Source organism: Leptonotus elevatus, chromosome 7 (assembly GCF_054856555.1).
Source record: "Leptonotus elevatus isolate MCC_2025b chromosome 7, RoL_Lele_1.0, whole genome shotgun sequence".
Classification (NCBI taxonomy): Eukaryota; Metazoa; Chordata; class Actinopteri; order Syngnathiformes; family Syngnathidae; genus Leptonotus; species Leptonotus elevatus.
The window spans coordinates 6,890,132-7,176,349 of NC_141245.1; the positions used below are offsets into that span (position 1 = coordinate 6,890,132).

Sequence of the window (286,218 nt, forward strand, 5' to 3'; positions counted from 1 at the left end):
CTGGTTTATCTGTTTGACGTCAAATTGGTCGATAATTGCCGAGAATTAGCGGCCACCGATATTATCGTGCATCCCTAGAAAAAATACATCAGCCGCCACCCACCGACAATTGGACAAGCTGGGAAATATCAAAACGCAAATGTTGTCGCCGACTTTATCCATGAATGTGCAACTTTTTCCCCACTCTTGCGCAGGGTTTTTGACGTACAATGCACCCACCAAGGATCTGCCTCTGTATGTGTATTTTGTGCAATATCCATCGATGAGTATATAAACCAATATCTATGTATAAACCCCTGAAGGCCTAAGCCTATAATGTTTTTTGTGTTGCAATTGCACAACTAGCCATCGGCAGTCTTAGACACTGGATATTGTCAAATGTACAGGCATTTTTTTGTCGATTGCTTTTTTTCATAGGAGTTCTATTAATACGTTGTATTAATTAAAAGTGTTTTCCCCCCTGCGCTGCATTTTCTCCTGTGGTCTGTTGTGCATTACACGGGTATTGCGTGTATGTGTTCAGCTTTGTAGCATTGCTGTCATACTCTTAAAGGGGAAGTCAACCACAAATGTTCATTGCAATAATATGTTGTCTTTGCCCCCACTAGTCTAAACACGACATTCTGATTAATATTGTGGAATATAGCAAAATCCACCCGTTGCCATCAATCTCAAGGGGACGACCATTTTGCCACTTGCTGTCGACTGAAAATGACATCACAGTTGCTCTTTGCTGAGCTATTGACCAATCACGTCTTACCTGTCTGAGTTTGGTAAGGTGGTGTATGCTGCAGTACACGCCAAAGTTATTGTCGTTTAGGAATTTTCATTATAGTTAGTTTTTATTTTGTTTTTTAAATTTAGTTAGTTTTAATTAGTTTTCAGGGCAGCTCCGTTAGTTTTTATTATTTTTAATTATTTAAAAAATGCTTAGTTTTAGTTTTATTTAGTTTAAGTATTAGTTTTCTTTTTTTCCAATGTGTATTACTTGTATGCAAGATTGAATAAATACCATGGTCAAATGAAAAAAGTAACGCACTTCTTACCTAGCGTTGCTTTTCGACAAAATTTAATGAAAAAGCAGGCAAGGTGGGCCATTGGAGTCAAAAGTCAAACGTGCTAAATTCTGAAGGTGCTTTTCTATTGGCTGCTGATAGATGACCACTTCAGTGCGACTCACTTTGAAACGTCCTTATTCTGGTTGTGTGTGTGTGTGTGTGTGTGTATATATATATATATATGTGTGTGTATATATATATATATATGTGTGTATATATATATATATATATGTGTGTATATATATATATATATGTGTGTATATATATATATATGTGTGTATATATATATATATGTGTGTATATATATATATATGTGTGTATATATATATATGTGTGTGTATATATATGTGTGTATATATATATGTGTGTATATATATATATGTGTGTATATATATATATGTGTGTGTATATATATATATATATATATGTGTGTGTATATATATATATATATATATATGTGTGTGTATATATATATGTGTGTATATATATATATGTGTGTATATATATATATGTGTGTATATATATGTGTGTATATATATATATGTGTGTATATATATATATATGTGTATATATATATATATATATGTGTGTATATATATATATATATATGTGTGTGTATATATATATATATATAGTATATTGTAAAGAAAGCTTTTGGGTTCACTTCCCCTTAAAAACACACTTGAGCATTCAAATGTGTAAGATGACATCACTGAAAATATTATAGATCTCGAAGCACTAAAAAGTTTACTATAGATCAAAGCAAGAACAAATGTGCCTCAATAAAGATGTCTGTCCATTCAAAGCAATGCTTATGGTTTTGCATAATTCACACATCACATACAACAGTTTGATATTCAGCACGATTTCAAAATAACATTCAACTGATCATTCCGTGTGATGCTTGAACTTTATTTAAAGAACCGAAAACACTTGTTCTTGTACTGGCCACCATCTTTAATACATGACCACTGCCCTATAAAAGTTGTCTACCTTACAAGTGCAACACCACGTTTACTTGTTTTGGTTTTCTTTTGTTTTGTTTTATTCATTTATTATTTCCTTTCGGACACATTATTACAGGTTACAAAAATCACATCATATCGTTTGCAACATTGCCATCCGAAAGAAGGGCTGACGGGTAGAAGCCATGGCTCATTAATAACCCGTCCCCATTGATTCTTACTATACGCATCAGTCATATACATTGATTATGAAGGTCATTGATTCATATCGTTATCAATCCCAGAATTAAGTCTGCACACTCCTTGCTCAGTTCATCTTGAGTAAAGTCCGTGTATAAGTTGCAGCTAGTACCAAACATTGGGAATTGGTAAATCGGTTCCCGGACGCCACCAACAGGCCCACCCAACCAAGCGAGCAGCCAAGGCGAGCGCATGCTTTTTCACCAGTAGCGTCTTCACTGACCTTGGATCAGCTTTCACACATGTTGTGGCTTCCAGAAGAGTCGATGGGCTTGCATTCTGCCCATTGCGTCCACAGCAATGTTCACTCCATTCTGGTCAGCTCAGCCACCGGCCCACCCACCACTGTTGCCAGCATCCAGATGATGCTTAGATCTTGACACTCCTTAGCGCCCACCAAGGCCACCCACCAGCTGAGTAGGCCCCGTCGGCTCCATCCCGGAAGCACGTTTACCAACCCATTGTAACTATTTACAGCAGATACATTGCAGCCACAATAAAACCTTATCACGACAGTCTTGCATGTTACATCAAATGTCCAAACAGAAATAGAGCCAGACAATGTTTACATTCTTACAGGAACAGCAATACATGTTATCACTGTAGGTGTATTAACAAGAGTTAACCTTGGCAGTGTCAGCAAGTAATCATATGCTACACCTGCATTATTCAAATCATAACAACTCCAGTTTTGGGTTAGTTAGTAATATGTTACAATAATTTCATTTAGGTAAGACTTAATCCACAATTTAATGATGTGAGTTACTGATTGCAGTTATTGTCTCTCAAACTCTGCCAATTCTTCCATTATTTTCACGATCTGTATTTTATTCTCAGAAGATGAGTCTTCTTTTGATTGAATGAAGATCCAACAGTCTTTTGTCCATGTGTTCTCGATAAATCCATTCTTTCTCAATTGTCGCACCCTTCTGGCAATGTCAGCATTTCGGTTTGTTAGATTTTCATTGACGTAGACATGTTTACCTTTAAGCTTGTAGCGATCTCTCAAAAGAGGAATCTTTTTCTTCCTGTCAACAAACCTGATCAGAACTGCCGGTGGTCGTGTCCCCCCCAGTTGGAAGCGAAAAGCACATCTGAATGTGCACTGGATCCACAATTAATCCCAAATCTCGAGTTGTCACTTGCTGTTCGCTGAAGCTTGGTCAGAATCAACTGCACTTAATATGCATATAAATTAAGCCGAAGGGCCGCGGCGTGGTTTAATCTGGATTCGAAGATTCTGTTTCAAATCATCCACTTTTTGTTCCAAAGTGACAATTCGTCGATCTTTTTCTTGTGTCTTTCTTCAACTGCTGAATTTCCTGCAAACGTGGCTCAATGCTCATTTTCATTTCAAGTATTTTGGTGACCATTTCTTTTGAGTTTTGCGAGAAAAGATTTTATCTCCTCAATTCCGTCAGCTCTTTTTCCGCCAGGTATATTGCAACAATGTAGTTAAAAATCCCAATGTCAAAATAGTTAGAAGTCACGAGCGAGTGCAGGAGCGAGTACAGATGCTTGTTTGAGATGCAGAAAATTCTATCTTTGACGGGTTACTTTGTTGCATTATTGATTTTTGTGCTACATAATATTATTTATTATCATCATCCATCCATCTTCCATGCCTCTTGTCCTCATTAGGGTCTTGGCGAACTGGAGCCTATTTCAGTTGACATTAAGCAGAGTACAGTAGTCGCAAGGCACATAAAGACAAGAAGCTATTCACATTCAGACCTGCAGACAATCTAGAATCTTTGATTAAGCCAATAAGCACATGTGTTGAAAAGTGACCATGAAAACGACAAAACCTATATCTATAATAAACACTCCCGGGGTGCACCCCGCCTCTCGTCCAAAATCAGCTGGGCTGAGATCCAGCGCACCCACCACGATCCTGTTGTCATACAGTGGTGATTTATTGGCTTACATGGGTTTGAGGACATGGTGTTTGCTTGGTGGCCGTCACCTGCTGGTGTTGGTCATAAACTTATGTAATAATATAACCGGTAGAAAACACAAACCTATTGATAGCTTAAGTGTAAAGTGTAGACAGTATACGTTAGTCATGAAGGATTAAAATTCTACTTATGGGAGATTTGCATTCATTGGCAGATTTGAATGCAGTTTACTGCACAAATTTTTATAAAAATGATTAACATGAAAACAACAATCTGCTTTAACGTGTTACACATGAAATATGAGCTCAAACAATTGATTTATTTTTGCTTAAACTCTAGAAATATATACCTGCACAGTAACCTTTTACCAGTTCTATCAGACTTCAATATACTTGCCACCCGATAATAATCACAAGAAACTGTCTCAACAAATCTTGTAATAATAACACACATTACCAAGAGGATTTCTGGTTAGATAATCATGACAATCCGGTCTGTTTTTTTTAAAGCTCCGGAGCTGCCCACGTGGTGACTCACTTGTTTAGAGAATCCCACCCACCTGTGAAGTGGGACGTACAATCTCCCAGCCTAATGAATGTTATTAAAAGACAGGATGGTGTTGAACGGAGAGAATATTGAATGGGGCTGATACACGCATGGCATACCTAACAAACTGGTGCAAGCATTGGATGACTTTCAAAATAGAAAAAAAAGAAGTTCCTCCTTTTCTCTCTCTAGGTTAGTAAACCAACCCGGGTACAAGTGTTTAACACATTTATTTAGGTAAAACAATTGAACGGCTTCTTATTTGCAATGCTGATCTGGCTGATGAGTGGGGGTGGTTGTCTATACTAGGGGTCTGCAACCTGTGGCTCTTTAGTCCCTCTCCTTTAGCTCCCTGTGGATCTCTAAAAATTCAAAGAAAATAGAAGAAAATAAGAAAATTAAATACATATTTTTAGATGAAATATTCTTCAAAAGAATTAACAATATTCAAAAAATAGAGTCAACATTTTTAAGTTGTTGGACAAAGGTAGATAGATAGACGGAATATTTTTCTTTTCTTTTTTTATACCTAAAAATGTCCAAAAAGTGGCAGTAAAATGTCTAAAAAGTACGAGGAAAAGCAGAACATTACCACAAATGTCCATGAAAAGAAGGAAGAAAAAAAGTTTAAAAAAAAGAAGAGAGGCAGAAAATATGTCCAAAATATATCCATAACATTGTCAAAAAATGTCAGAAATTTAACAGAGATGCAGAAAAGTCCAAAAATGTATGGAAAAAAACGAAATCCCAAAACGGAAGACGAAAGTTAGAAGAAAATGAATCTCAAAAGTATTGGATGCTGCATTTTTTTTTTCCTGTTATGGTGCAGCTCTAATGACCTCTTGGGCCCTCAACATATTAGACTAACAATTACACACTGTTTTGTTCATCACAGATTCACAATATTCAAATGTTTTGTGGCTCCTGACAGATTTTTGCTTATTTGGCCTAACATGGCTCTTTTGACAGGAAAGGTTGCTGACCCCTGGTCTAAACAATTGTGCTCATAAATGTACATACCCTGGCAGAATGTATTAAATATTGTCCTTACCTTTCTTTTATTCAGGGATAGGTGAAGCCAATTATTTTTATTATATAATATAAGTGTGTGGGCGGCCAAGTACTCCAGAAAATGGATAGATGGCTTTGTCCATTTTCAGGGCCTCAATGATGATAATCATGTTTAGTCCATGTTGACATGAAGCCCGTGGACATCACCACATTCTGAATTTCTTCCCTTCACTGCAGCCACCTTTCCAAGTCCGATGATCAGCTCACACAGACTGTAGATTTTCTACTCAATAGTAACACATTTGGAAGAGATATACCTCCCCGTTGTGCTTAAGAGCCTTTTGAGACATAACCTGGACATTTTTAGCATCTCAGCATGTTGCCACTGAAAGTGGTGGGTGCATGCAAGCAAGCAGTGAAAGGGGGTGGATGTTAGCGAGTAGTGCTAAGTGGACCCCAGGCGGGCAGACGGCGGATTGTTGACCAGTCACTGGCACTTACTCAGCACATGAGGCTGTTTGTCTGATTTACATTTTTGGCTTTCTTGGAGTGTACAATATGGTGTTTTGGCTACTATGTCGGCATGTGAAAACAGCACATGCTCTCATGATTAACTCATTTCCCCGTGTTCCATTCGAGTAAACACAATATGGACTTCAGTATGCCACGAGCGTCATAAAACAGCAACATCTTGAAATGCAAATAAATGTGGGATGACGTCTTAAGCTGTCTACTGATCATGCTCACTCTTTGTACACCTGCACAAAAAAATCATCTTTTGAACCATATGGGAGGAAAGGCAACTGCAAGAACATGCAAATTCTACACAGGAAGGCCACCCTCAGAAATGTTCAAATGTAACATTTGTATAACACAGAAATAACGTTTTAGCTTTGAAAAGCCCCAGGCATGCCACAAAAAAATAAACACAAAAGGGCACATGTACACTTGTAGCCCCCACCCGGTCACGCCTGTCAGCGAACATGGCATATTACGAAACCTTTTTTAAATGCCTTTATAGGGCCAGACTGGCGGATTCGTTGGTTTAGTGAACCTGATGTTGTGGTCATTTATGCACCAGATTGACGTCACGACACTTTGATCGCCGCTGAACTTAATAGCTACCTGTAGAATTGTATTTTCAATGGAAATTTGCTGTAACAAACTCGTGGGGTGCCCGGTGCTTTGACCACGCGTCGCGGAAAGTTTAAAAAGTGGATAGCCAATCGTAAGTCAGCTTCATGTGTGATTCTCCATTGACAGTCCATAAGTCATACTTTTGCTTTTATGTAATTCTCACTTGCAACGCGTTGTTTATGAATCTCAACTACCATGCTCGCTCCACGAGACACGTAACATGGGATTCCACGTGCGGAGGTTGGCTTGTTTATATAAAATGATTGACAGGACCATCTAGCAATGAGCTCAGCTCTTTGTAATTTCGTCGCTTTTTCCATGGATACCCACGATTTCTGACCAATTGCAAAACTATGGAGGCGGGGTCAGAATTGAGGTCGCGATGCGAGTTCGCTGATTGGCTGGTGTATCTAAACCGGAGGGAACCGGGGGAGGAACTGCCGACCACTGTGTCAGCCTGTCAGAATGCCGTCTCCCATTGTGGAATAAGCTTTACGTGGACATTTTTTGCGTCTTTCGACTTTAATTTTACATGACATAATATACGTCCGGGAAGGGCAATTTATTTCGATAATCCAGGTGAGTTTTGGCTGAAATTTCTTCTCGTAGATGTACTAAGAGCGTACAAATAAATTGCATAACTAAATCCGATCTGCGCATGTGCGGGCCATTCAGCTTGCTCTACTTTTTTTTTTTACTTATTTAAACGCAAAAATGAAATTTTGCTGTTTTGCGAATACCTATATAGGAAGATTGTGTCTATTTGCGTGACTTGGGCCACTCGATTGTTGTTTTCGTGTCTGTTTTAAGGCTGTATCGTCACTTTTGCATAACTGTGTCAGTGTACCGTGCTGTGGATTGCAGGTCAACGTGTGTGTGGATTGTGAATAGCAGGTCACTGTGGGTGAGGGGGGCAAGAGGGAATGGTTTTTTTTTTGCCAATTTCTCGAGTTTTTGTGGTACATATTCTTATTTTAAAGTTCAAGCACTTGGAACTATGGGTAATAATCGATTCCCATCAACATAATGTCGTTTATTGTAACATAATTGATTTAGTGGAAGCCTTTTTTTCATAGCCTGGTTAATGTATTAGAAATGTATAAATTGCCATTTCCTTTCATATTTAATGATATACGATTGAAATGAGGCAATTTTGCAGCCGTATAAGTGTCATGGATTATTATTACATGGGTATGTCTTTTGCTCATAGGCCTCAACTGCTTACTGAGAAACTTATACCTTCCTTTCCCCACTTTCGGTACACTGTACTGTCAAGATTAGGTCGACTTTGACAAAGCTATTTGATTTCACCAATTGTAAATATCCTAAAGGTTTTTTCTGAACTGCGTCGTTTCCATGCTTTAAATTTTTAAATGCCGGCGAGTACATTGCATAGTCTCATGATTCAGGAAGTACTAAATGTTTCATTATACTCGCCATTTGAAAATAAATTAATACAGTGTACCGATATCTATGTAACTATCTTTCTTTGGTTTTATGTTGTGTGTTTGTGCTGAAATTGACCAAACAAGAGACATCCGATTACAATTTGATTTAGAGATTTAGAGTGGGATTTATTAGAATTGTGCAGAGAAAGTGCCATGCCTGGGTGAAGTGGAAACTGGAAAGCCTTTTGTTTTATGAAAGAAGGCCTACAGTAGCTTGGAGCCATGCTGGATCCAAATCCATGTGACTGGAGCAACGTTGTATAATACTGTGAGAGTTGGGCTAGTATGACTGGTTCAGCCTCTGAATGATGATGCAGAGCTGCAAGCACTACAGGACTTGACTTCAGTTTCATTATGTCATTCTGACAGTTGCGTGTTTGTGAGCATGTTTCTATAGAATTTTGAAGCTCCTGTCCTTCGGAATTTATTTTACTCACGTTTTTCCCCCTTTGCCGTCAGTTCTGTGTTCCCATTGGAAGGGCGTAGTAAGTTTTATCCATGTTCTTGTGTCTTTGTGGAGTGTAGTCTCAAAATCATGTGGTTCATTTTCTCTTGCCCTTTTAAAGCATCGTGGTCGCTTTGTAAATTTAATATAGATACAAAGCAAGGACCAGCTTCAGTTTGTTGATATATTTATTATTATAATTTTTTTTTTTATCTTGTTTTATAATGATTTCCTTGACTTGGTGGCTGTTCAAGGCCTGAATTCTATAGTTAATTAATTCTATGGTGTTAAGAGACTGATATTAAGTGCTAATTATATATTGCCTTGTGTATATGTGTATATGAGGATTTCTGTGTGAAGAATGCTATTTAAGAAATGTACCGTATCATAAAATGTGCATGTTACATAAATTATTTTTTAACATGAGAGCGAAGGAGATATGTTTGTTGTAAATCCGTTGATTGGCTAACATGGCTTGTAACCTGTTGACACGCCTTGCTCTTTCCTGATTGGTTATTGGCTGCAGCCAATCGAAGGTCTCCTCTCAACAGAGTGTCTATCATCAGTCCCAACTTCAGAAGAGCATGTCAGAAGCAGCAGCACGATGCGTGGTTGCTTAGAATTTATTTGAGGTCTTAAGAGAAATCTCAACATTACTACCTGTTTTTATAAGGCTGTACACAGGTGCTTATGTAAAGAGTGTAGAGAGATCAGATTGCAGAAGTTGTGTTACATATATATTGTAGCTGCAGCCTGCTTGGGGTTTTCTGCAGTGCCTGTGAGAGGGTGGATAAAACAAATATACTGTAAGTACCTCCTAAGGAAGTGAAATATTGTGAAAATTGCTTCTTTTGTACATTATTTTGTATTATCGATTAATATAGATGTGATATACGTTGCGCTTTAACGTCCTTTCAAGTGACGTGCATTAGATGATGTGAAATCATTGATAATTTGCCATAGTTGTGTAGAATCTGTAAGGCATAGTAAAATGTGTACATGGGGGCTCTATGTGTCCGCCGAGACCTGTTCTTCGGTTTTCCTCTCGATTACCTGATATCGGAAGGATAAAGCTACAGTTTTAGAAATGAAATATGTATCCAATTGTGTTATCTTGTGAATAGGCAATTTGACTGAGCATACAACTATGGGAATTGCAAATGTTATTTGTATTTAGGAAGGATGTTCATTTGTCTTTAGGGATATTTTATAGCTTTATACTCTTTTGAATTGAGAATCTTCAGTCATAAATGTGGATCCGAATTCCATTTTCTCTGTGATTATGTGTGCACGCGTTGGTTTATTTTGTCAGACAGACTTTAACATCTATTGCCAAGCTGTCTGATCAGATCAGTCATGAGCACTGAATTTTTGATGTAAAGTTTCTCCTAACCATTATTGATTGCTGCTATGTATAGGCTCAGATGTCAAATACACATTTTCTTTTATTGTAGAGCCCATCCTTGTTGGTGAGGGATCAACTTCACTTGCACCCCACTCCAATACCATTTGTGGTGCTGCCATGGTGAAGACAACCTAGACTCCCATCTCCTGCCTTTTGGTCCATTCCATGTCAGAGAACAGTGACCCTCAGCATTACCTCTATTCAACCCTGGACGGGCGGGAACGATCCCGTGAAAGGGTCAGCCTTCAGGTGGAGGAAGGAGAGATCTCTCCGCGCTCCGCCATCAGCCAACTTCACCGCATGGCCAGCAGTTACAGCGAGGGTTGTGGCAGGAGGGATGGGGGCGACATGGAACCGGAGCTGGGCTTGGCTTCCGAGGGGAGCGACAGCAGCCAAGAGCACCCCGCCTCGCCCGGGTCTCCCCACGATGAAAGGAAGCGGACCCGCTTACACGAAGATGTCGAGATGGCCTGCTCTAGTGGGAGTGGGACGGAATCCCATGGCAACGAATCACATGGAAACGAGTCTCATGGCAATGAATCTGTGGGCAGTTCAAATGGAAATGGGAAAGATTCCGCTCTCCACGAGTCATCGGGAAGCAACAAGAGGTGAAAGCACTCGAATGCACTCAATCGTGTACAAATATTCCGCCGTTATGTGGAAGCGCACCATCTAGGTCATGGAAGTATGGATCATTAAATATAATAGAGAGACTATTTTCTCCTGTATGAGTCATGGCTGCATTGTGGTCTGCTTTCTTAAGACTTAAAATGACAGTGACAGAAAAGTTGCATTCACAAGACCCATAACTCTTAAACCATTGCATAAAAATCAATGTGCTGCCTTCGAGGGTATTTCTATCAAGCCACCCGTGTCCAATTTAAACAGACATTTTATTTGTGATGTCAACTTATTAGCTATAGTATAATCACAATGTGAAAGTAATATTTAATCTCAGATCTTAGCCTGCTGCACCTGGGTTGTACCAATAGATTTCTTTTAGAGCCCTCTAATGGCCTTGGCGATCATAAGCACATCTGAACATGTCTGCAAATTAAATTTGAGGCATTTCTTCTGCAAGACCATTGTTGTCGTAGTTCAGACAGAAGATACTGTACGTCGTTTATAATGCAATTACCGATAGTCCGAGACAAACACCCACAGCTTGTTTTGTCCTGTAGGTAGATGGCCGAAAACCATTGAAGACATTTCTCTTTCCAAAAAGTAACAATGTCATGAAGTCACTAGAGTTAAGTGTGGCTATTCACCTTCTTTTTTCATTAGCAGTCAGCATATAGTAACACATAACGTTGACAAAGTCTAAACATTATGCGCCACAAACTTGACAAGTCTTTTCTACAAATGTCCATGTCTTTCTTTGAGGATTCTTGTTTCTCTTTGTAATTATCATGTCATACAAATGTTCATGGACTATCTAAGAAAATGTAGATATTTTCAAAAATAAAACTAACTCAAAGAGGGATTTTATGGGAATTTGCAATTTAAAGGAAAAAGCTCTATTTGTTTTATTCCGCCACCATATATTCATTTCTTGATTTACAAGACTATGATCATTCGGGAAAAAATATTTTTTATTTGGTATACAGACATTTGCCCAGCTTGTTTGTTTTGTCCGTAAAAATCATTTTCTTTCCACGCGTGACCAATCTGTTTGCTTAGGTTCACATTGTTTGTCTGACACGTTATAACAAATCTTTAGCTCACTTGTTTTGCACAGTCTTTAGTTTCTGCCCTTGAAATGTTTTTTCACCCCACTCCCAACAGTGTCGATAATATGTTGTTCATTGTTACAGCTCAAACTCTCACAGCCCCTCACCACCGAGCAGCTCCAATGCTTTCAGTCTGGTGAGCTCCGAGCAGGACAACCCATCTACTAGTGGTTGCAGGTTAGTAGTACAAACCTTCAACGGCCGCAAGTCACTAGTGCAGTCAGCATCATGCATGGTCTATGGACATTTATGATATTTGTTATGATTAGTCTTTCAAAGTTATGCTTAAAAGGGAAGTCAACCCTTTCTTTCCAATAATATGTTTTATGCAAATTCACTTGTCTAAACACGGCATTCTGATTAATATTGCGTTTAGGGAATATCATTTAAGAAGCAAAATTCACCTTTTTTTATTCCATGTGAGGGGGCGGCCATTTTGTTACTTGCCGTCAACTGAAAATGACATCACAGTTGCCAATCAACGGCTCAGCTTCAGAAAACAGGTGAGCTCTTATGGGTCACTACCTGAGCCCTGAGCAACTGTGATGTCATTTTCAGTCGACAGCACGTGACAAAATGGCTGCCTCTGACACTGATAAAAAATATTTAGATTTTGTTGCTTTTATTCATATTCTACAAACGCAGTATTAATCAGAATTAGGGGTGTCAGGCGAATAATTTTTTTTTAACCGTAATTAATCACATGACTTCAATAGTTAACTCACGATTAATCACAATTTTTTCAAAGTTTTCATACTGTGTTAACATAAAAGTGGAAAAATGTTGGTTGCATCTTTTAGTCATTAATACAGTAATTTCATAATTCATAAAATTTAGTTCAAATTCAAAAGATGTACTGTACTGTAAAAAACAAGTGTAGTATTGATTTGTGTTGAGGTTATTTTTCTGCCACTAGATGGCATAGTTGCATTTGTTAGACGGTGGTGACAGCTCACTGCATTTTTCTTTCATATTAAGAGCTTTGTAATCTTGAACATGAAGTAACTTGTGAAATTCTGCACATTTTTAAAATTGTAAAATGCAACTTGACCCCAGTCTCCACAAATATATGTATTACAGTATTTTTAAATGTATTACTGCAAATTTTTTGATGTGGATGTGTCTGCTTTGTTGCGACTGGAATTCCCACAGTACAGGCTTTCCAAGTAAGGGGCGGTCATTAATCATGCGTTAAAAAAATGATTGGAGTTAAAGCAACTTTAAATTAACGCACTCAAAAACTAGAATTCAAAATTAACGCATCACCCAAAATCAGAATACATTGTTTAGAGTAGTGGGGCTTCATAGAACATATTGTAATGGCAATTTTGAGGTTGACTTCCCCTTTTAAAATATGGCAGCTCAAAGTGAACCCTCAGAACTAGAACAATCCGCCATGTTTCCAGTTCGTGCTTTTCTCCTTCTCCAAAGTTGAACTGCGTCTAAACTGTAAGAGGAGAGAGCTCCTTAATTCCTCCACATCCACATCTCACTTACAGTGACTCACCTCAGTGCCAGTCATTCTCATCACCATTCCTCAGCCAGTTTATACCTCCGCTCAGGAGCGTGCCAGCATTGGTGAGACCTTTTCACTGATGCACGTGTATTCGTCTCGTGTACGCTCTGCAGCAGCGAACAGTCGGCTAAAGCCAAGACCCAGAAAGAGCTCTTCAAGACCCTGAAGGAGTTGAAGATGCATTTGCCCATGGAGAAGAGAAGCAAGGGCAAGTCGACCACTGTCAACACACTCAAATATGCTCTACGCTGTGTCAAGCAGGTGAAAGGTAAGAATTTTGTCTTGCTCAGCCATCTTGTGTCAATCCACAAATGTTGTCATGCATCAACTTCTTCAATTGTGCTGTTTTCCCTTTGACAGCCAATGAGGAGTATTACCAGATGCTAATGATCAATGACAGCCAACCTCCTGGTTTTGAAGTGTCATCCTACACCATTGAGGAAATCAACAGTATCACTTCTGAATACACGCTCAGAAACACTGTAAGGTCCTTGCTCCTACATGTGTGATGACTTCACAGACGTTCACAATCATTTCCCTTCAAATGTTGCCTCTTTGTACTGTTTTTTTCTTCTTCTTCTAGTGTTTTAACAACATTGTACTTTTGTGTCTTCCAGGACATATTTGCCGTGGCCGTGTCACTAATCACGGGGAAAATAGTTTACATCTCCGATCAGGCGGCGACCATCTTAAACTGCAAGCGTGAGGTGTTCCATAATGCCAAGTTTGTGGAATTCTTGACACCTCAGGATGTCAGCGTGTTCTACAGCTTCACCACTCCGTACCGCTTGCCCTCGTGGAGCATGTGCACCGGAGCAGGTAACAGCAAAAATGATAAAAAAAAAAAAGTGTTGCATTTTAACACGTTGCATGGAGGTTTGATTCCCGCCAGCTGCACCAGGCACGTGGAAAACCCACATGAAACCCAAATCTCACCCACCACCTGCACACATATTTCCTTCACACGAGCCACCCACTCACACATGCCTGTACACACATAGCACATATTTTATTAGCATGATCAATATCACACAAACTGATTCATGCGCACAGACACCTGCCACACTGTTTCGTATTATCTGCTTTATAGCTATTAATATATACTGTAACTATTGTTAATGGTAAGATGTTGACCTTTTTGCCAATTTTGTTGGGTGGCATACCACCTCTCAAAAAAAATCACATTAACACGTATGTTTGTTGCCTCGCTGAAGTTTGGGTTTAGGGATGTTCCAATAACACTTTTTGTACACGAGTACAAGTCACTTCCTTTTATATATCTTCCATTACATAGTCCCGATTCGAAACCTTACATTAAGAAAAAAAACGAGGGCACATTCAAATTTTGCCAATTGTCGTATGTTTATTCACATGGATTTATCCCAACATGATACGTTTTTATATGGCTTTGAAGTCTAGTGCAATAGTGGTTCAAACCATGTAAACAAACAAATTCATTTTTATAGGGGTGTCAGGTGATTAAAATGTTTTAATCTTAATTAATCGTATGACTACATCAACTAAAATCTAAGACATAACATTTCAGCAATTCCACTTATTCTTACACAGTGCAACATAGTAACTTGAGCGCATAACTACTTCTAAGAGGTAGCGTCACATTCTGTCACAAATAAAATTACATTTTAGGCCACTACAACTAACATTACCTGAAAGAACACAATTTGCTGTAAAATGTGTAAAGTTTACTTATGGTAATGCGCATTGTTGATTATGTAGTCATCCTGCTTCTCCGCCCTCTTCTTCAGAGTCGTCTCCCACGGAGTGCATGCAGGAGAAGTCCTTCTTTTGCCGCATCAGGTGAGTGAAAGTGCACATGCAGATGCTGTGATTCATAGATTTCTGCTCTTAACAATCCCGAGTAAGCAAAGTAGCACAGAACAGGGGCAAAGGGAGTATGTGGGGTAGTAGCTGTGAGCTTGTGATATTCAGACCCTTTTTCACTGCACTTCACCTACTGAGCTTGGCACGGATGTACTTGGCTCTACCTGCTACTTGAGTTCTGATTAATGCCAGCAATAATGGAGACAACAGCATCAACATAGCTACAAGTAGTGCAATTTTGCTTCAGTTATATGAATGAAACAAAACTAATCGAAATTGTCATGTATGTGTTTCAAGTGGTGGAAAGGAACACTATGGGGATATGCAGTACTACCCTTTCCGCATGACTCCCTATCTAATGAAAGTCCAGGATGCGGAATTATCTGAGGAGCAGTTTTGCTGCCTCCTGCTGGCAGAGAGGGTACACTCCGGTTATGAAGGTGAGAACACTAATAAGAGCACTGGCCCTTATGTGAGAAATATGATTCACCACTATCATTACTACTTTACAAAACATGGATTTAATTTGTTAGATTTAAGCACAGGGCTAATGTGGATCTTTTTTCTCTGTTGCTAGCACCCAGAATCCCTCCTGACAAGCGCATCTTCACCACAACACACACGCCTAACTGTGTTTTTCAGGATGTGGATGAAAGGTGAGTAACAGAATGCTTTTATGAACTTTAGGAACGATCAATGTGTTGATGCGTGTGGAAAACGGTATGTAAATTTCTTGTAATATCCTCCATCAGGGCGGTTCCACTGTTGGGTTACCTCCCCCAGGACTTGATCGGGACACCTCTCCTGCTCAACTTGCACCCAAGTGACAGGCCTATCATGCTGGCTGTGCATCGCAAGAGTAAGGCTAGATTTCTTTCTTGGGATTGATATGTGCCATCTGGCCAGACTAATTACTACTAGTGAATTTATAAATAAATATATTAGTTCTCACACTCTTTCCCTTCCCTCAACAGTTCTGAAGTATGCTGGTCAGCCATTTGACCACTCAATACGCTTCTGTGCAAGAAATGGGGAATACATCACAATCGACACCAGTTGGTCCAGCTTTGTTAACCCCTGGAGCCGCAAAGTTTCCTTTGTCATCGGCAGGCACAAAGTCCGCATGTAAGTCTTCGCATGCACACATTAGAAGCTATGTTCCACTTTTTGATGGCCAATTTGGATTTTGATCACCTACAATTCTGAGATAGAGTAATGCAGATTTTTTATGAGGAACATTACGTAATAATTTCCTCAATTCAATTACAGAAGACAAACCAAAGTGGGAAGTGTTATTGTCGTTCAATCAGGAACTCAAAAGACTCTTTTATGCTTTTTCGCATTATTTTAAATCATCAATGTTTTACTCATAAAATCAATACTGAGGTTATTGATACATCGGAATTAGGGGGTTGAACGGCTCGCTACAAAGACTCGATTCCCATCGTTCGCATTGAAGAGCCGTTCAAAAGACTCGATTCATTTGTGAACGTCGCATCACTAGTCAAGCCTTCTTCTCAATGCAAAGCATCAACTCGCATGTAAAGTCAGTGCAAATCTGAGTCGTCCACTTTCAAGATGTGTTTTACTGACACGAGTGATGTTATTTTCAGGGGTCCTGTGAATGAAGATGTTTTTGACGCACTTGCTTTCAATGAAGGGAAGATGATGGATTCAGACATGCAAGAAATTAGTGAGCAGATCCACAGGCTACTTTTACAAGTATGTACACACATTATAGGTTATTGAAGCGCTTTAACGCAAGCTTTTGCCAGTTTGTTTAATGGCCTCTTTATCCTTAGCCGGTTCACAACATGGGATCCAGTGGTTATGGCAGCCATGGCAGCAACGGTTCCCACGAACAACAGGTGAGCAACGGCTCAGCCAGCGAAAGCAATGGGAACGTGATAGCCGGGAACACAGCTGAGGAGACGAGCAAGGCCAAGCCCACCAGGACATTCCAGGAGATTTGTAAGGGAGTTCACATGCTGAAGAATCAGGGCTCCCCTCCGCCATCACCTGCTCCTTTCCCATCCAAACCCGAAAAGAAGAACTCTGATGGTGAGCTCACTTCAGTACCAAAAATCAAAATCAAATTCCGTTCCATCATACAGGATGCTTTTATGAAAAATGTTGTGAAAACTCTTTTGTTGGAGAGAGCGACAGCTCATTTGTTGTGCTAAAGACACGTTTGTTTATTTTTCTGCAACGACAGTGTCTCAAAAGAGTCCATTGGTGCGTCTGAAGGATTCTGCACCGAGAGATAGTGATGAATTCACCTTTAAAGACCAGACTGTCTGCTCCTACCAGCAGATTAGCTGCCTTGACAGTGTCATCCGGTAAGCGTGTGTGAAACTGTGTGTTTTGTGTCGTATTTAAATCGAAGACTTACACTCTACCTTTTTTTGCAGGTACCTGGAGAGTTGTAACATCCCCATCACTGCAAAGAGGAAATACCAGTTTTCTTCCAACACCTCCTCCAACTCAGATGATGATAAAAAGTGCACAGAGGACGCTGTGCAAGCGCCTGGTGATTCCAACACAGGTGTGTGCTGATGATTCAGGGCTACACATACACACACATTAGGGGTGGAACGGTTTACAAAATCCACGGCTCAATCTCGAACATAGCGATTTACAGTGAGGTGTAATTCCACGTCGTCTGTTTTATGTATCGGAGATTGTGCGTGGGTGTGTAACATCTCTGTTGTGGTGGCATATGATGCTGACGTTATTATGACTCCAACTGGAGAAGCCTACGAGCCAAGACGCGCCCCACTGCAATATGATTGGCGGCCGTGTTGCCGGAAGGATATGACGCACATGTTGTGTCCTTCCTCGAACTTGAGTGTGAATCATGATGCGCCATCGTAATCATGCGCGCCGCCATCTTGGCTTAGTGCATCTGGGCGGGAAACAAAAGGAAAAAAACAGTTGTGGGAACACAGATGGACACTTCAAAAAAAAAAACGTACCACCCCTAATATATGTATATACAGTACTCACACACTCAGACACATTTGCGTTCCAGCATGGACACACCCTCTCCATTTTTCCTGCATTGGATTTAGTGATGAGACTTGTGAGACTGAGAGCCAACAATTGGTGACTCTTTTCTTTAGATTCTTTGGTGCTCGGGGGCCAGCCCGGATTGTCAAACATGAAAGCGCTCAAGAAGTCCGAAGCAGCAGTGGTTGGAGCACCAATGGGACCGCTTCCCTTACCCAGCAAGGCAGAAAGTGTTGTGTCAATCACATCTCAGTGTAGCTATAGCAGCACCATTGTGCATGTGGGAGACAAGAAGCCTCAACCGGAGTCTGGTAAGTTTTGTATTTGCAGTTACAAATACAATTCCCTCAGAAGCAGAACAAAAAAACAAAGTAATAAGATGAGTGTAATACTGGTTAATACAATACAGCATATTAGAGCAGTACCAAGATGCCATGCAAAAACAAGAGAGTGCAAGAGATAATAGAGTATTAGATGAGGTCGATCCAAATGGTGACTGACGTTTATGAATGCGGTGTTTTGACAGAAATAATTGAGGACGTGGCCGAGAGCCCCGCTCCTCCCGTTAGTGTGGTGTCTCCGCTGAGCCAGGAGAAAGAGGCCTATAAGCGGCTGGGGCTGACCAAACAGGTGCTGGCAGCGCACACCCAGAAAGAAGAGCAGGTCTTCCTCAATCGCTGCCGAGAGCTCCGTAAAGCCAGGACCTTCCAGAAGGATTATTCCACACATCTGCACAGGCAGAAGGGGCCAGTCAATCCTGAAGGTAAACAATATTTTCACAACAACAGCATGAAATGATCAATTCTCACCAATTGTGTTCACTCCTTTCTTGGGCACCGTATTTTTGGGATCATCAGGCGCAAATGTTTTCGTCTTTAATTCAAATTCCTTCCTATTACGTTCACGTTCTCATTCTCATCCGCATCTAATCACTAGCTGGCGTCCATGTTTTCGTCATACCGGAACTAGAAACTACTTCCCAGTGCTTACGTGTCAAAGAATCATGGAAATTAAAGTCCAACTAACCTGATGCTGCTGTCAGACCAAACGCAAGCTGAGCGGTTCTAATGTTATAATGTGAGACCATGAGGTAAACTATTCAGCCAGCGTCCAATAGCTGCCAATCGTGCAAAAAGGCTGGATGATGTTCAGTGCATTGTCTTGTTTACAGCTCTTGAACTGTCAACCAAGACAGCATTTAGCATTAGCCAAAGTAATAACACATGCACCGAATGTCAAGCTTTTTTTCCGTCTGTCGTAGTTTGCCCTCCGTTGCTCGAAGCAACCCCCATGTAGTTGCATGGTGAACAAAAGCAAGCGAGACACTTTCATATTTCACATTTCTTGTCGGGTTGAACCTAGCATAATAGCGCTAAATCTATTTAAAAAAACAAAAACATAATGGTACAATTTGGATAACCTGTTTGACATAATGCATTTTATAGCCCGGTGCGTCTTGTGTATGTAAATATTTTAAGATAGGCCCATTCATTGATATCGCGTCTAATAATACGGTGCGCCTAATAGTCCGTAAAATATGGCTGTTGAATTCAAGTATGGGAAGTACAATTTTCTGATCTCCTATTGTGCCACTTCAGAACCATCAGGACTACGAGGCGCTGCCAAACAAGGCACCACTAGGCCAGAGACGACTGCCAGAAAGGGGAACCGCAATAGGAAGTCTAAGAAGCCACGCATGAAGTATTCTGAATCGTCCGACAGCTACGTGTCCAACCGCAAACCCCGCCCCCCTCTTCAGGGCCTCAACCAAACGTCATGGTCCCCATCGGAAGCGTCCTTGTCCGCTTTCAACGTGTCCTACCCAGCCATGGTGCCTGCGTACCAACTCTATCCACCAGCACCTGCTGCTCCAGCGCAGGTCCCCTGTCCGGACCCCTCCCTTTCCACAGGCTTTGTCGAGGGCCAAAGCAGCCAAGTCCCTCCCACTGCCACTCCTTTCCCTGCGCCCATTGTTACGCCTGTTATGGCTTTTGTGCTACCAAATTACCTCTATCCTCAAATGGGACCGCTGGGCCAAATGGGGCCTGCTCCCAGACCAGCCTTTTTCCTGGAACAGGCCCAGACGCAACCTCAGTTCAACGGCCAGCAGCCCTTTCAGACCCCGCAGCCGGCTTACGCCCTGCAAACGCAGCCTCCCTTCACCAGCCAACAGATTTTCCCCGTGCCGACCGCCTTCCCATCTCAGCAGCCTTTCCAGGCCCGCCCAACGACCTACACTGCCCCGCAGCCCTTCACTGCCCAGCCTACTTTCTCAGTCCAGACTCCGTTTGTAGCTCAAGCCCCGTACCCAGCTCAGCCCTTCCCTTATAGCCTCAACAGCCAAGCTCCTAAAGCCTCAGGTTTGGAGCCCAGAGAGGGCGCGGTTTCCCGCTCCTCCACGCCAGCATCTGGTGCACGCGAGCGCACCACATCACCGACGCTGTTCGAGTCACGGTGCAGCACGCCCCTGCAGCTGAACCTACTAAGCATGGAAGAGGGCCAGCGCTCTGTGGAACGGCAGGACAGCACGGCGGCCTCAGCTGGACCGCCGGGCACCGGCGCAATGACATATTCTGCTGCGGCAGGAGCCGCCGGGGAAAAGAGCATAACGGCTTCAGCCAAGGTTGAAAATCTTCAGCAGGTGAGAGACTTTTTTTTTTGCAACGAACTGAATTGTTAAATTTTTTGGGGGGATCAAACTATCTAACTCAAGGGTTTGCAACCTGCCGATCTGGAGCCACATGTGATTCTTTAGTCCCTCTCAAGTGGCTCCTTGTGGATCTCTCCCTAAAAAAAAAAAAAGTCACAATTATTATTTTTCTCAATATTTTATTTATAATTTTCATGCTTTCCAACAACAAACAAACAAAAAAGAAAGTATATGAAATTTTTTATAATAATAATAATAAATGAATAAATATCCAATATATCCCTCTCTCCACAAAGGAATTATACAAGTAAAATTATAAATAATAACAAAACCGAAATCAACAATCTGAAATCATATCAAGCTGGGTCACCATATTCAAGAAAAGAGTCCAGGTCGATTCAAAGTCTACTAGTTTTTCTTGAGTTGAACATAAAAACAATTCTGGTGTACAGTGTGACAAGTTCATTTATCAAATAATTAATTAATTTTAGTTAATATTTTTAACATATTTATTTTTAGTTTTTTTAATTAAATATTCTTTAAATGCATTGATTTCGATTTTTTTTAATGAATAATTAAATAAATGTCGCAGATTCCAAATTTTTAAGAGAAGCGAAGAGTAGATGAAAAAGTTTTTTAAATTACCTAAAAATGTCCAAAAAGTGACCATAAAATGTCCAACAAGGAACAAGAAAAGCAGAAAATTACGGTACCATAAAATTCCATGACATTGCCAAACATGTCAAATAATTAAAAATATATATTTTTAAAAGAAAAGGCAGAAAATGACATGTTTAAAATGTAACTATAAAATGTCCAAAAGCAAAAAAGAAATGCCGAAAATTACCATAAAATCTCCACAAAATTACCCCCCCCCCCCCCAAAAAATCTGAAAATTTATAGCAAAAAAGGCAGGAAAAATCCTAAATTGGAAGACTGAAGGTAGAAGGAAATGAATCTCAAATTATTGGATGCTGCATATTTTTCTGTCAACCCCTGAAAGTAACTCTCCAATCAATAAAGCTATAGAATATGTAAACAAATGACACCTTTTACAAGAAGTTTTTTTCCTTACCACCTGATGCAGGTTGAGTCTCCTGAAGTTGGCGCACATAGTGACGGTCACTCCTCATCCTGCGATCTACTGGACATCCTTCTCCAGGAGCAGGAGGACTCTCACTCAGCAACTGGCTCCATGGGCTCGGGGTCAGGATCTGGATCGGGCTCAGGATCAGGCTCTGGTTGCAATGGCTGCGGTACATCCGGAAGCGGAGCCTCGGGCAGCAGAACAGGTTTGTTGATACTCACAAAAGCTGCTTCCAAGCCTGTTTTGATTTGACTTGAACTTGATTCTTTTAAAACACGACAGGGAGCAGCAACACGAGCAAATACTTTGGCAGTATTGATTCTTTGGAACATGACCCGAAGACTAAAACCAAAGCCAAGACGAGAGAAGGAGACTCTGACGGTGGCCAATCACAGGCCAAGACGTCAGCCAAAGGAGAGGGAGAACATCTCATCAAGTATGTTCTCCAGGAGCCGCTTTGGCTGCTGATGGCTAATGCGGACGACAAGGTCATGATGACCTATCAAATGCCGTGCAGGTGCGTCTACCACATCCACTCTCATCCACTTTGAATCTTACTGTCACAAGCCTTCCCTTGAGCACATCAAAATGGTGCATCACTTGCTCTCCACAGGGACATTCAGAAGATTCTGCGAGAAGACAAGGAACGACTGAGACAGATGCAGAAGAGCCAGCCTCACTTCTCCTCAGACCAGCGCCGAGAGCTGCTGGAAGAACACCCGTGGATGAGGAGAGGGGGCCTACCTGCTGCTATCAATGTCAAGGTCCGAACCCGTTTGCTCAACATGTTTCACAATCAATTCATCGACAAGTAATCAATTATCAAATTCATCGACAACTGTTTTAATAATCAAATCGTTTGGATTTCAAATTGTCCAACTCCTCTGACAGTAATTGTTCCCCCCCCCCCCCCTTTTTTTTTTTTATCACTACATGAATACAAAGTACGAAGTCAACATAAATCACTGGTTAATAAACAGTAATCAGAGAGGATTTTTTTTTTAATACACTTCAATGCAAAATTTAAATGAATCCATTTAGTCGATTAATTGATTGAATAATTGATAGATATATTGTTTCTAAAAAATATTCGATAGTGACAGCACTAGATAGAATACGTTGACAGGCTGGCTAATCAACGTCCGTATAAGGACAGAAGCGTGCTAACTAGTGATAGACTGATATGGTTGTTTTCATGGCCGATACCGATTTTTACTAGTCAAGGAATATACATAGACATCTTTGTTTAAAAATGATAACAAAAATTGCAGGGAGCTTCCAGAGTCATCAGCATGCGTTAAACTAGCTTCCTAAAGTTTTCTACTGTAGAGTTTTCCAAAAATTTCAGCATATATATATATATATATTTTAATAAAAAATGTAGAGTTCTCAGTGTGAGCATGATCTTTTACAAAGTGGAAAATCTAAATAAATACATAAATGAAAAGTTCCTTGTATATCACTGAGCGCCAAGTGCTTACGAATGTGGCTTATTTTGGGGTTTTGTCAGGGTTCGTAAAAGGTTTCAAAAGATCTTTGAAGACATTGAAAAATGGTCTGTGCATGTTCAAAATTTATTTTCAACAAGTAAAAACTGTCTGTGAACATCGTACAAATCCTGGTAAAAATGCAAAATTCGCAACGTTCACAAGCATTCGCCGCTCAGTGAGATACCAGCCTTATCGGCCTTCACATTCGTAAAATGGCCGATGCTGGTATTTGTCAAAATGCCAAATATCTGCACCAGTAATTTGAAACTTTAATATCAATGTGTGTGTTTGTTCAGGAGTGTCTGTACTGCAAAGACGCTGCCGAGGATCACATTGAGGAGAACCTCTCTGAAATGGACATAGGGGAGATGGGCGAGGAGCTGAGACAAGAATGCAAGAATGCTCAGAGCCAATCAGAAGAGCCGCAGCCCAAACTGGACTCTGGCTCGTGAGCCTTCAACCGCCAGCGACTTGACCAACCATGGACCCTTAACACATGCACACTCAGACACACAATATTGTAAATGTGACACGAAGCAATCGTGTGCCTGGCCGTCCGTCCGTCCGTCCGTCCGTCCGTCCGCAACAAGACTCGTGAAGTGACACAGACGAACTGAAGCCGTGATCTTTGTGTGGATGCTGCGAATGTGTTGACTGTGTGAGATCGAGTGATGGATCACATGGCCGCTCTGCTATCCAGCTGTCTCAACACAAGCTCACATTTGAAATGTACACTTTTCCTTTTATTTAATTCCCCCCAACCTTTTTCCTGAGAGATGATATGAGCAGTCAAAAATGTATAGTTTGTTCAACTTTTTAAAAGTGACTATATGGGAAAAAGATGATTGTCATGAGCACAGTGGGTTTCCTTGTTGTTGTTTTTTTTTATCCTGTGTATGTTCCCCATATTGAAGCTGATGTCAGCTGGGACCTCCCCCCACCCCCCAAATCCCCACTCTTGTACTTTTTCGACCATCGCATAGCACTTATAGTGAGGCAAAGATTAACACTCAACTCACCAGCCAATAGAAATGTCGGGACGCATTCAGTCAAACTGTAACTTGCCTTAGCAGTGACAATCCGATGATTGAACTCATCTTATTTATTTTGTCTAGAACAGGGTTTCTTATGCTACTGCCAAATCACTTAACGATTAAAATTGTATATATTAGCATTTGACTACTGTATATATTATACATTTAAGTCATCTGCAAGACCTGAAAGGTCGCTTTAGTGCAGAGGTGGCAAATCCAAGTCCAGAAAGTCAAAACCCTGCCACAGTTTGGCTTTAGCGCCAGATGCTAGCTGGCTCGCTCCCTTGCTACCTCCCATGGTGCTCCTTTCCCTGCTAGGGAGCTAGCTAGCTAGCATCAATGGCTAAAGCCAAACTATGGCAGGGTTTTGACTTTCTGGACTTGGATTTTGCCAACTCTGCTTTATTGTGATATCTAAACTGGAATAGAAGTGGGCAACAAAATTGATCAAAGCGAGGTTTTCCCCCCCACCAAAGAGCATGAAACCCATAGGAACTGAAGAGAGCTTTAAAAAAAATAAAAATAATAAGGTTTGAGCTCAGGGGCATTTTTTTTTCTTTTCAATTTGAGGCAGTCATTGCCTTAATGGTTTCCAGTACTGTATTCCATGTTTGAGTATTGTGTGAGTATAATGAATAATGTAGTTAATCGGGGGACCATAGGAAAGAAATATGTCCGTCATGTTTCTGCCAAAACAAGTCAGGAAAGAGCGCTACGGTCACTTTTGTGGAGTGTGATGCTCGGCGCTCTGGGACCAGCTCAGGTGCTTTGACAAACTGCTTTGTTAAGGCCTCAGAATGTATCGCAGGCTGGACCAATGACATCTCTCACTGTTTATTTTTGTTTTTTGTTTGTCATTTGTTCCTTTCAAACATTGTTAAACTCACTTTCTGTGGTCCTGTTTTGTCCATTTGATTTAATTTGGAGAAAAGCTTTGACATTGTAAGTGTGGCTGTAAAAGGAGGGCAGTCCAGTGTCATGTTACTGTGAGCGGTGAAAAACTGCCCCGAAATGTCCATGTGGACAATGTGTGATGATTCCCTTGCGTGATTGGCTGAGGAGGTGTGAAGACTTCCGCTCTGGTCTCAGTTGCACAGAGACACAGACAGCTGAAGCAAGCCCATTTGCTGTATGTCTCAATTCAGGTCTGGGGATGCTCAAATGCTCTTATAAGTGTGTAAAGCATTTAGAACGCAAATATGGGAATAGGAAATGTACTGAAAGCACAACATGGAAAATGTTTTACGCCTTACTGTTTTCCTCAATTTTCAATGAATTCCACACTGGTGAGAGTTTGGATGAGAGGAAACAGCCCGCAGCCCGTAAATGCATATAAAGTATACGGTACTGACACATGAACATGTCATGTACGGTTGTTTTGTTGCCACTGTATGAATCTGGTTATATTTAACTATAGTGCAGTTTTGTGCATTATTGTATGTAGGAATTTGTGTTTGAAACTTTGACAAAATGTTGTAATAAAATTACAAGAACTATTTAAATAGTGGAGACAGCAGCTCTGTTCACATGTCACATGATGTATTTACAAATACAGTAATGGTATTACTTTTAAACAAGCAATGACTAATTACCCTCAAGCACAAAACCGATTGGGAGTCGCACGGTATTATGGATGTTGGATACCAATACGGGTACTGAACTCATGAATAGTCATCGACACCAAGTAGGGATAGACCAATATGGGTTTTTTTCAGTGCCTAGACCAATTATTAGTAGTCAAGGAGGCCGATAATTGATACTCTTTTTTTTTTTTAAGAATGTTTTTTTAAACAAATTTACAATATAAAGACTTCCCAGGGTCATTGGCATTTCTTAAAAATTATGCATTAAAAAAAGTGAAATAGCTCCCTATTGTTTTCTACAGTAGTTTTCCAAAATTTCAAAACATTTTACTTATCTTAGTTTTAATTTCAAACAAAAACAAGGTGCAGAGCATTCCCAGAGTCAGCGGTATCTCTTTTAAAGTGAATTGAAATCAGGGCTCCAGAGTCAGTCTACCCCTAAATGGTGGCATTTTGCTCCGAAATTTTGAGACAGTGCAAGTCAAATTTTCATCCACTCGTGCCAGTAACCAAGCAATTATTATTTTTTAAATAACAACTATTGTTGAATATATTTCATTGCTGTCAAACTTCTGCTCCACACTTCAGTACAATTATTGGTAATATAATGAAAAAGAGGGGAGTTAATATTTACTTTTGCAAGTCAATTTATAGTGTGTGTTTCTAAATCTACTTGTGCTTTTAAAATGATAGGTTAGGGGCTACGATCTAACAGTGCTCTTAATTTAAAAACTTTTTTTTTTAATTAAAAGGTAGTGTAGTGCCCTGGAAATAAATAGTTCCCTATAGTTATTACTGTTTTAAATTGATCTATTATCGGCCATATGATTCTTCAAAAAGTCAGATATTCATCAAAATGCTGAATATCAGCACCGATAATCAGTCCATTCCTAATACCAAATACTGATACCACTAGTACTTTTGAGACACAATATGTTCACGCAAAAAACTGACGGATCATTTAAAGAAAGACCTATAAATCCTAATAAAGCATTTGTCTTTAAAAATGATGGCAGTTTTCTAATCTTCTACTTCCTAGTTCCTGATTGTAAAACGGCCACAAGAAGACGGTCAACTGGTATCAGCTGCCATTGTGAGTACCTTGAAAATAAGGCCTGCTATTGGCCAAATACAATTCCTGGTATTGGCACTCGTTAAGCCCTAATAAATAATGTTATACAAGTTCATGTTGGTGCGGCACGGTGGCTGACTGGTTAGCACGTCCGCCTCCCAGAGCAGAGGACGTGAGATCGAGTCCGGACTTCGGCCTTCCTGGGTGGAGTTTGCATGTTCTCCCCGTGCTTGCGTGGGTTTTCTCCGGGTACTCCGGTTTCCTTCCACATTCAAAATTCTGACTTTAAAGTGAGAATTCTGACAAAAGTAACAATTGCTTTATTCTCAGAATTCTCACTTTAATCACAGAATTCTGACTTTAAAGTCATGACTATTCTTAAAATTCTCACTTTAAAGTGAGAATAATAGTAGCACTAAAAGTCAGAATTCTCACTTAAAAATCAAAATTCTGATTTTAAAGTGAGAATTCTGAGAATAAAGTGAGAATCCTGCCAAACTTTTTTTTTCTCTCTTCACTGGCTCTAATCCTCGTACGTTCAAGTATGCGTTGCTAAGGAGTACAGTTCAGCGCTTTTCATTATGGGTTACTAGCGACTAAATTCTTGATCTTTAAATTTACATATCTTCACCAAATGTTATCTATGCAATCTAAAAATCTTTGGAACGCTTTTTTTTTTGCCCTTTCAGAAAATGTATCTATCTGTCTAGCTCAATTTCATCTTTGATATTCTAATCATGTATATTGAGATTTACATCTATATTTGTACCCGTGTTGATAAATGTTGCCACTATAATTACTAAAAATCAATCCAAAAGAAAAAAAATCCCCAAATGACCAAAGTGACTTCTAAAGACACACTGTGCATTTGCTGTTCAGCCTGCTCGTGCTGTTGCTGGACGTGATTGTTCTCTCACAGTCAAAGACAGTTGCGGGTGGCGGGGCTCCCCAGGGATCCTTTTCAGCGCCATATGCTGCCTAGCGCCCGTTAAATGATTCTCAGACCAACTGCTGCATTAAGCAAGTTGACCTTTGAACCATGCAGAACTCATGCACTGGCCACCAACCTGCAGCTGATGCATGAAGACACTCAAAAGTCCCGCCTCCTGCTTGATGGTTTACATGTTTTCTCCACAAAGCACACTGAACTGAGGAGAGGAAATTGTTCCTGCTTGTCCACCTTTCCATGGAGGAGATGACTTTTGTCAATTGTCAACAATCAGCCACGGTTTTACTTGGTTAGTCAAACAAAATTGTATTTATGTTATGTTGGCATAACATAAAATAAACTTTTAAAAACTATTATCAAAATATACTTGTGTGGAATGACAGATTTATTTATTTTTTATTTATATCAACTGTTGTTATTAAGTCAGCAAATTTAGTGAAAACTAACTGAATACAATCACAAACATTAGGGATGTTTGATACCACTTTTTTCAGACCGATACCAGTATGAGTCCTCAATTCTTAAGTACCGATACCAATACCAAGTACTAATACTAATAGTATTTTTCATACATAAAATTAAAATAATTGTAAAGATAGACCTGTACATCCCAATATCTGATTTTCTGTTCAGAGTGGATGAAATGAATGGCAATTTTTCTATTCTTCCAATTTATCATTTCTAATTCCTGATCATAAAATGGCCACAAGAGGGCGGCTTGTACTTGTATCAGATGCTGTTGAGAGTATCTCAACCTTGAATCAAGGCCTCTATCGGCCTGATACCTATACATTGGTAATTAACCATCCCTAACAAAAATACGACACCTAACAACTATTTTAATTTATGTGCATTATTAATATTCCTAGTGTACTTGTTAGTAATAGTATTTATTTTGTTTTTATTTGCACTTGTCGACATTTAACAAAATAATTCATAGCTTGCATGTTTTTCAGCTTTTTGTTCAACTAAACATGTTCACATTTCACACGGAGAAATTCAATTTGTGCCAATTGAGATGAGCTCGTCCGTTGTAATTTGGTGGCCTTCGTTTTTATGTGTCTGTGCCTTTGAAGAACCCGAGCCAACTTGTATCCTTTCCACTGTCTTTTGAGCTCTGCAAAGGTTTGACGCTCGCCTGTCAAATGGTCAGCGGCAGCTTTGATCACTGCAGCTCCTCGTGTGTTTCCTGTCTCTTTCACACCCCTCCACCACCCGGCCTTGCTAATGACTTGTCTGCAATACTTTCAAGACTCCGGGATCATCAGACAGCAAATATTCAAGGATTTTTCAGGCAATAAGAAAATGGACTCAAATGTCTTTTCACAAAGAGTGTTTTCGGCAGTTGGTTGTTTGTGTCAGGAGGCGAGAAGATGGCTGTGAGTGCATTATGATGGTGGGTCCATACAATCCAGACAGGATCTAACAGCTTTTTGTCAATGAGCTCATCTGAGACGAGGTGCGACTCAAAGGGGAAGACGTGCTAATGGGAACACACACACACACTCACCAGCCACAACATGTACACTTTCACATTGAACAAAAACGAATGTGAAACTCTTATTTTTATTTCTTTTTTATTTTGTGAGGGAGGGAGAGATGGGGTGGGTAATTTTCAGATTATTAAATTTCAAACTGAATTTGACTTGTTATGCCTCAAATGAAGGCAGGCCAAAATCAAGGATAACATTCATCCAATAAAAAAAAATTCTGCCGGGCTTCATATGGAAATGAGCCCCAAACTCAGCATTCTTTGCTTTCTTTTTGTAATAATATGTTTCAACGCGCCCAGTCTGGTGCTGTTCTAACGCATCAAGGACACAAAACTGTCAACAACATCTTGTTTTGACCCATCTGCGGAATGTCCTTGTTTTGACTACAGTATGTGTGCATGTGTGCTAAATCAGAAACTTCAAATCATTTTGCCATACAAAGTTCATCATGTATAATGTAGAGCAAGTATTATTGATTCAATTAGCTCGTGAATAATAACATGCCCTCATGCAATGTACAACTATTTCATTACTGTACTTGAAGTAGACATTTGACACATCTGTACTTTAATTTATTTATATTTTCTGACAACTTATACTCCACCACATTTCCACTGTTCATTTTCCCTAAATATGTTCATTACTTATATGACCAAACAGACAAAACTGTTGATATAATTGCATTACGGAACACAAACTCAATAAAATGTTCTCAATTTGATCTGAGACATGTTTTCAGAGGCTGGGTATAGCTAGCTATAGCATCCCCTCGCTATTTGTTATTGTTAGTCAGACAAGCTTTAAAGCGTGACGTTTCCACTGTCTGGAGAATTAAGGCCCCCCCGTTTTGTGACTCAGGAAGCAGAAAGACCTGCTGGATGCCTTTGATGGATACATCCAATGACAAACTGACACAAGGAACTACAGCGAAACAAGCTAGCCAAAATCGCTCCATTTGTCGTTTATTTTTTATTTTTTTAAGGTCACCATTAAAGCCACTAAATCACATTTGTGAGTTGGCAAAACTGAGTTGAACTCAAGAAATGGATGTCATCACGTGGCTCCCCCTATCTTCACATCAACAGCCAGCGACCCGCAAGACAAGAAATGCTACAATAAAGCTTCACATTGAGTCACATGACTGTACACTCAAGTATTTCCTTCAAAATATTTTATTAAGTAAATTCGCTGATCTAGACATTATAGCAACACACCATTCTAAAGGAGTTTACAAGACAGATAAACTACAAATCTTTATGAAATACATTAGCAATATTTATATTAATCAGAGGCACTGCCAAACTTACATTTTCTAAAAGAGCTTGCTTCTCCCCATACAAAACCTTTATACAGTACATGAAGTTATTCACATCAAAAGGGGGCAATTCCTTCGTTGGCCTTAGTGGTTGAAGTGTAAGTGAGCGCTGTGAGGAAGAATGTCGATTTTGGGCCACGTGCCCTCATGGAGGAACATTTGTTCATCCAACCACACACTGGCCAAACAAAATACAATAAAATTGAGTACCAAAGATATTTGAATGGTTTCTGGGTAATTTTGGGCCACTGGGTCCAAAAATGACATCTGTTTCTCTGAATTGGCTCTAGTTTTTGAGATATCTACATGTTTGACAATTATTTAATTTGCTTTGATCATTACTAAAAGTAGTTTGTGCTTTGACCTCACCTGTTTGCCACTAATATTGCCTCATTTTCAGATTTTTTGCTTGACTTTCACAAAACATAATTTGCATATAGAAGGCTTTCTGTGATAACGATTGACGTCTTTTACAATATGGCATAAAAAATGAAAGAATACTGTATGGATGTGCTTCAAATGACAGCCTCATCAACGTTGTGGCATCAAGAGAATGTCATCGTCATAATCTGCGTATTATGAGCACTTGTCAAAACAAAAATATGGACTATCTCAAACACTCAAGGCAATTTGTCATTTTCAGATTCAGTCACATTAAAATGCTCGAAAACTGTTTAAACGTTTTTGGCACCAGAATGTGTGTTGACGATACTGGTGCCAAAAAAAGCTTTCACACCCATTCGCATTCATGGACAATCTGGAGTCTTCAATCAACATGGCCGACATGTTTTTGGAAAGTGGGAGGAAGCAGAACAGCACACAAATAGGAAGGCCAGAGCCAATTCGAACCCAGGACCTCAGAAATGGGATGCAGATGTGCTAACCACTACTTCATTGTGCTGCCTAAAAAAAAAATCCACTATGAAAACAGTGAAGCCGCAAAATCCAACGGGTGGCTGCAAATATTTTCTGTTGGCATGTGTATTGAGCGGACTCCAATATTTCCCAGAATTCAATAGACAGAAAAGATGAACCATCCAAAGGATCCATTGTGTCTTTTTTGTCAGGTGAAAGTAACTTGTGGGGACCAGAAATTAATCCATGGATGCGGCAACTGTACAAGAGTCTCTTCATTTGTAATTATTAAGTGTTTGTTTTGGGGTGGAATTTTTCCTCGTTTCTTTCAAGGGCGCTCACAGATCCATCCAGCGCAAGGAAACCGGCGGGTTCCTACCAGGGTCTCCACATGGACCTGGAGTAGGTGACGGTGGGCGTGCTCAGAGCTTCCCTGTTTTCCAAAGCCTCCGCAGTGCTCTGGTTGTGCTCGCTGTCGGTGTCGTCCAGATCGGAGCACGAGTCCTCGCCGGACGTGCCGGAAGACGACCCGCTGGACACGCTCCTTCCCCCGGGGGAGGCCAACGCGGAACGGAGAGGGTCTCCCCCTCCGTGCCACGCGCCGCCCGCGTTCTCGGACGTGTCCGCGATGAGATCCATCAGCACGTCCTGGAGGTGGTCCTCGTTGAGGGGCATGCACTCCAGTAGATGGTTGAGCAGCTCGGCGGCCACGGTGGTGTCGATGCCGGGACAGGTGGACACAAACATGTGGACCTCGTGCATGCACTGGATGTAGCCGGCTGCGAACCTTTCGCTTGCTTCGTGGCTCAGCGTGTCGGCTTCTGTTGATGCAAGGAGAGTCGGAATTAATTAAACTTGTCAAAAGTGAGCAGGAAAGATTTCCATTTAAAGGGGAAGTCAACCCCCCAAAAAATGATTGACAATAATATGTTCTATGCAGCCCCACTAGTCTAAATACGGTTAATATTGCGGTTAGTGGAATATGAGTTAAGCAGCAAAATAAAGCAGTTTTTATCAATATCAGAAGGCGGCCATTTTGCCACTTGCTGTCGAGTGGAAATGACATCACAGTTGCTCAGGTCTCAGGTAAAAAACAATCACAGCTCAGCTTCAGAAAAATAATGATCTGTGATTGGTTGTTGCCTGAACCCTGAGCAACTGTGATGTCATCTTCAGTCGACAGCAAGTGGCAAAATGGCCGCCCCCAGAGATGGACAAAAACGGCTGGATTTTTGCTGCCTAACTCATATTCCACAAATGTAATATTAATCAGGATGTCATGTTTGGACTAGTGAGGTCACATATAACATATTATTGTCAAGAAATGTGTAAGTTTGATTTTCCTTTTAAGATCGTTTATGTTTCACATACAGATTTACAGTTTAAGGTAGAAGTCAAGTCAAAAATTTTCTTTATGTTGTATGTGCGTTTGTGAATATTAAACAGCAGGGGGCGGCCATTTTGCCACTTGCTGTTGACTGAAAATGACATCACAGTTGCTCAAGGCTCAGGTAATGACCAGTCACGGCTGAGCTTGAGCTCGAGCTCACAAAACGACGTCAGCATTCCCCAATGTTGGACCTGAGAAAGGGTCTGGCTCCAGTTCAGTGTCTACATTCCAAAGATGTTTGATGGGGTTGAGGTCTGGGTTCTTCCACTCAAAACTCCTCCAAGCATGCCTTGCCTTCAAACGGTCTTGAAAAGAGTATTCTACAAACTGTTACCACAAAGTTGGAAGCTTGCAATTGTCCAAAATATTTTGGTATTGTGAAGAATTGTGATTCGTGGGGAACTGGGATCAAGTCCACTACTAGTGATAAACAAAACAATAAATAAATCAATAAAAGTTTGCCCACCTATCATTAAATATCACTGGCATTGATAGTTGAACAAAGACACATTACTCGTGGTAAACAAATATTTTTGGGTCAGCTTAAGTGTAATTAGATATGTTTATGCTCCGTCACAGCTCACTGGTTGAGAATCTCTGATTTCGTCCAATCCATGCGATTTGAGTACAGTAATTGACTGAGTCATGAATCGCATGAATGAATTGCCTCCAGAATGTCCGTTTCCAAGTAACGAGGATTGCTTATTCATCTTATATTTGAATGTCATGTATGAGGTCCAAACCTTGCGCTCTGTTCTTCAGGACGTCCTCCACCTTTTTCACCGTCATCTCTAGCACCTCCGCATTCTCCATCTTGGAGTGCAACTGTTGAAAGGGCGGTTACAAATGGAGTTAACTGTAAATTCTGCGCGTTCGTGTCATTTGGGTGAGGTGTGTGTACTCACGTCGGAATCAGCCAGCAAGCTCCTCAGCTCCTGCAGACTCTCGTTGATGCGAGCTCGCCTCTGCTTCTCCACCAGAGGCTTCCTAGTCTGCAACACATTACGTATGCACACATTTACTCACACGGCGCCTCGCAAGCCTCCTATTTCATCACGCCTACCTTTCTGTCCACCTTCTGGATCCCATAGTAGCACTCCTCCTCTTGCACGCCAAGTTCGGTCTTGCTGTGCCGAGCAGAAGGAGCCATGTTGCTTGCGCGAGCTTTCTCTCCTCTCCCTCTGCTGCCTGACTTGTGTTTATTGTGCAATCCAAGTGAGACGTGCTGCCGTTGCCGGCTGACTGTTGTTAGTATTTATAGGGGCTTATTTACATGTGAATAGGGGCCGAGCTGCTCCTGCTGGGGGACGACAGGGCGCACACGGCAGCAGCCAATAGGCGAGAAGCTCTTTGTCTCTGGTCAGCACCAGCAAGAGCTGGACAGACTTTAATGACGCATTTTCTGTGTCAAGGCAGCGACCCCCCCCCCCCCCCCCGAATTAAAAACGACGCAGAAAGTGTTCAGAAAGTGTTTTTTGTTTTTGTTTTGAACATGGCAATAAATTGACCGCTGTCAAGCTATTTCTTCCAGAGTAGCTTAATTGATACAAATATTTGCAATAATAATAATAATAAAATTATACATAGAAATAACAATGTGACCGTTGTATTACTGTACCCTTGTAAGCATTGTTCCAAATGCCAGTATTTTAGGCACACACTATATATCTAATGTAATGACACTAAGTAGCAATGACAAAAAGTCAGTGTCAATCTGTAATACCAAATTTAACATACCTGCTCCCTATTTACATCTGAGACCTTTCAATAACGAGTCACATGACACTGGGGCTGCAAACTGTGCTAAATTGGAACATTTTCACTTAGGGGTGTACTCACTTTGGTTGCCATGGCTGTATTTTGAGTGGTTTTTAGGGAACAATACATTTACACTGTTAGATAAGCTCTATACTGCTTTTCATTGTGTCAAAGCACAATATTTATTAAACATAGATTTCACACCGATATGATCAGCTAGATCGGGATTGGACAATATTTAGCATTTGATGCAAAATTGGTGATTGGTTGTAATGTCTTAATTTGCCCAATTGATCAATGACGTCATTGATCGGCTCCAAGAAATAAGACATTACATATGTTACATTTATTGTTTATCAGCATTTTTGGAAGACCCCCCCCCCCCCCCCCCATATATTTCATTTGACGTCCATTAATATGTGTTTTTTAGCTATTCGCTGGCCGAGCCAGTCCCTACACCCAAAGAATGGTGTCGGTTGACGTACGTAGAGCGTATATAACAGTTTTAAAAATTGATATACTGCTCCATCTTCTGATCAAACCGGTGATCTTTTTTTTTTCAAATTCATTGATCACTGGTGATCAACCAAAAATCCTGATTGTGTAAAGTCTAATAAATAAATAAATACATACATCTATTCCTAATTTCATGTACTGCATATATCATGAATTCAATTTATTAATTGTCCAAGTGGGGATAGTTGGTGCAGAAAATGAATGAAAATTACTTTTGTCAAATTTGTGTCATAACAATTTGTACACTTGCCAGCCCTGAATTAGGTTGAAAAAATAAATAAATGCATGAGATGTGATCCAAGAGTGTCTGTGATGTGTTTCTAATATGATGAAGGCTACAAAAAAATAATAATACTGAAATATTAGAATTACATGAATGCAAATTACATCTTATTTTGATTCATACATGTATCTAAATGTGATGATTAAAATGTATAGCATTGGTATCCACAAAAGGCGGTTTTGAACGTTGTTCTTGTTTTGGATCTCGTAGGTCGTACAAGACAGCTGACTGGCCGCATGAAGTAATTTTGTGCCCGACCGTTCCACTTTCTTGCTCGCTTTTGTGTCCGAGCCTCATCAGATCGCCTCGCCTGTTGGGCGGATGTAACGCGATGCCTTCAGTTGGCAGCTGCTGCTGCTGGCGGCCCCTCGGCCCAAACAGAATCAGCCGGGAGAATTAAGAGCCCTTATCCAAAGAAAGCGACAGGTGTTGGCCTGAGCCTGCTGCATATGCGTTTGTTCTCCCTGTTGTTTGTTGACTCCTGATTTGTGTGCAACACGTCTGTCTGCATCCCAATCTAACAGGATTGCCATTTATACTTTCTTTCTGAGAAATAAAGGCACTACTTCTTTTTTTTTTTAAACATGCATTGTTGTGAATCAGGGACTATTTTAAAGAGTTCACTCTCCTTGTTTTGAACGCAATCTCTTATTATGCAAACGATCACCACAATGGAGCGGTTGTGTACACTTTGATGAAAGATGCGCACGGTGCCTGTTGATAAACAAAACGCAGCGCACATTTACGCGCGGAAATGCCACCATTGCGCGTCATTCCGCAAGCAGCGCCAGTAAAACTCTACTGCCCCAAATGAAGGAAGCGCCTCAGACCTTTGAAGTGGAATGATTTTGGCACCTCGCCACCCCCAGATCCCCGCTCCACATCTTTAATGGTGCGGACTGGGAGCAGCTGTCCCCACCGGCCTTTGTTGGAGGGCTCGATGAGGGACCAGGCAGCCCCCTCTGTCTCACTGCAGGCTCCATGAAGGGGGCCACTCATAACGACCATAATAAAGGAGAATGGGCCATATGTACAGCTTTGAAATCCCATTGATGAGTTACAACATCATTGGCCAGAAGACACCCTGCAGTCAGTCTCAGCTCTGCATTATGGGGGCAGTGCCTGTGACTTTGTTTTTCATTCTTTACTATCCTTGTATATTTAATACAGATAGTGGTTTAATTTTGTAACTAATTAATGTGTAGAAAATAAAAAATAAATTCGTGATAAATCACCACAAAAGTACCAAGAAGTGTGATGATAAAGATAGAAGTGGATATGAATGTTATTAAAATGTTGTAGAAAAATATATAACAAAAGGGGAGTAATGGTACAGACCGAACCTATACCACGATGTCAGCTGCGTTCAGTGTTAATGTGATGAGGTACATGACGAAACCTCACCCTTTTCATCCTGGTCACTGCATCCATGACGTTATGATTGCACAATGCATCTATTCGTTCATAACTAATAATAATAGTTGGCTTCATTGTTAGAAATAGGTTTAACTTTTATATATAGTTTCATAGCGTGTGGGTTCACATATGATGTGACTGGTGCCATTTTTAATTCTCATTCAATTCAATACAGTGGCTATGTCTGTGATTTGGCTCATTAGCACCAAAACTGGATGGATGGCAACATACTGTTCTGACTGTGCAACAAAAAACCCTTCAGACCCACATTTTTTTCTGCTGGGCAATTTCTTTCTTTCTTTTTTTTTGTGTGTGCTGATTTTGACTCTTTTCACACATTAGAACAGCATGGCTTATTTTTTTTTATTATCTCATGTTTTTATTTGTTATAGTGGACGCCAGGATAGTATGGCTGTAACGTGTTGTAAACTTACCAAACTTATATGCAACATTTTTAACATGAATATAATGCAAATCAACTTGTGATTGTGATTGGTTAGTTAAGATCCAATCATGAACCAGAAGTGTTGACATCATCCAAATTATGCATTTTATTGTTTTAGAAACGCAAATATGTCATGTCCACTGGGACAATCTATGGGTCTGAAGGGGTTAAGATCCTCAAGTAAACACTGCTTTTAAAATTGTAATTGTTATTATTGATTACCCTTGCTTTAAATGTGAATGTGGACATGTAGTTTACAGACTATATGGACATACCAGTGTTGGACAAATGTCATACAGTGTAACATGCAAAGAGACGTGAGAAACGATTCTAGTGACTGAATCTTTCTGGTGCTGAGTAATTTTCCAAATTTCACAAATCAAACATGCAGAAGTGTTTTTTTTTTGGTACGTACAGAGACATTAATAAGAAAGTATTTTGTGTATTTGGTTCATGTGTTCGTACACTGCATTGAGGCCTAAGTTGAGTACATACTGTATGACATACTGTAGAACCTTCGTAAATAATATATTTTATTACCATTGATATTATTAATACAGCAAAAGGATCAGACAAAGAACTATGCAATACCAAGAAAGTGGAACAAAGAGGAAAAGTAATACATTATAATAGCAAATAAATAGTGTGTTAATACAATAAATACATGAAAGATTAATAAGAGCCTTCTACAATGCAGGCTACGAGAGGTCAACTTCGGAAGGGAAGTACTGCGCAAAGGTCTTTATAGAATCATTATAGCACACCTAAAACAATAACGACTGGAACAAAACTGCCCCACGTTTGTCTTCTGAACAGCATATCTATAAGATACATAACAGAGGTTGGCCTAACAACACGCTGACGGAATGCAGAAGATCACCAGGGCCGCCACATTTCCAGCATCCCCAAATGGGAGCCGTGGAGCTCCCCTCTCTCCTGGCACCCACTGACTGCTGACATATGGGAGGTGGGCTGCTCCCTCTCGTCCCTCCTGATAAATGTACGCTGGGGTCTAGCGTCATGACTGACCGCAGTTGCGATGTTATTTCTGGCTGTGTGCTCTTCAGTAGACCTCGGGAGGGACCGCAGCAGGTGGTTGAGCAGGCGGGAGCCAAGAGTTTTATCCATCCAGTCACAGGTGAGGAGCATGTTGTGGACTTCATGCATGCACTGGATGTAACCTGTGCTGTATTTCTGCTGGGCTTCCAGAGGGTCTGCAAGGGAGGACAGCTGGTTAACATGTACAACAATGACCCCTGGTGGTGACTACATAACCTGCAACAGGCGTGATTTCCCAGGAAGATGTTCAGAGAGGCTTTTAATAATGGACTGAAGATTCTTACCATTGAGTTTATGAGTCTGGATATTTTGCAGATGTTTCACCGTCATCTCGAGTATGTCGGCTTTTTCAAGTTTGGATTGCTGTTGAGAGACAGTAGGCCCGCTTTAATGATGTTCATTTCTCTTACGCCTTTTTAGAGAGACGAGACACACGGCGTACTCACATCTAGCCTGAAGGCGCTGATCACGGTCTCCTTCAACTGATCCAAACAATTGTTTATCCTCTCGCGTCGTTTCCTCTCAATCAGAGGCTTCCGCTTCTGTTAATTTAGGGCAGGAAAAAATATCGACCTCAAGATGTTGATGTGCCACAGCAAAGCAACAAGCTGAAAGTTTGTCTTATAGAATACCTTCCGCTCCTCTTTTGCACTGGTGTGTCTTCCTACAGTGTTTGCCATCGATGAAGCAGTCATGATGCTGGAAGTCTCCACTCGGAATCTCAACGTCTCTAGGGCCCTCGGCGCGCTACGTCCCTCCTATTTATACAAACACAATTAGCATGTGAATGCACCAACTCTTTGGCTGTGGGATTTTCCCACACACACTCAAGACTGCCAGGTCACTGCCTCCATTCAACAGATTCACCCAGAGAACCAAGCGGCCGGGTGGAGGAGGAGGGGGAAGCACGAGCAACAGATGTCCAGCCTGAAACCATGCACTCCCTCGCAGGCCTCCGCCCATGAAAAGTTGCCATTTCCTGCTCTCCCAAAGATGAACAAGGGTGTGCAGTTACTACCTATTTGCCCTCAGGAGGCCCTCAGCCATTCTTTGCGACAGCTCCGTTACATTACACCTGCAAAGGGGCCAGACCTCCACTCCCAAAGGCCACAGACTGACGGAAAGGAAATGTTGACAAATCACCAGGGAATGAGGCAGCACATGTGTATTCATATTAGGGCACCAACAAGGTTGAACTTTAAAACCTGATTAAATCATGGTTGAGCTTTAAATGCAGTTACACTAGAACTTTAGATTTAGTTGAAACCGCGATCAAGCATTAAATTAATTTAACAATTTTTTTTTAGGTGGATCGAGCAAAAATAATGAAGTTCCAAGAAGAAAATTGAGAGACAGACGGAGAGGAATTTTTGGTGAGATTCCGGCTTACCAAGGGAACAGTTTTGGAGCTGAACAAGAAGACTGGTCCAAATGATAAACATTACAGTGACAGAAATCCAGTCTCTTTTCTCTTTCACTCCTGTCGATCCTTTAAAACTGTCGGCCAGTATCTTTCCTTTCACCGTGCTGTTTTCTGTTTTCTTGTCTTCTATTGTTTGCCCACATTGCTTGTTCAGTCACCATTTTTTTTTCAAAGGATGTAAAGTCTGAGCCTCAAGTGAGGCTAACGTTTTTACTAGCTAGCTAGTGATGAGTTATTAACATTGTTTTTTAGTTTTAAATCATATTTTAGCCGTTTATAATTTAGTTAACTCAGTATGGCTGTATGAATAGACCTGTATTCTTATCTGTGTTACTTTCATGAGAAAGAGCAACGGGTCTGTCTATTCATTCTGTAATCTAAAAGGGAGGTTTCCGGGGCTATGTCACCTAGGGAGTCAGGCTCATTATTTCTGTATTCTTTTAATCTGATTTATACCCATGGGAACGGATTCTCTTGTATCCAGTTGTAAACAGGTGTGTTGTGGGCTGACCTTTTTCTGAACCCTTTTTGTGAATAAATAACGATGTGAGCTGGAGAGAGGGAGCCACATCAGGACAGAGACATCGCTTGGGTGAATTTGTCAATGTGGACCAGAAGCTTCTGGTAATTAAATCTTTGCAAAGGAACTCCTTCAACAGAATCTCACCATTCAGTTAATTGAACACGCAAAGAGTACAATACTTAATATTGTCTACTCTATCAAATGGTGACCACCGACGCTGAATTATAACGAATGGTCTCCTCCGTTGAACTAAACGGATGGTGTTGTTGACGATTGAGCAGGCTGCGGCGTTCCCTGACGGGCGGAATTTCTGGCGCCATATTAATTCCGGTAAGTGGAGATCTTTATCCACGTAGAAGAAATTTTGTCTGTCTGGTCCGCTGCAGCTGGTTTTTTCGTCTTGCAAAATTATCTAAATTATAAAAGAGATCTGTGTGAACGAGTTGTAGTTTGATGTTGTGAGTTGTGATAATTCCGACGATATTGAACTACACACGTCGTGAGGCGGTGCATTGAAGTGCAGCCTGTAGATTATAGTATTGCGCTTCTGCTTTGGCAGTTTTTGGCCGATTTGAGGACTAAGTAACATAATTGTTCATGGCTCTTGGTGTGAAACGTCCTAAACACGTAATATTTTTTTTTGTTTGAAAAAGCGCCTGTTTGAAATTGAACAGTATTGAGGGTCCAGGTTGATTACAGTAATAATTGGATTTGTGTTACTGTATTTGCAATCGAGAGATTACGTGTAACTTTTATTTTTTTTTGGCGCTTTTATTGTGGTTTGAGGTCAGGATTCCCGTTTGAATTTCTTTTGTTCCACGGTTGAGTTCGTTAGCACGTGATAAATTTCATTATTTAATAAAGCGCCTTGCAGAAATTTTGCAATAAAGGGAGAACAGTTTAGCTCAGCGGGATTGGGTAACCGCTGTGTATAAACGAGAGGTCACGTGATTCTTATGTGTGTCTGTGTGTGGCCATATGTGTTAACATATTGAACTATTAATATTGAAAGTGAGACGTCACTGTATTGAATCCGGAAGTAAACATAAAAACTACAAATAAAATGGAGGGCGTTTTCGACCCGGATACAGAATGGTTTGTCCTGAATGCGCTTCCGGTTCAGCAAAAAAATAAAAGCGTCGATGAACAATGAAAAAACGAACTATGGATCGATTGTATACAAAGCTTTCGCTGGACAAAATGGTATGTCAGACTTTTGTATTTTCTTTGTTGGTAATGTAAAAAGGCTGAATCTGATGCTAAAATGACTCCAGCATTTGTGGAGCAGTTTACGGATGGGTTGTTCAAAGTTACCAGTTTACTGAAATCACCGTATAAAACTGCAGTTTAAATGCTATAAGATTTGTAGACAACGAATTGAAGGAATAACACCGTTTATTTTATTTTTTATTTTTATTTTATAATGACTGAAGAGTGTGTGCGTATGCATTTGAGTGTGTGACCTAGCTTCTAAAAAAGGTGGGGGTTTGTAAGTGAGAAGTGTGCATATGGGGATTTTGTTTGTTTTTCTTTAATATTTTAACTAAGTTTGGTGTTGTTTTGTGTGAGATGATACTGTTGTGATAGTGGCGTTTGTTTTATTAATGGGAATATGATAAAATAGGTTTTGCGATTTATAATGTTAAGATTCCTCCCCCCCCCCCTTTCCCCCGTTTCTAGGTTAGAAAAAAAGGTGGGGGCTGAGCTGTGCGCTGTGAGCATAATGTGTCCTCGTAATGGGACTCTTTTTTTGTCAAAATGGTAAGAGAGGAATGATAAACAATATAAAATAAGTAATAGTATTTGACTGAGCTAATAAATCTTTACACTTTAATGATTGATGACGATGGTTAATTTGTTAACTTTCCCTTTTCGGGACAAATGAATAAAGAGTAATGATAAAATAATGGCATTTTGTTTGAGAGTTGATATAATTATGCCTACATCTTTATAGCTGTGGCTGGAAATAAGATAGTTGAATAAAGACATGTTGATAATGATTTTTAATATTTGTTTTTTCTCTGAGTGTGTCATTTCAGAAACTGATGTTTGAGTTCCAAGGCAGATGAGGGTTTGATGGCCTTCACTGATTACAAACTGCGAACGGGATGCGCCCCAGCTGCTGATACGTTGTATGGCTAGTAGCTATTTGAAGGGGTATTGAGAAAAAAAAAAAAAAAGAGAAATGAATAAAGAGGCTGTGTTTTTTACGAAACATTTTTGAGAAAGCAGGGAGTGAACTGTCTTGCTATGATCCCATATCCTCAGTCTGGCATTTTTAAAGCATTGTATCAACGAATGTGCATTTTTTGATCAGGTGAGCTCTCAGAAAGACTGTGTGTCATCGGATCCACATTGCAGACAGCGTCTGATGGATGTGGCAGAGGTCAAAGGTCAAGAGCCGCAGAGCAACAGTCTTCTCGTCCTGTGCCTAAGAAAAACATGATGTTCAAATTCCTCAATGCCCAGTGACTGTGTATACGCCTCATTCTAGTGACTTCTCCCCTATGGCTGTTTTGCATCCAGAGGAAATCTAAATGCCTGCTTTGAACATTGCTGCCACAACAGCCGCCATGCTGGCCAGGACTGAACATTGACAACAGCTGCCGTCCTGCCTTTTGCTGGGGGTCTGGACAAAGAAAGTTGGTGGTCGGAATGAGATGTGATCCATTCAGTAAAATGCTACATGGTGATTACAAGGCATTTTTAATGTGTTGAGGGGGGAGCTGTGATCTATAGCAAGATATTTCAGGAAATTGAAAACGACATATGTAAATTTGAAATGAGGGATTGAGAAAATTTATTTCAATCTATAGCCTACTAAATTTTTGCCTATATTTTTGGGAGAATCAGTTTTTGAATTGGTACAATGGGAATTTTATTAATATGTTATGATATGATATATTTTTATTTTCCCCGTGAGGAACTTTTTTGGACTTCGTCCAGCTGCAGCTATAATATAAAATAAATAATAGAAGAGAATGAGTAATAACAAGTAAAAGACTAACTAAGAGTTTGATGGCTAAGTTTGATTTTTTTTTTAACAGCACTGTGATTTATAAATCCCAGAAATATTTTGTGTGCTGTGTTTTTTATGAGCCCCGCTAATATGTGAAAGATTAGCAGTTTGAAGATGATTTTATCCTCAGCCCCACTAAATCTGTAAAAGAGGTGAGGTTGATTAGCAGTTTAAATAATTTTTGGGACTCTAGGAGAATTAGAGTAATATGGTTATCTCTATTTTTTATGGCCCCAAAGTCATCATATATTAGTGTCTTAAGTTGTATCTGCTTATGCTCAGTTTTATAGTGTTTTGTAGCTCTTTTGTTTATTTTATAGCCTGATTTAGAGGGTTGACTTATTTATGACGTCTTTTGAGTCATGAGGTTTTTATTTTGTCCTCCCTTTATCTTGACGTGTTTGAAAAAATCAGTGGATCTTTGTCAAATGAGGGAGTTTATGTTTAAGAATTGAACCAATGTAGACGAGTTAGAAAATTAAAATCAAACTTAAAAACGAAATTAAAAAGGTTGTGGGGTATCGGCCTACACTCCAATTGACAGGATGAGTTTGAAAATGATAATCCACAGTTATCAGAGGAAATCGATCGCAAAGTAAGTCTGAAGCAAGCAAGGACAATAATGCATATTCGCCGAATGAAGGTAATTATATTATATTATATCTTTTATCTCAGAATTATATTTGAAAAATGTAATGTTTGGAGCCCAGTGTTTGCAAAAGAGTATAGATAATATGAATATATGTGAGTTTTTCCCAGCATGCCAGGATTCGGCCGGTCATGGGATTCTGGGAAGAGAATAAGAGATATGAAAGGCACAGTTATGCAAATTTAGAACAAATTTAGTCATGGTAAAAAAATTACCTATTATTGAACAAAACCTATTTGAAAGATAAATATTTACAAGCTCTGTCTTATATTAATGAATGAGCGAATGTCATTCAACTCAATCAAGGGCTGGGCTCTATTTTAATGTCACAAAAATAGATCTTTTCCTGTTCCAACAGCACAGGACCTACGGATCTTAATCAAATAACATTTACTAATCCCAACTAACAAAAACTATCAGGGTTTTTTCCTCCAAATAAAATTTATGTGAGTTTATGAGAAACTAAAAATGAAAAGTTTTTGCACTCAGGAGAACGGCCCCAGGGGGTTGGTGAGGAAATCTTGTGCAGTTCTCTGCACAGAGAAAATGCCACATCTGGTCTACAAGGCTTCCGGAGACGTGCCAGGCTCGGCCATCTCATCAACTGATGCTCTCAGGTTGAAAGGAGAGACGAAATTCCACAACTGGAGCATCAATCTTATCACCTCCGACCTGGAGCCACGTCAGCTGAATCCGTGCCCGGTTCCGGAGCTGCCGTTTGAGGACATCAGTCAACGGATCAAGAGCAAGTGCCTTTTCTTGGGCAATCATTCCTTTGATCAGTCACATTTTGGGCAAAATAATCCCAGGTGACAAATCGAAGAATTTGGGTAGTCTACCCCAAATTCTTAAAGAAGAGACGAACTATTGCGACACTCTTTTCATTAAAAAAAAAAAAGAAAAAAAGAGACCTTCAAAGAACTTCATCACAAGATGGCTTCAAAGAACACATATTCGTCTGCCGATATATTGCGACACTTTTTAATGAACAACATTTTATGTTAAGCCTCACATATGCTATGCTTATTCCACTAAAAATCTTTTAAATGTATCAAATTGTTTTTTAATGTCATATGATTGCTAAATTACCTCCTCTTCTGCTAAAGGGATGTTTTAAGGATAATTATTTTTACCACACAACCATTGAAAAAAAAAATGTTTTAATGTGTTGAGCTCTCAAGAGCTCAAATGAGGGAATGATGAGTTATTAACATTGTTTTTTAGTTTTAAATCATATTTTAGCCGTTTATAATTTAGTTAACTCAGTATGGCTGTATGAATAGACCTGTATTCTTATCTGTGTTACTTTCATGAGAAAGAGCAACGGGTCTGTCTATTCATTCTGTAATCTAAAAGGGAGGTTTCCGGGGCTATGTCACCTAGGGAGTCAGGCTCATTATTTCTGTATTCTTTTAATCTGATTTATACCCATGGGAACGGATTCTCTTGTATCCAGTTGTAAACAGGTGTGTTGTGGGCTGACCTTTTTCTGAACCCTTTTTGTGAATAAATAACGATGTGAGCTGGAGAGAGGGAGCCACATCAGGACAGAGACATCGCTTGGGTGAATTTGTCAATGTGGACCAGAAGCTTCTGGTAATTAAATCTTTGCAAAGGAACTCCTTCAACAGAATCTCACCATTCAGTTAATTGAACACGCAAAGAGTACAATACTTAATATTGTCTACTCTATCACTAGCAACAGTGTACTGTTTAGCTACTCAAAAAAGTACCCGCTGAAAGAGGCTCAAGGTCCAGACAGCACACGTACTGAGGTGTAGCCTATAGACTTGTTGATATATTTAATTGCTGAATTTATTCATCGGATCAGAAAGTTGTTTTTTTCCCCCAGAGGAAAAGTTTGAGCCTCAAGTAACGTTAGGTTAATGTTTTTTGCTAGTTAGCAACAATCAGTTCAAATTCAGTTAAACTGAGTTTTATGTAAACTGCGTGTTATAAAAACTGAGATTAATTTCAAATCTTTAACCGGATTAACTAATTTTAAACATAGTTTTACTAATATCGGATTGGAGCTCATCTTAGATCAAATTAAACCTTGTTGGTGGAACCCAACGTGGGTCAGTGTTCTTACGCAATTTTGATCATTTGATTGGGTTTGATCATTGGTGTTGTTTCATATGAAAAATATAGTAGTTTGGCTATAAACAGTCAAAATACAGTTTCTTACTATCCCATGTGCTCATAGGTTACTTTGCTTTGACAAAATCAGCAGAACACATCACAAATGTCACAAAGACCAATGAAAAAACATACGTCAGTTACAGCCACTCTGCTGCTCAGGGTTAGACAGTAAGCTTCCAGAACCTTCTACAGCAAGGAATAAAGACACAGTATGGAAATGTTGATGTCAGTTTTCTTCAGAGCATGTGCAGCCCCATTCATTGTGACACTTCCTCTTTCAGCATTTAATTAATTTGCAATCATACAACAAAGCATGTCAAATGTAATTTCTGGCGAGATAATAAAAGTATTCTTCTTCTTAATTAAGTTATTGCTGCAGTCCCCGCTTCTATTGAAAGTGTGATTAAGCGACTCACTCCGTAGGGACGAATCCCTAAAATACCTGCAGTGTGCCGTTTTTTGAAGAGGAAGCAGCTGACTTATTGACCACACTTTGTGCTGTCAAGTGTAAAGCATCTGCTGATGACCGTTTTGCTGAGCAGATGTCGGTTTGACCGCGTGCCCACCCATCTTTGGACTGTTGACGTGGGGGCCGTGCACTGGAGCCACGCGACTGCCAGGCGAACGTTGGGTCGTGGGAACAGAAGACGGACAAAGGCTTGTATTCAGGCAGACCTAATCAGCATGAAGAGAGTAATGATCCACAGAGAGGATGGGCACTAGCTGGGAGGGGGGAGGAGCCTCTGGCAAGGTGACCAATGTGGGCAGTCGGCTTCATCTACAATTGCCACTTGAGATGCCAACAAATTGAACTAATAACTATTCTTTCAATATATTTTTGTGTTTAAAATGAATAATATATGAAATTGGACAAAGTGCAATTTCTGGAGAAATTGCAAGGGAATGCTGAAAGTTAAATGCTAATAGTTGAATGATAAGATTTGAATGTATGTGGAATGATTATGAAGTAAATTGAAAGATAAATTATGTGAACATAACAAATTAATAATTGTATTTGAATGATAAATGAATAAAAAGAAAATGAGCTGCAATCTGGCTCAGGGGTGATCCTAACCATTGACTACTGTTTACCAGTCAAAGATCAGCCGCACTACCCACTGAGCCACAGTGGACTTGCTGTTGAAGCTGAATGTGAATATCTGAATGCATGTGGAATGCTTTTGGAATGCTTATGAAGTAAATTGAAAGATACATTATGTAAAAAATACTCATTATTAATTGTAGTTGAATGATAAATGGAAGAAAAAAAAAGTTGAACTGCAACTATAGTTTAAGGCGGGATTTGAACCATCAAATGTACTACAATGTGGTCCAGGGAGAATTTGAACTGAGGTTCTCTGTGGCAACAGGCAAGTGCTCTAACCACTGAGCAAAGTGACTTGTTGAAGCTTGTTACTCATAGTGTATTTATATTTAGAATTATTGTACAAAGTGAAAGCTGAATGCTAATATCTGAATGTATGTGGAATGCTTTTGGAATGCTTATGAAGTAAATTGAAAGATACATTGTGTGACAAATCCACCCCGTTGAGTCGGCTGTGTTACCTCCCACAGCAGCGCAAATGCATATTTCTATCTGCGATATTCTAGCAAAATACCAAAAGAAAGAAAACTCCACCCATGCACACAATTAGACTGGACTTTGTGCCACACTTGCGCTGGTCACAAAAATATGGCCCTTAATATGAGCTTTCTTTAGCAGTTTGGAGCAAAAAAACACAGCACACAACAAATAAAAGATTTTGAGACACATTTGTTTGCGTGTACCCATTCATTTTGGAATCAAATTACTACTCTGTTTATAAAATGGATGTTGGAGCCAAGAAAAAAAGTCATATTTTTTTCCTCTGATTGGTCACTTGCTAATTGCTAAATTATCACTGGCTACGAGTTTTTTCCCCCCACACTAGATGTATTAAATTTTCCTTAAGCTTTCTTTTTATTAACCTTGTCTAGAAAGAACTAACATGAATCATCAAAAGAAAAAAAAATGCAGAAATATTCACTTACCTTCCAGTGAGGAAATAACATTCATAACATGATAACAATATGGAGTCCTGCAAGTTACTATTGTCAGCATACAACGAAAGACCAAGAAGGCTTCTGCCTTTTTATGAAAGCTCATCATAATTATCTTAAAAAAACAAAAACAAAACGTTACTTGGATAAAATAAAGGGTACCGTTAAACTAATGGAGTATATAATATACAGAAAATAAACTGTTAAATGTCTGTCTGATTGAAGGGGCTGGTTGAAGTTGATACATTTATAAGGGTTTAGGATATACTGTATACTAGTGTTGTTCCAATACCGGTATCGGGAGAGGCCCCGATACTGCATTAAAACAGTGGCATTGGCGAGTAATAACAAGTAAGATGCCAATGCCATTATTTCTGACGCTAATAAAGGACTTTGGATGCAGCATCTTGTGTCTTGTTTTGTGCATGACATTCAGATAGGAGATATCCTATTGGCCCTTGAATGCTCTGAACCAATGGCAGCGCAGATTTTTCATGTTGAGAAAAAACAACAGCCTCGGTATCAGTTTATGCCAATACCGCAAAACTGGTTATTGGAATTGGTATCGGGGGCCAAAAACTGTATCGGAACAACAACAAAAAAAATGTTGCTGGTTATATAATCTGTGGGCAACCCTAACCTGTGAAATGAAACGGAAATATGAGGCGTTTCCCCTTTGCTGCTATAACATCTAATTTGCCTGTCATTCTCGATAGCACATTATCCTTTGAAGCACATCAATAAAATTACACAGTCCGCATACTTTCACTTCTCCACCTTGGTCCATTTGTCACAGCCAAGTGCACTGCTATCCAGTTGTCAACACCCCGGCCACATGCCGCTTGGATTATTCTCATGTTTAGAGACCATGTTGTCATCACCCGTCCTTGCGGGCCATCGCAACAATTTTATCATTTCAACCCTCATCTTCTTCTTCAATAGCTCGAGCCTGTTGATCCTCTTTTGGTTGCAAAAGATTGTTTCAAGCCCTGAAGACGAGTCATATGTGTACTTTACCGTATTTAATGTTCTGACAATAGACCGGGTACTTTTTTTTTTTTAAACCTTCGCAGATGACACAATGGAAAAAATACATACATGGAGTGGTAAAGTTAACCACGAGTGAGATCTTGATTGACTGATTAACTGGTGAGATCTTATATGGAGAGCAATAACATACAGTATAGGCCAAAACCTCATTCCACCTCATTCAATGTGTCAATTGCTTTATTCGCATTACTATTTACATTGTAGATTCCCACTGAAAGCATCAAAGCTAAGAATGATCACATGTGGAGTTATGTACTTAACAAAAAAAAAAGGTGAAATAACTGAAAACATGTTTTAGATTGTAGTTTCTTCAAAATAGCCACACTTTACTCTGAATACTGCTTTGGACACTCTTGGCATTCTCACCTCTGGGAATGATTAAGCTCATCAAGGTAAAGCCAAGAGTGTGCAAAAAGTGACTATTTTGAAGAAACTAGAATATAAAACGTGTTTTTATTATTTCACCTTTTTTAAAGTACATACCTCCACATGTATTCATTCATAGTTTTGATCCCTTCAGTGTGAATCTACAATGAAAAATTTGTCATGAAAATAAAGAAAATGCATTGCATGAGAAGCTGTGTCCAAACTTTTGGCCTGTACTGTATTTAAGCATGACCCTGGGAATGCAAATGAATTGATGACTGCGGGGAAGCAAGATATACCCCATGCATGGCTTTATTTCAGAGAACTGATTAATGTTGTCGGCAACAAGAAGGATTTGTTTGTTGTGTGTTTGTGTCTAAAAACACATACAAATAAAGTTAATTTTTTCTAGCATTACCCAATTTAGCATTTTTTTTGTTCCTTAGCTCATAACATTAGCAAAGCTATTGGGACACAGTTTGGTAGCATAAATGAGCCAACGTTATCTTATACAACATGTGACATAAAACGGGATCTTTTCAATAACAGATCAACTATTTTGTGCATAGAGAATGTTTAGGGTGTTGCGTAATACTGTAATTGACACTAAAAATTCATTATTTTTTCAACACTTAACTTTTGTACTCAAATTCATACAACATTTCATTCTAACAGTGACATCAATGTTAAGATTACATTTTGTATTTGTCGATGCCATGTTCATTATCACCAGTGTCTTAATATGAAAAGCGCTTTGACATGTAGCCTAATGTTATATATAAACAATACGTAACGTTTTCTTAATTGTTAATAAATTAACATTGCGGTTAAACCCAGGGACTAGTGAGGCTAGCGGTTCGGAAACTGGATGGAAGAACTTGATGGCGGGTTCAGCGCGCCCTCTAGCGGACATTTACCCGCAGCGACTGCACCGCATCAGACGGCCAGAGGGTGGCGCGAGAGACACGGGACGATGGCAGTCTGCTAACATTACCAGCCGGACGCAGTGAGAGGAGCGGAAGTGCAACTGGGAAACAGTGGCTACACAACTAACTACAGTACGAACGAGGGGGGACGACGACGACGACGACGCAGGAAAACAAAGCACTTTTTGTTCCGAGGAGGGCCTGCGTTGCCTTTTACCGACGTGACGAATTGGGGGAAACGAGTGAAAACGCTGTTCACGAGGTAATCTGCTGAATTTCCAGTGTTCCCAATGTACATTTGTGCAGATTATATTGTGCGACTACATTACTTAGCAGGCGAAGCCCTAAAAGGTATCTCGTTGAAAACGTGTTCGCCTTTCTGACATTTATCTTGATGACGTAGGGAGTGTTTAAACGCACATTTAGCATGCTGTTGTTGATGTCAAGCATGGGTTTGATTGTGCAAGATGTCGCGCGGAGATTTTGCCAGGCCTGGCCATGCTAAGCTAACTCACCACCTTTAGATTGTTGACCTACGGTTCGGAATTAACGGTCACACTACGTATTCCGACAGCGAGTGATTTTACACACTACAAAGGAGTGATCTACTTGTCATGTTTCGGAAGCAGGAAGCCTGTCACAGTCCCGACAGTGACACGCTACAACGAGCACAACACGCAGTCACTCGGAAGCCAGCAGCAGTTTCGGTGAGCTGTGATTGAAGCTTAATAGGCCGCATTGCCTCGCAAATAGATTCCCATTTGGCTGCCAAATCGGTACATAGTATGGGACACACATGTGCACTGCTCCGCCTTGATGCCGTGTCTGTCTTTGCCACGCAATGAATAAGTATGCATTTGTGCCAGCTGGGCGCAAAGTTGGCACGCTTTAGCCCATCACAAAGCAGGCATGGTTGGACACAGATGGGAGGTGCTCAGCGTCACGTTACCAACTGCTCAATGGGCCGTTAGCTTTCATTTATGATTGGCCCCTGGTTTTAATTAACGTTGTCAGGCAACACTGCAAATCAAGTAATCACCTAATAGCACATTGGAAGTCGATCAAGAGATGATTGTGGATGCACTCGTTTGTTTACGTCATTGTAGCTACTCCACAACAAGTAAGACCAAGCTTAGTCATATAACAACACAACATTTAAAACAAATCCAACAAACATTTATCTATCGGTGTCATTTATGCAAAAATAAATCCTTTGCAAAAGGTTCAGACAACAATGTATAGTAATTTAAAATCTGTTTTGATGTACACAATCATTCTTTGTGTTGTGCATAACTTGCTTAAATGCTACAATTAAGTAGTTAGTAACTATCATAAACGTGTCTTGTGAACCACCCATCCAGCATTCTGCCACTTACTCAAAATTACAACTCACAATAACGTTTTGATATAACAGAACTGAAGAACATATATATAATAGTCCAGAAGAAGACTAGAGTGTATGTATTCATATGCAACTCAATTTCACGATTTAGCTCATTTTCAACGATTCGATTTTTAAAAAGACGAATTAATTGGATTTTTGCCCAGCCCTGTTTAGGTGTGTGGCATTGTTTACTTGTTTGCATTGTTGGCATAAACTTACTTGCCATCTTATTGAAAATGTTTTCCTCATGTGACTAGGTTTGGGCGTCGATGTTTGAACACTTGAACATGTCAAGTAGCAGCAGCTGATGGAAGCTCCCATATGCGATGCCTTCCTATTTGCGTCACTGATACTGAAGCAGGTCAGGAGCAGAAAGGCTGCCTGCTGGATATGTTAACAAGCATTAGTCGGGGTGAAAGACGGATTTGGCCACCTGGCAAACTTGAGGTGTGTCCAGATTATGAACAATGTAATATTAAGCAACCTTCTCGTGGCCATTCTTGACGAAACCACTGCTAGTATGTGTTGTAAATATGAATAGGGATTGGTTGCAGTTTCATTCCTTGACACGGCTAGATTTGTATTCTTGGTGAAAAACAGGCGTCGGGGGGGGGGGGGGGGGCTCACTTTAAACCCTAAGACAACAAAATATTAACTTCATCAGCAAGTAATGATCCGCAAAATATTTGCCTAGTTCTCTGTTTAGTTGAACGTCTTTTATGCCACATACCGCTTCATGAACAATTGGATACTGCTTGATGGGGTACAGAGTGTGGTCATCCGCAACCACGAATTTGTAGTTCCAGTGATGAGCCATAAGTGTGACATTCACCTTGAGACTGCTATGACTCATGCTATGACGCAAACTCCATTATTGCATGTTATAATATCAGTTTGCATTGAGACTGCTGTTCTATTTTGGCCATCTGCCAAAAATGTTTTTCTGCAGTAAGTCTAAAGTAACTGGGCGGGTCAGGGGCCCGGGTAGATAAAGAGACCTTGTAGTTTTGTAACGCAAGTTAACCAGCACCAGTGAGATAAGGCTGTCAACAGCTGTTTGTTACGCGTATCTTTGGTCACGTGGTTCAGGTTTGAGAAGGAAAAACAGATATTGACACAATTAACAGGAATTGGAATTGTTTTCATTTAATTTGTTGCCATTGTGCTAAATAAAATCTACAAGTCGTATGCGACTTGGCTTATGTTAGAGTGCTCTGTATGACATACATGTTTGATTAAACATTTACGGATATGTGGATGTGGTATAGAAGAGCGCTGATTATAAACATATAATAAACTGGGGATGAAACCATTTTTATGTTTTAGATTGGGTCAGTAGTCAGGAATATATAAACAAAATTTCTTTTTTTTTCTAACATTAACATTTCATCGTCTGAGTGCAAGCCCTTTTGAACACTTTAAATTGGTTAATAATTTGTAAAATAAATACATAAATAACACCCACATGTCTGGACTGACCAATAGTATAGATTCATAAAAATATACTGCAGTAAAATTACCAAATTGTGGCATAGGCAAATTCACCTGTATTTAAATTTGAATTGAACTGAAAAACATGCTTAATGGCGTCAAATATATTCTCTTGATAAAAATGAATTATGACGCCTCAAATGAATTCACAACACTATTAAATCATATAAGTCATTGTTGTGTGGGGTTTGCATGCATAAAAAAATATTTTGGGTGTTACAGTTTTCAATCTAAAATGACCAAAAGTGCCGAAAGATGCTTATTTTTCATTTTTTGCTATTCAAAATAGAATTTGTTGCATCGGTTCTGGCGTGTGTGTCTTGTGATTTTTGTTGAGTTTAGTTTGCCTATTCTTTCCATTTCTTTCAGCAAAATTGTAATAATACTGAGAATTAAAATAATTTTGGTCACTATAATTGTAATGACAGTTTCATTTGGACTGTACATGAAATTGGACGACCCTAGTCAGCTGCAGCAACCATTTTCTACGTTGCGGTGAGCGGTTGCACTCGGCCGTAGATATCGTGCCAACACAACACAAGCATTTCTTCGAATCTGTTTGACAAGATTGAACTAGTATTAGAGATCGAGGAGGAGTTGTGAAGCACAACAGTACTTGTTTTGCCTCGTGACACTCGATGCAGCAATTTAAAATCACAGCATTGATGTGGAAGTCTCTGTTGAATCGTATGGATAAGGCAGTAGCTTCATCTACTGTTGTCATTTTTCTGTCCAAACATGTCTTCTGTCACGTCTGCACGGAACATTTTCAGAGAGTCGCCTCTGTGTATCATCCTTCCATTTACTTCACACGCTTTTGCAATTCTTTTGAACTTGTTCAAACGTGTCTTCATGGGCAGAATCGTACTTTCGCGCCGGATAAATTGACTTGATAGCAATTTGTGCTCCCATCTTTCCAACTCAGGTGGGCCGCGCGCTTCCCAGTTTGTCGTGGTAACCCACCGCCATGCCGTTCCCTTTTGGCAAGTCCCACAAGTCGCCGACGGACATCGTTAAGAACCTAAAGGACAGCATGACGGTGCTTGAGAAGCACGACATCTCTGACAAAAAGGCCGAGAAGGTAGGCTGAAGCTCACAAAATGGATCTTGGATGGTTCTACCTTGCATTTTGTAGTCACTCATTCTGTATTTCCATGCATCTACATGTTCAGGCCACGGAAGAGGTGTCAAAGAGCCTGGTGGCCATGAAGGAAATCCTGTATGGGACGAATGAGAAGGAGCCCCAGACGGAAGCAGTGGCCCAACTCGCTCAGGAGCTTTACAACAGTGGTTTGCTCAGCACGCTGATTGCCGACCTGCAGCTCATTGACTTTGAGGTAAACGAAGAAGACAAAGCAAAATACCAAGTGAAAGAAAGGGTGTCAGAATTTATTGAATCCCAATTGGGGAGGGGGACGCCCACTCGATCAGTAAACCGCCGTATATACTGCAAAAAGGACTGTAGAAAATGTAAGAAAAAAATTGTAAAATAAGAAAATTATTACTTCAAATAAGCAAAATTATCTGCCAACAGAACAAGAAAATTGTACTTTCATTTACCTGTAAGATTTTGAAAAATAAGAAAATAATACTAGGCCCATATCAACCACTGCAGTCTTGAAACTTGTATTTCTAGACTAAAAATAAGTAATGTTGTTTTTTTCAAGCTGTAATAAATATAACTATTTTCTTAAAATACATTTTAAAAAAGTTGTTTTTTACGCTTTGATAACTTATAGGCTGAGTGTCTAGCAGTGAGGTAACAGTTCCCATTTTCTTTGTCATGACCCAGCCAGGAATTAAACCCACAACCTTCAAGTCTGAGGGTAGGCACTCTACCACTAGACCACTGAAACAAGGAAAAACGAGCTTAGAACCATATTGCACTCGATACTAATACTTGATTCATACTTGCATTTTTTCCATTTATCTTATTACTAGATTATGCAAAATCTTAAAATAAGAAAACTTATGAAACCCTAGCTCAGGGCCTTTGATGTTGGTTAGTTGTCATCTTAAAATATGAGAAATGCTTGTTTTAAGTCTCACAGTACTTAAAATTGGCTGTTAACACTCAATGCCAAGACTGCTTGATCAAATAAGATAATTAAGTAATAAGTATCTTAAAATAAGCACAATGATTTTGCCTGACAATTTCAATTTAAGTAAAAATAACTTTAAATCAAAATAAGCAAATTTAGGTTATATTTAAGAAATTATATCGTACTTAAGATTTCAGTTTTTGCAGTGTAGATTTTTTCAGTTTGTGAAGAACACTGGATACAGTTTTAATTTAATCACAAAGTTTGTGTGTTTGTATAGCTACAAACATGATATCAGTGGTATCTCTTTTATCAGATGAAGTTGTGTCATTCTTCCTCATATTTGCATCATTGAGAAGAATAACAATTTGAGCTTCAGTGGAACCGCAAATGTCAGTAGTGTGAAGTGCTGGTGAGAGCAAAGGCCAGAATTACAATTCTGAAGAGTTAAAGAATTAAAAACAGACTCTTGTCTGCAAGTAAGCTTTCAATGACTAAATTTAAATAACAATTTGATTGTTATTGAGATACCTGGTCAAAAATATTGATATGAAATGTTGTCCATATCTCAGTCCTTTTCATAGTCTAGTCTTTTTTTGGTTGGTGTAAAGAAGTTTGAGAACCGCTGTTCTACATGCATAGTATGATAAACAATTGGAGACTGCACGGTGGGTTAAATGTTGATAACTACACATTTAGAAATGTAAGTGGGCATTAGAAAGCTTTCTATGTATTGTGCTTTTCCCAGTTGGTACCGTTGTCTCAAGGGAGAGCTTATATGCATTATATGAGTGTTTGATAGGTACCTAATATTGCTGGACATTGAACAGTGTCCTCCCTGTTAGGGATGCAGCTATTAACCGGTTTTACGATAAACCGTGGTTTTTAAATGTCAGGATTATATAATAATATATAACAACACCGTTTATTTCCGCTCACAACAGTCCGTCAGTTTAAACTCACGTGCTACTCTTCTGTTTCCACACGGCCCATTTAGCGGGCGCACGACAACACCGGGCTCAGCCTTACTGGATAGGTCGTAGGCCGAGCCTGTGTCCAAATTCACAAGGCGGAGTCCTCCGAGGGCTGCATGATGACATTCTCGGTGGGACTCGACAGCACGCACGGACTTAAACGTGAATGGACTGTCGGTCAATGCGCTACCGACAAGCAGCATTGACAATCCATTCGTATGTAAGTCCGTGCGTGCTGTCGAGTCGCGCCGGAAGCTGACGTCATGCAGCCGACAAATTCGGCCCGAGACTTTTGAAGCCGCCGGGCCGCCATCTTGGGACTCCCAAGAAACGTATCTTGGCATACGCATTTGGCTGCAAAATGCCTACATGTGTAGCGGTAAACTGCACAAATCTGTTGTTTAAAGGCTGTGGACGAACATTGTACTTATACCCAGTATGATTGAAATTGAACAAATTTGAAAGATGAAAGAAAAATAGGATTTTCTTTAAGATGAAAGAAAAAGAGGGTACATACCTTTCAATTGTTATACATAGTGCCCAGGCCCATTCTTTATATTTTATTGTTCAGTTATTTATTTTCACTTTGTTAAAATAAACGTAAAGTTAAAGCCAATTTGAGCAAAGTTCTGAAACTCTAATATTTAATATTAATTTTTTAACTTATTTGTGTGCTGTATTTGTTTTAAAAGGCAGCAACTTTTTTATTTCAGTTTAAACATTTTCAAAGAATGCTGATGATTTATTTTTTATGTCTATAAGAATAACCGTAAAACCTTTTTTTTTCTCAGACTATAATCATACACCAAAATCTGAAACCGTTGTACCCCTACTCCCTGTTTTTTTTTTTACAAGAAATACTGCTGGGTGCCAGAAGACACTAAAGTTAAAACATCAATGATTGTAGGTGCCAATGCTTGCCTGTCTCATTTCTTGTAGTAGGAATAATTATTGGTGTATTTTGACATTAACTTGAAGTTTTGAGTCATATTGCTGGCAAAACGCGGATGGTGACACCTTGTCCGTGTTGATGCAGAACAAAGCACTGTGTTCCTGCCACGCGCCGCAGCAGATCTGCTCACTCTGCTTCCCTGACTCATCCACTTGTGTCAGACGTGGCTGCGTTGTGTGATCTAACACTTCTTCTTTCATCCTCCCGTATACGATACTTCGTGCCGGTAGATTAGGGTTGAAAAATACACATCACAATACAATATGTAGAGGTGTTCAATGTTCTTCTTTTCCAGACCAATAACAGTACAAGACAGTACTCACTAATACCAAGTACAGATAACTAGAGTACTTTTGATACATAAAATTTAACCTAATTATGATTCACTGATGTTAAACTGCTGCAGTATAGCACCATCTACTGCCATGGAGGACTTATTGGATGTTGTTTGCCCGAAGTATCGGTAGCTGGTATCAGCAGCCTCCATGAGTACCCGGTATCTTAAAATAAGGCTGATATCAGTACTCACCCATTCCCACAAATATGGAAGTGTGTGGAAACGCCGTCATCTTAATTTCCTGTTTTTGTTTTTGCCTCACTGGCTTGGTTTTGGAGTGTGTCATGAAAGTATGTCTTCATTGTATTCTGCTTCATCAGCCATTTATGTCTTTATTGATATATTTAACTCACAGGGCAAGAAAGATGTAGCTCAGATCTTCAACAACATCTTGAGACGTCAGATTGGCACTCGGACACCTACGGTGGAGTACCTCTGTACCCAGCAGAATATACTCTTCATGTTACTAAAAGGGTAGGAAACGTTTTTAACGCTGCGCTCAAGTAGAAATGAAAAGCATGCTAACAACTTCTGCAATGTTGTCTAAATGTTAGAGATGTCATATTTCTTAAAGGGGAAGTCAAGTCAAAAATTTTCTTTACAATATGTTCTTGGTGCCCTCGGTACTGAAAATGACATCACAGTACCTAAGGGCTGGGGTAACGACCAATCACGGCTCACCTGTTTTATGGGGGTTGTCATGTGCTGAACGCTTAGGCACTATAATGTAATTTTCAGTTGACAGGAAGGGGCAAAATGGCCGCCGCCGAGATGGACGAAAACGGGTGGGATTTGCTGCTTAATTCATATTCCACAAACATAATATTAATTCATCAGAATGCTGTGTTTAGCTCATTTGCTCCCAAAAATGTATAAATACGTTTGATTTTAAAGTTTACCATGCTCCCAAAGATGTATTAATACGTTTTTATGCTAGAGCATACAGAAGGCTTCGATGCAGCCTCTCAACTGAAGAGAATGCTTAAAGCAATGGTAATTACAAAAACGGCCAGCAGGTGGCAGCAAAGTATAAGAGATCAACCAGGGCCATGTAGCAAAAAGCTGTTTCCCCCACTGTTTTAAACAGATTTGTGAATACTGATGAAACTTAGCTTGATTCTAATGCTAATTGCTGCAAAATGGAAACAGATACAAATATACTTTTGATGAAAGAAGAGACTCTAATCTTTCTATTGGTAGGTTCCATGTTTTTATAGCAATAGTACACAATATTCTGTGGGCCTTGCAAAATCAGTCAAGATCCAATAAAACTGCCAGGAACGAAAGAGGGTTGCTTCAGTGAAAATGTCTGGGAGCGAATGAGCTAGACAAGTGAAGGTGCATAGAACATGGTATTTATTGTACATTAAGTTTTTTTAATTGAATTCTCCTTGAAAGATGGCTGAAATGTTTCTTGTCAGATTAACTCCTGCATCTTTATCTGAAACTACAAAAAAACAAACAATACTCTGCTGTGTGTGTTTGTATGTGTAGGGTTAATACTAGTTGTTGAGTGGTCCTTGTTGTGCTGCGCAGGTACGAGTCTCCAGAGATTGCCCTAAACTGTGGAATCATGTTGAGGGAGTGCATCCGACATGAACCCCTGGCCAAAATCACACTCTGGTCGGAGCAGTTTTATGACTTTTTCCGCTATGTAGAGATGTCCACCTTTGACATTGCCTCCGATGCATTCGCCACTTTCAAAGTAAGTGCGAGAAATACGGTTGCCCACCCACAAACACTGAATCATTTCCTGACGTTTTTCGTGATCACGACATGAGCATAACATTTTGGTAGGACAACTATATACACTCTAATTGGCTTTCTTATTCACACGTATTGGAAAGCATGAGAAAATCCATGTGTTTACTATTATTGATCATTTCCACCAATACACAACTGACACACTTTAACCTAAATTGTGCGTTACAGTTCAGGGTTCTCAATCTGGGATATTTTGTTCTATGTTTTTGTTCAGAAAACATAAGAGCGGACATTGTCATGAACAAGTTTTAATTTGTTGTGAATTTGATTGTAGGACCTCCTCACAAGACACAAGCTTCTGAGTGCAGAGTTTCTGGAGCAACATTATGATAGAGTAAGTGTGTCTAGTTCCCCTGTCAGGTTGTCATGTGTGATACTGAAGACATCATCAGTGAGGGAATAAATTGTGTACATTTACTGCTGATGTTTGAATTATTCGTTTTTTTTGTCAGTCATACTCTGTGAACCCCTTCAGACCCATAGATGGTTGCAGTGGACATGACATATTTGCGTGTCCAAACCAATAAATCGCATAATTTGGATGATGTCAACACTTCTGCTTTATGATTGGCTCTTAACTAACCAATCGCAAGTTGATTTGCATAATGTTCATGTACATTTTTTTTTGCATATAAGCTTGGTAAGTTTACAACACGTTACAGCCATATTATCCTGGCGTCCACTACAACAACTACAAACATAAGACCCCCCCTCCCCCCACACACAAAAAAATTCCATGTTGTTCTTAAGAATCAAAATCAGCCCACATAAAGAGAAATAAATTTTGCCCAGCAGAAAAAAAATTTGGGGGGGGGTTTGTGTGTGAAACTATTCCTTGTCTCAATGAGATTATCAGTTTCTGTTTTGCATTTATTCCCTCTGTAGTTCTTTAGTGAATACGAAAAGTTACTCCACTCTGAAAACTACGTGACAAAAAGGCAGTCTCTCAAGGTAAACGCATGGATCCACACCCACAACATATGTAAATGAGCACCATCTAGTGGTGAACCATTGTCGGTATTTTCTTAGCAGCCACTCGGCTCTTAAGAAGTGAACTGAATTGATAAATGATTTGTTTTCTCACTGTGAAATGACAGTTACTGGGAGAGTTACTCCTTGACCGGCACAACTTCAGTATCATGACGAAATACATCAGCAAGCCTGAAAATCTGAAACTCATGATGAATTTGCTACGTGACAAGAGCCGCAACATTCAGTTTGAGGCCTTCCACGTTTTTAAGGTAAACTCATTCAGAAGGAAACCAAAAACGCCTTTACACATCACATGATGCTAAATTTATTTACACTATTTGTTGTTGTTTTTCTATGAATGTCAACATATGCCAGGTGTTTGTGGCCAACCCTAACAAGACCCAGCCCATCCTGGACATCTTATTGAAGAACCAGGCCAAGCTCATTGAGTTCCTCAGCAAGTTCCAGAACGACAGAACAGAGGACGAACAGTTCAATGATGAAAAGACCTACCTGGTCAAACAGATCCGGGACCTCAAGAGGCCCGCCCCGCAGGATGCCTGAGGCAAGGTGCCAAGGACAACGAAGGGGGCGGGGCCACAATTTCTTGATTGCTTAACACCTGCTTAACAGACCCATCAGCTGCTGCTGTTCTGGTTTCTGAACCAAATTTCCAGAAACAAACTAAAAACAACAAACGCATTTCAAGTTGTTGGGAAGTCACCGGCCCATCAAGTGAACATTTTTGTTTTGTTTTCCCTACTAGAGATTTTGTTCAAAAGAAAACAGTAGATGCTGCTGCTTTCATGCACCTTGAACCACATATGGTCCAATAACACACAAGCCCGTCATAAACAAAAGCCAATGAACCATAAGGTACGCTTCAGACACACACAGGAAGCCAAGATTTCAGTCCTACACTCTGATACACACAAGATTATGGCCTCCAACCTTTGTGATGGAAATGGTACGAGAAACATGGTTGTATGCTGCATGCCTTGGAAGGTGCCAGATGGGCAGATCTGCACCTGACGGCGGCGCTGCCGCGGCGGCCCGGCCAATGTGGCTGCCATGTTGAGGTGTCAGACTGTGACATGCACATGCGTCAATGCCTTCATCCAATACGATGGTGACCTCCTGCGTGCTGTGTTAAATGACCCAGCACTGAAAATACTCGGGCAAAGGAAGAGAGATGTAACTTCGGAAAGCCCAAAAGTCCTCTCTGTATTCTTTTCTTGGACAGGGAGAACATGTACATATGCCTTTTTTCTTTTTTTTTTGCTTTGTAGATTTTGTTTTGTTTAACCGTTACATAGGAATATAATATTGATATAAACATAACGTTAATGGTAATCAAATTTGTAAACCTTAAGCGAGACAAGTGTCAATTGTTTTTACATTTCATTTTACTGCTGAAATGGTTGCTGGGTTTCTTGTATGTAACTTAAAAGGGCAGCTCCCAGTTAGCTACCTGACAGAACATGAATAAAATGCACAAAGAAAGAAAGTGGAATTATTAGAAAATAATCCGTTCTGTCAGCACCTTGCTGAATTGGGTGGCTCGAACATCACTCCTGGATAGGAAAGGAAGGTTGAGATCAGTACTGCTTTAATTAAAAGCTAATTGCCTGCTTTGTAACTAACTGTAGATTGGCGGTGCAGATCATCAATATGAGTGATTGGTATGTCCCTCTTCATTCGGAGCTATTGGCCTGTTTCTTGGGAAGTGCTTTTATGGTAAACTTAGCAGGACTTTGGTCGCTTTCCTCCTTCCTCTAAGGGTCTTTTAATTGAATAGAAGTCCAGTACAATGATGAGTGTTCAGCAGTCGTGGCTAGGAGACTTTTTAGGTGTGATGGTTTGTCTTTATTGGACACATTTTTCAACAGAATTGCAGTGAGTTGACAATAGTCCACATCATGGGAACTCATTTTAGATCAAACAGATAGTAATAAATGCATATAGTGCAGGCCACAGCACTGTTCAGAGCCCAGCCCCTCCATGCACATTGAACATGCATGTTCCTACACTGGCTGTGCATGATGCTGTACTAATGGTGATGTACTGGAGTAGTTAATTTAACAACTTTGACATGTCACATTGAACTCTGCTTGTATGCAGCTTTTGACACCAATTTCAGCATAAAACGTTTGGGTGCTTTCGGAAGTGTCAAAGTTCTGAGCCGATTGAGAATAAAGAAAAAAGTTTGAAATAAAGTGATGCTGATATTTTTGACTCACTGTGTTAGTGTGACTGGTCTTGGGGTAACAAAAAAAGTCATTTGGATTTTATTTTCAATTATTGTTTTTATTAATAATATTAGCATTTACATAGGTTTATAGTCCAATTTGCCTGATTTCAGAGGTGTTTTATTTTGAATTGTAGCAGATATGCATAAAAATACTGGATTCATTGGTTGGTGTAGTGTCCACCAGAACTACATTGGTTTAAAAAAAAAAAGGATATTTAAAAAAAGGTATTTTTTATGAAATGTCTCCGTTTGCTGACCAAACCCAGAAAACAGGTGAGCAGCGATTGGTCACTACCTATTCCTAACCTTGCCAGTAAAATGAATTCTCGCGGTATTTGTGAGTACACAAACACCGGAGAATACATCTTGTACCGCTGAGTCGATGTTTTTCCGATCGGACCAATCAGGCGTTGTTTAGGCAGGGCGAAACCAATAAGCGCCGATGGCGGGGTTGAAACAAACAAACCTAACGGACGAATGGATGCTGCAATTAATTATGTTCTCGCAGAATTACTCACCGTTTCCTTGTTGAATTTGAACAGCGAGAGGAGTTCGGTGCATTTTTATCTGGTATAGATGTTCCCAAGAGGAGACGGAAGACGAGATTTTCATCCGTTTCCTTAATTGGTCAAAACAAAATGTGCAAAGATGCCGCATCGTCCAATCAGCTCGAAGTATTGTACAGCAAGCCCCGCCTTTCATGAACGGGTCTGCCAAGTGAAGTACCAGATTGTGATAATTGAAGAACTCCCTCGAGTGACTCACAATTATCAATCTGGCTGGCAAAGTTAACCTATTCCCTCAGCACAGTTGACGTCATCTTCAGGCAACAGCAAGTGGTAAAATTAGTTTTTAAAGGTAATAATTGTACTCTAAAAAAATAAGGAAGTTATCACAATAGACAAAGACAAAGTATATATACAAAGTATTAACTTTTTACTGCTGAAAATGGTTCAATGAGTCAAATATCCCTAAATGATCATGGTTGGGCCACAATTTTTCATCAGTACTACTGGGGAGCCATATACGTACATGCACTTCACCAATGTATGATCACAATTTTAAATATGGATGAAATGTGTGCATATGTGCAAAGTAGTTCCTAATGACCTAAGTTCAAAACAAGTACATTTTGTGCACTACAGTGCCTCAGTCAGACCACACATGGCAAATCTTCCATTAATTAGGTACATACATCCCGCAAGTCTTCTCCTTGTATCTGTAGCAGAAAGATAACGGCGATTACTTATCCGATTATATAAGAAAATGTACGTTGATGTGATTGAGCATATTTGTTTCGCACATTAAATTAATTGTGAGTTTTTAAAAGGAACATTGAAAAATGAAGTTCTAGACACTGTCCCTTTAAGAATGGAGAATGTGAGGCAAGAAACAGCCCACTTCCGGTCGAGAGAGAAACAACGTCGAGCGGTGAGAAGGTGGCGCGTCTGAAAGGTGAAGGTTTTGTTTTGTGGCTAGCTATTCGATTCAGCGCAATTTGCAGAGCAGACACACAGCGAAGACACAAACACACTGAAACATGGTGAAGATTACTTTCCAGCCTGTCGCGGGGCAGAAAGAAGATAAACAGAATGACGGCGACAAAAGCGAAATCCTCATTCCCCATCCGATGGTGAGTTAAAATTCTTTTTTTTTTAGTCTGTTCTGAATGTCGCTTGTGGTTGTTTTAGCCTGACCCGAAACAGTATCGCCATTTGGTTGACTACAAAACCTGCCTGTGCAGCTGTGATGGCTTCATCGTTACAATGCGCTCGTTTCAGCTCCATTCAATTTCGTGGAAACGCATCCATCTGTACAGTGGTAATGCCGATTGTATATATTGCTGACTGTCTTCCACGACATGCGAGGATTTACCCCCCCCCCCCCAAATCCACATTTCGAACTGCACCCAGGCAGGATAGAAGAAATGCACCAGCAGCTTTTGCTGACAAGATGGCAGATGCCGCTGCCTGCAGGATCACATTCAAATGTTCGCAGCAATGAGCGGTGCAGTCATCAGCTCATGGCGAGAATTCCTTGCACACCACAGTCTATCATTGCAAGGTGACAGCAGACAGGGAGTATTGACAAAACGCAGCGCTTTGTGTACATTCCTGATTTGGAAATGTGCTTGCAGGAGACACATTGGTCTCGTGGTGTGTCACGCTCTCAGCTGCTGTGAAATAAAAGCCTCCATCTCTGTGGGATGAGAGAACACAAAGGGCTGCGTGTCACAGAATGTGTTCACACATGCACAGTTGTGTCCTTGTCCTCGCGCGCCCAGTCTGTCCAAATGTTCTCATTCAAAGTGTCACCCAGATTAGGAATCGACATGGAGGCACTGCATACCTTGTCTCAGCTCAAGTATTGAGAGAGAGAGTAACAAAAAACAGTTACATGTTTGGATTTTGATTGTTGAAAACAAACCTTTTGTACATATTTTCATTACAGTTATTTATTTTCTATTTGTATTTAGCCAGCAGCACCGAGCATTGTTAGTTCTTCGTCATGAGTACACCAAAGTAGCTACTACATAGTGACACCCACGCCAATATGCACGGATGTGTGCAAGTGCTGCTGGCAGATGGCCTGTGAGACTGGAGGCGGCTATGCAGGATTCACACCATCTTGGGCTTCTCTTTGCCAAGTACTTGCATCACTTCCGGTGGTGCTTGCGCCATCAGTAATATTAGATACAGCTTCAAAAAAAAAAAGACGGAAGGAAATTGAGTTGCGTAAGAAGAGCGTCATAATTGAAACACTTCTTGCAGCATTTCGGAATTATGCCCATCAAAAATCAACAATGACTGTTAAATGAATCATAAGTGTGAGATTATGATGCATAGCATTTTAAGTAAATGAAACAAAGAAGGCTCTTACTCACTCTTGGTGTGCTTGCTTCAAGGTATTTATTTGCCAGTCCTAGTTTGATGAAAAACTGATGCACAAAAAGAAGAAAAGAGAATTAACTGTTTCTTTTAGGGCTGGATATCGATTTAAATGTCCTCAATCGATTCAATTTCGATTCACAAGAGTTCAGTTAAATTCAATTTAGATTTTTTTCCAATTCAATTCACTTCAATTCATACCAGTATTGATTAAATGTAGAACATCAATTTTAAACAAAAATTAAGATAATTTAATTAAATGTTGCAGAGGCGCTAACTGGTTACATTATTTTTAATGAAAATAACACGTGTTATAATCAATTAAGTGTTACACAAACATTGACATCAGCATGGGTGAGATGGAAATTTTTCATAATTCTAATTCAATAATTGTAAATTGTCTTAAAGTGCACTAAGTCAAGTTTTTCATAAATGTAAGAAAATACTTTTAAATTCCTGTAAACGGTAAATTTCAAGAAAACAGTAAGATACAAAAACAATTGGCCTTTAAAATTATACTTTCTTGTTAATTTATGGAAAAAAGAGATATTAAAATAATCGATTCATGGTTTTATGAATCAATATCACGCTCGAAAAGGAAAATTGATTCGATATTGATTGTTCAAATTTTTTTAAACCCAGCCCTATTTTCTATTATGTATAATCTTGCATAATTAAAGTATGCTATCTTAATACTAAAATAAAGCAAAACCCCAAAGAAAGTAGTGTTGATGTTACAGTAATTATAACCTTTAACAGCTTCTACACTCACATTGCACTTACTTGTACTACGGGCGTATATTGGCTCTGCTCGGTGGGAACGTCTATTACTGCAGCTTAGTAGGGGACCTTTTCTCTCTTCTTATTTGCTTTGACGCTGTTTTAAATACAAACTTGCCTGTAAATTGGGCTGTTTCAATATGTGTTTGCCAGGAGGAGGAGGATGAGCTCGTCCTACCTTTGCGGCCCAAGAAGTCGCCACTCAACGGGCTGTGCTGCCTGACGTTCAGCCTGGTCGTCTTCATGGCCGGTTTGGTCCTCTCCTCCATCTACGTGTACCGCTACTACTTCATACCTCACGTAGGCCACCTTATTGTCTGGCGTTACAGCAAAACGTTCATTTCAAAAATGGTCAAACAGTGGACTTTTTATTTTATTTTATTTCGGAATACGTTTGATTAACTTTTAGATTTTTTTTTTTGGCATTTGTGCTTGAAAACAGGCCCCAGAGGAGAACATGTTCCACTGCAAGGTGGTTTACGAGGACTCTGTGTATGCACCGCTGCGTGGGCGACAGGAACTGGCGGAAAACGTGGGCATCTACTTGGCCGACAACTACGAGAAGATCACTGTGCCCGTGCCTCATTTTGGAGGCAGCGATCCTGCTGACATAATCCACGATTTTCACAGAGTGAGCAAACACGTTTGATGTGGACTTTATCCATGCTTCACCCACGAACATGCATTTGTTCATAAGGATCAATGGTGTGCCTTCCACTGCCAGTCTGCCTGGTGCCTCATAATTAACTCTTTCACTGCCATTGATGGCTATAGACGTCAAAAATTTATTTGAACAATTTCTATTAGTTTAACATTTTTTTCCACTTTTGTTAACAAGAGTAAGAATTTTTTTTGTACATTTAGACCAGATATAAAATGTTTGATTAATCATGAGCGAACTATTTAAGTCATGCCATTAATTACAATAAAAAAAAATTAATCGCCTGACGCCCTAATTTTAATAATCTTATTTTTTCGAAAAATATATTATTTTAAAAATCGAAAATAAAAGTTTATTTAAAATTAGGTTTTTGAAAAAAGATTATTTAAAAAAAAAAAGAAAAGATTATTAGAAATTAGGTCGTCAGGCGATTAATTTTTTAAAATTGTAATTAATCACATTACTTCAATAGTGAACTCACAGTTCATCACAAATTTTATATCTGTTCTAAATGTACAATAACAACTTTTTTCTAGGTTTTCATACTTTTGTTAAAAGTGGAAAAAATGTTAAACTAACAGAAATAGTTCAAATGAATTTTGGACGTCTAAAGCCGTCAATGGCAGTGAATGAGTTAATATATTTTAGTATCAGAGTTTTATATAGTCAAATACGCTACTATGCAACATTACCAGAAGAATGCTGCCAGCATGTTTGAAATACTCCGACTTAAAACCTTTTTTTAACAAGTTTGAAGCACTTCATCTTCAATAAGCAGCTGTGTTTTGCAGGGATTGACCGCTTACCATGATATTGCCCTGGACAAGTGCTACGTGATTGAGCTCAACACCACCATTGTGATGCCCCCGCGCAACCTTTGGGAGCTGCTTATCAACGTCAAGGTAAGGTTTGCATGCTGTAATTCAACAGGTGGAATAGTATCTTAAAGGTGACTAAAAATAATATAATTAATTTAAAACAGTTCATAGGTATCTTAACATAAGGTGTCTCAACATTCTTCTGTGAAAATGCACAAAACGTTATAGTGCATTTAATGGGCCAGAGGCCCTGATGACATCACAAACGGGGGAGTATGGCAAGTTCTACAAGAATATGACCAATTACAGGCATGTAGGTGACACATCACCGAACACACAAAAAACAAACAAACAAATCTTAAATAAGGAAATTAATTGGTGTTGGCAACTAGTGGACCAATGTGCTCCTTTGCTGCATTGCATCCTTGCACAAATTCAAACCATGAACAAGCATCTCCCTGATGATCTCTTATCTTCTTTTATCTTCTTTTGTTCTATTTTCATTTTTATCAAGTCTTGGGACTTGCTGCCTGGAGTATATTAAGATCTCGGGTGTCGTGTTTTGAGGCATCTCGTGGAAATGTCGGTGTTGGTACGGCAATAAAAATTACTTCAATCTTTGAATTCAATTTTAAATTATCTATCTGTATGTATGTATATATTATATTATATTAGTTATTTATTTACATATTCAAAAAAATTAAAATAATGGTTTGAACATTGTGTTTAAACAAGAGCAAAATGTGAGAGAATGTTCATGCCCATCACAGAAAAGTGTATTAAATGTGTGGTGAGGATTTGTACAGCCTTAAACATGTATGTAAAAAAAAAATAATAATAATAATAATAAAGTTGACTTCATGGCAGATTTCACCTATTGCGTGTATTTTTTGCATTATAACCACAGCAATAAATGAGGGAATGTGCTACACTAAAACATTAGCAATAAACAAAACCCTGCTATGCACACATTGACCTCTTAGGGGCAGTGTGGTGCCATGTATGCATGACGTACACACTTAGAATGAGCCAAGGAGAGTAGAAGAAGAAAGTTGCGATTGAGCTCTTAATATAACTCGTTTAATTCACAGATTAGGAATATGTGCTTTTGTTTCGGGCATTGTTAGTACTTGTGTGTGGTGTTTGTGTGTGAATATTTTTTATTTAAAGTAACAAAACTCTTGTAAGTCGATGCTAATTCCCCATTAGCATGTCAGTGGTATTTGACATTGACTTAGCAGTGGCAATATGCAGTGTCTAAATGTTTTTTTTATTTTCAATATGGTCTCTCTGAAGTGTTGATTTTCAGCTATCATGGGTGGGCCAGGCTCTTTTCCCCTGTGAAACAAATTCACTGTGTTTCCTTTCTGTATGTTTTGGTCTTCTGCAGAAAGGAACATACTTGCCTCAGACTTACATCATTCATGAAGAGATGGTGGTGACTGGCAAAGTGCACAACATGCGCCAACTGGGACCCTTCATCTACCGCCTTTGCAACGGGAAGGACACGTACCGCTTGAACCGCCGTGTCTCCCGCAGACGTAAGCAGCTTTAGCTAGGCTATCACAAAACGCTACCTGGAGATTATTGTTGTGTAGGACAGCATCTCAGCCCGTCCGTTTGTGTCTCGCCACTTTTTCCTCACAGGCATCAGCAAGCGAGAGGCGAAGGACTGCCACCGCATTCGTCACTTTGAGAATACGTTTGTGGTGGAGACGCTTATCTGTGATTAAGTGTGAAGAGGATGGTCGCAGGTGTGTCACGGCACATCCTTTTCACCTCCCCAGCTACTGTAGCACCCTGTGGATTTGATCATGTTGCACTTTACCGCTCATTTGACATCCTATCTTCTTTTCCATCCCCTGCTTCTTTTTTTCCCTACTGGCAAATATTTATCCGAACATATGATGCAATAATAAACTGCAGGTCCTCTCACAGGATTTCCATGTAGCCAACCAAGCCGTTTGGCCTCTGCCCTTCGGGAGTACTACGATGGTTACTGTTGTTAGGAGAGACAACTGTCTCCGCGTGTTGTCAAAGTGACTTTTTTTTTTCTCCTCCTGCTCTGGAGGTTTCTTATCTGTGTGTTTAGTAACACGCTTAGCCGTACAAAATGTAAAAATCGCTTTTTCGGCACCTCATCTTGTCGCTACTCGATCTCTGTACTGGAAAAATCAAACTACTGATGATTAGTTGCTTGCACTTTTGCTTCTGCTGCACTCATCTTTACTTTACTGGAGAAAAAAAAAGAAAAAAAAGAAGAAAAAAAGGCACCGTGTAATGAAGAAGACATTACGGCTTCAACACTTGAAAAAGTCAAGTGGCATACTTAATTTGAATGCCCATCATTTTTCAAAGTACTGTATTCAAAAGAATGCATTTGTGAACCATTTACTAGTATACTGTATCTGTTTCCTCTTTGCACGTATTTTAGCTATTTGATAAACTGTTTTGTAAGATGTATATTGCCTTAGTCCAGATTCTAAAGACTGGACTAATGTTATTGCTAATATAACAGATGGGTGCATATTATTTGATGTTAGATCAATGCAACCAACTTTTATTGTATATATTACCTGCCTATAAAATATTGTCTGTGAATAAAGTTTAAAAAGACTTTGTCAGTGGTCTATATATTCAAGAACTGTTTTGGAATCATTGCTGGAGCTCTATAGTATAATTTAGATCTGCAAATGTCCCGGTCACTGTTAATAATTAGCATACATCTGTCACTGTATGATTCCTGACCATGTCTCCTAAAACACACATGCCTATGGGATGGCATTGATCGGTGTGGTGCCACTCTCTAGTCTACTCACTATTCATGCACCTTGTGATCATGTTATCGTCTGGACTGTGCCCTCTTTGTTTGTTTTTTATTTAAAAAAAAAAAAATTTGTAGCAATTCTTTATAGGGTGGATTGGTACTGCATAGCCAGTGGCTACTCCCAGCAACCAAGCTTTGGTTTTGTGGCTCGTCATTTTGTACTTTAGCAAATTCCAAGAAAGCAGAACAGCTTTATTTATATAGTATGTTTCATACACAAGGCAACTCCGTGTGAATCACATAATTAAGTATATTTGAATTGTAAATACAAATGAGTTAAATAGCTTTAAAAAAAAAAAAAATCACTAAAGTTACAAAAAGAACATACAGTGCTTGAACAAAGATAATGGAAAATGTGATTTAATTTTATTATTTTTTTGAAGACCTCAAACATAAGCATGGGTGGAAAAGAAGGCATATTTTTTAACCTGGATTTAAAAGCATTTACAATTGGGTCTGACCACATTTATTGGCATTTTATTCCATTTGTGTGCAGCATAATCATGAAATGGTGCTTCACCATGTTTGCTTTGACCTCCGGGCTCGTCTCATTGGCCTGAGTCTGCGGGCCATAGAGCGCTACTGAGTTTGTATTCAAATTAAAAAAAATTACAACGTATTTGGGACTAAACAATTCAGTGATTTATAGTAAAATTACTGGGAGCCAGTGGAAAGGCTTTAAGATTGGAATAACGTGTTCTGATCTCTATTTTCTGGTTAGAACCCGAGCTGATGAATTTTGAATGAGCTGCAGCTGTGCTCTTTTGAGGGAGTACAGTCAAACACAAACGTTTTTGTTTTGGTTTAGCTGAAGGAAATGTTGGTTGTTTTAACACAGTGACAAAACCACCTGAATTTAGCTCTTTTCATTTGGGGACATCTTCATAGCCTTGATAGGCAACATTGGCGTTCCGAAGAATTTGACCCAAAGGTCACGTATACAGACTGACCAATAGGAGTCCAAGACAGACCCCACGTCGTGGCCACTATTACTGCCTTCCTCAAGTCTTCAGCTTCAAGTTATTTCACTAGCCATTGTGGTTTTCCTTTCTGTAACAATTTTTGCTTGTGCTGTGTGTTAAAAAGAATTGTGAAACATGGAGGAAGTTGCCTTGTGTTTGTTATCCGGCCACTTTGCCACATTTGGCACAGGGTGTCTTGAATCAGTACAGGGTACAATCAAAATCTTAAGACAATACAAGCATTCTGGAGCGAAATATGCTCAGTCATGACCACAGCACGTGTCCTTCAACAGAATAATCATTTTTGATCATCTTGACCACCAAAGTCCTTCTTGCAGTTGACAAATGACTGTCCAAGTTGTCACCAAAGACTAAATAATTACAGAAATGGCAAGAATTATCTTTATGTGAAGTGCTTTACAGCATATATACAGTATGAGAATCCAATATTTAAAAAACACAGAATATATACCAAATATATGGAAAAGTTCATTGCAAACTCGAGTTAAATAAATATTACATGTCATTTTTAAGGGTAGCCTACTTCTGTCCTATCATCAGCATTACCGTCACATAATCAGAATCTTTTTACACTACTTTGCATACGGCGAGACTTTACAAAATGGACGAAGTTTCTCCCCTCCCCATCCCGATCTGTTCATATTCACAGTATGGTTTATGTGTATAAATATGTTTTCTCTCTTCTCCTTGTAATAGGCGTTACTTTTTGGAGAGATTGGAAGCAAGCCGCGCCGATGTTCTGATATTTGATGGTGAATTAAGATTGTTGAATAAAGTTTCAGTTTGTAAAAATAAAAAATAAAAATAGCCACACTGATGTCACTGTCCCTCCAGGGTATGGACAACTTTTCACCTTTAACCAACAGATGTCACTGTTGAGCTATGTAACAATGACGCACAAGCTTACACTGTCGCGCGCGTACACACATACACACTCAAATACTTTTTTCTTTCCGTCTGGACAAAATGCTGACCCAGGCAGATTTAAATGAGACCCACAATTTCCCAGGTTCCTTTCTTGGAAATGCTCCCCTCATGAACTATTTAAGTGCCTTGAATCAACGTTTCCTAATTCCTATTAACTGGTCATTGTGTTGGTTGAATAAAACAAAAATACAAAAATTGATGGGACTAGTGGACCACAAAATTATCACCATTACATTATTGGAGTAGAGGAGAGCGAAAGCATTCATTTATGTGGTTCCATTCATTTACCACAAATCTAGATTAGACCAGAAACATGATTCTGGCTCCGTTCACAGTATTTGCAGAATGTAAAAGGATTATCCCGAATGAAGATGGTGTCTTCAACTTTTTTCTGCAAGCAATTTTTGTCCAAACTTGTTAATTTAGTGCACTGGTAGGTTGTAACATGCAATCAAGATATTGTAGGCTACTCATGTACCGTATGAATAGGACTGGCATTAATGCAAATTGTCACACTGAAATAAAAATAGCTTTGTCTTTTAAATTAATCTGATAGTAAAACTAAAGGGACACTTAACTCATGTTTGTTTTATTCATTTCATACTCACAATACAAACAAAATAAATTAACCAGTAAAATCATGTCAACCAGCTCTCTACCTTTTCCTGTCATAGCTCCAATATTCAAAGTCCCTACTCTCAGTCTCATGGCGATGGCGGTTGTTGTTAACCCGGGCCTCGACCGATCCGGTATGGAAGTCATATATTTGATTTGCATGCTTGATTTGGGCCAACGTTTTTTACGTCGGATGCCCTTCCTGACACAACCATCTGTATTAATCCGGGCTTGGGACCGGCACAAGAAGACACTGGCTTGTGCCCCCTCGCGGCTACATTGCATACATCCACTTTTAATATCCTACCCTAATAATACCCTACATACATACAATACACACAGTATACCCCTACCTCCAAAATCATACTATACTTAAACCCTTAATGCAGGAGTTTGCCGTCCCCCCCCCCCCCCCCAAAAAAGAAAAAAAGACCTACTTATAATAATAAGAAACTGCAACGCAGAAAAAATCTCCTCGTTTACTTGCTGGTTGAGTCACCTGTGGCACAATCCAAACTGTGGCAGGTTTACTTGCTGGACCTGGATTTGATATAGGCCTACCTCCGGTGTTATAGTAAACATCCAAAGATTATGGTTTTGATCGAATCGGCAAAAAGACAATGTACACAACTCAAAGACAAAATACACTCCAACTATGCTATGATATCTAATTTCATCCGGACCGTCTGTATGAAAATACAGACACAAATACGTAGGCTAACTTCACAATTTAACAATTTAACTAATTTTCATGCCAACTATTTACTGAATTGTTAAGACATTAATTTAAACCGTAAACTATGCCATAAAAAGCACATTTGTGGATGCTTTTCGTAGGTTGCTACACTACATGAGTGTGTCCGCCATGTTTGATGTGGCGGATTTACCCTTAAACTAATGCAAAGTAATGGACTGAACTTCATAAATTAAGCCACAACCTATATTGTGAATAATGTTAATGCCTCTCATTTATCCACTCACAAACAACAACATAGTTGGGGAAACAGACTGGAATGTTCAGTGTTTATTGTAATTGAGACATTGTATACTTGATTCAACATGCTTGGTATTCACTTGACATGTTGTATTTTTGCCACAGCAACTTGGGACTTGTTTGAAACGTGTGTGGCTTACTTGCAACTCGCACGTTGTATCCCCCACCTCTGCAAATAGCCTCCTCGCCCCCAGTTATTTAGCACGGTTTACTGTGGAATTGACAACTTTCCTCTGAGCGCCATTAGTCTCAACATGGTATGCTAATCAGTAAATTACCATCTTTATATTTCTGTAGCTTTGTGACATGGAAGTGTTTTAACTATAGATTATTTGAGATGATCAGTCTGTGTCTACGTTGGCCTATTCTACAGTACCAATATGGATATCACCAAAAAATACATTGAATTGTATAGTTGGATAGTAGACCACATGTATCAAATAGATTTTTCATAGATATATTTAAAATTATAATTAGTGCTTTAAAGTGTTAACTAATTAATTCATCACAAACAATTATCGCATTCATCGTGTTTTAATGCAGATTAATCACACTATTAATTTTGATCACAGATGAGCCTTGACATGACAGCAGATGGCTACGTTAAATGTAGCACAGGTTGTGTTTGAACAATAAACATAAATACATGCATGAAAAGTAAAGCTTTTAACAAATGTTTGTGTGTGACATTCAGAATATTTGTTCATGACAAACTGCTGGGGCCATAAATTTTTTTTTAAATTATGCAAGTAATAAACTGATTAAAAAAAGAGGAGGATGAGAGTGTGCAGTGGATACTTTTTTTTTTTTTTTTTTTAAAGATATCCTCTTAACATTAAATGTCGAAAGAAAGAAGAACACATATAACAGGTGCTCTTCAAATTTGGCTCGCAAAAAAAAAAAGCTTTTTTTATTTAAGCGATTAATCATGATTAATCAAAATTCTAAGATGTGATTAAAAAATGTAATCGTTTGACTATAATGATGTTTTTAATTGAATGCTGTTATTTTGTCAATTAAACCCAATGTTGAAAACAATGCCATTATTTCTTTTGTAAATTACAAATGTAGGGAGACACCCAATAAAATTAAATATATTTTATATTATATATATATATATATATATACATTTTAAAACTACAAACTTGCCTTCAACATTTTAATACCAGCAAATATATTAATATATATATATATATATATATAATTAAAAAAAATTACCTTTAAAACATTTTTTATAGTTTAGAATATACTCTTCTTCCAGCTTTTTCATAAACATCATTAATTTTCTTTGCTGGCTGGCTAGGCTGGTTAAAAACATATAAAATAAAATAATAATATTAACAATAATTAATAACAACAACAACAACAATAATAATAATAATAATAATAATAATAATACATTTGATTTATAATGCACTTTACATTTCAAAGACATTTCAAAGCGCTAAGGGTTGGTTGTATGCTCTATGTCAGTGCATTTGGTACCTGGGCCTTCAGTGGGGGTTTACCTTATAATAATAATAATAATAGTAATAATAATAATGCATCGGATGTTTATACCACTACTATTATGTCACAATTGTAGAAACCATCAATGCAGTGCAAAAATGCAATTTAAAACATGACAAAATCATAACACATAAACACAACATACTTACTACGGATGCTGATTATTGAATGTGTGCTTTGCCTTTGATATCCAACAGTTTTTCTCTGACCATCCAATCACAGGATGGAAAAATGTTGATGTTATTGTGGGCCAGCTTGCTGGCCCTGTAAGGTGAATTTGAAATTTGCTTATGTATACAAAAAATAACAAATAAATAAATAAAAAGAGTCACATTGCTGACCTAGTTTAAACTTTCTCCATACTATGAACTAGTAAATTAGTCTACATTAGTTAGCGGTTGGTTAGATTAACATTATTGTTGGAACATTATAGTCGTTGGATTAATTAATTAATACTTTTTTTAACCTTTCACTGTGAATCCACCTCCTGTCTGTCCCATGTGTTTGTGCATGTTGCACTTGCTAGCTGCAGATTTGAAAGGGGGGGGGGGGGTCACAGTGTGTCACATGACAGCGTCACAGTGACAGATGAGCAGAGACAAGATTTTACAAAATCATATAATTTTGGTTTCGTTTTTGTTCATGAACTAAAATGTCCATAGATTTTAGTCCAGTTTTTATGAAGTAAAATTTATTTTCGTCTCGTCTTCAATATACTGATTTAGTCCCAGTTTATTAATGGGGGTTTTAATCCAGTCTAGTCTAGTTTTAGTCCGGTGAAAAATGTGTGTTGACGAAATTAACACTAGCCCTGACTTCATACCACCCTACCAATAATGGTCTCATTCCCTTAAAAATAAATAAATAAATTAATTAATTAATTAAAAAAAGAAGAAAAAAAAGTACTGACTAATATAAATTTGGTTCCATTTTGGGGGGATGGAAGAAATTCATGAAAAAATGGAGTCTGATTGCAGTTAATTGTTGCTCAAATTAATTTATAGGCTTTTAGTACTATAAGCTCAATGAAGCAAAACCTTTGATTCCTATAGGCCCCATGTGTGTATGTATTAGGAGTCAATCAGTCTTGCGATAAGGTTTAACACAGATTTTTTTTAAATGACTGTATGTATACATGTGGGGATGGACAGTTTCGTACGGGAAAGGTGATGGAGTGCCAGTTGTCCTGAGGCCATCTGTTTCTGTGTGCGTGTGTATGTGTGTGTGAGAGAGAGACCTTCACAGCAGTGGGTCAAAAGTGGGAGGTCATGACCCCACTGACCCTGTGGGAGCGGAGATCATCAATCAACTGGAGGCTGGACAGAGCAGCAGGAGGGAAACACACACTTGCGCACACATGCTGAGATACAGTAGAATATACTCTCCCAATCATGCTGAACAAAAATAATACTCATTGAAACTGAAAGTTATAAAGATTTTTTTATTTTCAATAATTTGTTCTTTGCAGCCCCACTAGTCTAAAAATGGCATTCCAATTATAATTTAGTTTGTGGAATATGAGTTAAGTAGCAAAATGCACTGTTTTTATCCATCTCAGGAGGCGGTCATTTTGTCGCTTGCTGTCGACTGAAAATGACATCGCAGTTGCTCAGGGCACAGGTAACGACTAATTGCGGCTCACCTGTTTTCTGAGTTTGGTCATGTGACATTCGCAAGCTGAGCTGTGATTGGTCGGTACCTGAACCCCAAGCAACTGTGATGTCATCTTCAGTCGACAGCAAGTGGCAAAATGGCTGCCCCCTGAGATGGATACAAACAGGTGGATTTTGCTGCTAGATTCATATTCCACAAACGCAAAATTAATCAGAAGACTCTGTTTAGACTAGTGGGGGTACGTACAAGATATTGTAAAGAAAATGTTTCAGTTAACTTTCCCTTTAGGTCAGAATAAATGCAATAGTCATGCACAAAAAGCTATTTTGCAGTAAATTTTTGCTTCCCTTAATCTAAGATTATAAATAAGCACACACACACACACACACACACACACACACACACCCACACCCCCGCCCCCCCACACACACGCACGCACGCACGCACACACACACACACACACACACACACACACACACACGCTATCAGGGTTATCAGCCAGCACTTGCAGAGCGACAGGCATGCTTTTTCTCTCTCCACCCATAGCCCTCCTCCTCCTCCTCCTCCTCCTCCTCCTCCTCCTCCAGCCTGTCCCGTTGATCAATGAGGAAGTTCTTGGGCCTCAACTATTAATCAGAGCCTATCGGCTATCTGTCCGCCGAGCCAACCAATCACGGCTCACGGACAGCTGGGCCATGACAAATGTGCCCTGGTGGACTCGGGGGTTAGTAGTGGGGGAAGCTTGGATGAGAGCAGGGTGGTGACCGAGCACTTGATGTCATCCGAGTCAGGTCACGGCTGCACAACTGCACTTTATCTACTTCACAGCGGATGCTTAACATCACATGGACCCCCTGGCATAATATAATACACATAAACACACACACACAAAGGTGTGGTGGGTGCAATGTTTGAAGGGAGGCAAAACGCCAGGTCCTGATGTTGATGAGGTCTTTCCTCACACCTCAAAGTTTCATCAAGGCGCCGGCGTCTCCCTTCTACATAATCACCGCTCTCACGCTCATCCATTCACATCTTATTGCCATGATTCGATTATATCTAATGCTATTATACTGCTCCCCATCTCCCTCTCTTCCCCTTTGTCTCCCTCTCTCCACCATCATGGATTCCTAGCAGATCTTATTAGCGCGTGATGTGGGCCAGGTCGCCGACGTTGGATTTATGAACCTTCAGACTTCTCTCCTTTAATCTTCCTGTCCTCCTCTGTTCCCTTCCTGGATCTGTCCATCTATCATTCCCAGGGTTGGCTGGGCGGAAGAGTATTAATCCCTCCGTCCCATCTCTCACTCCTCTGGACAGATGAGGATGCGAGGGGGAGGAGCAGGAGCAGAGGGTCGGGGACCCCAGATTGCTTTTCATAATGTTTCTGTAGCATTGTGGCAATAATTTGTATGCAGATTTTCTCCATCATAGGTCATGCGCCGGCAGTTGTTTTGATAGCACCAACAGGTAGGAGTATAAAGTGCACAGGTGCCAACGTGGGGGTGAATAATGTGCAAAATCTACAGTTGGCTTGATAAACAGCACGGTATGTGTATGAGAGCGGTTTAAAAAATAATGCTAATTTATGATTGATACTGCCGGTGCGATATTGATTTAACAGTAGTTTATTATTGCGCTTGTACTTTGCAGTGATGCAGAGTCAGACCTGACTGCATTACTCCACTCTCGTGGCTTGCATTGGCTCTCATTAGGTTGCGAAATAATGAATTGTCTGGGGTGTGTCAATATAAGACATCCATCCATTTTTCTATGCTTCTTGTGGGGTCTGGAACCTTTTTATATGTAGTTTTATGTTTATCGTTACCTCACGGTTGGGATAGTGGTTTTCTTGCCTGAACAGTGAATGTAAGTCTGAATGCAATCAAACCTCTCATTGCAATATCATTCAGCTCTGCCTTAAACCGCAATTAAACGAAAGGAAAAGTTAAGTCAAACATTTTCTTTGCAATGATATCATCGCTGTCGAGCAGATCCCTCAGCAAGGCTCCATCGCTAATTTAATATGTTTTACATCATCTTCACAAACGGTTTCTTAAAGGTCTTAAGCCATGAGTGAAAAAAATAAATAAATAATGAGCCAACTAATAAGTTAAGTAAATTATATTTTATTTATAGTGGCGGCCATGGCTCGGGGTGTAGAGACGGTCGGCTGTTCGATCCCCGCTCTACCCAAGTCATATGTCGTCGTGTCCTTGGGCAAGGCACGTCACACACATCGCCTCCAGTGCTAATCACACTGGTGTATGGAAGGTGCGAATGTTTGGTGGTGGTCGGAGGGGCCGTAGGCGCACACTGGCAGCCACGCTTCCGTCAGCCTGCCCCACGGCAGCTGTGGCTACTTAACTAGCTTACCGCCACCACAGTGTGAATGTGTGAGTGCATGAATAATGTATCCATTCCATTGTAAAGCCTCTTTGAGTGTCGAGAAGAGCGCTATATAAAATCCGATGCATTATTATTAACGTGAACCGGAGATTTACCACCGTGACTCGTCTTTCTGCAACGAAGCATCACAGCGATCGGTTTTAAACAAACAAGTCAACTTAAATGTAGCTCACCTTACTATTTTCACTCATTATTGTCTAAAATACACTCAGACGTTAAATAGCGGCGACAATTACGCCACACAGTTTCCGCAGAACGAGGAACTAGGAAACAGTTTTGCAACACTTCACAAACATGGGTTGCGTTCAAGAGCGGCACTGTATTTGTTTTCAAGCTATTTTCACCGCTTTAAATTGGTGAATATTGCGTAAAAATAACAATGTGCAGAAGGACTTTAATTTAACTCCATACTACTGTAGGAGGTTTCCGTTGAACAGCAACAATATGTTGTATGCGTCCCCACTGTTTTAAACATGGTATTCTGATTAAAATTGCATTGATGGAATATGAGTTAAGCAGCAAAATCAACCAGTTTTTTTAAAATCCATCTCAGGGGGTGGCCATTTTGCTTCTTGCTGTTGACTGAAAATGACATAATATTTGCTGAGAGCTCAGTTAACGACCAATCACGGCTCACGTGTTTTTTTAAAGTTTGGTCATATGACGTCAAAGACATGCTGCATTTAGTTCCGACCTCAAAGTGTTTGAGGCGAATGTAAACATAAAGAATGGCCAATGTTTGTTGTTCTAGCAGTGAGTCCAAATCACATTGTCTTACATGAAGTTACTTATTTCGAATGACAAAATTAATGTTGTCATAAAAGTGTAAATTATGTTTTGCCATTCACGGTCACTGTCTCCAGGGGTTGCCATTGTTGAGTGATGTCAGATTGAAGTCCGTTGGTGAAATTGGTGAAGCCCTGATCTTAAAGGGGCGTTCGAGTGCACACGTCCTAGTATGAGAAAAGTCCGACTTCCCATCTCCCTCGAATGCAGCATTTTTTTAAATAAACGGACTAACCATGCCTCTTACTCGCCGTCTTACGTTGCCACTCAGTTAGCCCGCCTAACTTATACATTGATTTCTCCACGGCGTTTTCATGTTATTTTCTCTCTCTACGGAAAAAATACCATAATAATAACAATAACAATAAGTCTGGGAGAACACGCACATTTCATCGCTAAGAATATGATTTTTAATTTTCTCTCTCATAGTATATCTCCAAGTGCTATTCAAAGATTCGTCTGCAGCATATTGTCAGAACCATCAACAATCAAATGACTTCCCTTTTCATGACTATAGTGCAAGTCAAGTGTACATGTAACTATTGATTAGTGTTTCATTCTGTATATAAATACTGTTCCTCACATATAAAGTAAAAGTAATCAACTGAACACATTGGGACATTTAATAAGTTGAGTCCTTTTACCCTTAAGTCTTTGAAAATGTGTTGGAACAAATAGAGTAAGGGAAAATAAATATACCTCCACCAGCAGTCGGGGTAAAGCCGACCCCTCCATCCATGCCTGTGCACTGACAGGTAGATTAAGGGGCGTGATAGATGCCCCTCTCTCTATCAGCCTCTCGCCATCTCCTTCGCTCCCTCCGCCCTTTCCCTCCCCGCCATCCATCATGGCGGCTGGTGTAATTGCGGCTGCGTGGGGCTGGCAGAAGGAGCCCCCATCCATCTCCTTAACAACAAACAGTCATGAGGACGGATGGTGCTGCACTCCCCAGTTAATCTCCATCTATAAGCGGGAGGGCAGGGATGTGGGGAGGGAGATGAAGAAAATAACAGAAGGGAGAGAAGTAGTGTTGGCTTACTATAAACAAAAAGAGATGGAGAGGGGGACAACAAGGAAAGATGGCGGAGGAGAAGGTCAATGCTCCAACGTGTAGAAAGAGTGTGGAAATAAAGAAAGAGGAATGGCTCACATCACAAGGAGCAAAGAGAGGAAAAGTTTGCAAACAAGCTTCGGCGGACGCGAGTGTGTTTGTTGGTGAGGAAAACGTGGAAGGCCCAGCAAAGGAGAGGCCCAAAATGTATGCCTGTGAAGCCAGATGACCCAGAAACTGGAGAGGCGCAGGCTCATAAAAATGCACTCTGCGCTCCCCCTCCCTGCCTTTGACTACCCTTTAACTTTTACCCTTCTCTGTTTCTTTCCCTCATCTTTTCTTTCTCCACTCACCTCCACTCCCACTCTGACATGCAAGTGGTGGAGGGTCACAGCCCTCTGATGTTTTGGGTGCATGCGCAAGGTTTTCCAGAGGTCACGGCGGCCATATTTTCTTAATGGCCAAGTCATTGAAGTCAACAAGGCTGGGTGGCCTTGCGGGCTACCTCTTCTGCTGCTCGCCCTCAATAAGACTAAATACAGACACTTCTCGAGTGGCCGGCTTTGCCGCGATTGAATGGATTGGAACAGAGTCAGACGGCACAGCAATATCATTTCGGTAACGATGTCAACACAGTCTGAAACCTTATCATTACATCCACGATCAAATGAAATATATTACAGGTGAGATTTCAGCACACACGCCATTAACTATTTTCTCATGGAAGGCATCACCTCCAGTGTGACTTAAAACTGTCCAAATCAATGATGAAAAAGCATGCACTTTATATCGCAATTACGTAAAGTATATCATGACCAACTTCATCTCTGTGTTTTTATGCCACTTAACGTAGCTTGCTTTTACTGTGGCTCTTCCTAAGGTGATCACTCAAGGGGATATATTTTGTTTTAAATATTTCTCCCAAAAAGAGTTTGAAATCATTTTTAAGTTTTAAAACACCCTATTGGTTAATACACCAACATTTAGAATTAAATTTAAAATAGGCTACACTATTATTTTAATTGACATCAAAATATGAGGCTTAAATTAGAGAGCAAAGTCATAAATGTGCAAGCGTACAAACTTAAAAGCCTTAACAAACGCATGTTATTTTTGTGAAACAAATGTCAGACTCCATTTGTAGAGCCTCAGTTTAAAATATCAATTGAAGAAGCATTTAATATATTTGTGTAAACATGTAAATATTTTGTACTGTAAATATTAAGTTGCTAAAGCACAAATATTTGTACAAGTAATGATTTCATTTCATGTTTATACATATTATGAATCACAAAATGATATGTGCGCTTGCACAAACTACAGATTTAATCTAAGAGTTGTATAGTATCGCCTTTACAATGTCAACATTTCTCAATTCAATAACAGGGAGTTGTTCAATTACTGCAGTTCTAGTGTGAAATGGTGCATGAATGTAAATATTTTGACCCTGTCAAGTGAGCGAGATATACAACCAAATTATTAGCAGTATCAACATGTGATGCAGTGCAGTTGGACACTACTGCAAACTGCAATCACAGTATTCAACACTGTTCAATAAACATTTATGTGACATGTAATCTAAAGTGCTGTTGTCAAACTCAAGGCCCGGGGGCCAGGTGTGGCCAGCTACATTATTTTATGTGGGCCGCTGAAAAGCAAATAAAGTGCCTGTCCTTCAAAATCTGTACCACAATTGCAGTTCCTTCACTTTGGATAGTGGAGATATTAACAGCATTTGTTTGGTAACTAAACCATGTTTTCCCCGTTTAAAATAAATAAATACATTTAACAGTAGTTGAACAAAGTTTTCCTTGACTTCTGATTTATAAACTAGTTATTGATCAATTTGTTGTTTTATGCATACAATTACATTGTTTCACACTCATAATGACCCTTTGAGGAAACCATAAGTGCCCAGAGAAATTACTATATTTGTGAAAATGTAATTGTTCATTTATGCATATGTTGCTCAAAATAGAATCTATAGCGTCCAGACAAAATAATACCTGTTATTATTATTATTGTTCTTTCTTGTACTTTTTTATTTTTATTTTTATGAAAGCACTAAGTGACAGATGAAAAGGCATATTTAGCTTTTTAAAAATCTGTGATGCTGACATTGGATTCGTTCAAGACGCCATAAATCAGATGTGGTAACTTTCAATACATTACTCATCAACAAATATTGTACCAAGGTGCTCTCACTAACATGTAAAATGAGGCGTCATTCCACAAGCACTGAAGTGATTTAAAAAAATGTTTTTATAGTAATAATATTTTGAGTGTTTGAAATGTAAATTAAAGTGATCTACATCAATAGTTTGTTACTCAAATAGCCCAATCATTTACTTGTAAACATGGGAGATAGAAAGACGGAAGGAAAAACGTGAAGATGGCTTGAAAGTACAAATGCATCAACCTCGAACCTGCTCCAGCGTGCAATGGAAGTTAATCCTTTTGATTCAATGTTAACAACTTTTTCTAGTCTATTGACACGAGTGTTTCATGGTTACTATCATCTTGTGTGAGGGACTCGGGGGCTGTGATCACCCCCCCCCCCCCCCCCCCCCGGGGGAAACGAGCACCCTGCAGAGTAAAAAGACCCCCGGGCCCTTGCTGCCAAGCGGCCCCTGCGTGCACGCTCCAACTCAAGCCGCCCATGGAGTCTGTGGACGGGCCGCCGATTGAAGTGTAGCCGCCTGTTGGCCCCTCGCAGCAGGACCCAGCAAAGAGGGGCGTTTTGAATAATTATTATGTGACTGACGTGTCATTAACAACACAAGACGACTTTTTTATTTTTAAACCATGAGGGTGAGACCCCCCCCCCCCCACCCCTCCGTATCTTAAGTGAAAATAAAACATTCGCACCACTGAGGAAGGACCAATTGGCGACATTTGGGCTGTGTCAAAACAAATGCTGCTCACTTCAGAATATATGCGGACAATAAAACACTTTGAAAGCTATTATCAGCCTTTAAATTCCACGCCAGCGAGCACACTTTAACTTTATTTATGACAGACAATGCATCCCAACCTTTACCGCAATTAGCGTCCTAATTAGCTTTTAAACCAAATTAGCCCTCGAGCACACAAAACAGATTGCGTCATTTTTTATGTGATGCAGGCATCATGCGTGAACAAAATAATCACAGCATCTTATTAACTGTTCATCTTCTCCAACGTTAAAGTGCATGCATCATGCTTTTAAAGAGTTATCTTGGAGCGGGTGCGATTAAAAAAAAGAAAAGAACAAACGAGTGTGGGGTCTTCGCTGGCGTGATAAGCAGGAGGAGGAGTAAACGAAGAAAAGGAAGAGGCGGAGGGACTGGAGGAGAGGGGGAGCAAGAGACCCCATCGCGTTTTGACCCTCCGAAACCTTCCCGCACACCGCCACCATCATCACGCCTCCTCCTCCTCCTCCTCCTCCTCCTCCTCCTCCTCCTCCTCTTCTTGAGACTGAAAACACAATCGCTCATTCCCACCCGTGACATTTTGCAGCCTGTCGCCGCACGCTGCGTGGACAGCGAGCACAAGGACGCTCGCTCTCTTCGGAACCTCGCCGTCTCTTTTGGACCCTTCCCCTTCCCGACAGCAGCGAGCATCCCGATCGGCTTGTGGCCAGAGCGAAAGGCGCACCAGGCGGAAGCGAGAATCTACGAGCAGCCTGTGCTCTCTGGACTTAACACACGACTCGAACACAACCGGGATTTACGTTTAGGTGGGCTATTTTACACCACTATCATTTATGTTCGTGCATTCTCCTGTAGTAGCCTTTTATAGCATTCAGGCTATGGAAGCGTTTATTGCCACTGTGCACATTGTAACCCCCCACCCCCCCTTAGATGCTATATGTCCTTATTTACGAGCTCAAAATGCCATCTTTCTACTTACCTGCTATAAAATGCAAATACACAGACCGCAAAGAACACGGGCTGCTACTGAATCTTATAAATATTGAAAAGAGCGTTCAATTTCTTGCAGGGGGGGGAGCAGAGCCTGCTGGACTGGAGCCGGGCAGTGCATCATCATTTTGGGGGAAGGACCGACTGGCGAGTCGCATGGAGAAGAGGGTACGTTCATGCTCTCTTGCTCGATGTGTGTGTGTGTGTGTGTGTGTGTGTGTGTGTGTGTGTGTGTGTGTGTGTGCGTGTGCTTTTTAATTACACGATCACAGTGCAAACTTAATTAGAAAGGAGTTCCTACTATTTACGCCAACCCAAAAGCCCAGTGAACCCTGAAGGTGTGCTGACCTAAGCTCCTACAAATTTGGGCTTCACGATAAAGCAGTATGATAGTAAAGCACGAGAGCATCTGTAACTTTTAAGGCAGTGAGTCACTGTGGGTTATGTTGCTTTGCAGGGATTGCTTGTCTTCTGAATGTTGGTTGTGCGAATATGCTAAACGCTCACAAGGGTTAGATAGTGCGGGTCATTAAGAGGAGGAGAGCAGGGGCGGCTGTTCAACTCGGTAAGTAGGTCACTTTTTTTGCTACACTGATTCGGAGGCATGGAGCAGGAGAAGTGAGGCTGCAGGCTGAGACCTCACAGAGGAGGGGAGCAATTAGAGATGGACGCCCGCACGCAAGCGCGCGCGCGCACGCACGCACGCACGCACACACACACACACACACACACACACACACACACACACACACACTACATAAAAAACACGTTTATCGCCCTTCAACATTCATGGCATGAATACGTTTCATTCATTGGAAATTCTTTAAACTCCAAGCTATCACAATTTAACAACTTTTAAAATTAGAAGCTAAACTGAAGTAGTGAAAACACCTGAAAAGTTGAGAAACAAACAAAAACGATCACCTGTTCTAAAATGGACGTGATTGCAAATATATCAAAGCATTGGTATTTTCAGAAAAAATCTGATAATTGTAAAAAAGTTTCACTTTTTTTACAAGCCATTTCACAGTTTAGACTTTTTTTTACAGCAAACAAAAGAAGTTGTTTTTATCCCTCCATATAACCTAAACAAGTGTTTTTTTTTTATTGAATAAAAACAAAGTTCTCTGAGATGGAATTACTTTTCTCGACCTATTCTCTCCGCCGGCGGCTGTACATTTTAGAGCCCCATTATCTGCTAAGATAACACAATTACATCTCACAATGAAAATGTTGTCTTGCCTCTTGCAGCCCATTTGTCAGCTCTGCGACTTAAAACGAGGGAAACTTGCGGAATTTGTCATCTCGGGCTTTGCGCTTTGATCCGCTTGACGCAGCGAAACCTGATCGGGGTCATGCGTAAAGAGAGAGGCGCAATCCGATAGCGGTGATTGTGTTAATAGCTAACCTCCATAAAAGTAGAAGGTGTCTCGGAGCAGGGCCTCAGAGCAGGTGCTTTCTGTGATCCCGGTGGCCATATGGGACTATGAAACACAACAATTTGATAAGCCGTCTAGGACAGTGCTGGTTCCCAATGTGGGCGATATTTTGGGAGACGGCCAGGGTCTTGCAGATGGGCCAGCCAAGTCATGCAGCGTAGCAAATGTGGAACCTGAGGAAATGGTCACAAAGAGAGTTTAAGGGAATATTTGCACGTTCAAGTAATTTGTAAATACACCATTAGTTTCACATAATTTACTTATAGTGCTTGTTGGAAGGTATATTGAAAATTCCGCCGTTATACTGAGAGCTGTGCCTAATATAGTCACTCTTTCATTAAGCTAAATTAGGTTACCAAAATATTAGAAGCAACTCTATGTGTGATGCAACTCGATTCATCGACGACTGTGCATGTAGCACAGAGCACTTTCATTTTTATTGCCAGTAGTTGGAATGGTTTTAACTGCAGCATTTTGTGTGTGGTTTTTTATGTTTGCTGGTGTAATGCCTGTCTTTTAATACTGCTCTTATTGCTATTGAATTGCCCCTCAGGGACAAATAAAGTGTTTTTTAATTGAATTTGAATTGAATTGAACTATACTAATAATCTAATTTGAATTTAAAATGGTCTGAATCCTCCGGTTTTAGCATAGCAAAAGTAATTGTTCACTGATTTCTGTAGTCCTTCCTGACAAAAGACTGACTATCTTCTGCGTTTAAACAAAATTAGACATTTGCAAACATCTGTTTTTGTTTGGAAAATAATGACCGAAACAGTAATAAAGTACATCAACCTTTAAAAAAAATGAATACATCACTATACGAATATGAAGTACAAAATAAACAATAATCACTGGTTAATAAACAGAAATCAGGGGGGAAATGCTTTTGTAATACACTTTAATGCAAAATTAAAACAAATCCGATTAGTCAATTAATCGCTTGAATAATCAATAGATTAATCGATTAAAAAATCTTTGATAGTGACAGCACGAGATGAAATCCTACGGAAGAGGATTAGGGCCAGTGAAGAGAAAAGAAAAAGGATTGGCAGAATTCTCACTTTGTTCTTAGAATTCTCACTTTAAAGTGAAAATTCTGACGAATCACAGAATTCTGAGATTAACGGGAGAACTCTCACTTTAAAGTTAGAATTGTGACTTTAAAAATGAGAATTCTCACTTATATTCTCAGAATTCTGACTTTAATCAGTGAGAATTCTGACTTTAATCAGTGAGAATTCTGACTTTATTCTCAGAATTCTGACTTTATTCTCAGAATTCTGACTTTAAAGTGAGAATTCTGACTTTCAAGTCAGAATTCTGAGAATAAAGTCAGAAACCTTTTTTTTCTCCTCTTCACTTACCCTAATCCTCTTCCATACAATCCAGTTCTACACCACTCCAAACAAAAATGCTAATCATATTGCTAAATCCGTGCTGTTGTTTTTGTTACAGCGTCAATGGTTAGCGTTTATATAAACATTTATTATTTGACCTATGGACAAGTCAAGGCAAAAAGCCTTTTAAAATATCATCAATGCCCCGTGATGGGCTGTTATCTGCATTAGACTCACTGTTAGTGGCACAGATAATGGCTGGCCAGTCAATATTCTATATTTTTAATATCGGTAAGGGGATCCCTGGCCTCACTGTACCCTCTACAAGCACAGTGTGCAAGTCACACCCTTCTGTGGTAAATCATAACCTTTGTGCTATCCCGCCGGGAACAGTCCATCATAGACATCAACTACACGAAGCAGATCATAACTTTTACGGCGCCTTTAAAATAACACAGAAGTATAGAAGAAGGCGCCGTGGCCAACGGAGCAGGCGCTGTCTGCGGCTCGCCCTGCGGGACCGTGACAGGAGTCCCTTTAATCCGGCAGGAAGAAAAGTCGATGTGCTGACCTGAGCAGCCTGAGCGAGGGAAGCTGCAGTGGAGCGCAAATGAGCTCACTAACGCAGAGAAGGAGCACGAGAGGTGGGAGCGCATGTATATTGATGACGCTTTGTGTGTAAGTGCTGCTAAGGGCATGCTAAGGCGCGTGTGTGTCCGTGAGGGCCGCGCCATTTCTCAGGGTATGATAGCAAACCCCAGTGAGGCGTGCAGTCACAGCGGGTTATGAGGGGCTGTTTTGCACGACCAGTCAAGTCTGACTTTGGCTATAAAGACTCATTTTTATTTCAAGATCCCAACCCAGTCTCCCCTGTCTTGTCGCATTCTGGAAGTTGTTGGTGTCTATTGAGGTCTTAAAAGGGGCTGGTTGAGGGTCTTATGAGTTACACAAGGAGTATGTCAATACATGATTTTTACTTTTTCTAAACATGGATTTTGATTTATGCACTATTTGCCACTGTTGGGTGGATATCAATTCAAAAATAATTTCAGTAAACAAATCATGCTTTAAAAAAAAACATATCAGTTTTATTTTGCTCAGTGTCCAGATAAAAAAAAAAATTGGGGGGGGGGGGGGGGGGGGTTGGTGGGCTTTAGTCAAGACGTTAAAAAGAAAAGAGGGCTGATTACTTTTGGTCGATCTTTTGTACAAAATAATACAAAATGGATCTTCCATGGTAGACGAATATATTAGTCATTCCAGGATATTGATGATATTCAGTCTTGACTAAAGTTTATAGGCATTTAATTTGTAGACATTTTTAATTAATTAATTATTAATTAAACACGCATCAATAGAAGACGTTTATATGGTTAAAGTGGCAAGTGTGACTGATATTTGGAGCTGTTCATTTTTTCTAAAAGGGAAATCATTGGTCCAATTTTTTAAATCTATTCTAGCTTTGTCACCATGCTTGCATTGAACAGATTTTCAGATTGACAAATTGTTCTATATTTTTTTAATGTTAATCAATAGACATCTTTGTTTAAAACCCTTCAGACCTGCATTTTTCCTGCTGGGCATTTAAATTTTATTTTTAATTTTTTACTGGTTTTCACTCTTTTCCCACATAAGAACAACAAGGATTTTTTGGGGGAGTAGGGCTGTGCAATTAATTGAAATTCAATCACAATTTCAATTATTACACTCCACAATTACAAAATCGACATAATCGTAAAGAAATATAAAAGATTATTATTATTTATATTTTTGTACCTTCTTTAATTTAAAATGACTAATTTAATAAATCTTGTTTTGTCCAAAAAGGAACTTACATAATTATAGTGTTTCAAATAATTTTATTTTGTCTTAATATAAATGCACAAAATAAACATTTGAATAATCGTGATATCGATTATTACCAAAATAATTGTGATTATAATTTTTTTCATAATCGAGCAGCCCAGAAGTTATCTCATGTTTTAATTCATTATAGTGGATGCCAGCATAGTATGGCGGCAACGCTTATATGTAACATTTTTAACATGAACATCATGCAAGTTATTTTGCGATTGTGAACCAGAAGTGTTGACATCATCCAAATTATGCATTTTATTAGTTTAAACATGCAAATATGTCATGTGCACTGCAATCATCTATGGGTCAGAAGGGGTTAAACTTCTAACAAAAAGTTTAGGGAGCTCCCAGCGTCCTCAAGCATGTCTTAAAAAGTTCCATGAAAACTTTAAATAAGTAAATAGCTCCCTCTTGTAAATAAACTTTTCCGAAATTTCAAAATCAAAATAAATAATGTACTGTATGTTTAAGTAAAAACAAACAAAAAACCTCTGCCCTTGAATAAAAAATAAAAATGTTCTAAAATCCGCATGATGTTGACTGTCATCTTTGTCTTATTGTGGTCTCCCAGTATGAAGAGCTGGTGCACTACTCGGGGACGGATGGCATGTCGATGGGGCTGTACGGGGATGACGTCAGACCACTTGCAACCCCTCAGTACGGAGCCGCCATCCCCGACTCCCTCAAACACCACAAGGACCAGATATACGGGTGCGTTCACACGCGCTGTGATTGATTTCAAACACTTGAAAGCGCTTGAAGCACATTAACATTCAGCCCGTGTTTGTCTTCTCTATGTGACGTTTACAGCTGTCACTTTCATAAATGCTGTGCTATAAAATGACTTCTCGCACCTCCTGTGAATGTTTGGCGTTCGCACTGTGTGTCAACTGTCAGCGCGTTTATGGGAACTATGTTAACTGTTTGCCTGCCTGTGTGCGCAGTCACCCACTGTTCCCACTGCTGGCCTTAGTTTTTGAAAAGTGCGAGCTTGCCACCTGCTCCCCCCGAGACTCCGCCTCCCTGTCAGCCACATCCCACCTCCCCGGCATGACAAGCCACAGCGACGTGTGCTCCTCGGAATCCTTCAACGATGACATTGCCGCGTTCGCTAAACAGGTGAGCGACAGCTACGAGAGCCAATGGCAGGAAAGACGTCACATGCGAGCCCAGCCATCCATTTTGTTTTGCAGATTCGTTCAGAGAAACCAATATTTTCTTCTAATCCTGAGCTGGACAACTTGGTGAGATACAAGAAATGTTTTCGGAAATAAACATATCAACCATGTATTGGACTTTTAATCAGCTTTTTCCCCCCTCCATAGATGATTCAGGCTATACAAGTTCTTCGCTTTCATTTACTGGAGTTAGAGAAGGTTGGTTGATGATCGATCCAATTTTCACAAGCACAAACTTTTTAGTTTAGCATACATAATTGTTATTGTATGGTAAAAGGCTTTTAGATTTGTATTTATTGCAATAATTATAATATTATATAATATAATAGGGGTGTCAAAATTAGTGCATTAATTTGGAGTTAATTTAAAAAAATGTACGCGCGATTATAGATCGCTGATACAGCCACGTCAAAATTGCGCAGTAATAAATGTAATAATAATGCATATATTTGTCAAGTTCTATTTTACAATTTAAAAAATGTGAAGAATTTCACAATTCACTTCATGTTAAAAATTAGATAGCTCTTAAAGGTAGAGTCCAAAGAATTGAAAAGAGTTTCTGTTTGTAAACAAACAATTCAAAACCGACTTCTCCAATGGCCAATGGCGTTGCGGGGAAAGATTGAGAAAGATTTTATGTGTATACATCCAGAGTTTATTTAGTGTTTATTTCTGGATGAAAACGTTGGACTCTACCTTTAATATGAAAAGAAAAATGCACTGAGCTGTCTCCAATGTCTTACAAATGCAATTATGTCATCTAGTGGCAGAATAATTACCTCAGCACAAATCACTATCACACTTTTTAACTAAATTTTATGAATTATTATGGAATTACTGTATCAATGACTAACATATGCAGCCACATTTCTAGTTAACATTAGTTTAACATTTTTTCCCACTTTTATGTTAACAAGAGTATGAAAACTCAGAAAAAACATTTTATTTTACATTTAGAACAGATATAAAATTTGCGATTAATCGTGAGTTAACTTTTGAAGTCATGCGATTAATTACGATTCAAAATTGTAATCGCCCGACACCCCCCCAAAAAAATAAAAATAAAAATAATAATAATAAATGATATGTGAATGTTAAGCAATTATACCCGAAACGTATTCTGTTGTGTTCTTTCTCAGGTGCATGACCTGTGTGATAACTTCTGCCACCGTTACATCACCTGTCTGAAGGGCAAAATGCCCACGGACTTGGTCCTGGATGAACGGGAGGGAGGCTCCAAGTCGGACATGGAGGACTTTAACGGATCCTGCACCAGTCTGTCGGAACAGGTGAGACATGACACAAAAGTTAGAAGACGTACAACAGTGGAAAGAAAACGTGAGGGTTGTGGTTGGAGGTTCCATGACTCACTCCTGTTCTTTCTCTCTCTCTCTGCAGAATGCGTCGTGGTTACGAGAGCCCGATGAATGTGCCACCACTCCTTTGGGAACGCCTGGCACCTGTGGTCTGCCTTCACATAGCACAGCAGACAACTGTAGTGATACAGGTGCCCTGCTACACGCACACACACACAAATGCTGGTTAGGGTAAACAGTACTGTATGTCGAGTAGGGATGTAACGATAACAGCAAATATCGTGATATTAAAAGTGTCACAATATCGTCATCGTTATGTCATGATATTAAAAGCAGCACATTCGTTAAAAAGCCCAGGTTGTATTCCATGTGTGCAGTTCTAGCACCCTCTGGTGGTTAGTTCATTAGTGCAGTTTAATTTTAAACAGGAATGTTTTGGCCCCTGCAGCGGTTATCACACCTATATATCAGTCATAGGGTTCGGGTTATTTTAATTATATTTTTCAATATCTCAGTAAAACAACAACAACATTACTTTCAACCCGTTTCAGCCAAACACAACATTATGAGATAAAAAAATAAATATTTTTTTAAATTTAATTGTATTTTATTTTACAATATTGTGACTTTTTACAAATTATCGTGTGTTTTTTTTATAACTTTCTCACAATATTGTATTTATTGTATCATGAGGTTCATACAACATTCTATTTATCGTATCGTGATGTTTGGATATTGTTAGATCCCTAATGTCAAGGGAAAGTTTACCTACACAAAAAAACACAGACCGGCATTTAAAAACACATACCTTTTTTATTTTTATTTTTTTATTTTAGCAATAAATAATAACAATAATAATAATAAATAATGTCAAACTACTAGACACTTACTTTACTACCAGACTTTAATACAAGATGCAAGAGAGTCAAGCACAGCTTCTGCCATCTCATTGCACGACATGCACAAATCGGGCTTTTATCATCTTGCATTCATGATTTTTTATTGAATTCCCGCATTCCGTTTTATGTGGTTGTGCGAAACCATTAGCTGTTAAACTGCCTCTTGTCATTTTATAACGACAATATAATTTATTTCTTTTTTAATGGCATCCATTTTGTTGAGAATTTTGCTGGCTGTCCAACCAAACCCGAGTCACTTTACTTTGCTGTTCTTCAGTTGTGGCTGATAGTTTTTTTTGTAAATCAAATATTGGTTGACTTTGCCAGTTTGACATTTTTAAAGAATATTTTCTACTACATATTTGAGGGGGAGGGGTGGTGCAAAACAAAATACACTACACAAGCAATAGGTGAGCCATTTTATGCAATGGGGTCAGCAAAATTTGCTTTTGGGGAATCCAGAAAGCTGCTTTTAAAACCATATATGATCCCAAACGTGAAAGACAAAGCAGTAAATAAGTGCAGCAGACAATCGGAGTAACTGCTTTTCACGCTTCATTCCACTATATTTGGATTTTCTCTTATATATATATATATATATATATATATTTTTTTTTTAACTATCCAATGAACGCCGCAAGCTAATGTGGTGAACATCACGCAACTTAAGTCACCGCTACATTTCAAGCAAGTGGAAAGGTCATTAGTTGGGTTAAGCCAATCATAAGTCAAGTCAGACAGTCTTGCTCAGCCACACAACACAATTCGCACGTGAGCCACTTTGCACTCAGTGTCCGTCGTCTCTAACTTCATCCGTCACTGCCAAGCCCGTGAAGACAGATAGCCTAACAGTTTAGCTAACTAACAGCTCATTAACTCATTCACTGCCATTGACGGCTATTGACGTCAAAAATTCATTTGAACTATTTCTATTAGTTTAACATTTTTTTCCACTTTTGTTAACAAGAGTATGAAAACCTAGAATTTTTTTTATTGTACATTTAGAACAGATATAAAATGTATGATTAATCGTGAGTTAACTATTGAAGTCATGTGATTAACTCATTCACTGCCATTGACGGCTATAGACGTCAAAAATTTATTTTAACTTAGTTTTACATTTTTTTCTACTTTTGTTAACAAGAGTATGAAAACCTAGAGTTTTTTATTGTACATTTAGAACAGATATCAAATTTGTGATTAATCGTGAGTTAACTATTGAAGTCATGCGATTAATTACAATTAAAAAAAATTAATCGCCTGATACCCCTAATTTTTAATAATCTTTTCTTCTTTTTTTAAATTAGGGGCATCGAGCAATAACATTTTTAAAATTTGCATCCATTGACGGTTATAGACGTCAAAAATTCATTTGAACTATTTCAATTAGTTTAAAATGTTTTCCACTTTTGTTAAGAGTATGAAAACCTAGAATTTGTTTTTAGTGTACATTTAGAACAGGTATAACATTTTTGATTAATCGCGAGTTAACTCATGAAGTCATGCAATTAATTACAATTTTAATTGCCTCACGCTGCTAATTTTGAATTGTAATTAATCACATGACCCCAATAGTTAACTCACAATTAATCATACATTTTATATCTGTTCTGTTCTGTACAATACAAAAATGTAGGTTTTCATACTCTTGTTAACAAAAGTGGAAACAAATGTAAAACTAAGTTAAAATGAATTTTTGACTTGCAGTGAATGAGTTAATCACATGACTTCAATAGTTAACTCATAATTAATCATACATTTTATATCTGTTCTAAATGTACAATACAGGTTTTCATACTCTTGTTAACAAAAGTGGAAAAAAGTAAATGAATTTTTGACGTCTATAGCCGTCAATGGCAGTGAATGAGTTAATTACAATTCAAAATTAGCAGCGTCAGACAATTAAAATCGGAATTAATTGCATGACTTCATGAGTTAACTCACGATTAATCACAAATGTTACATCTGTTCTAAATGTACAATAAATTTTTTTTAGGTTTTCAGACTCTTGTTAACAAAAGTGGAAAAAAAAATTAAACTAATAGAAATAGTTCAAATGAATTTTTGACGTCTATAACCGTGAATGAGTTAACTAAGTTGAACGTTAGTAATAGACAACATGGAGAATGGGTTTTCGAAGCATGACATTTTTTTGGGTGAAGTTGTTAGTACAGAGTGGTTAAGTCGTTAACAGTCATGTGACTTGAGCCTCCATATCTGACAGCTTGTCACATTTAGACGTACTCTCCTTCCAGGCGACGGACTGGACACAGGCATGGCCTCCCCCAGCACAGGAGAAGAAGATGAGTCTGACAGGGAGAGGAGAAACAACAAGAAGAGAGGCATTTTCCCCAAAGTGGCCACAAACATCATGAGAGCGTGGCTCTTCCAGCATCTAACGGTGACAATCTTTGCTCATAAGTTGTTATATGAAGCAAATAAGAAGCCGATTGGTGGAAAGAGAGGATTTAGCGCAAGGTGCCGCTTTCCTGTCCTGACATGGCTGGAAATATGAGCGAGTGTATCAGGGAGGTCGGTTCGATTAAATGGAGACTTGGAGATGAAGTGATTATATGAATATGCTCGCAAAGGAATAATTGCGGAAGTGAAATAAATGGGGTGAGTAATTGTCAGCGAGGTTGTTAGATTGGTAATTAGTGACTAAATGAGGCAGGTCAAATGTTGCTTCCCTCCAATTGTGCCAATATGCGTGTGTGCGTGTGCGTGAGACACACACACAGATTTGAGGGTTTCCTTAGGTTGAAAATAGGAGCGCAGATGTGAATTCTGATGCCGAGTCATTAGTAATTACCCGGAAATTTCACATCCTAAAGCCAGTAACTAGCTCACACAGCCTCATGCTTTAAAGACACAAAAAAAATGGATTCACATTTCTAAATAACACCAAAAAAGAAATGACCTTGTGGTGTTTCTTTCCTCATGAACTATAGCTCAATGTGTCCTCTTTTCAGCACCCGTACCCGTCCGAGGAGCAGAAGAAGCAGCTGTCACAGGACACGGGTTTGACCATCTTACAGGTCAACAACTGGTCAGTGTACCGCCAATCAATACACCCGTTTGAGTGCCGCGCTTTATCAATAATCATTTGGCCTTGTTTAAATATATTAAGCGTCATCTCCCAAACGCGGGTGCAACATTAATGCCATTAACTACAAAGCCAGTTTAGTCTGCATTTTTTAGCTTTTTAAAGCTCAGCTGAGGGGATTTTGTTGGATATAAATGTGAATTAAATAAAAGTCAGCCATTTTATGAGACTGCAATGAATTCTAAAAATAAAGCCGATTTAAAAAGGGAGACGAAACATCCTACTAAGCATTTTGTTACAGGAGCAGTGGTGCAGTAAAATCCACTCACTCCAAGTTCATAAAACAGGATAGCAAATCAATATCCAATATTCTAATTATTTACAGCTCCCTCATGTTCTATTAACCCTATACAGGGCACTCATTGAAATACTTTTTATTTATTGAACCAAATATTAGCCACTACTTTCAAAGGTTTGTGTTTAACAGGCAAAGCATCCAAACATTAACTCATTCACTGCCGTTGACGGTTATAGACGTCAAAAATTAATTTGAACTATTTCTATTAGTTGAACATTTTTTCCACTTGTGTTAACTTGAGTATGAAAACCTAGAATTTGTTTTCATTGTACATTTAGAACAGGTATAACAATATTTGATTAATCGCGAGTTAACTCATGAAGTCATGCAATTAATTACGATTTTAATTGCCTCCCGCTGCTAATTTTGAATTGTAGTTAATCACATGACTTCAATAGTTAACTCACAATTAATCATACATTTTATATCTGTTCTAAATGTACAATAAAAAAACTTAGGTTTTCATACTCTTGTTAACAAAAGTGGAAACAATTTTAAAACTAAGTTAAAATGAATTTTTGACTGGCAGTGAATGAGTTAATCACATGACTTTAATAGTTAACTCATGATTAATCATACATTTTATATCTGTTCTAAATGTACAATATATTTTTTTCTAGGTTTTCATACTCTTGTTAACAAAAATGGAAAAAAATGTTAAACTAATAGAAATAGTTCAAATGATTTTTGGACGTCAATAGCCGTCAATGGCAGTGAATGAGTTCATTTATTCATGTCAGCAAAGGTTTAGCACAAAACCACAGACACACACACACAGACCTCGTCCATTTATGCAGATCAATCAATTATCACAGGGCAATCAATGCGCTCCCTGTCCCAACGTTGATTTATTCTCCCCTCTGAAAGGGTTAAGTGGTTGTAAAAGGGAAAAGGTTAACAGTCTCTCGGTCAGCCTTTTTCTCCATTAACCGACGGCCTCCATTCTCTCCGCCGCTCTCTTGTTTCAGGTTCATCAACGCTAGGAGGAGAATCGTTCAGCCCATGATTGACCAATCCAATCGCTCAGGTTAGTCTTTTCAAGTCAGCCGCTGTTGACCGCCCCTGCACGGAACCTTTTGGCCGTGTACTGAGCTTGTCGCTTGACAGGTCAGGGTGGTCCCTACAGCCCTGAGGGAGCAGCACTCGGGGGTTACGGGCTTGACGGACAAGCCCACCTGGGCCTCCGAGCAGCAGGTATACGACACATTGATGACTGAAATCCACCCGACATATTTAAGTGTCTTCATGTCAGAAATATTCTCTGCGGCACTCTTTGTAGTCCGCTGCTGCAAAGTCTTTTCCTCACCACTTGACCATGAATTATTTATGGGAAAGGGATTATTTAGCTCTGTGTGCCCTGCCATTGGCTGGGAACCAGTTCAGGGTGTACCCCGCCTACTGCCTGAAGACGGCTGGGATAGGCTCCAGCACCCTGTGACCCTTGTGGGGAATAAGTGGTTACGAAAATGGATGGACGGGTGGATTGTTTAGCATATAGCTTGGTGTACTGGAGTAAAGCTACCCAGTGTAGAAATTTGCCCAAAAACACTTTTTTTATTTGACCATTTATGACTTAAACCTCTTCCAATTAGCAGATTAACACCTAAAATGCTCACAATCCTGCAAGCCTCTGGACAATAGTTTTAAAGGTGTATTCAAGGACCTTCTCGAAAAATAGAAGCCAAACGTCCATTTGTCAGTTTTTGAAAAATGAGCATGCGGAAGACCATCCTCTCGGCTTTCCTGCTCGTCCGGGGGAAACGCCTACACTCTAAAAATGGGGAGTGATATAAACTTGAAAAAGCCTAGTAAAGGTTGATGCACTCAGAAATTCTAAGTCAATTTTACAAGAAGGAAAACTTTACTAGGTTTTTCCAAGTAAATCCCGAGCTCATCTTCATCAGTCATTTCAGCTGGCCTCACTTCATAGACGGATAGTGCTGTCACTATCGAATATTTTTAGAATCGATTAATCTATCGATTATTTAATTGATTAATTGACTAATCGAATGTATTTTAATTTTGCATTAAAGTGTATTACAATTTTTTTCCCCCCCTGATTAATGTTTATTAACCAGTAATTGGTGTTTATTTCGTACTTCATATTCGTATAGAAGATAATCAGTCTTCTTTGTGCCCCTCGATTGCGCGTTCCCGTCGATGGGTGCGCGGCTGCCAGTGTGTAGTGTCTGTCAGTGTCCGAAGCATTTCAAATAGCCGAGAAGCCCTCCCGCCAATGAGCGGGAGCGCGCGGTTGGGGGAATGAAACTATTTTTGCTTCTGAAATTGAAACTTGAAAGAAAAATGGTGTTAATATTTTTGTGGTAAATAGTTCATTATTTGGATCATTGCATATCTAGAAAAGCTCTACAATGGCGGCACCTTTTTTTTGACACCCCCCTTCTCACTCTGACCACTTTCAGCCCTCTTTTTTTAACCAGCCATTTTAGTACCAACTGATATTGATACCGATTATTAGTAGATAAGGTCGATAACCGATATTAGTGTACAAAAACAACAGAAAATAGAAAGCTCTGTTTTAAAAAAAAATTTTTTTTAAAAACTCGTTTGAATTTCAAGCAAAAACAACAAGTGCAGGGATTTTCCAGTTTCAGCAACATCTCTTTAAAAAGTTCCCAGGTTTAAATTGATCTCTTTAGCTGCTATCTCACTGAGCGTCGAATGCTTGCAGACTTAGCGAATAGTTATTTATTTTTTGTCAGGTTTAGTAAAAGCTTTCCAAAGATGTTCACAGACAGTGAAAATTTGTCTGAACATGTTCAAAATGTCTTTGCAACAAGAAAAACTGTTTGCGACAGCTATAAACTCTTAACATCTTTGCAACCTTTTGCAACATATTACGAACCCTGATAAAAAACCCTAATTCACAAAGTTTGTATGCATTAGCCGCTCAATGAGATAGCAGCTTTATTAGCCGTAGGATTTTGGGGGGCAGATGGTGATGCTGATATTCATCACAATGCCAAATATCGGCACGGATAATCGGCCTGGCTGATAATCGATCTATCCAGAATATATGCTCCTGAAAAATGGATGGCGGGCCACAAATTGCCCCCAGGCCATAGCTTGGACACCATTGCTGTACCTTGCTGGGTGCGTGTGAGCTCCGATTGCGGAATGACCAATTTCGCTTCTCTGCCCTTCTCGGGCAGGCCTTCAAGGGATGCCGTCTCTGCAGGGGGACTACCCCGGAGCTCTGTTGTCCCAAGCAGCCTACCCAGCCCACCCAGGACCTTCCCTCCACCCCTACCCGGGCCCACACCCGCACGCCGCCATGCTGCTTCACCCGCCGCCACACGCGCACCCCGCAGAGCCCCTCCTTGCACAAGGACTGGACATCCACGCACACTAGCTGTGGAGGGGGCCTCTGTGAGCAAGCGTGAGTGTGATGAGTCCTACACACTAGTTAAAGAAAACTAAAATAATTGCTCCAAGAGTTTACATTCCCTACCAAAAGACAATGACCTCAATGTAGCTCTCAGACACACACACACACACACACACACACACACTGGTTTAAGCCATACCTCTCTCCGAGTAGAAGTGCTTCCTCCGCTCCCATCATGTCCACCGTGTCCCGTGGATGAGACCAATGCTTTAACCTTCATCTCCCACCATGCCTGTTGTTGGACCACCGGAAGAGATGATCAATATTTATCACGTTTTTACAAGACAAAGACATTACTGGATGGGACTCGATCCTGTGACCATGCCTTCTTCAAGCTCTGTCTTCCTGCAAGTGTCTGCCCGAAAAAAGAAAAAAAAAACACAACCATCTCTCACACTTTATTTAAGGCTGATTTGAGTTTGTACTTATTCTATTTTTGTATTTATGTGAGCCACTCGTGGCAGTTGCAGTTTGGCACGAGCTTGTTTAAAATCTTAGTGCTCTTCCTCAGCATGAAGCTAAACACGATGAATGACTTCCAGTCTGCCTCGCGCTCATACCACTGACCTCCTTAATATGCCGACAGGTGTCCGTTGCGCACCCGCATACACACACACACACACACACACATGCACAAAGGCACACTGACGTGATAAGCTCCTCGCAGCAGTGAGACGGGAGCCGCAGCCAAAGGACTCGATCGAAATATTTCTGAATGAATGATATGGTCAAAGGATTAAAATGTTTTTTTTTGTACCACATGTGGACGGCTCATCTTTTAGTGTGCTGTAAGGTATCGAACTTTAAGACAATTCAATCCTCTGCCTCATCTCGGGTTTCTTTTTGGCTGCTTGTGTTGCAAAAAGTTGGACATTATATAGACCTATACAATAACGTACACAATACATAAAAAAAAGCTTCATTCAAGATAGTGAACTACAAATAATATGACGTACATCAAACTAAATGTTAAATAATAAATACATTTGTAGTATATTAGCTCATTTACTCCCAATTTTAAATATTATACCATTATTATTATTATTATTAAGGTTTTTTTTAACGCTAGCTAGAGCATACGGAAGTTTTTGATGCAGCCTCTAAACTCCGGTGCTGGAGGGCCGCAGTCCTGCAGGTTTTTGGAGGTTTCCGTTCTCCAACACAGCTGATATATGATCAGCTCATCAGCAAGCTCTGCACAAGCCTGATAACGATCCTGCTGATTGGAATCAGCTTGTGTTGGAAAAGGGAAACCTCCAAAACCTGCAGGACTGCGGTCCTCCAGGACCGGAGTTTGACACCTATGCGCTAAACTAAAGAGAATGCTTGAAGCAATGGTAGTTATTACAAAAACGGCCAGCAGGTGGCAGCAGAGTATAAGAGATCAACCAGGGCCATGTAACAAAAAGGCTCTTCAACCCACTGTTTTAAACACATTTGTGAATAATGATGAAACTTTGCTATATTCTAATGCTAATTGCTGCAAAACGAAAACAGATAAAAATTTACTTTTTTTCCTGATGAAAGAAGAGACTCTAATCTTTCTTTTGGTAGGTACCATGTTTTTATAGCATTCTGTGGGCCTTGCAAAATCAGTCCAAATCCAGTAAAACAGCCAGGAGCGAAGGGGGTTGCTTCAGTGAAAATGGCTGGGAGTGAATGAGTTAAGTTCACGGCAAAATCCTTAGTTGAAAAAGCAAATGATCGAAACACACTTTTAAGTTCAGCTTATGACTAAAAATAAAGTCATCATTATTATTTTCGTATTTAAACAATTGTTCCCATGCCTATAGAAACAGTCATTGTAATTAAATAGTATTTAGTAGGGGTGGGAATCTTTGAATGTCTCACGATTTGTTTTAATTCCGATTTTCGATTCAGAACGATTTTTGCTTCAAAATGATTTGATTGACGATGATTTTTGCTTCAATCTATAGATGTGCAAGGAATCGTAATGATCTACTCCAGTCTGACTTGCTAATGCTAATTAGTGCTCTTCTCGCGGCACTTTTATCATTCAAAAGAACGTTTCTGCGCTGAAAAAAACAAAACATTTTATTGGAAGAACTTGATCGTGACTTTTTCCTTCTACTCTCTAATGTGGCTACAACTTAACAGTGTATTAGACCGCGTGGAACCACACTGCCCCTCAGTGGCCAAATCGGGTACAACATGAACAGTGCTCCAAATAAAGGCACACACAGACAAAGGCAAGACAGTATAAAATAATTTAAATAAAATCAATTTTGGGACATTTAAAATCGATTCTGAATTGTACTAAATGAGAATCGCGACACTCCTAGTATTTAGCATTTGTATTTTACTTCAAGCAAAAAGGACACACTATGGGCCAAGTTTTAATACAATTATTTTCTACCTTTCATCTCATGTTACCAGGCAAAACCTCCATTTCTCAACGAATACGTCCTCCCTTGTTCCTCTCATAAAGAAACATGCATTCACTCCAAACACATTCAAACCTGAATACCCCCCTCAGACCTCACCCTGCCCTCCAGTGGGGCCTGAAGCAGCAGGGGGGGTCAGGGGTTACAGTTCAAACTGAGGTCAACAGGAAATGACTGTTCTCCCTGGGACCGAGGTCCTGACCTCAGCACCCCTACACTTTTCATTTTTCCTCATCCTCACTCAGTATTTCACCTCCTCACTGTTGTGCTTGCTTGCTTGCCCCTCCCGATCCAACCTTTTTTGTCCTGCTTCACTCAACCACAAAGTTTCTTACAAAGACATGTATGTCAATTTTCATTTGCAGATTTTCATTTAGAAATCTTTTGAGGTAGCCACTGACGGCGGAGTGGTTCGTTTGCTTGACTTCTGTGGAGGCAGCATGGGTTTATTTTGCACTCTGATGATGTGGAGTTCGGCACTTTTTTCGCCACGAGTCAACTGCCTGGGATGAACTCCAACTTTTCCTGACCCTGAATGGGAGAAATGGTATCGAAAATGGATGGATGGATCTACAGAGTTGCAAAACATCAAAGATCTTACAGGCTAAATAAAAAAAAATATTGTTGTAGTTGTATGTACTAAAATTATTATACATATAAAATTATTTTATTTTAGATATTAATGGCTAAACAATATTGTGCCCTACCTGAGCACACTGAGTAGTCTACAGTTTGGCAGATCCTCAAAATGAGTCCAATGTTGCTAATTTCAAACTGTTTATTACACTCCAGTCCAGTTGAAGTTAACTGTAAAAGCGAACACATACAAATGAAGTTTGCCTCGTTTTGCATATTTCTCGAACATAGCTAGCTCAAGGCTAATACACAATGAAAAAACGCCTTTGACTCGCTAACGAAAATTAGCGCGCTATTCGCGACACTCATATCCCTCAAAAGGAACGTACACAAACATTCATATCTCGAAAGTACTCACAGGCAGAATTAATGATCTTCATATGCTGGGGAAAGGAGGTGGGGGGGTGGTGACCCCAAAAAAACTCAATCTCAACTTTCTTCTTCTACGTCTTAATGTAACTAAAATATGTATTTCAATGCGAGGACCATACTGCCCCTAGATGGCCAAATCGTGTACAGCATGAACAGCGCTGCTTATAAAGGCACGCACACACAGGTACAAAACATGCCTGCCTGAATAAAGAAAATTGTACCATTAGCTTAATATTGTTGGTCACTGCAATAGAAAAAAAGATTTATACTTGTACACTCCTAATGACCTCCCTTAAGATTTAAATCAGGGCTCATCGAAGGCCACTACAGAATTTTCCCTTGATGTTTTATTTGTCGCCATTTTGTGTGTGTGTCTGTTTTTAACTGTCTAATTTTGGGTACCTAGAACCTGCAGCAGGTACCTGGCAAAATGCCTTGAACATAAATGGCTATGGCCTGTTTGATGACAAACAAATGTCTGTGTGTAATGTGCATGGCCCATGTCTGAGGGCATAAAGAGGTGCACGTGTATTTGTGTGTGCGCGTGTGTTTGTGTGTACGTGTGTATGTGTGTGCGCACGCAGGGGCTACTCTGTTGGTCATTAATCATTCAATTACACACCTGTCAAGAGTTCAGGCAAGTGGGAAAGGGGGGTGAGTAAGGGAGGGTGTAAATAAGGGAGTGGGGAGGTGGAGGGAAAGACAAAAGGAAGAGTGGAATGCAGCTGGGAAAAGAGGAAAAGAGCAGAAAGGAGATGAATGTCAGAAGAGTGAAAAAGCACATGGAGGAGGGTTCGAAAGCAAAAGGCATGTTTTATTGTGTGACCGAGGCAAGCTGTTGGAGGGTGACAGCCGTTGAAAGGTCACAGTAGAAATGGACTCATCCACATTTTATGTGGGACATGTACACATCAACTCCTAGTATAAAATACAAGCCTCTTTTTGCTAATGATGAGCAAAAAACAAACAAAAAAATGGTATATTTGAATACTGTATACCCTCATGCATGTTGCATATAATTAACTCATTCATATAGACGTCAACAAATCATTTTAACTTTTTCTATTAGTTTTATACTTTTATTAATAAGAGTATAAAACCCACACCCCTAAATTTTTTTATTGTACATTTAGAACAGATATAAAATGTGTAATTAATCGTGAGTTAATTACTGAAGTCATGTGATTATTATTTTTTTTTAATTGTCGCTTGCGATTTAAAAAAAGAAGAAGAAAAGATTATTAAAAATTAGGGGCGTCGGGCGATTTAAATTTTTTTTTGTAATTAATCGCATGACTTCACTAGCTAACTCCCGATTAATCACAAATTTTATATCTGTTCTAAATGTACAATAAAAAAGATTCTAGGTTTTCACACTCTTGTTAAAAAAGGGGGGGGGAAATGTTAAACTAATAGTAATAGTTAAAATGAATTTTTGACGTCTATAGCCGTCAATGGCAGTGAATGAGTTAATGAAAATTATTGCTTTTCTGTCCTGTGGATCAGTTTTGTGGTAAATTGGACGCCTGATATTAAAATCAGCTGAATGTCCTTTCACCAATCATTGGTGTGAAATCCAGCATACTTTATTAATTCCAGCCAGCCACTTCAGTTCATTTATTTGTGATGGACCATTGCCTTCTGTACAGTGAAAGTTTGCGCACACGCACACACACATGGATGTGTGTGTTTTGCAGTCATGATCTTGCTGCAGTACCTCAGATGCCTCAGGGCGCAGCCATCTGTGGTAACCGCCCCCCCCCCCCCCCCATTTTTACACACACACTCCCTGACACACGTACACACAGGCATATATCTAATTTATGAATGTGGTGCGGATTTTATACACACACTCATGTATACATAATATATTGCATACGAAATATATGGTGGCGCGACCATGTGACAAAATGTGCCAGTCTAGTTCTGATCCTCATTCTCCTCTTAAAAGATCCTTTAGTTTTGCTTACGTGCGTGTGTGTGTGTGTGTGTGTGCGTGTGCGTTGCCAGCTGTTTGGATACTTGACATCAACATGCAGGCAAAAAGCCAGATGTCTCATTAGGCAAATTTGATTGGCTCGGTCATTAAGAATTCAGTGATAAGACGTTTCCATATGCGTGTACATGGAGATGCTTGTGTGTTGCATTTGCATAAGAGCCCCTGCGTCAAACTATTAACATGTGTTGGTGCACAATTTATGTGCATCCATTATAAGTATATCGGATACATACATGCTAGCGATTCAGAACAGAATTGCAATTCTGTGCGTTCCTGGGACACTTTTTCTTCTCAAAATTAAACTACTGGCTCTTTAAAAAAATATTTTTATTATTTTTGCAATGCTTCGCTTTTTAAAAAATAGTATTAATTTCACTTTGGCTTTTGGGTCCATATTTTGGTCACACTTCTGGCCTTGATTTCAGCATCACCATATGTGCGTGGGTACAACTTCCAGCACACAAACTCGCCTCCTCACCTGCTGCTTATTAATTAATGAATTCACCTTGGAAATTCACGTGCAATACCTGGTTGGCCCTCCCACCAGCTAACTTGTGGTTGTAATATAGCTGCCACTCTGCAGTAGCTCATCTCTAATGCATCTGACATTGCTTTTCCTGGCTGTAAGTTAGTTGTTGTTTAGGATTTCTTGATGTCCTCTCATGTGATTCTTTAGTGAAGACACTGATCATGTTAGAGATTTCTCACACAAATCTGCATTTCTTTTTTGTTTTGATTGTGATGACCACTTCTACGACATCCCTTGGAAATCACAATGGTCAATCACTGTGGAGCTATTTTTTTTTAGAACAGGCGTTCCAAAAAGTAGTTCTTGGGGGCAATGTTGGTGACACTGACCTCTGCTCCAACTCGCCTTCTCAGGAGGACAGGCGGTATAAAAAAATAAAAATAAAAATATTTGCATTACTGCCTCCTAGTGGTATAAAGTTATCACTGTCTTATTACAAATATTTGAGTTCATTGTTTGTTTATTGGACCCATTATTTACAGAATTAAAAATACCGTACATGTAATTATTTCACTGTGAAATTTGGTCATTTTTACTAACTTAACCCAAAACACTCCAGAGTTGTACCAAGGAATTGGTGTGACTCTTGAAACCGCAAAGGCCATAAATGTGTGTATTTTTTAATGGGGCAGTGGTAATAGTGTTCAAGAGCGAGCTTGAAACCATCCCGAAATTTGTCACACTTGCAAAGACTCCTGCAGAAATAAGCAAATCTTGGTCTTTGAGGGTTCATGGAGGAATCAATGTAAGAGTAAAACAGCACAAGAATCTCACATAAGGAACAGAAGTCATATTGAAGTCATACGCTCAGATGAAAAACAAGTACTGTAGCCTACTTGTAACGTAGCAGATAAAATTACTCTTTTCCTTTTCTCGGACACATTGATTAAGGTGGAATGATCCATTAATGAATATCAGCTAGGCTATTCATACAGTTAGAAATGATGCGTAGATGATAGTTTTATATATTACAGACAATTATATTATGAGGTTCTTGGCCCCAGCCAAAAATAATACCATGTGTGCGCGGAACATGTAACAGTAAGTTGGATTAACTTATATGGAAGCGAAATGCATTCCCTTGGGAGGAAAAAAAACCCTCAGGTAATTTTGGGGAGGGGCTTTGTGTTTTTTTGGGGGGGAGTATTTTCTTTGAAATGTTCTATTTCTTTTTATGTTTCCCAGTTGCTCTAAATATATATATTTTAAGTTTTTCCTGCATATTCCCTAAAATATTGTTTGTTTTTCAAAATACATTTCTTAATGATAGAAATTGAATATTTAAAAAACAGGGGGGGGGGGGGGGGAGATCCGAAAAACTGAAAGAAAATATTCTGACAAACAAAAAAATTGGGAAAAAAAGAGTATAATAAAACTGAAAATTAAAAAAAACTACACAATAAAACAACCCTCACCCAAATTAGTCAGAAAAACAGGAGTTCCGCGCTTCCAAGTTAATAGGCAGTTTTTCAGATTTAAAAGATTTTCCTGTTTTTTCAGTTTTTTTTAAATTCCTCCCCTGTTTTTCTCAGTCATTAAAAAAAAGCATATATTCAGAAAAAAAGGAAAAAAATTGCCAGAAAAACAAGAGGTAATACCCCCCACCCCCCACCCCCAACCCCCCACCTCTTGTCCTTTCTTCATGTAAAGCACAATCCTCATTCAGTGTCCTGATCTCCATCCTGCTGCTCAGTATGTCCGCCTTCAGCCTCTGTACTTCTTTCGGTCTCCTGCTGCGGCTCATCTTGGCCACTTTCTTCTACATCCCCACTCTCTGTCTCCCAAGCCTTCATTGATTTCTCAGGACACGTCTGTCTGCAAATGGTCCGTCGGCGCGTACTGTGCCAAGATTGGTTGCTGTGCAGGGTGCGCCTGCGATGCCATTGGCTGAGAGAGTGTTGGGCTTCGACACTAAACTGTCGGGCGGCCAGGCGTGGCTGGAAGCTTCTGATGTAGTAGAGAGCGGCGAATAGGGTTGTGAGGTAGTAGCCACCTGTTGATGACGGGGATGGAAAAAAAGTTTCTTAAAGCGATGGGACGTCGAACACATACACATGGACATAGGTATAAGAAGCCATTTTTGGATTTTAAAATGTATTTTATATGGTCATATTAGTAGTCTAATCTATCACATAGTGGTTCGTTAGCACGTCTGCCTCACAGTTTAGAGGTTCAGCCTGGTTTGAATCTCATGTGTGAGTTTCACACATGAAAAGACACATACAGATCTTAACTCATTCACTGCCATTGATGGCTATAGATGTCAAAAATTATTTTCAATTTCAGTTCGTTTAGCATTTTTCCCCACTTTTGTTAACAAGAGTATGAAAACCTAGAAAAAAAAATTGTACATTTAGAACAGATATATAAAATTTGTGATTAATTGTGAGTTAACTAGTAAAATCATGCAATTAATTATGAAAAAAATTACGCCACTAATTTTTAATAATCTTGTCTTTTTTTTTTTAAGAAAAGATTATTAAAAATTAGGGGCGTCAGGCAATTAAATGTTTTAATCATAATTAATCGCATGACTTCAATAGTTAACTCTTGATTAATCACAAATGTTATATCTGTTCTAAATGTACAATAAAAACAATTCTAGGTTTTTATACTCTTGTTAACAAAAGGGGGAAAAATGTTAAACTAATAGAAATAGTTCAAATAAATTCTCAATGGCAGTGAATGAGTTAAACCAATTAAGTGAAATTGTATGTCTCTCAAGTCATGGCAGACTAATTTGCCCCGACTTTGTGTATCTTCCATACCTTCTCCCTGCAGCTGTGTGGGGTCCAGTAGCTCCATCATGTAGTCGGTGTCTATCTGCAAGTTGACCAGTTCACTGCGCAAAAGCACCCATGTCAAGCAAGGCAGAAAATCATCAGCTCCAAACACTACATCTGCAAGAAAGACAATTTCCCCTCTTAGTCATGCACTTTGAAAAAACAAAACAAAACAAAAAACACCCAGCTACCTGAGCTGGCATTGGTACTCATGCTGTGGTAGATGCTCTTGCAGATTTTCAGCAGGATGTGGACCTTCTTGTTTGGGGAGTAGGCCTCGTGCATACTCAAAAACTTTTGCTGGATCCGCTCAAGGGTGACGGAGTCGGGAACTCCAACTCCAGCTGCCCCTCCTAGCGCCTCCACGCCGTTGTCTTCCAGAACACGCTGTTTGTTCTCCAGTTGTTGTAGACTGCCATCGTTAGTGCGCCATGTGTGAATGCAAGAGTAGATGTGACCTGACACGGGTTTAAGGGCCACCTTATGCACTGAGATCTCTACCAGGGAGTCTAAAGAAATGACACATAAATAGAAACATTAGATGACACAAACAGACAATGATGAGAGCTTTATTTTCACAGGTCGAAGGGGGCGTTTGCACTGGATGGAACGCTGCCGGCTCCCAGCCATAGAAGTGGCTCCCCTCATTTAGCGCAAACTGTCGTTGACATTGCGTAATCAGAAATTGACTTGCCAGAGACTTGCAGGAGATTGGTGTACGCAAAGTGCGTTTATACTGCAAAATATCCACTTGGTGTAGTTGACCGCACATGTGACGTGGGGAATTTGAGATGGCCTGACGATCGTGCATGCGTGCGTCTGTGTGTGGACACCACAACCAATACTTGTGACGTGAGGTCAGGTCGGTGATAATAAGATATTTTAAAGATGATGATGATAATAATTCACTCAATTAATTAATTTATGCAATGATACAGAGGGACTGTCATCCATTCATCCATTTTCTGAACCGCTTATTTCTCACAAGGGTCATTGGGGTGCCGGAGCTCATCCCAGCTGGCTTTGGGCAGTAGGCGGGGTACACCCTGAACTGGTTGCCAGCCAATCAAGGGCAACAGAGGGACTGTCCCATGCTATTATAATATTTATGAATTAAATATGAAGGCATCCATCACACACGTCAGCAGAGCGCTGAATCTGTATGCTTATGCCTCTATCAAATCCACCAAAATCAAATTAAACCACATACGCCACAAGTTAGACCTGTTTTTTAATTCTAGAATCTAGTCTGCTTTTTGTCACCAAATATCCATATGTGCCAGGGGTGCGGCAGCTCCATCGCCGGAACGCCCAAACATGGTAGACTAAACCTACCCCGGCCTGAAATTCAAGATCTGACCATTTCTTCGCGAGGCGCACAAGGCGCCTGTCTATGAAAATAGAGCCAAAAATTTAGCTTTTTTTTTAAATTATAAAACAAAGTATTCCCTCTAATACATTATGTTTTATTCTTAACATCATTTTTATTATGAATATGATGATCAGTAGTCGTCAAAACAGTAGTATTGTGAATGGACATGCAGATGCATGGATACATTAACGTTAAAGTTAATAAAAAAAAAAAAAAGGGTAAATGTTACACAATAAATTCTGTGGAGTGAATTTGACTCTATTAAGAGTAAATTTGACTCTCTATTTAGAGTGGGACAAAATAGACTCCGTTTTAGAGTAATATTTACACTTGGAAGAGAGTAAAAGAAAGAACTGAAAAATGAATAAATAAATAAATAAATAAATAAATAAATAAATAAATAAATAAATAAATAAATAAATAAATAAATAATAGTCAAGGGTTGAGGAAAAAACTCACGACCTTCAGCTTGGGAGACTGCCACTGAACCACCTGAGCTATGTCCCTCCTACTGTTTGCTTATATCCAAGAGGAGAGCAACAACGTTTTTCTCTAAGAGTTTCGAATATTCCAGCTGACATGAGCGATATAATAACACACAGCAGGAGCTGCGTGGCTCAGGGAGTAGATCGGCAGTCTCCCAAGGTGAAGGTCATGAGTTCATTCCTCAACCCTTGAGTGACTTATTTTATCCCCCTAATTTTTTCTCTCTAACTCTAAATAGAGTCAAATTTACTCTACAGAATTATTTGTGCATATTTTTTTTTAATTGTAAAAACAAAACAAACAAAAAACGTAAAATATGAAGACTATTACATTGCTCAGATTAAATATCAAATATGCTGGATTATAGTGAGAGATTCTTTTCAAAAATGTTGATGGTTTATGGAGCTAAACTAATGAAAATTTTGAAAAAGTATGAACTATGTACTGTAATGTAATTCCAAGTCACTAAAAATGACAACAAATGGATTGTTGCTATTGTGAGAAAAAGAAACAAAGAAACCAATTTTGTATACAGCTCATGTAATGAATGTTATTAAACTGTGCATGGGGTTATGTAGCTAAATGATAATAAAGTATATATTACTATTAAAAATCCTCTAATAAAGCAAAAATATTTTGGGTGTATTTCAATGAGGAACGAAAATCAAAAGTCACACTATGGCCTCACTCACCTATCGCTGAGTCACTAAGGTCAGTCATACTGTACAGCAGTGCTTGTATATCAGGGTAGTCCAAGAGAGTCTCTCTCAGCAAAGTAAGCGATGACCTCACTTCCTGCAAGAATTCTGACCCCGTTAACCCCGCAGGATCACTTGCCCTCTGCAGCGTCACCTCCACAAATTCCCTCACGGCATCCGCAAACAAGCCACGTTTCTTCTCGCTCAGATCGAGCACGCGGTTGGTCAGCCTCTTCTTCTGACAAACCAAACTGCCCAGAGCCTGGCCCACCGCCGACAGGCGATGGATGACTTTGTCGGCCAGCCACTGCGCCGACGGGTGGTGCGTCGCGGGGCTCGGCGACTGATCTTCCTGCTCTTCTTCGATGCTGCTGACGGACAGCGAGTCGAGCTCAGGCGATGTAGGCGGAAGCAAGGAGGACGGCTTGTGGGCTGGAGGTAGCCACGATCCATCCTCGATCCACGACACCCTGTGCCCGGGGCTGCCGGGGTTCGACAGCTCAATGGAAGGAGGTAAGCTCCCTGTGCTCGCTCGCTTAGAAAGGCTGGATGTGGAACTTTGGCTGAAACGCCTTACGACTACCCCTTCTTGGACAGCTGGCATTGATGGGGGGCACTCTTCTGACTTGGCTCTGATTAGTCCTGAAAAAAAAAACAACAGAAACTAAACTTCACAAAAAGTTTGGGATAAATTACTTTTGGGTGAAAATGAAAAAATGGACTATGCGTTTCTTCACACATTTGAATCCACATGTCCAAGCTGGACAAAAAATTACTGACTCCCAGTCAGGGTTAGAAAGATTTTAAAATTCTGCTACTGGTCCACAAATTACTGAATGATTTGGATCTAGAAGTCACTAACAAGTGAATATGACAAATCAACCTGAGCACTCGGTACTGTCAACTAAAGGTTCTTGGTCCAAGGAAGCTGCTCGTTTGCTCATCAGGCTTGCTCCGGACCATGAGCGAGTGGTACTGAGGCATCGTTCTCGTCGATAATTTGACACCTGCGGGGCCCGATGTGAAAGCCAGTCATCGCCATGTTCATGAAGATACAGCGGATTGATGACACACAATGCTCCACTGGTGGAGGTCAACTAGAGAAACACACAAACCAATGAATAATGGTGAGGCTTATGGACAAGCGGTGAAAACAACATTTGGATACGAGAGCAACACGCACACATGCACATACATAACGTTAATAATACTTTTGAATGTATAGATTGCTTTCACACGAATACACGATAAAGAATGATAGTACCTGTATGGAGCACATCACAGTGTTTGGCTCCATGTGCGTCATTTCATCAGACATGTGGTCAGGTGGAGTGCTGAGCCACGTTTCTGCATTACACAAGTAATATTATACATTAGAAAAGACACAAGTGTGTTCATGACAATTAAAAAAAAGGGTATTTTTTTTCAACACATGCTGCCGGAATATAAAATGAGACTCACGGGATTCGAGCTGAGAAAGATGATCTTCGGTGCTCTCGGTCACATTGGCCATCCAATGAGGAATCCTTAGACAGAGAGCCAACACGTCTCTAAGACAGAAGATACACAGCAAAATCCCCAGTGTTACAGTAACACTTGGAGTGTTAAATCTAACACTAGAGAAGTGTTTATATGTGTTCACACCAATGAGTGTAAATCTGACACTTTTCAAAGTGTTACTTTTCCCCCCACACTTAACCAGTGTTACTCCAACACTGTATAGTGTTAGAAATATACACTGGTAAACACTGAGTAGTGTTGAAAGTACCCTACACTAGTGTCAGTGCCAAACTACACTTAACTCTGGTAAACGGTACTTCATTTATATAGCGTTATTTCTCCTTTACATTTTGACTACTGATTACATGGCATCAGGAGCAACTGGGGGTTCAGTGTCTTGCTCAAGGACACTACAACATGGTCTCAAGGGCTGGGGATCGAACCCACAATTTCTGACTTGGGAGACCACTGAGCCATGCCACCACCCAATGTGGCAGCAACTTCTTGCCTGGCCACAAAGTCAAGTAAAACTAGAAATGCACTAATGAGATATTATTCAGATATTGATACTTCATCCTCTATAAATGTAAAACATCTAAATCACTATTTGTATTCACCTATTGTATTTAGCTACATGAGTGGGAGAACTATCAGTAGGTGCAGTTCTACCACAAGCTAAACTGCCACCATAATAACAGAATTGTAAAATGAATACCTCTTTGACGGCATCATTCAAAACTGAGCAATATTATCTTTGTAAATTATAATTTGTTGTCGCCATGGAGAGTTGCCCTGGTTATTACTTTCTCCATCTGTATTCAGTAGCGTAGCGTAAGTTTAGTTACAAAGGAAGCTAAAAGACAGGAGGAGCTCACCTGGTCAAAGAGTAGAAGAACACCAGCTGAACCAAATCAGAGAATGAAAGACGAGACTCCGACAGCTGAAAAACTGCCAGAGAAAGAGTGGGCAATGTCAAAGCCTGACGTGTTTTTTTTTGTTTTTGTTTTTTGGGTGTATTCTTGCTAACACTGTACTGTATCAGGAAGCATAAAGGTGTCAAGTGGCAAAGGTTCTAAAGATAGGTCTTACTCATGTGTTTTCACACAATTATTTTTGGGTCGGTCGTGGCAAGTGTTCCAATTCTTGTGCAAGTTTCAGTGAAGACTTTTCTGGACTTTTGCAAATTATGACTATAGTGCGTTTGAGATGTTATAATAATGAAAGAACAATGAAATGTAAGGGGTGATGTGTTTTTATTAGGGCTGTTTTCCTCTTTGGGAGAAGATCAACTGCTTGGCACTCATTGGTTCGATCAGGTAGACTCATATAAATCATATCCGATCAGTGTCATCGTTTGTCCGTACCTGTGGCCGTGCATGAGATATTATACTCAAGAACCGCTTCATCGTCTCCTCCCGCAGACACACACAGGAAACTGGGCAGCGAGGTCACGCAATCCCTCACAACCACAAAACTCTAGAGGGAGACAGTGACTCATTTCAGCCTCTGAAATGCGACTGAAAGCACATTTAGGAGAAACGTGACAAACAGCACTCAAGCAATGAGAAAAACGAAGACACCATGATGTCACATTCGTTGCTGGAACTTGAGCAGGCTAAATGTTCCACTTGTACGTCCTAATGAAGGCTGGTTGGCAACCACAGTTCGCACCAAGAACCTCAACATTTTCCACAATTTGTTGGCCTACAGTTATTCATGAATTTAAAAATGTGTTAAAGGGAAAATCAACCAATGTGTTATATGTGACCTCCCAAGTCTAAACATGACATTCTGATTAATATTACATTTGTGGAATACGAGCTATGAAGCAAAATCCAGCCATTTTTATCTGGGAGTGGCCATTTTGCCACTCGCTGTTGACTGAAGATGACATCACAGTTGCTCAGGGTTCAAGCAACGACCAATCACAGCTCACCTGTTTTCTGAAGCTGAGATGTGATTGGTTGTTTTCACTGTTTTGGTTGTCATTTTCACTTGACAGCAAGTGGCAAAATGGCGGCCTTTTGATATTGATAAAAATGTCTGGATTTTGCTTCTTAACTCATATTCCATTAACGCAATATTTACCAGAATACCGTATTAAGACTAGTGGGGCTGCATAGAACATGTTATGTTATGATGTTAAAATTTGGGGTTGACTTCCCCTTTAAATGATAAGTCTTTCAAGACCAATAGCACATACGCCGGTATCAAACTTTTGATCCTTGATGGTCTCACAAATTAGCATGTCTGACTCTTTCATTACACCTCAGAGACTTCACACACTGTACAAGGGTTGTTTTTTTAGGTCTCTGACTTGAATCGGCTCATCAAGAGAGGAATCATACATTATAAATGTATGTGGCATGCGCATTAAGGATGTATTTTGAATATGGAATGAGCTGCTTCTGACTTTTGCAAAGTGGGAAACTCCAGACTGAAATATCAACACTCTTATTACAGTATATTGTGGTTTTTTTGCCCTCACTATCTACCATCTGAATTTTGAACACCTTGTCAGACACCAAAGTAAATACAGTAAAATACAGAAATTAAATAACAATAAAATAAAGTTTGTTTTATTATTGAAAATCAATATTGCCCTTCAACCCCCCCACGCACGCTGTATTAAATTAAACTCACACTCAGCCAGAGGAAGTGGCTTTGTGCTCACCGTGAACAGAAACAGACCATTCCTCTGCAAGCAATCAAACGCAGAATACATTCAAAGACATCACGGTTACTGCATATGTGCAAGCCACAATTGAAATAGTTGGGCAACTGCCTCCCCATATCCCCTTCTACATTAAGCTTAAACATACAGTATGTACTGTTACCTGTCATCACTTTACATATCCAGATATCTTCGCGATACATTTTGCAATTCGACAAATGCACTGCTGATAACATAAATGCAAGATGTACCTTGTTAGGTCCTCATCTTCCTTCACCATGCGTTGCAATAATGTCAACCTGCCTATATTCAGCACTTCTGCAATCAACCCAGAAAGCAACATGTGCTCTTATTGGATGTCTACCGAAAAAAGGAACCACTTGCTTTGTGCAAAGAGAGGCTTGTGCATTTTGAGTATGGGCTGAGCAAGGTCACAAAATTGAAGTGCAAGTTGGTTGTAGACCTCTAAGTTGTTTTTTTTCCCATATACATAATGGCAGATAATGCAACTTCATGTAACATATGATCCTTTGCGTCTATATGATTGGACATCACTTTTCACATATATAAACTGTATGCACGATGTCAGCTCACCCCAGGGGGTGTTCCAGAGAGGGCGGAACGGGCCAGCGCTCTGTCCCAGGGCGCAGCTGGGCACCAGGCTTTCTGACAGCTTCGAAGCAGTTCCAGCAGAGACATTTTCCTTCTGCTTCCGCTCCATGGGATAGATGTTGACCCATTAAGTGGACTGTGAGCCTCCCTGGGCATAAATGCAGCACATGCATGTAAGTGTATGCACAGGCTTGGGCAATGCATGAATCAGAGAAAAAAAATGGACACAAAACAGACTCAGTGATTTATAAATTTCTCTTTTACTTACATGTTCTGGGCAACTTCAGTTCCTGTCGATACACTTGCTCAACTATACAAATTGCACAAAATTGCAAACGTCTCAAATGATGCAATCCTTTCTTCCTTTCCTTCGATATGGCACAATTATTTCAACAGAGTCTAAATGGGAACACTAACATATTGTGACATTAATCCAATGTTGAATGTTTTGTCCCACTAGCACATGGTGCTGATGACTATATTGGTTGCACTTAACGTGAAAATTGTTAACGCTTCTGCTGTAGGTCTGTCTACGTTGTGGTTTGCATTGCCTGTTAAGTCATTGCGAGCAACGCAAGAAATAAACAAACGATAATTTCAGAGAGAAACGTGTGACATTACGTGGCCTTCCTTGTTTTGTGATGACAATTTACCACTATCAACACATTTCCATGGTCAATGCATTCAAATACAATGAAGTTCAAGTATATAGTCGGTATAATGTTAGTTATTTTGCTTTCATTTATAAAATGATTAACATTCTAAAGTCACAAGTGCAAAAAAAACTGATGCGCAAGATATACAGGACGTGCAAAGGTTTTGGGACACCAGGCAATTAAATATACCTAGTGGAAGTGAAGGTTGAAGAAAATATGAGCTTTTTCACAAGACTAACTGTCATGTTAGAAAAGAAGATGGCCTTCCCCAAACGTTTTCCACCGACTAGAATTTCCCAAAACATCTTGGTGGGATGAAGGATTAGGGTTATGCGCCACAGGCTATGGATGTTGACCCAGTTTGAGAATCAATATATAGTTTTTCCTATCAAATAAATCACTAGATTTCTCTATCTATCTGGCAAGCTCAAACTGGGTGGCCATAAAAGGCATCAAATTAATAGTTTCACCAACATTTCAATGACAGAAGAAACATTATGAGTTTACAAAGATAACATTTATTGGCAGATGTTCACTTTTTTTTTCACATGTTAATATTGTGTTTACTCAACAGATGATGTCCCCATTCAGACTCTTACAGTGATCCCATTTTGTGTTACTGCAACTCTTTGTCACTCGTGATTACAGTGTTAGTTTATGCAAATCTGAGCAATGAATAGATGTTAATTAAAAATAGACATTTTAATACAATTTCACCTCTTCATAATATTGCACTAGTATATTAACAATCCACCTTGTTTACTTACAAAGACATTGTTAGTTCATGGTATAATTATTTCGCAGCATACCAAGAGAAGCGATGTTAGGTGGTTATCATTTGATGAAGAAACAAATAAACATCAAATGATCTGGAGAACATTTTTCCAGCTTGCCACTCTTGTAGTAAATCGATTTCCTTCCACTGTCTAAACTCTGTCAACATACAGTATTTGTTAAAAACAGTTGAAAAATCTCACTGTTTATTGCAGTAAAAACAACCTTATATAGAGTTGCGTGATATGAGATAACAGAACATCATTCATTAAAAAAAACCCAGAAGCAAGTTACCTTAATTTAAGTGCAAAAAACCCATATTTACAAAAGAATGGCATGTCAAAGGAATTCTGGGAGCATGTTACTCTGCTGTGAAAGCTTCAACTGTAAACAATACATACTATAATCCACAGCTCATAATCCACCTTTAAGGACAACCTCCAATACCTCAAGCATTCCAAAAGACTACACTCCTCCTTACTCCACTGATGAAGCGCTTGCACCTTTGCTCTCACTTGACTTTGCCTCCTTGCCCTGACTGTCGATCCTGGCATGCTCCCGATTCACTAATTCTTCCAACTCCGCCTGTAGACAAGAGACAATTTGATTTTGGTGGCTAATGCTAACATCAATGGCACACAAAGCCAAAAAAGTGGTGGAATGAGAGCAGCACGTTGCAGGCGTTTTGGCATCAGTTCTTACATCTTACCACTTATATTTGAATATTAAATCAATGTTGAAAATAATTGAAATTCCATTATTTCATTCCATCCCCCTCAAAATGAGCTGCGTTTTTACATATGATAATATAATGTAACAAAAATAAACTGGTTTTACAAAGTGTAGTTGCTGTACTATATGTGCCTTGAAGGGGTGTGGCCTGGTTAGTGACATCAGAGAAGTTAGATAGTCAGGTTGGCCCAATTTCACCCGTTTGTGTGTGTGTGTGTGTGTGTGTGTGTGTGTGTGTGTGTGTGTGTGTGTGTGTGTGTGTGTGTGTGTGTGTGTGTGTGTGAGCATGAGTTGGTGTCCTACAGCAGCTCCTTGCCAGTGTTCTTTGAATTTGTGTGTTTGTCTATCAATTAACGGCTCAAGGTCACTCGGCCTTTCTTTGCCCTCATGTGAGGGCATTGCAGTACCTCTTAATTTGGGGCACGTACTATGTATTTAGTTTACATAACATGATGCAGACAAAGGTTCAATGTAACACAGCTATGAAAACAAATAACAGATGAAGGGGAAGGTACAAGAGTTGATATTACAGTAGACAGGTACACTTGCCTTCCATCCCAGCAGGTCAGCTAGTGCCATGCAGCCATCATCACATGTACTGATATGAGCAACATCTCTGGAGAGGGAGAAACATCCACAACATATCATCTATTCTATTCACAAAATGACGTTAGTCAAATATAATGAAAAATCTTTGTTCAGTTGATCTTATGAGGTCTGTCTTTAAGTGTAAAACAGTTGCTAAGTGACTAAAATGACTGAGCAGAAGGACTGCTGCAAAAACACATCTTCAGTGTCAGATGAAGCAATAATAATTCATAAGTCATGGTCACCGTGAGGTCATGGTCTGGACTAATTGTGACGGCAACGTGACCAATTAAACATTAAAATCAAATTCAGCCTTGTGGCCCGTTTTTCTGTTTTGTATTTTTGATCCAAGTGTAAAATTATGAAATTCTGACATTTTTTGTTTTATTATGTTAGATGTAATGGATGGATTATAAACTCACCCTTTGGTAGGAAAAAAAAAAGACCTTCCTGCAGAAACGTTAATAAAGAACTCATTCATTCTTTGTCTTTGTCGCCCTCTGCTGGTAAACCATGTTTTCACATCCATTTCCGGTTACTTTTCTGTCTACATGTTTGGATGTATCACTTTAGAATTTCTTATGATTGGCCAGTTATGTTCCTATAATATTAGTGGAACACATACCGATGACACAAACAGAGAAACCAACAAAAGTAGATAAATAGATCAACCTAAACCAGAATCCAATTCTGCATGTTTGGACATGTATTTCTGCGAATGTGTCAGCCTTCTTCTGAGAGCTGCTTGTTAGTGTTAACAGAAAAAACAGGTGAAACAATCGCATTACCTGTAAGCCTTGTCCGAGTCAAAATCCATCCCTCCTCCAAAGCCCAGCAGGCCTAACATAGGATCAGCCTGCACAAAAAAAAAAAAAAATGCTTGTAGAACAGCAGACACACAATTAAAATGAAAAGAAAAATATAAATTAAGATACCAAATACTGATCATGGGGTTGTTGGTTTAAATACAGACACGGCAATCACAAATAGCACCCAATTGTACTCAAGAAGGCACGCTCAGTTACTTAATGCTACTCTTTTTCATTTGACTGTTTTATAATTACGGCCTAGAAGTGCTTTACACAAATATTTACTGAAATAATGACTTTACTACTGCATAGTTAGTGATAGACTACTACACATAGGCTAAATAATTTCCGGTTATGTTGTCACTGTAGTAACGCAAGTAAAGCCAGGACCCCCTACACAAGCCCCGAAGCTCACCTGGCCTGTTTTTTCCATGTTGATGAGCAACCTTGGGCAGCTTTTCGAAACCCTAAGTAGAGCAAACAGCAAAGGGAGATTGGCAAAAGGGAAAAAAATGTCTCAAAGTTGCTGTGCCTCTTCTGCGTTAAAGGAAGACGAAATCTAGTACCTGCTAACCAGACTTGCAAAAGGCTGAACCTGCAGAGATGTCCCCATGATGATGAGAAGATCACAACGTGGGAAATCCTAGATGTGCAAAAAGGAAATACGTACAGAGATTTGCAAGACATCGTTTCCAAACATGTACATGTACTTGGCAGCTCACCATCTTCATTGATGTGAAAAACCGTACTGGTAGACTCTCGCCAAAGAAGACAATATCTTGGTATGAAGAAAAGATGAAGCCATGAGTGGAATATAAACTGTAAAATGTTACAGTGTCTTTCATTCCGGACAGTAATATTAAATATGAAAATACACTCTGAGTGGTCCATTGATTAATTAAAAAAAATTATAATTGAAAACAAAATTTATTTAGATTTTTTTAACAAACCCAAATAATTATTAGAAAAAAATGCTGATAATTAAAAATATTTTTTTCCAAATAAAATGGAAGAAATAGGAAACGGCACAAAACAAAACAGTTTTGTGCAGTCCTTGAATGGTATGTGAGAGCCCTTTGCAGTGGGGGGGGGGGGGGGGGGGGTTACAGTATGTGGTTATTTTATTGTTTCCTTCAAACCCTTTGTTGTAAGGTTAAGATAGTGGATATTTTATACATGCCTTAAAAATGATTATCAACAGTATTAAGAGCACATATTTTGTCCATATCTAAAATAAAATTTTTGTCATACATCTTGTTAGTTGCACGGATGATGTGGCCCCCTCTAGTATTTAGGTTAGATGCCCAACGCTGCCATAAAGTATGGCCATTGTAGAAAAGTGACATAAATAAATTCATACATCTATCAAATGTATCATGGAGAATGAAAGAGTACTACAGTAAAAAGGAAAAAAAGGAAACTAAAGAAGAGAAAGAGAAAAAACTAACCTGGTTTGACCAGACTGCTGCATTTTTCACATTTAGGAATATCATCAGAAAATATTTTTTCTACAAACAAAAGAAAGAGGTTTTGGTCCCAAAAAATTAAAGTCCAACACAAGTAACAAACTTTTAGTGTACTGAGCTTTCTTGAAAAACTCGATATAAACATAAATTATTATCACAATGATTTAAAGGTAGAAAAAAAAGACACCTTTCATCCATTCCAAGTTGTACTCTTTGCGGCAAGTGAATTTGACGCAGTGGGATGTGAAAAAGGTTCCATGGGCTTCAATAAGATCCCCGCTCTCAAGCCCGGCTACTCGTTCCAGGGTGTCAATATTCTAAATGATCACCAACACATCAATGTTAGCAAACAAACAGTGGGGAGGGGGGAGCAGTTTGTTAAGTATTGACTGCGAGTAACTTTATTTTCTTGCCTGTGTGTAGCAGCGCTTCAGGAGGCCTTTGTCCTTCAGCAGCTTCATGAAGTAGTGACACACAGTCGGCTACAAGAAAAGTCAAATGAAGGAGACCAAAAACCACAAAAATCCATTCCATTGCTGACAAAATTGAAAGCATTTAGAATATATCATTATGTAATGCCCCCCCGCCCCAGCATTCATTGTGGCCTACTTGGTAGCATTATACAGTACGCTATACCCTGAACTCTCCTGGATAAAGCTCCTTGGCCAAGGCAAAGAACGGCTCTGGATGTTTCTAGGACAGAAAAAGAAAAGTGGGTCAGTGAAGACAGAGAAAATATTTTCCCTAGACAGACAGCACTATTAAAATTGAGTAACAGGAAAACATGGTCACAATGGACGGATGACGTTACGTTATTCTTGCTTTATGTAAAGTTGTCATGTTATGTTGTTATATTCATGTGCTTCTTTGTAACATAAACAAAATATTGAATATACTGACCTTGAAATAATCTAATTGGAAGATGGCTTCCGGGTAGGGCAAGTTATATTTCTGCATGTTTGCATATAGCCCAGTATTGGGTGAGCGAAAATCAGGAATCCCAGCAGCTGTAGTTGTACAGATTTAAAATGGTGTCTTCCAGTTAAGGTACATTATCACCAAATGTTTATCTATTACTACTAATTGTTTTCCTTCTGTTAGATACTCACATGTGGATATACCTGCTCCAGCCATACAGATGATGTTTTTACCTGAAAGAAACACCTCTCAATAAACCTATTCATAAAGGTCAGTTGAGGTGAAAGACCAAAAATGAAGACTCACATTTGCCACTCATAATGTATTTGGCCACTCCTTCCAAAGTCAAGTCATCCAAAACCTTTTCGGGGGTGCCGATGCCCAGAGTGCGGGAGAACAAGTTTCGCAGGAAGTCCACTGGCAGGATAAGTGATCATTACATGTTAAATGACACTTAATAACTACAAGTAGTTAAATAAAAATAAGAAGTTGATGTTAATGACATACTCTCAGAGTTTCCAGCCGCTTCTTCGTCACTGCTGCCGTCAGATTGCTCCTATTAGGAAAAAAAAAACAACGGACATTTTACCAGTGACTACATCTGGAGCAAATCTAGTCCGTAACATATTACAAGTATTACTGGATGATCGCAGAAACACTCTAGAAGTGTTTCTTGTTGTCCGGGCCTTATCGTCTCATCACACGTCAAACCGTATGAAATAGCTTATTGGTGGTTCAAGATGGACACGTTCTGAATTTGTAGATATTATATTTTGCATTGAAATCGACTCTCCATTTTTCCTGTTGTTCAAACTAAAACGCATTGTTTTCATAATCTGGGCTGTCAAGAGTTAGCCGTGTCGGCTACTGACAGCTGTCAACAAACATAGACTAATCATCTATTTTTAATGTATTATATTTATTTACCTCTGGTTCAGATGTGGTTTCCTCCTCTTCTTTTTTGTTGGGAGGTTCTAAAAATGCAAAACAAACATTCAAATGTAACTTGTTGGGAATTCTATTTCGCCAAATTTAACGCTATGTTATGGTTAGCTGGAGGTCCGAAAGAACGCCTGGTATGTAATGTTGAAATCAACGTTATCCTACCTGTTGCCTCGGACATTTATTCACTTGTGGAACCCTTTCAAGCACAAGGGTCTGAATGATGAATGGTTTAAACTCCGAAACTGTTTTCACACCGTAGTGAGTCGTGACAGGCGTTCAGCTAGCCTATGTTGTTGTCCGTAAAAATACATCATCCGTGTTTCTTTGGCAGGCACTATTCGTTCCTACCTTAGCTCTCCTCTAACACAGTATGTAGAACATGTGCACATTAATATGTATTCAAATCACTTCTTCGATAATTGTTACTTGGAGAAGGGATGGAAAATACTACTTTCAAAGTAAGAAAGAAAAATTTTAACAAATTGCACGCGAAATCTGCAAATATTGCTTTCAGCTATCAGTTTTACAATGCATGGTAAGTACAGTAGGCTATCGCATGTTACAACGCTGTTGTGATATATTTATCAAATTCACGTTTATTTAGTCACAATCGTTTTCACTTCCTCTTTTCAGGTTCAATGCAGCAAGTCACAAAATGGATTACGGATTTGGGTTCATACTTCATTTATTAATTTACATGTTATAGATAATACAGATAATGGTATCATCAGCCACATAGTATATTTGTCAATACATTGGCACTCCCCTACCCGCACCCCAACGCAATCAAACAAAACCATGTTTATTCTTTTTCTTGAACATGACACTGTTGGCCTACTTACTCTGTGGCGTAACTGAAATGTGGAGCCCAGTCACTTTGACATGACTAATGCATTTGTGTGAAGTACATTAAATGAAAATGACAAAAAGATAAATAAATAATACACATATTTATTGTTGTGGTTTGTTTGTGGTGTATTCCAGTACACATCAACAATTTAATAAAATTTAATAGCAATGTTATGCCCTTCAGAGTGTTGATCTAAACAGAGTATTATTAACTTTTTTTAAACAGATTTTTTTTTCTGGCTGTTGTATGAGCTTAATATCATTGGATTGCACACTTAATGATGTAGCCTGCAACTGTACATCTGATCTGATTTGTCCTCATGACCTACGGACTCACAGATTAAGGTAATACATTTACAAATAAGATCATGAATCAAGTCAGATCATATCAGCCTTTATTGAAAACATAACTATATACACAGTTAACATATACCATGATTTTCCAAAATCCTCCTTTCTTACACACGTGAAGACAATACATACTGTAGATCCAACCCAAATCATCGAATATGGATGGAAATCAACAAAGTTGGTTCATGGTACTTGTGTTTATTCATTATTCATATTGGATGTTTTTATTTCCAATCATTTTTTTCTCCTACCCTTGACTGCCCACTTTCTCAACTCCTTCTGGCTTCAAACTGTGATCGTAACCAGAAGCAATGATCTCACATTGCGGTAACATCTCTTCGAGCAGGATGAACACCAAGCCAGGTGTCGAAATCCCTGGAAGGGCTGACACGTCCAGACGCCGCAGTCCCCTGCAGCACAAAGGTTGCACAAAAAAGGAACATGTAACACAGCAGCAATGATAATTAACATGTAAGTAAATTAGTAAGTTAGCTGAACGTCTCCCCCATGAGTGTGAATTACTTGAGATTCCTCAGGGCGGCCAGTCCGCCTGTGGTGATGTTTGGGCAATGCGAGATATCCAGCTCCTTCAGAGAGTCCCGGAACATATGCAGCCGAGCCAAGAACCAGCCGTCCACCTCAGAGCATCCTCGTAAGGACAGACTCTTCAAAGATTGTTGTCCCTCTGAGAGAGAATAAGTACCAAACATACTGATGAAGCTCATAGCAGTACATAAGTACAAGTAAGCAAAAAAACAGAAATTGGGGAAAGATCTATTAATATTAGTACCCAAGTTAGACAGTCCAATGTAGTTGATGATTGTATTGCTCATGTCTATTTCCTCAACAGGCGTGTTTTTGTAATTCAAAAAGTCCCAATTGAAATTGCCCTTCTGGTCTGCACGGAACCATTCTGAATGTCCAACAAATCTGAAGACACACAACAGACATGTAAAGAAGCTTGAACATTTCAAAAATAAATGATCCATCCATCCATCGTCTTATCAGCTTCAAGTTATTTCAGTGACCATTGTGGGCTTTCCTTTATTTAGTGAATGGGAATATAATGGGAATATAGCCCATATCAACGACACCCACAGGAAGGAGGTTCATGCTTGTCATTTGAAGGGTGAGGTAACCAATCTTTCATATTTTCCTTTCCACATATAGAGACAAAAACAACACTTTTTCCAAGCACGAAAATGGTACTTACCGAAATCCTCCCTTTAAACACAAGACATAGTAGGCTGTTGCAATATCAGCCCCATACAGGTCCTTAGTGTAACTGTAGTGCCTGTGACAAACATACAGTTTCATGATTCAGAAAACATGCTTTTGAATAACATTTCAGGATGCTCCTTATCAGGTGACCTTATCAAAAGTTTTGAGTGCACATGTCCAACTGTTTCATGTTTCAGCACATTTTGCGCAACATGCTATTTTCTAACGAGGTGCTAAAAATTCACAACAGGTGTTTGATCCTCAAAAATTTCCAAGGATGTCAGTTGTATACCTTGTTGAGACTCTTTCAGTCCCTTTGTGGCAACCAATTAATGGCGCAAACAGACACATGTTTTGAATTTCGCTATTCAGCTCCTTGTAAGTGTACAGTACATTTTGCAAGGGATACTGAAACACCGAATATTTGCACATGTGCATGCAAAACTTTTGAGGTCAGGGTAAGTTCACCTGTAAAGGTTATAATGTAGCCTGCTGCCTACATGTTTATGAACATTTTCTTACGCATTCTTCGTCTGAAGCGCTCTCCTTTTCATCCAAGACTTCCAGCTGTAGAACACCTCGATGTCATAGAAACGCTGGTTGAGGAAGTGGAGCAGCTTCTCGCGCAGGACAGGCAAGCTCACAGGGCTGGAGCTCCATGATCGCCTAGCAACTAGGAGTCGAGATGACCGCTGACAGCACCCGAGTAGAGACTAGTGAGCAGAGGAATCAAAAACACAATTAACGATATTACGGCCAAACCGTGCACCGTAGTCTAGGTTTGAAAGTAGCTAACTGAAGAACGAAGGTAGCACACGTCAGTAAGCGTGCCATTCGATGGGTGTAAGTACATGTTTGCTAAGTATTTCGGTAACTTAAATAATAAAAGCCCAAATGTGAAGGGTAACTTACCACCAAGGGGGCAGACATGATATGTGTTTCGCTGCTTCTACAGAAAATCACGAGGGTCAAAAATATCTTCCGCGTATGAGGAAAATACTGTTTTGCCCACAGGGTGTCGCTGCAAGCTTGTATTTAAGTCTTTACCGCCTTTTCTGTTACAGTCGTCAATCTGAAACAACCTTGAATTTACTGTGTTCTGAATCACTCTCTATCCACTTTACAGGGCCCTAAATAATGAGTACACCGTTGTGTATTACTATTTGAATGTGCCTACCTTAGCCCATCTATCACAGGTCATTAAAATGGGGCCCGCCAGCATAAGTAGAACGAGACCTATTTAAAAAAAATGCTCACGAGTGTTTTTTTTTTAAAAATGGTAATTTATTTTGCTTTGCGTGGCTATTCTTAATAAATAAATCAAATTGGAAAAAATAGTGCCACTTACCAGTGAGCCACATCTAACATTTTTTGTTGTCAAATGTCATTGTAGTACAAAACCGTAACATTTACGCACAATTTGCAAACGAGGAGGAATGGGGAAATGACTTATCGAAAAATAATTTGTGCAAATTTATTAATTCAGAATTGTGTGCAACACATGGTCAACCTGTTAGTTATTTGCATTATTCAGTACACAAAAAGGAGTGCGTCATTTTAAAATAGTTGGTTGACTTCTGCCCTTTTCTCATCGCATAAAGTAATGAACAACGGACTGTCACTAGAAAATGATGTGGCATTGTGCAGACGAAGAAAAACAATTCTGTTTCTGGGTTATTGGTTAATTTTCAGTACAAGACAACATATCTTTAAGTAGTGTGACACATCACACCACTGGGCAATGAGTTCTTTGTTTGAAATCATTTACTACATACATCTTAAAGCACTACAATGTTTTACATCATTATTTATGTATTCAGTATTTATTGCTGAAGGTGCATGGAATGTTGTAATTACGCGATTGCAATGATGTATACCTAACAGTGCACTTTAGTTGTATTTAAAAAAAAAAATCATCATTTTAGTCCACTACATAGAAGTGAATAATTCTGAACGCAGCCAGTTTTACTACTTGTATTACAGTACATAATGAATATATTAATAACTGACATCACACGCACACACAAACACACACACATGCGAGAGATGTCTGGCACCTGCTGAGCTGATAGTGCCAATTAAAAAGAAAATTCATGGCTCACATACTCGCTTTGCAATTTGAGGTGACAGTGTACAGGCCAGTGAGTGGATGAATGAAGTGGTAAGGATGTGTTGTGGTAGATAATAAGTATAACAGAGTGTGATACAGAGAATATCCAAATTAAATGGTTGTTTGTCTATGTGTGCCATGCGATTGGCTGGCAACAAGTTGAAGGTATACCCCAGCCTCTTGCTCAAAGACAGCTGGGATCGGCTCCTCCACAACCCAATTGAGGATAAGCGACACAGAAAACCCGTGAATGGTCGATGGATCATTATAATGGGATGTGCTTGAACATGAAAATATTCTGTATGCAGCTCTGAGACTTTACTTTAAAGTGCCAAGAACAATGATGTAGTTAAATCAAAGTATTTCCCTTTGGACTTCATCATACAGTAATAATGGAATAGCCTTTTTATAACTCCATGGTTTTAACTGCGCCTTTGATTTTACTCATCAATCTTTTACCCGACCTTAATGGATATTTAAAAAGAAACATGTAGTAGTAGTATGATGTTTGAGTGCTCGAAAGCATAGATCCATAAAGAATGTATAGTTTCTCATATGCAGTGCTCTTGAACAGCATGCAACTGGAACTGAAGTCAACTTTCAAAAAGCTGCCAAATGATTAATTTAGTTCTTTCAAAGTGGACAAAGCGAGTTTTTTTTAAAGCAAAATCCATTTTTACATTGACTTGTATACAAATTGTATTCATTATTCAAATGCAGATTTACCCTATATTATTGTTTTTAACTGCCAATTAATGTAGTCTGGCCAAAGCAGCTGGAGCCAGCCCAGAGAATATTCAGTGGAGTGGCTGGGTTGAGACTGGATCTCATTTTGAGGTGGCACATGATGCTTAATGAGCATGTAATGAGTAAAATAAGGGAATAATTATGGCACTTACACAGTAAGATATGTTATTACTGTAACAGACCCTATCAAACTAATAAAATTAACATGCATGCTAATGAACTCAACATGTAAGCTGTCGCTTTTATAAGTTCAGTTCATTTACTTGCATTAGTTCACAAAGGGATCTGCCACATTCAGTATGACAAACATGCAGACGTATCCCAGTACATCCGTAGCCAATCTGTTGAATGAGTCATCTACAGTAGGCTGCACATACAATATACTGCATAAAACAATCTATGGGTTGACCTACCAAGGCACCAGTTATTTTTCGTTTAGTGAACAGATATACACATTCAGCCATCGTGTAGTAAACCTGTTTGCTCTTTTCTCCTCTGCGAATGTTATGTCAATATATTTGTGAGAATCAAATCAATGGATGCTCACTTTTTAAATCTCACTCTTGATGTCTTGCTCTACAATGTTCTTCCATAGAAATCTAAAGTTGCTGTTGAAATGGACTAATGGCGAGCCGTAAACCAAGTGATGTGACTGAACGCTACTGAACCGGACAATCTAGAACAAATTACAGTCGATAACTGACTGCCGGTGTTCTTATCTGGAAAAAAATAGATTTTGTGGTAGCACCATTTATTTTAATGAACCACAAACAACATGGTGACATTATCAAGGACAAATCAGATGGAGTGAAAATAATACAAAGAGAGACAAGTTCAGACAACGTCAAATTGGGTGATGGGTGCCGTACTGTATATTTAAAAGAGTCTTCCCAAGTCGTCAACCTTGGGATTTCAGATTTGCATCAGTTGGGATGTGAGCAAAGAGCATACTGGCTTTGAATTTGTAGCATACTGTGACCACGGGGATTTGTAGTAGGCAGCCCAAGAACAGTTTTGCATATGAAAGTTAACCCGTGTGAACATCTGCCGACTTACAAGGATGGGTATCCGACAGTAGAATACAGAATGTAATTCGGTTTTCATCTCTAGTAATGAAACACAATGAACAGTGGTCAATGGTATTCATTTTTTGAGGTAGTGAACTGTTAGTGTCTTGAAAAGCAGGTCGCCATAGCCCAATAATGGATGAAACGTTATGGAAATCAAATATTTCAGAACCACGTGGGAAAAGAAACAAGCCTAGCCTTTTAGTTTGATCTGAAGATTTTCAAGACCACTGACAATATCTGTTCAATCTCAAGAGGAATCTTAACGATGCAAGTCAATTGGTTAGCGTTTTATTTTGAAGGTTGCAGTTTGCAAACTGTAGCCTTGACTGAGAATGCATTGTTTCAAGGAATGTCACAGATTACGCATGTTTCACTCCAATTTAAACTCAATTTGGAGATCTAAAAAGCATGTTTGTTACCTAAAATGCGAAAACTTATCGTTCTCCTACCTGATTGGATAAGGTCACCTTTGGGAGTCAAAAATGGGTCGCCGACAGATCATCAAAAAAGGACTCATTTGAATATCAGTGCTGTTCGAAAGAAAACTAGGACAGCGCATGGGCAACTTTCAGCAGCATTTAAAGAGCTTTTCACATGACAACAAATGCCACTGGCGTTTAAAACTGCTGTTAAAACTGTTATGCTAGCACTAGTCTTCATCCTTCATTTCAAGACTTACTAATATTGTTATTTTATGCAACCATAATATTAAATGTTATTAATTTTTGTAGTTGTGCTCCAATAAATTTTTTTTAAATAAGGTGTTCAAAAAGCACTTTGAATCTCTGGTGCACATTATGTTATTACAGCCTATTTTTGAACAAAGCATTTTCTTTATTGTTCTTAACTTGTGTAAAAGTGGGTCTCGGAAAATACGGGTCCCAGGGTGACAACGTGAGCCAGTGCTTCCACTCATGCTGAGAAGACTATTTCAACGTCACTCATTCTTTATAGAGTATTTCTCCTACGCAGAGCAAACAGGAACGCTTTATAAGTCTTAGCTTTTGCTGTTCCCCTGTGGTTTCCCACTTTTTGCTGTGAGTTGGAGTAAGTGGTGGCCCTGTGGGGAAGCCATTAGCCCCAGGCTGTCTTGCTCCTTCTTTCACACCGCCTAAACCGATTTTACACCCCCCCACACACACACACCCAGCTCTTATGCTTTCAGACACACGTGCACAAGCTGCTGCATCATTCTTAAGACCGTTAGCGGCTGTCAGGGTTACTTTGTTGTTAGTTTGGCTTGCTAAGGTCATGCGGAGTTTGTGAATCTCTGTAGTAGGAAAGCCATTCGTGGACGGGCCGTGCTGGGCCAATGGCTTCATACTGAGAGACCAGGACAACCAATGGGATGGGTCACGAAATGACAATGTAAAATTTGGAACAGCACTCTAGAGAACTACCGACATGACTAATCACTACATATGGATCTACTCCAGTCCTTGTGTCGGAAATGTATATGAGATGGATTGACGCCAAGTGTGCTGTGGTCTAACGAGTCCACATTTAACATTTTTGGAACTCATGGATGTGTTGTCCTCCAGGCCGAAGAAGAAAAGGTCCATCCAGCATGTTTTCAGCGCCAAGTTCAAAAGCCAGCATCTGTAATGGTATGGGGGTGTCTTAAGTGCTCATGGCATGGATTAATTGCACATCTGTAAAAGCACCATTAATGCTAACGGTACATAAAGATTTTGGAGTAACATATGCTGCCATACAAAGAACAGCAACATCTTTTTCATAGATGCCCCAGACTGTGCCAAGCCACATTTTGCACTTCTCACAACAACAGGGCTTTACTAGACTGGCCTGCTAGCAGTCCAAACTCGCCTTCCATTGAAAATATGTGGCACATTATGAAGCACAAATTATGACAACGGAGACCCCAGACTCTTGAGCAACTGAAGTTGTGCATCAAGCAAGAATGTGACAGAATTTCACCTACAAAGCTTTGACACAATCTAAAAACAGTTGTGTCAAAAGTAACCCAATTATGGATAAAAAATGGACTGGTCCACTTTATAGTTCAATTTGACCCAACTTTCTGGGTTGTTGTATACATAATAACTCTCTCTTCTTCTTTTTTTAATATCTAAATTTGGATCAAATTGACCCAAGTAGAGGATCTAACCCAACTTTTTGGGTTGTTTTATGTAAAATGACCCATTTTTTTACCCAGAGGTGGGTCAAATGGACCCAAATAGATGATCTGACCCAACTTTCTAGATTTGTTTTAAATACCAGTAATATGACCCATTTTTGTTACCCAAAGTTGGGTCAAATTGACCCAAGTAGAGGATCTAACCCAAATTTATGGGTTGTTTTATATAAAATGACCCAATTTTTTTACCTAAAGGTAGGTAAAACTGACCCAAATAGATGATCTGACCCAACTCTCTAGGTCGTTTTAAATACCAGTAATATGACCCATTTTTTGACCAAAAGGTGGGTCAAATTGACCCAAGTAGAGGATCCAACCCAACTTTCCGGGTTGTTTTATAGAAAATGACCCATTTTTTTACCCAAATTTGCGTCAAATTGACACAAATAGTTGATCTGACCCAACTAGGTCGTGTTATATACCAGTAAGTGATCTCAGTTTCTCCATCGGGAGGAGGCCCACGGCACGCTGGACAGATAGTCCATCAGTTTGCCTCGGAACCGGATTGATCTCCAATCAAAAGGCACATGACACAGACAACCATTCATCTCACTTTGACTGTCCCTGCCTACAACTAACTAACTAACTAACTAACTAACTAACTAACTAACTAACTAACTAACTAACTAACTAACCAACTAGCTAACTAACTAACCGACTAACCAACTAACCGACTAACTAACTAACTAACTAACTAAATCTCTAGTAGTGAAGTGTGTTGCTGGACTGTAAATGTGATGTGTGTCACCTTATCTTTTGTGTCATTATTTAAGCATCTCTGAATAGCATGTTCAACTGAACACGTGCACGTCATCTTATCCGTCTTTTTCACACATCTGCACTAATTTCCATTGGCAGAATTCATTACCTCCTCCTTTCACAAGCTGTAAAATTATACAACAGCACCATTATTTTTTAGGATGAAGTCAGTCGCCTTCAGAGGATTGAACATACGTATTCTCATTCTCATATACCAGAAATCTTCTTTTCTCTTGGAATACCAAGTGGATTCAAGTGCAGGAACTCCAGGTATTCAGTGAATGCACACATCACATCGTTTCAATCGCCGGACAACTATGTGGCTAAAGCTCCAGAGTGGTGGTGGGGAGGTTAAAGATCGAGGTTAGACTTGTGCCTGCTGTACCAAACCCGCATTCGCCAACACAAACACACGCTGGAGCAACATGTAAATTATAGTCAGTTCTAAATGAATTGAATTAATTAATTAAAATTTAAATGTATTATGTTTACTAACTCTTATGTAAAGAATTGATCCCCCTCTCTCGATTCCCCCTGAAAAACAACAACTGTACATACTGTACGAGGATTCCCATTAGACTGGTGAGTTTCCCCCCCAAAGTGTCAGCTACATAGCATCAGATTAATAATTCAACAGAAATAAAAGGCTTTTTTCTGTGCAAGAGTTACATGAGCTATGATACATTATATGCAAGTTGTAAACCAAGGCAAACCATCATGGGAGACCTCCTATCATCCACGGGACCCCCAGACACATATTTTCACATGCACACCTATTATAATATTAATGAGATTATTACCCTTGAAGAACAATTTAGAAAGGGAATACTCTATTTACTGTAGTTGATTACCGGTAAAATTTGGAGGCTCTTTTGCATATGAGGCAGCGTCAGTGACATTATTCTGGATTAGGCGACATTTTTCACACACTAATGAATTGACGCAAATGAAAGAGAGCAGAGCGTTTCAGTATTGTGCATGAGTGTTTCACTAATGTCCATTGTAGCATTTGACGTGATGATTATTGGTTCATTAAACATCCTCTCATGACTTATTATTCACCTCATTATCCTTCTTTTTCTTGGTTCTCCATCCTCTTCATTGCCCAAAGACTTTATTTCCCCTACGTCAATAATATTTAACAACCTACTTCTGTAAAAGCACATGCAAGTCAGATTTCAAACGTAAAAATTCAGCTCAGTCACGATGTTTCCATGGACTTTTTTTTTCCTAATCTACTCTCTTGTCCTCATTGTCAGCACTACTGAGATGAGTCGTTGCAGAAATAATTCCAAGCTTTTCAATAAGACAAAAATAGAAAAGGTGGAGAAAACGGCGAGATGACAGCAAATTCTTAATGGCAGCACGATGCAGCTGCAAATCATGAATAACTGAACATGTTCACATTTCTCAGTTTCTTCTTGGTATCATCAATCATAGCGCAGAACAATTCTCAGTCTTTCACGCTACCGTGGCTTCATTTGGCTGATAATAATTCATTTGACTGCGGAATGTGTTTACATTGCTTTTTGTTCACTGGTCATATGAGCTTTCATCTGTTTTTTTATTTTAAACAAACATCGTTTTTTTTAGCACATTGAAAATGCCCCTTTTTCAAACTAATGTCCTAAAAGAACAATAGCATTGATTCATTATGATAGTTAGGCCTTATTCTACTTTGTAGCATGCTGAATTGTAATGAGATGTCACAAGCAAACACAGCAGAGCTTGCAGATTTATTATATCTCATGGGATTAAAAATTATATGAATTAATGCATTTATTTTGCCTAAGATGATGCCCCAGTGTGCACACAGTTTCACTGTGTCTTTCTGAGCCTTTTCTCATGATCTATTCATGGGTGGTGTTCCTGTCCTGGCGTGCTGCCCATCGGGTAGAAGAAAACTGAAATACACAGCAAAGCACTTATTGATTGATTAAAACTCACATTATTATTCCTTTCCTAAATTGATTGATTGGTTGGTTTCTGACTTCTCAGAGAATTTTACTTTTTCTGTAATTTGGATATTTAAAAATTTATTTTTCAATTTTTCATTCTTGCTCAAAATAGTAGAACGTCAGCAGCTCATTGAAAATGAATGAGTCTAATTTTAAAACAATACTGGTCTATTCTCATTTTATGGTAACACATTTGTCAAATATAGTTTATGTAGTGTTAGTTATTAATAGTGCTTAAATCTGTGTCAAATTTCAACAATTCATTTATTTAAAAAAAAGCTGTCTGTACATTGGAGAAATGCAGTCCAGAGTAGACAGTGTCAGTTGTTACGGAAGCTACCAAATCTTTCCGTCTCCTCCTCCTGTAAACCCCACCCCGTCCTCTCGCTCACCGACTAAATCAGGAACCTTTGCTCTTTCACGTGATAAGCTGATTACTGCTTTGACATCCTCCTCTCACAGGCACACAACTGGAAGTCTCATGGCAATGAGCCAAACTACACTGATTTAAATTTTTGTGCATGGTTGGCTTCAACAATTCTGAGAATTCCTTTTTTGGGGGGAAATCGTGTAATACGTATTTACACTCGTCCAGCAAAATTATGTTTTTTAAAGATGATTTCAAACATCTCAAACCCCAAATCCTCTCCTTTACATTTTGATAAAAAACATGCATGCACACACAAAAGCAATGCATTCTCATTAAGAAGCCCATTATTCTGGCGGGTCTCATTAAGTTATACAGTAGCCTTCACTGGTCTCAGATGCTCATTGGCCACATTAGGTAGCTTCAAGCTGCTAACCTCCTTTCCACTGCAACAGAGCAGAAATTTACATTTGACTGCTCTTAAATTAGAAGCCTTGTTAAGGGTGGGGGTATATTTTAAACTACAGAGAACACAAACGGCAGCTTTAATGCTTTTCATTCAGCTTGCAGTCTCGACAGAATTGACAAATGACCCCATAATGGCATATGAGCTCATCAGCTATTAAGGAGAGGTGGGATTAGTATTGGAGGTGATAGCCATAGGCTTTTGGAGACTAAGCTGAACCTTGATTTGACCTTTGAACCACAACAACGTGCACACGGATGCAGTGCCATCAGCCAATCAGTCAAATAATCAATCAAACTTAATTTGTATCGTACTTTTCGTACATAAAAAGCAACTCAAAGAACTTTACATGAGTTGACATCAACCCCTCCCACCACTTGCCCACAAGGATACTGACGCGGCACACACTGCGTGATTCAAAAATGATCCCACAGCGACCACACACTCACACGCATACCCGTTAAAAATAATACCATAGTCACCTAAGAAAACCTGAGGCTGGACACCGAGCATCCAGGTGAGGAAAACACCTGAACAAAAATGGGAAGAGGTTATTCCCCACAAAATGAATATAAATCAAATTAAGATGCTGATTTTAAAAGCTGCAACCAGTCATATGTGTGAATAAAGATACATCAATACGCTTAAAATAGTTGGTCTATTTTGATGCAACTTCGGAAGTCACTTTGAAGTCAAATTAAGACGCAGCCTCATAATGTCTTTTCCACTGAATTTGATCTTACGCGAAGGCAGCTGCAAAGGGACACCAAAATGTATCTTTATGAGAACTTTGACATTTCATCTGATCTATTTGAGTTGGAGTATGTTTCTCCCAGCTACTACTGATGATGTTGTTTAGCTTTTATCTGTCTCTTCTTTGCTGTTATTAATAAATACAGTCAGCCGTTACAAATTTGTATGCTTTTCTGGTGTGACTACAAATGGAATATTCTAAACAAGTCTTAGATTAGATTGTACACACCATGTTGCTCTGACTGTTAAAAAAAAAAATCATCTAATGAAGGTTGCGAGAAATGCTATCCTTCAACTCGCGCCGCCGTACGGTTTCATCAGTCTTCTACTCACCTACCGCTGCTTATTCATTCCTTCGGAGTTAGCCATAATTTCTCCTCAATTTCCTCTTTCACCCTCCACTCATCCGTGCACTCTTCCATCCAAGCGGCTCAATCACATTCATTGACTTCATGCTTCACTTTGTTGCTTTCTTGACATGCTTCACACAATTCACGAATAACAGAATCCATCTAAAAAGAGAATAAAATATCTGGGAAAACAGAAAAAGTCACACCCTCCTTTCCACACAGCTCTTGTTGCTCCGCCCATGCGTGCCATCAGCGATCGCACTCCATACTTCATGTTGAAGTATGTGGGCTGAAAGCTAATTAGCGAGAGTCATACTTAATAAGTGCTCAGTGATGTCTTTCGTGTCATGTGAGCACCACCAGTCAGGAGCTGGATGGAAGTGCATCAGATTTTCACTCTCATCACTCGCTTCACTATTGTCACTCACCTTCCAGGCACGAGACATCTTATTATGCTCTCACTCAAATCATTTTCTTCCTGGTTGATTGTAAGAAATTACTCGTTGTTGTTTTCAATCGTTCAACAATGAATTAAATAATGTGATTTTTTCGTAACATTCACCGTTTAATAGTGATTCAGCTTTTGTTGAGAATCCACTGCTGCTAATGATGCTGGACAATAAGCGCAATTTTTGTTCCATTTTCGCTTCAAAGTGTTTGATGTCGATCTTTACTCCTGAAAATGGCTTTAATGGCAATTGAATATATTGAAGAGTATGACGAGGTTAGGGTCATACAAAGCTCCACCTAGCAGTGCATGTTTTTCTTCATAACATCACTAGCTAACGAGGAGAGATGAAGACGACAAAGCCATCCCAAATGGTATTTAGCAAACTTAGTATTCATGATGTGCACTAATTTGAGAGAGAAGCAATTCTGTCAGAAATCTGTCCCAGTTTGTTCTGCCAGCCAAACTAACACACACGAACAATTCATTTGGAATCTCTCAGTAGCTGGAGACTGTGGAAAGGCTCCCCAAACCTCATGCGACCCAAACATTATTTGATCTCCACCTATCAGCCACTCTGTGCACATGCATCACTAAGCACACGTCCCATTTATAAGCACAGGAAGCAGTCAGTGTACAACTAACAGCCGCAACATCATGAGCACTTGCACAATCGAATGAAATCCAATGCAAGAACTCTATCAAAAAATGTGTCATGATAAAAATGATCAAATAAGTTTTGGTCAGAGGATTATTAATTTAACAATGGGTTTATTTGTAAAGTTGTAGTTTGTAGTGGTGTGGAACTGTACTGCATTATAAAAAGAGCCTTGATAAATTCAATGAGCCTTGTCTTCTCAAGACCCTGAACAGGACACGTGGTACAGAAGATGAATGGATTTATTTCAACTTGAGAAGTCAAATCTCATGTACACTGTTTGACTGTCACAACAATGTACGGAAACTGTTACATGTATGAAATATCTCCAGGTTGCTTCGCGCAATCTCAGCGAGCTGACCAAACCCTCACATGTCATTTATGCTTTTCACACTTCTTTCTGACATTCCCATTTACCTTCTGAAAGGCAACTGACTCATCCGTCCATCTACGTGCCTTTTCACTCCATCACCCTAAAGGGGACGAATTATTAATGGACATGTGGCTTATAGCAACATTCTATGCGAAAGGACAGCTGACACGCAAACTTTCTTTCTAGAGAAAGGTAGTCATAGAGCAACACCCAAATGCATCACATTTAAAAAAAAATACTTTAATAACTCGTTTCCCATGTGTTGAGTCTTCGGCGATCATGAGGCTCCTTGTCCTTCCTCGGACAGGGTCACACGGAGCAAGTGACATAGCACAGACATTAACCTGTCATCATTTGGTACGATAAGGGGGTAATTTTTATTACAAACACAGCAGATATTTGGCACAACTTGTCTGTGACTGCAACGTGATGGCAAAGAGAAGCAGCAAATGATGAAATGGAGACCGAATGGGCTCGAGTAGAGTGGAGAAAAGGAGGCGGTGGAAATGATTGGAGTGTTAGTGTGATGAAGTGGGATTAAGGGGAAGAAGGCACTTGAAGAAGATGAGAAAAGGTGAGGTATATTGGAAAAGATTTTAATGATGTCGAGTGGTGCAATCAATTTGGCTGAGGAGCTAGACTGGGGGTGTAGAAATTGTACAAGCATTACACAAAGAGTGTGGAAACAACACAGTGATGAAAAAGCATTTGGGTGGAAACAGACGTTCAACAGGTGAAAACAGACATAGTACAAATGTGCAACTATGGAAAAAGACAACAGACAGAGTAACCGTAATTTGGCAAAGGGGCCCACATGAGAACATGGAGTTTGCGGAAGGCCAATCCAACATGTTAATCTCAACTTTATCTATATTATTTTAAGCTAAAATTATAAAAGATCATTAAAATAACGTGTCTACACTAATGATTATAATGTTAATTTTGTGCACCAACCACTAACTCATATTAGCTGTTCTTAGTCAGGTCTCCCGAGTCCCAAATATTTAGATAAGTGTGAAGTATGATATTATTGAGAGTGATGTATAATGATTCAGTGATGACTTATAATACAAACGATACATAAAGTATATGGAAATGTAGATTTACGTAGTATTATCATACCAAATCTTGGACGTCTTCCCTCCACTGAGCAGAAAATAAGAATGTTGCTAACATGAGTACAGCTGTTGTCATTTTTGCAAGTCTCTTTTTGGGAAAAAATTGTTTCTAAGTCGCTAAATACAGCGCTAATGTTGCGAAGTAACTTGGCAACACTTGAGACAAAAGTTGTAGCTCTTGCTTGCTACTAGCGTCCACACATTTGCACAAAAAAGGCACAGCAATGTTAAAGCACCGCATATTTGTTGCTTTACTTTGACTTCATGGTCTCTGTGAAGGCCGGTCAGAGAGTGTGGCCCAATGTGGCCCCCGGACCGTACTTTGCCGAGGTCAGCTATATACTAATATGGATATCTAAAGATGAACTAGAAGAATAAGAAAAATTGCAGTAAACAAAAACAAACAAAAACATACGAGGGATGAAACTATGAGTTAGAAAGAAAAAGAACCGGGGGAAAAAAGGAAAACAGGTTAGACATTGCATTGTGCATCGTGAGTCAATGTGCATGTGAATGGCTGTTTGTCAATATACTGTAAGCAGTCCTGCCTCTTGCCCAAAGTCAGCTGGACTCATCTCACCCTCGGAACCATAAGCATAAGTGATATAGAAAATGACGGGCGTGCCGGAAAGCCATCCGACATTCTCGTGTTGGTTTTGGTAGCTGCAGAAAGGAAAAAGTGACAGCAACTTTTCCTGGCATGGTCTATGGTACAAGCTTGTGTGCGTCATCGTCAGTGTACCCAAAACAAAGTGGCAGGGGCTGGAGCTAAAGTGACGGATTGGAGCTTCAAAGCTTCGATAATGAGCTCTAGTTGGGTGATTACATAAGGAAAGAGATGCATAGTAGATTTGTGTGATATGTGTTTGGGACTGAAAACATGTAAGTAAGCTGAGATAGGATTGGGCGGATGCACGGATATGCACTACAGATATATACAATGCATGTCTGTGCGGAGGCTTGTATACGTGTGCTTGTCACTATACGTCACCAGCGCATCCAGACGCTGTCCAGCAGCAGCAAGCACAGTTCCTGTCCAATATCCACTGTCCACATGTTCCCTTGTAATATGGAAGAAAACACAGGGACCCTTCAGGGGACCACATTTGGGATTTTATTGTGCGTTTAATATATCAACTGCAATGACAAAAAATCAAGCTTAAGTAGATATATTTTCCTTTATTTATCCAGGAAATATCCCATTGAGATAAAAAAAAAAAAAAAGATTTTCAAGGGAAATCTGGCCATGGCAGCAACAAATATAAACATAAAATACAGCTATGTAGCCTTTTGAACACAGAATTTTGCACACACATTATGAAAAACAATGTGTATTTAAAAAAAAGACGTTTGGATTTAAAAGAGTTTAAAAAAAAAAATCAGTTTACTTCCTTTTTGATGACTGAACCTGAAAGAAACATGATGAACAAACGCTATCAATCATCAGAAAATATTTTACAGCATGAAATATTACAGCAACAACACACTTCTTTACATGAAAAGAATATATGTGGCTTGAAAATGAGTAAGCACTCAAATATTTGCACATATACCTGTAGACCACCTCTATTTTATTCAGAGTAGACACTGTGGGAATAATTTGAAGCAATGTTTTACAGTTAGAAAAAAAACATGAGCTTTGTTTGTTTGATTAGCATTAAGAGTAAGTTTCATAGCAGGACAACTTTTCTCTCTTTTTTTCCATCTTTTACGACAACTGCATTATTATTGTTTTGCATTAGTCATCCAATATTATTTTTGTAACTCATTCTGAAAACTTCACAAATAATATACAGTTGTAATTGCTCGCAAACATCAATGGTTCAACAGAAAGCGCTCAGTTTCATTTTCATGCTTACATCTGCGCTCACTTATGTAGGCAGAATTTATGGAGCACAATAATTTCTGCCCTAAAGACCAACTAAAAAATGGCATATGCCCCTCAACGGAGAGCCAACAGAATAGGAAGCGGGGACACACGCAACCCTGACCTATTCATTCTGCAATGTAATCAAGTATGCTGTATTAAATATAAAACACATAGGCTACTGAAGAGAGAGAGAGGGAAAAAAATGGAGGCACCTTCTGGTGTTGTAAGACTACTGCCTCTGCTGCCCTGAATATATAACAATGCATTTGAATATTTAGCTTTACATTTTCCATTGATGATTGGCATCAATAAACTAACTAACTGACTGTCCGTATTATTCCTTAAAAGGTTCAATTTTGAGTAGAGATTTAAGACACCAAATATTGAGCCCCGAGAAAGAGTTAACTCCATTTCAGTGAGAACAAAATTAATAATAAATACAATAAATAAATAAAAGGATACTACTTTTCAATGACATTTTATGACTTTTGTTTTTATTTTTAATAATAAAGTACTACATTGGTTGGAAATGAAGTTTATAACCATAATTTCAACCCTTTACAGTATAATATCCTTTTGTCCACTGCCCATCAAGGGGTAAATGTACAATCTGAGTTGAGGTGACTTTCCAGACAAAACCAAGAAACCGCCTCTGACAGTCATTCTCAATAATTTATTGAGACACTTTTTAAAAGTGAGTGGTTTGAGGATAGAGAAGGAAGTGAAAAAAGCCTTCATTCTTCTGTATCATAATGATGGCTGATATCAATTGTTTAAAAGATGATTGTGTCAGGTTATATATATATATATATATATATATATATATATATATATATATATGTATGTATTTTCGCAGCCAGTTTGAGACATTTCGAATGCGGCTGCTTTAAAGGGCATGTCAGGTTGAATATGCGATATTTATGTCATGCATCACAAAGGGCCATATGAAGCCTGTTTAGCAACATGAAGGTCATACTGGTTGGATTAAATAAGAAAAGTAAGAGCAATTTGTCACGTGTCTATGAAATGTACATCTGTGTAGCGCAATATGGGATATAAGAACATAAATATCACCATTTCAGTCACACAGCTTCCATATGCCTCCACTTATGCTGTGTTTACAAATGATGGACTGTGGTTTAATCCTCTGTTCACATTTGCATTCCTGGACCCTAATGAATGTTTTCCTGTACAGCAATGTCTTAATTTAACTCTTTCAAATGAAAACATTTGATTCCTACAAATTTCAGATACTGTCTCTAAAAATATACATTCCTAACATTTATATCATGTTTTGTAATTTGTTGTAAACCCATTTAGCATTAAACTGTCGTTTTCCATCCATCCATTTTCCAAAAACGTACCCTTAGAGACCCCTTTTCATATGCTTTTGTTTTCAGGCACCAAAATATTATTGTCATGGAAAACAAACATCCAAAACATGCTTATAAAAATGGCTATCTATTTTAACAACAATAATTTAAAGAAAATTATAATAACTTTTTTCCATGCTTGTTTTGCTTACAGACACAAACCTTTTGAAAATAGGATAACGACTGAGAAAGAACGACTCCCGCAAATGTTTTTTTCCTCCTGACCTTTGCTGAGATACGTCAAACGGATGCCCTTTTTGGGGGTGTAAGGGGCGTAGATTATGCAAATTGAGGCGCCGCGGGCACGCGCGCTCTTATTTAGAATCAATTCTGATTCATCAACATACACACAGTCGTGCGAACAAAACAGGCTGATACGCGCGTGTGGTGAATACGACTGAGTACGAACATTCCTACGCATTTGTTAATGAATGAGGCCCATAGACTTTAACAAGATATGGTAAGTGGTACTTCATTTAAATAGCACTTTTCCACCTTACAAGGCCCTCAAAGCGCTTTACATTCGACTACTCATTCACCCTCTTGTGAGGCAGCATCAGAAGCAACTGGTTACTAGTAACTAGTGTTAATTGTGTCAACTAAACAAAAATAATTTCGTCAACAAACATTTTTCACCGGACTAAAATTAGACTGAACTAGACTAAAACCCTACTGACTACTAATAACGGGGACTAAATCATTATGCATTTTCACTTAATAAAAACGGGACTAAACTCTATGGACATTTTAGTTCATGAACAAACGAGATGAAAATTATATGATTTTGTAAAATCCTGTCTCTGCTCATCTGTCACTGTGACACTGTCATGTCACACACAGTGCCCCCCCCCCCTCCCCCCTTCAAATCTGCAGCTAGCGAGTGCAACATGCACAAACACATGGAACAGACAGGAAGTGGATTCACTGTGAACGGTTAAAAAAGTTAATTAGAGTTATAATGTATAACCCAACGGCTATAATGTTCCAACAATAATTTTAATCTGACCGCCAACTAATGCTGGCTATTTAACTAGCTCATAGCATGGAGCCATAGTAGCCACTTTCATCAAAAAGATGAGAGAAAATTTCATGTGAAATAGTTTTAGATTTGAAATGTTCAACATAATCCGCTGACAGAAATAAATAAATAAATCATACAGGGGTTCAATTATTGTCCTGAGTAAAACTAGACTAAAACGTTGACAGTTTTTGTTGACTAAAACTAGATAAATAAAATGATGTTCGCTTGGACTAAAATAAAGACTAAAATGCTAGCTTTATAGTCGACTAAAATGGACTAAATAAAAAAGGGATGAGGTTGACTAACTATGTTAAAAACACGCGTGATTGAAACTGGAATAAAACTGAGACTAAATGTAAAAATGGCGGATAAAATTAACACTAACTGAGGGTTCAGTATCTTGCTCAAGGACGTGGTCACGTGGCATGGGATCGAAGCCACAATCTCCGGGTTGGGAGACGACCACTCTACCACTGAGCCATACCACCAATTTTCTCAAAATCTCTGCAAGTGTTTACATTTCTGAGTGATCCAATCTCCTATTGCTTGTGAGCTATTTTTAGAACAGGCCTTGGGGGCAACCTGGTGCTTGTGGGCATCATGTTGATGACCAATGGCCTGGAGGTTATAATGTACAGTACAATCTTGTACAACCGATTTGGCAATGTTGAAAGGAGAGTGCGAGTTCCTCTTTCATTCCAGATCCAAATACAGAACGTTATGTACCGTACTTCATACTGTCCATGTTTGTTGCCGTGACTCTTGGTGCGTGATATAAACTTCACGTGAAACTCTCAAGTCTCGCATGTACTTCTCACTTGCGAGTTGTAGATGATGTAGTGCGTGCAAGGCTCCAGTGACAGCGGTTGTGTTTCAGTGGCGCTCCCAGACGAGACCAGACATGGACTCAGTGTCATGCCACCGAGAGGCTGCCAAGTGACCTGCCTGTGTGTGTGTGTGTGTGAGTGTGTGTGAGTGCCCATGTGATGTGTATTGCGGGTTACCCTTGACTGATTCATAATGCGCATGCTGGTAACGAAGTGTGTTTGCGCTGGCGGTCAACGAGAGGAAGGCTGGTGTTTGATTGGCGCGTGCCGCCGAGATCTGCTCCTTCCTCTCAGTGTACGCATCACTTCCTCTCACCCTGCCCTGAGCTACTGCCTCGCCATCTCACAATCACTCTCGCACGATCCCCTTCTCCTTCTTTCCCTCTTTTCTAGCTCTTTCCCTGCACCTCTCCTGAAATCCTCCCTGTCATACATTGCCTCTTATGCTTGCCTTGGAAATACCATTTGACTCCCGTGCCTCCTTATTTTTCTGTCTTTCCCTTTTAGTTCCACTTTGGTGAGGCTTCCTCCACAGCCGCCTTCCATTTGTATCTCTTCACTGTACCTCTCAACTCTCACAAGGCCACTTTGGACTTAACAGCTTGACAGCCACTTCATCATACTCGATGAAGAATCTCGTCATCTTTCACTATTTATTTTGCTCCCCTTCGACCTCCCAAGTTCCCTTTACTGCCTCACCAGTGTCTGTATTCACCCCCTCTTCCTCCTCCCTTTTTCCTCTCTCCCTCCTCAGCTGTTCTCCCTGAAGACAGAGGAGACGCAGCCAGGCGGAACGGCCAGCATATTCACCACCCCCCCCCCCCCCCCTCGTCGTCTATGCTGCGCTATTCCAATAGTCTTCGCTTGTCCTCATCACGCCTTGTCTGTCTGAAAAGTCTGCATTTTTGAGTGGGAAACTGGATCTGCCTCACCATCAAGAGGCTCTCGGTTCAAATATGGTTTCAGGCCTTCTTCTGAGGGGTTAGCCTGTCCTCCCCAAGTTTGCGCGATGACTCCGGCTTCCTCCCCGAGTTTCAGGAACATTGGCGTTCGGTAAACTGAAGAATCAAAATGGTCCAAGGGAGTGAATGTGAGCTTGAATGGTTGTTTGTGTAATGTACTGTGTTTTGTAGATTTTAATTTTGATTAGATTTTAGTTGTCATCTTTTGCAACATCTGTCTCATTAAGTTTTATTGTGTCCACCTGTGCTTGTGCCATCGACTCAGCTCCCTTAGCTTACTGTACTTGTGTCTTGTGTCTCTCGTTATCTTGATACTTTTTTGTATTTAAGTTTCCGGGTTTCTTTTTTTACTTGTCGGTGTTTGTTTGTGTCAGCGGTGTCCTAATTGAATGTTGTCATGTCTTCCGAGTGAAGGGGCAGGGAACTATGGTCCTTCAATGTTTCCCTCCTCCAAGCTGACTCTGATCAGCCTGATTACGGTCCTGTTCATCGAAGAGGGAAGAAGGAGACATGGAAAACATGCAGGACGGTGGCTCTCAAGGACCAGAGTTCCCTATCCCAGTCCTAGTGTTTGTTTTGGAATATATATATAATATATTTATTGCTTTTGTGGAAGGGGAAGGCAACTGAAAAAGATATAACAATAATATGTTCTATGCGCCTGCACTATAGTCTAAGCATTTGGATGAATATTGTGTTTGTGGAATATGAATGAAGCAGCAAGATCTACCCGTTTTTTTTCCATCTCAGGGGCAGGCATTTTGCCACTTGCTGTCCAGTGAAAATGTCATCACAGTTGTTCAGGGCTCAGGTAACGACCAATTGAATGTCACATGACCAAACTCAGAAAATACGTGAGCCATGATTGGTCGTTACCGGAGTCCTGGGCAACTGTGATGTCATTTTCATTCGATAGCAAGTGACAAAATGGCCGCCTCCTGAGATGGATGAGGTGGATTTTATTATATTAATATTAAGCAGAATGCCATGTTTAGACCAGTGGGGGCACATAATACATGATATTGTAAATAATCTTTTTGGTTGACTTCTACTTTCATTTAGTGTTTTGAGAACCCAAGTAGCTACTTTGTTTGTTTCGGTTCTTTTGGAAAATAAATACATATTGTTTTGAGTTTGTGCTGCCTACCTGCTTTCCTGGATCCTCAGCCACACGCAAGCCATGACAGTTCATGTCTACGTGCCCCCATCTCGCGGCCATCGTCAGCTCCAGCTCACCCGAAACACCAGCAAAATTAGATAACAAACATGAACAAAGCTAGTTGTGTTTTAACACTGAAGTCCTTTATAAACGACCTTTATCGTAAGGCAGAAACACCACTTCATTACATTGCCCCAATTTCATTCTATTGCCATTGTTGCGAACCTCCTTTCTTATTTTCCTTTATTTTCCACCACCTCCTCCTTTGCATTTCTTGGCCAGTGGCTTCATCCTTAGCGTTAGCATCTTAGTCCAACCCTGCTAAACATCACTTAAGGCCATCCTCAGCCTTCATCGTCCACAAGCTTTCTCCTCTTGTTACCACTTCCTGACTCCTTCGGCTTCCTGCACAGCGTTACCAACAATCCACCACTTGTGTGCTCTTTATTTTTACTTAGTCCTAAGTGATTCTCTTCTTCCTCTCACGTGCAGTGTCACATATTAGCTCATGTATATGGTAATGACTTCCTTGCATCCTTGCTTTGCCCACGGCCCTGTCACATCATGTTCAGCAGCATTTTCAGAACCAGCGGATCACTTGAGACAGAAAAATGGGCAAACACAACCAAACATGTTTTGATTTATTTTTAAATAATGCAGTGGAAAGCTGTTTGTGCTTCATTATTCTCTCACCTCTGGTTATTACCACTATATTAAATGCCTACAACATGCACAAGAATGTGAACTGGATAATTATTTTTTATTTTATTTTATTCATTTATTTATTTATTTATTTGGGGGGGGGGGGGTACTATTGCTTAGTTTGCTCGTGGTTACGTTTTTATTTTTCCATCTTATATTTAGTTTACACGTACTCACCGAAACACCTGCACAATCTTACTATGACAAATATGTTGCTCAATTTAGATTGATTTCCACAGTATGATGATTATTTTCATCATATCATTGCACAATGACAACTGTTTCAAATATTTTACATCATCTACAAAGAGGCGAGATATATATAATTAAATACATTGTTACCTATGTTCTCTCTTCTGTACATCATTCATCCATGTGTGTCATCTCTGCAACTGGGCAAAAAAAAAAAGAAGAGTTTAATGAATACACTGATTTACGCCATTAAAACAAAACAATAAATAGAGATCTGAGCTGCACAGTATATATTAAATTATCTGCTCATTAGCCTGTTTGTGGAGACGCTGGCCTAGGCTGGATGTCGCTGACTCTCTCATGGATTAATTAGTTTCACTCCACCATTATTGTTATAAATATTGTTGCAATGCTGCCACACAAGAGACAATTAACATGTAATATATTTGGACTACATTTTTTCATGCAACGCTCTGCACATTATTCAACAAATAAGAAAATCAATAATTGATGCTGAATAATTTATGCACGTAACCATAAAGAATATATTTTGACATGTGGTTCATCGTCATTGGTCAGCTTTTAACAGCATCTTTAGTTTTTATAGTGAACAAAAGGTTGAGCCATGCAAATATATAAAATACAGTATATATTTATTATGTCTATATGAATCTCATGCACAATCATTTTTGCGAATGTATATACAAAACCTATTGTGCAGTCACTATAAACATAGGAAGAAAGAGCACAATTGAATAAGATTCATGTAAGGGCTTAGTCAAAAGTTTCACCTCCTTAAAGTAATTGCGGTCAGTTTTTATTGACATCGTCAATAAAATGTTGTCAGTTGTCAGAGTGATGATTTAATCTGAACTAATTTGACAATCAATAAGAGGAAACAGTTAGTGATAAGAGTCAAAAATAGAAAACAATACTTTTGCTCATCCTCACAAGCACCATTACATCAATTTTCTTGTCAGCACAAGCGGGGTCTAGAACTTGTCTCGGCTGACTTCAGGCTGACTTCGTTCCCATATTCCACATACAGACAATTTAAAGTCTACAGCATGTTTTCAAAATGTGGGAAGAAACCAGAGCACATGCAGAAAACAAAAAACTTGAAAAAAAATTGAATTGAAATGTGCACCATATTACATGTGCAACAATCTTTATGTAAAATAGCTGTATTTATAATAGTAGGCAATTTTGAAAGCAACAAGCCTGAAGCTATAACCAATCAAACCGACTACCACGGAGAAGTAAGGTTTCAAGAGCACTTGCGCAGGCATTAGGGCAAAAAATTGGCACAAATAAAATCTACCGTAAATCAAGGATGACAAAATCATGTTTCAAGAACAAAGATCTGTGGTACGACACTGATAAAAGGTGGTGGGCAGAACTACAGATGAAGGAAGGTACCAATGGAGATGAATAAAGGGCTAGCTATGCAAAACAAAACAAAACATGGGAAAAACATAAACACAAATATACTTCATGCATCAAACTTAACATCCTAATAATTGGACACACTTAAAACTTGAAGAAAAAAAAAGTTATTTCCCTTACCTTTGATGATGCGCGGCAGATGTGGCTTGGGAGGTGAGTTCCTCTTCATGTAGAAAGAAACCACGACTCCACTATACATTGTTCCCGTCTCACTTTTTGTAAACTGAACAACTTTGACGAAGACATGTGCACCGCTGCCCTCCATCATTTGATCTTTTGCATGAATATGCCAAAAAGAAAAAGATGCCCCCCAAATCTTTGAAGGCGAACTGTTGGTTGACCTCTATAAAAAAAAATTGTGACATATTATTCCAGAAAATGTTGATTAATTTACAAATTGCACATCTTAAGGGGCATTCAAAGAGCCTCCACTGTGTTTGTAGGGATGAGGTTCAGGTCTCATAAAGAAGAACTATAATACAGTAAGGGCTGAATAGCTTATTGATCCCCATTACAGTTTTCAGTCATGACCAAGGTGCTTGAGGTGGGGGAGAGAGGATAGCGGTGATAGATACCACTAATGAAAACAGGATGCCGACTGGCGGAAGTTGCTTGATTGGAGGCTGAAGGTGATGGTAATAGTAAAATATATGATGATGGTGATGTTGAAGGCGACTCCTGTGTTTGTGTGTATATGTGTGTGTTTTCAGGAAGTGACGCTGAGCAGCCAGCCATCTGTCATCAGATTAATCCTGCCTGTGCTTAGAGATATTACCGGCTGGCTTATCGCCGTGGCAACGAGCCTTCAATCCCAGTCCAGCACAGCCACCATGTGACCTTGCAGGGAAGGGTGGGTCGGTGTCGAACTCGGCACTCACACAAACACACTATAGAACAGTTAACGTGATAGAATGCGTACAGTACGGGCACGGAAATATTTCAGGAGCTCACATGGATGTAGTATGTGAAATAAATATGACCAACATTGGAAGGACATCAAACACATAGGCTACATGTTCTGTGGTCTCATCAGTTTAATGGTGTGAGGCGGCTAATCCTGCTGGAAGGCTTTAGTGTCACCTCGTCAGTTTAGAAATAGTATGCGCAAACTCTCTGAATGTTGCTTCACTCAGTTTAATATTCTCACTGGTTCATAGGCATCAATACAAGGGCTGCATCAAGAGATATACGCGTGTCCACATACTCATACACACCCACACACGCTTAGGCGCACATTTGGGTTTACATTTCTAGTGGGGACATCTCATTGACATCATGCATTTCCTAGACTCTTACTCTAACCTTAACCATCACAACTGACTTCCTTAACCTAACCCTTACCCTAACCCCAACCAAAACCCAATTCAAACCTAAACTCTAAAACCAAGTTTTGACCTTCAAAAAGAGGTTTGGACTCATGGGGACCACCAAAATGTTCCCACAAGGACACGGGGTCCCCACAATGATAGTAAAAACCGAGAAAATGGTCCCCATGAAGTGATAAACTCACACGCATACACACATTAGATTGAATGACACCGAGTCATAAATCAGCCACAGCAACGGGCATGATGTAACATTCAAGGTTTAATTCAGTCTTTACATACAGAACATCAGTCAGAAATATACAGTAAACCTTTTAAGGTTTTTCAGGTACAGTACACCTTAGAATCTGCAGTTCAAGAGATTTTCACAAACAGCACAAAAAAACTTGTTTTGTATGTTTGATTCATGGTCATAGTTTGTGTTGAACCTTTTTCAATTCTCTAGTCGCACATAATTGTCACAAATGCTCACATTTGAGGGGCTATTTTTGTTTTTGTCATTTATTATATCCTATTAAATATTGATGACCTGTTAAATGCCAAATATTGGCTAAATGTGAATTATTCACACCCCTCAATGTACGACAAGCCTCTCCCATAGTGTACATGCATGCATAGTTGTGAGAAAATGGTGGACTTGGAGTATGTATGGGGCATTGTAAAAAGTTTCATTTCCTCAACTTGAAATTGTTTATTGTACAAATGAAGATCCTGAAATTGAGAGGACTGCAGGTCACAATCAAAGTTATGAGCCTGAGTGAGTGTGACACAGGGTCCTCGAACAAATCCGGCGTGCTGGAATCTTCCACTCACTGTAATTAGATCAAGTAATCACTATTGTTACTCTAATAGACTAGTAATCAGTGAAAGCTGAAATAGATCTAATCTGTCCTGCAGTTGAAACTCAAGTAGGCCTACAGTGCTTTAAATTGTTTTTTTTTCTCCCTTCTGGTAATACAATTTTAAATAAGATATTTATTTTTATACTCTATATGAAGGTGATTAGTCTCCAAAGGGAAAATTGTTTTTTCTTAAACTATGGCTTTATTAAGTTTGTATCAAAGTCAAAAGCCCTTGGATGGACTAGCAGGGCTCAAGGGCTGATAATCCTTAAGACTGGCTGTGGAAATCCTAAATTCATCTAAAACAACCTTTCCACCAACCAGTGCAGTTAGTTAGAAGTAGAAGGAGATAGATAACAACAGTGTGAAAACTGTAACCTGCTAACTGCATTCAACATACACAACAATGGACAATTGAGGACATCTTGCTTTTTGTGTCCATTGTTCTTGGAATGTGGCAGTTGATAAGCCCAAAAAAATTAAATGTTAGAGATATAACCCACAGCTCCACACCTTTGATACTGTAAGTGTAAAAAAAAAAGGGGGTGTGGTATGTCCTCACATTTTTGATAATAGGAAATAAATCTGAACTGCTTGGTGGAAACACGGTTTTAAGGTTCTTTTGGCAGTGGTATGAAGAATAATGTGTGTAATAGTGCACCTCTGTGTTAACACATGCTGATTTCCTGAGGAATCTGATTGTTAGTTGGTGTATTATAAAACTGATGACATTTTGTGTTGTTAGTCAATTGTAACAGTCAAGACAAAATAACTTGATTTTAAGGACACCTGCTTTGCACAAATGATTGTGTGATGTTTGTATTTTTCTGAAGTCAAATCGCAAGTAGCACCAGTAGACCATAAATAATTAATCTGCTTTTTTTTTTTTACTACACTTCCAAGTATAAGATGGCAAATTGTATTTTATTTCTACAAAAATGATTTTTCTTTCAAAAGAGCACAACTACTTTATTTCCTGAGTCTGTTGGATTTAAAAACAATGATATTGCAAAATTATCTGAGTAAAAATTTACCTGTTTTTAACAAATTAAAATTAATTAATTGTATATTAATTAATCATTGTGCTGGGATCTGAACCCTGGAATGTTCTCAACAGGTAGGCATCCGTCAATGACGGAAGTGCCCACCTTTTCGGCAAAGTGCCTGCATTTTTAGCAAGTGCTTCATTTATGACACGAAGCCTGACTTGGTTCGGTTGACGAAAACCTGCTAAAGCACTCGCTGAAAAAACGGGCACTTTGCCGAAGTTGTGGTTGTGGTCTAGTTTGCCTACCCATAGTCCTGTATATACCCTGTGTTTTGCTGAACTTATTGGCTCGTAAAGCCGAACCTCTCCTACAATATATTAAAAGGTATTCTAAGTAAAAGGTTGACTGTGTTGGGGTTATCCAAATCTTTTGTGTGTCTGTTGAACTACAATCACTGAGTTGGTATTGTGTCTGTACTGTCTGAACACCTTGGTCATTTATATACACACTTGGCATTGAGACACAACGGCTTGCTAAAAAAAAAAAAAGTATTTAAAAGTTATTGTGGAAGAAAACAGACATGCTTAATCTATTCATAACACATGCAGTTAAAAATAAAAAAGGAAACAAATCAAATTTTGCATATCACTTTGGCAAGGGAGGCAATATAACATTTTCTTCTAGTCTTTTAGGCTCTCTACTCTTGTTAATATTTGTATCTTTTGATCTTTTACATACAAAAACTTTCCTTTTTTGACGTTACTGCACAAAAAGAGCAACAGACAACAAAATGAACCCACACGTTGAGAAAAGACAAGCAAATGAGAAGCAATCAAGTTGCATCATTTCACAATGACAATAGAAAAGTAGACTGTGGAGAGTAGTGGAATGTTGGAAGAAATTTGCCTGCTTTGGGTAGTGCTGGACCACAGACTGTTGTGTTGCAGTCATCTGCCTGCCAGATAAATGAGGGCTTGAAAAAGCACACATTTTCCCGTATGGCGGAATCTTAGTGTGTGTGTGTCCTCCATCTTCTAAAAATAAGTCTAACCCCAGCAATGACCTGTGTTGTGGAGATGAGAGCAGTTCGGGGCATTGACTGCAGAAGGAGCTGCAGATAGTACAGAACATTGGCTTGGCGTTAAGGCTCAAGGTCAGTGATAAGCCTTTTTCTACAAGTGCGCGCTCTAACTGAGGAGCGAGCCAAGACTCAAACTCTATTATTAGGTATTCTGGAGTGTCGTGTCAGTGTATCTGCCCGGCGCATTCAGTGGAACACATCAATCTCAAATGAGGAGCATCCAAGATGCTTGGAAGAGTCTAAATCTGGGGATAATCACCTGGAAGAATCAGAGAGATTATGACAGTGGGAGTGAGTGGAGAACAGAGATTTTATGGGGATTTTGTCAGCTTCATCCTTTGTTCTTGTTGCTCCAAGACAGACAGGAGCTTGTGCTTGTTGACATGAGAACGCCATGTTATGTTAAGACACAGATTTAACACGAATAGCGCTAAGCGTGCCGTTTTGATTTGAATGAAGGTTGGACGACGGGTGTTGACTTCCTCATTTGTTGTTTTCACAAAGGACATATCACTTTTGTGTTCCACTGGATTAAGGAAAACTATTGTTGGTAGCTAACAGAAGTACAAGAATGGACATTTAGCCGTTGTGTGGCTGTATGTTACCATTTTAACGGAATTAATTCAAGAGGAAACTAAATAATGTGCGCATTGTTTGCATTTCATGTTTCAATATGAAAATAGAAGCAAAAGGCAGTAATAAAGCGATTCAGTCTGCAGAGGTAATGCTGGCCCACCACTACAAAATCCTGGATCACTTTTGGCTCCAATTCAGTGTAGTCATTTAACTGGCCAAATCATTTTGTTAGGTTTAGACTTAACAGTCTTGCAGCAGAGCCCTCTTCAAATTTAATGGAAGTACGGTGGAAGGCTGTAGGCTATGCCTCTAAATTGTCATAGAACCTTGGCATTTGACCCGCTGTAATACGCGATTCTCCGATCAGCAAATATGAAAGAATAAACTGTGCGTTTTTAGATTTGTCTTTGGCTTTTTAGCAGCATTTATTCCAAAATAAGAAGCAGCCTCACCAGGGTGTAGTAGGTTAACAAAGTCACATTTATCGTCACACGCAAAGACACTTTACTCCTATAAATTAAATTCTATGTTAGTGGAGAAGAAGGATAGATACCAGAACTTAGAGTCATTCAAGCAACAGCACTCCAATACACATCATCACTTGCTACCAAAGTGTTTGATGTTTTGTCTTTGGATGGATACTTTGATTTCTGTTATTTCCTATGAGAAACGTTATTAGAAATCCTAATAAATTACATCAGTTTCCAATGTTTCAGATGTGCCTGACTGGAAATAAAATACAACATTAGCTTAACTATTAGCTTAACGGCAATAACATGAAGCACATTTTCCCCAAATATTTGGTATGTGGCTTTGTGCTTAGTAATTATTGATCCATTGTGTGTCCGTAAGTAATCAAAATCATGACATTTAAAATCACGTGTGTATGGCTCACACCTAATTCGTAAAACCTCTGTCAAGCACCAGGAAATAGCATTATGTTAGGTTCTAGTACATTTTTGAAGCAGCCTCGCATCAGCTACTCATTTGCATTTTTGTATCCTTTCTGTTTACAACTGAGATCACCACGGTGGTGAGGTTTCTTAATCTCTCCACCAGCATATGGTATAAAAACAATTATAATTATGTCATCATTTGCACCACCTGTTGAAGCCTAACAGATGAAGAGGTCAAAAGTACCCAAGACCATTTTGTGTCTTTCCAGAACTGGACCGTAATATAGTAGAATGACATTTTCAAGGTTAACACTGAACTTTACCTTAGTCAAACAACCATTCACACTCACATTCACACCTCTGAGGGTTGTTTATGGTTTTCAATTCACCTATAATGCAAGTTTTTTGGATTGTGGAAGGAAGCTGGCGCAACCAGTTGTAACACACTGCACCGGAAGCCCGAGTCTAGATTTTGAATCCAGAACCTCTCGACTGTGTGGCAGCTGCCCCATATACAGTAATTCCCAACCAAAATTCCTTCAGTCTACCACTCTCCCACTTGTCTTTATAAATCAAGGTGCAACATTTTCATTTTTTTTCAAATACTTTCACAGCGCTCTTTTACTAGTCTCTTACATAGCATGCATGCTGAAATCCACTCAGGAGATCAATGGACAATAAAAACTCTCATTACGATCTATACGTCATTGGGTTGCACAGCTTGATCATTCAATAAGATTGCATCATGTAAACATGCCTTTTTCACATGGCTCCCAGGCCTTAGTTGCTTGAAGGTGTGCAGCTGATTTTGAAAAAGCAAATCAATGGAAAAACAAACATGATAGATTTGACGGTTGCATTTCAAATGCAAATGAGCAAGGTTAAAAAAGGAATCAAAATCAGGTGCACAACCTCAAAAACATGGACAAACAAAGGTCATAACAATTCCCTCTCCATGCTGCTAAACAGTTTCATTAGTGAAACATGGACAAAAATGTATAAAAAAAAAAAGAAAAAAAGACAGTTCTTACAGTTAGAAAAGGAAAGATGATTTCACAAACGCCCCACCAATAGAGATAAATAAATCTATCTGATATACTCTAAATGGATAAATATCACTCATATTCTATTCATCTTTTCAACGATAAAATCGGTCTCTCAATGATGGCACCATTGCGTTCTAAAAAGAAAATGATAACACATTGTGATCTTTTTCATAGATTTCAAGTCCTCGGCTCTCCTTCTGCTCGGGATCTCCCTCGACCTTCAGCACCCTGGAATGCAGCTGAGAGGAACGTTTGGTTTGTGCTTTGGGAGAGACAAACGTTTACACACCAAGTCCATGTGTTCATTAGTTCTTCTCCAACATCGACGTAGAAGGAGAGCGGCGAGGGTCATTACTGTCATCCGAAGCCCCCTGGGCTCCACTTAGCTGCCAACTCTGGTGTAAGAGCGAGCGAGAGATAGGGAAGAGGAGCGAAAAAAATGTGTTCATGGTACTAGCTGTGTTTGTGTTAAAATAATATTTTGCCAAGAGACAAAACATAAACACCATCATTCTTCTTCTCTTGGCTTTGGCTTGGTGACGATGATCAGAAGCAGCTCCTTCTCGCTTGGCTTCACTTTCAGCCGCAGGAGGAAGCGACGGAGCCGCGCTCCCTCGCTTCCCCCCTTTCACATGTTTTGCCAGAGCGTCATGTCCCCCTCCTAGTCTCTCACACTCACAAACTCGCCTCCTCTCTCCTGTCGTGCCTCTGACAGGTCTTCCGTTCCTTCTTTTTGTGCTGTTGCCTCTTATACTCCCTGTCCCATCCCTTTTTTTCAGTGAAGCTGACATAGTCCAGAAAAGCACCATGGGATGCGTCAGAAGACTGCCATCAAACCCCCCCCCCCCACCCCAAATAACACAAAACAGCCCCATTTGCTTGTTCTCTCGAAAATGAGATTAAAATGTCTTTTGAGTCTTAGATTTCTGACTCAACTTTCTAAGTTACCAAGATGGACGCTTGGTTGTCATTCCATCATCACAGAGAGTAATAAGATATGTGGTTTGACCCCTGCACTCAAATCTTAATGACTTCATTCTCACACTCGCACATTCATCCCACTCCTCTTCCTCTGCTCTTCATCATCAGACATAGGCTGACTCACTGGACTGTGTGCGCCCCAGGTTGGGCGGTTGGGACAGATGCGCCATGTCTTTCTTCCTGATCTCACAAATGGATTTCCTGCGGGCCTGGACGCCCCTGATGGCCGCTTTAATCTTGCGCCAACCCAGATGGTTGAGCTCGGCCAGGTTGAGCACCACGCAAATGCCGCTCACCGCGAACATGAAGACCAGGAAAACTGTTTTTTCTGTGGGCCTCGACACATAGCACTCCACCTCCTTCAGACATGGGTAGCGGTCACATTCGAAAATCCCAGGCACGCTAAAGCCATAGAGGAAGTACTGGCCGGCCAAAAATCCAATCTCCAGTGCGTTTCGGAATACCACTTGAATGATGTAAAAACGTGAGATCCCTTCTTGTCGCCGTACTTTGGAGCTCTTCCCGTGCGTGAGGCCTCGCGGGGCATTGGGGATCTCCTTTACTTCTAAGCAGTCAGGTTCTTCCTTCCCGCCGCCGCCGTCGCCACCGTGCTGGACTAAAATTCCGTTAATGTTGCGGAGCTTTCGTGCCCCATCCCTTCCCCCATAGTCCCGCTCCATTATGGGATAGAGAAAAGAGTAGCGTCGGTCCCGCTGTTTGGCCGACTGGTGGACCGAGTAAGTAATGAAGCAGAGACTTGGCGTGCACACCAGTATGATCTGGAATACCCAGTAGCGGATGTGGGAAATGGGAAAGGCCTTGTCATAGCACGCCTGGTTGCAGCCCGGCTGCAGGGTGTTACAGATGAACATGGTCTGCTCGTCCTCATACACTGTCTCGCCGACGATAGCCACGATCAGGATGCGAAAAATCACAACCACCGTCAGCAGGATCCTAGACAAGGAAAACAAAAACAGAGAAATGAGGAAAATCAATGTTTTCCTTTCCTTTCATGCACTATCAACCATCTGGATCGTAGGAAAATAGAAAAGCACTGGAAATTAATTTCAAAATTCCACTGCCGGATCATTATTTGACATTCATTGACGAACAACATCAATAGTAATGTTTATGGCCGTTTGATGGAATGCAGAACAGGGTGTTCCTTTCCTATGTTGGGCAATCCCTCTCCTATAGTCCATTCACATGTAAGCGAAATGTGTGGTGTGTTTTTTCTCCCTTAGCATTTCAGCCCACACATTATGTGAGCCCGAAACCAAAATAAACTTTTGAAAAAATGTGTTTACAAATCCCTAAATGTGACATCATACACTAAGTAAGGCAGTCCTCGAGTTACAGCTGAGTTCCGTTCTTACGCTATCAATGTAACCCGAATTTCGACTTTTGACGGATTTGACCATTAACGTTGATATTTACATCAAAGTACTTTGTACAGTAATTTTTAAAAAACATTTGCGCGACCTTGAAGAGCCGGAACCAATATTTCGTGTTTAAACACGGAAATGTGACACGCCTGATGGCGAGTAGACCTGCTCGATGGACGCCCGTTGCTGGAAGTAACAACACAACTTTAAATAATTTTAAAATGGTGTAATTACTGTGGGAATTTAGCAAAAAAGAAGGTGCCACGGACAAGGCGCCTTAAAGTCAAAACTACGTAGGTCGCAGACGACGTAACCCGAGGACTCCCTGTACTATTACTTGTGCTCTTACCACGGCAGCAAACAGCAACCGAGTGCAACTCGAAGACAACAAGCTGTGTGGGTCCGAAATATAAAACAAGAAACAGGCTGGGGGAGTCCTAACCAAGCCTTGTTGCATGAATTGATTAAGTCTACTCGGATGAGAGGTGAAACATCTTTTAAGGCAGCGTTCACACGACAGCTACTACATTTTTTCATGCAGTGTAAACGGTACAATTCAGATTTTTTCACACCCGACCTGGGCCTCTTTCGTATGTGGATATAAATCGGATATGTATGCGGTGCGTCTGCACTGTGAACGCGCATCCGCATGTATCCGATTCATACGTCATCAAAACCTTAATATACCTCTGCGCGGGCGGGAGAGACCGCTTGGAAGGGAGACTACTGACAAATCTCTGAATATATACAAAGCTGTTTTGAGTAACAGAGTTACATTTTCATTTGTCTTTAATTTAATCACAATTGAAACATGAAGCATAAAGTTGACATGTGTGGCGATAGTAAAAATTCGGGTTACATTCGGGTGGAGTTGCATCACGGGCGTGTTCACATTAAATGTCGCATTTGTTTTTGTAATGTGAACGGTACGTAAAAAGATTGGATTTAACAAAAAAATCCGAATTGGACACCCTGCAGTGTGAACGTAGCCTTAGACAAACAAAGCAGTCCAGTTGAGATCGATTCAATGAAATGATCAGGATGAATGAGAATTCTGACATATGCATAACAAGAAACACGGATCATATATTTTTTTCTGTGTCTTTTCTACACTCCTTACTGCATTATGATAGTTGTGTTCTATGAAAATAAATGAATGCCCTTGAGTCTTTTTGACTTACAAATCAATGGCTTTCAAACAATGAAACACATTTTTCCTTATACTAGCCCAGGGGTAGGCAAGTTCGGTCCTAGAGAGCCGCAGTCCTGCATGTCTCCTGCCTGCAACCCAGGTGTTTCAAATCATCAGCTCATAATTAGGTTCTGCAGGAGCCTCAGCTGTGTTCGAGGAGGGAGACATCAAAAACATGCAGGACTGCGGCTCTCTAGGACCGAACTTGCCCACCCCTGTACTAGCCATAATACTGAAATAGTACATGACTGAAATGTATTTTTATTTAACCTCTAATTATTAATTACTTGATGAGCAACGTCCATCCATTCATTTTCTATACAGCTTTTCCAAATTAGGGTTGCATGTGAGCTGGTAGCTAGTTTGGGCAAAATGTGTAGAACACCCTGAACTGGTCCCCATTAGATCGCAAGGCTCACCCTCTTAAAATAATTGCCTAGGTCTTTTTTTTTTTTTACCCGGGTACATGCAGTGTCTTCTCAGTTTTCCAGTTATTTCTGTGGCAGCACTATTTTGAGGCTTGGCATGTGTACTACATTGTTTTAGACACGTATATTTATTTTCCTGATATGGCTCCATCTTTACTAATTGCTTTTTGAAAATTGAAAAGAAAATCATACATTTATATTTTTCTGTGGGGGAGGACTAAGTATAATCCATGAACGCTGACAATTCAATTCACATGAATTCTGGCACAGGAAAAACAAAAAATATGGGAGAGCCAACCCTATCAACAGGCCACGGTTGTTTGTATATTTATTTTATTTGCTGAAAAAAACAACAACAAAAAACATGCATACACAATTTCTAGCATTGTAATTTCTAGTAGGCAAATGCACCATTTGACAAAGTGTGTTAACTACAGTGACTTTGCAAAGGAAGACACTGGACTATAGTCAACAAAGAAGATCTTGACTGACTTGTGACCTACTCTCCAACCGCTTTGTCAAATCAGTTTAGACATAAAGTAGCTCCGAAAGAAATGTTCCATGCATATGAATGGAGGGGGAAACAACTCAGAATAAAGGTCAAGCAATCAGGGGAGGTAACTATGGAGGCTTTGTGGGTCCTCTTCATCTGGAAGAGCGTACAAGAGCGAAGTCACAGGGGTAAAGCAAATGGAAGACAGCAAGTTCATGATGGAGAGAGACACGCTGTCACTTCTTGGCTACTGTTTATCCCGACGAGGACCAGGGCACAAAAATTCGATTCATCAGCAGGGTAAAAAAATGCCACAAAATGTCCATGCAAGGGCAATCCCATGACTCACTTCTGCTTTCTTTTGTTTTGTTTCCAGTGCAGCTGTGAATATGTATTATGTTCAATAGTGCCAAATGTAAACAGAACACAACAAAGTGGGAGTGCAATGAATATTGTAAAATGGCTTAGATAAATATGAGGCTAGTACAGTTTGTGAGGTTTACATTGGCATACGTTATACTTTTACACATACCGTACTGTATGCAATGCCGGGGCCGGCCGTAGCCAATGTGGCGCCCACCTCCAACGACGATTTACATACACTTAAGTGAAGCTGAATTTGTAATATTGCCTTTAATTTATAAGATAATGTCACACAATTTAATATGACATATTAAATAATGTTTTTATTATAATATTCAGTAGTTTGGATATAATTATACTGAAGGTGAATTTTGAGTTTTGGCACCCCCAAGACTCCATGGTGCCCTTAGCATCGGCCTGCGTTGCCAAATTGGTAACCTGACCCTGTGCAATGTTATATTATATGAATGTATTATATGTAATAATGGTAGAACCGAATCTCAATGCAAGATAGTGGTTGTCATTCTAAACATGTGCATCCAATGCTGACTTGGCATAGCTTTTACGTGTGTCCTTCCTTGATGTTAACACAAACCAGTAGACATGCTCTGCTAAGTTTGTTACAGTCCTACATTACTGCTCGGGTTCCTCTCCAGCAAACAACATTTTTTTCCGTTCAGCCCACATTTATTTTTCAGATGTAAGGCTAAGGAAACAGCACCTCGCCAGCAAGCCTTTTGCGTATCACTGCTTGTGTGTGACTGTTGGCTGTCTCACTCTACAGCTGTATGCAGACAAGGATATTTCTGCTGATTGAGCGTTGCCTTGAAGTTTGGGTCCACTTCCATATAAGATCATCTCTCCTAATCACCATCATTTATTTTAATGAGAATCTCATGAATAACAACATGATGAATGGCTCCCATTGCTCCATGTGACTCAAAGTGCACAGCATTAAATAGCCCATCAAACCTGACCTCATTACATTAATCATGGATTTATGGCTTTTGTGTGCATACAAGTCACAAGACGGTCATATATCAAAGCAAATTTTCCGGCAGTGTGTGGATTTTATTTTTGTCTAAATGCAAAATACTATATGTAGACGAAAACACACTAGTGTAACACCATGCTGTCATTATGAGCATCACGCACATTTAAGTCGCCAGCGGTTATCACCATTTCATTCTGTGAGGGAAACCACTTAACGTTGTCTGCTCATCGACCCAGAGCAGTGACAATGCTCCGGTCACACATGGATCATTGCGCCATTTTCCACACAGAGATGCCTCCATGCAAGACTGTCATTGCTGTTTTAAAGCCAATGAGAGGCGTATGAAGATGGCTGTTTTCACACCCACAATGGCATAAATAGGCCATTTTTTAAAGATGCCAATTTGTGGGTGCGAAATTACCAACACCCGGTATAGCTTGTCTTTACGCAGATTGACGCTGCTCGCTGCGCCGGACTTGAGCCAGTCATGGAAAAAAAAAGCCCCAAGTGTCAACAACTAGTCAACAAACAATATGCATGCCTTGAACTTTTTCACATTTTGCTCTGCGTCAATACTTTGTACAGCCACATTTCTCTGCAATTACAGGTGTAAGTCTCTTGTGGTATGTCTCTACCAGTTTTGCACATTAATACACTGACTTTTTTGCTAATTTTTCTTGGAAAAAAAAGACAAAAGCTCAGCCAGATTTGATGGAGAACGTTAGTGAAGAGCAATTTTCATTTTTCCATTCTCCGTCTTTGTCTTTTCCAGCCTCCAACAGGTTTTCTTCTAGAATTACCCTGTGCCATATTTACTACTTTAAACCATGCTTTAAACATATCCACAACTTTATCTCTGACCCGTCAGGTGAGTTCCTTGGTCTTCATGATGCTGTGGTTCACTAGGGTGAACACAGAACAGGTGTATTTATACTGAAGGTAAATTGCACACAAGTGGACTCTATTTCCTAATTAGGTGACATCTGAAAGGCAATTGATTGCACTGGATTGCATTTAGGGGTATCACGTACACAGGGCTAAATACAAATGCACACCACACCTTTCAGATTAAATTTACTTCAAATTTTGGTTTGGTTTATGGTTTTATTGAACATATAAACACATTACAAGTCTAAAATATAAATTGAAGTAAAAAAGAAAAGAATAGGAAGAAAGAAAAGAGTTAATATGTTAAAAAATGTACTCGTGTGTTACCAATTAAGTTTAATGAACTCAATTAATTAAACTTGATATATTCACTTTGGATTAATTTAATTCAATCGTATGTTACCAATTGAAGTGATTTTTTTTTAATTGGTCAACAATTCAATCTGTAATCTTAAATTGGTTCAACAATTCTCTTTTTAGAGTGTAGGGAGGATCAACACCTGGAGGAAGTCTGTAGTAGGACGGGAAACACATTATCTTCTTTTTTTTTTAAGGTGCACGAATTATGATGCTCTATCATATTTGGAGCACAATTAGTTTGGTTTGACCATGGTCATTACCTGAACCCTGAGCAACTGTGATGTCATTTTCAGTTAAAGTGCCAAAATGGCCGCCCCCCAAGATGGATAAAAGCAGGTGGATTTTGCTGTTTTATTCATATTCCACAAACGCATTATTAATAATACAAATACCATGTATAGATTCATGGGGCTGCATAAAACATACTGTATTATTGTAAAGACAATTTTGGGGTTGACTTCCCGTTTAAACGTTAATCCAGGGAAAGGCCCTGGCCACTGAACCTGAGACTTTGCCAGATAACAGTTGGATTGAATTTAGTAGGGTGAATGGAAATCTACCAATCACAGTGGTTTTGCCAGTCTTGTGTGGCACAGATGTGGATTCACAGGGCGGAGATAATCCTTCCCAGCGCGTGAGGGCACGCAGTTGACATGCGCCTCAAAACGACAGACCGTTGACAACCTTTAAAGTGGAAAAATATGTAGACATTTTTTTGGGTCAATCTTCCCACCTGTGATGAGCTGCCAAGTCTAAGAGTAAGAGAGTCTGTAGAACAATTGGAAAAATGGGGAAGAAAATGTGTGTGCCTTTGTATTGGCTGTGTTAAGAAGCTTAGTGAGCAGATAATTCACAATACCAGAGTGAGAGAGTGCAGCGCTAAACACAAAAACATATATTTTGTATTTCATCACAAGCAACACAAACATCAAGAGTGACTACAAACTACTTGAACTAGCTGGATTCACACAAAAAAGGACATCAAATTGCACTCTAGGATGAATTAGTTCCAGACAGGGATAAAAAGATTATAAAGTCACCCGGAAAAAAAATCCAGTGAAGCTGAGACATCTCCTTAAATTAAAAGAGAAACCTGCCAGTGCCAGGACAGTATGCGAGAGATCGAGTGGGGTAGTAAGGAAACTAGCAATGGAAGAAAATCTCATCACAGAGAATGAATTATATAATCGTTTCAACACGCAAACCCACTGCATGTAATCTGTGACTGGGCCAAGGGAGGATTCTTGCATTAGCATTTTTTTTTATTGTTAATGCTATCAAATAGCTTTAGATGATCAAAACCCATGCAGTAAAACCCTCGCCTACCCAGTCACCCTTTTGTCTAAGAGAGGCGAGGGCTGAATGAATATTTTCACCGAAACACGAGATAAGAAACCCTTCTGGATAAATACAAATACAATTGTGCAATCAATTCATGTTTATGTTACATAAATGCATTTTCTTGTTTGCACACATCAAAATATTGAACTCTCTTCTTGCTCCCAAAAACAATCAAGCAATAGTTACGCTTCATCTCACTGTGCATGCACTTTGGTCACATTTGTATTCAGATTAGCACATGTCAGCACGCTCGCACCCTCTGCTCCCAGCAGACGCTGTTTGTTGTTCCCTTTGAATAATATTTTGCCTGTGTGACCATACAAGCATGGGGATTATGCAAAAACATGACACCAACATCTCCGGGTCGGGGATGAGATCCTGCCCCAAGGGGAGGAGTTTAAGTATCTTGGGGTCTTGTTCACGAGTGAGGGTAGGTTGGAGCGGGAGATCGACAGGCGGATCGGTGCTGCGTCTGCAGTGATGCGGACGCTGTATCGGTCCGTTGTGGTGAAGAATGAGCTGAGCCGAAAGGCAAAGCTCTCGATTTACCGGTCGATCTACGTTCCTGGCCTCGCCTATGGTCACGAGCTGTGGGTCGTGACCGAAAGAACAAGATCCCGGAAGGGCTCTCCCTTAGAGATAGGGTGAGAAGCTCGGTCATCCGGGAGGGACTCAGCGTCGAGCCGCTACTCCTCCGCGTTAAGAGGAACCAGTTGAGGTGGCTCAGGCATCTGGTTCGGATGCCTCCTGGACGCCTCCCTGGGGAGGTGTTCCGGGCATGTCCTACCGGCGGGAGGCCCCGGGGACGACCCAGGACACGCTGGAGAGACTACGTCTCTCGGCTGGCCTGGGAACGCCTTGGGATCCTGTCGGAGGAGCTGGCTGAAGTGGCTGGGGAGAAGGAAGTCTGGGCTTCCCTGCTAAAGCTGCTGCCCCCGCGACCCGACCCCGGATAAGCGGAATTGAAGACGAACAAACGAACGAACGATGACACCAACATCTCAGAAACCAAGTGCAAAAATTGGGTTTCTGCCACGTTACTACTGTACATTCATTTTTTTCTCCTTCATTATGCAGGGGGTTTAGAAAAAAAATCACAGTGCATGTTTTATGGATTCAATTAGTTAATTTCTTAGGAGGAAAAGAGTGCAAAATCACTTTACTGTCATATTTGTGCTCTCAGTTTGTGTCCTTTGTGTTGCAACTGCCTGATGTAATCAGCAGCCTATGAGAGTCATCCGCAACCTATAAAGGGAACACCGAGAGGACACATTCTGTTTGTCGGACGATTCATCTGCTTGCCTACACAGCCCAATGAATGATTTTTTTAATTTCACCCAAAAATTTCAAAACTATTATTTGTTATTTGTTATTATTCGTGTCGTTTTTGGGATCCAACTCCTGAACATAACCCCGACCATCCTGTATAGTAGTATGGATGTGCAATATTTGGTAATATTATTATAATCCATTTCTGCAAACTACAAAAACGACACGCCATATTGGCTATAATACAACATATATGGGCAAAGTGAATGAATGCTGGACCAAAATCAATGTGGGATAAGAATGAGAAGTGGGGACAAAGTAGAGGAAGTCATTGACAATGAGAGATAAGAAGATGTGGCTGTGGAAATGAAAGGGAGAAGAGCAGCTGAGGTTCCTTACCCAGAAACCCCATGACAACCTAGCCCCACCCTGCCCTCCTTTCCCCCAGTTTCTCATCCCTTCATTCCCCTCTCCACTCAACTTCCTTCTGCTAGTTACCAAGGCAACAAGCGAGGAGCAGAGACAAGGGGAGAGAGAAGTGTGCCGCCGAGCAGCAAAGTAACGAAAACAGCTTTTTTTTTGTTTTTTTTGCTGAGGTTCTATTGGACCAGCCGCACACTGCTGGTTGACTGCAATGCTAAAAATGCTTTGAAGATTTGGAGGCAAAATAGTCCCTATTGCCCTCTTTTAATTTCATACATAATTTATTGAGAAAGCTTGCTGGAAACTTGAAGATAATGATGCTCTTTTTGAAAGAAATTGAATGAAGTATTTAAGTTAGTGGTGGGGCTATGATCAGAGATTGTTCTCTGTGGGCAGCTCTTGACAGTGATGTAAACCTCTTGAGTGTTATGGCGGAACTGTTAATCCTTTTCAGACTCTCTTCAACCTTCAACACCTGCTCCCTCTCTGCTTAGCTTTGCCTTTTTGCTGCTCTGCTCTGCTCGCCCTCTCCATCTCTGTTCCTCTTTACTCTTAGTTACATTTCATTGACTTCCACGTATAGAACTGATGCCCGTCTTCCTGGAATGATGTGTTTAACTGAAGTTACCAACGGTCAGTTGCTTGTTTACTCATCGTACACTCATCGAGCAGCAGCATGATCATTTGGTTCAAGTCAACTGCAATGGCGCTTTCTAGATATTTGGGAAGTTTGACACACTTAGATCTTAAAGGGAAAGTCAAGTATTAAGATTTATTTTCAAGAATATGTTCTATACAGCCCCACTAGTCTAAATATGGTATTCTGGTTAATATTGCGTATATAAATTAAGCAGCAAAATCCAGCAGTCTATAAATATAAGCCGGCCATTTTGCCACTTTCGATATATATGTTGTTTTTCCATTTGTATTTAATTTTTTAATTATCTTTTTTTATATCCGTTTTTATTTTCACTTTTATTCATTTATTAGCCACCGTTGTTGTGGAAAACATAGATATATACTCTCACACTCACAGAATTATTTCAAGCCTAATGTAATTTTTTTACATGACAAATTCCCATTTACCTTTTTTTTTAAAGATAATTTTTACACAAACCTACCAAATAAACCTTATATGATACATATTCATTAGTCTAATCAAGCCTATTTATTTGAAATGCATAAGAGAGTAGTTATTTAAAATACATAAAGTATATTGTTTGAATTGCATAATAATCAGGTTACGTATACATAAATATACTGCTACGTGAAAACCCCTTACGTCCATTTATTTATGTTTTCATTTTTTACATTTTTATGTTTTGGGGATGAAACTGAATGCAAGGATCTCAAAAAGGTAAAAATAAAAAAAGTAATTCTATTTTATTAACACTAAATACATAAACCTGAAGATTACGCATTTCAGAGAAATAGGCTTTATTATACTAATGAATATGTATCATATATGTGTTTTATTTGCTAGGTTTGTGATCAAATTAACTTTAAAAAAGTCAATGGGAATTTGTTATGTAAAAAAAATTACATAAATCTTAAATTCGGCTTGAAATATTTCTGTGAGTGTAGCTTTAGATTGACATGCACATAGGAGCTGAAATGTGACTGGACGCACAGACAAAAAATAACCACAAACATAAACTGAAGGCATTTTTTGGAACAAATACTCTATTCGAATTCAGGATGTACGTGTTGGTCAATGTTAATAATGCTTCAGCCAGTAAAGAAGGTCTTGCTAGCAGGAACCACACACCACTGAAGTTTACCAACTGTTGTGTCATTTGAATACATTTATTTAAGCCCCTGGCTGTATGCAGTTTGGCCATCCCATCCAAACACAAAACAGCAATACATCTCATCCCATCACATCAAATTTGAAATCTCAAAATAGCTTCATTCTTGACTATCTTCCTTGCTGTGGTTTATCAATAGCTCATAGTTCACAGCAGGTCATCTGGCATCAAGCTATATCCAAGCGCACGCACACGCTCATAAGCCCACAGGGATGTTCCGGGGCTTGAAGCCAGTGACAGAAGGAGTGAGGTGGCTACGCTCTCTCCTGCTGACAGACCTTTATCCTGCATGGCCACCTTCTTCCTAACAGGCATACACACACGGACGCATGCACATACACACACTTACACAGCTGCACCCAAATGCATAGAAGAATGTAGTGCACTTACATAGAGACTGATTATTTATCTGTTACAAGGTAAGGACACCTCTTCATTCACATGTGCATACAAACACAAATACTTTTTAATCACAGAGAAACAAACTCTCCCAGATGTTGCAGGGCGTCACAAAGCCGATTGTGTCTGACATTGCCAGGTTCGCCCAATCCCCTCGGAGGATAAAACTAAATTCCATACCAACCAGGAATAGTTATTTTAGCATTACTCTAACTGTCTGGCATGCTAAACATGTGTTTACGTTAATTAAAATGGGGTTCCTATCAGGTTGTTCCAAATAATCTCATTTGCTCAGTTGACATCAGTTATATTCATTATTTTAGACACTTTGCCCAATTAACTGACTTCCAGTGAGAGGCGGATATATCCTTAACCCATTTAAAAGTCCATTATTGCCAATATTCGGGTTTTGTAAGACCATGATAACACGCGCAATAACCCGAATATGCTCTTAGACCCCTGGGTTACTCCTTTCATAACCGGAATTCTGGTTCATATAAACGCAATTGAAATACCTCGATTGACCGGGGCATTGTTTTTTGTTGTGCGCTTGCTCACAACCTCGTCTCCTTTTCCTTTTTCTTCACTTATTTGTATTTGCAAGGAATCTTGGTTTTTATACTCGTAACTAACCCTAACCCACTCGCTCGTATACGGGTCTCTCTTGAATACGTTGATTTCTCTGCGGCATTTTCACGTCATATTGTGTCTCAATAGGGGCTTTTCCACCGCCGGAACTTTTTGAGAACTGTTCAATTTACCTTTGTAAAATTCAGTTTGTGCGTTTTTCCACCAACAACAATTTACCGGATAATTAAATTCCCCAGGGGGCATCCGAGTACTATCTCAGCAGCAGGGTCTTGCTGAGCCAGGCTGGAACTTTGTGGGGGCGGGCTGTACTGACCAAGGCTGATTTGGTTGGTCAAATTTGGGGAGTGTTGTTCTTACATCGGCTGGGCTCATCAAACTCATACGTCATCAAACTCATTTGAATTAATTACAGAGAACTCTAAGACACTGTGGAAACACAATTATAAATTCCCTGCGGAACTTTTACAACCAAGAACTCCCTTTACTCAGAACTCAAAGATCCTGGGCTTGTTGGTGGAAAAGCAGCTTATGACTACATTTACATGCAGGCAATAACCTTTTTAAAACTAGAATATTGGCAATATTCGGGTTTCGTAAGGTCATCTAAACACGCGCAATAAACGGAATATGCTCTTATTTGGGTTTTTAAAAACTTGATTAAGACCCCTGGGTTACTCCTTTCATAACCGGAATTCTTGCTCTTATAAACGCATTCGGAATATCTCAATCGATCATGACTGTAATTATTGGAAATTGAGACCAAAAAAAATAAAATAGCCAAACGACAGCTCAACTCTTATGAGTCGAGTACCACTGTATTTGCTTTCTCATATAGATAATGTTGTGGTCGGTGAATGTATACTGCATTTAATAGTGAAGAAATAAGTATTCAAATGCATTCAAACAAGGGTAATGCAGTAAATGCAATAAATGGTATAAATTTGCTCTACCAATCGCCGTAAAGAGATGTGAAATGATGTATCTGCCCCAGTGTAAAAATTGGCCTCAAGCATACCTGACAATGGAGCTACCAGCCCTATTTTCAAACAGCTACAAGCTGGTTAAAACAAACAAAACAAACACAAAAATGCTAAGCTAAATTGCGAAGCACTATCTTGGCCAAACACTGCCCTACCATGGTTCCACTAAGTCACTTTTCCTCGCCTCCATGGCAGGTAAAAAGCTACACGTCTGACAACTTCACTAAATTATGTCATTTTCATGAGTAGCTGCTCAGTAGATGGCTCAGAGAGAATACACTCCGCAAGCCTACCACCAATTGTTATTTTGCGTGAGCAAGCGAACATCTTGGCGAGTGACGGTGACTTGGCAACCGGTGTAATTTTGTCACAGTAGCTAACAAGAGCGGCTAGCCGCTAACAGTAGTAGCAAGTAGAAATAAAAGCTAGCAAAAGCTTGCGAGAGCAAAGCAGAAGGTGACAATCGACGAGCGCACGGATCACGGTATTCAGCAATGACCACCTGCAGGCCCAAGATGTGGAAGGTAAGCAGCGGTCGACCCACTCGATGCAAGCACCACCAGGATTAACTACGTTCGCGAAGTTGTTCTTTGGGCATCCGTAGCAGGAAAATGGCGGCGAAACATGGCAGCCCCTTGTAAGGTGAGACTACAGCCATGTAAAATACTTAGTGATTATTAGATCTACGATGATATCGTTTAAAAAAATTACCTTTATGCGGTACAACATTTTTTTGCATATTATTGACATAAATAGTCAGGGTTTTTTTAATGAATGAATTACTAGTTTTATCAAATTAATACTGGACAAAATATTAACTATTTACTGCTGAAAATGGCTCAATGAGTCAAGTATCCCTTTAAAGTCAGAAATATATCAATATAGGCAGCTGTGGCCTAGTGGTTAAGGTGATCACCTATGGCTGGGGAACCCCTGGTTCAAGACCAGCACCGGACAAAGGGCTGCGGTGACCTTGAGCAAGACGCCGATACACCAAACTGCTTCCTGAGCTACCCATTTAGACCCCTGCTCCGGTGGGTGCCATTAACAGTGTGCGTTTGCTGTGATGGGTAAAATTTTGTGTACATGACATAAAGAGCATATTCATTTATCCTATATCAAATTTTTGCACCATACTGCTGAGTTTTAGATCTGCACAATAAATGCTGTCTAATTTGTATTATCAGCTCTATTTTCATGACAGGTGATCGTCCAGCGATCTGGACGGATATGCCACTTTCTGCCACCAAATTGTCAGATGCAGCAGGCGCATATCAAGACTTGCTCAAATCTGGTCTAAGTGGTGACGCAGGTACTGTAATGCTATATTTTTGGACTTGATCGAGGCATAGGCAGAGCTCCGCGGATGTGTGTGGTGAATATCATGATATTTCATTCATACAAGACAGCAACATGGGACAATCCCTCTGAAACATTATAGAAATCAATACTTTGAACAAATCATCATTATCATTTTAGAAATATTTGTAATTGAATGGAATGCAGTTGTATAGTGAAAGGCTTTGTTCTGAGAAACATTCAGTAACACTGTACACCAGGGTCTCTGTGAAGGTAAAAACTGTTGCAGTTACCTTGGCAACAGATTAAGGGATCAAGTAAGGGTAAAAATAGAAGCATAGACGCCGAAAATAGACTTGCTCAAATATACTTCCGAGAGCTCATTCACAGTAGATCAATGACACACGTGACAAGCATAAGAAGTGACATGATCTGTCGCCATGGAAACGTAAAAGCCATTGGGTTCTCGGTTTGGGGTTTTGCTTGTAGTTTTGGGATAGAAGCAAGAGCAGGAGAAAGAGCAGCAGGAAAGAGAAAGAGAGCAAAAGCCTTGAGGCAAACTGGGAGGGGAGGAAACACAGATAGAGAGAAATGATGGGCGTAATCCAGATTAAAATTGTGGTTTTGGACAATCCCGAGTAAGGAGTGTTGCGTTCATGCCAACTTCCCACCCACTGTGTCTCTCCCGTGCCAAGTTCCAACCCAAATCAGCCGCTCTGGCACATGCAGGGACTCAGGGAGCCTCCATCACACACAAAAACAAATATCTTCATCTACCAGCAGATTTGAACACTAAATGGGGTTGAAATTGACATCACCATCGCTTCTCATTTTATTGTGTTTCACCCTTTGAACGGGAATGTAAATGCAAACATACAAGGAGCTGGTATTGAACTCAAAGTTTGTACAGATGAGAAGATGTAAAAGGGCTGTGACTGTGTGAGGATTGTGCTGTGGTGGACATGTATGCGTGACATACGGACATATTTGTTTTCTTTTTAGGTGTACTTACTGAAGTGTGATATTCTGGAGTATTTTACAACACGTGGTTCTATCCTATCTATCTGCAATTTCTCATTTCTGGCACTGTGCCTTTTTCACAAAGGACTTTCTTCAGGATCCTAATTGGCTCAAATGTACTTACATTTTACAATGTACTTGTTATAGCAACCCCTGCTGCGCCTTATAGCCAGCAAATGCATTTTGATCGCTACTGTAAGTGTTCATGAGTATCGTCTCAATGCAGAACAGAACAATATTTACTTGAATAATATGCTTAATACTAAACAGCCCAACATATTAAATAACCACACCATGCCCAATTTATAAAGACTTCCAACACCAAAGTTTTGCTCTTAAATCTAAACTTCTGAAAACCAAAACATATCTGTCTCATTATTGCAGTGCCCGCCAAAATGCTCTCCGTAATTGGCTAGGAGTGTTAATGTAACATATTGCCCAGAGTCAAACACAGTCCTGCAACTTCACTGCCTAATTGAAGAGCTTGTAAAATGGGATTTTGTGTGTGAGAGAGAGTGTGAATGTATCTTGGTGTGAAAGCACTCATATGACTGTGTGTGTGTGTGTGTGTGGGGGTGTGGGGGGGGGGGGTGTGTGGGTGCGTGTGTAAGAGAGAGAGAGAGAGAGAGATCGAGAAAGAGAGAGTGCTTGTCTATGTCTGTTTTTGCCCCTGAGTAATAAGTAAATATAGTAACCACGCTGCTACTTTGCTTATGTGCACAAGTGCACAACCAAAACACTTGTATATTTGGATGGCCATCTGGTATGTTTGTGTGTGCGTGAGAGAGAGAGAGAGAGAGAGAGAGAGAGAGAGAGAGAGAGAGAGAGAGAGAGAGAGAGAGAGAGAGAGAGAGAGAGAGAGAGAGAGAGAGAGAGAGAGAGAGAGAGAGAGAGAGAGATGGAAAAAGAGAGAATTGGTGATGTGGGGGTAAATCAGATGGCATGTTTCAGTATGTTGGTCCTGGCCGAGATAGTGTGTGTTTTAGCAGGGTGTAAGGTGTTCAGGGTGTACTCCATATTTTTTATTCATGTTGAGTCAATCACACTGCGAAGAAGATGCTACTGCCTCTAACGAAGGTGTCACAAACACACACGTGCGCACACAAACAAGGGTGGTGTAAATCATAGCGTAATTGTGCGCTGTTAGAAATATGCATTTGCACTGTTGTGGGAGTAAACACAGCCAACTTGCTTCCCGGCCAATGGTAGCGGCTCCTCTCATTCACTTTAAATTCAGCACAGGAGACCTGGCGGAAGCAGAACTGGACTCACTGAGTTCAAACAGAAGATGGATGCGCAAAAAGTATGTCATAAGGAACGACAAGGAGATCTCCACTTGCGAATGACGTAATGTCGCCATGAAGTGGGCACTCAATCGTGCGTTGGTGTGTGACAACTTCATACCAGCTGTGTCACGACCAAAGTGGTGATTTAAAAAATATAGATGATAAAACTATGCTCAATTAATTGATTTCTACAGTGATTGAGAAGGTTCGATGCACGTTGTTTACAAATGAAATACAATGTCATCCACCATACATGTCCACGGAAGGCTGTATATGTCTACCTGCACATCGATCAAATCGACCAAAATCGTATTACACCACCTGCGCCACAACTTAGACCTGTTTTTAGCTAGTCTAAACATTAGCTTACTGTCAGTCACCAAATTGTTGCAATACAGTGTGCCAAATTCCCCAAACACGGGAAACTAGACTTGCCCCGGCACAAAAATCAAGTTACGGCAGTTTTTACGCCGATCGCACGTGCGCTGTCTATAAAAATAGAGTTCATCCAGAGTCTAATAGCTCAAATTAATCCTTGTTCATTAGAGACCCCGGTGTGAAGATGCAGCCGTTGATGGAAGTTGAGCAGCATGAGGTTAAGCAAAAATGAATCAAGGCATGAGCATGAGAGTTGTGTTATAATGGGGCAGCATAGGAAGTAAGCACAAATGACTGATGCGGTAAGATGTGCAGAGGAGCAGTTATATCTGAAGTTTGCCATACAAGCATCGTGGAGAATAATGAATTGAGCTTCAACTTGCAATAGGCATTAAACTGGTGGTTGGCAGCTTGTGACCCAGTGGGCCACAATTGGCCCGCCAAATGATGCTGATGAAATGGTATTTAACTGGGCAACACATTTTTACAGAATTTTTTATTTTTAATTTGATTTGGTTTTTTTGAGAGCTCAGTATTGTTCATTCGGTAATGTTACCGATTCGACGTGTCATCATCATTGCTCTCTTCTTTTTTTTTATGTGCGTGAGTATGTGCATGTGCGTGTGTATGTGTGTGTGCATGTGTGCGTGCGTGCGTGTGTACTCATTAGTTCACCTAAAACCTATTAAAAATCCCATACCGTTCACCTAAACCGAATACTTCAGAATCCAGCTAGAGTCATGAGGTTGTCAGGAGACCCGAGGAAGGATCAAAGAAAAGAAAGGAAAGTGAAATCCAGCACCGACCAGACATTACCTACTACCCACCGGGTTACAGAATTTTTTAATCAGAAACTCATGATGTAACTCTGTTACCATGCGGCATTCACCGCAAAAAAATAAAAATATATATTTAGACTCTCAAGGGATTCTATGATTGGCCACAATGCGACACAGGATTCTAGTTAAGGTAAGCCATTTAAAACTAAAAAGAAAAATGTTCCCGTTGTACGCTCCCATTCAACAGAGACTGACTAGCAAGAACACTTGGCAAAAAATTGGCTTATTCATCATTTTTATGACACTTTGCCATATTCTATACATTTGACAGAAGTTACGAGTAAATACAGGGAAACTATACAACAGAAAACAACTTACTTTAACAAACTTCAAACATCTGCAAAAACTTACAATAACGATGTCATCTTGTGTTTATCAACAAACCCAAAATGTATACAGGAAACAATACGGTGCAAAAAAAAAGTACATTAATGTACAGCAAATAATAACTCCATTAAGACGCCCATTTTCAACCTGCCAGTCATGACATCCCTCATCTCATCCTTACAGAAGACAGCTTGAAATGTTTCTCATGGTGGTGTGCTAAAGTATTGATTTACGCTCAACCGTCAGCACACTGTATTAGTGTGAGTATTACTCGAACAATCACCTACAAGGTGCTAATGCTAAACCTGTAAGCCTTGCTGAGTCACCGTCAAGGAGGAAGCGTCACCTTGAAGGTGAACTTTGGACTACCTTCTTTTGCCTTTATTGGTTCATCTCTTCTCTTCTATCCACATACAAACACTGTTTATTTGTTTGGGTGTCTTCATCCCTTCTATGAAAACGACAATCCAATATAATGCTTTTCTAACATACACACAGTGAGAGCTGCATTGATTAATCCAGCATTCATGTAAGCAAGTGAACCCTGACCTTTTGAGGACTTGAGGATATGAAAGACAAGCGTGAATACTTTAATTTCCAACCTTAGCTTGAAATTTGCACACATCCATATTTAAGGTGGTCTTGGTACGTCAGTGCTTTAATAAAGGCTGCCAGCAAAATATTTTTTAAAAGCACAGTCCATTTTTCATGTGTCTTTCAGCACAGCAATAATTAAGTCACTCCAGCTATCATTACTTGCAAGAATGAACACTTATATTTGAAATATTATTTTGACACATGCTTATAGATGGACGATGGATATGCATACGTCGCTACAGTACAAATGCCTAACACCAGTGATTCATAATCTCCCTGTGGAGCATGTTAGGTCATTTTAATAACCAGCTTCTTACAGCCTTGCAGTAAAGGCAGTGACATTACAGCAAACGGCTCCCCAGGGGTGATTACATATGGATGGAGGGAAGTGTGAAAGCAGAAACAGTCAAGGATGAGATGAATGAAAGGCAAAGGTCTCACTTGGCCTGCTGCTGTGAGTCTCTTTTTTTGAACAATCACTCACGGGAATTGGACACAAGCAAAGCAATAGCGCAGTCGCAGAATATTTCTGGTGTCGTGCCTTTCTTTTTCCCTTTTTTTACCTTTCTGTGCTCACGTTTGCCAGATCAGCTTCCTACCATACAAACATAATCATCCATCACCTCCGTGGGGGTTGTGAGCGCTTCAGAGGGATTTGCCAAACAAAAGCATGTAATGATCTAAAGGTCATGTGATGACAGAGCTGTGCCCGTCAACAAACACACTCAGAGGCACATGTAAATACCGCTCACTGATTAATATTGCTTTTAGGTTGGTGTAGCGCAGTATTGCTGAAAGAGGACATGTGGCACAAACACGCACGCACAAGTACACGCATGTGTTCCTAGATGGACGATTATACCTGAGTGATGAAGCCCGTTTGATTCACTCATGCAGACATGCAGTGAGCAGAGCGGGTCAGTCTTTGTCATGATTAAAAAAAGCAACTTATGTAAGAATTTCAAGAACAGACGCACTCTTGATCACCTGCACAGAAGTGTACCAAAAAAAGATCTTTTGTCATCTTTTTCACGTTTCCACCTTGTCTCCTAAACCTCACTCAGGACTTAAAAATGGTCACAGGAAAAATATATTTATACTTCAAAATCTTGCCATCTTGTGTTGTTACGTTAGCTAATGCTAAATGCTATCTTGTTTGACAGTTCAACAGTGCTAAACATGGCAATGCACCCGACCGACTTCAAAGTCACTCGACAACGGCGACCCCTTTGGAAACACATACCGTGACTAGTAAAACATAATTTACTTGAGTATAAAACTAGCTGGCTTTCTTCATTCATAAATATTTGACATAACTTCACGTAAGTTTGTAGCACAACGTATGTGACAATATGCCGCTATTTCCCTGCATGAAATTATATGGTGAACTACTGAACTGTATGCAATGCTTATGAAATAAGATAAATACATAAATGAAGCATAATTGCGAGAAGGCAAGTTTGCTAAAGGTCAAAATGTCTTTTAAGGACCAAAATAAAAAACTATTTATCGCTATCCGCCATTTTGTTTGTTTACTTTCGCCTCGAACGCTTTCAGTTCGGAACTAGGAAAAGCCAACTGGGATAAATCCGACTTCCGACCTTCCTCGAATGCAGCATTAGACATGAAAGCAGGGAGTAGCTCTAGTTCTAGTTTTATGAAAACACGCATGCCAGCAAGTAGATGCTGCCAGAAAAAGAACGTAAACGCAATGTAAAAGTAAATCGGAAGGAATTTAACAATTGAATTCCCTTTTATTGAATTTAGCATCAAAATTGCTATGACAACAGTGTGATTGACATACACATGGCAAAAATCCGGGATGCCGGGGCGGGACCTCTATAAAATCAGGACAAAACATCAGGGTTAGCCTAATCCATCCGGATTCAGAACCCAAGACTCAAAAAGATTTTACTGGGACTAACCCGGTAAAACCGAGACATCTGGTCACCCTGATAAAAGCTCTCCAAAGCCCAAACTATCCCCGTTAATTCAATTCAAAGAAACAACTAATTGTCAGCAACGTGAAACAGATTCATATCTGGTGTATATCTCTCATAAAAGTCGATGGGATGATTTTAAAATGTAACTACTAGGTTTGTCAAATCAAAATCGATTTTCCGATTTGATTTTGTTACTATGTATTAAATCAAACTGAATTAAAATACTTTTTGTATAAGTATGTCATGTGATCTTATTAATGGGCAATCAAGGGATAGATTTTACTAATACTATAAAGGAATAAAATCCCACAAGGCACGAGAGCACAGGTAATACCAGCTCTGTGAAGCAATGATGTCTTATTTTATGACTTAAACTTCCTTGGGCGGCTTAAAGCTTTAATTATTCACTTAGCATTCCATTTGCAGTGACCCATGACTACATTTTTAATGCAAACGGAGAAACCCATAGACTATTTCATTAAGTGGCCCGCCTTCTATCAAGTTCCACTTCCTATGCCATTACCAAATATCAATATCTGTTGAGTGGTAGGACACTTTTGTATATTTAGCACTGCTACATTGACGAATAGCGGCTGACAAATGAGACTGGGGCCAGTGGGCGCAAGACTACAGAGACATCATGAGTGATGTGTTGACAAGCGCTTAGGTAGAGAAAGCTTATCCTCGGCGGCTCCGTGCACCGATGGGAACGCAGTCTGACAGTTTGTCACGTGGAAGTCGATTTACACCTGGACCTCAGCCAGTAATGGCAGAAATAAATCATGGGGAACAGGTGAATACACAAGCGCTCTCTCCCTCCCTCACACAGAAACCCACGAACAGAAAGCCATTTAAGCTTATGTAAATGCATTGAAACTCATGTTTTACACAATGTGATGAAGTCACTTACATACACGCTTGCTCTGCAATTTTCTCCTATCAAGTGACTCGTCATCTCATGGCACAAATGTGGCACGCTGGCCCCAGAGAGCAATACATTTGTTCATTCTCAAAATCTATTCTGAAAATTATTTCTGATTCATTTCCGTTTACTGTCAAAAGAGCCATTTTAGGCCAAACAAATAACGGAAAAAAATCTGTCTGGAGGCACAAAACATTTGAAAATGATGATGAACAAAACAGTGCGTTATTGTGAGCCTAATGTACTGAGGAGGGCCAAGAGCTAATTAGAGCTGCACCATGACAAAAAAAAGCAGTATCCAATACTTTGATATTCATTTTCTTCTACTTTTCATCTTCCGCATTATTAATCCGAATTATTATTTATTTATTTTTTTTTTTTGCAATTTTGTGGACCTTATATGGTCATTTTCTGGATTTCTTCTTTTGTTTTGGCACATTATATCATTACATTTCAAATGTTTTCAGCTTCTTTTTTTTTAATGACATTTCTGCCTTTTTTTTTTAGGAATTGTCCTTTTTATTGAATTCTCTGACATTTTTGGCAATTTCATGGAATTTTATGGTAATTTTCTGCTTTATCTCTTCCTTTTTGGATATTTTATGGTCACTTTTTTGAAATTTTTAGGTCATTTTTAAAAACATGTATCTACCGTTTGTCTCTCTTATTCTGAAAACTTAAAAATATGCATCATATCATTTTTTGGAATATTTAATTGAATTTATTTTGTATATGTAAATTATTAATTAAATAATATTTTATCTTAAAAATACAACAACTATGTAATAAAATAATCATTTATTTCTTTTCTTTTTTTTAACAATTCACAAGGAGCCACAGGAGCAGGGCGTGGCTCCAGAGCCGCAGGTTGCAGACCTCTGCATTAGACACAATGAATAAACACAAAGGTAAAATAATTGCCATGACTAGGCGGCTATTTTATTATGTCACTATTTGATATTTAAAGTTCCACTCTTCTTGCACACTCGCCATCGTAACATCGCAGCTGTCTGGGCAACAAAAATAAACCGCAAAAGATTATGGGAGGATTTTTGCCTCTGGATGTCCTGGGCGCCCCGCTGAGGTCACGACACACAGCACCATCTCGTGACGAGACGGTCCTCTTGGCTTCTTCCCAACGCCCCGCAGATAGTAGCCATGTGTCTGCGTGCTCGTCTGTGAAGAAGCGCTCCTCGCTCCCTCGGCATTCACCTTGCCTATTTATTCTCCATCAGCTGTACTCGCCTTCTTTTACGCACACTGCAGCTCGTCACCTCAACTTTTCACTCTCTCTTGCTTCTCAGCTTTCCTCGAGTTTCTTCTCTCAATTTGACTTGATGGTTACACTGCTCAACAACTCCTCCTTTCAATCTCAATCTCCAAAAGGAAAAAAAAATCCAACCAATCTGTTGACTAGGGATGTCACGATATCCAAACCTCACAATACAATAATTATCACAATATTGTGGGGCGATGTAAAAAAAAAAAAAAAACTCACAATATTGTTAAAAAATAAAATAAAACTCACAATATTGTTTAAAAAAAAAAACTCGTATTGACGCACGCACACAAAAAAACGAATATTGTGTTTTTGTACATAACAGCAGTGACAAAGAAATAGGCTTGGCCAGTCATTTTTTTGTCTATTGGCTGCTATTGGCTGAGTGGCACAAACTATAATGGTTGATGTGGTTCACAATGCTGTGTCCTCTTGAAGCCAGCAAAAAGCAATGTTTTTTTTAACAGAGATGTTGAAAAATATTCGCTGTTATGATTTATGGGAGTGATAACTTCCACAGTATGTTCGGTTTTGTTCAGGTGACAAATAGACCGAGTTTTCTCTTTGGACTGATTAATTTCCTTGTGTGGGTGTGTGAGTGTCTATAGTGAAAATACAAATACAAAGAAGCATGAGCAATTGTATCTAAATGTCTTGTCTATACAATCCAAATTAGATGATGTCATATAAATATTGTTTAAATAGTACAGATAATATTAACCTTAATGTGCTGTACATAAATGACCTACATTCACTAATAACACTTCATATTGAGGCACTTGCTAATGCACGCTAACATGATTCGATTTGTGGAGGAACTCAAACGTGTTACATTCCCCTTCATATGGCGATTAGCATGGGTCTTAGTCATATAGGTGGCCAAAATTAATTAAAATTAGACTGCACAAACTAACCACTAGAGGGTGCTGGAACTGCACAAATGGAAAATAACTTGGCTTTTTTTTTAAATATGCTACTTTTTTGTAACATGACGACGGCGATAGTCGCAATTTTAATATTGCTTTATGCTATTGCGTTATTCTCACACCCCTACCGTTGACTGATCATAGTTGACATTCGCTGGCTACGTGAAATAGGTTAATAACATCAAAGTGCAAATAAGCGTGACTGATTTATCAATATAATCCACTGAATGTACAAGTTACATGAGCGCAGCCTATTTTTCTGTTTCATGAATAGGCTCAAGAATATTTTACACTCCGAGAAGAATACTCATCTTCTACTCATCGTTTACTTCATAAAATGCCTTGCATGTATTCACTCAATAATTTAAGCTTTGCGCTAAACAGTGAGTCAGTATGCTTTCGGGAGGCGAGGCTCATTTAAACTGCTAATTCATACATGCTAATAATAAATGCCTGAATTTTTTTTTTTAAACATGTCCCAAGAAAACCCCTAAGTCGGGAATACTCTAAGTCCCTGACTAGTTGTAAAAAGGTGTTTTATACTGACTACTGAGCTGATGTGCCTGTGGGGATAAAGCACTCATAAATAATTTCACCTGCTGCGGCCCACAAGAACGACTTATTCAAAGTAAAGTACAAGACATCGCGGCATGTAGACGAATACATAAATCATATCCTCCATGACCTTATTCAAGTGACTCGTTTTTATTTATATTTAGGAATGACGTAATAGTGTGACTGGGAAAGGGGGACGACTGTGTGTGCACGTGCAAAGAGAAGGCGAGGCGGTGAAGTATGACAACAGCGGAGAGAACGTGAATGAAGCCAGTGGACTCTAAAGGCGGGATGTCCTCACGCTGCCCGGCTAACAGCGATAGCCAAAGCCTCTGCGTGGGCTAATAGTGTCTCTCCTGTTTGCCTAAATCTTCCATCATGTCACTCAGGGGGATTAAAGAAGCTAAAGCCCCCCTGGCTCTGCCAACAGCCCCTCTGGACCAGCAATCACTTAACGGGAAGCAGGACGGGATTCCTGCTCAGGCATGCAACAAGTACGCTTGCAATTTAACACGCTACACACAAAGGATGAGGAGCTCTTGTGAGGAAGCGTCAAGTGACTTGTTCTTAATGTAGGGTGACCATATTTTGAAAATTAAAAACCGGGGGCACTACCATTTTGCTGAAAATCAAACATACTGTACAACAAATTGTTAGCTAATGCTAAATGCTATCTTGGTTGATAGTTCAATAGTGATTAAAAAAAAATGTAAAAGCACTCACCATGTGTGATTGACATACACATGGCTCAAACAATTGGCTTGCTGACTTGACCAAAAAAATAAAAATAAAATAATCGGGACAGGACATTTGTAAAAGTTGGACAAAACAGTAGAGCTAGCGAAATCTGCTGGGACTTGTCACAGGGCTCAAAAAGGGACTGTCCCGATAAACTTGGACTGTCCCGTGTAAATGGTGACTGTCCCCCATTAAGCGGGACTGTCCCCTGTTAAAATGGGACTGTTCCCTATTAAAATTAGACTCTCTCTGTTAAAACAGGACGTCTGGTCACGCCTAATGTGCCGATATGAATTCACGTACACTCACCTTCCTATCATAGTCGAGTGCTGCTGCACGGCCGCCTCCAAGAGGCGTTCGAGGATGGTCCATTCTCCCATGGTTGCGGTTTGGAGGCATCCACTGGGGAAAGGGGCGATAAGGCTGACCCCTAAGCTTTCAATAAGACACCGGGGGTTGGTGTTCAAGGTCTTGTCTTCAAATCCACTTGAGGGCGAAGGTGAGATGGCTCAGCTTAATGTGGTGTTTGTGGTGAGCCTGAAAAAGCAGAGGAACTCAATCTCAATTGAAACATTTGAAATGTACTCAAATAAAAAAAAACAGTTGAATCCATCCTTACCTGCCGTTCACAAGGGTCTTCACACTTTCCTGTGAGTGCACCTGTTTGCGTCCAATCAAACTCAAACCAGTGCAGGTCTCCAGATGATTTTCAAGAATTAATGCCAGTGTGCGTCCATCTCCCAATCACACACACTCACTGAGAGGACACCAAACCGGGGTCATGTCCATACGCTCATGTGAGCCTGAATGAAAAGAGAGATGCATCTCCCTCCCATCCTCTTCATTTTCTTCTCCTCTCAGCCAGGCTGGAGTAAGTCCTTCCCTCTCTCCCGGTTGCGGTTCAGGCAGCGTTGAAGAGAAGCATCACCCCGCTGCCTTCCTCCACCACTGCCTCCACTGCTTCTGAAGTCGTGCAAGAGTCCTTTGGTGGTTTCCTCCACTCCTCCTCCTCCACCTCACTGCCTCTCACTCTCTCTTCCTCGTAACAAGAGGCAGCTCTCCTTTCGTTTCCTCACCTCATCTTCTTCTCACTTGCTTCCTCTCTTTGCACCGTCCACCTGACTCGCTTTCGCTCTCGCTCGCTCTCTTGCTCTCAGAGCTAGTAGGCAGCCAGACCGAGCGTGTGTCTAGAGGATTACAGAAAGGATTCATCTCTCTGCTCCTCCCCCTCCTCTCGCTCACTCTTCATCACCGTATTTATCCCCCAAGCACCCCCTCACTCACACACACATACAGTATATATGTATACAGTATCTCATAGTGCTACACCACCCGTTTTCCAATAACACACTGCTCAACGCAATCTTTTTTTTTTTTTGCTTCCTGCCTGTTCTCATCACCTTCCCTCACGCTGTGTCATGCATCGTTGCTTCGCTGCAAAGGCAACGCTCGCTGTTTACTCACTTCCAGACCACAGCGAGGCTATGCAAGGATACTGAGCAGGCACAGCCGCACAGGGGAAGTGTGTGACAGAGAGAAAATGTGTTGGAATGAGTGAGTGAGTAACTGACTGACTGTGTGTGGAATTAGCAGCACTCATTAAGATTTAGAGAAATTCACAATCAGGGTGCTCGGATGTAACTCCAGTATTTATACTCTACTGTCTAACATAAGACAGACATTTTGCTTACTAATAAAGGCTACAAATATAATGAAAATATAATAATAAAGATATAATGCAAAGCAATGCACAACATACAGTGGATGCAAAAAGTCTAAACACACCTGTTCAGATGCCTTTTTTGTGATATAAAAAAAAATGAGACCATGATCATTTAAAAAGAAAAAAAATTACCTGCACACCAGGGTTATTATAGTTTTTAGTTACTTTTGATTTCGTATTGAGTTTTGTTTTTTAAATTTAGTTAGTTTGAAATGTAATCAGTTTTCAGGGTGGTTCTGTTAGTTTTTGTTAGTTTTATTTATTTAATAAATATTTACTTTTAGTTTAGTTTTAGTTAATTTCAGTATTATTTTTAATGTGTATAACTTGTGTGCAATATTTAAATAATACCATGGTAAAATGAAAAAGTAACACATTTCTAGGGGTGTGCAGTGACCTTTGGAGGGGCAGGTGCTCAAAGCAAAAAAAAAAAAAGGGGGCACCCGCTTGAAGTTCGAACCCATGTCACCACAGAGTTGCCATGTGTGGAGGGGTGGGGGTGGGGGGCTTAAAGTAGATGAATAGCTCAGGAAATTGATAACATGTGTATGAAGATGTGCGTGCATACGTACGTGCGTGGGTGTGGGTGGTAACCATTGTAAAATTCTTACTTAAAATAATGGCTAAACAACAAATCACACATAATGAAACTGCTAATTGTCTGCAATGCCAATGGCAATCACCATAAAAACTTTTTGAAATTTGTGTATGAAGAATCATTTATGAACAACAAATTTACATAAATAAAAATGATTATGTAAAATGTACATGAAATTTACATTTTAAATAACACAATTAGGATTTTCCTATAGTGCAAGTAGCATACAAATGTCTTACTTTACATTTAGCTTGATTCAGGTAAGAGCAAATGCCTTTTATTATTTATCTGCAGGTGTAGATGTTAATATATTAGCATTGGAGCCAAAAGTCAAGCATGTCATCTGAAAGTGCTTTTTTATTGGCTGCTGCTAGATGACGTCACTTATGTGTGACACACTTTCAAACGTCCTTAGTCCGGTTAATATCAAAATAAATCTATTATTCTATTTCTATTCTATCATATTTAAAATCATCCCCAAAGGTTCATGCATTAAATTAATTACGAAGGACATTTTCGCTATAATTATAGTTAGTTTTGTAAACATAAAATATAGTTTCAGTTAGTTTTCGTTTTTTTAAAAAGCATTTTTGTTATTATTTTATTTCATTAACAATTTTTTTTATTTTTTTATTTTAGTTTTCGTTTTTTCGTTAGTTTTCGTTAACTAAAATAACCTTGCTGCACATCCTCATTTAACTGGGACGTGGCTGTGTTCAGATTTATTGTAATCAATCACATTCAAACTCGTTAAATAGAATTTAAGTCAAGCCAAAAAATGTCCACCCTTTTTTTATCCTTTTTTGTATTTGGCCATGTGACGTTCACAACCTGAGCCGTGATTGGTCATCATTTTGCTGCTGAATTCATATTCCACAAATGCAACATTAATTTGAATGCAGTGGTGATTGCTCTAAGGCCCCGTCCACACAAAAGCCAGTTTCAATGTATCCTCACAAGTTTCTTACCGTTTAGCCCGTTCGTCCACACGATGGCGCGGTTTTGCAGTTTGAAACCGATCACTTTTGAAACCGGGCTCCAAAGTGGAAAGATTAAAAAACGCGGTCCGTACGCGTCCGTCTGGACACCATATGCAGGACACTCCTCAAGTGATGACATAATGGTCGCAACTCGATGACAACGCATTGTCGCACATTGATGACGTATGCGCCAATTCTCGCATGACTGCGCGCAAACCGTTAGTCTGTCAACAACAATGGCGGATAGCCGTGTCGTAGTCATTTTGCGCAGCCTCTTTAACTTGCTTATGCTTTTGCAGCAAAATATTTCGCTTCTTTATTCCCACGTTCAACAAGTGGTTTTGTACTTGAATCACCCGCCATTGTCACTTCTCCTGTGTTCGTCTTTTTCATTTTGTTTTGATACATGCAAAGCCATGTTTGTTCTGTAGATTGCAATAAAGTTAGGGGAAAAAGGGCTTGTTTTCTTCACTGATTCTTCTTCTATGCTTTAACTCCCTGTGGCTGCGCTACTGCGCCACTCCAGACTTGGCATATACATTACAGCTGTTGAACATCCTCAGCGTCTTCTTTTGGATACACGCAAGTCTTGGAATGCTTCTGTGTGTACGAGATTTGTTTGAGGAACGAAGCCGGCTTTGCTTCTGTCTGGGCGGGGCCTAAGACTACAAGGGAAGATCAGCTTCCCCTAAAAGCCCCTCCCTCCGAAAAACTGACACGACTTACTTCTACTTTTATTTATTTGTTTACACAGTCGGACACTGCTTCGTAGATTGGGTTGTTCCACTGCGCAAAACTGGACGACCATTGTATAAATGCTGGGCTTTTCCCCGCCCATCGGACGCTCACCGTCTCTGGGGGTTTATGGAACAGTGGGCCGGCCCAGACATCCGACTACTGCGTGGTGATTGGGTGATCTGTCCGAGACGTAAAAAAAATAAAATAAAAAAGCTTCCCTTCATTTGAATGATCAGGAGCCGCCACTGTTCGAATGCCATGTTGACTAGTGGGTGTGCATTTTGGGCTCCACCTTCCCTTTAAAGTTTCTCTGATTAACCCTAAATGCACACACACACACACACACACACACCCCCACACACACCCACACACACACACCCCCCCCCCCCCCACACACACACACACACCCTCTCAAGGAGACGTCTAAAGAGTTTATTCTAACAATGACTGTTATTTGGAACTGTTCATAATTTCCTTCATCTTGTCTAAGGTCCTAGTTCTAGCTAACCTAGCTTACTGTAGGTATAATGTTCTTTTGATGATGAGCAAGGTTATGTTTGCGCCAAACATACCTTATGGAATTATGGTCAACATTGTTTCAAAATAGCATTCAGTGTTAGCACAAACCCTTCGGATCATATCAGAGCTTTCAACTGTCCCAAAGCTAGTAGGTAGAAGGGATATGTTTATTATGTTTGTATTATTTGTGTGTCCGTCCCCAAATGTAGATATGCATATTATTATTTTTTTTTTAATGACACAAGATCATTCATCGCAAACTTTTTTGAGAACCACTTCAATGGTTTCCAATATGATAACTGGCTCAAACATTATGCCATTATAAAAGATAACGATGCTCACTGATTGTCATTGTCAGTAATGTAGTAATGAATAATGTTTGTTGTTATTATGGTTGTAGTTTGAGTGCTTTAGTAGTGCCTTCAATCATACAGACAGCTCTGTCGAATATGTTACGTCACTATGACTCTCAAATGCAAATGAGGCCACCAAAACAACTCTGTGAATGCAACAAAGCTAAAAATAAATATCACCACAATTATTTATAAGCATACTGCCAAATTAAGACATCAATAATATGCACTGCTATTAATAGAAATGCAGATTTTTCAGTCCACGGAAGAGATTGTCCTGTGAGTGTATATGTTTGTGAAACCCTGTGAATCTGTAGTGATTTAGACTCCCCCTTCCGGCAGCAAATAACACATGAATACTCTTTCAATCTCATTAATAAAAAGAAAACAATTTAATAAAAAATATTTTTGTGCAAAATTTCTCAAACATGATAGAATTATCGGCTTGCCTTTGCAATTAACGCACCAGATCAAAACAGTAACAAAAAAGGAGCAAATGAGTGAATATTGGAATAAGTTTTATTATTATTATTATTATTACATCATTGTTATTAGGACTATGATGTTGTAGCAAGCAAATGAGTGTGAGCACATTTTAAATGACATGGAATGTATTGCTATAGCTAACCTCAGCTGGCTTGAGCTCACATCTGGAGCGAGCCGATGTGCTCCATTGTGCCCGATTCCAGCACAGCATCTGTGAACCCGACACAGTCCAGAGGTGATTCTATTTGGTAATGAATCACGATGACTACTCACACACATGCACAAACATGGGCACTATCCTAAAACAATCTGGCAGCACTGTGCCTTCCACATGAAGAAAAAAAGGGAAGCAAAACACAAACAACTTAGCTACCATCTGCTTCTGTCTGGCATGAGCAAAGAAAAAAACAAACATATTTCCCTAATGATCAAACAACTTTGTGAGGTGCACAGCAGCACCGACATTTGGATTTAATGACTTTTTACCTTCAAAGTCCTCATACCAGTTCTTTTTTTTTTGTTTTGTTTTTTGCTTTGGGGAATAAAGGGATGGCAGAATCAATTGGTTGGCAACGCTTTGCTCTACACTGAAATGGAACAGCTGCTGCAAAATTAGAAGCCATGAGACAGTGTGTGCAAAGGAGGAGGAAGAATACTAATTCGGCAATCTTCAGACTGCCCTGTTTTTCTGAGTCTTGCCACCCCTTACTAAGACACCTGCAAGACAGGGCATTTCAGTTATGTGACGTCTCAGTCAGAACACTATGGGCACTGTGTACAGTATGAAACAAGTACAGTGTATTCAGTAGATAAGAAACAAAATGATGGCCACTCATATTTCCTATGTGTGTTAACAATAGAATAAAAAGAATGACAAGACTCTTCAAGAACACAAGTCATAAAATAAAACCGACAGGACAATTGTTGTGGTGCATTGTTTTTAAGGGCATATTTTACAGGTGGATAAAAAATAAAAAAAATAAGTCATCTTACATTATCTCCAAACGACTGGCATGGCTCATTCTACACCTTCCTCTAAGTCTACTGGTCACCAACGTGGTCCACATTAGTAGCTCCCGGGCCTGTTCTAAAAATAGCTCAGCGGTGATGGGACTTTATGATGGACTAGGATTGTTGTAGAAGTGATCATTTGTAAATGTGAGCACTGGCAGGGATTTTTTTTTAAAGTAAATAATAATAATAATAGTAAAGTGTTGCATATTGTTTATTTAAAAAGTGCATATTAATGAACATTTACATGTAAATATGATCGATTATAGACGTTGGCTAGTTTCCATATTTATCTGTATCTTAATTGTTGTGAGAAGTTGTTCATGTGATGTCTTCACATAAGTGAATATCATTAATTATTCATAACATATTTACCGTATTTTCAGGACCATAAGGCGCACTGTATTATAAGGTGCAGTCACAGTTACTGGCGCTATTTCTGTGTTTAACACACACATAAGGCGCACCGTACTATTGGGCGCAGGCACGGTTAAACATACGCTAGCTCAAAACATATGGTAGCATGCTATTGTGCTAAAAAAATATGCTAGTGTTAGCGCATGTTTTTTTTTTAAGACAGCGAGCAGAACAAAACTGAGTTTGGTTGGAGTAACAATGTAAACAGTGAGTTCAGTTGTACTTGAAGTATATAATGTACTCGCGTTGCTTTTGATCAATCCTAATCTACAAATCAGTCATAGTCCTCAGGATCTTCTGTATCCAAAACAAAAACTGGGCAAGTTCTCCATCAAACACACCAGGCTACGTCTCATTGTCAGAGTCAGTCTCGTTGTCGTGTCCTTGGAAATGAAGCCGGCTTTTGCATTCGCCCTAGCATTCACAATCCATTGACAAATTGTGGCGTAACTCACACTGTGCTGTCTCCCAGTGTTGGTAAAGCTGCGTTTGCCAGCCTACCGGAATGATAGCAAGCTTGCGTTCATTTGCCGAACTTTATTTTTCACAGCGGCTGAGAGATGTACGCGCATTTGAGTCACAGAGATAAAGAAGGAAAGGTGATGCATGGTTGTTGACTCTTCCGTGCTCTCATGTCTGTCCTCAGTCAGGTCCGCCTTTGTTGTATATAAGCAATGTGTCGTGGGAAGTCCTCCCACACAGTCACTCAGATTTTGGACCTTGTTCCACACACAAGGCGCAGCTCACTGTTAGACGCACTGTCGAGTTTTGAGAAAACCCCCTTTCGCAGGAAACGGGCAAAATGCAGGTCTGCTTCTCCTGCTGCCCATAATTATCGGATTAAGAAGAGTCGGGCTGACTCTCAGATTGCCTTGCAGTTGAGCCAGTTGCAGGCGAGTGTGATGGCAATACAGACTCAGTTGGGTAATCAAAACACTTGCTTCTCAGGCCTCTGCAGTGGCATTGCCCGATACAGAGGTGGACATGCCGGATGCAACACTCCAATTGCCCTCCCAAGCGGACGACGTCTCTGAGGATGACGTCTCCATACGGGATTCTGAGCCATATTCGGGAATGGACTCTGTGTCCACTGCCCCGTTTTCTCCTCCATCTGACCGTTTTTCAGCTGGAGTGGATTTGGTGCATACTGTTATGCTTAGCGCTTTCCAACGTTTAAAGTTGGACATTTCTGTTTTTTCTCAGCCTCAGACTGATTGTGTCCTCTCTCCGATGGTCTACTCAACCGAGTCTTTTTGGATCCCGGAATCTCGTCTTTTGTTGACAGACCTTCATTCCTGCTGGTACAACTCTAGTGTAACTCCTCGGCTCCCGGCCGTGCTCTGGCAAACATACGGTGTCTTAATCCTATTGGTTTGGACCGTATGCCTAATGTTGACTATTCTGTGGCCTCACTTATCGTCTCCCCGGAGGAAGCCCTTCGGGAGGCTGTGAGGTGCCGTAGCCCTCAGTGGCGCTTGATGGACGAACTGCTCATTAAAACATACAACGGGCGACGGTGGTAGCACGCTTGGCCAACGCACAAGCGTATCTCCTACTTGCTCTCTCTGCAGCTTTGAGAGACAACGTAGTAGATGAGGCTACATCGTTCTGTAACATGGCACTGAGGGATTTATCCCTCCTTTAGAGGGAGCATGGCCGTAGTATTTCTTTGCTCATCCAGGCGCGCCGTCAGTTATGGTTGTCTCAATCTCCCTTGAGTGAGCCCTCTCGGAAGGAACTGCGTCACCTCCCAGTGGTACCGGGTCATGTGTTCGGTTCTGCAGCGACAGGCCGGCTGGAGCGCACAGTCCGTGCTGATGACGCAAGGCGTAAGTTCGCTTGCCTTGCCAGGCCCTATGCTCCGTCAAACTCTAGCGGAGCTGCTCTTCAGGCCGCCCCTCTGTCACGTAATGTGCAGTCCTTTCGGCCTACGGGGGGATACGGGCCTCGTCGTTATGTGCAGTCCTTTCGGCCTACAGGGGGTACGGGCCTCGTTGTCCCTCGCAGGAATATGTCACGGACTTCCGTGACGTTCGTTCCTCTGGCCGAGGGCGTGGTCAGCCCGAGCTTCACACACCCGTCCCTCCCAGACCCCTAAATCCGGGAGGGCCGGGGATTGAGCCCGAGAGGCCGGCAGTCAGTTACTTTTCCTGTCGCCAGCTCTATTACTGGGCTATCCTCGCTTCGGACCCATGGGTGCTGACAACCTTGTCTCATGGGTACAGGATTCAGTTCCAACGCCGGCCTGCTCTTTCCAGCCGGGTCAGAGAGACTGTCATCAGCGACCCGGAAATGGGCGCAGTCTCTAGATCAGGAACTAGCGACTCTCCTCGCCAAGTCCGCTATCGAAGCAGTGGATCCCTTGGCTCATCCAGGGGGGTTCTACTCCCCCTTCCTCATACCAAAAAAGAGAGGCGGATTACGCTCCATTTTGGATCTGAGAGGTCTCAACTGTTACCTCATGGTGTTGCATTTCGGCATGTTGACTACGTCAGCCGTGTTGAGGATGATCGCCCGAAGGGAATGGTTCACATTAATCGATTTGAAGGACGTTTACTTCCATGTCCCTATTGCTCATCAGCACAGGAAATTTCTCCGCTTTGCCTACAAGGGTCGCCACGAACAGTTCAGAGTACTCCCATTCGGACGGTCACTCTCTCCTAGAGTGTTCACTCGTGTAGTAAAGGCGGCACTTGCTCCCCTGCAGTCGAGGGAAGGTGCTCCCCTACTTGGACGACTGGCTGATATGATATGCACACCGTCCAGGGGCCAGGCAATCAGAGACACGTCCGCGCTTCTTCAGCATGTGTCACGACTTGGACTCAAGGTCAACCTGGAGAAGTTCCCTCTCAGCGGACTCTGTTGACCGGACACCGCCTCCATGGCTGCTCGACCATCCCCATAGAGGGTCGACGATGTGCTACGCCTTGTCTCTCTCTTCCGTGCCAATGAGGCCACCTTATGTCCTTTTTCTGCGTCTACTGGGCAAGTTAACGTCCCTGATGGCACTATCGCTGCATCCATTGCAACGGTTGCTGCTCCGCTTCCGGCTCAACCCGCTACTGGACCGACGGAGGCGTCTCAGAGTGTCCAGTCGGTTCATGCGTGCTCTTGCACCTTGGGGTCGCCGGTCTGTTCTGTCAGCGGGAGTCCCGTTGGGGGTGGTACCCACACGTCACGAAGTTGTCACCACCATCAGTGCTTGAGGACCATGAGTCTCCCCGGGTATTGTTAATCAGTCGGCGGACTCCCTCTCCCGCCATCGTCCACCTCAGGGGGATTGGCGTCTCCACCAGACAAAAGTTTTATCTGGCTCTCAAGCCAACCACCCTATTCGTCTTGCTCCACCGTCAATGGGTGGGGTTGACGCCCCGGGTTTTTGTTGTCTTGTGCTCTTATTTGTGTGCTACGGCATGTTTCCGTGCATCCACCCAGCTTTTTGTGGCTTACCACGGCCCGAATAAAGGGGATGCTGTGTCCAAGCAACGCCTCTCACGTTGTATCGGGGAGGTGATTCAGCAGTCGTCCCCCTTCTCCTGGGGTGCGCAGTCACTCCACCAGGAGTGTGTCTACGTCATGGGCAGTTCTGAAAGGAGTGTCCTTGGAGGACGCTTGTGCGGCTGCTTCCTGGTCGTCTCCAGATTCTACAGTTTTTATGTCACCTCTCCTTATCCACTGGATGTGGTTAGAGGTCCTGTGGAGGCCCCTCTGTGAGATACATTTTCCCGGGTCTTTGTGACATCGCTGGTATTCAGCGTTCTGTGCTGTTTCAGCACCGCCACCTGGCGGTTCTTCGGGACTCATAGAACAAGTTACGTATGTAGCCTTTGCTTGTCACTCAGGACCCGCGTGTTGGTTTGCGCGAGAAGGTTCTGAGAGACACGCTTCCGGCAACGCTCCTTTATACATGATGGTCACGTCAGCCGCAACAATGGACATATCCTTTATGAATTATTTCAAGTGACGCGTGCGTGTGGGGGATTTCCGTGCGGCTTCAGGACCGCCACCTGGCGGTCGCTCTGACTCATATAACCATAGTTACATACGTAACTTTCGATTTGTCTGCTGCATGTGAATTAAGTGCAAGTTGTGCAACATTTTGTTCTTCGAAATTAAGTACTGTACTCGTCTACATACATTGTTAAACATCAGTATACGGTTGTTGAGCAGAAATGTGTATGACATTCTCAGCCATTTGGTATGTAATAGGAAGGATCCAATAGGGCAGTTATTCCTAAACGCTGCACTGTCGCAGTTTATTAGATTATTATTTGTGTATCTTTGTTCACTTATCTGTGCTCGCAACTTATAGGAGACAAACTGCAGCGCTAAATGAGATCTTTGCAGTGACAAAAGGCACCTGTGCAGTTTACGTGTGAAAAGCAGCAACAAATCTCTTGGGAGAAAGCGTGCGCCTACAGGATGTCTCAAACGTAGACGACATTTTCGCACAGATTAGTGGATAAGAGGCTTTGTTGAAACTCAAGGCACAAAAGGGACAAAGTGGTCGCACCTCATTTACCTCTGTGGGGCACTGAAGGTTTTAAGATGATGGCATGAAATCAATTACCATGTGGCCAAACTCCTTAAATCCCATCAGCTTGCTGCTTCGTCTCAGAAACATAAATAACATTCAATCAACTTTGAGACTTTAGTCAAATAAATTGTTAGTAAGTCAAAACCCTCAAATGAAGTAGAAATATCTGATATTTATTCAAACACTGCTGCAAAGAGAGTGAATTGAGATGTGAACAAATCTGCTGCACAATTACACTTGACATGACTGAGCTTCTTGCTATTGTGCTTAGTTACACTTGAATAATAGCACACCAACACTTGGCATGAACAAACTCATTTTCTGATCATAACAATAAGAACAATAACAGGACCATTGTCACCTGATCAAAACGCCCTGTCCAGACACAAATCAAATCACACAGCATTTTAATAATCAATTAAGTGTAATTTGTGTATAAAATTGTTGTATTGTCTGAAAAGGTCAGCGGGTCATAACATTATATATACAAATGGTTCCATTATGTTGCATTTGTGGCTTTTACTAGGCTCCCGTCTTCTCAGGCTCTGCGGCCTTAAGTGATGGCTCTAAAAGCTCTCTTCTCCACATACTTCAACTTGTACCGCCTCTTGAACCTAAAGGGGGCGAGGAGACGCTCGTTTGAGACAACACACATTTTGAACAAACTGTATGTCCCCATGACCAACGCATAAAACATTATGTCAAAGTGAAGCAGATTCTTACTTGGCTCTCTCTCTGGGTTCAATTAGGTTCCTCTTCTGCAGACTCTTGAAGCGGTCCTTGAGGACGCTGCCCTCTGGCTGTATCAGTACGGCATTACATGTCCAACAAAGACAACCAGGCACATACTTGTCAGTCAATGCTTAAAATACTTTCTTCTTTTTTTTTACAGAAAATGGATAAAGTTATTTTCCGGAGTTTTGCTTTCCACTGGCGGTTTTAATTATCTATTTAAATTCAATTAGACATTCTATAATTGTTATGAGTGCTTTTAGAGAGCACTGTTGTCACAGAGAATCAGTAATAACCAGATTTTTAGGAAAAGTCGGTAATGGGCAAGCTTTGACAGGGAAGCAGTACCTTTAGTTGTCGTAGGGAACTGGTGAGCTCATCACTTAGTTTGATTTCAAGGTCCTGAGGCTGAAACCTGGAAAGAGAAAAAAAGTGCTAAATACCAGAACATCTGTAAACTGTTTTCTGCCAAAGATTTTAAAAAATGTAAGCTTATAACCGGATAACCCAGAGCAGAAGATGGTGAGTTGGAAATTGTAAAAAAAAAATATATATATATATATTGCTAAATGTCTCCTTCAAATGGTTCTCAAGTAAAATTGAGCTAGTTTAAAGCACTATAAATCAAATATATCCCTATAAGGACGTTGACATTTTGTCACTAGACAGATGAGGTCATTTAGGAAAGAATGTGGCTTTTAATGGGTGTTAAAGTGCAGTTGTGACCTTAGTGGATGCTGCATAATGCAACTGTTCTGATGGTGTTATTGCAGAAAAGCTTTTAAAAAAAACTGAGGGATTTGATGAACATGTTAAGTGCATACTTGAGTTTGCCAAGGCGTCTGGGCTGAGCTTTCTCGGCCTCCATTTTGGCCTTTCGTCGTTTGTGTATTACGGCGGTCCTCTTCTCTTGCTGTTTGATGGCAGCTTTGATGGTGCGAAGCTGGAAGAGTTGCTGCCGTTTGTTGGTCTGATGTTTCTCAGTCAGCCGCTGTTGCTCCTGATGGAACAAAAGATGCACAAAAGGCAAGATGGCAACTTATTCCACATGCTAGACATTTTTGCTTTTCACAATCATTAGGACAATTTTTTTTAGTGCAGTAACTTTGTAAGCACCTTAATTTTTTCCGCCTTTTCTTTTTTCCTTTGTCTCTCAGTCTTCTTCTCCGCCAGAGCGATGGCTCCTCCCACCCCACCCCCCTCTTCCTCCTCGATAGAAGGCACTTCTCCATCTCCATCTTCTTCCTCCTCCACCAGGCCCTCTACTTGCTCCTGAAAGATAGTCTCCTGCAGACACAGCACTCGTTATAATCCAGGCTTGCCCAAATTGAGAGCCGAGAGCAACAGTGGAGCTGGAAGGACTCAGTACCTCTGTTGCTCGATCTTCTTTGTTGATAGCGAGCTGTCTCTTAATTCTGTCTTCTTCCTTCTGCTTCTTAACCTCCACGTCGTGGGCTTCTTGCAGTAAAGCCTGTATTCAAAATGTAAGCACACGAGACCATGCAAGGATTTTGTTCATTATCTGCTGATTTAAGAGTAAGCATCCTTTATATGTTGATTACTTGAGACTGTATTTCTCCATTCACATCTTGTGAATTCCATTAATTGCATACACTTGACTATCCCAATGCTGTAAGATAGGGGTCCATGATTAACACTAGAATGAAGATGGAAAGAGGCAGTGGCCAAGCATTTGAAGAAATTATTCAATAAATGAAAAAAGAAAGTAGCAAGCATACATTTGCTTTACATGACTAGCTGTCCATTTGCAAATCCTCAGATCCCAAGATACCGTTCACAAAACAGTTTCCTGAGCTCCTATGTGTTATCTTCACATTTCCAAAAAGGAAATACTGGGAGCGCAAGGATGAGATCATCATTGGACGCACAACGTTCAGACTAGAGATGCCCTAATGCCAATATCGTACATCTTTAAAGTGCTAAAAAAAAAAAAAAAAGAAGCACAGATACTACTAGGACAGACTCGCTTACAGCTATCATTCTATGTTCTTCATCTCTTGTCTACAGTATTCATTTATTTTATTTGGTAGCCATTTGTAGTATTCAGAAAGCTGCTGCATCCAGGCAGGAAGGGTGTTAAACATGGTGGTGTTATTATGAACCCTACTAACTTTAACCGTGGCAAACTTTTTTTCATTTTGTACAAATGTGAAACATATTTGGAATGGTCATCTCGTTTCATCAGCGTAGCCCATCTTTCCGGCCTAAATGCAGCAGCCAATCCTAGTTCAGCGGGTTGTGTCCTGCCTAAAACCTCAACCTAGGGCTGGACAATATGGCCCAAAATTCATATCACGGTATACACTGCATCTCACTGTATATAATTACGTTATTTGTGTGTTTTTAATAAATAATTTGCATAGTCCTTTATAGAAGCTAAATGCATTAAAAAAAACAATGAAAGAATACATTTACTTTGGATAACATTTATTGTGCAAATCTCGAATCAAAATGATGCATAGGTCTATGCAGTATAGCTTGTGGTGTGCAGGCTAGATAGATTTGATAGGGGAGTGTGGTGTAGGAACTCATGTGCATGCCACAAAACTAAAGAAAAATTCATATTATTAGGGCTGCAGCTATCAAATATTTTGGTATTCAGACATCCTACTGAAAATTCTAGCAAATAAGCGGGTATTTGGATAGAAATACATATTCTTGATTGGTTAAAGAACAATTATAAATACAGAAGACAAAAACACATTTGCACGTAATAATGAACAAACAACAGTTTTAAATTTTTTAGATAATCACCCTTTTTTTTTTTTGCTTAAATTTAAACTGCTATTTTCCTCTCAATCTCTCCCCATAGATTTTGGTCTATGCAACGATAAGTGACGTCAGAACCACAGTAGCGATTTTGGGGAACTTTAGCACTGCTAGCTAGCGCGGCTAGCTTGCTACTTGATGCTGCAAGCTGGCAGCCTCCGTTAAATGCTGGCAATGTCAGTGCATTTATGTCTTACTGCGCTTAACTGGAGCTTGAAAGTGATTTCAGGACAAAGTTGTGTTACTGCCGTCTGTCGCAAGTTTGGTGCCGTCACAAACTATGAATAGACGAGTCACGATTTTGGCTGTTCTTTCTTTTCTGCTAGGCGCACTTGTTTACAACCGAGGTCAACGGTATGTTGTGCGCACAGACGTATTTACGTCATCGACAAGTCGGGACAGCCCTAAAACGATGACGTCACCAAAATCTCTACCTTCTGCAAAATATATACTTTATATTGGATTATAATCACCCAGCCCTACCTCAACCAATGTATAACAGTGGGGCTATTTACATAACACCCCTCCCCCCTACACAGAGTTTCTCTTTTTTAGGCCCATGCCAATTCCAATATTAGGCAGAAAGAAATTTCAATAACAGATTGGGGTTATGATATTAGTGTTTGCACTTTGTCAAACAGTGACAATCTGATCAATCGGGCACTTGTTTTAACAGAAACACAGTAGGAGGAAAATTTACCTGATGTGATAAGAAGTCTGGATTATAGGAACCTCCGGGAGCGATCACCTCCACTGCCGGTAACACGGATGGCTTGTCATTCAACTTCTCTGGTCGCTACCACAACATAAACCAAAAGATTGCTTAACAGACGAATTGAGCAGCATATTGTGATTAACTGTTTTAGATGGTTTCTTACCTTGACCAGCTTCTTGCCAGTCTGCTGAAGGTACCATGGATCTGCGGAACTTCTGGCTGCTCACAAAGAAAAACTGGGGATTACCACTTTAGACTTTTAAACCAATAAACACTGCGGCTACGGGCAGAAGATATGATAGTCTCCCCTGGGTACTTTTTATCCGTCACTATCGGAGTTCAATGGGCTGCGTTACAATGACAGACAACTAAACAGATCTGAGTGAGTGGAGAATGGAGATAGAAAATGTCTGCAAATACTACACAAATGTAAAAGGGACCATTTTATTTTTTATACTTCCAAAGTGTTAAATGGAGTAATTATTTAACATGACAACCAACCAGATTATATTGAAGACACAAACGGTTAAAAAACAAACAAAATTGAATTAGATGTAAAAATGCTACTTCAAAAAGTGTAATTGTCAACAATTACAAATGACAAGTATTGTCCTAATTTTTCCCACCCACCAATGGTTGCACAGTCAAACTTATAGTTTAGTACCTTAGCATGGGGCCTTTACTCAATGATTTAACGTTAACGTTTATACTTTGTGCCTCTGCAATATGCCGAGATATTGAGCAGTGTGCCATCCACAGCACACTGCCAAAGGCCATCTTCAAACAGTGCAGAAAATACATCAAACCCCACGAGCTTCCACTTTGGGCTTGTTTGATCACAATGTGGCAGAGAAAAGAAAACTGAGGATTATTTTAGATCAGGCAGGCTAAAATTCGCAAACATCTGAACATGAGCTACGCGATTAATTAAGGAGCACCATACTGTCATCGCAGGCATGAGCAACAGAGCCAGGACTCTAACCCATTTGACAGATTCTTACAAAGAAATTATCATGCATGACTTGCAACAGTGCCCTTCAGCAAGGCAGGGCAATGCAGGGTGTATCTTCAAATTCCCCTAATGGAATAACAACCAGTATAACATTACATTCAGCACACACACACACACACACACACACACACTCCCCTAAATTATCAGTTCACTTATTCAAATTAACAACTAACAAACAGCAAGCAAATGGATAGGACCATTGTTGAACAAAAAAATAAATAAAAAAAATCACTTACCCTCCTGACCCCAGATGTCATAATAGTCTCTGTTTGGGTTGTTGTTAGCTTCTGTCACCGCCTTTTTAGCTGTTGTGTTTGACGTCTGTCTGTTGAGCAGCTTTGTCTGCGTCCGTGGTACTACTCCTTTAGCTGCTAGATGTTCTACCCTCTTCGCACTATTACGAAGTTTCTTTGCATTGGGCTGTTGGTAGGACAGCACACTGTAGAAGCATACAAAGATGAGATTATCAATTTATTATATGGAGTACAAGTAGAGGAAAAATAATTCATATCAAGCAGAATTGGTTTAAATATATTTGATTTGAACCGCTAGTTGTGCATTTGGAACTCCTCAGATCCCAAGACACCATTAACACAACAGTTTCCTGAGCTCCTATGAATTGTCTTCACATTTCCAAAAAGGAAATACTGGGAGCGCAAGGATGAGATCATCATTGGACAAACATAACCATTCAAAATCTGATCATGGCTAATGTTTTATAACATGTTTGATAACATACAATACAACACATTTACAAATATTGCAGACCACTGGAGATGAAAGTCTATTTTTAAAATGAGAGGTCATTCCAGTTCAGTAGAAAACAGTAAGTGATGCATACTGACTCTTTAATTGGTGGGACAAGTGAGTCACGCTGGAGGATCAGGTCTATCCTAAGAGGACGCTGTGACTTCCCGTTCTTCTTTTTGCCCTCCACCTGCTCTGATGCTTTAAAGACACAAATGTAAGACTAGGTTCAGCATCTACCATTATATAATTTATATATATATATATATATATATTTTTTTTTAAAGTGTAAATGTCAGCCATGACAAATGTTAAGGTAAAACACAAATTCTAACTATTTATTTTGCTTACCTTTGTGATCATCTTTTTGTTGCTGCCCAACATCCAGAAAGAATAAATTGTCATCCGACTTCTCAGCCAACAGGCCACTGGAATAAATACAAAACACACGTCACTTCGACGAACAAATTGTAGCTACATTTAGACAACCAACACGCTCGCACATCGCATGCATATCGTGTGGTATCGTGTCAACACGTGTTCAAAATATGGAGTGCAAGGGATAGAAAGAAGAGACAGAAAATACATCGTGCTTTCTGAATCGGAGATAGAGTGTTATGTAGTGTTTCACAAGAGAACCTATGGCCAACTCACCCGGTGGTCCGCTCCTGATGCCTGACGTCTTCTAAAAAATCTTCGACGTCATTAATGTCGCTGTGTTTGTTCCAACTTTTTTTCTTATTCTTGTTGAAGCGCTTTCGTCGACTACCAACTTCACCTGCAGAATCCGATGACTTGAAACTTAAAAAGCCTGGCTGCGAGGCCATCACGCGTTTCAGCCTTCTGGCAGCCGCCATGTTGGAGTTGAAAGGAAATGAGACACGTGTCTTCTTCTTTCGTGCTCTTGTGGCCTACAGTGCGGAAACGCACTTTTGCGCCACCTAAAGGATAAATATCGTAACGATTACAAAGCCTGTTTTACATAAAGTTGGTAGGAGTACAGTTCACAATAATTTTAATATGTCGTCTTGTAGATTTCACCGTTATTTTCAATTGTCAGTGAAAACAAATCTTACATATGTGATATTCCACGTGATACAAAATTGTAAGTGCCCCTTTAGGTTTGGATAAATTACAATAATGGGTTTATATTTATTACTATAATATCAAAATAATTAAAATTAGAAAGCACAAAATGGTTTATAACACTAAGGCAATTAGTCTAGAACCGGAGTTTAGTTGAATTTTCTTTCATGTGAAATGTTTATTGAAAACAAAAAAAATAGCTTTAAAGTTAACTAAAATATAAAAATTATTAAAATAAGAATGTGTTTATAGTGCACATGTGTTCGTGTCGATAGTATCATGTTGCGGCATGTATGTTTGTTCCAAATGCATCATGGGAAACGTGTCTCCAAACGCGCTCCTATATTCTTTTTCCTTTTTTCCCTCCCTTCATTTTGTAGCGAGAACAACGCGTAAGCGACTCAAGAAATTAAATCCCAATTGAAACCTGCAATTTCTAACTAAAATTTCAAAGGTGAGTATCACATTTGCAATCGAACGTCAATCTATCATTTCCAGCATTTCGGGATTTCGGATGGACGAATATTTCGTCGATTTTCGCTAAAAACAACAAAATGCAGAGCCGTCGAGCCTTTATCTGCCTGCTGCGAGTCAGCAACCTGAAGAAGCATTCGTGATCTGCTCGATTTTGTCTCGGAAGTGCTCCTTGACTGGAGAGTCAGCTGACAAAATAATGTCCACCAAGTGAACCTTTGACATGTTTAATGTCGTCCTCGAAAATAATATTCCACTTTCATGCTGCGGGGTTTACACAATTCGGTCGTGTTTTTCACCACCATTGCGATCACTAGAGTGAATTTTCCTTCCCGTTTACGTTCTTCATGGCAGCAGCCAGCCATTATGTGCGGGTGTGTTAGAGTATTAGATGTCACAGCCCACTGGGGCGGTGTCGCTTTGGTTTCTTCTAAAATAGCTCATTCTGTATTGGAAAATATACGCTAGTGCCACACAGGAATTACTAGTGCATTGAAACGAACGTACCCTCACCAGTGCGCAATAGGAGGGGTTTTTAGTTATGCTGTTGTCATTGGATGAAAGCTTCACAACAACATTCAAGCACTCTCGTGATTGGACGACTCCGTTGTCATTTATGAAGTAAGACATTCTGTTTCTATACTGCCCCGGAGATGAGAAACATTCCCCGAAGCGCACATACAAACCGAATAAAAGCATCCGTAAAATTAAAACCTTACTTTTATAACATTTTAAACAACGTCACACTTTTATTGTTGTATTTGTATACCCTCTATATCCACAACCATGATTGTCGTTTCACATTAAAAAATTAATTTGTCGTGCAGGAACTGAAGCAAAACTTTGTATACTTTCAGCTTTGAACCACAGCAGTAATGGCCCGTACCAAGCAGACTGCTCGTAAATCCACTGGAGGCAAAGCTCCACGTAAACAGCTGGCCACAAAGGCTGCCCGGAAGAGCGCCCCTTCCACCGGAGGTGTGAAGAAGCCCCATCGCTACAGGTGAGAGTCAGTGACTCTTCTTCAGACAACAACAATATTTATATTCTGATAGATTCGTTATAATGATTTTCAGTAATATTTTACAGGGGTAAATATGAGTTGCTCCGTTATGATGCTTTAGCTGTATAACAGACAACTTTTAAGACTGCTCTTCGTACTGGTGTGAACCATCAGCAAACTAAGTGCAACATCGCTTCTGTCTTGTAAAGGCCCGGGACCGTGGCTCTGCGTGAGATCCGTCGTTACCAGAAGTCCACTGAGCTTCTGATCCGCAAGTTGCCCTTCCAGCGCTTGGTGAGGGAAATCGCCCAGGACTTCAAGACGGATCTGCGTTTCCAGAGTGCAGCCATCGGCGCTCTGCAGGTCTGTATCATTCAGATGAGATTTGGTAGCTTTTCAATGTGGTGATGTCATCTCACTAAAACTGCTCAATATTTATTTATTTTTCCCACCATAGGAGGCCAGCGAGGCCTACCTGGTGGGTCTGTTTGAGGACACCAACCTGTGTGCCATCCATGCCAAGCGTGTCACCATCATGCCCAAAGACATCCAGCTGGCACGTCGCATCCGTGGGGAACGTGCTTAATTTTGTTTCTTTCTTATGAAATGCTCTTCTCTTGTCCCATCACCATCCTTTCCTTCTCCCTACATATATAGTAGTTTGGTTTGAGGTTCTCTATATATCATGACTGTGATAACCGTAAATGCGTGATTGTCTTGGTTGGTGCTACAAGTAGAAGAGTTTCCTTAAATATATATTAATTTGAGTTTGAAACATTACACTCCTCACTTTAGCTGTTGCAATGAATATGGTGTTTTTGCTAGCCATGAGTAGTATGTAATCTGGAATACGCATAGTATATAGCATTAAGACATTTTCATCTTTAAATGTACACATTCGTTTATTATGGGTCGTTAATTTTTAGGGGGTCATTTTAAAATAGACGTATAAACACAGTTCTATTTTTTACAACAGTGGTGTTTCATATTGTATCAGAATCCAATTTCAAATGCCATTGCAATGGCTGCATGGTTTGACACTTATACGAGGCATATATGTAGCAGCCCTATTTTGATTTTACTCTTGGTTTTCACCACATTATGTCCATGCAATGTTATGATTTTTTGTTTCTCTCTCAGGTCGATAACCTATTTTTTTCTACTGTTTTTTGGTTTGTGTTTTTGGTCATTTTGAAGGCTAAAACATTTGTACTCCAAAATTCACATACAAACATAAATAAAACTAATTGTGGTTAAATAATGTCATTGTATGTTGTATTTTATATCGCCGGCAATGAACCAAAACTTTGTACAGTACTTCCATAACTGTCACTTTTCAGGAGACCCCAAAAATGGCATGTTTGTTCGACCAGTAACATTGCATGATCAAAGAGCGCAAGCCATTTTGGGTCTGCAATATCCATAAGTCCCAAGAAAAGAATGTGTTTACCCCCCCAGATCTGCTGCTGTAATATTGTGTGAAAACGCTGATTAAAACGTGATATTTGAAACAAATTAGACAATACAAATAAGTGTACATTGTTTTAAAAATGAATACAGACTGGAAGTAACTTGATCTACAAACAATATATATATTATAAATATAATATTTACCATTGTAGTTCTTATTTCAGTTACTCTGTCAATTAATATCATGCCACCATGTTTTTAAGTAACCTTTTTTTATTGATCAAACAAATACAAACAACATAGGTCACGCCACTATAAATAAATACAGTGCTGTCACTAGAAGTAACTTTTTCCCCCTGCCATTTAATTTACTACCGAAAATCACAAACATTCGTAAAAGTTAAAAATAGAACAAGTTACAATAGCGAGCGTCATGCCGTTAAACAAACAGAAGCGACTGCGGTCAAACATGTTGAGACTAGTTTTGGCAATCATGAGTGACGCCCGTATTCAACAGAACCCGAAAAAAATGACTTCAACACTGTTGCATTTTGGGACACTTGATTGATGCGGCGGCCATTTTACCCGCTGGTCGCTACCTCTCATTGTGGATACGAAGAAGAAAATAGACAAGCGAAAGGTTTCTCACCACTTCTATACACTTTTTCTTGAGGTAAGCCATTTCCTACGCGCTATTCTTGTCGTCAATTAACTTTAGACTTTTTTGTGCAACTTACTCAATTCCCGTGTTTATGCATACGGCGAATAAACGCTCGTTTTTGTCGTGTTTGAAAACAACACGGCGCGGTGGAGACGACGACAGTGAAGTCGCAGTCTTTCTACAGCCGCTCAGACCAGGCGAAAATTCTGTTTCGAATTGTGCGCCGGTTCTACTCTGCTCTGAAGTGCTAGTGCAGCCGTTCAAGTGTGCTTTACATATTTCTGAAATCCTTGGAATGTCTTCTTAATAATGTTTTAGTCTTCCGATAACCGGGAACAACGGCAACTTGTTAAATCGAAGTTGTTTACGTGGTGCGCCGTCTGCCTTGGTCTTCATCCCGTTTGCGCATCAAACCGCCGCCATCATCAGAGCGAGGGAGGCGGGCCCGCAAACTGGAAGCAGCTGTGAAGCCCGCCCACTTACCAGAAGGAACGCGTTGAATGGCTTAGATTTGATATTTACATTTATTCCTAGGTCTGACGACCAATAGTATCGGTATTCGTCTTTGATTGATGTCTCTTGACGTCTATGACGTAAACTTTTTTTTTTCAAGTTCGAAATGTTCAAATGCACTAACTGGCCAAAAACATGACCACTTGCCCAACTATTGAGATTGATAAAATAGTAGATGTACCAAATGTCTGCCTTTCGAAATATGCTAATGCAGGGTAGTGCTAGACACTGCCTGTGATATAAATTTCACACGTTGTTTATTGCTGTTAATCATGTCATATGCAACTAATTGATGCACAATAAAATATGTCTTTATATTGTTTGTATCATCTTCAGGCGATCTTAAGTAGCAATGGCCCGTACCAAACAGACTGCTCGTAAGTCCACTGGAGGCAAAGCTCCACGTAAACAGCTGGCAACAAAGGCTGCCCGTAAGAGCGCCCCATCCACTGGAGGTGTGAAGAAGCCCCATCGTTACAGGTGCTTCTTTTTTTATTATTATTCTCATGTAAAAAATAGATTAATATTTTGTCTGAATAATTTTTGATGGGATATTAGTAACTATATAGGCTAAATACCCCAAAACGCCAGTACTCCTCCTGATTGTATAATGAGATATATTTCCTTCATTTTCTTATAGTAATTGTAATATACTAATGTGTGTAATGCATTATCAAGTAAATCACAACTAATATTGACTTTTGTTGTTGTTGTTGGCTAGTAGATTAAGATTACTAGTAAGCATTTTCTTTTCTCTTGATCCTCCACTCGGGCTTGTAGTTTTATGTTTTGCTGCACTTTGAAGCTGGTTACAATTACAACCATGATTGGATTGACACCTAATAGGCACACACAGCGTCAAATGCAAAAAAATAAAAAAAATAAAATGGTGGTCGACAAGTTTTGGCTTGATGGCGCTTCATTCAGAATGTAATTTTTTTTTTTTTAGTGAAAGCATTTTGCATTTTGACAACATAAACTTAACATGCCTCAGTATTTCAACCACATGAAATTATAGATGAGTTATTGTAAAACATAATTTATGCACTGAATATACTCCATTGGTACCGTTATAATAGTTTTGGATTTTCATTATAATCCATAGTGACGACTAGATGAATCTCTGAATAAACATATACTGTATTACAACTTGAAATTTATAAAAGCTGATGTGATACAATATAGTAGTTTTGATCGTTTCTAAACTGGTGGTTGACAGTAGGACAGTCATGAAAACTAATTGACAAATCCCGCACACTGTTGGGTTCGGCTGCTTCCCTCGGAGGATTGCCGTGTGATTTTGTCCACAATGTCCACATATCCATCCATCATTTTTCAAAAGAAACGTTTTGTTTTGTTTTTTAGGCCTGGTACTGTTGCTCTGCGTGAGATCCGTCGTTACCAGAAGTCCACTGAACTTCTGATCCGCAAGTTGCCCTTCCAGCGCTTGGTGAGAGAAATCGCCCAGGACTTCAAGACGGATCTGCGTTTCCAGAGTGCAGCCATCGGCGCTCTGCAGGTCTGCGTCATTCCGATTAGAGCCAGCAGTTGCTCATTTTGGAACACCGTCTCACTAAAATGTTTTTTTGTCCACCATAGGAGGCCAGTGAGGCCTACCTGGTGGGTCTGTTTGAGGACACCAACCTGTGTGCCATCCATGCCAAGCGTGTCACCATCATGCCCAAAGACATCCAGCTGGCACGTCGCATCCGTGGGGAACGTGCTTAAATGATTTCACGTTGTCTTTGTACTTTTCACCTGTCTGTTTATCCATCCCTTTCCTACTCCCTGACCCACACCCTTATGTTAGTAGTATGTAGGGAAAACTCTTTATATTATTATTCAAGTGTGTAGTCGTGTTTTTCGTAGTGCACTCAGCAGAAGACTTCTATGGTACTCATTTTATGTGCATGTATCAACTCTTTGGTGATGAGGTCACCTTATGGACACTCACTGTCCCCATACACTCTGGTGGGGCAGAGACCATGATAATGAGGAAAAGCACCATTCACCCAGTGCAAATTTAGGTAGGGGCAGACAGAGGATGGGGTGTTTATCTGCTGTGGGGATTGGCTTCTTGTTCTGGCTTCTTTCCAGCAGGGTGCTAGATGATCCTCGTCTGTTCTCGGTTATGCACCAACCTCAGTACCCAGGTGTGTTGAGACCTCAACACCAGTGTGTGCTGGATTCTTTGTCCCTGCATGTGTCTTCATGAGTGTTAGCGCTGGTCACCACAGAGATATTTGTGCAATCCATCAACATCTCTGGAGAAAATGTTTAGAATATTGATGGTTGTTGATATTCTTCCCCCTCAAAATACACAGTCTATCTTTTTGACTGCAGCGCTAAGCATGGGGCTTGGGGGAATACCAGTAATCAAATTTTGACATGGAGAACAAACCTAAACAGAAATGAAAGGGGCTTATAATTTATCTTTTTGTTGACACACTTTTCCTATATGAAAAAATTGACCTCATTTGTGTTTATTTTCTGGTCTCCTTGAAATGTTTTAGCCAAAGCTTCAGTAAGTTATTCATGCTAATACTTTAATATTATTGGCTCTTTTATCCAAATCTTTATGGGAGGTTTATATAGTTCGAAAATGGAGCGTTCCGGGGGTGGGGGAGGGGGGTTGAAACAAAATGTGAGAGGTAGTGTTTCTTCAAATATTGTTCCCCTCACTATATCAGTTTTCCCTCTGCTTCTGTTTTGTCTCCCTCATGGCTATTTGATCATCTGTCTATTACCCTGCCACTTTTATCAAAACATTGGTGGTGATGTTTTAATAAAGCAATGTTTGTAATTTCCAAATTTGTCATATAAACTGGTATTAAATGGATGTTACACATGTATTGGGTGTATGTACTCTTTGTGTTAGTAATATATAAAGTTTTGTTTTTTCAAACAAATGTTAGTATGGGTAGGGCAAAGATTGCTACTGGACTATGCAAAATTTCAAACTCTTGTGCTCAGGGTTGAATTTGGCAGACTCACTGAGCCAAGCTACTGTACTGTGTGTACTGTTGGTCAACAGTCATTTGTGGGCAATTTACATATGTGCCACTAGATGGCAGTAAGAGACTTACCCATTAGGTTAGACTAGCAGTTTACTTCCCCTACTAAAGCGTTTCTGGGCCAGCCGGGAGACAAAAGTCACCAGCGTGTTCTGCGTCAACCCTGGGGCTGGGACCTCTTCTTTCTGTCACGACTCACAGCTCGTGACCGTATAAGGTGGGTGGGGATGTTGCTCAATCAGTACATTTGAGAGTGTTCACTCCTTGGACAATAGATCAATTCAGGGTCAGCATCACTACAGACACTGTACCGACCCGCCTATCGAGCTCCAACTCTAGTCTTCCCTCACTTGGACAAGTCCTCCACTTTAAGTATATTCTTATGCCTAACCAGGAGAGGGCACTAGGACCATTACCTCAGATTCGGAGGTGCACTGCTGACTGTTGTTCCTCCTCACATTGTGAAAGCTGAAGATTGCAACAAGTGTAGACCTGATCCACTGTTCCACGGTCGAGATGAAAACCACACAGCTCCTCCTGAATCTGAGATTTGACTTTCCAGCATAACTTCGTTTTGAGAAACCCCGAATAGTCCATACCAGGGTGGCTGAGTTGTGTGATGCCTCTGTAATAGGAACACATGCTCCAGTCCTCCTTCTTGAAAAGGGAGACCACCACCCTGGTCTGCCAATCTAGAGTTAATGTCCTCAAAGTCCATATGATGTTGCAGAGGTTTGTCAACAAAGAGAGTCCAACAACATCCAGAGCCATTAGAAACTCATTTACCCCATGGCCCTGGCACCAAGGAGCTTTTGAACCACCTTGGCTTCTGTAGTCAGGATTCGGACTGGCAAGGTCCCCACCTTCTTCTGTCATTAACACCCTTTTCCCGTTCCACAGGTGGTGAGCCCATGGAAATGAAGACGTTATCTCTTCGGACTGTGCCCGGCTCCATGGGAGCAGCATTTGCCATCAAGCACCACCTTTAGGCCCAGTTCCAGAGGGTTTCCCAATGACCGGCATCCATGTGAGGGAGAATTCAGTCTCTTCTAGGTAAGAACGGTTTTATTGCTGTTTGATTTCATTGCCAGGAGCTGAGGGCTTTACCAGGGTTTGTTGAGAAAAAGGAGATTGAGTTTGTTTTCACTGGGGCTACAATGGGAAGGAAAGGGATCTTTTTTTTTCAAATTCTTATGCTTATTTCTTATTTGATCCTATGCACCTTTGTTCTACTCACACCCACACACATTCAAACAAAAACAAAGAAATTATCACTGACTTGTACACTTTAGGGAGAAACTGATCTTTCAATGTACATTATATCCCTTACCTGGGTTGACGCATGTCCCCACAACATTATTTCATTTCATCATTCCACTTCCTTGATTAAAAAGGATAAAGCCATGTCGTCAGCCATATTCATTACAATGAAAGACACAAACATGCGCTCTCTCTGCACAGGTCTCTGCGGCCTTATATGCTCATTACAATGAAATACACAGAGACAAACAAACATTCTAATCAAACACCACACTTTAATCCTGTTGTTATGCTTGGGCATCTGTGTGCACGCACACACAGATAGATGCCCATGTGTGTGTGTGTGTGTGTGTGTATGACACACATATATATATATATATATATATATATATATATATATATATATATATATAGACAGGCAGACAGACAGATAGACGGATAGATGGATAGATAGATAGAGAGAGAGAGGGAGAGAGAGAGAGAGAGAGAGAGATTTTTCATGGAACACCACTGAAGAAATGACACAATGAAAAACAGTCCGTGTTAAGCTTATATAAGTGTAAATTCATCGTTTCCTCAAAATAACTCAAAATACAGCCATTAATAGCCAAATCCCTGGCCACAGAAGTAAGTACAGTACACCCTTAAGTGAAAAAGTCCAAACTGAGCACAGTTACTCATTTTCCCTCCCCAGTGTCATGTGACTCGTTAGTGTTACAAGATCTCAGGTGTGAATAGGGAGCAGGTGTGTTAAATATGGTATTAAAGTTCTCACACTCTCATACTGGCCACTGAAAGTTTAACATCACGCCTCAAGGCAAAGAACTCTGAAGATCTAAAAAAAAAAACTAACTGTTGTCATAAATAAAGATGGCCCAGGCTAATAAGAAGATTTTGCCATCACCCGAAACTGAGCTGCAGTACAGTGGCCAAGACAATCCAGCTGTTTTACAAGACAGATTTGACTCAGAGCTGACCAATGGGAATAAAGGCCCCGTCCAGACAGAAGCAAAGCCGGCTTGGTTCCTCAAACAAATCTCGTACACGCAGAAGCATTTCAAGACTTGCGTGTGTCCAAAAGAAGACGCTGAGGACGTTTAACGGCTGTAATGTATATGCCAAGTCTGGAGTGGCGCTGTAGCGCAGCCACAGGGAGTTAACGGAAAGCGTAGAAGAAGACAAACACTTTTTTTTTTCAAACTTTATTGCAATCTACAGAATAAACATGGCTTTGCATGTATCAAAACAACATGAAAAAGACGAACACAGGAGAAGAGACAATGGCGGGTGATTCAAGTACAAAACCACTTGTTGAACGTGGGAATAAAGAAGCAAAATATTTTGCTGCATAAGCAAGTTAAGGAGACTGCACAAAACGACTACGACACGGCTATCCGTCTGTTGTTGACAGAATGCCGGTCCGCGCGCAGTCACACGGGAATTGGCGCATACGTCATCAATCTGCGTCAATGCGTCGTCATCGAGCTGCGACCATTACGTCATCGCTGGAGGAGTATCCTGCATATGGTGTCCAGACGGACGCGTACGGGGCGCGTTTTGAAATCTTTCCACTCTGGAGCCCGGTTTCAAAAGTGATCAGTTTCAAACTCCAAAACCGCGCCATCGTGTGGACGAACGGCCTAAATGGTAAGAAACTTGTGAGGATACATTGAAACTGTCTTTTCGTGTGGACGGGGCCTAAGAGCTGACCAATGGGAATAAAGACAAACTGGGTTCCCTTGAAGTTTTATTGTACAATTTTTACATAGTACAGAAATGTGAGACAATGTTTTTACACAATACAGTAAAATACGATTATTTGTATGTTAAAGTCATCAAGGTATCAAGCCTTACTTCTCCACAGTCACCAAATAACTTACAACATGAACACTACTATATCTGGTTTATTGATGATGTAGTTACATGACGCTGACGTCAGTCGTCTGCCTCATTTTATAATTGACTGAATGCAGCCATGCGTGTAAATAAAGGACATGCATACATATTTCGTTTTTAATGGGAATTCTTTGTTTGTGTGTGCGGGCAGTGCATTCACGTGTACAACAGAGCGCTCACCTTCCCCAAGGTCTGTGCGCTGGCCCTCCATCTGTGGCACTCAGGGGATTACAGCCAATCTGTCTGTCTGCTGCTCAAAGTGCTGACCATCAGAGCAGCACCAGATTAACACAGTGCTCAGATTGGTAGACGGGGGGGGGGGGGGGGTGGAGTATGGTTGAAGAGAGTTGTGGGGGTGCTGGGGTCCTATTGGAAAAGAGGCTCGGATGTTGAGGAGGAGAGAGATATGTGTATGGCGGGTTGAGAGGCTGGGGACAGATTAGTACACAACTGGTACACAAGGAAGGAGGGGGCATAGAGTTTGGTGGGGTACAATGTGGGGGGAGTTTGATGGGTTGAAGGTGGTGAAGCAATGAATCAATGTGAATAGGATTTTCCAGTTGAAGTCGATCTCCGATTGCCACATCCTTTGTTGCTCAAGGAATATATATTTAATGCTTATTTTCTTTCTCTTCAATAAAAAAATACATCATGGAATATTGAAAGCAGCACCATTTTACTGGAGAGGCAAAGGGCAAATTACCCCTCATGAAGCTGCTGAGCTCACTTTAGAAATATTCGGGGGTTGTCACTCATGGACGCACGATCCCATTAGGGGTGGAAAGCGGTTTCCAAGTGGCCATTCTCAGCGGACAACTTGACATCATCTGCACGTGGAGATCTTGCAGTTCCAGTGCATACATTCCGAAATGTGCCATATAGGAAGAGTAAGGGAATTGCATGTAAAGTGATTGGAGGTGAGGGTATTTGTGAGAGAAGCAGGAGGGAGCGGCTGGGGGTTGAGTGGGTTTAGACTACATGAAGGTCCACTGAGATTATTGTAGTGAAATAAATCACAAAGAGCGCACGGGAGGGGGTTCTTGGGGACATGAGACATAAGGGATTGGGGGTCTGTCAGGGATTAACCGTTTTCATTGTAGGACAAACGAGTAGTCAACTGGTAACATGGCACACACACTCATTGACATGACACGATTCTAAACAATGGAGGTTTATTTTAGAACAGGATGTTTTTTTAACAGAAGATTGTGAGTGTGAGTGGTTATTCGTCTGTGTGTGCCCTGCGATTGGCTGTTAACCAGTTTAGGGCGTACCCCACCTACTGCCTGAAAACAGCTGGGATAGGCTCCAGCATACCCAGGACCCTCGTGAGGATAAGCGGTTCAGATGATGGATGGATGGATGGATGGAAGATGTTAAATAAAAACCTCCACATCAGGATTTTTAAGATTTTTTTTTTTTTAATACATTCATATATAGGTGAAAGTGAGTCAGTGACCAGTATCCCTGAAGGAGTTAATTGAACACAATAGTGATATACTTGCAGGAAGCCATAACTTATTCTGTTGTATGAATGGTAACAGGCGGATACACAGCATCATAGTCCCTTCTCACATATAATGGTATTGTTTTGCTGGTCACTATGCGTTGCTAAGAACAAACAATAAATAATTTTCTGATGGCTTAAGTGAAATTCGGTCATTTGGCACCCCTTTCCTTTTAATACAATTCTACAATTGTATAATATCAGATTTGAAATATCCTAGAGTATTTTATGAGTTTAAGAAAGACACATGTCACACCTTTGAATAAAAATGCATTATTATTATTATTATTATTATTGTTGTTGTAGTTGTTATGTTATTATGACTATTATTATTAATAATAATCATATGGTTGGAATTGTGAAAATATGGTTTCAGACTGTAGGGCCGACATTAAACTACAAAAACATTCTTGTTTTTACTTGATTGCTGCATTTGTGAGTAACATACCCTCAGATTTACCAGATCCGCTTCATATAGCCAATGGCATGTACATACATTTAATCCAGAAAGAAAGGGGAAAAAAAAGACATTTGGTTGACAATAATATTCTTTCTTGCCTGGCACTAAGTTACAACACGGATCCGCCAAGTGATTTAGTTCATAAAAGCGGCCCTGTGGTAATCCGACTAACAGATGGAACAGAGATGGGTGAACAACATATGAACTTAAAAATGCACTATAGGCCTGTAGCCTGGCCTTTTACATTACATTCACCTTTCTTTCATCCTGTGCCACACTGATTTCTTTGGGTGTTTTTTCTTTATGGTTTTGCCCAGCAAAAGACACAAATAATGGTGGTTACTATAGCATAGTACGCACGTGCGTTTTGGGGGTGTTCATCAGTCCTGAACTCGAAAGCATCCCTGATTTGAATAGAATGTCGAATGTGAGCGATGAAGTAAATGTACAGAGAGAAAGTAAAATATGCAAAACTCTTCCTCTGAAGTATTATAAAGACCAGGAAAACAATATAACAGCTGTATGAGGGATGCTAAATAATATACTGTATAGTTGTTTGGCTCAGTGTCCACTAAACTGCAAGTTGCTTTCATCAACTGTTGAATATCTGTCCGATGCCCTGTTGTGGAGGTTACGTTCTTTCATAGTTACCCGGCTGCTACTATGGACTAGACTAGGGAGAGGAGGGAAAACTGTTGTGGCATGCGCCTCCACAGCTCCCTCTAACGACCAGTTCAAGTAACAACCACAGTCAAAACTGTAGCAGTGAACTTCAATTTCCTTTATTGATCAAAAGTTCAGATATTGATTATTTGGTTTACATTTGCTATGCAATACCTTATCTTTAAGATAAATAGTGTTTTGTTTGGTTTTGGTTGTATTTTAGTTGTCATATTTTCCATCTGTCTACCTTTGTCCATGTCTCATCAAGTCTTATCATATCCACCTGTGCTTGTCATCCCGGTGACGGTCCCTTGTGTCATCCAATCAGCTCCCTCAGCCACGTTTGATTGTCCAGGTGTGTATTTAGTAACTTTTTTTCTTCCATTCCTCATTGGTTTATTGTCCCGTCTTGTCGCTGGCATGTCCTTGTCATCTCGTGTTTTCTTATAAATGTATTTGCAGTTTTGCTAAGTACTTTGAATCTTGTTTTGGACTTTTGTTTAGAACAAATCAATACAATATTAAATGATGCGTCTAGTCTCATATAGACATAACAAAAGCTATACCAATGCATGCATGACTACAAATTCAGTACATATTTGTAATCGGGTGACCAAACGCAGCGGTTGTTGTGTTGTTTGTTAGCAGCATGCAAGACTTTAATAGCCTTTGAGTCACACAGATGAAACAAACATGTTGACTTGTTTTTGCATTGTGTCTGTGCTGGCATGAGGACATGTACGCATGCGTGTGTGCCTATGAGAGTGAGAGTGCATGATTGTCATAGTTGCTAACCCAATGGAGGTATCCTCTCACCCCTCACCCATCCCATCAGTTTGTGATTGGTCGATGGCTCCAGCTCTGAGGATTAATGCATGTATCCCCACTTTTTTGTCCCGTTCCCCTCTTTCCTTATTCTATTCCTCCCACTCGTTTCCCCCCATCACATGATCCGTTACATCACGGGATTGAGGTCAAAACTGGATTAGGGCGAGCGACGCAAGCGAGAGAGGCAACGCTGGAATTACTGAAAGTGAGGGAGGAAATGCGTGTGTGTATTAAGAGGTGAACGTCGTTCAGATGGCCCACAGATGAAGAGAAAGAGATGATGAGGAGACAAAGAGAGAAGGGCGCATTGGAAGGCAAAGTGGAACGTGGAGGGAGGGGGGTGGACGGGGGGTGAGGACAGAGGTTTACTCTAAAAGGGGGCTTGAACATGAACACATGCAAAGGTCATGTCTGACGCTGTAATTGCAGCAAAGTGTCCATTTGGACAAAACAGAGCTCGACTGGTAAAGCGAGTAAAAGCGGCCAAACTTCTTAAAACAGTCCAATAATGTTGTAACACACAATACAGTTGAACCTCCAAGGCCTAACAGCAGAGGCAAAAGTACTCACACTCTGTAATGAAGTATGTTCAGATACCTGTGTGTGTGTGTATAAATGGGGGGGGGGTCTCTCCTAAGTACTAATTAAATTCCTTTATGTAGCCTACAGTAAGTAAAAGTAAAAACAAAAACTTAAATGTGCTGTAGTACAAAATGAAAAAGTACAAGTAAATGATCACCTCACTAAGTCATATTCAATACAAATTTTGATAACTTGGCACGGGGGGGGGGGCATTTTTCTCTCATTAACTTGCATAATAGTGCTCATATTGAGAGGACAAAAAAAGACCACAGGACACAACTTTGAATTTTATCAGGATGAACAGGACCGACCCATGTGAGCAAAACAAAACATGACCAATACGTTTTGCTAAATTGGGTCATGAAAACAACAACAACAAAATCTTGGTTGTGTATTTTCAGGTAAGACTGAAAGTCAACACAAGCTCATATTACTTACACAAAACAACATACAGTGTTTGCCATGAATCATTCTTGTGACAATATATCTTGACAATTGATGGAAAATATATTGCGTTAGCACATAATTAAAATTTATTAAATAACATATATCATTTGATTATTTTGAGGAAAAGAGTTTACATAGCAAAAATTGGAAAATTAAAATTGCAGAGTTAAATGAATGGGACATCGGCCCTTCCATCGGTACTTAATTTTAAATTGCACATTTCCCCTATTTTCCTCAAAAATTGTCAAACGATATATGTTAGTTTCACACATTTCAACCGATGTACATATTCATTAAATCCTTTTTAAAAAATTTATTTTTATTTTATCAGTACACTATTTACGTCTTCTTAACATCATGGTGTCATTAGTGGAGGTTGGAAAAAATGCAACAAGTCTACATGTATTTTTGGGGGGTAAAAAGTAGATAGTAAAAAGCACAGATGTCTGTTTTCAGATGTAGGAGAAGTCCTCAGAACAACAAATAGTCAAGTAAAATACCGATACAAATGTTGACTTGAGATACGAGTGGTTTGATTTACAAGTTTTTCATGATACGAGCCATCACTTGACAGTTTTTCTTTTTTATTATCTTGAGATAACTTGACATCAAGTGCTTCAGATACTTCACAACATCCTGCCACCATCACTTCACATTGGCTTCCTTGCAGTGGCAGGACAATTCCATTTGGTGGCAGTAATCTGCCATTAAACTGGTTAGCCAACTATTAATTACAGACACCACAGAAGATGAACAAGGGAGAGCAATGCATCAGGTACAGTCGTATTTTCTGCTCACATTTTCTGTGTTTTGGGTTATGTGGCAAACAAATATACTGTTGAGTGCAAAAAGCCGACTCAGTCTCGTGCACGCCTCCTTAGCGAGTTGGACTTGGAGTCGTAGCATTTTGCAAACATCTTTATACCAATTTTCAGGTTAGTGATTTATCAGCACATTATTATGCTTGTTTATTTAGCATAGCCTGTCGCAGTATAGACATTTTTTAGATCTTAGTTTTCACTGCTGGTGTCAACCACAGCCAGACCACACACACACCCCTCCCCCCTCGCAAGCCCAACAGTCCTCTAGGCAACGCCCCCTTACAGCACCGTTTTCAAATATTAGTGAGGGGTGAAGCAACACTCTGATTGGAAGGTGAGTTACACTTTAAAAAAAAAATGGTGCCAGCAGGTACTAGTTGGCCACAAGGATAACATGAGTAGCCCACAGGTCTGTTCTGAAAATAGCACAGCAACGATGGGACACTGTGACTTACTAAGAATTCAAACTGAAAAAGAATGTTAACATTTATTTATTTATTAAAACTTAACATTGTAGGCCTACACATTTTTCCTATAAATAGTCTATGTTTTGTTTAGAAATAATATGTTTTATGGGGGGGAAATTATTGTTTTTTTATTTGCCCAATAATAAATACCGTGATACCGCAATATTTTTGCTCACGGTTATTTTACGTTCAGAAATTAATCTCGGCTACAGTATGTCACTGGGAGATCAATGGGACCTATATCATCATAATACTGAGAATATCTTAATCCTGCTGATTAATTGAGATTTGTCCAGAGAAAGTTGGTCATAGCGATGAAGCGATGAGTGCGATGACAAGGAATTGCGAGAGAAGGATGGGAAGGAAGGGGCGGAGGAAGAGGTAGACGGTAATCCTGTCTAATTCACTTAGGGTTGCGCTGAGGGAGCAGGACACTAAGAGGATTTGGGACATTCTCAAAATTAGATCAGCAAAAATAACAAACTGCAAGGAGAGGTGGAGCAGAGGGCTTGAGGGGGCACACTGCGAGAGAGAGGTGGCATGAACCAACTGAAGGAAGTGGGCATGAAGGAGACAACATGCGCCATGTTTGTGTAAAAAAAAGAATGTGAAGAAGAAGATGACATTTTTAGAAAGGTGAAAAAAAAACAAGAAGGTTCGACTTTGGATTTCCAGATGAAGACACAAAATAACAAAATCAAGGAAATCATACAAACAAAACCAAATGACCTTTGTGGGTGGCCATCTATGTACAGAGGTCAATCAGTGCCATAATCCAAGTGGTTTGGGGCAACACATTAATCTGAACTCTGACTTTTTCTATTAGTGATATTAACAAGGTGTTAAATTGTAATCTGCAGCAAAGCCCTGAGCAGACATGTATGCTGAGGGTGACAGTCGCTGGTTGATCCATTCATAGTGTAATGCTGATCCTGTTAGCACTGCTAGCTGCAGATCATTCAAACCTACTTACAATGCTGTAGGTGTGATTTAGCAGCATTACTGCACGATTACAAATCTTCTCTCATGACTTATGGTTTTGATTATGGTTAGCAAAGTCACATACAGGAATTAAAGTGACACTCAGCGTTTTACATGGCTGTCATTAAATGGCATTTCAATCGCAGTAATGTGGTCGGTGTGGTAACGAAATGTCTACTTTGAGCTTTGCTCATCTATATTTCAAACTATTGATTTGTTGTTCATATTACAACACAAAAGTACATTTTAAGTACGATATGCGTACTTCATTGTAAGATCATTGATATTTTATATTCATGTGTGTCTAGTGATTAACATGTATATGGATGAGTGCTCAGCCTCATGCTTGGCGCGTGCATGTTTGTCGGCATCGGGATTACAAATCGATTAAGATGAAATTGGACTGCAGGAGGGAGAAAATGGCGGGAGTGGAGCGGGGGGGGGAGGAGGGAGGCGGGGATGATAGTGAGGCCGGTCAGCTCTTTCAGCCTGTGGCATGATTACAGTGGGCCGTCAGAGCAGACTGGCCGCCAGCTTGTTTCTAGAGGATTAGAGCTCGCAAAGAAATGAATCATATTTCTAAGTCCAGAGTGTATCTGTGTCTGTGTCTCTGCACTGCTCTGTCCATATGCTGCCACTGGGGGATTACAGAAGTGGACCCTCGGCATCTATCTATCTATCTATCTATCTATCTATCTATCTATCTATCTATCTATCTATCTATCTATCTATCTATCTATCTATCTATCTATCTATCTATCTGTCTGTCTGTCTGTCTGTCTGTCTGTCTGTCTGTCTGTCTGTCTGTCTGTCTGTCTGTCTGTCTGGAATTTCAAAGTAGTAAAACTTGGTTAAGCGTGCTTGAGCACGGTACAGATTGGTCAGTGCAGACCTGACAGAGGTGGGCATTCCATCAATATTCACAATCGTTTTGTTGGCGATTAACGAATGACGGGAAACTTTGAAAAATAGACAGAACCGGACTAAGCATTGTCAGAAGTGCGGTTTCGTCCGTCAATATAATCATCAATTATCAGGTTAGTACCAACGGACATTTTCAGTCAGTCAATGACGGACGGCAGTTTCGCTTACGAATGACGCCCACATCATTGACACACCACAGAGTACTTCCATTTCTTTCCTGGGACTGCGGCCGAGCCACACTTATTCTCGTGCAGTAAACAAGTAAATATACATTTACCAGGTGTGCTACCTTCGTCTCACGCCATTCTCCAAGCCTTCTCTCTTCTGGTAAAGTCCTTGTTATTACTACGTTTATGCAAGCATCAGTTTGGTGCTCAGTTTGTTTCTTTTATGTCAGGCACGTTGTTAGACATCTAAGTGGTCCGTCATTGCACCATTTACGTCAGGCAGGTTATTGAACACCTAGAGGGCCCTAAAAAGAGTAAGTAGTCCATTGGCTGTTACAACCATGTGCACATAAAAATAGGGTGACCATATTTTCATTGCCAAAAAAAAGAGGCCCAGCCTTGAAATACTTAAATGATACTCAAAATGTACTCAAAGATGGCTTACATTCAAACTATTTTTATGTATTCTATACTTGTATATGTTAATTATTGCCTGCTTTGTGACTGTATAGTTAAAATCAACTGAGAATAAATAATGTTTATATAGATAAATTAAATCAAGAGGTGAAATAAACCTTCAAGATTATTATTTTTTTCAACATTCTTGATTGTGTTTATACCAACACTGTTTAAACGGAGTTGGTAGAGAACTCTATATTCTTGACCTTTTATGAAATTTGAAATGATCATCTGGATTTAGTTTGTGTTGGCATCTTATACATGCATTGGACTTTTTTGTTTAAATAAATTCGTTTATGGAGACCTCTATCCTTATCATTTATGAGTTCGGGTTGGCCCAATCGCAGGCCCAACGGCTTTGGGAGGCTGAAAAAGGGGACCTTCAAAGCAGCACATACCGTCCACTTGTTATACAAAGTGCCCCCCGCCCCGGGCCTATACTAAGAGCCTATGAGCCGTCTATATCTACTATAATCTGTACGTGCGGCGCCTATAGTATATAGAGCAGTCTGCTCGCGAGATGCGAGTGGTTAAGATGGCCGCGCTGTTGCGTCAGCCGTTTGCACGGGTGCGTGTATGTGCTACGAGCTTGCGTGTATGTGCTACGAGCTCTCTACCTGTCGCGGTAACATGGAGCTGTTCAAAATGAAACTGGACACTTTCATAAATTTATAAAACAGTGGCTGTCCAAAAACATGCCTCCCTTCTTCAATATTACTGACAGACCACCAAAAATGACTGCGAGCAGCAAATGCTCAGCACAACATATACCTTTTTATTTATTTTTTATTGTTTTTAATCACAGCAGGACTTGAACTTTTCCCCTTTAGTTCTGAAGTGCATCTTACAAATATGCTATTGCTGCACCTGCTGTATATGTTATAGAAATGGTGTGATCGTGCAGCAGCAGCATGCTGGAAGAAGAGCCCAAGCCAGACAAAGTTTACACAAGGTTATTTAATATTTCAGAAACATGAAAGCTATACAGCATGGTAGTGATGCAGACTGGTCAAACAAACACAAGAGACAAATGAAATATACAAAATAATCAGAATCCTTCATATCAGAAAAATAAAGCAGAGATGAATTATGCAAAAGACAAAAGTAGAGTAAATTAGATTAAGAAGCGTTAACAGCATTTTTCCTATTACTGCTACTTTTATCAGATAAAACCCTGAGTTGGAAAAAAAAAGCAGATACCAGAAAAAAAGAAAGAGGAAAGAAAAAAAAAACAAAGTAAAAAGTTGGCAGTTTTCTAAGATTTAAGAACAAGATGCCGTTACATGGAGTGCATACATGAGACGTGGTTGCATTTCCAGGATTAAATATGTACAAAAAGACAACAAAAATATCGTAGTAATGGCCGTGCCATCTAAAGAAATAATATCATTGATATTGATCACAGTAGTTACACTGATAATATCAACTTCAAAACAAATTCCAACGATCTTTACTTTTACTTTGACAATCCACAAATGTTGAAAGAAACAACAATATTAAAGTCTAATACAAAAAAAGATACATGAAATACATATACTATTAATACCCAACACGTTTTTACACGTTGGATTGACATTTTGAGAGAGAGACACCAAACTCTCTGTGCTAAGGGCGGGCAGGTGCAGTCCTTTTCCCTGGTGCAATCATTTTGCCCATCAGATGTCTCACAAAAATAGAACAATACAGTCATTTATAGATTACAGCAGAAGTGCTTCAATCCTGCCAACTTCCTGCGAAAAGGAGCCGAGGGAGATATTCGCTGAGTGCCAATTGCCACAATGTGGCCATTGTTGCCCAAGAGTTGATCCTATTAACGAACAATGCACGAGCCATTCCCCTAATGATTACAAGCATGCTCAAAGGCAACAAGTTTGTACTGCAGTCACTTCAAGGACTCCGTCAACCCTCTTGACTTGGATCGCACACAGGCTGAAAAGGGTCAGCATCAAACAAGGCTACTGGGGAATCGGCAGCTTTATTGATCGGCACCTCTTAATGGTTCCCATTGGGAAAGCGGGTGATGGAAAGCAGCCTTAATTGGAGAAATGAATGCTGGTAAATACAAGACACATCTTGAGGGGGGAGGGGGGGGGGGGGATAAACATGGCAATTCCATTACAATTCCATTTTTCTTTCTTTGAAGAAACTTTTTTTGACACATTTAAAATGACAGGCCGAATTTTGAATTTTGGATGGTTCGAATTGAGCGCAGGATCAACAGAAAAAAGAGAAATGAGTCCAATCCAAATTTCTTTGCTCAACTTGTCAAATCAACAATAGCAATTTGGTCAATTCAACCAACTCTGAATCAGATTCCAAATTTCTTCCCAAGCCCTCACTTGATGCTATTTACAAGACCTGGAACTTCCAGGAGCTTTGGTCTTTGTAGTCCAGACAGTCTGTGGCATTGAAATTGAGCTTCCAGGCACCTTGGTCCTTGTAGTCCAGGCAGTCGACAGCTCCGAAGCCAAGCGAAGCGGCCGTGTAGCCTTGGGAGGAGAGCGAGGCGGGGGACTGGCTGAGGTGCCCGCCCATAGAGGAGGCGGTGATGGGGCTCAGGGCACCTCCTGTGCCCGACAGCTGCGGGTGCATGGGTGACAAATAGGAGCTGCAGTCCAGGCCGGTGAAGTAGGAGGAGGAACCGGCGTAGCCCTGGCTGTAGGCCGGGGCCTGGGTGTAGGCCATGGGGTAGGCGCTGGTACGCTGCATGCAGGGGGTAGTGGAGGCGGACAGGGGGTCTGGCAGCGGCGAGATGGAGGCCGGGCTCCAAATGGACACTGTGGCGCTGGCAGAGCTGGGATTGGGGGCGATAGCGGTTCCCGGGGGAGGCGGCGGCGGACTGTAGGGACCGTTGGCCGGGTTGGCGCTGGCCTCTGCGTTGGTTTCCCGAATTGGGGAGGCCTTCTTTTTAGGAGGCCGTGGTTTGGACTGGCCTGTGCTCTGCTGCTGCTGTTGGCGGCATTTGGCACGGCGGTTCTTGAACCATACCTGATGGCAAGGTCACATGACATTTCATTTTAGGAAAATGGAAGAGTTTGTTTGTCTATATATATATATATATATATATATATATATATATATATATATATATATATATATATATATATATATATAAAATGTTAATGACCACACAAACACACACATTAGGCCTTTTCACTTAGGGCTGTTGCTAGGGGTTTAGCTATTAATAGCTGTTTTTTTAGTTATTTTGAGGGAACAATACATTTACACCATTATTTAAGATCTACACTTTTCATTGTGTAAAGCAGTAGTAGGGAACCCTGGTCCTCGAGAGCCACTGTCCTGCCTGTTTTCCACGTCTCCCTCCACCAACACACCTGATTCATGAACAAGATCGTTCATGAATCTTGCTGATTTGCTGATCATTTGAGTCAGCTGTGTTGGAGGAGGGAGACGTGGAAAACAGACAGGACAGTGGCTCTTGAGGACCAGGGTTCCATATCCCTGGTATAAAGTGTGATTTCTTCAGTGTTACCCCATCAAAAGATACAAATAAATCTCTGCAGAAATGTGAGGATTGTTCAGAACTCACTTTTTTATTTTATTTTATATTTAATCTACATTATATCTACACATGGGCAACATGGTGGGTGAGTTAGCACATCAAAGCATGCTCTCCTACCACGTTCCAAAAACATGTTAGTTAGGTTAATTGGGGACAATAAATTCTTCTCTATAGGTGTGAATGTGATTATTAATGTTTGTTTGACAATAAGTGCCCCACACTGCCCCCATAATTTAGCTTCCCTGCCTCTTCCCAAGTTCCAGATGGGATATCCTCCAGCTCTGTAGAAAATGAATTGATGGATGATGCTGTTTTATTTGTTTTGTTTTGTTTTAATGTACACTATTATTAATATTATTTTGTGAGTTTCTGTTCCTCATGGATAAAAAAATATATAATATATATATATATATAATTAATTTATAAATTATTTAATACTATATTTAATTTATATAATTATAAATTAAAATATAATATAAATATATTATATAATTTAATTTTAATTTAATATAATGCATAATTTATTGTTTATTACAGTAATAATATAAATATAAACAACTACAGCCTGTTCAAAAAGTGTCCATAATTATTTAGCATCGTTACCTGTACTCTGGACTCGGGCAAGTTGATCTTGAGGGCCACCTCCTCCCTCATGAAGATGTCTGGGTAGCGTGTTTTGGCAAAAAGAGCCTCCAGGATGTCCAGCTGTGCGCGTGTAAAGGTGGTGCGTTCACGACGTTGCTTACGTGGGGTGTCTGCGCCGTGGAAATAAATCAACACCAACATTACTTTGAGAATTATAACGACCGTCATCGAATCACTGTTTACTTCATCATCATCATCATCATCATCATCATCATCATCATTATTATTATTATTATTATTATTATTATTATTATTATTTCTGTTTACGTTCCGCTCTTTTTTGTTTCTTATTTAGTACTCGACATAAATAACACATATAATTTGAACTACATTGAACTAAATTAACGGCGTGATTGAGTTTTTTAACGAATAAAATGTGTAAGCCATGGGAAAAAAATCGTCTGCAGTCTGCATTTAAAAATGTATTAAAGGCCAACCTTGGCATCCAATACACCTTCTGTCATCTCTTCATCTAGATGACAGATGTTACAAAGCATGGCTGCATGGCACAAAACCAAATACAAAGACAGTCCCTTATCAAATATAGGTTACGTGTTAAGTGCAACAGATTGCGGATAGTTTTAATGTTAAGTCTTGTGTGAGAACAAACGGCCTTCTATTCACACACTTTTCTGCATTGTTTTTTTGACTCTATAATCCGCTAAATTTATAGGTCAAGTGAACACATGTTCCTGGATGCGGAATAACAGCAAAGAATCACACGTTTCTCTCATGTGCTTTTTTAGCTTTTTTTTAGCATTTTATTTTTTCACGTCGACAATGTTAAAATTAAGAGTAATCAAGCTGTACTTACTGGGGTATCCAATGGCGGTGGTGTGCAGCAGATCCATGCCCGGGCCGGACAGAGTTAACCCGTTCACGGCGTAATGGGGTTGCTTAATGTAGGACATCATGCCTCCTGTGGGATTTAAAACACTCCCCCGTTCACTTGTTCCTCTTCTCTCACAACACGGGCCTCCTCCTCCAATAGTTTGTCTGCAGGCTCTCTCTCTCTCTCTCTCTCTCTCTCTCTCTCTCTCTCTCTCTCTCTCTCTCTCTCTCTCTCTCTCTCTCTCTCTCTCTCTCTCTCTCTCTCTCTCTCTCTCTCTCTGTTTTATGAGTCTTTCCTATTTCTCCTCTTTTCCACTGTGTCCCTTAACGGTATGCTCTCATGTGCTAATGCACCTGTTGCGCGACACCTGCAAAAGTGACAGCTTTACGCGCAACCCGTTTGAATAGTTTACTTACGCCTGGTCGCGGTTAAGAGCGACCTAAAAAACAAAATCCAAAAGCGAGCCACTCACTAACAAGACGCAATAAAGTAATTGCGAGGTTTTTTGTCCAGTCCAAGTCGCGTGCGTATGCGATGCGCACGGATGTGTCCAGCCAGAAAATACCACAAGATGAAGTTCCAAGAGTGCGCGTCTGTGCGCTCTGGTGAATGTTGAGAAGTGGAGTTGGGTTCCAGTTGGTCCCTCACTTCAGGCTGCAGGTTGGAGAAGATGCGCTTGGAAGCAGAGTGGACAAGTGAGGCGAGAGAAGAAGTGGTTGGCTAATTAGAACTTACCCAAGTAGACTCCCACATTCCCCCCTCCCTCCATTACCTCTCTCTCTCTCTCTCTCTCTCTCTCTCTCTCTCTCTCTCTCTCTCTCTCTCTCTCTCTCTCTCTCTCTCTCTCTCTCTCTCTCTCTCTCTCTCTCTCTCTCTCTCTCTCTCTCTCCGCACGTACAATATGTATGTGTTTCTTATAGAGAAATTATGTTAGCTAACGAATTTTATAAACACGCATACACCTTTTTTGTCTATATTGAGGATGAACGAATTCTATTTCGAAATAGGTTGGATTTTTACACACAAAAAACTACGTTATAAATGGCACTGATAATTGTTCCTCGTTTCATGAGCTACAATCATAAACAATTCGAAGTTGTAAATTCTTAAATTCACCTTTGATTTTGCTGTCTAATTTCACATCAGCCTTAATACAAATTCTTAACAAACCAACCAATGCATCAGGCCTTCGATCTTGTGCAAAGTAGCTTTTGTTTTTAATAGCCTATAGCAGTTAGCTCTTGGCGAATTTACAGACATATTAACGGAACATCGTGCATCAAAAAGGAGGTAAATATCGATTATTTTATTACTGTATAGCCTATTGACATTCATGTATTGAGAATTGCTATGGAAATAACCGAGCGCTTCGGCTGTGTGTGGAGGATACAGCCCGGTTGGATTAAAGGCATAGCACAAAAGGGCGCTTGTTCTGCAATTAAATCCGCTTTTGAAACCCAACATACAAGGTCCCACCAGCCCGTGATCAATAATAACAAAAATAATAATAATGACATTTAATAATAATAACAATAATGTTTGTCATTTAATGAACACACGCAAACAAGCATATTGTATGGCACAGTTAGGCTATAAATGAAATGTCACCCCATAACGCAAATGACGCCCACTATACAATTGCAAACAAAAGCTGCTCTCAAACACAATTTGCTTCATCTGTGACATTATCTATTTTTAAAGGCAGAGATCTTGATGCGGGTTTTGGTGTGGGAAGTAGAATGCCGCAAATTAAGAAATGATTAGAAGAATTATTCGTAAAATTCGTTGCAAAACTACAGCTGATGTCTTTCACGAAAATGTTGTGCATTTTGTTTTTGCGTTTTATTGTTGTGGTTTACTTTTCCCCACCGGCGTTTGTCACAGTCTGCATGCAGCGCGTCCTCTCAGGTTCCGAACGCGCCGAGACAATTTCACAGCGTCCAAAGCCGATTCTCTTTGCTTGTTAATTGAATCGGCTTTCTTATAGTTTAAAATCCACACACACACATGAAAGACAAGCACACAAGCCCATGTAGCTGCGGCCCAAAGTGTATAAGGGGTTTATCTAGCTCTGTAAAGCCAAAGCGGAGATATAAAGACACACACAGAGCTGCAGGCAGAATTTCACCGGCGTGTTTCAATGTTTCCAAATCGTCAAATATCTTCACCTGTTCATGAATGAGGTGAGTGTGTTTCGTATTGGGGCCTGTGGCTACGCGTGCTGGTGGGTGGGTGAGCACGTGCGCGTGTGGGCTGCTTGTGGCGCGCGCTTTTGTTTTCCCCCAATTTATCCTCCAATTCGTTGTTGTTGTTGCAATTGTTGTTATTGAACTAAACTAACAGGCCGACGAGTAAAAGAAACATCAAGTTGAATACAAAAAAAAATACAAAAAAACGATGAGAGGCCCTGAGAGGCCGGTGCTTCTGCGCGCGCGCAACTGAGGCGTGCACGCGCTTTACCACGTAACAGCTCAGCTCGCCTCGTCTTTGCAAAAACATATTATGCCTTCGCCCCAAAAAAAAAAAATAGCCTATATTTGTCTTTCTGTTAACGTGAATGTAGCTACAGACAAAATATGAACGTCATGTATTTATTATAATTACAATTAACACCTTAGACCTTTTTTTTATTAATCCAGTATTTTGATAATATGTTACGTTATTATTATTATTATTATTATTATTATTATTATTATTATTATTATTATTATTATTATTATTATTATTATTATTATTATTATTATTATTGTTGTTGTTGTTGTTGTTGTTGTTACAAAAAAATAGCAATTTCAATTCTTCAGCTATGTGGTATTTCACATATTAGGAAGAATTTAGTTGCATGATTTCAGAGTTCATTTTGTTTTATATTTCTCCTTCTTCAACTTAAAGGTTACCATGTCGGTATTGGTACGATACCTGCCTTATTTTAAGGTATCGGTAGCCTATTTGTGGCCGTTTTATGATAAGAATCTAGTTCTCCAATTATGACCACTTAGGTTGTTTTGACGTGCCAAATTATTTGTCTCCAACTAGAAATTAGAGGAATAGAAAATAGCCATTATTTATTTATTAATTTTTAATAATTCTATATTGGTCTTTCTTTAATATTATCTGTCATTTTGGGGGGGGATTTTATGTAGTGGTGGTACCGGTATTTGGTATCAGTACCGGTGACTACACTCAAGAGTTGAGTATCGGTATTGGTCTGGGAAAAAAAGTGGTTTCAAACATCCCTGTAACTTTAAAAAATGTAATGAAACAAGTTATGATCACATGTTGAAGTTGTTTGTCCAATGTCTGACTTTGTGAGTTGTTTAGACGCACTAGGACCCGGGGCGCAAACAAATTAAGGACGGCCACCACATTTAAGAGGCTTAGTACATCTAATCTATACTTACACACGCGCACGCGCGCACACACACACACTGAGTATTTCATAAACATCCCATTTTCATACAAGCACGCATACATGTCCCTGCAGAGGCGACCATGCAGGCCGTTGTATTTTCATTTACTTTTCATTTTCTCCAAACTCTTTTATTCCCCTGGTTGACCTCATCCGTCCGTTCCAGTTTGTTGGAGAACATTTCCCCATATGTTCTACTCTTTCTCTCATGCAATGTCATTAGAAGGCGGGTAACAATGTGGCCTTCAGTGAACTAGGAGTTTCTTTCTCAGCAAATTGAAGAGAGAGAAGAATTGCAACGGCAAAATCATTTTTGAGTGCAATATTGTATTGTTGCCTTTTTCTCTGATCCCATAATTATTGGGTAAGGGAGGTGTCATAACGCTTCATTCGTGGGTTTCATTCAAGCCAGTGAAGCCAAACCCAAAGAACCAAATCTCACACAAACCTTTCACACTTTCCCAGCTGTTACCTCTGACATCACGACGTCCAATAGATACACACGCTGTCCACAGCATATTTGTATGTCTGTGTATCCACTGTGTGATTATAGTGTGTGTGTGAAACTGTCACACACCCACACATAAACACACACACGCATGCACAGAGTTCAGCCGATTTATCATAATATGCTTTATCTGAAAAGTAAGTATCTTACCTCGGGATAAAGGGAGGAAAGAGGGGTTTGTGGCCAGATTGACAGAGGAAGGGTGGATGGAGAGAATGGAGCACTGGCTGCACATGCAGCCACACAGAGCGGGACGTGCACTTTTTTGGCCGGATCGATGACTTTTGATAAGGTAACTGCTGCGGTAGTGTGTGATGGAGAGAGGGGAGGGCCATGCGAGGCAGACTTTGTGTGTGGGCGAGAGAGAGAGACAGAGACACTGGCTAGCAGTTGTGTTCATATGTATTGTGTATATAAGGTTGCAATTGTAACTGTGAGAAAGTGGGTTAAAGAATAGATGTGGTGGGAAGGAGGGGTGCGATGATCAAACATGGCTGAAATAAGAGCGAGGGATGAGGAAGGGGGCTTATGGGAGGGGCATCGGTGGCGTTTTCTATGATGTGCAACTTTGACGTCTTTGGTTTTTGATATTTTGTCTGCTGCCTTTGAGTGTTTGAGTTTGAAAGTTTTATTATTTGCAGTTCAGTGAAGTTATTATAGTCTGCTTCAAAAAGGAGCATGTGGCAATCACGTCTCTCTTGTATATGGATTGATGTAGATTTCAGGTAATCATAATGGTATAGGGTCAGAGGGGGCAAAAGGTCAACGTGAGCATGTTTATGTGTGCATGTTTTGCATTCTATAGGATATCCATATAGAAGGATTAGTGCGTCCAAGTGGACTGGACAGCATAACCAGTACATACAGATTACATAACGTAGGTGGCTAGATGGTTGTATATAAGTTAAATGTATTAGTTCACTAATTCTGTTGACGTTCGGTGTGAAATGTAGAGCCATTGCACATTTGAGGACCTATTATTGTTAATCGTTTGTATGAAAGAGATGCTAGAAACGTTTACTTACGGTTAGCATCAAGGTAGCGATTAGCATCGAGCTAGCGACTAGCGCGTTAGCTAGCGAACGTTAGCATGCTATCTTAGTGTATTGATTATCTTTCTCATAGACAATTGGGGCACAACATTTTATTTTATTTTATACGTGTTTTCTTCATGTTTGTTGTTGCGAGTTTTACACCTTCTTGTGTCATCTCGGTGAATAAAGTTGCAAGAGTCATAAACTGGTGTTTCATTGAAGGAGTTATCTACCTGTCTAGGTACAGCAGGGACGTAGCAAGGGCAAAATAAATGTATGTATTAATTAATATTTCTGCAATGAATATTCATCCCTAGCAGGTACAGTGGATGCTTGTCTGCACGTAGACACACCTGCATGTCTAACGTGCTTGTGATGTTCACATTAGTGTGAACGCAGCATTTTGATCAATTTCACAGACAGCAGCCCCCTGTTGTGTGCTTGTGCGTGTCCTGCTGCCTGCTGGGGGTAGACAGACCCCTAATCCACTGCAGACAGCAGCAGGTGGGGTCAGTGTGTGTGTGTGTGGTGAACATCATTTAGCCCCCTCCTGACCAGAGTCTGTGGCTTAAGCAAGCAACACCTGTTATGTCTTCATACTCATACACATGTGATCAGATGAGTAATTGACCATCTATTTAATGTATACACACAGTCACTGGCCATAGAATTAGGTAGAAATATGCATATCATGTAGAGTAAATTTGACTCTAAACAGAGTCTATTTGGAAAGAGAAGTAAAATTAAAATAAATAAATAAAAGTCACTCAAGCGTTGAGGAACAAACCCACAACTTCAGGTTTGGAGACAATCTACTTCCTGAGCCATGCAGCTCCTACTGTGTGTTAGTATATCGCTCGTGTCAGCTGGAATCGTCGTAACTCTAAGAGAGCAAAAATTATGTTTTGGTCTTCTTTTGGATATTAAGCAGTAGGAGTGGCATAGCTCAGGTGGTAGAGGGGCAGTCTCCCAAGCGGACGGTTCAGAGTTCGTTCCTAAACCCTTGTGTATTTTTTTTAACTAGTACAATTTTGTCAAAATCTCTCTTTGCAAAATTTACTTAGAATTTCTGAAATTCAACTTTAATATGATAGTAACATGTACTATGGATATTTTACTCTCTCTAGACTCTATTTAGAGTAAAATGGACAGAATTTACTGTGTACATACAAATATAGGGCGCTGAAAGGCGACCCACCAGGCTTCCCGTTCAGATGTTGTGACAGCGGGAATTGCCCTTTTAGGAATCAATTAAGTCATCTGAATCTGAATCATTTGCACTTAACAACAAAAACATTCATGCTAAAATTGTGTTAATAATAATACAATCTAAAATCGACAGTACTTTTATGATAGTTTTTTTATTAACTCATTCACTCCCATTGACGGCCATAGACGTCAAAAATTAATTTGAACTAATTCTATTAGTTTTCCACTTTATGAGTATGAAAACCTAAAAAAGATATATATTGTGCATTTAGAACAGATATAACATTTGTGATTAATCGTGAGTTAATTATTGAAGTTATGTGATTAATTACAATGAAAAATTGTATTCACCTAATGTGATAAAAAAAAATTGATTATAAAAAATTTGGGGCGTCAGGCTATTAAAATTTTAATTGTAATTAATCGCATCACTTCACTAGTTAACTCACGATTAATCACAAATTTTATATCTGTTCTAAATGTACAATAAAAAATTGTAGGTTTTCACATTCTTGTTAACAAAAGTGGAAAAAAATGCTTAACTAATAGAAATAGTTCAAATGAATTTTTGACGTCTATAGCCGTCAATGGCAGTGAATGAGTTAACAAAGATCAGACAGCTATTTATTTAAAAAACTGTACAATATTATCTTGAATATTATAGGTCAAAGATGTACATAGATGTTTTACAGTATGTGGTGAAAAATTAAAACATAAAATATGTGCTACAAATATTACAAAGACATAAACATAAACGCGCACACACACACACACCCATTGGCATGTACTGTAATTAATTGCTGGTGGGGCTGCAATATAATGTATGTGAGTCGATCTGGGTGCCTTGAGTTGAAGTGGTGCCCTGTAGTATACACATTCCACCTGCAACACCCCCCCCCCCCCCCCCCACCGCCCCCATCAGCCCATATGGCAGTAGACAGCAGTAGTAATCATGGAAGTGGAGCAACAGGCCTTGAGCTTCACTAATCCCCAGCCTCACTCCGACACGTGCCACGCTGATGCATATACCCAAACTGCACGCACACGCAACACACGCACGCACACGCCGCATAGACACATGACACACATGCAAACACAATACATTATGAACAATGTTCATCTTATGATTTGCATGACTATGCACACGCATAAAAGGGCCAGTGAACTCGCCACTGGCGCTTGCCGGATTACTAAGAACACTGTGACACGCACTGGCTGACTTGAAACCATTTTTTGGCATCCTTGACCCACACCACAACAGGAAATGTGCGAGTCAATTCAGTCACATAAGCACGAGGTAATATCGTACTTACCAAACAAATGAAAATTATAAAAATAAATAAAAAATGTTCATAATTGCAGTATTTTATGAAAAGCACCTTGCACGCCAAAAGCATTCCTCTCCACGCGTACACAAAGAGTCCAACACGAAGGCCAAACTCGCAAAACCCTTTAACTGTGACGCAAAAGGAGACAAGGCAACAATGGCTCCCTTATTGTTAATTGGCCGTTTAATCCCGAGGAATGCGTCTGATTAGTACCCGCCGGTGGGTCGGGGTCTTACTCAACGCTCACAATCGCTTGACAATGGACGGGCTGTGAGAGAGATCTGAGCGCAGGCACTTCTCACACGCCACACACGCACTAACAGGTGGCAAAATGCACACACAAAAAGTAGGGCTGTCAAAATTAAAGTGTTAACTCTAGAGTTCAATTTAAATTCGAAGCATGTTTAAAAAAATGAACTTAGTTAACTCTACTTCCTGTTGCGGCCTATAACCTGCAGCTAAAATTAAACTAAAAACAGTTGCGTCAAAAGTAGAGCTGTCAAACATGACATTTTTAAATCAGATTAATCACATCTTAGAATTTTGATTAATCACGATTAATCGCCTAATAAAAAAGGCTTTTTTATCAACATTTTTTTCCCCGCCAAATTTGAAGAGCACCGGTTATGTGTTAGTTCTTTTTTTACATTTAATATTATGAGGACGTCTTCAATGTTTTTTGATCCACTGCACACGCTCATCCTCCTCTTTTTCTAATCATTTAATTACTAAATAGAAAAAGAATTACCCCGATATCTTGACATGAACAAATATTCTAAATGTGATACGCAAACATTTATTAAATGCTTTACTTTAATGCATGAAATTATGTTTATTGCTCAAACACAACCTGTGCTACCTTAAACCTTACCTGGTCAAAATTAATCGTGCGATTAATCTGCGTTAATTCATGATTAATGCGAAAATTTTTGGGTGATTAATTAATCAATTAAAGCTTTAACTTTGACTGCACTAAAAGTAACCCAATTATGGATCAAAAGTGGACCGATCCACTTTATGGGTCAATTTGACCCGACTTTCTAGTTTGTTTTATACAAAATGACCCAATTTTTTGAGCTAAGTAAAGGATCTGACCAATATTTTTGAGTTGTTTCACGCTGAGAACCCCATTTCTTAACTCAAAGTTGGGTCAAATCGACCCAAGTAGAGGATCGGTCCATTTTTGACCCATAGTTGAATTGTAGAGGGACCACTGGCGCCAAGATGGACAAACACAGACTAGGCTATTGATCATTTTACTTTCAGTTGTACTTGCCTGTTGGAGTAATTTGCTTACTTTACAAAGCCAAATTCAAATAGCATATTAGTTGTACGTCTTTGGCGTATGATCTCAGAGCAAAATATCCTGCTCAAGTACTTTTGTGGCCTCGCAAATCAACCCATCCGAAGTGTGCCGCTTGTGGACACAACGAAGCAACAAAGATGGCCTGTAAAGCTGAGTCCGTTTCGATCGTTTTGTTCAACAGTTGTACAGTTGTATTATACGAGAGAAGAATTCTATTCAAGGATCAAAGAAAGCTATTAAAATAGTCTTTGATTATAAATATACTTTCTATTTGATGATTTTATATTCATTCACACATTTTTACTCAAGTAAATATATGTTACAAACTTTGTAGAAAAAGTAGAAGCAGAAGTAGAAAACTGCGATTAATCGTGATTAATTAGGGAAAACTGCGTGATTAATTAGTTTAAAAAAAATTCATTGCTTGACTGCACTAAAAACACACATAGTCCAGAGTTATTATATGTTTGGAGAACGTCTCATAAACATGATAGGTTGATTTGAGAACTTTTTTTAAAAAAACAATAAAATGGTAAAGAATTCCGAACATTTTGAAAATTAAGTGTCCTAACCAGGGCTGTGCAAAATTTCACAATTCAATTCGGTGTGATGGATGAATTTGAATTCACCTCACAAGATGTTGACTTCAATTTGAATTTGAATTAGAAGAAGTGGAATTGAATTCAATGCAATTCAGATGAACTCATTCTCAGCAGTGAGAATAAGACTTTCACTAGCCGGCTCCAAACAAAATGTCCAAAATGTTTGGGCAGCCATTTTAAAGACTTAGATAAAGAAATATATTCTGGGAAATGAAGTGTTTTTTTTATACCATCACATCAAACAATTTCAAAGTCGTTTTTTTTACTTCTTCCTACTCCCTTTTGAACATGTAAACTCTTTTCTGTCTTCCTATTGTTGTTTTTTCTTTTTTGCTTCAACTTGTATTTTATGCTTGTAATGTGTTTATGTTTTTCTATGTTTATATGTTCAATAAACCAACCAACTCACCAACTAGTTTAAAAACAAATCCCCAGCCCACCGCCCCCGCCCCCTCATACCAAACCATTCATAAAAAAAAGTGCATAAACAAACATTCAAAACAAAACAAAACAATTAAGCAACATTTTTGTTCTGTTTTTTTTTTTTTACTAAAATGTCTTGCGTTCCTTTTGTCGTTTCCAGCTAAAAGAGATCCGTTTGTGTAATAAAATCAAAATGTGTCCAATGTATGAATAGCCTACTTATGGCCTTAACTGAAAAAAAGTATAGCTATCTTACAATCTTATTAGAACATTCACACATATACTGTATGAGTACATTCAAATAAATTCACATTAACATAACGGACAGTTTACTCCACCCTCTTTGTTTGTCAATGGAAATATCCCGCCAAACAAAAAATGTCATCAAAACTGAATATGCAGGTTAATTTTGTACCTTCTGCCATCTAGTGGAATTACATTTAAACATCCTGCCTCATGTCACTGAGAAAGAGAAATAAACGAAGATGCATCATTTGTAGTAAAATAATTTTTCAGACCAATTCAGTGAAACTGCTCACTAATGTGGTTAGGAATCACGAGTCATCGTTTTTGTGATCTGCAGTGGCCAAAATACTAATAAAGTGTGAATAAATGCATTTAAGGACCTTCCTGATCATTGGAGGATATTAAAAAAAAAAGGGGATGAGCGTAGTCACGACACAGGAATAACTGAGGTCACAAGTGACAAAGGGCTACGTGTGTGCGCTTTTCTGCATGTGTGTTCCGTAGGCGGTCCCGGCAGGCCGCATCACTGCTGACACACTGCTGCGGGCAAATCCAGCTTAGTGTGTCTAAAACGGGCCTTCGAAATCTGCCACAGGGCCCCTAATGCTAGGACTGCTGTCACCCTCAATCACTCACACACACCTAATCCCCACGCCGTGACCCAACACACAAATACACACACACGTACACACAGCATGAGTGCCCGACGCAGTACCAGGCAAGACCAACCACAGGGTCAACTTTTCACACTGGGGGAAGGAAGCACGGCAGTGATGTGAGGAAGGGAAACGTAGATGAGTTTGGGGCGAGAAGCAAACGGGAGAGGAAAGGCTGAACGAGGGTTGAGATGTAGGACTCGAGTAAATTTTACTTTTAGTTGAAAGGCAATGGAATCTGTGTCTAATACTTAAAAAAAGAAGTCTATCCTAAAGTTTTATTTAGAATAATTTGTTCCGTGCACTTGTCTAAACGATATTCTGGTTGTGGAATATGAATGAAGCAGCAAAATGCAGCCGCTTTTATCCATCTCAGGAGGCGGCCATTTTGCCACTTGCTGTCGACTGAAAATGACGTCACAGTTGCTCAGGAATCAGGCAATGGCCAATCAAGGCTTGTCTTGCGAACGTCACATGACCAAACTCAGAAAACAGCTGAACCATGTTTGGCCGTTATCTGAGCACAGAGCAGCTGTGATGTCATCTTCAGTTGACAGCAGGTGGCAAAATGGTCGCCCCTTAACTCATTCACTCCCATTGACGGCTAAAGACGTCAAACATTCATTTGAACTATTTCTATTAGTTTAACATTTAATGAATTTAATTTCATACTCTTGTTAACAAAAGTGGAAAAAAAATGTTAAACTAATAGAAATAGTTCAAATGAATTTTTGACATTTATAGGCGTTATTGGCAGTGAATGAGTTAAGATGGATAAAAACTGGTCGATTTTGCTGCAAATATCACTTGTAATCAGAATGCCGTATGTAGACTAGTTGGGGTGCAATAGAACATATTACTGTACAAAAAAAATTGGGGTTGACTTCCCCTTTAAGTATTAGACAGATCTCATTGCTTTTCAACTAAAATTAAAATGCTTAGAGGCTGATTTATTAATACTGTATTAATACCTCGTGGATTAGAAAGTGGCTTCAAATTGTGCAGCATACAGTTTGTTGCTCCAAACATGTATGTACCTTTCAGCATTATTAAACTCATTCACTGCCATTGACGGCTATAGACGTCAAAAATTCATTTGAACTATTTATTAGTTTCACATTTTTCCAATTTTGTTAACAGTATGAGTATGAAAACCTAGAAATTGTTTTTACTGTACATTTAGAACATATATAGAATTTGTGAAGTCATGTGATTAATTACAATTAAAAAATGTAATCGCCTGATGCCCCTAATAAAAAAAAGAAAATAAAAGATTATTATAAATTTGGTGTGTCAGACGATTAAAATTGTTAATTGTAATTAATCGCATGACTTCAATAGTTAACTCATGATTAATCACAAATTTTATATCTGTTCTAAATGTACAATAAAAAAATTCTAGGTTTTCATACTCTTGTTAACAAAAGTGGGATTTTTTTTTTAACTAATAGAAATAGTTCAAATGAATGTTTGACGTCTATAGCCGTCAATGGCAGTAAATGAGTTAATGGTGTCTTCACAGATGTACAGGTTATCCACGCCCACTTAACATCATAGATGCTGCCTTTTGAACTTTGTACTGAAAACAGTCCTGATGTTCCTACAACGTCCATGATCTCCAGAAATCGTTTTGAAATGTGAACTCGTTGACTGCCCACATGGCAAGATCCTTTACACAATGATTCTGTTATTGTTGTTTTAATGCAGTGCCGCCTTAAGGATCAAAGGTCGCGGGCATTCAATGTTGATTTTTGGCCTTTCTCCTGATTCTCAGAATCTTCTGACGATATTATGGATCGTAGATGATGAAATCTCTAACTGCCTTTGCAATTTTATATTGAGAAACATTGTTCTTAAATTGTTAAAGTGTGTTCTCACGCAAGTAGTCAACCTCATCTCGTCCTTGCTTGTGAACAACGGAGCCTTTTGAGGATGTCTGTTTTTATACAGTATGTGCACAACATCCTAGCGTGATCGTCGTTTCAACAGCTGCTAACTATAACACCATTACTGTAGATTTGTTTTCAAATGGGGCGGGATTGTGCAGGGTTGCATACAGTAATGTTGTGGTTGGGGTGTTTACATGTCACTCAAGAAATTCTTAGAAATATAGCTGGCCGAGTTATGTTTAGGAGCATTCGGGTCAAACTCACAGTCTTGATAATACCCCATTGTTATATTATTAACTCATTCACTGCCATAAATTCATAAAAAAAATAAAAAAATGATTATTAAAAATTAGGGGCGACAGACGATTAACATTTTTAATTGTAATTAATTGCATGACTTCACTAGTTAACTCATGATTAATCACAAATTTTATATCTGTTCTTAATGTACAATAAAAAATCTAGGTTTTCATACTCTTGTTAACAAAAGTGGGAGAGAAAAAAAAGCTAAACTAATAGAAATAGTTCAAATGAATTTTTTACGTCTATAGCCGTCAATGGCAGTGACTGAGTTAAAAATGTTTGCTATGAAATATTGATATGTTTCCGGAGTGTATCATCAAACCCAGTTGAGTATGTGTAAAAAATAAAATAAAAAATAATACAATAATAATAATAATAAAATAAAAATAATCCAGAATTTGGCAGCTTTGCAGTAAACAAAATGATTGGAAAGATTGTTCAGCTTCCATCTACTGATCACGTGTACTCAAGTGAATGTCCCCCCCACAGGTTATCCTTCCCACACAGAACATGAAGACCACAGACAGCAACATGTCTTCACAAATCATCTCAGCCTCCTCAAATGCCCGCAACTCACAGTATAGCTGTTGTAGTACCAGTCATGAAAAATGTAAGGTACAGTATGAATATGCAAAAATAAGTTGAAATGTGTATGCATTTAAGACAACCATGAATCTTCATGACCCAGCAAGCATAAAGTGGATTCAGTAGAGCATGACGTTACCAGGTCTATTAATACAACTTGGAGCATCTTGTACTATAGCTTTAAGTAGACTAGCAGGACTGCTGCTGCTCTCACTCTCTTCCTGCTACAGACCTCTCAGCCTAAATCCATTATTGTGTCTGAGGAGAGGATCCGGCATCCTTCTTTGCAAGTCTCGCGCACAGGCGTGCTAACCATAGTGCCTTTGACTGTTAATGTGAAATCAATTTCTACCACCTTTTCTATTATTACTTCTTTTTTTTTAACTCATTCACTGCCATTGACGGCTATAGACGTCAAAAATTCATTTGAACTATATTAGTTTCACATTTTTTTCCACTTTTGTTAACAAGAGTATGAAAACCTAGTTTTTTTTATTGTGCATTTATAACAGATATACAATTTGTGATTAATCGATTAATTACAATTTTAAAAATGTATTCGTCTGATGGCCCTAATTTTGTATAATATTTTCTTCTTTTTTTTAATTAGGGACATTAGGTGATTAGAATTTTTTTATCATAATTAATCACAGGACTTCACTAGTTAACTCAAGATTAATCACAAATTTTATATCTGTTCTAAATGTACAATGAATTTTTTTTCTAGGTTTTCATTCTGTTGTTAACAAAAGCGGAAAAAAATGTGAAACTAATAGTTCAAATTCATTTTTGACGTCTAAAGCCGTCAGTGGCAGTGAATGAGTTAAAAGGGAAATGAAAAGTAAATTACTTTGACTGTTTTGGGTATTTTATATATTTTTAATGAATACATCTTATATACAAATACACAATTCATTAGAGGGGTTGAATAATGACACAACAGATAAAAAAACTAATAGGAATAATATTGATATGACGTCACGGAATTTTAGAATCATGTCGACGACACAGTAAATTCTGTAGAGTAAATTTTACTCTAATAAGAGTCTATTTGGTCCCACTGTAAAAATAGTATAGTTTACACTTGGAAGAGTTTTGAAAGTTTTTTATATTTATATATATCCATCCATCCATTTTCATATATATATATATTAGTGTTTACGAGACAATTTGTCAATCCCATGAAAAAAACTACAGTATTAAAGATTTTTCACACAGAAATTCAAGGCGAGATTTTGACCAAATGTGACTATTGTGTGGGTAATGGAGAAATGCTCTGTAAGGCAATATGATACTTGTGAGCAAAGATTTTTGTTATCTCCATCCGGCCCATGTATAACCCAGCCTGTATTCTTCTATTGTTCATATACTGTCACTGTTTTGTATATGATTAAGGTGAAAAAAGCAATACTCTTGCATGTTGCATTGTTATTGTATTTTCGAGAACGATGTGTTGCTTTTATGAATAAAAGTACAAAAGGAGATCCAATGTGGTGCAGTCTGTCATTGTTTGAAATGTATTTACTGCAATGATTGGATCAAGTTCTGTTGATCTATGTACAGAAATAGACAGCATGTTGGTGGTCCACATTAATTGAGAAGGACAGTGATCCGTAACCCCACATCCTGACGGGTCACCGTGGAAACTGAAGAGAGGACATGCACACAGGCACACATAATAGGTCATGTTCAGGCTAACACCCACCCACACGCACACCGTCACAGTTTGGTGTAATTGTCTCAGGAGTCAAAATAGATGTGGCTCTACAAAGTGCAGACAAACTTGACTGCAGTGCTTCATAAACTTTATTGACAACAACTTTTGAACAAAATGAGTGAAATCATATTATTTTTCGTGGCACCCTTAATAACCTATCATGGCACAATGCATCCGGGAATCATTGAATTGCAGCATTTAGTGCAGGGGGGAGGGTGGGAGGGGCAAATCAGGGGTCACAGGTCACTGATAAAAGGTTGAGAGCCACTGCTTATTGCTCAAGAACCCCGATCCAACCTGTTTTCCATGATTAAATAATCAGGATCATTTTGATCATGTGATTCAGGTTTGTGTGTTGGACGAGGCAGAGCAGTGGTTCTCAACCTTTCCATCATTGTCTGATTTATTCAACTTTGGAATTCTATTTGTATTCATGTGGGCTCTTTGAACTATTTGGAAATAAAAATATATAACTGAAATTTTTTTTTTTTAAGTAATTATAAATAAAGATTTGTGCACATAAATCAAAATAAAGTGCTCTGTTCTCGAAAATAAATAATTAACTGAATTTAAAAGGTTATTTTTGACAAGTTGGGGTGAACCACTCTGGTATGGGAGAGATGCACGTTTTTAGGACATTGTAATAGAATAGCCTACTAAAATTCCTTTATTTTTCATATACTGTACTTTTTAAATATATTTTAACATCTGACATACCCCCTGGAGTGCCTTCAGGTACCCCCAGGGGTACACATACACCCATTTGAGAACCACTGCTCTTGAGGACCCGACTTGGAGACAGACGCCCTTGTAATGAAATTAAGTTACTCAGTCACAACTACTAGTACACAATAACGCCATCTACTGGCCATTTGAGGCATCTTCAGTTAATCTGCTCCAATGGACAGAACTGGAAAATGGTTGTACCGCTTAGGACAGGTAAAGTTAGCTGTCTCACTAGCGCCATCTGCATCTACGGTTGCAAAAGAACAACAAGATCTTTAGCAATGAGGCATTGACTCATTGAGTCATTTGTCTATAATTAATGTGAATAACTTCCTTTTTTTTTCATGAACAATGAATAGCTTTCAAATAGAGCTGTCAAATGATAATTTTTTTGTAAATCAGATTAATCACATCTTAGAATTTTGATTAATCAAGATTAATTGCTTAATAAAAAGGATTTTTTTTATCAACATTTTTTGCCTGCCAAATTTGAAGATCACCTTTTATGTGTTAATTCTTTCAACATAAGAAAATAAATTAATCCACTGCACACCTCCTCTTTTTCTAATCAGTTAATTACTTGCATAATTTAAAATGGGAAAAAATGACCCCAGTAGTTCGACATGAAAAAATATTCTGAATGTCGTACCGAAACATTTATTAAATGCTTTACTCTAATGCATGTAGTTATGTTTATTGCTCAAACACAACCTGTGCTACAATTAATGTAGCCATCCGTTGTCAAGATAAAGGATCATCTGTGGTCGAAATTAATAGTGTGATTAATCTGCATTAATACTAGGGGTGGGAATCTTTGAATGTCTCACGATTAGATTCCGATTTTTGGGTCTGTGATTCGATTCAGAATCGATTTGCGATTAAGAACGCTTTTTGATTCAAAATTATTTGATTGACAACGATTTTTGCTTCAATCTATAAATGTGCAAGGAATTGTAATGATCTACACCAGTCTGACCTGCTAATGCTAATTAGCACGCTACTTGTGGCACTTTTATCACTCCAAAGAACGGCTCCACGCTGATTTAAATTGTTTTTTTTAAATTGGAATAACTTGATCGTGACTTTTTCCTTCTACTCTCTAATGTGGCTACAATTTAACAGTGTATTAGACCGCGTGGAACCACACTGGCCCTCAGTGGCCAAATCGGGTACAACATGAACAGCGCTCCCAATAAAGGCACACACAGACAAAGGCAAGACAGTATAAAATAATTTAAATAAAATCGATTTTGGGACTTTTAAAATCTATTCTGAATCGTACTAAATGAGAATCGATTTTTTGGGCACACCCCTAATTAATACGATAAATAACTCTACACATGGTTGGGAGTAATGCTTCAGATCTTGAACCTCAGAACTGTAAAGCTGTGTCGCTAACCACTGCTTCACTACGCCGATCGACCATCTGGAAGGAGGGTGCACAGGTCAAATGACCTCTGTTGTTTGTCATTAAGTCAGATGAATTGTTTCAAGAAGTCACTCTTGAGATGAAGTGCGTTGTAGGAGCCGGTGGGGTGGGGGTTGACGGACAAGAGCGTGGGCCTTCCGCCCTTTTGTCTATGTCAGCGGGTCACAAGAGAAGCAAGCCGAATGTCGCGCCGCAGAGTGGGCTTCTGCCTCAGTGATAAGAAACGCAAGAGGATGAATCTGGACGCCTTTGCAGAGCTCTGTGCGTAAGTTGCATGACGTTTGTCTTTTTATTATCATGCTGTTGTTATTTGGTCCATTCAGAACAGGGCCTTAACAACAGAGACTGAGCAAAATGTAATTAGCTACTGTAATGAGTGTAATTCATGAACGGATATTCCACTTTTGTCTTTGTCATGTATAACAGTAAAGTTACTCTTGAATAGAATATAAACCAATTCATTTTGTTCATCCAGGGACCATGGAGTGGAGGTGGTGGAGGTAATTGTTTTTGTCTTATGCAAATACAAAGTCAGGGGCATAATTGATCACTTTGCAGATTTGTGATGAATGCAGGACTTTCATATTTGCCTGTGTGTGTGTGCGTGCATGCATAGATTTGTCTTGATTTCCTAAACACATGCACACCATCTTGCATTGTGCTGCGTTAACGTTGACTTCACGCATGTGTCATATACAGATGTCTGCAATTTTTGTAATCCATGTCACAGCCACCTGCAGCCACCTCCTCCTATTAGCTTTCTGTGCATTTTCCTTGTGTTGGTGTCATGAAAGAAAGACCCGTAATTGTGGTATAAAAATGCTAGCCGTTAGGCAACATTTTGTGTTTTTTGTGGTGTTTTCTCGTTTTATTTAACAAACATGTATAAATGTGCAATAAATCCTGTGACGAGCCTCTCTTACAATCTGGAAGACTCAAGGCAAATGATGAATAAATAATCCAATGTTTTATTTTTTCTTCTTCAGATTGATCTTACTCAGCCGCTTGGGCCACAGGGACCTTTCGATGTCATAGTTCACAAGCTGTCTGATGTCATCGTGGAGGCGGAGCATGACAGCAAATCAAAGCAGCTCCTGGTCAACTTTCAGGTGGAGCAAAAAAAATATAAATATATATATTTTTTATGCTAGGTCTGGGGCAACAAAAGACTGGGGAGGAATCCTTAAAGGTGAAGTCCTCCCACTCCTTTTCAGGCTAGGTTTAGTTGAGCACTGTCTGGAGAAATTGAGAAATTGTTCAATTTTGATTGCTGCCTGAAATAAATGAACAATGAATGTTTAGACTAGTGAGGTCACTATAACATATTATTGTCAATAAATGTTTAAGGTTGACTTTCACTTTAAGAAAAAAAGGGGGGATAAGTTTGACACATTGTGTGTACACGGTGTGTAAATTTTTAGCGAAAAGTAGAAGCCAAACGTCCGTTTGTCACTTTTTTTTAAATGCGCATGCGGAAGATCATCCTACCAGCTCTCCTGCTCTACCGGGAGAAACGCCTATCAAAGGTCGGGAACGTGCGGGCAAATCTTCATCATCATCATCATCATCATCATCATCAGTCTCTGCAGCCGGCCTCACTTCATAGACGGACGTCATCTTGCGACTCTCAGCCATTTTCAAAGTATGCGGTGAGATCGGTGGAGCCACAACGACGAATGGCTGAGTGCGAAGCTCAGCGGCGACATGCTACAAATACTCGAAGTGCGCATGCGCAGCTAGGAGCGAGCACGCACGACGTTGTTACGGCAGATAGATGGACGGGATCGAGAACTACTTATTTCAAGTTTTACATCCCATCATATTTCTACAACTTTAAAAAGTTCGCTAACAATGGTTGCTAGCTTACCTACATGACTATAAACAAGCAGCAATTTAGCTGCCTGATGTGTTGTGAAAGTGACATGAGCTGCTTGTGTTATGTTCCAGAGCTATGTGTCCGCTCACAGCAGGACAGTTCTTCTGGATCCCCTGCCTGCCATGACCCAAATTCTAGACCGCTTTGCCTCTTACCGGATCATGAGCAAGCTGCACAATTTACTCCGAGGTCTCACGTTTACTACTAATAATAAAAGTGCAATTAGTACAGTAAACACCACATTGTGAGGTGAAGACTTTGTTTTGCTTGACAGACTGGCACATTTGCAGTCCTCCATACCTCGAGGTCCACAGTGCAAGTGACATGCCTTCCATTCAGCAGAAAGTGATGACCCAGAACCTGAGCTTCCCTCTCAGTCAGTTTTCTACCTCACTCTCAAAAGCTTTTTAGATACTCATTATTGTTATGAAACAAAAGCTTTAAAAGGACTCACTCAATTTGTTCCCTGTTGGACAGTTTGTAAAACCAGAGTGGCACATGGTTCTCTTTCTCATGAGGTAAGTGCAGTCATCTTACACGGGTCGTCCCCCACTCTGTAGTTGTGCTTCATCTATTTGCTCGATGCGTAGATGTCGCTGATCTTCAGTGCAGCAAATCTGGCGGAGATCCGTCCTCCATGTGTCCTTCAGAGTTTTGTCAACCATGGAGCTGTCCTGCACAAGGTGTTTGTTGTCGGCGAAAGACACTTCTGTGTGGAAAGACCCTCACTCAAGAACTTCCCAACTGGACCATGTGGTCAGTCAAAAAATGCAATGTGCCCACTTCCTGTCTGATTTTTACTTTTCTATCCAGTCTCGTTGTGAAGTCTCATTGAACCCTTTGCTATCCTTACCCTAACCCAGATCCCGTTCAACTGATCTGCTTATGCTATCTTTGCTGTTTGTTTCCTGCGCACACTCCAGCTGTGGTTTCTCTGTGCCCGCAGAGAGAAAGACCATCTTCTTTAACAGTCAGCAAGTGTCCAAACCAGAGTCAAGCTCTGATCTCACAGCTGTGAGTATTGTGTATTTTTAAATGAAAAGCCGTGCATGATTTCAAATGATCTTTCAGTTTAAAACAAAATCATTTTCAATTAAATACTCATTAAAAGGGAAGTTGACACAAAGATTTTCTTACAATATATTCTATTAGAGGTGTGAATTGCCTAGTACCTGGCGATTCGATTCATATCACGATTCATAGGTCACGATTCGATTCGATGCCGATTAATCCCGATACAAATCTATTAATTGATTATTGTGATTTTTTTTAAACTCAAATTTAGAAAATACTAATCAGTAAACTAGTACATGTACACTGTAAGATTTGTATGAACATGTATTTATGTATCTGAAAATTCTGGCTTATAACTGAGCCACTGCATTTAACAAACATTCTTCCATGCTTAATGTCTGAATCCTAACCCTGAGTAAGACGTTTTGTTGAATATTCTCATAAAAAAATTATGTTTAAAAATCAATTCGGCTGCATATCGAATCGATTCGAGAATTGTGCGCTGTAATATCGCGATATATTGCCGAATGGATTTTTTTTTTAACACCCCCATATTCTATGCAGCAAAATCCAACTGTTTTTATCCATCTGGGGGCCGCCATTTTGACACTTACTGTGGACTGAAAATGACATCATAGTTGCTCAGGGCTCAGGTAATGACCAATCACGGCTCACCTGTTTTCAGAAGCTGAGCCGCGATTGCTCGTTACATGCGCCTTGAGCAGCTGTGATGTGATTTTTCAGTCCACAGCACGTGGCAAAATGGCCGCCCCTGAGATGGATATTATGACATTGGATTTCGCTGCTTAATCACAAGTGTTTAGACTTGTTGTGGTGGAAATGTTTGATTTGACTTCACCTCTAGGGGGCACTATTAGCTGCAATTACTCAGAGCCATATAGAGAGAGAGTTTGGCCAACTCCGTTTTCAGCATGGTAACAAGACGGCGTCCATGTGTCATGTGACCAGCAGTTGACCAATCACGCTGTGACCGAGTTGGCCAAACTCTCTCTATACAATTCTGCAATTACGGATTTTGCAACTCGATGCGATCAACAACATCATGCGATATTTATGAAAAAGTGGCACCTGTCTGAAATGCACCTAAAAACGTGTCTCCCTTTCCCAAGCTGGATGAGAAAATGCCCTGCCTGCCCCCTCCCAGCACGGAGGCTGTTGCCGCCCTGGTCAGAGAGCTGCGCGTTGAGCTCGGCATGGCCCTGTTTGGTGTGGATGTCATCATCAATATACACACGTATACCCTCACTGTCATAGACATCAACATCTTTCCAGGTAAGCACTGTCACATTGTCACCAGACACAGCCAACAGCCACAGTCAAGTGTTGTTGTCTCTTGTCAGGTTACGAGGGCGTGCCCCAGTTTTTTTCCTCTCTGCTCAGCCACATTGAGTCAGTGTTGGACAAACAAGCTGCTTCTTCTGACTCTCCTGAGATGACCAAACACAAAGGGGAGACTTGAGATCTGAGACACCTCGGGTCAAAACGCACAATGCAAATCTTTAATTACTGTAGTCATTTCATTAAGATAAAAATATCTGGATTAGTCAATCCAGAAATATATTTTGTGCTATGAAGTTATTCTAATCACAATATAAACAATTAGGCAGAAAGTGACTTTCAATTACTTTTATTGAGTAGCATAGAAGACACCGCAGGCACAAAATACAGCACTCTATGGCTAGTAATATTACAAATATGTTTGTTTATTTAACCATTTGAAATAATTTTGAAATGTCTTTAATATCGCCCTCCCTCAGACGTATCCTTCCCTCTATCTTGCTGGTTGATACATCTTACACATATGTACAAAAACAACTTGAAAGTACAGTAACAGTTCTTTAGTTCTTGTGAAATAAACAATCATCTTTGGAATGAATCGTACTATTATTATTAGTGTTAATTATTTGCGTGTTTTCATAAGATTGTAATTCTTGACTATAGAAAAAAAATATATATTTTTAATAAATGAGTACTATATGTGTACTTTAATAATGTATTAAAATACCTGCTGTATTGGCTTACTTACTTTTTTTTCAATATTAATTATTGCATTCATGTGTGCCGCAGTGTGCATTGTATTATTGCAGATTTATTGAGTCTCTTGGTAACCCTGTAAATTGTGTATCTTGTGCAATTTGACGCAGTGTCCTCTTGGGGGCGCTTTTGCCTTTTACTTTGTATGACCTTGGCGCAATGATATTTACACTAGCACAAATAAGTCAAGACAGCAGCCACCGCAAATGTGATGTAACACCACCGAGCGATTACAACGGTTATTTTCAGCGTTAGTCTTACCAAAAGACAACAAAATGGCTTTAGTGTCTTCCTCGTCCCTGCCTGGTCGTCCTTGGCTTGTTAAGAGTGCAAAGCTGTCTGAACCGCAAGTGACACATCGCGACCTTGTAAGCTCATCAATTCCCATCTATACGCACCATGTGCAACTCGACACCTGACACACGTTTCAGCATACAAGATCCGGTTGTGGGTTTTTTCCGTGTCGCCCTTGTTCGTCACAAACAGTCTGATTTTAACAGTACACGAGCCTAATGAATCAATATTTTCTTGAAAGAATAAATGACTTACCCTTGGGTAGCAACATATAACAGTCATAACACTTTACATATAGCTATTGATTATTGCACAAAACGGATATTGATACACACAAATTGCTTATAGAGAATCAGTTGTAACATCTGTTTTGATGACTCAGCACTTAAAATGCTGCGTGAAAGTGTGCGTGAAATTTCTAGGTAGAAATGGCATTTAAATAAAAGTGCTGAATGCTTGCTTTTGTGGCAGTTCGCAACTTATTCCACCTGTCTACTAAAGATTTACAGGTTAAGGTGACAAGCCCACTAATCATAGAGCTCCGAAACTAAAATCAGCATTGCATTGACACTAATGAAAAAAACAGTTTCCGATAAAAAATAATGTTGCATCCAAATAAGGGACACCGAGGCTGATAATGGGAATCAGTGGAGCTGGATGTGTGAAAGAGAATACAACCAAAGGGCTACTGTGTGTGTACGTGTGTGTGTGTGTTCATCCTCTCCGCAGCTCTCTCAGCTCTGCGGCAACTTCACGTAACTGGGCTTCGATCTCCAGCAGCTCCTGCAGATGGAAAGGAGAGAAAACGGCACCCAGTTACTGTGTGCAGACAGCATTGGAAGGTTTCGACTTACAGTCCTCTCAAATTGAAATCGAAACATTCAGCACAAACTGTTTTTGATAATAACATACACTACTAACTGACGAGAAGATATTGTACTCGGGTGGAGCGACGTGGTGGCCAATTTTGATCAAGGAGATTCAGTGGCGCAAATAATTAGCTCCGCCTTACTGCCATTTCTTTTCCATACACAGTCACATTACAATGTGGTACTCGGTGTAAAAACGATGACAACCTTATCACTGTAGCGAGTCTGGCGACATCCGATAAGACGTGCCCCTCAAAGGAGAATCTCACTGACTGTAGTGTCAACTTTCCACCAATAGAGGGTGCTAATACACTGAAAAGGTCATGAAGGACAATGGACGATTATGTAGCCAAGTGTCTGAGTGGAGGATGTCGTAAAATGGTAAACTTTTGAGTCAACTTATTTTTGTAATCAACTTGGTCGACTTCTTTTTCCTAAAATTAAGCTCAGCAAAAAAAATTTTTTTTTATTATTATTATTATTATTTATTTTTTTTTTTTTAACTAAGATTTGCTGTTGCTTGCATTATGAGCGTTGGACTGTGGATGTTATGACCAACAATTTTAAGTTAAAATGACAACATCTCGTTTCTTTGACAAACCTCGCCTTCATCATCTTCCAAGCCGCCTTCGCCCTCATCTTCATCCTCTCTGACGTACTCATCCTCCTCATCCTCCCCACGTGGATCGTCATCCTCCTCCTGGTCCTTCAACCTCTCCCTCTCAAACTGGCGAGTGGCCTCGTCGCTGGCTTTCTCCATCACTCTCTTCTGCTGCGGCTCCTTCACCTCAACATCACCTCCGCCATTGTCACCTTCTCGTTCGTCCTCCTCCTCCTCCTCCTCGTCCGCGCCGTCTCTCTTCTGCACTCGCGCCTCGTCCTGCACTCGTTGCATCTTCTTGACCAGCTCGTCCAACTCCTCCTGCTTCTCCTTCCTCGCCTTCTCCTCCTCTGGGTCATTCTTGCTGGTCAGCTCCTTCAGCTCCTTCTCCGCCTTCTCCTTCTCCACACTCAGTTCTAACTCATCCTTCCTCTGATCGGCAACATTCTTCTGCTGGACTTCCTCTTTGTCTCTTGCCATCTTTTGCTTGGTGTCGTCCTCATCCTGACCACTTTTTGGGCTCCCGCTTTCCTTCATCTCATAACGCTTTTTCTTCAACTCTCTGAGCAGCTCTTTGAGCTCCTCGTCATTTGTCTCCTCCTTTTCTTTCTTGCTGATCTCTTCGGCCAGCAGCTCCTCGAGCTCCTTAGCTCTCTCCTCTTCATCATGGATCCCCGTATCATCTATCTTTGGCTCATCCAGCTCCCTCTTCTTGGTGTCATCTTCCACTGTTGTTTTGGCCGCATCGCCGTCTTCATCTTTCGACTCCAAATCATCCTCTTCATCAGCTAGATTGTACTCGTACCGCTCTCTCTCTGCAAAGATCGGCAACAACATACCTCATTTCAATTTGCACACACTGGTTGTAGAAATATTATTACAGTAACGCACTTTACAAGAGAGCTCAAAGTGCTACAATAATAAAAATGTTAAAACAAGAAAATCTAAGTAAAAGTCACACATAAAACAAAAATGTATGATTAAAATGTTTGTTTTTCAAAAAAAAAAATTTTTTTTAAATACATTTTTTAAAACTATTGATAGTCTGGGGAGCCCTTAGTTTATTGGTCAGTTTTACAGTAAACATAACCATGGAGTGACTAACCGCGTGACGCAAACACACTTTGACCTTAACTGTGCAAGCGCCCCGAGTGTTCGACGGTGGTACTGCATGAACCTACTTGCCCCGTATCACCCGAGCCATTGAAATGACTGGTAAGTGTGTTTTAGTACGTTTAAATGTGCTTGTGGGAGAAGTAAAACTTTTCTTCTTTTTTTTTTAAGAACATTTTTGTTTTTTTACATGGTCTCCATATTGCAGATAGGTCAGGAAGGAATTCACTGCTATAAGTGAGTGTTTACTGTATATGTGATTGAGAAAGGACAAACACTGGTAATGTGTGAAACACTGCGTACCATCATCCGCCAGCCTCTGCAGCTCCCCGAGCAGACCCTGGTGTCGTTGCACTTCATCAAGCTCCGCTGCAGAAAATTAGACACTAATTTACTCCACATAATCAAATCATAAAGAGACAATGGCATCACAGCAAACTTGTTGTTGTTGTCGCCAGCAATTCAATGTAGCGCAACCTCAAATTCAAAACCTAGGGCGTGCTTATTTTCGGATAGATATGAATTATGTAGTATATGAATATTGTTGACTCCAAATTGTAGCAAATGTTGGTGATAATGCATGATGTGAATGACTATTACTGATATCACCTGCTAGCTGAGGGCCACACTCAGGTTGTGAGCCGTCTCCATTCAGCGTTTCTTGAATAATACATCCAACCTTGAGACAAAGCACAAAAAGAATTGTCAATGAACATTTGGAATATTCAGTACTACAGTCCTTGCTCTCCAAAAGTATTGGCCCGGCAAAATCAATTCCTTTGTTTGATGATCATGAATGGCAACATTCTAACTTTTATTTTAAAGTATATCTACATGTGTTAAAAACTGGTTTGAAGCCACCCACTTTTCAAGCGAGCAAAAGTATTGGAACAGACATTACTGTATTAGATGAACTGAAAGTTTAATATTTGGTTGAATAACCCTAACTTGCAAAACTGCATCAAGCCTGTGATTGATTGATCTCACCAGACTGTTGCATTCTTCATTTGAAATGCTTTTCCAGGCCTTTACTGCAGCCTATTTCAGTTCCTGTTGGTTTCTTGGTGTTTCTCCCTTCAATCTCCTCCTCAGGAGGTAAAAATGCATGTTCTTTGGGGTTAAGGCACAAAATCAAGGACACATCAGTCGAGGAAGGACGCATCTGTACTTGCACCTGCACTTGCACGGGACTTCTATCTATTTTGTTGATTTTTACATTGGGATTTTTAACTACATTGTTGCAATATGCCTGGCGGAAAAAGAGCTGACGAGATTGAGGAGATAAAATCTTCTCTTGAAAAACTCAAAGAAATGGTCACCAAAATACTTGAAATGAAAAGCCACTTCTGCAGGAAATTCAGCAGTTGGGGAGAGAGACACAAGAAAAAGATCGACGCATTGTCACCTTGGAACAAAAAGTGGATGATTTGGAACAGAATCTTCATATCAACGATGTGATAGTTACAGGTTTCCAGATTAAACCGCGACACGGCCCTCCGGCGAGAGCTGCGGCTGGCACAAGTGCAGTTGATTCTGACCAAGCTTAAGCGAACGAGACTGCGGAATAGCAAGTAACAACTCGACTCAGAGATTTGGGATTAATTGTGGATCCAGCGCACATTCAGATGTGCTTTTCGCTTCCAACTGGGGGGGACACGACCACCGGCAGTTCTGATCAGGTTTGTTGACAGGAAGAAAAAGATTGCTGTTTTGAGAGATCGCTACAAGCTTAAAGGTAAACATGTCCACGTCAATGAAAATCTAACAAACCGAAATGCTGACATTGCCAGAAGGGTGCGACAATTGAGAAATAATGGATTTATCGAGAACACATGGACAAAAGACTGTTGGATCTTCATTCAATCAAAAGAAGACTCATCTTCTGAGAATAAAATACGGATCGTGAAAATAATGGAAGAATTGGCAGAGTTTGAGAGACAATAACTGCAATCAGTAACTCACATCATTAAATTGTGGATTAAGTCTTACCTAAATTAAATTATTGTAACATATTACTAACTAACCCAAAACTGGAGTTGTTATGATTTGAATAATGCAAGTGTAGCATATGATTACTTGCTGACACTGCCAAGGTTAACTCTTGTTAATACACCTGCAGTGATAACATGTATTGCTGTTCCTGTAAGAATGTAAACATTGTCTGGCTCTATTTCTGTTTGGACATTTGTTGTAACATGCAAGCCTGTCGTGATAAGGTTATATTGTGGCTGCAATGTATCTGCTGTAAATATTTACAATGGGTTGGTAAACGTGCTTCCGGGATGGAGCCGACGGGGCCTGCCCAGCTGGTGGGTGGCCTTGGTGGGCGCTAAGGAGTGTCAAGATCTAAGCATCATCTGGATGCTGGCAACAGTGGTGGGTGGGCCGGTGGCTGAGCTGACCAGAATGGAGTGAATATTGCTGTGGACGCAATGGGCAGAATGCAAGCCCATCGACTGAAAGCTGATCCAAGGTCAGCGAAGACGCTACTGGTGAAGGAGCATGCGCTCGCCTTGGCTGCTCGCTTGGTTGGGTGGGCCTGTTGGTGGCGTCCGGGAACCGATTTACCAATTCCCAATGTTTGGTACTAGCTGCAACTTATACACAGACTTTATTCAAGATGAACTGAGCAAGGAGTGTGCAGACTTAATTCTGGGATTGATAACGATATGAATCAATGATTATCATAATCAATGTATATTACTGATGCGTATAGTAAGAATCGATGGGGAAGGGTTATTACTAAGCCATGGCTTCTACCCGTCAGCTCTTCTTTCGAATGGCAATGTTGCAAATAATGTGATGTGATCTATGTAACTTGTAATAATGTTTCCGAAAGACAAAAAATGTAATCAAACAAACAAACAAACAAGGTCCCGTGATTCACTTGGCCAGTCTTCCAGTTTTCTGGTCTTCATGTTTACTTAACAGCAAATACAGTTTTCACAAGTGAAACCCAAAGCATTGTCTAATATTTAAGCAGACAATCGAAAAGGCAACACCTGGGTTCCAAACAAAAGGTGCTCTTCTGTCCTGAGTTGTTTTTTTTAACACATCTAGATGTAAATACATGAAATAAAAGTTGGAATTCTTAACTTTTGTCTGATCATCTTTTGATCTGAATCCCAAATGTCTTCAGTGTGAAACACAAACAAAGGAATTGAGCTTGTCGTCCCAATACTTTTGGAAGGGACTGTATCACTGAGAAGAAAAATTATGTAATAATAAACTACTTCCTGACCTTTGCATCATTGAGGGGTGAGATTACTGGCCGACATCCCACTAGCGCAACAACAAAAAGAGAATGAGAGTAATCACATTTTACATTTCTGCCACAATGACAATAAACAAGAAGAAAAACAAGCAGCATTTGATGCTGCGCCAGAGACTCGTTATCAGCTCAACACTGTTCCCTTGGTGAAGAGACACAGCAAAGAAGCTTACATCTCTCTCGCGCTCGCACACTCACAATAACACACACACACGCGTACACACTATTCCCAGGGGCACAAGCCTACAGGTAGTTTAGTTTCCATCCGGGGCTAAATCGGTCTCAAATCCCTTACTGCCATTATATCATTAAAGGTAACCTAAGCACTGCAGCACTACCCTGCAAGCTAAATGTCACTGTATGCTTGGACGGTATGTTTTCCTCTATATACATGGATTTAAAACATGTTTACAATTCACCAATATATAAATAAGAAAAGACAGTGTGTTGTTTTTAACTATGCAGTAAACATTAGCATTGACTAATTTCAATAAGCAGTGGTTGCAGACAGCATTGATTCTAGAAATACACAAGAATCGTGTAGATTCTTTCTCCTGGCAATGTTCATATATTGACCCATCAAGTGTTTCCAGGAAAAAAATCATGGGGCAAAATCCCAACTGAACAATAGGCAAAAAAAGAAAAGAAATGTACATATCGCGCCCACTAAAATGTTTGAATGGAAACAACAGGAATCTGATGCACACTAAGTCAATTATAACACAAACAGCATTCTAAGTACTATATGATAGACATGAACTCAATTGCAATTGAATCACAAAGCCTATTTCCCAATTGACTTTGGGCGAGAGAGTACACTACTGACCAATAGCCGGCCAATCAAGTTGATTATTGCTATAGTGACACACTGCAAAAGGAGCATAAAGCTGCTCATGTTTGTGTTTACCAGTGATACCAGCCATGTGAATCCATCTTGAGGTCCATGTACTACAAGTGCGCTCATTCAAAGTCATTCAACATACAGTAATTGCATATCTTTAAATTTCATTTCACGTTTACTTTTTTTTTTTTCAGCATGTATATGAGAAATTGCTCTAAGTTAGAATTTCTCTCACTCTTCCTTAGGGGTGTTAGAAAAAAATCGATTTGGTAATATATCGCGATATTACAGCACGCAATTCTCGAATCGATTCAATATGTGGCCGAATCGATTTTTAAACATACATTTTTTTATGGGAATATTCAACAAAACGTCTTACTTAGGGTTAGGATTTACACATTAAGCATGGAAGAATGTTATATTAATGGAACATTAAGCCTTAATATTTTATTTCAGTGCTGTTCAAACATGAAACAGACTGCAACCTGAATTTTCAGATAAATACATTTTCATACAAATCTTACAGGGTGCATGTACAAGTTTACTGATTAGTATTTTCTAAATTTGAGTTTTAAAATAATCGCAATAATCAATTTATAGATTCGTATCGGGATTAATCGGAATCGAATCGCGACCTATGAATCGTGATACAAATCGAGGGGGGGGGGGGGGGGTTTAGGGAGTGTTTCGCACAGGATACGACTTTAGGACCGCCACTGTGACAATATGAAGACTATGGGAAAATGCTCTAAGGGTTTGCCATCATATACACCCCACACCAAGGCTGGCTGCACACACCCTTAGACTCATTTACAGTCACGCGCACGTGTTGTCCTTTCTCCTCACCTGCTTAACGCTAAACTGCGCGTTTGGGCTATTTTGAGCAAATGTGATTCCATGTACTCGAATGAGTGGCTAAAAGACGGGCGCATACCAAATGACACATGGATGTAATAATAAGCCTGTTTGTTCGAATGCGTTGATTACTTGGCACATTTAAGGCAGTTAGTTAAATGGGAAAGACGTAGCCTCAGACATTGTCAGCATTATTTCACGCTACAGTCGTACGACAGAGGCAAGAATAAGGAAAACGGGAAAAGACTGACCTCCCACGGCTGCCAGCAGACAAACTGCGGCCGTCAGAACTCCCATAGGATCCAAAAAAGATGTTCCTACCAGGAGATATCCTTCAAACCGCGGGCTGGATGTGGATGCCAGTCATCACACACGCACACACGCACACGTAACACCCTCGTTGTGGTGTGAGGAACTGAGTAGTGCACAGAGGCGTGCACGCGCGCGTTGGTGTTAGGTCAAGTGACGTAGCTCTGCTCAAATCCGTAAGCTTTTAACTGTCACCTGCAATTTGTAAATAAATCAAATGGAACTTGTAGCGTCATTCCAAATGCGAACGTACTGCTATCTGAATCTTCACCGTTAACGTTCTTATATGTAAAACATTCAAATATTACTACTGCATGTTTTGCACATAATGTCCTTTATTGCAGTGAGAGGATGTGAATGCAGTATTTACAATGCCCGTTAGACGCTGTTGAGCTCTGGTGCCCCCCACAGGTAAACAGGGACAATACGTTTGTGATGTATTACATACAACACTTTATTGACGACCAAAGCACTCACAAGGTCAGCAAGCAGGGGTCGACAATGATGTTAGCAATTTTCTGTCATTGGTTGATCACAGCAAAACTTATTACAGCCAACTTTAACAAGCAAAACATATCTAAAGCCTTTTGCGCACATTGTACAACAATTAGGAAACAACATCTCTGGTGAGTATGGCGGGTTATTTCAGTTGATAGATATCATACTAGATGTATGTTGATTTTGATTTGCTTAGTTCTTTACTCTACTGATAGTTTCTATGACTGCAACATGATAGAGGTGGTAGTAAATGGAAAAAACATTCATCATGATAAAAGTGAACCAGCTCTCAGTCATCCAGTGTTGGATCTTATTACTGACTGCTGGCATTTTAAAATAAGTACAATATGAGTTCCATGTTTGACCACAAAAAATACGAAGACAATAAAAATACATTTGCTAAGCATTATTATGGCACTGTAACCTTTGCTGTTGTGTCAAACGATTAAAATGTACACGCAGACTGATTGACACCATGATCTGTCAAGGGGATGACCATTTTGCATTTACAGTGTATTCCATTATACTACTGCGGATCACTGGGCTATTTTGTCCACTGATGAATTAACAGTGACTGAAAATCCAGCCAATGACCAGTCTGACTGTACAATATGACCTGACTGAGTTAATGGAATGCTGTATCAATTTAAGAAAAGGGCACGCCCAGAAAAATGAGGACTGAGGTGAATTGTCATCAGCGATCCCAATACTGACGTCACGTAATTGTGGGAGAAGGTCTGGGTGGGCGGTTGGGCTGGTTGGGACCGATGTATTTCAAAGGAGTGCACTTTGGCTTCTCAATTATTTCAAGATCCAAATATGGTTGCAAGGCTTTGGGGACGAGCACAGATCCTTCCTGCGGGTACACAAATACAGAAAATGAGATAATACATCTAAAGGTTGTTACCCTCGTATTAGTAGGGATACAGGTTCAAGTGCTTGTTGACATTAAGTTATCGTTGACCATGAATTCCATATTGACATGAATGCACCATCTTTTGAAGTTTTCACAGGATTAAGGACTGTGTTCATGTAGCCCTATTGAACAACACGTAAGAATCAAAGTAAGTAAAGCCTTTTTTTTTTTTTTTTTACATTGCAATCTTACTTTGGTTTGGTGAGTCTCCAGGATGGCAATGATTGTTCTGGGGATAGCGCACGCTGTAGCATTCACCTAAAAACAAAACACACACCATGCAGGTTTGCTGTCTGCTGAAACCGCAGCAAAAACACCAGAGAGTCTCCTCCGCAGTCTTACCGTGTGGGCGTAGCGCATACTGCCATCGTCTCTCTCATACAGGATGTTGAGGCGTCTGCTCTGGTAGTCAGTACAGTTGGACCCACTAGAAATCTGAAAGGCAGAAGGAATACATCTGTCACATCACAGAGCTTGCTTGCAATGCTATAAAAACTATTGCATGGGGAAACAGGACATTGTCTATAATTACCTAATTTTTATAATCACGGAAAGTAGCACAGTAATGTAACGGCAGTAATAATATATGGTAATGTCGCTGACCTCGCCATAAGTGTTCCTTCCAGGCATCCAGGCTTCAATGTCATACTTTCTATATGCTGGAGGACCCAACTCTTGTGTTGGCATGTCCAACACTCTAACAACAAAACACACACACTCAATTACAAAAATAAATCTGTGATCAGTTAAATGATGCAGGATTTTAAGTTGAACCCATTAAGGCCTAAAGGGCCTGGCATGATGTGCCTCTAAAAACTTTTGAGTCGCCCCCAAAAACTTGAAGTTTTCCTGGAAATTCAACAACATAAAAAAAAATAATTGATATCTCAGCTCCTGAAGCAGATAGAAACATAATTTCAAAAACATTTTAGAGCTTACGCTTGTTGCGTTCACACAAACCGAAGTTTATTATTATAAACCTTTAATATGTTATATATTTTTAAATCAACAAACAAATGTCGCATCTGTGGGTGTATAACCCCAAATATATTTACTTTCAACACTGGAGCGCAGTTGGAATAACCTCTGGGGATCGGGGTAATTATTCATCGCCCATTCCGTTACAACGCCGTCAAAATTTCCAACATCCTCATTGTCTACAAACATATTTCTTAACAGTATGTCACTGTCGACTCGTTACATTTATTCAATAACTCCCGCGAATCTGCGTCAACCATAAACGCTCGAATAAAATTCCAGGACATGCTATGAGGCCCACGTCACCCTATCGTGCATATTCTGATGCATTTCATCGACTAAGAAACCAAGAATTGGTCAAAACACAACAAAATGTCATATCCGCTCTCCCGGCTTTAAAGGGAGAAGAGCGCAGGTGCGCTCCCGGCTTTAACGGTAGAAGCGCGGTCACGCACTCCCGGCCTTAATGGGTTAATGGTGTGCCGTTTGTGACCTGTAGTGTAGCTCGAGTGCAGAAAAGATCTCTTTTTGCAAGGAGACAAACTCCCCCAAGAGCTGAGCACTCTCCTCCCCTGTCTCGTTCGCCGTCACTCCAAACATCTCCACCTCGACACACAAACGGCACCATTTCAAACTCGTTATTTATATGTCACACTGTATGCACAATAAAAACAACAGCATCGCTGAGCAATGAAATTCTTAACTGAATAAGCAAATGCTGCATTATACTTTTAGTTTCTCCTTCTACAAATAAAATCCGTCACAAACAGGATTAATAAAGTCTATCTGGTGTATCAAACCATCTCATCTGAATAAGTCAGCGGTATAAGACGGACATCAAAGAAATCAAATTAGATACATTTTAGATTTTTTATCTGTTGCGCAATCTTGCTATTAAATCTGCTCAAATTTGCTCCATGAATTGAGCTTTGTGATAATGCTCGTCTTTAAACATCCAGAACTAACAGCTTTCTACTTTTTAGAGATCCACGACTAAAGAGCTCCATGTAGCTCCAGAGCCACAGGTTGCAGACCCCCTGGTCTATACTACTAACCTTATTGAAGTGATGAACTCTGAAGAGGCCCCAGGTCTCTCTCCCTGTGTCCGTCTCTGCTCTGTAACATGTACTGCTGCACGCGGTCCTGCAGCAGGAGGCAGACAAGCATGTCAGCTACAAATATTTCAAACAACATAACTGAGACGAGGGAGCACTTCATACCTGACGGGCAGATCTTTAAAATTAACTGCGTGATCCATGAAATAACCTGAGGAGGAGAGGGATCAAATGTTGAGCATGTGCAAAATGGAGTTCCTTATCTCAATGGCCATTCTAACGCCAAGCTCAGACGACACAATTGTAGCCTGATTTCGACACGACAGACACATCATAAAGAAATGGTCACTGTTGTGGCCGATTACTTTTAGTTTTGAGTTGCAAAGCACGCGCCGTTACCTTGTGTAGTGTGACATATTTAAAGCCTGCTCATCTGGCGTGTAAAACACCTCTTAGTGTGACATGTCCTATGTGGCCCCACGATTTGTTCCTAGACATTAACTAACATTGTGATGAAGAAAAACTAATTTTCTCCCGCCTCCGTGAAGTCGGAGTTGTGACTGTATGGAATCATGCTGGTTACCATCGTTACAATTAGGGGTGTTAGAAAAAAATCGATTCGGCAATACATCGCGATATTACAGCGCGCAATTCTCGAATCGATTTGATATGCAGCCGAATCGATTTTTAAACATCAATTTTTTATAAGAATATTCAACAAAACGTCTTACTTAGGGTTAGGATTAAGACATTAAGCATGGAAGAATGTTATATTAATGGAACATTAAGCCTTAATATTTTATTTCAGTGCTGTTCAAATTGCAACCTGTTTGTTAAATGCAGTGGCTCAGTTATAAGCCTGAATTTTCAGATAAATACATTTTCATACAAATTTTACAGTGTACATGTACAAGTTTACTGATTAGTATTTTCTAAACTTGAGTAAAAAAAAAAAAAAATCCCCCATAAATTAATTTTTAGATTCGTATCGGGATGAATCAGTATCGAATCGAATCGTGACCTATGAATCGTGATACGAATTGAATCGCCAGGTACCAGGCCATTCACACCCCTTGTTACAATATATATGGATTGCGTTTTAGAACAACAATACTTAACCTTAAAAAGCAGTCCATTTACCGCACTTCAAATTTAATTTGTGAAATAGCGAAACCTTGTGGCCAAAATGTAGCAAGCATTACATACGGGTACATTCAGATGATTAATTTGATCCCAATTCTTTTTCGCTCACATCCGCAAACAGTAAGTACAGCAGTAAATTAGCCTTTTGTGCTAAATTACGCCGTATTCTTATTCCACTGCGCAAACTAGTTCATTGCACGCCCGTCGTAACCTTGAAATGCTGTACGTCTGTTACTGTGAACAGAGGGTAACCTGTTCACAAAAGTATCATCAACAAATAAAAACCTGGAATAAAGCACCTATGCCAGGGATGGGCAAACTTGAGGGCCGGAGTCCCTTCCCTTTCCCTTTTTCAACACACCTGATATATGATCAGCTCATCAGCATGCTCTGCATACAGTAAGCCTGACGGTACAGTACAGTAACAATCCTGTTGATTGGAATCAGCTTGTGTTGGAAGAGGGAAACTTTGCTCACCCCTGATGTATGCAGTGGTATTGATAAACATCCACAAAGTGCCGTTATTTCTACAAGAGAAATAAAAATGTAGAAAACAGTAGGCAAGACCTGCTATTCCGACTTCTCCAGTCCCAGCCAGGTTTAGGTCTGGGAAACGAGCCGGGTCTAGCGAGTAGACCTGAGAGCGATGGGCATTGGGCTGCATGCCACATCCCTCCTGTAAGACAAGACAACCAATGGGACAGCCTTTTAACACAGGGGTCTGCAACCTGCGGCTCTGGAGCAATATGTGGCTCTTTAGTAGCTCTCCTGTGGCTCCTTGTGGATCTTTAAAACATTAGTAGAAATTATTATTATTTTTAAAGATAAAATATTCTTTAAATTGATAGGGGTTACACAATAACCCCAGAAACGTTCAGCTAACCAGAATGGCTCACTTCCGGCGCTTCAAACATAGGAGACCTGGGAAATGATGGTTGGCTGATGTGATCATACAACGCATATCTGCGTTTATTTTGAAAAGCGCCGGACGGACGGATATGTGTTGTATGATCACATCGGCCAACCATACTAACGGAACCCCATATTTCAGTGCTGCTCACTTGCTCAGTCGATGGACATGGTCATTTTTGGCAAGTCCCGTAGCGGCCGTGTGTAAAAAAAAAAAAGTGCAATTTTCCAGGTCTCCGATGTCTACTGACGAGCACCGGGTTAGCTGAACGCTTCTGTGGTTAGTACATAACCCCCAATAATGATTTAGATTTTTTTATTTTTTATTAATGATACTCAAAAAAATGTCATAGTCCAAATTTTTAAGTTGTCAGAAAAAGAGAGATGAAAGGTAGACAAAACAGTTTTAAAAATTACCTAAAAATGTCCAAAAATTGACCATAAAATGTCCAAAATGTAGAGGAAAAGCAGAATATAAACAAAATGTCCATGCTATTGCCAAAAATGTCAGAGAATTGTATAAAAAGTCAGTTAAAAAAAAGTTTAAAATGTAAAAAAAAAAACTGAAGAAATCCTTAAAGTAACCATAAAATGTCCACAAAATTGCCAAACAGTCAGAAAATTGATTTAAGAAAAGGCAGGAAAGAAAATGTTCAAAAAGTAACCATCAAATGTCCCAAAATAGAAATCCCAAAAATCAACATAAAATGTACACAAAATTGCCAAAATTTTTAGAAATTGATTGCGAGAAAAGAAATGCTGAAAAAAATTGTCAAGGAAAGGCAGAAAAGGTTGCTAACCCGTTTTAAGAGAAGCTAATTTGACATTCAGTCAGTTACAAATTACAAGGTGAAAACGGTTTTAGAGAGCCCCGCTTGCCTGCGAATTATCATTATGCAATTGTTTTCACCTCATGTTTTTCGTTTGCTTCAATTGTGTATGCGTGTGTGTTTTGTTTAAGATAATTAACGTGGTCATGCAGTCTAAATAACACACAGACCAAAAAGAGTAGGATATGCTACTTACAAACACTACACCCTTCAGCATGTCAGGTACAACCATGGGAATGAAGCCCTATCCGAGCAAAAAACATAATTAATACACATTTATGCGCTTGCTACAAATTTGTTTGACCAATATCTAATCTTTCAGCAGCTTACACGCCGTTGCAGTTTGTCGAGTGCAAAGTTTTGGAGCGCCGTCTGAAGTCTGGCCCCTGCCCCCCTCAGATAGTAAGACCTATGACCTGAGACATGAGCAAGATGCCTGAGGCAGAGCAAAGGTTTGTTCTCAGGTGGATGTACATGGCTGGACAAGCATTTAAAACGTACGACCATATTCATTCAAAATGGAAATGGCATTGCTGCTACCAGCCCACGTGGTCAATTAAGAAGAAGAAATCCAAGAGTCATCATCACCTCTGCCTGAGGAGGCCCAACTCCTCCCCCAGTTCCACATGACCTCTGGGCTTAAAGTCAAATTCTTCAACAAAGAAAATGGAGTTTTTTTATTATACATATAACTGAATGCATTTAATATTTAAATCATCTCACAACACTCACCAGGTTTCTGACCAACCAGCTCCACTACCTCCGCTTGGCTCTCATCTCCAATAGGCTGAGAAGGAAAAGGTTTGAAATGTCAACAATATCAGAGGATAAAATCGCTCCCTGGGCACATCTGACTTTCAGTGAATTCTCACAACATCAGGGTGTGTGTTGTTGGGCAGACGGAGGGCTTGGCTATAGTGTTCCTGATCCAACTGCGTCTCTCTGCGATAGAGATGGTTGAGTCTATTACGGACCTCTCGACCTTTCAGCAGTGTCTGGTTGTACTCTGGAAGCTGTGTGGTGAACACATGTACTGTACGTTAACAACAGAAGAACTAATGCTGTTAATCGTTCAATATTTATAAATAATTATTGTCAACATTTGACTTACATTGGCGAGGGCTTGCTTTCTGTGTTTTGCCTAAGAACAGATGATTGTTGTCAAATTCATGATTCTGGCTTTTGATCCCACACACACACACACACACACACACATGCATGCATACATACATGAATATACAGGTTAGGAATGCAGAAATATTATTGTATCCAAAGGGTTTTTTACGCGAGTGAATGTCTACTAGCTTGTGTCATAGTAAGTAGAAGTTGTGAGGTCACAGATTAAAATATCTCTCTGTACATTCTTTTATTTTATTTTTTACTGTTTTTACAATTTTTTGCAGCCAGTCAGCAGTTGTAAACGAGCAGTTTTGATTCACGTTTATTGAACAATTTAACAGTTATTCTGAGGGTAATGCTAATGCCGAATTCAATGGCAAAACAAAAAGAAGAGATATAAATGGGTGAAGCGAGGCAGGAACCACGCAGTGTATAATTCACGGCAACATAACCGTTTCCCAGCAGCCCACAAGCTAAAATAACCAATTCATGGCCAACCTAATGTAATCACAGTAAAATAGTTGTTCATGATGTCAGGCCAAGAATATATCGCTCTTGCAATTGCCCAGCCATTCACGGCAAAAAATTAAATAACGCTAGCAGGAGAGTTGACAGTCACGGCAAAATAACCACTGCCAATCTTTTTGGTTTTAACTGCTATACAGCACCTTATTCGATACCACGAACGTGTTGATGGTAAGCATGGAATACTATAACGACCTTCAAATGTTTACTGACCACTAAATCTCTGACCGATCCACTGATGTGAATCTTCTGCTGTTCCAGCTCAGAGATTTCCGTTCGTACTGCCTGGAGCTGCTGCCACACACACACCTGAAAGAAAGACAAACACGCGTGCCAACAATTCTAGAAAACTGAATTGGAGACACATGAATGTGACTTTTCTTGTGCCACTTACAATTTCCTTGACATCTTCCCCGCGCAGCTCGCCTTTCCTGTCCTCTACATTAGCGATGACTTTGTCGGTGTCTTCACACACTGCCTTCATGTCCAACTGCGGCTTGTCGCTATATCCTTCACAAACATGCTCATACAAGCTGCTCCGATGAGAAAAGCGACGGGGTACTATGAAACCCACCTGCATTGAGAAATGTCGCACTACCGGCGACAACAAAAACTTTGTAAAGCTTCTAAATGAAGAAAAGGCGACCATGTGTGTCGCCATATTGGATATATGACAGATGGTGCATTCATGGTAGTAGGAACTTCTAAATACATATGATGAGCGCTGACACACGCGTTACCATGTGGAAGATATTACATTCAAACGGACATTTTAAAATCATACGTGATAAGGCTTATGACATAATAATTCGCTGTAAGAATATAAAAGCAATTCGTAGGTAACTTCCCGTTCTTGTGAAAAGACAAGAATACTGTTTGCAACTACACAGAAAACTGGACGAAAAGGTAGCACGACTCCGGAAGCAGAAATAGATCTTTTATTTGCAATGTATTTGTTGAAACGTCTATGTACGTATTGCATGTACACTTTGATCGATACTATTTTCCATTTGTTTATTTTTAATTTATTTTTAGCATTTTTAAAGCATGGGAGTAGAAATATTAACATAACAGCGGTGGACGAAAAGCTGAGCTATTGTCACGAGCCAAAGGTCAGCCAATCAGGTGAGCGGAAACTAAGCTCTGCGGTGATCCGGGCTGACATGACAAGTGCGGCCGGCTGGACGTGAAATCAGTTTAGATTTCTTGGTCGGTATTCCCCAAACTACCTCTTTGTGCGTCATCATCAGTGAGTCGCAACGCATATCTCGGAGCTCAGTGCTACAGTGGAGTATCACTTATTACGGCGAGACGCGTTATTAATAGTCCTGTGTGCGCTAATATCCGTTGGTGATGTGCAAGTGGCTGGATGAGCAGCGTGTAACCGACGCGTCTTCACCGCAGGCCGGACGAAACCCAAAGGCTGAGCCAACAAGACATCTTCAACCTGCTTCACACATTTCTGTTAAAGTGGGACACAACCGGCCTCCACACTGGAAACGAGAAGATCAAAGGTAGTGTTGACATGTCTTTTATAAATACACTAGTGTGGTACTCTTATTTGCTCTTTAAGTAGGACTACTACTAACATCATCATGAACTTTGGCAAACACAAAAATCAAATAATACATGTTATGTGTACTGCACTTCAGATGAATGCTCTGCGTGGGGGCACAGTCACATGGCGCCCCCAGCCGTGGCAGGATGAGGACGGAGGAGGAAAGGAGCCGCTGTCAGACAGTGACTCAGAGGAGGAGGACTTCCCCGATGACAGCACCACTCCACTGGGAGACTACGTCACTCACGGTGAGGCAGGCTCAAATAAAGAGGGGGTACCCTTCAAGGCGCATGACTTGCAGACGAGTCAGTTGAACTCCTTTCCTCCCACAACCTCCCTTCTCGTCTGCTCAGTGTGGTTCTTACATGCGTCTGTGTTTCTTCTCTTCATGCATCCACAGGACTGAAGCAGCTCCTGGATGCTCAGCAGCTGTGTGATGTGACCTTGCTTGTCGAGGGAAAGAAGTTCTTGTGTCACAGGTACACCGGCCACATTCAACAACTCACCCACGACTCACACTGGTTGTCATATGTACTAAGTGAAATTTGAGTCCAGTCCCAAGATGGGCATTTATATGTAAAATTAAGCCTAAGGTAAATGGTGTAGAAGATGGATGGAGGAATGCATAGCATAGATTTATAGAACATAGATTTAGCTATGATCATCTGATTTGATTTGAGCTCAGTTTGATTAGTGGTTGTTTTGAAAGCCGTTTAACACAACTTTCCTCTTGGGCCTGCTCAGGGTGCTCCTAGCAGCCGTAAGCCCGTACTTCAGGGCCATGTTCACCAGTCCGCTGGTGGAGTCTCGCCTCACCGAAATCCGCCTGGAGGAAGTGACACCATCTGTCATGGAGACCGTCATCCAGTTTGCGTACACTGGAGAGGCAGGGTTGTCTCTGGAAACCGCCGAGGATCTATTTGTGGCCGCCAATCGCCTTCAAGTCATGCCTCTGCAAGATCTGTGCTCCAGGTGAAGTCCTATCTGTGGTTTCATGTTGTCATTTAAAGCAGTGGCTCTTCCTTGTTGGAGGTTCTGAACCCCACAAGCTTCATGTGTGCATTCACTGAACCCTTAAGAATTGGAAAAGTAAATAGTGATAGACCGATGTGGATTTTTCAGGTCCGAGGAGGCCAATAACCGATATTTCAAGAAAAGTCACAATTTGAAAGATTTACTTTGTTTAAATGCCATAAAGCTCGTTTGTTAAAACAACTTTTGACATTTTCAACACTGAAGTTTTTTATTTTTATTTTTAACATATGAAGAATAGACAGCTTTATTTAAATAGAACAAAAATTGTAGGGAGCTTCCAGGGTCATCAGCATGTGTTAAGCTAAATTAAAAACTCTGTAACTCCCTAAGTTTTCTACTGTAAATAATGTTTTCCAAAATTTCAACATAAGTGAGATGTAAAACTAATTTCATATATTTAAAAAAAAAAATGTAATAAAAAGTTTAGGAAGTTCCCAGTGTCAGTGGCATCCTTTATAAAGTAAAGTGAAAATGTAAATAAATACATAAATATAAAGTTATCTGTATCTCACAGGGCAATAAATGCATGCAAATGTAGCAAATTTTGTGTCTTTGCAGACAGTGAAAGATTGTCTAAACATGTTCAACATTTCTTTACGAATAAAAACGGTCTGAACATCTTAGAAATCCTAATGGAACCCAAAATTTGCAACGTAAGCATTCGCTTGATCGACCTTCAGATTCGTTTAAAAAAAAAAAGGCAGATGGCAATATTTGACATTTTGCCTGGTCGATGATCGTTCTATCCATAAAAGTAAAATGTGATATTTTTCCATTTCCAAACAGGTCGGATTTTGTTCATACTGCATGAAAAAAATCCGATGCGTGTCGAATATCGGCAAAAAAAAATTGTAATTGGGCTGCAGTGTGAGCATAACCAAAGATTGTAGATTTGTGTTGTCATGACAAGGTGAAGTGACATCACCTTTACTAAATTCGGCTGGTCCCACCTCCTTTGCCAGTAAGTTCAGTTCCAAATAATTGATTTAAAGGTTATTCTTCTCTTCTGAATGTCTTCCTTCCAGGTTTCTATTTGAGCACCTGTCGGTGGACAACTGTCTGGGGATGTATTCTCTAGCCCGATCTCACCATGACCAGCTGTTGCTCCGTGCCTCCCTCCGGGTGGTGGGCCAGCACTTCCCGCGCCTGTCCCGCCACAAAGACTTCCTCCTCCTCGATCACGGCACCCTCGGTAGCCTCCTGAGTTCGGACCGTTTGGGAGTAGACTCTGAGGCGGAGGTGTACGACGCAGCGAGGCGCTGGGCAGAGCACCGACCGTTGGATCGCTACGCCCACATGCCGGCGCTGCTTCACCACCTGCGTCCGGGACTGCTGTCGCAGGAGGAGAGTCGAAGACTGAGGCAAGAGTTGGGCCCCGCCGCAGCTGGTGAGGGCGTTGGAGGGCCCCTACGTCCAAGGGAAGGTATGTTTGAGAAAAAAATTGTGTGCGTGGGCCTGGCACCGAAGGAAGATGAGCGATTGGCCGAACAAGACTACACCGTGGACTGCTTCGACCCGCGGACGGGGAAGTGGGAGAAGCTGGCAGCGTTGGGCTCACTGGTGAGTCCCGGCTGCACTGCTGTGGGCGAAAGGCTGTTTGTAGCAGGAGGGTTTCTGAGGAAACCCTGGGGGTTCTCGGTGTCTTCAGCAGTGCACGAATACGATGCCGTTCTGGATCTCTGGACAGAACGCCCTTCAATGGGCCTACCTCGGTCTATGTTGGGCCTGCTGGGCTGCGGCGAGTCGCTCTACGCCTTGGGGGGAAGCAATCACTCGGCACTACTGGACTCCAGCGAAACCTTGGAGTTGGCTACACTCAAATGGGCGCCGGGTCCCAGGTTACCCCTCCCGCTGCGGGCCTTCGCCTGCGCAGCTCTGCGGGGACGGCTCTACCTGTTTGGCGGAAGCACACTTGAACAGAACCGGGCCGTGGTCCACTCAGGGGTACTTATTTACCACATCCTGACCGACTGCTGGACTCGAGTGGCTCTGGACTCTGGCGCCACCTGTCTTGCTGGAGGAGTAGCAGTGCGAGGTGGAGTCTGTGCCATTGGCGGATATATGAAGGATACCACCAAGTTTCTCGATGGAAGCTACACCACTCTAGAGCCGTTAGACGCCACCGGCCGTGTGCTGTTCTTCAGGGAGGGCAGGGCGTTTGGTGTGGAGCGAGAGGTGACCGGAGGAGGGGTAACGGACTCCGCAGAGCGGAGCACAGGGGCCGGCAGCGACAGAGCACCGAGCCCTGTGGTTTTCCCCGGCCTACCACGGAGGATAGCAGCCGGTGGCGTGGCCAGGTGGAAACGGAGGATTTATGTTTTGGGCGGAGAAAACGGCTCCCGGTTCTACGACAGCGTGTACTGTTGGAAGCCTGGCTGGCGCAGCTGGGTTCAGAGACGTGAGAAACTCCCTGGAGACACAGGCGGGATCAGTCCGTTTGGGTGCACCACTCTGAAGTTCCCCAAGAAACACATCCTGTCCAGACTGAGACGAGCCAAAGAAAACTGTGTTGTGCATGAGTAGCAATGAAGCCATGGAACTATGACGTCGAAAGATGCGCTTCAGTGATAGTCTCAGAGAGCTTCAACGTAGTCACGACTTCACAAAAGTCTGATTGCAACCACATATAGATCGTAGAAACAGATGCCGGGGCTGAAAGGTTCAAGGCGCCTGAATGTACTTTCATCATCTTTTCACACTGAAATCTTTATAAAGAAGTTTTAGCGATTTTAAGTTTATCTAGAGTTGACATTCATAAAACTGCACATTTGCAAGAAAATGACTTGAAACCTGAACAAGCTGGTTTTGTAGCTACTGTCATCTGCTCAGTATTTAATTTGGTACAATTGTTTTTTTCCCCCCTTACTATTTTGGGGATTCATCTGACAAAGTCGTGCACGCAGAAGGTGCGCTCCACAAGCAAATGATGTGAACACAATTGTTTATACTCATGATACGTACAAGCAATCGGTCTGGAGTGGCAAATGCTGTGATGATTATGTTAATCCTATAATTTTATATGCCATGTCAATTTAACACCAAGAAGCCAGGTAGTTACACAGTTAGCCAAAGAGATGTGGTCATTTTGTTCCATTAGACTAATCACATTACCTGACTTGATTACTGCCAGTTAAGCCTTCACATCACCGTAATAGAGCCTGCTTAACAGTATGGAAGAAAATACAAAATCTCAACAAGAAAACTCAGTGAAAGGCTGTTTTGTTATGTGAGCCCCGTTATGCTATCAGTTTATGTAGATGTTCTGATGTATTTTGAAATTGCAGTTGGATACAATTTCAAAACAACTGGCATTGGACTTGTGAAAGAATGTAAGCAAGAGGTTATAAAACCTGTCAAAAATCTGCAGCATTGCACATTAAAAAAAAAAAAAGTGTGTGTGCGCGTCTGTTCTCTGTGAAACTGTTATAGCCTACTGTAAAACTAAATAAGGTTACACACAGACTGTAAATGTGAATTTTGTTTAGCACAAAATTATACATTGGCCACATTTTTTGTTATTCATCAAATGGATCGCTTACCTGGAAGTAACATGTACAAAACAAAATCCATCCATCCATTTCCTGAACCGCTTTATTCCTCACAAGGGCGATGGGGGTGTTGGAGCCTATCCCAGCAACTGGTTGCCAGCCAATCACAGGGCACACATAGTCCAACAACCGGCCACAATCACACTTAGGGACAATTTACACACTTCATGTTTTCAACCCACACAGGCACGGGGAGAACATGCAAACGCCACGCAGGAAGCCTGGACTCGATCTCACGTCCCCTGCACTGGGAGGCGGACGCGCTAACCATTTGTCCGCCATGCCACCCGAAAACAAATTACAGTAATACAGTTGAAAACAATTCTTACCACTTAATTGTGGTCTTGGTTAGCCTCCATTTTATGATTTTGAGCCGTCCAGTTCCACTCTTTTATTTTTTACAAATTTTCTCCGACGTTCGGGGTCCATGGGAAAAACATGGAATGATAATTTAGTTTCCATCATGTTATGGTTGGAACATCCAACCGCACAACTTTTAAGCATGATTTTCTGAGAGCTTTGTATGCTAGTCAGAGGCAAAAGCAGGCTGTTTGTTTTCACCGTGTATATGGGCCTCTATTAGGGGGCGTTGTATTGCGGAAATATCAGAAATGCCCGGATGTTCGGATTGACCAACGTCCATAGAAAACGTATGTGTGGACGGTTGCGTCACTGTGACTCCTGCCTAATGGTAAGGAAGTGTAGTTATGGCTGCATACGTGAGTATACATACTGTATAGTACTACATGTATAAAGTTTATACAGTATATAGTGTAGTGTATACATTTTATACAGCATAACCTAAGCATCCACTAGCTATCTCTCCCCCCTTGCTCTAAATTTGTCTGCACTTCAAGCTTACTCATTTCATTTTAAATCCATTATATAGTGGTGTATGAAGGCAACAAAAACATGTCCATCCATTTTCCAAACCGCTTACAAAAAGACATCCACCCATTTTCCAAACCGCTTATCCTCGCAAGAGACCAAGGGTGTAACGTTATCTTTTAAAAAAGAAAAAAGAACAAAAAAGCATAAACATATATGATCGTGCATCTTTCTTCTCGATTCCTTTCACTGCAGTTTACCTTGCATCAATCCAGAGAAAAGTGGTTAGATTTGTTTGGTTTAGGACAACGGGATTTCATTAGAGGACATAATCAGACCATCGTGTGTAGTAGGCTGAGGACTCAGTTGTAGTCTCCATGCAAGTGTTACTTCCTGCCAGACTTAAAGGTAAATTGTTTATCTGCAATGGAATTAAATGATAATTTTGCTGGAATTGAAATACCATCCATCCAATTTTCCAAACCGTACCCACGCACGCTCACACACACGATCAGGACTCAGGACATTTTTGCCATCTGCTGGCATTAACTTGTAAATACAAGTGTTGCACTGTGGTTTTCGGGTAAACATTTTTTTTTAATAGACCAGTAGTACTGCATTATGCTGCTCTCATTGTATATATTTTTATTACGTAAACTTTTGAGTTTATTCATCAATTGTTTGAATGTGTGTCAAACAAGTAGTTACATGTACTGTAACTGTACTCAAATGGTCTCCAAAATCTGACAAATCCACCAGAACTTTCAGTGTCTTCAAAATAATGGTTCAAATGATAAAACCTTATGAAAAACGATTCCTGCAACTTGTTAAAACATATTGCACAAATAACTTGGTTTTACTATACCAACCAAGCAGTACTCTGTTATGTATTATGCCATTTAAATTACAGCACTACAGGACACTGATTCAGTGACATTCATTCTGTCAAGCCATCTTTTTTTTTAACTGTACATTATAGTTCAGACAAATGATTTAGGTGATCCAACCGTACTTTGTTCATAGTCATACAATTCCTTTTAAAAGTCTTCATATATTAAAGACCACAAAAAGCAAGTCAATGTTGGATTTCCAGTTTTAATCATCACTTTTAATATTTAAGCCAATATTTCCCATTACAATTGTACATATCTGGAACCTACTGGTATCTCCCATGACTACTAAACCATCATCCCACCTTCGTGCAGTTTCAGCATCACTATAATAATGTCCCGTCAGTCAGCTTGTTGGAATGAGGTGCTCAACAAGCAGGGGAGAAAGCTGAAGGAAGAGAGGACTATTTTTTGTCTATCAAGGCCCTTAAAACAAGGGTACAGTTCATCACCCAATACTCAACCTCCTGTGAGGCATCTGATGCCTCAATCTCCTGCAGGGGGAATAGAGGTAGTGGGAATCTAAGGCTGGAGGCTGGTGTAGTTTCTGCGGTCTGTGTTAGTTGGTTTAACACTCAGAGCATTGTCGCCATTAGCCAACACTACCCTCTGCCGGGTTGGAGGACGGAGGAGGAAAAAGCAAGATGGGAAAGTTAAACAATGATGACTTAAACACAAAAACTTTCTTTGTGGTTTGGATATGGGGACCAGTTGATAAAGGAGCAAACTCCAATAATACAATAGAACAGCAAACATTCTTACACACCCCAAAAAGCCAATCCCCATAAAAAAGGCAAACAAGCAAGTCAGTCAGTCAAATCATAAAAAGCGACATATTTCTCTCTTTTTTTATCCCACTAATCTTAATCTATACATAGTATCTCCCAGAATTAGTATTTTGATTCTCCTGTTCATGGCTGGTCAACTAAAGTAGGGTCCAATCTTAGGGGGGGGGGGGGGGGGACCAAAAAACAAGTGACCAAAGTATGTGAGACTATATCACCCAATGGTATGGCTATTTCAGATAACGTCAATGGTTTCAGCAGCATTATCAGGGGACTGATCGACAAAAAATAAATACAGCACATTCAGAGAAATAGAAATGCCTGGTGCAGGACAGCGCTCCTATGTTGGAATATCAAGTTGACCTCATACAATCGCATTTCTATAGCAACACTGAACATTCCACACTGAATGGTTTAGCATGTTGGATTCAGTACAGTTTATTTATTGAATCAGCTGCACTGAGCCCAATGAGCGTATGGAAGTTTGTGATGTTAACACAGAACGTAGACCAAGTCTTGGAACAGAAACCAGGCTAGAGGGCTTTACATTTCTATTTGTCACTTAATGCTAATCTCAATCAAATACACTGCAAAGTTGTCACAGGAACTGTGTCAAGACAACCTCCAATGTGGGGAGTTGAACAGAAATCGTGACACGCGCGGCATGAGTACAGGGCAAACAGACAGCAGCGAGAAGAGACCCTAACACTGGGAGGCACACTTGCAAATGTGCCACTCTGGAGTACAGTGAGAGGAGACAAATTCTGTAGGACTGGACACGCGTGTGTGTGACATGACACACCTCTTTTCCTTTACTGCTCAACTACGTTGAGAGAGACAAGACATGAGGTGGAATAAACAATTCCTCTTTGTACTCCTTTTTCATGTTCATCCATTGAGACAATATTTTTCCTCTTCTACCTGGCCTCTTCCCGTCTGACCTCCTTCTTGGATCGGATGGGTTGAGAGCCATCAGCAGGCTGCTGGACCCAGTTATTATCATGAAGCCCAACGCGGCATCCTTGAGTGTCCTTGTCCGTACGTCGGCAACACATCCAGTAAGAACGTCCATAAGGCAGGTCATGGTGGTAAGGTTTAGGGTGCCATCGGCAAAGTGAAACATCCCCACGCTCATACTGGCGTTTACACTGCTTGCAGGGGTCATCTCGATAAAGCGGGTCTTGATTCCAGCGAGAGTCCACAGCGCGCACTCCGTAGGTCTCAATCAGCACCTTAAAGTAGTGGCAGGTGCACTTGAGGGCCACCAGGGAGCGTGTAGGCAGGTAACTCAAGATATTGACCATGATGTGGTCAGGGAGCAGCAACATATACTGGCGAGGTTCAAGTAAGCGCTGAATCTGGAAGCGGATTTCCAGAAAATCATGGGAGACGTGGCGATAGAGGCGACACAGCGACGGGTCTGAACAGTCCTCCCCGACACTGGCTAATAAGGGAGAGTCTGGTCGAGGTGCACGCTCTCCTGAGCATGTAAGCCCTGCTCCTGGGCTACTGCTACTGTTGCCACAGTCCAGAGAGCACAATCCTGATCCTCTGCCAGAACTTGTTGCATTCAATTCCTCCTCTGCCACTCGTGTGGATGGTAAGAAAAAGAGCTGTCCTGGAGGGGGGTCCTCTGTTGAGTGTTCAGTAGAGCTGGGTACACCCCCAGCACTTCCTCCGCCACCAGGCATAGCAAAGCACACAGTCTCCTCCTGAACATTCTCGGTACTGTCCTTGCCATAAAACACACATTGGTCCACAGCACCTGATACCACGACTTCCACATGAAATCCAGTCACTCGCTGCCCTGCTCCTGGGCTGCTGCTGTTTGCACAGTCCAGAGAGCACAATCCGGATCCTCTGCCAGAACTTGTTGCATTTGATTCCTCCTCTGCCACTCGTGCGGATGGCAAGAAAACGAGCTGTCCTGGAGGGGGATCCTCTAATGAGTGGTCAGTAGAGTTGGGTACACCACCAACGCTTCCTCCGCCACCAGGCATAGCAAAGCACACAGTCTCCTCCTGAACATTCTCGGTACTGTCCTTGCCATAAAACACACATTGGTCTACAGCACCTGACACCACGACTTCCACATGAAATCCAGTCACTCGCTCTCTACCCACACCTACAGATATTTTCTCCGCAGAAGAAGGTTCCTGGGATGTTTCCGGGCTGCCACAGGTCTGCCTGTCATAGTGATGGAGGTCTCCGTCTAGTTTAGGGGCAGGGGTTGAAGTAGCCAGGAGCAGACTACTGGGGTCTCTTGAAGAAGGGCTGACAAGCTGGTAGAGGTCACAGGTAATTTTCTCTTTAGACCTGGCTGCGGCCTGGCTACTCCCACCTCCACAACTCATAAACATACAGCGCGACCGGCCTGCTGGCTCCAGCTGAGAGCGTGGGTCCAGGTTTGACACCCTGAAAGCTATCCTCACCTCACCTTGGCTGTGGTTGGGGGGTGGAGAAGGTGCTACGTGACTGGACTCTGCTGCTCCTCTCAGCTCCTTGTCGCTATTAGAAAAGCCTATAGCTGAACCAGCGCCCATATGTAGGCGATTCTCCAGATTCTGAGACTCAAAGTGTGCGATGGCCTGTGCAACCCTGCATGACTCTTGCTGCTCCTCCAGCTCCTGGTCTGTCTGAATGGGAGCGGATAATTCCTTGACTTCTTTGGATGGTTGGCCTTTTGAACTGTCAGCCATGAAGGACATACGCGAGGGGTCCGAGAGTGTTCCCCGGAGTAGTGTGTGCTGGTGAGGGGTAAGGCCCTGTTCTTGACTGGTAATAGAAGGCTGGTGCTGGTTTCCATGCACAGCCGCATTATTCCGAAGGTCCATGGCTGTCCTTTGCTCAACTAAGGCGACCATCTGAGCCACTGACAGGAGGTCAGTCTCATTCACCCCATCGACTGCTGGTTGATCAGGGTTAGGTAGTGTATTGGGTGCTTCGGAGGAGCCATGGTTGAGGTGCGTTTCTGAGGCATGCATACGGTTCGGTGGGTCATAGGATGAGCATCTTCTTCGCCTTTTTGCTTTACTGCAGTCAGTTGCCCAGTTACCTTTAACCTGTTGTGAGAGAGAAAAAACAGAGGTACTTGGAAAAACTTGCAGAACACCTTGAAGTGAAAACACACATTTGCTTTCACATCTTACCTTCATTGCACTGGGTCTGGGTTGGCCTGCCCCACTAAACTGGTGTGCCACAAAAAAGGCAATCTTCTCCTTGGTGTTTCCTGGTTTAATGACATACCAGGTGTCCAGCAGCACTCTGCCATCTTCCAGTTGAGTCCCAGAAGATGTGAGTGGTGAAGGGGATGATGTGGACATGGCGGGCTGGCTTTGCAGCAGGGAGCTAGAGTTAAGTTCAGGTTCAGGTGGTGTGTTCTCAGAACCCACATCCTCCACTTGTATATTGTCTTCCTTCACACCCACTAGAATCCCTCCAGCTTTTGCTCCATCTCCCACACTCCTGGTAGTAGGAAGGGGCTCACCCTTGGATAGGGAGGAAGACCCTGCCCCATCTCCGGCTATAACATTGCCTCCTGTACCAGGATTCCTGACTTTGTTCTGAGAGTAGGTGCCAAAGGGGCGTGGGCACCACAGACGGATGTGGGAGAAGGTGTCTCGGTCCATCAGGATGCGGACCTCTAGAACATGCCAGCAGCTACGCTGGCCTGCAGTCACCCACAACCAGCGCGCTCATGGTCAGATTCCTATCCCAGTGCTGACCTGGAGGGCACCGTCTGCTGCTCCACTTTGATCTGGCATGCAACCTGGATTAAGAGGACAGTCAGAAGTAGGGGCAGAGGGAATAGTACAAACAAAGCGGATGAGGTTGAGAGGAAAGAGACAGACAGCACAAAGAGGACAATGATTAAATCTATATCAATCCGCATTTCAAGATTTGCAAATATGTAAGATGAAAGTCAGACAGGGAATCGTCATTTTGCTCAAGCATGACAGACACCAGACAAATGTATATTACCATCAAAATGAATACACACTGACTGAACTACAACTGCCCAGCCTCTAATTTCAGTAGAACCCATTTAGCAATCACATCCCATCCCTGTGCCTAGTTAGCCCTCTAAATCAAATTAAAGGGATTCCATTTCAGGTTTAGTGTGTGTACCCAGCAGATGAGATGCAACCAAGAGGAACAAAATTGACTCTCCTCTCCTGAATCTCTGTGGTTCAAATAGGATTGCTTAATAGAAGGCAACACAGGGAGCATGTAGGCATATGCTGAATCTATTTTTAGAAAAGATTCAAAGGGGGCGGGGGCAGTATAAAACTGCTACAGTCTCCTTGTCCTGTCCCCTTGATTCTGACAATACTCCAGGCCAAGTGCAACCAAAATGCTTTCTTTCCGCAGCAATGCCAGCTTTCGGGAGCCACATAAAAAGCTGTGTTCAAAATTACTCTGCAGTTTAAGTGTACCTGCGGTGCTCAGAAGGATAAATATATATTGTTTATCAAGAAAAACTGCATCCAAACGCATTTTGTTACACTGCTTGTATTAAAGCAAGCTCCCGGAACGAATTTTTCGAGACCACCATGACAGCAACTGCTCACAGCCATATTCACTAGTGAAGCCGTGACGTAATTCGACTCAACCAACTCACGCTTTTAAACTAGGGATGTCCCGATCACACTTTTTTGGACCTGAGTCAGAGTCACTTAATTTTGAGATCGGCCAATTCCGAGTCCCGATACCTCGATATTTTATTAATTAAGGAGGGGGGAAAAAGTGTGCCGGGGGTTGCCCGGCAGTGAAGTGCAGCGCAGCAGCGGGGAAGCGTGTAACGCATCTATATCCTTTCCGCCACACGAAATGCTCACTTTGCACACAGTGAAAGTCGCACCGTCTCCTCTTTCCACATTATAGATGATAACTTATACCAAATACCTCGCCGCTATTTCCTTGTTTAGCCCCGCCGCTTGATGGAATTATGCCAATAGTGTCGCTGTAGCAAAGTGACGCCATGCAGCACGCTAGGTGGAAAAATGAAGTCTGACTCTGTGCTATTGCGCAACCCCAGAGCTAATAAAATGTTAGAAAAAATAACCACATTCAACGTTCAAAAAATCCAATATGCGCACAAAAATGGGAACACCAGGTTTCCCTATCAATACCTCAAAATGTTACTCCGGAGGTATACTTTTTTGTATATAAGTGTTTTAGCAAGTTTGCCTTTAAAACATTTTTTTTTAATAATCAGATCAAATAAGAACTTGTAAAATACAAACACACTTTAAATTACAATATTTTGTGTAATATACCAACAAATGTCCTTTTTGTGATTTCCTCACTGACAAAATTATTCAGCCCCTTAAAAATGACCACTCTTTACAACAGTTTTCAATAAATATTTTTTTAATCTCTATATGTAGGTGTCAACAGAACCATAACAGTCCAAACTTAGGCAAATTTAAAAAGAACGTGATATTGTTCCTCCTTCCAGGCAGTTAATGGTGTCTTTGCAAAATGGTGAAGTCCAGGGAATCGTCAAAAAAATGAAGAGGTGGTCATTTCTCTTCATAAGTAAGGATATGAATACAAAAAGACGAAGACCAAGTGTTGGAAGATTCTGAAGTGGCCACAGCCATCGCCCGACTTAAATGGAGAATCTATGATGGAACATGAAGAAAACAGTTGCTGATAATGTCAAAGAAGTGGAGGCCCTTTCCTGAGAAAAGGAAATGGGCCAAGATACCTGTACATGGCTGCAAGAACCTTGTGTCAAGCTATATTTCACATCTGAAAGATGTTATTACAGTATTCCCAAAGAGTGTTGTACTACTTAATGAGTAAGAATGTGACTAAGGGGTTGAATACTTTTGCCAATGAGAAAATCACAGAAATTTCTTGGAATATTACAAATAATATTGCTGTAATTTAAGTTGCATTTGTTTGTTTTACAAGCCCTTAATTAATCTGATTAGAAACAAGATTGAAAAAAAAAGTACAACTTGATAAAACGATTAACTGCAGTGGGGGTTGACTAATTTCTAACACAACTGTACTGCACAGCTCATTCAGCAACCTCGGCTACACCATCCATCTATTTCAGGACAAAATAAAACAAAAATAATTAGAACACTCATTCAACTCTTAAAATTGCATTTACAGATGAGTGAATTAACATGGTCAGGGCCACTTATAAGACGTCTGGGTGAAAGAAAATGGATAACATTCTAACTTGTCATGTCTGCGCAGTTTTCACACGCATGCAGGTCCAAACATGCAACAACTTCAGTGAGAATGTCATGAAAGTACAACTGTGCCTTTTTATTAGCCTGTCCTCGGACAGCTGATTTCAATATTTGAGTCTGTATGGAAAATTCAAGTGCAACTATTAATGTTTAGCGTTGACAAAAATGCCTACCACTGAAACTGGAAATAAATACAAATACATTCAAAATGTATTTTCACATCCTGTAAAGATAGGCATATACTAGTTAATTCAGCCTATTCGTAACCATGATTCCAAGTCTGCCAACTTTGTCCTGTGCAATATGCAGTGGCTATATGACAGGGGGCCGCCATCCAATGGAATCAGCTGACCACAATAACTCTATTCATCCATCATCATCATCATCATCATCATGAGCAGAGATCAAGTGTGAATGTAAAGTGACATGATTATTGTGGGAATTTTGTATGAAAAATAAAGAGCAGGTAGGCATGGCAGTTGAAAAAAAATGCGGTATGGGCGAGAGTATGTCAGTTAATTACTAGTGTCAAAAGTAACTAATTCCACAACGCGCACACTGTTTACTCGCGACTGCAACCTCTGGCCTAAAGTGTAACTGCAGCCTCTGTGTCAAGCTCATACAGAGGTGGGCATCATCATTGACTGGAATTGATGATTGATGGAAGTGCCCACCTTTTGTCGTGTGCATCAGCACTTTTAGCGAATGCTTGCTAATGCGAAGCTAGGGCTGGGCGATACATAGATTTTTTGAATTAATTCTAGTGTTTTGTTGTGGACGATTAAAAAAATATATATAACATCAATGTTTTTTCCCCCTTTAAGTTGAGCCGCAGCTTTCACCCCCACGGTTACTATGTTACCGTGGAGGAGTCATTTACACAAGGAAGCACGTATGACAAGAAAGGGACACAATGAGAGCGATCACCAAAGCGGACACGTTGCACCTCGCTAATCATATGGGACCCAAGTTTGAGGAAGACTATTTCACCACTTGCTGAAAACGGGAGAACCCAGGTATGTGCTACTGCTACCTAGCCGCAAGTACCTTCATATTGCTCAAGTTGCCCCACGCCATTTGTTTAGGCAATTTTGCCATGACTGCTAACTCAAATGCTAGCGATAGGTTTGCTCTAAACGGCTCCAATATTGGTCAATCGCCGGAGCGAGGAAATCTTTAGCCTACTGTAAATAAAATATTTTACCGTGATTGCTTATAGACATTTACAAGTTTATGTGAATAGCACAAATGTGCATGTTTATGTCGCTGTGTGGTCACAACATGTACTCTACCTCCTCAAGACGGACTCGCCTCACAAGCACTTAGTTTAAAGTCATGTCGACTTAGTCGGTACGAAAGACAAGCTTAATTTCAAATGTAGTATAGTGAGCTGGTAATGTTGATAACAGCCTATTTTCAGTGACAAAACAAATTGAAAAGTGAAAGGAGATCTATATTGTAGAAGGGGGTGAAGCGGTCTAATCACAGTAAAATGTGTCATGTTGGGGAACACAAGTAGCACTGCTTAGCTTTTAAAACAAAGTTGACAAAAGTTTTACTTTTCCACTTTATCAACACATAGATTTACATTTCCAGAAGTATTTGATTCAAGATTTATGTAAAATAAATAAATAAAAATTGTAAATCAAAATTTTTTTGTAAAAAATACTAATAAAAATAAAAATAAATTTAAAAAACTGATTTTATTTTTAGGCAAAATCGCCCAGCCCTATATGAAGCAAATGAAGCAGGATTACTTCTGTTGATCGCAGTACACACGGACCTTCTTAATCCGTGTATTTTTGTGAGGCTTCGCATTATCAAGCATTCGCTGAAAGTGCTGAAGCACACACCAAAAAGGTGGGCATTTCCATCAATCATCAATTCCAGTCAATGACGATGCCGACCTCTGAGCTCATGCATGGTGTGCGTGCGAGTATGTGCGCTCGAATAAACTCTTTTGCAGTTTTCTTGGAGTTTGAGCAGGAGTTTGGGCTGTGCTCGAAGCCGGCCTCCTCTTGTTTTTTCCGTTTGCATCCCAATTGTGTTGTACGTTCGCTTAACACAACACTACTTACTATGTCCGCAAGGATGAACATGACGCTACCCTCCACCCCCAACCCGAACACTCCACACTGAAGGGAAGTTGATAGGTGCAGTCACAGTTAAAAAGTCAGGGCGCTTTGTACTCATCTGGGCATTGTTGGAGCATGCATGATGTAGAAAATTATTTAACATAAAAATTTAACCTCCACAATGCAACTTTAAAGGAGGGGAAAAAACTTCTGAAATGATTTATGTTGATCAAATTTTTTACATTAATAACCCCCGCGACCCTTGTGAGGACAAGCGGTACAGAAAATGGATGGATGGAAATTTTTTACATCAAAAAAACTGCCATTTGAACACAGGTGTGTAGACTTAACATTCATTGTATGTTCCACTCCACTTCAAAAATGGGTGCTGTCCTGCAAGGTACTGTAGAATCAAATGTAATCAAAACTTTGCACCGAAAGCAGCATTATTTCGAAGTTTGTCTATGTTTCCATACAGTTTACAGTTTCTTACAAGACTGCTTCTTGATATCTAATGTGAACTGCAAAATACATTGGGCGGATGGAAGGACATAGGTTCGAAACATGTTTTTTTCATTTGCTGTTTAACTTTACAGCTGTATCAAAACATGAGCGACAACAATGTAATTATGTTAAAAAGTTAAAACCCTCATAAAATGGAAATAAAACGCATGACATATAATATATAATAATATATATATATATATATAATTAATATGGCCATCAATGTTTTCAACATACCATAAATTAGCAACCTGCATCAGCCCAAGTATCAAACTACAATAAACATGCTTCATTTGAAACACTTCCTGAAAAAGAAGGTTTGGATTTAAGCTTTCTGCATCAAGCTAATCCTCCAAATCCTGGCCAAGCCAAGAAGCAGCCAGCAACACTTCAGAGCTGAAAGCTTGGGGACATACTTGAAAGCTGTACATGTGCTTGCTGACAAAATATACAAACAAGAACTTGGTGACTGCAAATACACAAATGTTATAGTTTTACATGTGTGCTAGAAAGTAGGACAGAATATTGTTGTACAATAATGTTTATAAGTAGCTCCTCAGGAAGCAGGTTTGAACTGCTCTTTACCAAACATTGGTATTTAAAATCTCACCATCAACATGTAGACGGTAATGTGCAAATTCTGATTCCCTTGTTTTCAGGGTAGTGTGCACAAAAAAAGTACACTCATAGCATAGCAACGAACAGCAGTCCTTTGCTTTCACCAGGACAATAGATCATTATTAAAGCTGCAGCGCTCTCCGCACCAGGTCAGCATTCTGCTCTTTCATACTCTTTTATACTGTATGTTAACGAGACAAACGTTAAATGATGATACACCGCAATGTAACGCTGCACCAAGATCTGCATGCATATTGGGGGACCACTACAACTTAAATATAGTCAAAAGTTCTAGTGCTGCAATGTCATATAGCTGAGTGCATTATTTAGAGCAGTGTCAGTCCAGAAAAGTGTACCAAAAACAAACACAATGGACAACTTGAAAGTAGGGCTGGGCAATATGGCCCAAAATTCCTATCACGGCCTGAACTGCATCCTTCATGGTAATGGTATATCTTACGGTATAGAATTAAGTTTTGTTTTTTATAAATCATTTGCTTACTGATTTACATAGTCCTTTATTGAAGTTATATGTATACAAAAAAACAACAACAATGAAGGAATAAATTTACTTTGGATAACAACATTTATTGTGCAAATCTCAAATCATAAAAAGTCAGCACTCTGGTGAAAAATAGTGCCAACAAAAAATATTCGAAAATCTATACCAACTTTTGCACCGGTGCTACCAACTTTTTCTGTTGGTCGCACCTTTGTGTGGTTGACCGTATTTGCTCATGTATAGTTGTCTCAATTTGCATAGCGTAATTTCAGATGACGTAAAGAATGACAGCGACTCAACTAGGGATGCACCGAAATGAAAATGTTTGCCCGAAACCGAAAATGAAAAATGCTTGGCCGAAAACAGAAGAAAAAAAAAAGCCAATTTTTACTATCATTACATTTATTATAATTAATTAAAATTATAATATTATAAAATATTTATTTAGCACTGGCATTTTAACCAAGCACAATATAAATTGAAATGTGCCCACACCGCACACATGTTGGCTAATGGTACATTAAACACAAAACGAGGGTTGAGCATTTTCTGGCGGTGCAATTGCACTTTATGGTCAATGTATTTTGCACAGGCGGGGACGGATGCGTGCGGCGGGACAAGGTGCGGCGCACTTAAAATCGGCACATTCACATATTCATTAACGTTTAAAAATAAATAAATACATTTGTTCGCACCAGCTAATCGGCTTCGGGAACGGACTGCAAAGTCACACACGGCGTCCTGTACAGGTCTGTCGCCACCTGGAGATAGCGGTAAGTGTTTTCGTGTTTAAAACTGTTGATAGCAATAGTGCCAAAGTATTTAACACGGCTACCAGGATGCCGGTGAAAAAGTGTAATCGTTTGAGGGGCTCTTATTAAAAAAAAGGTAAGGCCCTGCAGGAGAAAGAGTGGCTCACCTGTACTATAGCACACGGCAGTTCTGCCTTTTTTCAACCCACTTAAATGTTGTACACCAAGCGACGTAATGACCCCGGGAGCTGCTACGACCGACCGGGGTAAACTCACACGGTGAAAAGCCAGTGAGAAAAAAAGGCGGACACTCACCCCCCACGTTCGCGGTTTAATTCAAACAGACGCTTGCTTGCAGCAGGTTTTTTTTTTTGCTTGCGTCACCACAACATCCTATTTCGGCCATATTCTTTGGGCTTAAATTTTATTTCGGCCGAAAAATTTCAGTGGCCGAATATTCGGTGCATCACTAGACACAACATATAGCTGCAAAATATTTTACTGCAGCGAGATTTGTCAGGACTAAAACAGGTCAATTATTTTATATTACTTTAAAAGAAAATGGGGGGTTGAGGAGGTTTTGCTTTTGTGAACCTATGCATGATGGTAAATGTTATAAGAATTATATAAAAACAGCAGGTTTATTCTTTATTTTTGATTCATTGACATGTCTGCAGCATTTCTTTTAAACGCTGGAGTCTCAACAGTGTTGAGGGGATGAATCTCTTTTATAAAAAACATATCAGCGAGGTGTTATAATTCCAAGCTGTTCGGACATGGACGGCCCTTCACGTCCTGTCATGTTTTGTTCCCAGCTGAAGAAACTTATTGTGTTGCAACTTTCTTTGTACAGATGTGTCATACTGGCTCATTGATATTGGGCTCTGCACGTTCTTCTGGCTTGAATCCAAAATGTTCCCACACCCCCTGCGGCTCTACAGTTTGCGGCTATGCCATTTATATTTAGGCCTCTCAACTTTCTGTGATTGTACCACTACAGCCATCTGAAAGCTTAGCTTCAATTATCTTTTCTTCAACCCTGTTCTTGCCATGTGTCTCTCTGTGTGTGTATAAACTGTAGAGTCCTGCCTCCCACAGCCATAAGCAAGTTGATTGACAGGATAGGAAAGCAGTGTGACTGTTGATGATGTTATGCAGGGCTACAACTATCGAATATTTTTAGTATTCGGATATCCCACTGAAAATGTTATTGAATAATCAAGTATTCAGATAAAAAAAATATATATATAGACTTTTGCTTGGTTAAAGAACAATTATGAGCAGAGAACAGAAAATAACATTTCACTTCGAACGATCAACTGGTTTTCATTTTGAGAAAATTAACACTTTTTAGTTAAAATTAAACTGTCCATAGTAGTAGCAAACTGTATTTTCTTCTCTTGAAACATACGTGATTTATTTTTATTTTTTTACTTTTAGACGAAGTGATGTTGGAACCACAGCTAGAACAGCACATTTGACTAAACCTAGTTAGTTAAAGATAGATCACTAGGAACTGAAACTTGCTGTCAGCATCAAAAGAGTCATTTTTGTCTATTAAACTGCCTTTGTAAAGTAAGCCGGTATCGGGCACTCGCCTAGCTGATGACAATTAGCCGCCAACTCTGGCAACAGATGGCGTATTAAAAAATGTCTGCATAATTACAGTTTTTTTTTTACATCCTTAATTAGCAATTGAACATGATTTCAGGATTGCAACATTTGGTAAAGGCAATATAAACTGGCCAAAAATACAGTTGGGAAGGTGAGTCGAGTTAGCTGCCACCACAAGCTGCCGGGAACAACTTAAAAATAAAAGTGTATCAAGGCATTTAACACTTAAGTTTATATATTATTTGGTAAGGTAAGATTTATTTTGAGTAGAGAGTACCAATACGAGGCCTTCTTTCAAGATATCGGCACCAGCGACTGGACGTTTTATGATCAGGAACTAGAAATTAGAACAGAAAATTGCCATTATTTTTCATGCAATTTTTAGGAAAATGACAAACTGGGATATAGAAGTCTTTCTTTAAAATTATCTGTCATTGTTTTGGGGAGTAAATGTTATGATGCAAAGGTATTAGTATAGTAATATTGGTACTTTGTTATCAGTATCGGTGCCTACTCAATAGTTCAGAACTCATACTGGTATCACTCTGAAAAAAAAAAGTGGTATCGAGCATCCCTAATTTTGAAGTTGGCCTTTTCACCACGTTGGTGGAGTGTTACTGTCATGCATAGCAAGGACAATTGTTGCTGAGGCCGGCTTGACTTATCTTCCTGACATCAAATAAATGAGAAGCCGAGGCAGAATTTGTTTTTCTTTTTTAATTGAGGTAGTTGAATTACAGAAGAACTTATTTTACCCCAGACGTATGCAAACAAACATGTATGAACCCCTGTGCCATAATCGCACTTGATAGTCAAACCATCTGTCCAAATGCAATCAGCCTACATGTCCTGCCAGGTGACCATTATATACATAAATATGTTTAGAAATGCTTATCTCTATCGCAACACTAGTAGATTCAATATTATGAGTTTTCCAGGTGTTGTTTTATTTGGCATATGTACTACATATTCAATTATACTCAACTAGTGTCTGTGGATACATTGTTTCAAACGTTCATAGTCGAAGGCCCATGTTGTGGTTTAACATAATATACAATAATTACACCAGTCCAACATTTAACCAATATAACAGATATATTGTTAATTGGGTGGCATCGATAAACGTATTAGTTTAACTAGTCCTGACAAACCAGTAGCATGTTACCCAACTAGCAAAGAGAAGCTGATGTAGCGTCAGACGACCGCGATTTATAATTGTTTATTGTGGAGGACAAACTTCGCTTTCAGTTCCGTGTATGTGTAAATTCTAATTGCAGCTGAGGACGAAGCAATCGCACTTTGATGGATTGTATTTTAGCGAGTTAGCATACGGGAGGTTAAGTAAATAGACGACTACAGAGTTGCTAACAAGCTTGCTAACTTGGTGTCATAATATACCTGCAAAGTGGCTAGCAAGCTAACAAGGTAGGAAAAAAACCCACTGGCGTCGGATTTCGTTTGCTCTCTTACCTCAACAACACTGGTCTTCACTAGCAACAGTCTTGGCTCTTACAGCGTCGATGGGACGACTTTCCTCGTAGTACTTCTCGTGGCCAAACCAGTTTGTGTATGAAATTGCAGGTGACACGACTTAACTATCCGCGTCCACGTAGCTAAGCTAGCTGATGCTCAGGCTAACGTCGACAGCAGCTACAGTACTTTCTATTATCAACCTTCTTTAAGCGGCGGCTGCTATCGAGGCTTGTCAGTTCTCTCAATGCAGTCTAGCTGACTGTATCCCTTGTTAGGATTCTCGACAGCCCCTCTACTTCTGTCTATTTAGAAGTGATACGAGCTTGTACGGTATGTGCGCTAGGACACCAAAATAATCAGTGTCAAAACGATAGAGGGAGGAAGGCCATCTTGTTGACAAGCAGCTGCATAAGGCGGCCAGCCAATAGCAAACTAGAGTCGGTGGTGTGCCCATATATGGCGTCTGCACGGCTCCCCCCCTTCTGCACTGTTTTCTCCCCCACTCGCTGGACAACACCAGTGTCCAGTCTTAACATCACAAGGTTACACATACAGGGAGAAACAGCTGAGCAGGCCCCTTGACAACCAACCATCACGCTAGCCACATGTTCATTTGCAGGCCACAACATTAGGTACACCTGCCGCTTCTAATGACAGATGCATCAAAATGTACAGTATTTTAACACTAGATCTCATTTGAATTTTATTCCATAGTTAATTTCACCCAAAGGCTATTCTAATGTATGTTAAGCAATTTAACCCAAAGGCTATTCTAATTTATGTTAAGCAATTTGACATTATATTTATGATTAATGTGCAGACCAGACGTCTTAGGACATCTGGTCTGTACGTTAATAATAATAATGATAGGACCTAAGACAACTGGTCCTCAAAAATGCATCCCCCAGGACAATTGGTCCTGAAAATGTGGAGAACTGGTCGTCATGATTAATACAACTTCATTTATTTATTTATTTATTTGTAACAACAACAACTTTGTGTGAAAAGTTTTTAAAAGTTTTTTTTATTTTATTTTTACAAAAGTAAGTGCAAAATGTATTGCAACGTTAGGACACATTGCATTATGCCTCCAGTGGTGGGCAAACTCGGTTCTCGACAGCCGGAGTCGTGCAGGTTTTTGGATGTTTCCCTTCTCCAAAACAGCTGATATATGATGACATCATCAGCAAGCTCTGCATAAGCCTGATAACGATCTTGTTGATTGGAATCAGCTGCGTTGGAACAAGGAAACATCCAAAAACCTGCTGGACTCCGGTCCTCGAGGACCGAGTTTGCCCACCACTGGTAGGCAGTACATACAAATAACTTGAAAATAAAAATTTCTTGAAAATACAACATTTCACTTCAAAATATGACAATTCATAAAAATGTGTGTCTTGAATGATATAAAATTACAAGTTCCTTTGACCATCCAAGGTTGTCCAGTTGTTCTTCAATCCTAAAGCTCAATCATCCAATGTACACAAACCAGGTGTTGAGGTTATCAAATCATATGAGCTATTGAGTGAAATGTGTTGTTTGTCTGTCTGTCTAGCCATTTTCAGCAGTAAAAAATTCATATCCATCCAGCCATTATCCGAACCGCTTATTCTCACAAGGGTCGCGGGCATTTAAATAATCATCACAACAGTGTTGTAATTATTACAGCAATGGACAATTCCGAGCTTATGTCATAATTACGTTACAAGTCAAAATGGCGGTCTTACTCGGTGAAAGGAAGCTCTCCATTCATTGAAAAGCATTGCACTTTGGATTGTTGTAATTTGATTTGTGAGGATTATTTTGATTTCAAAATGTGATGAAA

General features: G+C 40.1%; 21 protein-coding genes and 2 long non-coding RNA genes across 33 annotated transcripts in view; 12 read left to right on the forward strand and 11 right to left on the reverse strand.

Annotated features, from left to right (window-relative positions):
• pik3cb (phosphatidylinositol-4,5-bisphosphate 3-kinase, catalytic subunit beta) overlaps positions 1 to 463 on the forward strand; it is a 67,792-nt gene extending 67,329 nt beyond the window's left edge. Inside the window, exon 24 of the mRNA XM_086080614.1 lies at positions 1 to 463. This exon is cut by the window's left edge and continues 938 nt beyond it. The gene's annotated coding sequence lies outside the window, so the exon portion shown is untranslated.
• Positions 464 to 7,286: 6,823 nt separating this feature from the next.
• LOC147170678 (period circadian protein homolog 2-like) lies at positions 7,287 to 26,013 on the forward strand. Its single transcript, XM_086079784.1, has 22 exons — positions 7,287 to 7,434; positions 10,203 to 10,761; positions 11,968 to 12,060; positions 13,513 to 13,667; positions 13,760 to 13,881; positions 14,017 to 14,218; positions 15,166 to 15,217; positions 15,539 to 15,681; positions 15,819 to 15,897; positions 15,994 to 16,100; positions 16,216 to 16,366; positions 16,855 to 16,963; positions 17,044 to 17,302; positions 17,457 to 17,580; positions 17,653 to 17,786; positions 18,364 to 18,561; positions 18,777 to 19,013; positions 19,849 to 20,891; positions 21,988 to 22,192; positions 22,270 to 22,504; positions 22,601 to 22,751; positions 23,774 to 26,013. Exons 2-22 carry the CDS (start codon positions 10,319 to 10,321, stop codon positions 23,927 to 23,929), a joined length of 4,398 nt encoding a protein of 1,465 aa, XP_085935910.1. The 5' UTR covers positions 7,287 to 7,434; positions 10,203 to 10,318; the 3' UTR covers positions 23,930 to 26,013.
• A 4,599-nt stretch (positions 26,014 to 30,612) lies between these two features.
• her13 (hairy-related 13) lies at positions 30,613 to 34,510 on the reverse strand. Its single transcript, XM_086079785.1, has 4 exons — positions 34,232 to 34,510; positions 34,074 to 34,160; positions 33,912 to 33,993; positions 30,613 to 32,599 (listed from the first exon to the last, which is right to left on the reverse strand). The coding sequence occupies exons 1-4, from the start codon at positions 34,316 to 34,318 to the stop codon at positions 32,154 to 32,156; spliced, it is 702 nt and encodes a 233-aa protein (XP_085935911.1). The 5' UTR covers positions 34,319 to 34,510; the 3' UTR covers positions 30,613 to 32,153.
• A 3,655-nt stretch (positions 34,511 to 38,165) lies between these two features.
• Positions 38,166 to 47,085, reverse strand: her8.2 (hairy-related 8.2). Of its 3 annotated transcripts, none has more exons than XM_086080934.1 (5): positions 46,844 to 47,085; positions 39,278 to 39,403; positions 39,092 to 39,187; positions 38,930 to 39,008; positions 38,166 to 38,800 (listed from the first exon to the last, which is right to left on the reverse strand). In XM_086080934.1, exons 2-5 carry the CDS (start codon positions 39,338 to 39,340, stop codon positions 38,463 to 38,465), a joined length of 576 nt encoding a protein of 191 aa, XP_085937060.1. In that variant the 5' UTR covers positions 39,341 to 39,403; positions 46,844 to 47,085; the 3' UTR covers positions 38,166 to 38,462. The 3 variants fall into 3 exon arrangements, with proteins under 3 accessions (XP_085937060.1, XP_085937061.1, XP_085937062.1); XM_086080935.1 differs by lacking the exon at positions 46,844 to 47,085 and adding an exon at positions 40,036 to 40,860; XM_086080936.1 differs by lacking the exon at positions 46,844 to 47,085 and adding an exon at positions 39,471 to 39,574.
• Positions 40,928 to 45,813, forward strand: LOC147170681 (uncharacterized). Its single transcript, XR_015095593.1, has 2 exons — positions 40,928 to 41,794; positions 44,749 to 45,813. It is a non-coding gene; the product is annotated as an uncharacterized LOC147170681 (long non-coding RNA).
• A 3,757-nt stretch (positions 47,086 to 50,842) lies between the features above and the next one.
• Positions 50,843 to 62,934, forward strand: cab39 (calcium binding protein 39). Its single transcript, XM_086081185.1, has 9 exons — positions 50,843 to 51,045; positions 54,584 to 54,739; positions 54,831 to 54,995; positions 58,319 to 58,437; positions 59,500 to 59,668; positions 60,002 to 60,061; positions 60,613 to 60,678; positions 60,825 to 60,968; positions 61,075 to 62,934. Exons 2-9 carry the CDS (start codon positions 54,626 to 54,628, stop codon positions 61,261 to 61,263), a joined length of 1,026 nt encoding a protein of 341 aa, XP_085937311.1. The 5' UTR covers positions 50,843 to 51,045; positions 54,584 to 54,625; the 3' UTR covers positions 61,264 to 62,934.
• A 1,426-nt stretch (positions 62,935 to 64,360) lies between these two features.
• itm2ca (integral membrane protein 2Ca) lies at positions 64,361 to 70,714 on the forward strand. Its single transcript, XM_086081307.1, has 6 exons — positions 64,361 to 64,583; positions 66,772 to 66,918; positions 67,061 to 67,249; positions 68,071 to 68,181; positions 69,488 to 69,638; positions 69,745 to 70,714. The coding sequence occupies exons 1-6, from the start codon at positions 64,491 to 64,493 to the stop codon at positions 69,828 to 69,830; spliced, it is 777 nt and encodes a 258-aa protein (XP_085937433.1). The 5' UTR covers positions 64,361 to 64,490; the 3' UTR covers positions 69,831 to 70,714.
• A 14,351-nt stretch (positions 70,715 to 85,065) lies between these two features.
• meis3 (myeloid ecotropic viral integration site 3) lies at positions 85,066 to 101,312 on the forward strand. Its single transcript, XM_086080344.1, has 13 exons — positions 85,066 to 85,530; positions 85,794 to 85,882; positions 90,922 to 91,061; positions 91,295 to 91,469; positions 91,544 to 91,594; positions 91,676 to 91,726; positions 92,668 to 92,817; positions 92,927 to 93,035; positions 95,999 to 96,144; positions 96,716 to 96,792; positions 98,116 to 98,174; positions 98,255 to 98,341; positions 100,321 to 101,312. Exons 2-13 carry the CDS (start codon positions 85,871 to 85,873, stop codon positions 100,518 to 100,520), a joined length of 1,257 nt encoding a protein of 418 aa, XP_085936470.1. The 5' UTR covers positions 85,066 to 85,530; positions 85,794 to 85,870; the 3' UTR covers positions 100,521 to 101,312.
• Positions 101,313 to 106,891: 5,579 nt separating this feature from the next.
• On the reverse strand, positions 106,892 to 117,017 carry rinl (Ras and Rab interactor-like). Of its 4 annotated transcripts, XM_086081127.1 has the most exons (11): positions 116,891 to 117,017; positions 116,605 to 116,770; positions 114,701 to 114,812; positions 114,212 to 114,284; positions 113,298 to 113,386; positions 113,101 to 113,183; positions 112,720 to 112,933; positions 111,831 to 112,478; positions 109,472 to 109,789; positions 109,266 to 109,397; positions 106,892 to 108,490 (listed from the first exon to the last, which is right to left on the reverse strand). In XM_086081127.1, coding segments are annotated over exons 1-11 (2,172 nt in total). In that variant the 5' UTR covers positions 116,893 to 117,017; the 3' UTR covers positions 106,892 to 108,155. The 4 variants fall into 4 exon arrangements, with proteins under 4 accessions (XP_085937253.1, XP_085937252.1, XP_085937255.1 ...); XM_086081126.1 differs by lacking the exon at positions 116,891 to 117,017 and having other exon boundaries at positions 116,605 to 116,829; XM_086081129.1 differs by lacking the exons at positions 116,605 to 116,770; positions 116,891 to 117,017 and adding an exon at positions 116,262 to 116,566.
• A 756-nt stretch (positions 117,018 to 117,773) lies between these two features.
• On the reverse strand, positions 117,774 to 123,836 carry sirt2 (sirtuin 2 (silent mating type information regulation 2, homolog) 2 (S. cerevisiae)). The gene is made up of 16 exons (XM_086081131.1): positions 123,673 to 123,836; positions 123,493 to 123,539; positions 123,073 to 123,121; positions 122,872 to 122,982; positions 122,757 to 122,798; positions 122,548 to 122,654; positions 122,284 to 122,340; positions 122,061 to 122,129; positions 121,835 to 121,964; positions 121,630 to 121,689; positions 120,904 to 120,959; positions 120,748 to 120,824; positions 120,597 to 120,648; positions 120,161 to 120,228; positions 119,334 to 119,400; positions 117,774 to 118,637 (listed from the first exon to the last, which is right to left on the reverse strand). Exons 1-16 carry the CDS (start codon positions 123,686 to 123,688, stop codon positions 118,530 to 118,532), a joined length of 1,116 nt encoding a protein of 371 aa, XP_085937257.1. The 5' UTR covers positions 123,689 to 123,836; the 3' UTR covers positions 117,774 to 118,529.
• A 901-nt stretch (positions 123,837 to 124,737) lies between these two features.
• Positions 124,738 to 126,918, reverse strand: dmac2 (distal membrane arm assembly component 2). Its single transcript, XM_086080912.1, has 6 exons — positions 126,844 to 126,918; positions 126,454 to 126,644; positions 125,924 to 126,004; positions 125,501 to 125,640; positions 125,233 to 125,395; positions 124,738 to 125,120 (listed from the first exon to the last, which is right to left on the reverse strand). Exons 1-6 carry the CDS (start codon positions 126,859 to 126,861, stop codon positions 124,958 to 124,960), a joined length of 756 nt encoding a protein of 251 aa, XP_085937038.1. The 5' UTR covers positions 126,862 to 126,918; the 3' UTR covers positions 124,738 to 124,957.
• A 23,469-nt stretch (positions 126,919 to 150,387) lies between these two features.
• gjd1b (gap junction protein delta 1b) lies at positions 150,388 to 182,741 on the reverse strand. The gene is made up of 3 exons (XM_086080943.1): positions 182,197 to 182,741; positions 181,887 to 182,114; positions 150,388 to 157,508 (listed from the first exon to the last, which is right to left on the reverse strand). Exons 2-3 carry the CDS (start codon positions 181,955 to 181,957, stop codon positions 156,659 to 156,661), a joined length of 921 nt encoding a protein of 306 aa, XP_085937069.1. The 5' UTR covers positions 181,958 to 182,114; positions 182,197 to 182,741; the 3' UTR covers positions 150,388 to 156,658.
• A 10,350-nt stretch (positions 182,742 to 193,091) lies between these two features.
• Positions 193,092 to 200,844, reverse strand: nop53 (NOP53 ribosome biogenesis factor). The gene is made up of 12 exons (XM_086080566.1): positions 199,590 to 200,844; positions 199,287 to 199,363; positions 199,034 to 199,136; positions 198,425 to 198,627; positions 197,340 to 197,395; positions 197,162 to 197,257; positions 195,041 to 195,142; positions 194,788 to 194,958; positions 194,496 to 194,671; positions 194,020 to 194,086; positions 193,663 to 193,739; positions 193,092 to 193,553 (listed from the first exon to the last, which is right to left on the reverse strand). Exons 1-12 carry the CDS (start codon positions 199,790 to 199,792, stop codon positions 193,493 to 193,495), a joined length of 1,392 nt encoding a protein of 463 aa, XP_085936692.1. The 5' UTR covers positions 199,793 to 200,844; the 3' UTR covers positions 193,092 to 193,492.
• Positions 200,312 to 202,759, forward strand: LOC147170690 (histone H3.3A). Its single transcript, XM_086080567.1, has 4 exons — positions 200,312 to 200,475; positions 201,353 to 201,498; positions 201,708 to 201,861; positions 201,956 to 202,759. The coding sequence occupies exons 2-4, from the start codon at positions 201,371 to 201,373 to the stop codon at positions 202,082 to 202,084; spliced, it is 411 nt and encodes a 136-aa protein (XP_085936693.1). The 5' UTR covers positions 200,312 to 200,475; positions 201,353 to 201,370; the 3' UTR covers positions 202,085 to 202,759.
• A 653-nt stretch (positions 202,760 to 203,412) lies between these two features.
• LOC147170691 (histone H3.3A) lies at positions 203,413 to 206,934 on the forward strand. Its single transcript, XM_086081110.1, has 4 exons — positions 203,413 to 203,581; positions 204,419 to 204,562; positions 205,448 to 205,601; positions 205,682 to 206,934. The coding sequence occupies exons 2-4, from the start codon at positions 204,435 to 204,437 to the stop codon at positions 205,808 to 205,810; spliced, it is 411 nt and encodes a 136-aa protein (XP_085937236.1). The 5' UTR covers positions 203,413 to 203,581; positions 204,419 to 204,434; the 3' UTR covers positions 205,811 to 206,934.
• Positions 206,935 to 219,497: 12,563 nt separating this feature from the next.
• LOC147170692 (homeobox protein otx5-like) lies at positions 219,498 to 224,276 on the reverse strand. Its single transcript, XM_086081081.1, has 3 exons — positions 223,544 to 224,276; positions 222,688 to 222,839; positions 219,498 to 221,546 (listed from the first exon to the last, which is right to left on the reverse strand). The coding sequence occupies exons 1-3, from the start codon at positions 223,641 to 223,643 to the stop codon at positions 220,908 to 220,910; spliced, it is 891 nt and encodes a 296-aa protein (XP_085937207.1). The 5' UTR covers positions 223,644 to 224,276; the 3' UTR covers positions 219,498 to 220,907.
• Positions 224,277 to 225,301: 1,025 nt separating this feature from the next.
• On the forward strand, positions 225,302 to 238,545 carry LOC147170693 (uncharacterized). Its single transcript, XR_015095652.1, has 2 exons — positions 225,302 to 225,744; positions 236,961 to 238,545. It is a non-coding gene; the product is annotated as an uncharacterized LOC147170693 (long non-coding RNA).
• A 2,565-nt stretch (positions 238,546 to 241,110) lies between these two features.
• On the forward strand, positions 241,111 to 246,625 carry LOC147170694 (inositol-tetrakisphosphate 1-kinase-like). 5 transcript variants are annotated; one of them, XM_086080062.1, is made up of 10 exons: positions 241,111 to 241,193; positions 241,404 to 241,428; positions 241,915 to 242,037; positions 242,876 to 242,993; positions 243,079 to 243,180; positions 243,282 to 243,322; positions 243,395 to 243,560; positions 243,751 to 243,818; positions 244,949 to 245,111; positions 245,180 to 246,625. In XM_086080062.1, exons 1-10 carry the CDS (start codon positions 241,111 to 241,113, stop codon positions 245,296 to 245,298), a joined length of 1,008 nt encoding a protein of 335 aa, XP_085936188.1. In that variant the 3' UTR covers positions 245,299 to 246,625. The 5 variants fall into 5 exon arrangements, with proteins under 5 accessions (XP_085936188.1, XP_085936186.1, XP_085936185.1 ...); XM_086080060.1 differs by lacking the exon at positions 241,111 to 241,193 and having other exon boundaries at positions 241,345 to 241,428; positions 241,915 to 242,577; positions 243,728 to 243,818; XM_086080059.1 differs by lacking the exon at positions 241,111 to 241,193 and having other exon boundaries at positions 241,346 to 241,428; positions 241,915 to 242,577; positions 243,668 to 243,818.
• LOC147170695 (uncharacterized) lies at positions 245,451 to 254,175 on the reverse strand. Its single transcript, XM_086080057.1, has 6 exons — positions 253,969 to 254,175; positions 251,992 to 252,032; positions 249,360 to 249,429; positions 249,054 to 249,119; positions 247,638 to 248,452; positions 245,451 to 246,950 (listed from the first exon to the last, which is right to left on the reverse strand). Exons 1-6 carry the CDS (start codon positions 254,012 to 254,014, stop codon positions 246,882 to 246,884), a joined length of 1,107 nt encoding a protein of 368 aa, XP_085936183.1. The 5' UTR covers positions 254,015 to 254,175; the 3' UTR covers positions 245,451 to 246,881.
• Positions 254,176 to 254,349: 174 nt separating this feature from the next.
• Positions 254,350 to 262,663, reverse strand: sars2 (seryl-tRNA synthetase 2, mitochondrial). Its single transcript, XM_086080063.1, has 16 exons — positions 262,394 to 262,663; positions 262,213 to 262,308; positions 261,467 to 261,496; positions 261,228 to 261,368; positions 261,088 to 261,142; positions 260,944 to 261,007; positions 260,686 to 260,791; positions 260,552 to 260,599; positions 259,184 to 259,292; positions 257,639 to 257,684; positions 257,474 to 257,561; positions 256,912 to 257,024; positions 256,044 to 256,137; positions 255,783 to 255,875; positions 255,633 to 255,698; positions 254,350 to 255,380 (listed from the first exon to the last, which is right to left on the reverse strand). Exons 1-16 carry the CDS (start codon positions 262,658 to 262,660, stop codon positions 255,240 to 255,242), a joined length of 1,557 nt encoding a protein of 518 aa, XP_085936189.1. The 5' UTR covers positions 262,661 to 262,663; the 3' UTR covers positions 254,350 to 255,239.
• Positions 262,664 to 263,105: 442 nt separating this feature from the next.
• Positions 263,106 to 267,986, forward strand: LOC147170697 (kelch repeat and BTB domain-containing protein 8). 2 transcript variants are annotated; one of them, XM_086079722.1, is made up of 6 exons: positions 263,106 to 263,124; positions 263,404 to 263,513; positions 263,652 to 263,805; positions 263,958 to 264,036; positions 264,302 to 264,529; positions 265,618 to 267,986. In XM_086079722.1, the coding sequence occupies exons 3-6, from the start codon at positions 263,652 to 263,654 to the stop codon at positions 267,113 to 267,115; spliced, it is 1,959 nt and encodes a 652-aa protein (XP_085935848.1). In that variant the 5' UTR covers positions 263,106 to 263,124; positions 263,404 to 263,513; the 3' UTR covers positions 267,116 to 267,986. The 2 variants fall into 2 exon arrangements, with proteins under 2 accessions (XP_085935848.1, XP_085935846.1); XM_086079720.1 differs by lacking the exon at positions 263,106 to 263,124 and having other exon boundaries at positions 263,146 to 263,513.
• A 2,057-nt stretch (positions 267,987 to 270,043) lies between these two features.
• Positions 270,044 to 284,823, reverse strand: fbxo46 (F-box protein 46). The gene is made up of 3 exons (XM_086080319.1): positions 284,391 to 284,823; positions 273,793 to 274,412; positions 270,044 to 273,705 (listed from the first exon to the last, which is right to left on the reverse strand). The coding sequence occupies exons 2-3, from the start codon at positions 274,270 to 274,272 to the stop codon at positions 271,561 to 271,563; spliced, it is 2,625 nt and encodes an 874-aa protein (XP_085936445.1). The 5' UTR covers positions 274,273 to 274,412; positions 284,391 to 284,823; the 3' UTR covers positions 270,044 to 271,560.
• coq8b (coenzyme Q8B) overlaps positions 284,104 to 286,218 on the forward strand; it is a 16,248-nt gene continuing 14,133 nt past the window's right edge. Inside the window, exon 1 of the mRNA XM_086080321.1 lies at positions 284,104 to 284,345. The gene's annotated coding sequence lies outside the window, so the exon portion shown is untranslated. The remainder of the gene's footprint in view (positions 284,346 to 286,218) is intronic.

What these genes read in the sequence shown, in the direction of transcription:
- sars2 (XM_086080063.1), bottom strand. Translation starts at nt 262,660, where the DNA reads ATGGCGACACACATGGTCGCCTTTTCTTCATTTAGAAGCTTTACAAAG. An exon ending in TGCTGAAGGGTGTAGTGTTT is followed by an intron (nt 259,293 to 260,551) that starts GTAAGTAGCATA and finishes CTTGTCTTACAG; the next exon opens with GAGGGATGTGGCATGCAGCC. An exon ending in GAAGGAACACTTATGGCGAG is followed by an intron (nt 255,876 to 256,043) that starts GTCAGCGACATT and finishes TCTGCCTTTCAG; the next exon opens with ATTTCTAGTGGGTCCAACTG.
- rinl (XM_086081126.1), bottom strand. Translation starts at nt 116,826, where the DNA reads ATGCATTGCCCAAGCCTGTGCATACACTTACATGCATGTGCTGCATTT. An exon ending in TCTTTCTCAGCTCGAATCCC is followed by an intron (nt 113,184 to 113,297) that starts GTGAGTCTCATT and finishes TGTGTAATGCAG; the next exon opens with AAACGTGGCTCAGCACTCCA. An exon ending in CACACAGCTGCAGGGAGAAG is followed by an intron (nt 108,491 to 109,265) that starts GTATGGAAGATA and finishes CGTCATCAACAG; the next exon opens with GTGGCTACTACCTCACAACC.
- LOC147170697 (XM_086079722.1), top strand. Translation starts at nt 263,652, where the DNA reads ATGAATGCTCTGCGTGGGGGCACAGTCACATGGCGCCCCCAGCCGTGG. An exon ending in GGGAGACTACGTCACTCACG is followed by an intron (nt 263,806 to 263,957) that starts GTGAGGCAGGCT and finishes ATGCATCCACAG; the next exon opens with GACTGAAGCAGCTCCTGGAT. An exon ending in AAGAAGTTCTTGTGTCACAG is followed by an intron (nt 264,037 to 264,301) that starts GTACACCGGCCA and finishes GGGCCTGCTCAG; the next exon opens with GGTGCTCCTAGCAGCCGTAA.
- LOC147170695 (XM_086080057.1), bottom strand. Translation starts at nt 254,014, where the DNA reads ATGGGAGTTCTGACGGCCGCAGTTTGTCTGCTGGCAGCCGTGGGAG. An exon ending in TCTGCTGGCAGCCGTGGGAG is followed by an intron (nt 252,033 to 253,968) that starts GTCAGTCTTTTC and finishes TTGTTGCGCTAG; the next exon opens with TGGGATGTCGGCCAGTAATC. An exon ending in TGGAAGATGATGAAGGCGAG is followed by an intron (nt 246,951 to 247,637) that starts GTTTGTCAAAGA and finishes TTCCATCTGCAG; the next exon opens with GAGCTGCTGGAGATCGAAGC.
- itm2ca (XM_086081307.1), top strand. Translation starts at nt 64,491, where the DNA reads ATGGTGAAGATTACTTTCCAGCCTGTCGCGGGGCAGAAAGAAGATAAA. An exon ending in AGCTGCTTATCAACGTCAAG is followed by an intron (nt 68,182 to 69,487) that starts GTAAGGTTTGCA and finishes GGTCTTCTGCAG; the next exon opens with AAAGGAACATACTTGCCTCA. An exon ending in CCGCCGTGTCTCCCGCAGAC is followed by an intron (nt 69,639 to 69,744) that starts GTAAGCAGCTTT and finishes TTTTCCTCACAG; the next exon opens with GCATCAGCAAGCGAGAGGCG.
- fbxo46 (XM_086080319.1), bottom strand. Translation starts at nt 274,272, where the DNA reads ATGGACCGAGACACCTTCTCCCACATCCGTCTGTGGTGCCCACGCCCC. An exon ending in CCAGACCCAGTGCAATGAAG is followed by an intron (nt 273,706 to 273,792) that starts GTAAGATGTGAA and finishes CTCTCACAACAG; the next exon opens with GTTAAAGGTAACTGGGCAAC.
- LOC147170694 (XM_086080062.1), top strand. Translation starts at nt 241,111, where the DNA reads ATGTCGCGCCGCAGAGTGGGCTTCTGCCTCAGTGATAAGAAACGCAAG. An exon ending in GCCTTTGCAGAGCTCTGTGC is followed by an intron (nt 241,194 to 241,403) that starts GTAAGTTGCATG and finishes TTGTTCATCCAG; the next exon opens with GGACCATGGAGTGGAGGTGG. An exon ending in GCTGCACAATTTACTCCGAG is followed by an intron (nt 242,994 to 243,078) that starts GTCTCACGTTTA and finishes TTTGCTTGACAG; the next exon opens with ACTGGCACATTTGCAGTCCT.
- gjd1b (XM_086080943.1), bottom strand. Translation starts at nt 181,957, where the DNA reads ATGGGAGAATGGACCATCCTCGAACGCCTCTTGGAGGCGGCCGTGCAG. An exon ending in CACTCGACTATGATAGGAAG is followed by an intron (nt 157,509 to 181,886) that starts GTGAGTGTACGT and finishes TTCCTTGTCTAG; the next exon opens with GATCCTGCTGACGGTGGTTG.
- cab39 (XM_086081185.1), top strand. Translation starts at nt 54,626, where the DNA reads ATGCCGTTCCCTTTTGGCAAGTCCCACAAGTCGCCGACGGACATCGTT. An exon ending in TGGAGCAACATTATGATAGA is followed by an intron (nt 60,062 to 60,612) that starts GTAAGTGTGTCT and finishes TTCCCTCTGTAG; the next exon opens with TTCTTTAGTGAATACGAAAA. An exon ending in CAAAAAGGCAGTCTCTCAAG is followed by an intron (nt 60,679 to 60,824) that starts GTAAACGCATGG and finishes GTGAAATGACAG; the next exon opens with TTACTGGGAGAGTTACTCCT.
- her8.2 (XM_086080934.1), bottom strand. Translation starts at nt 39,340, where the DNA reads ATGACTGCTTCATCGATGGCAAACACTGTAGGAAGACACACCAGTGCA. An exon ending in GTGCAAAAGAGGAGCGGAAG is followed by an intron (nt 39,188 to 39,277) that starts GTATTCTATAAG and finishes CTAAATTAACAG; the next exon opens with AAGCGGAAGCCTCTGATTGA. An exon ending in CCAGACTCATAAACTCAATG is followed by an intron (nt 38,801 to 38,929) that starts GTAAGAATCTTC and finishes CCTCCCTTGCAG; the next exon opens with ACCCTCTGGAAGCCCAGCAG.
- dmac2 (XM_086080912.1), bottom strand. An exon ending in CATTGGACTGTCTAACTTGG is followed by an intron (nt 125,396 to 125,500) that starts GTACTAATATTA and finishes ATTCTCTCTCAG; the next exon opens with AGGGACAACAATCTTTGAAG. An exon ending in GCCGCCCTGAGGAATCTCAA is followed by an intron (nt 125,121 to 125,232) that starts GTAATTCACACT and finishes TTTGTGCTGCAG; the next exon opens with GGGACTGCGGCGTCTGGACG.
- nop53 (XM_086080566.1), bottom strand. Translation starts at nt 199,792, where the DNA reads ATGGCGGCTGCCAGAAGGCTGAAACGCGTGATGGCCTCGCAGCCAGGC. An exon ending in AAGAAGATCGAGCAACAGAG is followed by an intron (nt 194,959 to 195,040) that starts GTACTGAGTCCT and finishes CTGTGTCTGCAG; the next exon opens with GAGACTATCTTTCAGGAGCA. An exon ending in AGACGCCTTGGCAAACTCAA is followed by an intron (nt 194,087 to 194,495) that starts GTATGCACTTAA and finishes TTCTCTTTCCAG; the next exon opens with GTTTCAGCCTCAGGACCTTG.
- LOC147170692 (XM_086081081.1), bottom strand. Translation starts at nt 223,643, where the DNA reads ATGATGTCCTACATTAAGCAACCCCATTACGCCGTGAACGGGTTAACT. An exon ending in CACCGCCATTGGATACCCCA is followed by an intron (nt 222,840 to 223,543) that starts GTAAGTACAGCT and finishes TCCACGGCGCAG; the next exon opens with ACACCCCACGTAAGCAACGT. An exon ending in TGCCCGAGTCCAGAGTACAG is followed by an intron (nt 221,547 to 222,687) that starts GTAACGATGCTA and finishes CCTTGCCATCAG; the next exon opens with GTATGGTTCAAGAACCGCCG.
- her13 (XM_086079785.1), bottom strand. Translation starts at nt 34,318, where the DNA reads ATGGCTCCTTCTGCTCGGCACAGCAAGACCGAACTTGGCGTGCAAGAG. An exon ending in TCCAGAAGGTGGACAGAAAG is followed by an intron (nt 34,161 to 34,231) that starts GTAGGCGTGATG and finishes AATGTGTTGCAG; the next exon opens with ACTAGGAAGCCTCTGGTGGA. An exon ending in GCTTGCTGGCTGATTCCGAC is followed by an intron (nt 33,994 to 34,073) that starts GTGAGTACACAC and finishes CCCTTTCAACAG; the next exon opens with TTGCACTCCAAGATGGAGAA.
- meis3 (XM_086080344.1), top strand. An exon ending in ATTTACTGGAGTTAGAGAAG is followed by an intron (nt 91,727 to 92,667) that starts GTTGGTTGATGA and finishes GTTCTTTCTCAG; the next exon opens with GTGCATGACCTGTGTGATAA. An exon ending in ATCTTACAGGTCAACAACTG is followed by an intron (nt 96,793 to 98,115) that starts GTCAGTGTACCG and finishes CTCTTGTTTCAG; the next exon opens with GTTCATCAACGCTAGGAGGA.
- sirt2 (XM_086081131.1), bottom strand. An exon ending in AGCGGCTGGAAACTCTGAGA is followed by an intron (nt 122,983 to 123,072) that starts GTATGTCATTAA and finishes TTATCCTGCCAG; the next exon opens with TGGACTTCCTGCGAAACTTG. An exon ending in TGAAGCGCTGCTACACACAG is followed by an intron (nt 121,965 to 122,060) that starts GCAAGAAAATAA and finishes GTGATCATTTAG; the next exon opens with AATATTGACACCCTGGAACG.
- LOC147170690 (XM_086080567.1), top strand. Translation starts at nt 201,371, where the DNA reads ATGGCCCGTACCAAGCAGACTGCTCGTAAATCCACTGGAGGCAAAGCT. An exon ending in AAGAAGCCCCATCGCTACAG is followed by an intron (nt 201,499 to 201,707) that starts GTGAGAGTCAGT and finishes TGTCTTGTAAAG; the next exon opens with GCCCGGGACCGTGGCTCTGC. An exon ending in CAGCCATCGGCGCTCTGCAG is followed by an intron (nt 201,862 to 201,955) that starts GTCTGTATCATT and finishes TTCCCACCATAG; the next exon opens with GAGGCCAGCGAGGCCTACCT.
- LOC147170691 (XM_086081110.1), top strand. Translation starts at nt 204,435, where the DNA reads ATGGCCCGTACCAAACAGACTGCTCGTAAGTCCACTGGAGGCAAAGCT. An exon ending in AAGAAGCCCCATCGTTACAG is followed by an intron (nt 204,563 to 205,447) that starts GTGCTTCTTTTT and finishes TTTGTTTTTTAG; the next exon opens with GCCTGGTACTGTTGCTCTGC. An exon ending in CAGCCATCGGCGCTCTGCAG is followed by an intron (nt 205,602 to 205,681) that starts GTCTGCGTCATT and finishes TGTCCACCATAG; the next exon opens with GAGGCCAGTGAGGCCTACCT.
- LOC147170678 (XM_086079784.1), top strand. Translation starts at nt 10,319, where the DNA reads ATGTCAGAGAACAGTGACCCTCAGCATTACCTCTATTCAACCCTGGAC. An exon ending in AATACACGCTCAGAAACACT is followed by an intron (nt 13,882 to 14,016) that starts GTAAGGTCCTTG and finishes TGTGTCTTCCAG; the next exon opens with GACATATTTGCCGTGGCCGT. An exon ending in GGCAGGCACAAAGTCCGCAT is followed by an intron (nt 16,367 to 16,854) that starts GTAAGTCTTCGC and finishes TGTTATTTTCAG; the next exon opens with GGGTCCTGTGAATGAAGATG.